The 288,358-nt window shown below is 50.9% G+C and overlaps 3 protein-coding genes across 8 annotated transcripts in view; all 3 read right to left on the bottom strand.

Annotated features, from left to right (window-relative positions):
• The window catches only part of RGS12 (regulator of G protein signaling 12), a 118,634-nt gene extending 4,795 nt beyond the window's left edge, over positions 1 to 113,839 (bottom strand). Inside the window, exons 1-17 of one of the 3 annotated variants that reach the window (XM_061191906.1) lie at positions 113,768 to 113,839; positions 83,620 to 85,597; positions 67,741 to 67,857; positions 43,880 to 43,901; positions 15,461 to 15,630; positions 14,922 to 15,014; positions 14,057 to 14,200; positions 13,119 to 13,298; positions 12,627 to 12,780; positions 10,748 to 10,824; positions 8,662 to 8,856; positions 8,214 to 8,287; positions 7,650 to 7,776; positions 5,673 to 5,769; positions 4,152 to 4,231; positions 3,654 to 3,807; positions 1,895 to 2,326 (exon numbers count right to left, since the gene is read on the bottom strand). In XM_061191906.1, the coding sequence (XP_061047889.1) occupies positions 1,895 to 2,326; positions 3,654 to 3,807; positions 4,152 to 4,231; positions 5,673 to 5,769; positions 7,650 to 7,776; positions 8,214 to 8,287; positions 8,662 to 8,856; positions 10,748 to 10,824; positions 12,627 to 12,780; positions 13,119 to 13,298; positions 14,057 to 14,200; positions 14,922 to 15,014; positions 15,461 to 15,630; positions 43,880 to 43,901; positions 67,741 to 67,857; positions 83,620 to 85,497 (3,994 nt within the window). In that variant the 5' untranslated portion in view covers positions 85,498 to 85,597; positions 113,768 to 113,839. Of the gene's footprint in view, positions 1 to 1,894; positions 2,327 to 3,653; positions 3,808 to 4,151; positions 4,232 to 5,672; positions 5,770 to 7,649; positions 7,777 to 8,213; positions 8,288 to 8,661; positions 8,857 to 10,747; positions 10,825 to 12,626; positions 12,781 to 13,118; positions 13,299 to 14,056; positions 14,201 to 14,921; positions 15,015 to 15,460; positions 15,631 to 43,879; positions 43,902 to 55,282; positions 55,306 to 67,740; positions 67,858 to 83,619; positions 85,598 to 113,767 lie in introns of those variants that run through there. The other 2 variants (XM_061191907.1, XM_061191908.1) reach the window with 2 other exon arrangements.
• A 22,051-nt stretch (positions 113,840 to 135,890) lies between these two features.
• On the bottom strand, positions 135,891 to 142,946 carry MSANTD1 (Myb/SANT DNA binding domain containing 1). The gene is given in 6 exon segments (XM_061191058.1): positions 135,891 to 136,131; positions 137,550 to 137,825; positions 141,539 to 141,803; positions 142,505 to 142,629; positions 142,631 to 142,868; positions 142,871 to 142,946. Coding segments are annotated over 6 exon segments (1,221 nt in total).
• Positions 142,947 to 150,524: 7,578 nt separating this feature from the next.
• Positions 150,525 to 287,006, bottom strand: HTT (huntingtin). Of its 4 annotated transcripts, none has more exons than XM_061191891.1 (67): positions 286,646 to 287,006; positions 273,693 to 273,776; positions 265,337 to 265,457; positions 260,776 to 260,835; positions 260,318 to 260,397; positions 258,513 to 258,651; positions 253,203 to 253,344; positions 252,264 to 252,442; positions 248,439 to 248,643; positions 247,188 to 247,235; positions 244,151 to 244,231; positions 239,171 to 239,532; positions 236,509 to 236,632; positions 236,133 to 236,251; positions 234,368 to 234,479; positions 233,980 to 234,117; positions 233,032 to 233,190; positions 232,836 to 232,933; positions 231,643 to 231,782; positions 230,555 to 230,618; positions 230,194 to 230,294; positions 227,679 to 227,825; positions 226,526 to 226,646; positions 224,853 to 224,929; positions 223,691 to 223,842; positions 222,408 to 222,610; positions 219,790 to 219,916; positions 218,102 to 218,229; positions 214,853 to 214,963; positions 212,405 to 212,482; positions 211,809 to 212,032; positions 210,529 to 210,625; positions 210,275 to 210,436; positions 207,785 to 207,840; positions 206,299 to 206,447; positions 204,218 to 204,354; positions 202,630 to 202,746; positions 199,779 to 199,901; positions 199,264 to 199,499; positions 198,038 to 198,180; positions 184,423 to 184,627; positions 178,576 to 178,717; positions 176,132 to 176,311; positions 175,826 to 176,002; positions 175,459 to 175,535; positions 174,135 to 174,273; positions 173,002 to 173,124; positions 171,285 to 171,498; positions 170,734 to 170,879; positions 169,137 to 169,314; positions 168,060 to 168,155; positions 165,531 to 165,718; positions 163,788 to 163,914; positions 162,451 to 162,551; positions 161,342 to 161,496; positions 160,844 to 160,983; positions 160,368 to 160,450; positions 159,758 to 159,888; positions 159,518 to 159,647; positions 157,734 to 157,889; positions 155,275 to 155,465; positions 154,891 to 155,005; positions 154,537 to 154,750; positions 154,119 to 154,224; positions 152,341 to 152,503; positions 152,019 to 152,179; positions 150,525 to 151,256 (listed from the first exon to the last, which is right to left on the bottom strand). In XM_061191891.1, the coding sequence occupies exons 1-67, from the start codon at positions 286,867 to 286,869 to the stop codon at positions 151,043 to 151,045; spliced, it is 9,420 nt and encodes a 3,139-aa protein (XP_061047874.1). In that variant the 5' UTR covers positions 286,870 to 287,006; the 3' UTR covers positions 150,525 to 151,042. The 4 variants fall into 4 exon arrangements, with proteins under 4 accessions (XP_061047874.1, XP_061047877.1, XP_061047876.1 ...); XM_061191894.1 differs by having other exon boundaries at positions 165,531 to 165,697; XM_061191893.1 differs by having other exon boundaries at positions 210,547 to 210,625.
• Between the last annotated feature and the right edge of the window lie 1,352 nt (positions 287,007 to 288,358).

The following is a 288,358-nucleotide window of genomic DNA, read 5'->3' as shown; positions in this document are numbered from 1 at the left end:
GTCTGGCTGCCTTCACTGCCAAGGTGAACGGTGTGGCCCTTACGTGGGCTTGTGGCCTCTGGTTAACGCTCCAGCCCCGTTCCCATGGAAACCAAGTTACTAGGCTACAGCAACCCCTGGCAAGCGGGAGAGCTCCACGCACCTGCTAGGAAGTGAGCTGAGGGCTCCTGACCCCCCTCTGGTAACTGGATGTGCCTCTGGGGACCCTGCACACTGTGGCACGAGGCCCCCAAGTCAGGCGAGTCGGAAGGATCTGGCCCAGCCGGCTCACCCACCACCGCCTGGCACCCCACCCTTCTTCCACCCGGCCCCCGACCCCGGAGCACTCAGGGAGGGGAGAGCCGTGGCCCCCGTGTGCTCCATCCCAGCCCCTCGCGGTGTCCTCACTTTCACACCCAGCCTCCTGGTGGAGCTTGTTACTGCCACCCTTACACAGCTGTTTGCGGATGTGCATGAGGCGCTCAAGAATATCTGGTGAGTGAATGGTCTATTTTCGAAAGCCAGTATATTAAAGTAAACCCAATGAATTCCATTAAAATGTGCAATGTTTTCCCTGGATTAAAATACACCTGTAGTTTTCTAAAGAGAAAACAGATGTTCAAGTGAGAAAGGAAAGAGCTTTAAACCAGTCCAATGATGAGATGCAGAGTTTATTTCTCCTGGAAGACCACAGACTCAAAACACAGGTGAAACTACACACAGGTGTCTACGGGGAGAGCAGAAGGGAAGTCAGGTCGAAGTGCAGGCGACATGCAAGGAAGGCCGCGGCTTCTCCCGGCTTCACGTCCGCGGCCTGTCTCCGTGGGGAGGGCGCCGGGAGCCCGGCCCGCAGAGCCAGTCCCCAAAGCGCCAGTACCCCACGGGTACAGAGCCAGAGACTAATGCCGCCCTGGGTCCCCATGGAGATGCAGCTGCAGGTCCGACAGGACCCAGTCCTGGGGCAGGACTCAGACCAGAGGGGGCCTCCCGCCACCCCCAACAGCAGCCACAGCTAGTGTCTGCACAGCATGGAGCCCGCCGGCGAGGACGGCGGCACCAGGGGCTCCACGGGCACATGCCTGCGCGGACAAGGCTCCTCCCCTACACCTCGGGGCCGGGGACACAGGCCGTGGCCCTAGCGCGGGGTGGGAGCCCCTTTCCCAGGAGGCCGGGGGCCTCGCTTCACCTGCTGACACTCACGTGGCTAAGGAACAGCCCCACCGGCAGCCCTTATGCTCACCGTGACACGCTCGTGCCTCCGCTTGGAGGACCGCCTGTGACTACCCAGGGTCAGGGAACCCCGTGGGGATCCCGGCGCCCAGCACGCAGGGCCCCCACCTGCTGTCTGACCGATGGGCGGAGGGTGAGCACCCCTCCCTGCAGGGTCAGCGCAGCCCTCCTGCTCTAAATCACACGGGCTTCACCCACTTGCTCAAGACAAACACTGTTTTTTTCAGCCTTGAGATTAAAATACTAAAGACGGTAGCTATCCAGATTGTAATAAAAGTAACACATACATTTTGCAGAAATTCCCAGGGCCTCGCTTGGTGGCGTTACTGCCGGGGACCCAGGGAAAGGCGGCGGGAGGGCACCGCCAGGCCCAGTGCGGGCGCCGCTCACGAGCGTCACACCACAGGGGGACACCCCCTCGGGGCCCCTCGCCGCCCATCCTGGCCACACTCTGACCTCAGCGGCCGCCGGGTCCTTTTAGAGAAGGCAGAGGCCGCCACGACCAACACAGTACCCGAGGAGGCCGGCACGCTGAAACCTCCTTAGAGGGATTAAGGGGCGGAGGGGGTAACTTTCCACCGCTGGCGCTTTCTAACTGGGCGGACAGCAGCGGGCAGGCGACCCCGGCGGGCGGGCAGGCAGGAGCGGGGTCAGAGAGGAGCAGGGGCGTCATGCCCAGAGGTACCTGGTCTCGGAGGCGCGGCCGAGCCCGGCGGGGTGGGGGGCGGCGGCAGGAACGCGCTGCTCGGGCTGCTGATGTGCCCCTCCCCCGTGAGCGTCAGGTCGGCCCCGTGCTCGCCCTCCACGGTCTGGACGCCCCTGGCCTCCACCGCCTGCGCCGGGGGGCTGGGGGTCCCGGGGGCGCAGAGAGGCGGGCTGTCGGCCGAGCCAGGGCTGGTGGCCGGGCTCTCGCGGGGCCGGGGAGCGCTCTCCTCGCCGTGGCCTGTGGCGGGTCTCGTGCAGAAGGCCTTGGGGGCGGCCGACGGGGAGAGGGCGAGCCCCGGGGGGCCAGGCGGCAGACGCAGGAACTCGGGCAGCACCAGGTCCTCCTTCCTCAGCAGCCCGCGCTGGTCGTCTGCCCTGTTGCTCTGAGCTTTGGAAATGAGCTCAAAAAACTCTGTTGGAAGAAAACCCACGTTGACCAGGTGTTAGCGCGCTTGCCCCCCGGCACACACAGCAAGCGTCTGCAAAGCCCTGTCCCGCTGCCCCAGGCCCTCCCCCTCCTCCTGCTCCCCCCGGCACAGCCACAGGGAGGCCGCGGGCCGCGCAGACAGCGCCGCTCCTCCCTGGACCGGCTCCGGGCCGCCGCGCCCGCGGCCCATGTCTGCGCTCCGCCCACGTCTGATGCCACCTTCTGAGCAGGAGGGAGGCCGCTGACCAGGCACCACGGCCTGACACAGCCAGGAACCCCTGCGCCCGGAGCTGGGGAACCAGCCTAGAGCCGTGTGTGGGAGGCCTCTCGGGGGCACCACCCGGGGCAGAGGGCGGTCCTGATGGGGCCTGTGAGCAGCGGCCCGCCCTCGACCCCTCTCCCCGCCGCGCACCCCACCCCAGGAGCTCCACAGCCCCCCAGGCCGCCCCCTCCCGGCACCTCCGCCCTGCCGGGGACGTCCAGCTTCTTGGCTGGCTCCCCAGAGCTCTTCTTTTTCTTACCTGGGTGGATTCTCAGTTGTAACTCGAGTTCACCATCCAAAATAGATGGTGTCTACACTGAGCCTTCTCGAGGCTTAAGTTACACTCTGAGCTTCTGACCAGCAAGGAGCTTAAAAGCTCAAATCTTAACGGCGCTCAGAAATGCAAGAACTTCAGAGCGGGCGTGTGTTTTACTCTGGCACGTGGCCGGACGCCACAGGGAGCTGTGACTAGCCCAGCTGACCTGCCCAGGAAGTGCTCCCCGGGTTACAGCTCAGGGCGCAGAACAGCTCCCAGAGCGTCTCTCTGTCACGAGCTTTCGGAAGAAAAGGAAGTCCCCCACGCCTCCTCTCCATCTCTCATGCCATCCTTCTTCTGTCCTGCAGGCCCGGGGGCGGCTCGGACATCCGGCCCCCATGGCCGAACGCACAGCCTTTCCTCAGGGCCCCGACAGCGGAGGCCAGCGAGGCCCGGGCCCTCCCACCGGCCTCCTCCTGGCGAGGACCCTCAGGGACGTGGACCCTGGTCCCAAGCCCCCCTCTGAGCCGGGACCCGGCTGTGAGGGGGGACAGAGACCGCCTGCTGCAGCCCCACGCGGGGGCTCCCTGACTCCTAGGGCCCGGCTCTCGGTCTGAAAACTGGGGCTTTAGTAGAGTTACACCGACAGCTGCAGACAGACACAGGGGCAAGTGCTCAGTGTGACGGGTCACGGCCACCCCAATGTCAGTAACTCAGAGAAGCTTCTAGTGACTGGACTGGAAAACTGACATTGCATTCACGAAAAACGTGGAAGTTTTAAAAAGTACACATACCCTCTGCTTCGTCCAAATTAATTTTCTGATATTTTTTTTTCCCAATCTTTGCAATAGATTCTTCTCTCTTTGAAAGCCGGGGATCCCTAGCATTCTTTCCATTTTCTCCTTTAATTTTAATAGAATTAGACTTGCCTAGTGTTCTTTCCTCTCCCTGCGTCAGAAGGAAAGTCAAAGTTCCACTCACATTTCAGACACATGACAACACAGATCATCAGTTATATAAAAAGGGTCTTTGAAACACAGATTGCATTGATTTGGACTTCACATGCGTTGCAGAAACATCCATCGCAATGATAAAGATTCCAAAAGAACAGCACGTAAGGCACACCCACCCACCCAGCGATTCCCAGGCTAGTGGGAGCAGGCACCACAGAGGGACCCTAAGAAGACCCCCCCAACCCAGGGTGCAGGCCCAACCAGGGCAGAGAGCCGCTGGGGGCGCCTGCCCCTGAGCTTTGCAGGCGAGGAGCGAGGCGGGGTGAGGAGGGGAATTACCGTAGCCGAGTGATTTCTGGAGCTGGCATTTACAGCTGCGCTCTGTTTGATGGGCACACTTTTCTGTTTATCTGTGGACGCTGAACATAGTGAGATAAGCTTTACAAAACTGCAGTGAATTGCAAATCCATCTCAACATTTAACATAATCACGTTTATACGTCTTTGAGATCAAAGCTGTACAGAAGCCAAAGGTATCAGAGGCCCCTTATTTACATGCGCGTTCAGGCCTGAGCACCCTTGCGGGGTCAAGGGACAGAGGACCAGCCTCCTCCGCCCGCCGCGTCTGGGCGAGGTGTGCATGAGGGCGACGGGGAGAAGGCTCGAGGCTGACTGTGTCTACTGGGACTCTGTGGTCCCGTGCTGGGTGAAAGCGCCTTTCGGGTACTATTTGGCACGAACGTCTTTAGAAAGTAGGAGAGTCTCACATTTATTATGTATTTTCAAATACGGCCATTGCCCCAAGTCAGGGCTGCAGGCTGGCCCCTGCTGGCCCTCGTGGTCCACAGACCACTTCCCTGGCCCAGGATGGGCTGGCGGAGTCCCAGCCCTCCCGCCTGTGAGCAGCGTCCCAAACACACTGCACGCACCTGCCCGCAGCTGTGCCTTCAGACTCACCTGTGCACAAGCGGGCCGGGAGGTCCGACCTTATCAGACCCCGGAGGGAGGTGCTGAGCACCCGTGCCCCGCTCAGGCCGCTCGCCCCCCGAGGCCGGTTACCGTGCAGGAGAAGCGCACACAGCATTCTCTAGAACCCAGATGGGCCCACAGGGGGACAAGGGGCAGGCACTGGAGCCCGAGGGCAGAGGGGCGACCGCAGCCCGGGTCACCCTTGGGGATGGAAATGAGTGATCGGTAGCCCATTTCAGAGCTGAGCCAGCCCGGGGAAGGGAGGGGACGGCTCCTGACATGGCCACCTCCTCGCCCTGTTCAGTAGACTCCAGAAGGCTCTCTCCAGGAGGCACGCCTCCGCTGCCCCCACCTGGGAGTGCAGGTCCCCGTCCCCAGGGCAGGGCTGCGGGGCTGAGGCAGCATATGGGAAAGGGCCCTGTAAACCACCGATTCCTTGTGCACTAGGCACAGGGGGCCCCAGCCCCCCATCTCAGCCACTGCTGGGCCGACACGGGGCAGCGACGCCCCAGGGTCCCAGGTCCCTTGTGCACAGGGATAGGGAGGCCTCCCAGGAAGAGAGCACTTTCCAGGGCATGCTGGACCCTCAGAGCGACCGCAGGGCGTTCGCAGGGCCTGCCGCCCCCTCTTACGGCAGAGAAGACATGCAGGGGTCCCAGCGAGAGGCCCTCGTGCTCCTGGTCCCGGGGCCTCCTGCCCACAGACAGACGCCCCGCCACGGCTGGACTCGGCCATGGCAGGGGGTCGCCGGGCCCCGTGAGACCCTAAACCCAAGTGAGGCCATCTGCAGTGTCACTCTGAGACCACGGGGCAGCAGGGCCGGGAGCTTTCGGGGGGCCGAGCTCAGGGACCCAGGAGGCTGGAAGGACCAGGGCAGCGTCACCCTGCTCACCTTTCCCTCGGGAGGGGTCCTTCTCCTCCAAGATGACCCGCTGTCCGTCCAGACTCGAGATGGGGGCTCCGAGGTCCAGGGGCTCCTTCTCTCCACTCTAGAGGCAGAGACGGCGCAATGAGCGGCTCACCCAGGCTGGAGCTTTCCGGAACAACTGCGTGTGGTCCATCTGCCAGCAGGACCATCCCAGGCTTGATGGAGTCACACGCCAGGTGACCCCAGGTCCTGTCACCTCGGCAGGGCCAGCCGCAGACGCCTGACGTACAATAACCAGGATCCCAAGCGCCAGCGGGCCTGCCCGGAACGCAGGCGCCGGGAGGAGCCCGCCTGACAGGGCTGTCACCCAAGCGATGGCTGCTGGCAACACTGGGCCGAGCCAAAGACCCGGGGGTGGAGGAGCACTTGGTGGGCGCCGCTACCATCTGCGTCCACAAGTTTGGTGCTTTTAGGCGTTAAGTCGAGCTGGCCTAAGTCTCAGCATTACCTCCAACCTGGAGGAGGGGACCTCAAGCCCACCTCACTGGTCCCCAATGCACTAGGAGGCGTGGGAGTAGCGGGGAGATGCCTCCCTGTGGGCAGGAAGCAGGCGCGTCTGAGGCCCGGGATCCTGCCCTTCTCTCCTGGGGAGACTAGCTTGCTTTTCAAGTCCCACATCCTCTGTCAAAAAAACAATCTGAACTTGTAGTCTGGCTCTTAAATTGCTAAGCTACCAAACGCCCAGACAGAGGTCCGGCCGAGTGGGGAACGGACCAAGGCTAGCAGGGTCCTGCCTGGCTCACGACTTCGCGGCCCACAGTTCACTAAGGAGGGTCAGGAGGAGGGTCCAAGTAAAGCCACATCCTCACAGCCCACCCACAGGACTCCCCGTACCACCCTCCCCGACTCTCCCGGCCCCGAGCCCTGAGGCAGCTGGACCACTCTTCCCGGTCAGGCCTCAGCAGCCCAGAGGGGAAGGAGCCCCAACCACTGGCCAGCCCTTCGGGACTGAAGCCCCCCAGCGACCCCACAAGCACGCTTCCATGACTCACCCCACTTTACAGATGGGGAAACAGGCACGGGGACTAAGGATCACTTAGGATCTCAACAGAGTACGAGCAGGGAGGCCACATGGAACCCAGGCCACGTCCCTCTCCATTCGGCATATTCTAGACTCCAGGACGGCACCCCCACCCCGCAGTGTGCTGGGCGGAGGGCTTCGGGTTACCCTCGGGAAGTCTGAAAACAATTTAACTGGTCCTCTCGTTCACGTCAAAGTCTTGAACAGTTCTGGAGCCCGTTTCAGAGAAAATAAAAATCCTAAAAATACTTGAAATCGTAGCTCTGATAAAGTATATTTTCTAAAGAAAGGAGAACACAGGCCAATGGGTCGTAAGTCACCGCATTTCAAAGCAAACGTGTGGCGGTGCGGGACGGCCCTCCGGCTACAGGGGCGGGGACGCTGCTCTCATCCCGCCTTCGCCCATTCACGGAGGAACCCGACGGCCCGGCGGAAACGCCAGAGAGAGCTGCCAGGCCCATGGCCTGTGGGAAGCTGGACAGCGAAGCAGCGGATGCCCGACAGGCTGGTGCAGATCGGGTCACGCACGCCAACGCGTGCCGTCATCTGATCAGATTTGCAAACGGCGGGAGGCTGCAAGGTTTTCATTTGTTTCTCTTCTTGGTTTCCCTGGGCCAAAACCCCCAAATCTCAAATACCAACCCAAACCCCAGAGGGCACGACCACGGTACGAATAAGCAGCAAGCGTTTCCACCAAAGGGTGGGAAACCGGAAGGCAGCGGCCACATCCTCCCCAGGGCCTGCTGGGTGGAGAAGCTGCACACAGGCGCTGGGTCGGCCCCACGGCGTCCTCCCGTTACACCAGCCACAGCTCGCTTCGCGGACAACGGGGGCAAGCTGGGCCCCAGCAGGCAGCGCTGAGCTTGCGGGCGGCTCGGGGGCCCAGGGGCCCCGGGTCACTCACCAGCCTGGTCACTCACCAGCCGGGCCACCAGCTCACTCAGGCGCAGGCCATACTTGGCCGCCACGGGCCGCAGCACCTCCGTGACTGGCTTGCTGGGCTTGGCCTTGAGTCCCACAGACCGGTTAATTGGCACCAGATCCAGCCTGGTTAGAGGGGGAGAAACAGGAGCACGTTTGCCACAAACACGCAGCAACTGTCATGTGGACGTTCCGTCTCAAGAGCAGAGCAGGGTGGCACCCACGGGGATCACCAAGGCAGCCCCAGGTTCTGCACGAGAAGAGAGCCCACAGGGGGCTTCTTTAGGGTCTCGCGGGGCTGAGCCAGGACTGTCACACCCGACAAGGAGTGGCCCCTCCCCACGGGTCAACCCTGCCCCGGGTGCAGCCCTGCCGTGGTCGCCGGCAGGCGGGGAGCGTGACCCTCTGGCCCCTGGGGTGCCTGGGGCCACGTGCGGCTGCCCCTCTGAGCTCGCAGTGGGGGTGTCGGCACTCCCAGCAGAGCGGAGGCCAGCGGGGCAAGTGGTCAGAAACAGCCTGTGGCTCTGGAAACCTCATGAAAATGGCAATTGCATTCCTCTTACCGAAATAAAGTGCGTTTTTCTAGGCGCAGGTCCCTAGACTCCAAGATGCTACTGTCCTGATGCAACACCAGAGGCTACGGAACACATGAAAGGAAGAGAGACGGACGTCAGTGGGAGCCGGGGCACACAGCTGCACGAAGCAAAGTGCAGCTTCAAACGCAGCCCGCCACAGCCGGAGAGAAGGCCTCAGCTCTCCGACCAGCTGCTGTGAGCCCGCCAAGGGTTCTGCGCAGCGAGACTGAGCTCTCAGGACCCACCTCCGCCACACGCACGGTTCAGACGAGGAGAAGAGAGCAGAGTCGGCCGCGAGGCCCAACACAGGCCAAGGCGGCAGGGAACCCGCACGTTTAGGTAAACACACACAGATTGGCCGGCTCCCCCATCGGCAGGATCTCCCACAGGGCAGACACCCCCAAAGGAAAGGCCCTCGGTCTCCGCAGCCCTGTACCTTGTCCCCGCCCACCAGGAAGAGGTCCACGGCAGCCCCGTTGATGCCATGTCGCTCGCAGAGCCCGGCCAGGACTTCCTTGATGGAGAGCCCCGCCCTGACGAGCACCACGCAGGCCGTCCCGTCGGGGAGCTGGATGCTGCAGTGCTTGGCGGCCTTGTCCTTCTCGGGCGCCAGGGTCCTGCAGGCCTCTGGCTGGGGGGCAGGGAGACACGGGGGCGGGCGCAGGGTCAGGGAAAGTGCGGGGAGGCCCCGGGGAAGGGCCATCGTAGCTTGCACACGCCTGGGGGGCCCAGCAGTGCGGCTCCCTGTGCACACCCAGCTCCACAATGCAAACACGTTCCGATAGAGGCACAGTGCGCTGTGCACACACGGCCGCTAAGTTGTGGGGCTGCTAGTTAACAGAGAGAGCCACCCCCTCTCAACTACAGGCACCGTCCTTGCAGTCCCAGCCGCCAACCTCTGAGTCTAAACTTTTACAAGGGCCATGCTAACTAGCTTTCCTACTAGAATAGGATGGGCCTTCCCACTTTTGTTTTCAGGGGTCCGGTCTTGGCCTCCCTGACCCGGAAGCACATGGAGTCACCCTGCAGAGCCCACTGAGGCCATCTAGGGACCAGGAGCTGCCTCGCCCGTCTCTCAGCCTAGAAGCCGGGGACGGACAAAGCAGGCAACCTCTGCTGCTTCTGGTCACCTTTCTGGCTCTTTCTGCCCGACCTCTCAGGCCCAAGGCCTTTCCGAGAGGAATGGACGGACAGACAGCAGGTGGGCCGGAGGGGAGAGGCTGGGAGAGGGGGCGGGACGGCCGGGCCAAGGCTCAGAGGCAGAGGCACACATCTGAAGGTGTGAGGCCCCTCAGACCCTGGCCCCCAGGCCACGAGGAGCGGGCGCGGGGAGGCCGGGTGTGAGGGGCACGGGGGAGTCTCAGCTCCTTCCTCCGTGGGGCTGCCAGGGGGTGCGCCCTGCAGGCAGCCTGCAGCCTGGGGTACCTTCTGCCCAGAGAACGCCCACCACCTCTGCCCGGCGCGGGGGATGTGGCCCCGTCCACCTGTCCCACTGCCAGGCCCTGCGGCGGGGGACATGCCTGCAGGATGGGGAAGCGAGACTTCCAGAACAGCAGCGCCTGCGACGTGATGTCTGCGCTGTGGCTGGACTAGGCAAGAGCGGGGAGGCGGCCCCACCCCACTGCTCAGAGCAGGGCTCCGACGTGCTCAGGGCAGGAGCCGGACCAGGGGCCAGCCAGCGGCCGCGCTCCCCGTGGCAGACCTCTGGGTCCCTGAGTTACAGCACCGCTTCCTGGCTACAGACAGCTCCCCGCATGCCTCCTTCTAATGCCCGACTTGCCCTGGTTGTCACTTCCTTACCACTCTGTCCTCCGAGGGTCTGAAAATCTCTTTCTCCCAAATACTACTTCAGAAAACTAGTTTGCAGGTGGTAGACTGATTGCAAAATGGCCCCAAATATGCCCTTCCCACAGACGCATGGGCAATAATAAATGCTCTTTGTCTTAAGCCACTGGGTTTTGGGATGGTTTGTCAGGCAGCAATAGCTGACTGGTGCGTGGTCCACCCTCACGGCTCTAACTGGTATTGTTATAACTGAAGAAGAAATGACATTCTACACTCACTACTGCCTGACCATCTCAAGCGACTAGGAGGCCGGCAACAATAGGGTTTTCCAAAATTGCTATCAGACGACAGCTAACCAGCTAGCAGGTCAGCCCAGTGCCTTCTCCACCTAACTGGAAACTGGGCCAGACAAGCAACTCAGCGGGGCGTGAGGAGAGAGCGCAGGGCCAGGCAGGACCCGGGCCCCCGGCCCGCAGCAGGGCCCGGCGGGGAAGAGCCCCGTCGGCACAGCCCCCAGCACACAGGCAGAGACACGGGGGTGTCTGAGTTCACGGGACGTGCAGGTGCCGAGACCAAGAGGAGCACCTGCCCGCTCCTGTGGGCGTCCAGAGAAACGTGCCTGAACGGGAACAAAAGGTCTCAGAAATAAACCCAGAGATATTCCTAGCGCTCAAGGGGTGCCTTCCCCATCCATCCAACAGCTCCTTTACGAGGGACACGGCTTCGCGGGGACTCACCAGGTCCAGGCTCCCGGCCGAGGACATGGAGCCCTGCGACTCCCGGCGGCCCAGGCCTCCGTCGGCGTGCAGGGGGTCTGGAGGGGACACAGGGACTCAGAACACCCAACGGCACCAGCTTCACGCTTGCTCGCTTAATGCAGAAATGCAGAAATCCCCCGAGTGTGGTCATGTCCCCCACAGCCCCACACCTCCTTTAGGCTGAACAGACACACCTGAAGGACAGGAGCCAGGCTCGGAGGCCCTTCGGCAGCGCAGCCTCGCCCCTGGCACACAGCCGGAGCCGGGAGCCACCGCCCTGGCCCGCGCTCTGCTCTGCTGGTGCCCGCGCGGCCCCCCAGCTCCTGCTGCCTCGTTGCAGGTCAAAACGCAAGCAAGTGCAGGGCCTCCCTGCCCTTCATTTAATCTGGAATTGTTATCTCAACATGTGGCTTCACGTGCCAGCCTGTTATGGCATCTTTTACCAACGGCTCACGTCCCGTCTTCCTGTAAAGTCCTGAATGAGCTGACAATCGTGCCACCCAATGTCACTGACTGAGCTAACTGTAATCTAAAAATCGCGAGAACTCTGACATAGAAAGGACCTTTAAAAACACAGGGCCTAGGGCCCCGATCATGCCGCTGTGCCGGGGCCTGCGGGTGGAGCAGGGGGCCTGATTACACGGAGGCCCCCAGGTCCCACTGACCCACCTGCCAAAAGCAACGGACTGCCAGGCGAGAGAGTCAGGATGCCTGGGGAGCGTCCTGGAGTCAGGACTTAGGGCCTTTCCGGGTGGCTCTCTAAAGATGTGCCGGGTATGGGGACCCCGGTCTCCTGGGGTCCCGCATGGGGACACAGACCTAGAGAGGCAGGCACTCCCCCATCTCCGGTCCTCGGGGGTCCCTGGCCGCACGGACAACACCGCTCCCACCCCCAGCTCCGGCTGCCCTTCCTTGTGGAAGAATAGCTGTACCGGCCACCCCAGGCAGGGCCCCGGAGCCTCAGGGCACCGCAGAGGCCCACAGCCTCCCTACACTGCCCTCTGCAAAGCGGGCGTAAGCGCTGCCTGCGGCCGGCTCTAAGCAGGAGATAAACCCTCTGAAACGCCTGGCACAGCACAGGCACCACCTCCCTCAGGGGCTCCCTCTCCAAGCTCCCTCCATAAGCTGCCCAACCTAAACTTGGGGCCAGGTCTGGAGCCTGCAGGTTACTTCCCGGAAAATAACCCCTTTCCTGACAGTCTGTGGAGAAGAAAAGGCTGCCAAACCCTCCCGCGCGTGCTTCCCGCGCCCAGTGTGCGCCCCGCCCTTCTCTGCCCCGGCCCGCAGCCCAGGCTGCTACCCCAGGCTGCTACCCCTCCACCCACCTCCCTCCCGGCATGTCCCAGCCCCGTCCCTGTCCCTCTCACACTGTCTTCTCAGCCACATCCAAGAAAGAAACCAAGGGAGAGAAGATCTAGGATGGCAACCTTTAAAATTTACAATAATAAAATTACAATTTTGAAAATGCTTGGTACCCAAACTATGGTGTCACATTTTCTTAAAGAAATTACAAAAGCTCGTGTACCTCTCCGCACACGACAGAAAAGCAAGAGGCTGTCTGGGTGGACAGAGGGCAGGACAACTGTATATTCTGCTTTTCACTTGGTTGTATTTTCCAAATTTTCTACCAAGAGCACCCATTACTGCTCAAGCAAGAAGAGGGTGGTACCCGTGGGGCGCCCTAGCCTGGGGGGTTAGAATGCACCATGCCCCCTCTCAGAGGGCCCTAGAGCCCCCTGCTTCCCCAGTCAGGCCGTCCCAAAGGGCCACCTCACAAGCACAGCCCACACTTCCTCATTCATCCCTGAGAGGGCCTCGCCCCCCTCCCTCCCCCACCTGCACACGACAAACCACGAACCGTTTGGACGGTCGCCTTGGTCCTTCTTCTTCTGGGACCGCCCGGTGCTCCTGGTCCTTGACCAAGAGAAAAACGCTCCTTTTCGTTTCTTCTCGCTGTCCTCGTCCCCCAACTCTTCATTCAGGGACCGTCCTGATTTTGATTTTCCATTCAACTGCCATCAAATGGAAAACGTTGTTAAAACAGTGTGAAGGTAATTTAATATCACATGAAATGCATGGGAAAGGGAGCTGGAGCAGGCTGCCAAGACAGGTGTTCCGCAGGAGGGTCCAGGTCCCTCAAGGCCAGAGGCACAGCCCCGCCAGCCTCTCCAGAAATGGCAGTTGGAGCCCCCCCGCCCCGACCAGAGCCTCAGACAAGACGCATGGGAGGTACGAGTGCTAAGAGGGCCTTGCATTCCCCGAGGGTGAGGGGATAAGCCAACAGGGGCGTCTGCTGTCATCTCTGCAGAACAGCTTTCATCTGGGGGGCCAGCGCGGCCGGGACAGGCACCTTCTTTGGCGTGGACGTGTTGGAGTGGTCGGAGCTGACGCTGTGCTTGGAGGTGGGGCTGCTGGGGACCTGCTGCGCGTCGGGCAGCGGGCGGCCCTCCACCTCCGCCAGGATGCACTCTTGGTACAGCGGGGATTTCAGAAAGCGAGTGTAGCTGTCGAACTTCATCAGGTTGAAGATCTGCCGAGGAAACAGAGCGCTGTCCAGTGACACACAGAACTGGACACTTGGCCCTGAAGGTGCGGGGCGGCGCCAGGCCGCACGCGCAGCAGGGCCTGTTCCCAAAGCCCCTCATCGCCCCTGGAGTCGTTGCCCAGGCTCCTTTATGTCTGATCACACTTCTCATAACACGCCAGCCCTCGGTGGCCGCACTTACGATCAGCCAGTTCCAACAACCCATGTAAAGCCAGCGTCTGAGTGGCCTCAGGACAGCCAAGGTGCAATCTTGGAGAATCTTTACTTTGTTAAATAAGAATGAAATCAAAGGCAACTGGAAACCTAAAGGAAGTGAGACCTGCCTTGAAAATACCTTCTTCCATTTTTTTAAACCTCATCCATATGACTCAGCAACAGAAGCAGCCTCTGCTAAGGCCAGTGGACATGTGCTCTAAAAACATTAAGTCCCATGCACACTTTTCATCACAGTGATGTCCTAAAACTGAAAAAAATCCAAACGTCTATCCACCTCTGTGTATATCACCGTCCATGAACCTGTGATCACACACAGATGCACAAGGGAGAGCGTCAACAGTCAGGAACGCCGTGGCGGGGACGTCCTGCTCCAGGGCCCTGCTGAACCCTGGCTCTGAGATGGAGCCCAGGGGGCGGGGTGGGGCAGGGTAGGGGTGGGGGTCCCCCCGGCACTCTCCTCGCAGCCTGGTGCCTGCGGGGGCTGCTCTCCGGGACCCGAGTCCTCTGCCCGCGCCCCGGGCTGTCACCTGGAGCTGCTGCTCCTTGAACATGTCGGGGTGCGGGGCGCTGAGGATGTCGTCCGCCAGCTGGGCCTGGCTGTCGATGTTGACCGGCGTCGTGGCTTTGCTGCTCAGGAACTTACTGAAGATCTCGCGGGCCCTGTAGGAGAGCTGACGGGACAGCGCGTGAGTGGGACATGCAGACCACACACGTGTTTTCTGACACGCGTCCAGGCAATGGAGACACATTTTCTTGGGGCCTAGTAAATATTTCTTGCTTGGATGCTAACTAACAGTACCAGCCAGTATGAAACTTTTCAATAAATCAGCTCCTCTCCAAATTCTGTCAAAGCGCAATCTGAATGTTCCAAAGACCGGGGCTGTGCTGCTGCCACGGGGCATCCGGGCGCGGGCGGCGCGGGTGGCGTCACATGGTGTGGTCTCACCAAAGTCGGAGGGAGCTCCGGGCAGCACGGAGCGTGAGGAGCCGAGAAGAGGCCCCCTCTGAGGGAGGGGCACAGGCTGCCTCCGGGCAGGTCACGCCGCGGCTCAGCACCCACACCAGCGGCGGCTCACCTGCCCCCACGCAGCCTGCAAGGGCGGCTGTACGGACGGGCATCCTTAGGATGCTCTTCTGCCCAGGATTTTCTCTTAAATCCCCTTCCACACACGGAGTGGCAGCACATGTGCTGAAAGTTTTAGGGCCATTTATGCAAGCTATGTTTAGGCAAAATTAAATATCGTATATATTAAGAAACATTCTGAAAAAGAATTTTTTTTAATCGTGTGAAAATATTTTTACACGGACTTTTCAAACTGCACTATGTGTGAACCTACACTCAAATCACCCTGCCCTTTAACCACACCCACTTCCCAGCCTGAAGAAACATACCTCTTTTTTGTCGTGTGCGGGAACATGATTAAAATATTCACAGGCCTGCCAGAATAAAATGTTTTCTTCACTGAATTCCTTCCTTAGAAAATCCTAAGAAAAACACCATAGATTAACCTTCACACAATCCTCAGAAAAGGGTACGTCAGTAGTGGCGGTGGGACCTCCCTCCTCTTGTGCTCTGTTTCATTATTCCTACTTTATTCTTATTTTCATCTTTCACAGAAACCAGGGGTTCCAAGCGCCTCTCCAGAATTTACCTGGGAGCAAACTTAAAAGCTGCCCTCACTGGGACCATTTGGGCCTTCCCAGCTGTTTTCTTAGGAGCTGAGCATCCCTTCTTAGTAGCTGGCCTGGCTAGCAGGCAGCTGCTTCCAAGGGTTCACAAGAAGCTCTGATGCCCCTCACAGCAGAGAGAGGCTCCCTCCAACCCCTGGGCCTGAGCGCCTGGGGTAGGAGCAGGAGGAGGAGACGTCTGCCCTGCCCAGCCCTGCCCTGGGGTCCGGCTGGAGGAGGTGCCCGCTGCCCATCAGACTCACGGAAAAGTAGCGAACTGCGAGCGGGTCCTGCAGAAGCCGCTCGAAGGACACGGCCCAGCTGGCAACCCTCCGCTCACGCAGGCGCCGGCAGCTCTGCACGCTGGGGAGGCTGGCATTGCTGCTCAGGCTGTGGTTGCTCACGCAGTCCTTCAGGTCGGCGCCGTTCAGCTCTGCGGGGCCAGCACAGACCTCACTCACCTGCGGGCCTGTCCCCCTCCTGCCCACGGGGCCCTCACCATCTGTCTTCTACAGGAGGTGCGTTCAGCCGACACGGTGCGGCGAGTGCCCACACCATGGCCACATCGTTCTGGGCACCCTGGGTACTGGGCCGAGTGGGAACGAGACCGAACCCACCTCCTGAGGCCACGCACGCGCACACCCAACAAGGATGCTCGTCACGGGTCGCGGCCGCCCTGGCCGCGGGCACGGCAGGGGCTCCGAGTGAGTCCACCTGAGGTCGGGACGGGCCAGGAGCCAGGGCTGGGTGACGGGCGGGCTGAGCAGAGAGAAAGGGGCACTGGTGGGGTTCCCAGGACCCGAAGAAACACGCACTGTCGCTAAGTGCACCGCAGTGCCCAGGCAGGGAGCTGAGGACCAGGGTATACGGAACCATCTGGAAATGCTCTGCTTAGACTCCGACACACAAAACTTCTCCACGAGAACAGCTCTCGGTTTCGTGTGTATGTGACCGGAAACCCACTCCTCAACGCGTGCTGACACACTCAGAGGCGGGCACATGTTCATACACGCTCACGCACACACCCTGACACACGCACAGGTAGACACACGCTCACACACGCACCCTGACACACTCAGAGGCAGGCACACACTCACACTCTCCTCCTCTCTCTCCTTGGGGCTGGGGTCCTGGACGACCCCACATCTTCACGTATGATTTGTGTCCAGTAACCGGGGCAACAAAGGACTAAACACCACAGACACCCATCCCCCCCAAATTAACCTCTCCTCCCAACACACTTCCCAATACACGTTCTATTAGAACCAGACAAACTGAGTGTAAAGGTTCATGTGGAAAACTAAACACGAAATGCTGGAAAGCTACACAAAACAAAGCACGGAGGCAGGGCCAGCCCCACCCAACGTGATGCACGTCGCACACCCGCATCCCGAGCGATGCCGCTGCAGAAGCAGCAGACGTGCCAGTGGGACAGGACGCAAGCGGGTCGCTCGATACACGTGCTACAGGGTCAGCTGTGACCAGCTGGGGAGTGACCAAGCTGGGGGTCTTGCAATACGCACTAGAATAAATGCCACACGGACCAAAGATTTAAACGTCAACAGTGAAGTCGGAGAAATACTAGAAGAAAGCACAGGACAGTTCTCTGAGATACCTGAGTGAGGACATCCAGCAGGCTCCCGCCCAGAGCCGTCAGAGACAGACTTGAAGTCTCTGTGTGTGAGAGCAGACGGGTGGTGCCAGAGGCAGTGGGCAGGGTGGGGGGCAATGTGGGTGGAGGGGTCAGAGGGTACAAACGTCCAGACGTAAGAGAGAAACAGGTCCTGGGGATGGACGGCACGGCACGGCGAGTGTAAGCAACAACGCTGCATCGCGCATGTGAAAGGAGCTAAGAGAGTAAATCTTGAAAGTTCTCATCACAAGAAAGAATTCTGCAGCTGTGCCTGGTGAGGGAAGTTAGCTAGACTCACTGTGGCAATCATTTCACAATCTATACAAATTTTGAAACATTATGTTGTACACCTGAAACTAACATAATGTTGTATGTCAACTACACCTCAAAAAAATAAAATAAAATCTCTGTATGTAAAAAACACTGTAAGCTAAGGCAAAAGACAAACTCTGGGAAATACATGTAACACATTACACAGCTGAAGGACTAATTTTCTTTATATTTAAGAGCACCTACACATCAGTAAGAAAAAAGATCAATAAACCAAAGGAAAGTGGAGGAAGAGTATGATCTGTCACTAAGTAGGGGCTTAAGATGCCCCCAGCCCCGGGGACCCCCGCACGGAGCCAAAGAGAATGTGAACCGTGAACCAGCGTCAGGGGCAGCATCAGGGGCCGAGCAGAGAAGCTTTCCTGCTACATTTCATGCTGATAAACAGGGTCATCCTCAAAAGATGAAACAGTCTATTTTAAAAACACTCTGAAAAGTATAAGCACCAAAGCATTTTCCTCCAGCTTTTTTCCCTTAAGGCAATAATGGTTGAACTGAGAGTTGAGGGATGAACAGAACTTAACCGACCTCAGAAAAGCGGGAAAAGCCTTCCACAAGGGGACAAGCACGTGCAAAGGCCCTGTGGCAGAAGAAACACGGCTCACAGCCGGTGTGGCTGGGTGGCCGAGGAGCAGGAGAGCTGGCAGGCAAGGCCAGCAGGGCCGGGAGATGGGCACCCAAGCTGTGTGGATTTCACCCTGGAGGACAGCGATAAACAAGGGAATGTCAAGATGGGAGAAAATATTTGCAAACAATGCAACCGACAAGGGTTTAATTTCCAAAATATACAAGCAGCTCATACCACTCAACAACAGAAAAACAAACAACCCAATCAAAAAACAGGCAGAAGACCTGAATAGACATTTCTCCAAAGAAGACATACAGATGGCTAATAGGCACATGAAAAGATGCTTAACATCACTAATTATTAGAGAGATGGAAATCAAAACTACAATTAGGTACCATCTCACACTGGTCAGAATGGCCATCACTAGAAAGTCTACAAACAATAAATGCTGGAGAGGGTGTGGAGAAAAGGAAACCCTCCTACACGGTTGGTGGGAATGTAAGTTGGTGCAGCCACTGTGGAGAACAGTATGGAGGTTCCTCAAAAAACTAAAAATAGAATTACCATATGATCCAGCAATCCCACTCCTGGGCATATATCCAGACAAAACTATAATTTGAAAAGATGCATGCACCCCTATGTTCACAGCAGCACTATTCACAATAGCCAGGACATGGAAACAACCTAAATGTCCACTGACAGGTGAATGGATAAAGATGTGGTACATATATACACACTGGAATACTGCTCAGCCATAATAAAGAGTGAAATCATGCCATTTGCAGTAACATCAGTGGACCTAGAGACGATCACATTGAGTGGAGTAAGCCAGACAGAGAGACAAATATCATATGATATCACTTACATGTGGAATCTAAAATACGACACAAATGAACTTATCTACAAAACAGAAACAGACTCACAGACATAAAGAACAGACTTGTGGCTGCCAAGGGGGAGGGGGTTGGGGGAGGGATGGAGTGAGAGTTTGGGATTAGCAGATGTCAGCTATTATATAGAGAATGGATAAACAAGGTCCTACCGTATAGCACAGGGAACTGTATTCAATATTCTAGGATAAGCCATAATGGGAAAGAATATTTTAAAAAAAGAATGTATAGGGCTTCCCTGGTGGCGCGGTGGTTGAGAGTCTGCCTGCCAATGCAGGGGACACGGGTTCGAGCCCTGGTCTGGGAAGATCCCACATGCCGTGGAGCAACTAGGCCCGTGAGCCACAACTACTGAGCCTGCGCGTCTGGAGCCTGTGCTCCGCAACAAGAGAGGCCGCGATAGTGAGAGGCCCGCGCACCGCGATGAAGAGTGGCCCCCACTTGCCGCAACTAGAGAAAGCCCTCGCACAGAAACGAAGACCCAACACAGCCATAAATAAAATAAATAAATAAATAAATAATTTTTTAAAAAAGAATGTATATATATGTATAACTGAATTGTTTTGCTGTACAGCAGAAATTAACACGACATTGTAAATCAACTATACTTCAATAAAAAATATTGAAAAAAAAGTCATCACATCTATGCTAAAAATAAAACATTCCGTTAATAATAATAATAAAAAAGAAGGGACTTTGTCCTTCTGGCTGCACGTGGAGAGCGGCCAGCGCGGGTCCGGCTGCGGCTGGGTGGTGAGGGCAGGGTGGGGGGCAAACTGCAGACACAGCAGCTGAACCCATCAAGGGTGTCGCAGCTTTTACTTGTCAAACAAAAGGTGTGTGGATTCCAACACGCAACAGGCAGAGCGATGTAGACCAGTGCACACAGGACACGAGGGAGGTGGGGGGGTGGGCAGGCTTCCCAGGTGCCCAACCCCGGCCCTGCCCAGCGCTGCAAGTTTGTGGAGGGATTGAGTGAAGGAAAGAATGAACGTTGACCGAATACACGTGTTAAGGGAAAGATGACCCGTATACTAATTCATTTTTATAAGATTTAGCAAATATGAATTATTTTTTAAGACTCACAAATCAATAACTGACACTTTAATAAAAGTCTGATCGATAAAGAAACATTACAATTAAAAAAAGAAAGGACCCCCCCGGCCGCTCGGTGTGGGCTGTGCGGCTCAGCCGGCCAGCGGCAGGCACACCCTGAGGCCTGCCTTTTCTGATGCCTTGGCGGGAGCGGGGCGGTTCCTGCCGTGGAGTCTTAGGGGCACTGGTGTCCTGCACAGAAAGATGCGCTGGGCCTGAGAAGGGGCGGGGGGGTGGGGGGGTGTGTAGGGCTGGGCTGGGCTCTGCCTGCAGACAGAGCCTCTCCTGGGAAGAGTCATTTTAGCTGGGGACGCAGGCCCTGGACCCCAGCTCTCATCTGACCCACGAAGTCAGAACGTTATCCTGCGCTGGCTCCCCGGGCCTCCCCACAGGCTCCTTTTGTTTCTTCTGGCAGACACACCCACACTGTTGCTTCTGGGACCCGAATGTCTGCTCCCTGGGCCTCAACTCAGGCACCAGGAGCTCCGAGAGTGGACAGCAGTGACCCTGCAGGAGCAGCTCCAGGGCCAGGCCACGCTGCCTGAGGCCGCGGCCCCGGCCGTTTCCCTCCCCCTCGGCCAGATCTCCGGGAACGTGCACACTCTTCAGAGTAGGAAAACTAGAGACAATGCCTGGCCGCGTCAAGCGCGTCAGTACACAGTTCTTGTCATCGTGAGGTCTCCTGGTGCATCTTTAGGTGGCAGATTCTTGCAGAAGAATGTGGAGAGCCATGCGGTGGGTGCAGAACCCCTAGGGGATGACAAGATCCTAGCACTTCCGTGTGTCCGTGACACACAGAGAGTCACCTGGGCCTTGACGGCCATTGTCAAGTTCTGAATTTCATAATTCACGCCACCTTTAAACTCACTCTGGAATTGCTCTCGACACACAGAAAACAGTGCACACGTGTGGAAGGACTGCCCTTGAACACAAATGAAATTCCTTCGAACGCCAGGATTCCTACCCCAACTCCAAGGCCAGAACAGGTGATGGAAGAAACCCCACTATGTCTAAGCCACTGCCTGAGTCTCTCTGGGGTGTCAGGTGCTTGGAAAACCACACACTGCAGCCAAAGAAGAAGACGTACGTGGAAGACACCCCACATCCCACCTTACAGCTTCACTTCAGAGAACGTTTCCTGGTTTCTGTTGTCGCTGTTGGGGGTTTTTTTTCCTTTCAATTCACCAGTTTGAGTCAGAGAAATGTTTTCCTGGTGAGAAAGTTTTTGAAGTCTGTTTCAGATCTGCTGAAAACTAGGAAAGCCACCACCTTTACATTGGCTGGACAAACATGCAGGTTACCGTGTTGCAAATAACTTGAAGAATGCCTTAGTATTAACATTTTATAGATAATTCTGTAACTCAAGGCTTTCACCCATCATTATCTCACCGGAATATCTCATCCAAACCATAACCTCCAGCACTTTAAATATTTAAATCACAACTCAAGTTCAGGTAATAGGGCTAACTGCCACCGGCCTCCAAGCGGACGGGCCCCCTCGGCACACGTACCTGGAGACCGCGCAGTCTGCCTGCCCCCGCCAACCATGACAAGGCACAGACCAGAGGGACTTTACCTGGGCAGAGCCGATAAGAGCCACTGTGATGCCATTTAACCAAATACTTCCAACCATTCACCGCAAACCACCCCTCTGAATCCATACCAGGGTCAGCCAGCACAGCCCCCGGGGCCCCAGGCTCGGGCCACACACAGAGACATTGTTGCTGAGCTCACGCTCCCAAAGAGGTAAATTAGTGCACTTTCTCCAGAGATCCCAGTCCACAGGCTGACAAAGGCGAGGCTCTCCCTTCGAGCTCACGGAGAAGGAACCACCAGTATACTTAACACAAAGCATCACAGGAGACGCATCCATAATTTAGAGCAGACCTTTAGCCTGCTGCTGCCGACGAATGTGAATTATTTAGCAGGCAGAGCACAGCTCCAGAAGCTGTTCTCAGAGGCACAAATGCTGAGGCTGAAGCCCTGGGGGCCTCTGGGAATTTGTTTTCTGTTAAACTAGCAGTGGCAAAGGAAAAAAAAATACTTTTTATAATAAAACTCTTAATTTCCCTATTTAAAAAATTCTAATCCCATAAACATAAAACTTATCTTTTTAATGAGAAGGTGATCACCAAAATTGCATAGTATCAGGAATAAGTATTCACTAAGTAATAAGCAACTACCCCAAACTGAACCACTTTTAAACAATAAGGAGCATTTTGAGGTCAAAGCAAAGCATGCACGTGACTGTTCCATGAAACCTTTGTTTATAAAAACTGGCAGGGGCTGGATCTGGCTCTCAGGCTGACCCGGCTACAGATTCTTGGATGGACACTGCTGAATAAACAGCTACAACTAGGTGACAGTTCTGTTAAAAAGGTGTTAAATCAATATCAACATTTTCCAAGAAAACAATTCAGGAAAAGGGTTTAACGATGCGGCAGAGCCCCAGTGGGTCCCACTTTCCTATCAATGTCCTTTCTGACCTCACGTTTCTGAAGTGCAGCCATCTGCCTGTGAGGCAGCAGAGCTCAGGGGGCGCAGAGGCAGAGTCAGGCCAGGATGTGGGGTCCCAGTCCCTCTGCGTCGGGCCCCTCATCTGCCCAGTGACTCAGGCAGTGCTCAGAAAGGCAGAGCTACTAGCACAGCTGGTAAACTGGGGAGACAGGACTTTGAACGAGGTCTGAAAACACCTCCACTGGACCTAACGCTGCCCCTTTCTTAGAGCCACACGTGCCATCCTTTGGGGGCAGCTTTTAATTTTGATATAAATTAACCTTGCAGAAAATTACAAAATCAGTAAAAGGAACTCCCATACACCCTTTCCCAGGTTCACTGGCCGTCTACATCTTGCTCTACTGGCCATGTCATCCTCTCTTCTCTCCCCCTCACTCCCTTCCTCCCAGTCTCCTTCTCTAAACACACACGCCGGTAACTTTTCCCAAACTATTTGAGATTAAGGTGGAGACAGCATACCTCTTCACCCCTGAATACTTCAGTGTGAATTTCTGAAGTACGGGGACGTTTTCTTTCACGACCACAGCACAGCCATCAAAACTGGAGAAAGTGACACAGTCCGAGTTCCAGTTTCATCAGCAATGTCCTTTCTGGCTATTTCCCCGTCTAGGGTCCAATTCAGGATCGTTTAGTGGTCGTGTCTCTTTAAAAGCTCCTGGCCTGGGGCTTCCCTTAGTGGTGCAGTGGTTACAAATCCGCCTGCCAATGCAGGGGACATGGGTTCGAGCCCTGGTCCGGGAAGATCCCACATGCCGCGGAGCAACTAAGCCCGTGCACCACAACTACTGAGCCTGCGCTCTACAGCCCGCGAGCCACAACTAATGAGCTGGCACGCCACAACTACTGAAGCCCACGTGCCTAGAGCCCGTGCTCCACAACAAGAGAAGCCGCCGCAATGAGAAGCTCGCGCACCGCAACGATGATTAGCCCCCGCTCGCCGCAACTAGAGAAAGCCCATGCGCAGCAACGAAGACCCAACGCAGCCAAAAATAAATTAATTAATTAATTAAGGAAAAAAAAAAAGCCCCCACCCTCTCTTTGGTCTGTAGACCTGGACATGGGCCGGCTCTTTTGTGGACTGCCCCTCAGTCTGGGCTGCCTGGTGTCTCCTGCTGACCTGGCAGGAGCACTCCGGGAGTGATGGGTGCCCCGCGTGTGTCCTCCTTGCACTTCTCTGCAGGAGAAGGGGCGTCAGTCCATCGCAGCGTTGGTGCTGTTCGGTTGGGGTGCCAGGCTCTCCACTGTGGAGGCACTATCCTGCCCTCTGAGTTGATGGATGGATCTTGTTCCTCGTCAAGCTTGTGTCCAGTATTTCGGCATCCACAGAAGACTTTTTTTTAATATATATATAAATTTATTTTCTTTCTTTATTTTTGGCTGCGTTGGGTCTTCGTTGCTGTGCGCGGGTTTTCTCTAGTTGCGGCGAGCAGGGGCTACTCTTGGTTGCGGTGCATGGGTTTCTCTTTGCAGTGGCTTCTCTTGTTGTGGAGCACAGGCTCTAGGTGTGCGGGCTTCAGCAGCTGTGGCACTCAGGTTCAGCAGTTGTGGCTCATGGGCTCTAGAGTGCAGGCTCAGTAGTTGTGGTGCACGGGCCTAGTTGCTCCGCGGCATGTGGGATCTTCCCAGACCAGGGCTCGAACCCGTGTCCCCTGCATTGGCAGGCGGATTCTTAAGCACTGCGCCACAAGGGAAGTCCCCACAGAAGACTTTCTGACGCCATCATTCCTCCACATTTTACTGTAGGAAAGAGCTTTCCCTCCTCCCCCACTTACTATAAACTCATTTATCTCCATCAGTATGCACTCGATGGACTTCTGTTTTTATGCTCTGCCTCCCTTCAAGCTGGCACCTGGGGCCTTCTGGTAAGTCCTCATCATGCACTGAGCACCTCCTTATTTTCTGGTGTGAAAACATGTGCGGGGTTCATTTTGTACTTTCCGTGCTCCAGACCAGGAATCAGTTTTGCTCCAAGGAATCCCGTTCCTTTCACTGAGGAGTGGTGATTAGACACCAAGATCTGGACACAAGGGGTGCTCATTGCTACTGAGGGGTTTTGTTGCTTCCAGGCCCTTCCAGTGGACAGAGCTAAGAAATACTGATACGCATACCCACACATGCCTATGAATACACAGGTGAACATCTATTTATCTACTTATTTCTACATGCTCACGTCCATCTGTTAAAACCATGAATTCACACTGACACCTCAAACACCAACCCCAACCTTAACCCCAATACATTCTCCTGTCCCATATTTGTAACTCCCTCCCCAGCAGCGGAGAACTGGGCTCCCACTATTCTTGGTGTATTTGCTCATCTGCTGAAGCCTAGAATACACAGAAGGTACTTTAAGAACTGATAACACGGCCTTACCTGGTGGCGCAGTGGTTAGGAATCCGCCTGCCAATGCAGGGGACATGGGTTCCAGCCCTGGTACGGGAAGATCCCACATGCCACGGAGCAACTAAGCCCGTGCACCACAACTACTGAGCCTGTGCTCTAGAGCCCGCAAGCCACAACTACTGAGCCCATATGCCACAACTACTGAAGCCTGTGCGCCTAGAGTCTGCTCCACAACAAGAGAAGCCACCGCAGTGAAAAGCCCACACACCGCAATGAAGAGTAGCCCCCGCTCACTGCAACTAGAGAATGCCCACGCACAGTAACGAAGACCCAACGCAGCCATAAATAAATAAATAAATAGATAGATAGATAAAGTTATTTAAAAAAAAAGAACTGATAACACATACACTGCCAAAAACAAAACCAGTAACTAGACTTTAATCTTTGTTTACAGTTCTTTTTGAGATAAAATCCACATACAGTGAAATACACAGTCTTAGGTGCAGGATTCCATGAGTTTTAACATCACGTCATTTACTTTTTAAAGTCTGTACTTGCTCATCAAGTGAACTGGTCCACCCTTCAAACCAGGCCTTGAGAATATCTGCCATATGGCCACTTCAACAGTAAAATTCAGTTCTGGGGGAAAAGCCAGGTGGAGCCTCAGGCCCATGATGGTCATTCTGGCTCTGGGTGGCATAATGTGATAGCCTGCATGGGCCTGAATATCTTTATGTCTTGGTTTTCTCATTAGGGGAGAAATTAACAATTGCAGAGCTTGGGGCAAGAGTACAAGTTAAGATCTTTACACCATGCATCTAAATATTGAAAAAATATCAAAGAAGCTAACATGCTGTTAAGTAAGATATACTCTGTTCTCCTCTCTTCAAACGCCCTGGAAGGCTAGGCTTGAACTTAGAATTCTGGAACTTGCCCGAGTTCTGCACTGAAAGGTGGATGCACAGGGAGGGCTGCCCGGCCCTCCCCCCACCCCCGCCCTATCCTGCTCAGCTGCACGTCCAAGTCTGCCATCCTGCCCACGCCGCACAGTAGGCTCCCTAAGAGTATTCACTTCACTCCCCAGCTGCAGCCTTGGCATGTTTTACAAATTGAAAGCAGCAGGCCTTTTTTTTTTTTCTCAAAGCAATCGCATATGGAATCCCCGTGTGTGGGCTGGGCCACTGGGAAGGAAGAAGACACAGACAAGAACAGGTGGGACAGACCTCGGCCGCGCTCTGCTTGACCTGGTGCAGCCTCGGGCAGGCAGCCTAGCACCTCCTTCATGAAAGATCTGCCACTATTTACAGAGCCCTTCTGCCGATGAGAATGAAATGTCTATGGAGCCTGACAGCACCTCCTCAGCACGGAGTCTGCAAACTATTGATCCATCAGCCCATTTTACAAAGGAAGTTGCTGAGTGTGAAGCCCTCCTATGACCAGCCTGAGATTCGCTGGTGAAGGTGCTGAGACAGCGCCCATGTGCTCCAAGGGACGCTCCCAGTGTCACCGTTCATGAGCTCCTGGCCAGATGTCACAGCCCTGGAGAGCAGGCAAACGCCTCACAGATCTATAGGGCAGCACTCAGTGTACAGTATCCTTCCGTACACTTCCCAGGGCCACAGGAAATGTGGGCCCAAACACCAGAAACCTAAATGCGGAGTCTTTCCTGGAGTCACTACCAGAAGAGTCGATTTATAACTGTTCTGGCAGAGCAGAGCAGAACAAACTTTCTGTGTCTGAAATGACACAAGTCCTTCTGGAGACTGAAATGCCAAGCAGATGGGGGTGAGATGCTGGGAGAGCTCACGAGGCCGTGTGAGTGGGCAGAACCGTAGCCAAAAAGGGTCAGCGTGGGAAGTAACGCGACACGCAAAGGGGACGTGTCACTTGTCGCAAGAGTGCTCAGGATTCAAGGCGCAGCGCTAGCAACCGTGACCACACGTGGGCTGCCCACTAGCCGGCATCTGACCACAGGGGGCCTCCAGGACTCAGCAAAAAGGGACGCGGGACACTTTTCAAAGATTAGCCCTAACCAAATTCATTTATTATGCTGATTTGAATGAAAAAAATTCACATTATTCACTTACTAATTCCTTAGTGAAATTAGTGTATTTCATCTCAGTGAATAAAATACATACACTCTGTGAAGACCTCGCTTTATTCTGGGGCCAAGAGCCACACGTGAAGTGTAAACCCTCCAGCTGTGGCCTGACCCTGTCTGGAGGCCACTGCTCAGTGCAGAAGCCCAAGGACCCCAAATGGGGGACTCCACAAGGAAGACTCAAAACTGGTGCTCACCCCTGCCTGCAGCCGAGGCACAGGAGACTAAAGGCACAGCTGCAGGCGCCAGGCCTGCACTGAGACCGTGTAGGTGGGGGGCCAGGCAACGGGCACCGTCCCCAACAGGACAGGGGGCTAGTGGGCTGGCCATCAGAGAAGGAAAAGGGTCAAGGGGATAAGATCATCAAGGACGCATGGGGCAGGCACCGCCTTCATCAGGGATGGTACTGAGAGGCCACTCCTGTCAGTGGAAAAGAGGTAATACTGAGACACAGGAAAGACTTACTTTTATGTCAGGTATAAACTGTACTTTTTGGCTATGGCATCCATAGCCTGGGATTCTGGAACAGTTATGATTTCACATAATTTTAATAATGAAGATAGTATGTCAGGTGCAAAACTAAACAAATGTAATACCTGTGTCTTTTATGTGACTTCCAAATAAAGCAATCAAATTCAGAAAGTCATTTGTCCCGGACTGGGCTCCAAAAATCTGGTCACCAGGCTGGCTCCTGTTCCATGAGGGGTCCTCACCCCGTCCCCACCTCACCCCCAAAGAAGGCAGGCAGCTCTCCTGCCCCTTCTCCTGCAGGAGGCAGTGCTGAGTGGTGGGGCTCCCGAAGCCCCACCCTTGGTCTGGATGTCTCCAGTGGGTGGAGCTCAAGGCGGAGGTGACCCAAACTGAGGTAGCATCGACAAACTAAGGAGTCTGCAATCTTCAAAAGCGGCATGAATGTGAAAAACAAGCGAAGAAGGAGGAACTGTTCCATTGAAGGAGATAAAAGAACCATGACAACTAAAAGCCAAATGTAATTCTGAACTGGATCCTTTTACCATAAAGATGACATTTACTATGAATTGGCGAAATGAACAGAGTGTGAGGATGAGATGGTAGCAAAGTATTGGTGTTAATTTCCTAATTTTGATGGTTGTATTTTGGTTATGCAGGAAAATGTATTCATTTGTAAGAAATTCACTCTAAAGTATTCAAGATGGTAAGGGTATCATATCAGCAACTTACTTTCAAATGGTACAGGAAAAGTTCTTTGTCCTACAGCTGCAATTTTTGAAAGTCTGATATAGTTTCAGACTGAAAAAAATTACATGGTGCAAAAAATAAATAAAAATAAAGGTGTGCCCTCTCTCCCCCCACCTGCCCTGAGGATCTGCCGAGCCTGACTCTTCTATGGAATAAGAAGAAGATCAGGGCTCCACTATACGGGGGAATCCAACCATCCTCCATGTTCTCTTCCTAAAACTGGATGGGCCGTTAAGATGAGTAAGAAGTAAATGGGGCCACCCCCTCCTTCTCATTTCTCAACATACATCTGTTGAAGGTCTACTTTGTGGCAAGCTCTGTCCTGGGAGCCAGTCTCCAGCCCAGCTCTACCTGGCACAGGTGTGGTGGTTCACAGTGTGGGTTCTGGAGTCACACTGTCCTCCCCCTTCTGTAATGCTGCAGTAACAACCATGTACTAATGTCACAGGGATGCTGTGAGAACTCCACTCCTCACCAAGTCACTTCACCTTTCTATAATGCCACAGTAGTAACTGTATACTGGCATCATAAGAGTATTGTGACAAGTAGTACCAGGCACATAGTAGGCATTCAATAATATTGGTTGGATAAACAGATCACGTGTTCCAAATACAAGCTAATGAGATGGCACAGGCTGAAAGGCATATAACTTCAAATTATAAACATCTTGCAGTTTTAATGCACAATTCATAAAATATTTTCTACTTAAAAATTTTAAACATAAAAAATAAAATCCCTTATTGATCATTACCTAAAATTCTAGTCCTATCTCCCCTCCCTAGAGGAAACCCATCTTATTAATTTGGTGTTGATCCAAATTTTTTGTTATGCTTTTACGAACATATATATGTTCCTATCAAAACAATGTATATTGTTTAGGAAAGCTACTACTTTTCATCTTCCTGAACTCCATTAGCTCTAAAAGTCAGGCCTGGCCATGTGACTGATATGCTGTGGGTTTTCTAGTTAGATGAGAATGTCATTTGTAAATAATGATTATTTCGTTTCTTCCTTTACAAGTTTTAAAATTTCTTTTTCTTGCCTTATAGTGTTGGCCAGAATCTCCAATATAATGTTAAATAGTTGCTAAGATATGAAACATCTTTGTCTTATTCCTGGGTCTAATGTTTAACTATTAAGTATAACTTTAAAAAAATGAAATGGGTAGAAGGAGACTCACAGATATAGAAAACAAACTAGTGGTTACCAGTGAGGAGAGGGAAGGGGGGTGCAATATAGGGGTAGGGGATTAAGAGGTACAAACTACTGTGTATAAAATAAGCTACAGGATATAATGTACAACACAGGTAATATAGCCAATGTTTTGTAACAACTATAAATGGTGTATGACCTTTAAAAACTGTGAACCACTATATTGCACACCTGTAACTTATATAATATTGTACATCAACTATACTTCAATTTAAAAAAAAAAAGGAATGGGGACTTAATTTTATTAGATACTCCTTTGCCTCTACTGTGATAATCATACAGTTTTACCCCTTTAATCCATTACTATAAAACAATCTGCTTATGTGACCGTGATATTCCTTTATTGAAGTGTAAGCGCCATGAAGGCAGAGACTTCGTTTTGTTCACCAATGTATCCCCAGCGCCTGGAACAGTTTTTAGAAGAAAGTAGGAGTTCTAAAAATAACTGTCGAATGAATAAATGGTGACTTGAGTGGAAAATTCTCTAATGTTAAACTATCCTTGCATTCCTTGAATAAACCTCACTTCATACGGATGCATTTAAGAAATGAAAACACTGCTGGATTCAATTTGCTAAAATTTTATTTAGGAAGTTTCCATATTTGTTCACTAAGTTAGATTGGCCAATAATTCAATTTTGTGCCATCCTTGTCCAGTTTTGATGTCAAGGTTATACTGGCTTGATATGAGCAGGGTAGGGTAGCTTCCCATCTTCTATACCCTGTGTGGTAGACCATGTTAAGTCCAAAATATTTGCTGCCCCTGTTTGTGGGAGGGTTACCTGTGCCCCCCACCTCATTGTCAGGCTTGGCCTTGTGATGTGAGAGAGCGTAGCACGTAGTGCTTGGGAAGGAAGCACTGCCCAGCTCTGCCACAAGACTCACAGTGTCCCATAGAGGAACTGCTGCAACAGCGAAAACACGCAAAGCAAAACAAGGCCAAACTGCAGTGGGCGTATAATATAAGTAAAAAAGAAATTTTGCTTTCTTAGAGCCACTGTGATTTTGGAGTTATTTGTTATTTGCAACATCATTTATCCCAAGCTGATTGATATACTCACCAATAAATTGGTTTGGGCATGTTGCCTTTTGCGGTGTAGATCTTTGACTTCCAAATCATTTTTGCTTATGTTGATTTATCTAACCAAAGTTTCCTTTTCTTCTTAGGCCAACCATATTTTCCTAAACGTTGTCCAATTGACCTGGTAATCAGATGCATTAGTATAAAGTTATTCATAGAATTTTCTTATAACTTTAGCTCTCTGTTATCTTTGAAGTTATCTTTGTCTTCTTTCTTCTTCATTCTTAATGTTTTTTCCCTCTTTTTCTTGATCATACCTACTGAAGACTTAGTTTTTTGTTTTATTAATCAGTTATATACTGTTTGTTTTGTTTTCCACTTTGTTAATTTCTACTTTATGTTTTTCCCTACCTTATTTTGAAAGTTTATTTCCTGTATTTCCCAACTTTTCTTTTTTATAATATATACATTTAATACTACAAATTTTTCTCTGAAAACCACTTTGACTATATCCCACTGGTGTTAATATGTAGCACTATAATTACTGAACAGTTCTAAACTGTATTATAATTTCCATCTTAATTTTCTCCTTGACCCATGGATTATTTAGAAATATAGTTTTAAACTTTCAAATGTACAGATTATTTTGTATTGTCTTTTTGTAATTGACTTCTATTTAATTACACTGCAGACAGTAGATGTGATCTGTATGCTATAAATACATTTTTAATTTGTAGCAACTGCATTTCTGGAATAGAATATTGTCAACATTGGTAAATACTTCATGTATCTTTGGGAAAAAAGTGTATTCTCTATTGGATGTAAAATTTTACATATATAAAATTTAAGTTGTCTGTTTTATAATTCAAACATTCTGTGATCTTACTCTATTTCTTATCAGTTTGATTTCTTAGTTTCTGAAAAAGGTATATTATAGTCTTCCCCTAAGAATACTTGTCCACTATTACTGTAGTTCATCTAACTTTGTTTACAAGTGAGAGACTCTATTTTTGGTGCACACTGCCTGCTTTCTTCGTTTTTTATTGTTTTTTTCACTTGAATTATTTTGTCTGGTGTTAATATTGCCATACCAATTTTCTTTTTCCTTAGGACCTACCTAAGGAAATAATTAATTTCATTTAATTTTTTCAATCTTCCTGTGTCCTTTTGTTTTAAAATTGAATTTTAAACAATCTAAATGGAGAGTTTTCTCCTTTGATGCCCTTTCTCTTCCACTGATCTTATAATCTTCTTCAGGGCCTGTCCTAGGCTCTTTTCTCTACGTAGTTCTTCTAGGCAATTTTATCCACTCCTAGTACCACTTATATTGGAAATGCAATTAAAACAGCAACAGTGATATTGACAATAATAATGGCAGCTATCACTTGCGTAGCTCTTCATTATGTGCCACGTACTGTTCTAAATGCATCACAGATATCAGTTCCTGTCATTCTCACAGTAACTCTGTAAGATGGGTCCTGGTACCCATCTTACAGACAGAGAACTGAGGTGGCCAGCTGGTGGCAGACTCAGGGTTTAACCCAGTCCATGCTCTGACTCATTGTGTGTCTTATCACCTCTCACGTCTCCGGCCGTCTTCCGGTTCCCACTTATCCCATAGGTTTGAGACTCCTCTTTTCTGCATGATCTCTAATTACTCAAGCTTACCAAGGCACTAAATTCCACTGGTGGATTGATGACCCTTAAGCTTAAGCTTCCAGGCCCAACCATTTTTGGCATCCATACTCAGTTACCCAACTGTCTACACCACATCTCCACCTGGAAATTGCGAAGTATCTCAGAAGTCACAGGTCCAAAGCAGAGCTCTTGTTATTGCCCTGTTATCTGTTTCTCCCGACCCTGCTCCTTCCCACCCCTGCCGACGCCGTGACCGTCCCCCAGTGGAGCTCTCCTCACCCTGTGCTCTCCTCACAGACACAGCGTCATCCTCTCTCAGGTTTCCACTACCCCGGCTGCTCCTTCTCGGCTTTTTCCCGGCCCCTCCCATCTCCCCAAACTCACATGAGGGAGAGCCTCTGCTCTCATCTCAGGGCTCGGCTCCGCTGGACTCGCGGGCCTCTGGCTGGACCAGGCCCTGCCGCCCGGCTCCATCTCTCCCACCACCAGCGGCAGCACATCCCGCGACAATCCACCGTCTCCCAGAGGCGAGCACGGCCTGTCCACCAGCCTCTCTCGGATGCTCGGGTCACCCTACACGCAAGTCCCTGCAAAGTCTTGTACGTTACAAGACTTTCCCTCCCTTCTCTGAACAACAGCATCTGTTTGAGGGTGACACGTTGGCCTAAAGTACTCTCGATTAATGCTGGTTTTAGATACTGATAGAGGCCAGTCCTCTAAAAGAAACAGTTTTTTAAAAGGCAAACAAAGCCAGATTTAGTATTTATTCCTGGGGGAATGGCCTGAAGACTTTTAAAGAGCAAGACAGTAAGTGGCTACATAATGAAGGTCACAAACGTACCGTCACAAAACAATGGAAAACCCAACTGCCCTAATATCAGTGGTTGTGTGGCTTGTGCTACATTTCCAGTGAAAGCATCATACACAAATTCCAAAAGTGCTGTATCTCCACCAGCTCAGACAGAAAGAAGCAAAGGTGACTCTGGAAAACTGGCAGTGACTCACAAATTAGCTCCAAAATGTGTAAGAAAATGCAAAAGGCTGGAATAAGCAAAGCCATCCTGAGACTACACAACCAGATCTCTGAACGCACGACAGAACGACAGTAATGACGACACAAGGTGCTGATCCAATGACAAAGAGACCAATGGAACAGAAGCTGGAAGCCAGAAAAAGACCCACAAATATACGATTACCTGATAAAGGTGCTGCTTCCTTTCAGTGGGGAGAGGATCGCCTTTTCAATAAATGGAGTTGGATCAACTGGGTCCCAGAGGGGAAAAATGAATCTTGTCCCCTAACTCACATCATACACAAATATCAGCTCCAGATAATCAGAGCTTTCAATGCAAAAGATAAAACAATGATGGCTTTACCTTCATGATCTTGGGAAGGGCAATGCCTGCTCTAAAAGGACATAAAAAGCATCACAGAAAGGGAAAATTATAAATTGGATGATACAAAGATTAAAAACTTTTGGTCACCAAAAGAGACCACGAAGAGGGCTTCCCTGGTGGTGCAGTGGTTAAGAATCCGCCTGCCAATGCAGGGGACATGGGTGCGAACCCTGGTCCAGGAAGATCCCACATGCCGCGGAGCAACTAAGCCCGTGTGCCACAACTACTGAGCCTGTGCTCTAGAGCCTGCAAGCCACAACTACTGAGCCCACGTGCCATAACTACTCAGCCCACATGCCACAACTACTGAAGCCTGCGCACCGAGAGCCCATGCTCCGCAACAAGAGAAGCCACCGCAATGAGATGCCTGAGCACCTCAACGAAGAGTAGCCCCCGCTCGCCACAACTAGAGAAAGCCTGCACGCAGCAACGAAGACCCAACACAGCCAAAAATAAATAAAATAAATAAATTAAAAAAAAAAAAGAGAGAGACCACGAAGAGAATGAACAGGTAAGCTGCGGGGGAGCTCACCTGAATACATAAATCCAATGTAAGAATCATTTCCAGGATCTATTTTTCAAATTTCCTACATACCAATAAGGAAAGGTAGATGATCTAGCAGGAAAATGGGCAGAAGTCTTGCATGAGCACTGAGTTGAAGAGACAGAGATTAGAATTAGGCCAGGCCAGGCTGGAATTTGCAGGCGCCAGGAGGAAAGCTAGTGAAGAAAGAGCTCCAGAAATCTCAAAAGAGAACCCTGGAGTCTGTTGCTGAATTCTAAGCTGTGTGCACACGGGGTGAAACCCATGAGGCCAGGCAAAGAATAGCTGGGAGCTGCAGGATGAACGTTCCCAGAACTCACACAGGGTTGTGAGATTTCCGAGTCCCCACAGCTCTGGTTGAACGCCTGGCCTTCAAAGGAGACCCCACATGTGTCAGGCTTAAGTAGTGGGGCTAAACTAGCTTACAGTGAAAGCTACTTTAGATTTGCCCTAGAAAAAAAAAGCCTAAAAACAAGCCTCAAAGGGGCCAAGCCAAGCCCCAAGTAGCTTAACTGCCAGTTAAAACGAACCCCTACACTCTTCAAGGGAAGACAACAAAATCCTGCACCCAGTCGAAAATCACTAGACATGTGAAGATGCAGAAATGTGACCCACGACCAGGAGAAAAATTAGGCAATAGAACAGACCCAGGAGTGACAGCAAGGATAAGTCAGCAGACAGAGACTTGAAGACACTTAAAGATGTTTTAAACACGCTCTAGAGTTTAAAGGAAAGCGCGAACATATGAGGAGAGAAGTGAAGGGTTCTAAAAGATCCAAGAGGAACTTCTAGAGATGAAAAATAAACCTCTGAAATGAATAGTCCACAGGATGGAATTAACAGCATATTAAACACTGTAGAAGAATGGATCAGTGAACTTAAACACAGAACAAAAGAAACTATGAAACATGAAGCATATGGAGAAAAAAAAAAAAAAGACTGAAAATGAACAAGTCTCAGTGGCCTGTAGGAAAAACCCAAGTCCCCAAAGCGGGAGAGGGGTAAACAATATCTGACACTCAACACGCCCCAAATGGCAGATATACAACAAAACCAACCCAAGACTCATCATAATTAAGTTGCTGAAAATCAGCAAAAGAGAAAATCTTACAAGCTGAGAAGGCAGGCCCAAAGGCATCTACTTTCTCTTCTTAGTTTTCCTAATCTGCATAAAAGCTGCTTAGGTACAGCTCTTGCAAAAAGCCACTGAGCGCTCCCCAACCTCAAGGTCGACTTCTAGACCTTTCCCCTAAATTATTTTGGCCAATCAGATTTTCAACCCAATCTATGTAATACTTTCTCTGAGCAACTTTATACATATTCTCCTGAGAGTGAATCTAATAAAATTTTCAAACCATTTGGCAAGTCCTTAGGTAAAAAGCTTCAAGCATTTAAAACAATATTAATTATTATAGTAAACTCTTCATTCAAGTGTAATACATACCAAAAAAGGGCACAAATCATGAGTGAACACTCGTGTAAGAGGCAGAACACGGGCTCTGGCGGGAGCTGCCTCAGGGTGACTGCTCCCCTGACGGGACACATGGCTTTACTAGACCAGTCCTTACACTGTTCTTCATGCTACGGCTTCCTAAGAGACGCTTCCCCCCCCCCAAGAATAAAACTAATCAATCCCCTTGGAGTGGAAGGATACACACCTGCTTCCAGGTAGGGCCTCTGGGGGGAGGATGAGGAACGGACACAGGAGGGTCACAAAGGGGACCTCCACAGTGACTGCAGTGCTTTGGAAGAAAGGCCTCAGGCAAATATGCCCAAATGTTAGCCGGCGTGACTTCTAGGAGGAAGGTATGTGGTCACTGGTTTATTACTTTTGAACTTCTGTTTGCTTGAAAAAAATTTCACAGTATAAATAATTACTAATAAAAACTCTCTCCAAATATCTTGTAGAACTGGAAAGAAATCAGCACATTGGAAAGAATCTTGGCAGAAATCAAGTCTCCATCCTTCCAAAAACTAAAACCCAAGTCTGACTAGTGTTTACAAAATACTTAGTACTTCATACCCTATAAATACACTATGTAACTCTGGGTATAATTTTTAGGTTCAAAGCAAACCATGAGGAATGTTACAATATATTAAACCAAAACAAAGACTTCTGGTTAAAACAACCCCTCTCACACAGCAAATTACAAATTAACATTCCATCTCTACTAGTTAGCAAACATTTCTGAAAATGTGCAATTAGGCTGCACTGTTTTTCTGATGAGGAAAATATGACTTCACCAGAATTCTGTACAAATACCCATGACACCACTCTGAAACCTTTACATTTCTCCTTCTCTTTCGTAATTTTACAGGATGCAAATTCATTGCCAAAAATACTAGAGATTATAGTACCTAATATTTTATTTTTAAAGATTTTTTTTTTGATGTGGACCAATTTTAAAGTCTTTATTGAATTTGTTACAATATCGCTTCTGTTTTATGTTTTGGTTTTTTGGCCGCGAGGCACATGGGATCTTAGCTCCCCGACCAGGCATCGAACCCACACCCCCTGCATTGGAAGGCGAAGTCTTAACCACTGGACCGCCAGGGAAGACCCAATACCTAGTATTTTAAAGAAGGGTGCAGTTTAACTCCCTCAATTAACAGGCACGTAACCCTCACCGCCAGGCAGCTGCTGTAAGAGCCCCGGAAGCGGCCTGACGCGCAGGGCCCACTCCCGCACCGCGACCCCACCAGGCGGGCAGAGAAGGTGCCATCAGGCCTCGAGAAAACACAAGGCACAGACAGAGAGAGGACGGCGGCCTGTGAGCTTCCCTCCGTGGCCGCGGAGCGCACGGTGTGAGCGGATTGGGGGCGGGCGGCTAGCCAAGGAGCTGCCCGGGGGAGTCAGCTCTTTCCAGAGAATGACCAAAGCAACAGGAGTTTTTCTGTGCCTTGATGTATTCTCTCACACAGGATGGTGTTAAAGGAGAGACCCTCTAAACCCCAAACACCTGAAGCAGTAAGAGTCACTTCTGGAAACCAAAGTTTACTGTGAACGTAAAGCGCGAGGGAAACAGAGCCGAGAGGCAGACCTGGATGGAGGGCGGAGGGTTGGACTTAGGCGAGAGGCGGGAGGGGTCCCAAGGCTGGAGGTGGGGAATGAGGACCCTCGGCTGGAGCTGACCCAGACTGTGCTCACCATGGCTCCCCGGGTGTCCAGCAGGGTCACGGAGCGGGCGGAACCGGGAAGACGCGGCCCCGCAGCCATGCCCACTGAGCTATGCTCAGCCCTGGCCAGGTGTGTACAGACTTTTGGGAGAAGAGCCCTGGTGGGCCCTGGAAAGCGATCTGCTGGGCCTGAGACCACTCACCACCCAGCACCTGGAGGAGCGGGCGGAGACGACTAGAAGCTCTAGTCTGTGACGACCTACTTTCCTCTTTTGTTTCCTACTGAAAGTTATTTCAAAACAAGACAAGACAAACCGGCACACGGCAGCTCCCCAGGTAAGTATGGGCAAAGTGAAGAAGAGCCACAGCCTCTCCTTTCCCCATGTCCAGCACAGGCGGGGGCGGAGCGGGGGGATTAAAAATCAGCCACAAACTTAGCAAAAGCAACCAAAAAAGATGGCACAGTCTGATGCCATAAGCTTCAAACAAGAAAAAGAGAAAAGAGAAAGAAAAAAAGCCAAGAAAAGAGAAAAAATAAAAAGGTTTTGACAGGTTCTGAGTCTGACCCATCCCTGAGTCCCCAGCAGGTGTCCTGGGGAAGGAAGCTGCACCAACAAAATAGGGAAAGTCAAGGATACACCCTTGTGGGTAGAGCCCAACTAGTACTGAGGGTGTCAGCTCAGGCAGGAAGGACCCAGGAGCTCAGCACTGTGGTCTCTCTGGCGTCAAGAATGTCAGTGCCAGAAAGCACAGTGATAAGGGCCATGGGGACTGCTGACATCCATAGATGGGAGGATGACGTGATAGATGGGTAAATGGGTGGGTGGGTGGATGGATGGATGGATGGATGGGTAGGTAGATGGATGTGTAGATGAGTGGGCGGACGGAGGAAAGAAGGTATAGAATATGCAAAAAGCAAACACAAAGTCTGGTCTGGAAGAAAACACAGCCTAAAAAACTTTAGAAATTCTTCATGTTCTATGAGAGAAAGGGGAGAAAGCACAGTTGATGAAAGAAATTGAGGACAAAATCAATACTATTACAAAATGAATAAAAAGTAAAAAAAGAGGCAAGATATGTCTGAAAAATCAAATTAATAACATAGAGAAAAACCTTTTACAACTAAATTGCCTTTGAGTATTAACTGACTGACTTTCTCAAAGAAGCAGAAGAGAATACTCCTGGGCTCTTAGAAACCTCCCTGGTGACTGAGAGTAAAGAAGCCGAGGGTCTGAACTCCTTAATGGTGGCCATGTGGTCAGAATTCCTTCCGAAGATTTGCAAACCCATCTGATAAAGGATTAATAAACGTAATATACAAGGAGCTCATACAACTCAATAACAAAAACCCAAATAACCAGGTTAAAAAATCGGCAAAAGACCTGAGGTGAATATATACTTTGACACAGAAGACATACAAATGGCCAACAGGTACATGAAAAGATGCTCAACACCACTGATCTCAAGGAAATGCAAACCAAAACCACAATGAGATACCACCTCACACCCATTAGTCGGACAGTCTTGTCTATTATCAAAGAGACAAGAGATAAGTGCTGGAGAGGGTGTGGAGAAAAGGAAACCCTCCTACACTGTTGGTGGGAACGTGAATTGCTGTAGCTGCTGTGGAAAACAGTATGGAGGGTCCTCAAAAAAATTAAAACTAGAACTACCATATGATCCTGAAACTCCATTCCTGGTTATTCATCCAGATGAAATAGGATCTCAAAAGATATATGTATCACCATGTTCACTGCAGCATTATTCACAATAGTCAAGATATGGAAACAAGTTAAGTGCCCATGGAGGAACGGATAAGGAAATTATGGTGTGTATATATATATATATATATATATATATATATAAAACATATAATGGAATATTATTCAGTCTTAAAAAAAAGGAAATCCTGCCTTTGCAACACCATAGATGAATCTGGAGGACATGCTAAATGAAATAAGCCAGACACAGAAAGACAAAAACTGTATGATCTCACTTCTATGTGGGATCTAAAATAGTCAAATTCATAGAAGCAGGGAGTAGAATGGTGGTTGCCAGGGACTGGGGGGAGGGGGACATGGGGAGACGTGGGTCAAGGTATGAAAAGTCTCAGCTGTGAGATGAGTAAGTACAGCATGGTGACTGTAATCATAGTGTTTTGTACACTTGACATTTGAGAAGAGAATCGATCTCGGTGTTCTCACCACACACACAAAAGGTGCCTATGTGAGGTGACAGATGTGTTAATTAGCTTGATTGTAGTGATCATGCCACAATGTGTATGTATATCAAAATATCACATCATATACCTTAAACACAATTTTTTTTATCAATTATACCTCAATAAAGCTGGAAAAAGGTAAAATAAAATAATTTTTAAAAGGGAAAAAGAAAAAAAGAAAGCCTTGGGTAGGAAGCGGTTACTGATATCAGTCAGAAGTGAGTCCGAATGACACGCACGGGTGGGTACGGAGCACGCCCTAGGGCGCTGACCTCACCTATAACCGCTTTCTGTTTGGCTGCATCTCACAGCCCAGGTTTATGACGTAATCCTTGTCACTAAAGGACCACTGGCTCGACACGACATACTCAGCTGCTCTCCACGTTGACTGTAACTACCAATGATCCTAACCCGCCGGCACAACTCTCAGCTACCAGTTACAAAGGAACTAACCAGCAAGCGCAGAGCCTCCACCAGACCCCCGTCCCCCCGCCCAGTACTAAGCCCCAGGACTGAGCCGGCTCAGGCAGGCCCAGGGTTTACGGAGCCAACGTCAGTGCCCCAGGCTGGTGACACCCAGGCTCGGTGGCCAGGGCTCCTCAGCTGCCAGGTGACAAGGAGCCCCACCGCTCGGCCTTCCCTGTCACTTCCTAACCTGCCAGCCCCCTTCCTGATGCCCTATCGCTTGGCTGAAGTTGTACTTCGTTGGAAAGGGGCAGACGGAGAAAAGCAGGGCAGAGGGTAGATATAAAATCAAAGGCCGTCTCCATTCAGAAAACAAACAACAATTAAAGAATGCATGTCTTTCACCTCAGATATTATTTCTGATTTCAAAAGGTCCCGGTTTTTATGTTAGAACAATAATCAGAAATATTTCAAAGTACTGCTTATTAATTTATGGCAACAGAGTGTAAAATCTACTTCAAAACGATTTGTCTTTGTTAATCAGAGGTAATAAACGGCAGCTTCTGGAGAAAGACAAAAGAAACTGCACACGAGTCCCCGTGGACACTGGCCGCCGCGGGGTCCTTGGGCCTCGGATGCAGAAGCAGCCTCAGAGGGCCTGGCCACACCCCACGAGCCCAGCAGACGGCTCTGCTGCTGTACTTTATAGAGTGGGAGTCTACTAAGCTTGCTTGCTTGTTTTTTGAGAGGGTTTCACTAAGAAGGAAAAACTGTGAAAGCCACCGCCCTAATGGCCTAACGCAGGTCTTAGCCCCGAGGCCCTGGCTGCTGTCTGCCATACCGTAAACGCCCAAATTCAATATTCACTTGACAAACACCTGCCCCGCCATCGCCATCGCTGTGCTGAAGCCACCGCGTGAAGGTCACTGTCCAGTGGGTGGAGGGAGCAGACAAGACAGCGACACCGATAAATAATTAAAATGACGGGACCTCGTCAGCAGTGTCGGAAGGAGATGAAGCCTGGGCTGACACTCAAGTGAAGGCCGGGGTGGTCAAGGCAGGGCTCCGGGGGGCGCTGCCCCAGGCGGGGGACACCACGCTGGCAGCGGACAGCGCTGTGCGAGCCAATCGAGATCCCATGCGTCTGAGGGGCCACGGGAGACCAGGGGAGGAAGCCTGCCAGCCCGGTGGTCAGGGCCCCAAGTCAGCTGTAGGGTGGCGGAGCGAACCGCGAGGGGCGGAGTTTAGGCGGAGGAAGTGGGAGGGGCCGGGATGCAGTGGGCGGAGACGGAGGAAGGTCACGGGGAGACCCTGGGGCCACAGCATGCTTGTGGAGAAAGAGCGAGGTTGGAAAGGCTAGGTTGGTGTGTCTATGAAGCAGCCGGAGAGGATGTGCCCCAGACCCCAGACCCCAGACCCCAGGAGCCAGAGCCGCGTCCCCCATGGTCACAGCCCGACACGTGCCTGCAGATGCAGGCGTTCATTCCAAAGCTCCCTAATGCCCCAACTTCCCAACCTCAAAGGGCGGGTCCAGTATCGGCAGAGACAGCCTTGCCCTTCCAGGGTGTGGGAGCTGGGTGGGAGGGGAAGTCCTGGCGAAGCTGCTTGGTACTACAAAGTAAAAAAGAAAGAAAATAAGAGAGTAAACTTTTATTACAATAAAGCTGCCTTGTGCCAAACCCCAGGTTCAGGGACCGGAAGGCTCTCTCCCCTCCGCACGGGAAGGCCTTACGACGCCACCAAGCTATGGCCACCAGCTCCCCAGGGTTCCGTTCCCACGATGGGGGATTCGGTGTGAATAAGCGTTTGGATAATTTGCCACAAGGCAGATCATTGCATTTTAAAGCCTCTCTCACGTGCTAGGATGTTCTTCCTTTTCTTGAGGTAGAATCTGCCTCCCTGGACTCACTCCTGGTCCTGGTTTGCCCTCCACAGAGACTGACCTCTAATCCTTCCTTCACAGGGTGGTCTCTGGCTTTGGGCCACTCTCCTGAGAAATCGAAAAGACACACTTCTGGTTGACAAAGATGGCGAAAATAGTATTGTCCAACTTCCTTAAAATAAAGCCACAAAACTAACTATATGGTGAGAACACACATAATAAAAGTATAAAGTGTGAAATGAGTCCAACAGTTAAATGAGTCCAAATGATCTCACCGACAAGGTTACCAACACAAAATATTTCTGAGTGATGATGTATTAGTCACCCAAACGAGGCCGGACGACTAGGTGGAGGCCGCACAGCTTGTGAAAAGGCTGCTCCCCAAAGCGGTCCTGAGTCACTGCAGGACTCGTTTCCCATAGAAACAGTTTGTTCCTGGAGCTCCCAGGCCCCCAGGAGCCAGAATCTCCTGCTCAGCACAAACATGAAACATCTCTGTGGACACACATTCTGAGTTTGTGCCTGGATCCTCTCACCAGCCCCCGACCGCGGATGGGCTAAGGTGACCCCAGGAAGCAGGTGTCAGGAACTGGAGGGTCCAGGGCTGAGATGGGGAGGAGGGCACCGTGAGCCTGGCTCTGCAGTGAGGCAGACCTCAGAGCCTGAGTCCCAGCCTCTTAACTTGGTGTCTATGTGACCCTCTTTCTGCCTGGGTGCTTTTACCTGTAAAGATGGCAGAATATAATAACACATACCTCCTGGAACTAACATGCAAAATAAATGAGATCACTTTTTCTTCTTATTTGTAATCAGAAAAGAAATTGAAGATGGAAAATAATAAAAGCATGAAAAAACTCAGTAGGACACATATAACTGTCTGGTGCAGTCCCTGAAATTGAAGGCGTGCTCAAGAAATAGCGACCTTGCCCCCTCCCTGCTCTGCCGCAGAGGGACTCATGAGGGAGGGGCCTATCCTGAGTGGCACGGGGCCTGAGGCAGGAAGAGAAGGAGGGACCAGGGGGTGGGGAGCCCCAGCAGGGCAGGGGAACCACTGCCACCAGCCAGGACACCACTTCCTTAGAAAGGACACAGGGCTGTGAGCCTGGGGCTTCCCACACTTGGGAAGTTTAGCTTTTCAAAAATTGTAAAATGAAGTATATAATAAAACTCCCCGGGGTTCCTGCATCTACCGCTGACAGAAGAAAACTTTAGAGATGAATAAAGCTTAATAATTATGATTAAATTGAACATATCAAATAAACTTCTCAAATGTATAAATTTCCTGCAGAAATGAATGCCTTCTACCAGAAAAGATAAACGAGCACACAGAAAGGTTAACATGAACAGAATACTGTAAAAACCACTCACTTTTATCCTGGATTTGGTTACAGGTCCTATTTCCTTTCATTAAGGAAGGTTTTCCCACTCCTAGCTTAAGGTGATTAAATGACATGATTATTGTTGTACATAAGACAGGTAACATAATTCCTTTTATTAAAAAAATAAATCCCCAAACACAAACTTTAGGATCTGTCTGGTCTCAGCTTCAGGTGTCTGCACGTTTCTTGTACTTCCCACGGCTGGACTGACCCCAGCCGGCAGAGGGTGACTGGCGTCACCTTCCAGGCCGAGCCCCGCCACATACCTGCCACCCTGTCTAAGGCTCATGACTGAAGTCTGTAGTTGTTGGACAATAGAAACCCTTGGTTTCTCTTTAACTTACAATACAGAGGGTAACCTTGAACCCCGTGACTCCCCAGCTCTGGCAGTACTTGGGACCCACAGCCAGCAAAAATGAAAATAAAGTGCTGATACATTTTGACAAATTATAAAATTCAACTCTCAATAGACAGAACAGAGTAATTAAAAACAAGTAAAAAAAAAACAAAACTGTGAGCATAGGACTTTTATGAGTATTATAAGAAATACGGAACATTTGGAAGAAACTCTCCAAATCATTTTGAAGAGTTTTTAAAACTCACAGAACTAAAATGATAAGGGTTACATCGAGAAATATCTTACGTGAAGTAGGACATCTCTGGCCATCTGCTTTTCGGGGAAGTCCCATTAAAAGAATCCCCTGAACAAAATCATTTAAAGGCAGAAAGCTTCCTCTTCATCCCACACCTCTCCAATTATCTACTAAACTTTTCCTAAGAAAGGGAAATTTAGCAACTGAGCATCTCACCCGAATTTCCAGAATCGCTCAAATTCAGCAAGAGCTCTAAAATCTTCACTTGCTGGTTTACAAGCTAGTTCTACAAGGCGGGCAGCAGGTCTTTACTTGCTGACACAGGAATGCAAGGGGACGGGCGAGGGTGCTGTCACACCGAGCACGTCCCTGCAATAAACTGCTTCCAAAACCCAGGTAGCAGTCACTGGGAGGAATGGAGAGCTGCCCCCAAATTGGCCCCGACTAAACCCTCCCCCCCACCCAGGGATGCAGAAAGGCCAAGAAAACATCGTTACGAGTGAGCCAACAGCAAATACACTCCACGTGTGAAAACTTCGTTAAAAATAATAAAAATATACATCAGAAATTGTGACTTACCACCATCAGACACAGTTGCAGACTGAAAGAAAAGAGAGAGAGACATGAGTTAGTTGGGCCTCATGACAGGTCAGGAGACAGCACGTCCACGTGAGCAGCAAAAGCAGACTCTGGCCGTCCCCGTTCTGGGAGCCGGTGTCCAGGAGACCAGCCGCCTCCCTGGGGCGCGTCCCTGCGCTTCCTGGGCGAGCCGGGGCACAGGCCGGGCGGAAGCAGCCCATCTCCCCTTGAGGACAAATCCCAGCACGTTTGACATCGCCGTCTTAGTAACAACCTCGGTGAGAACAGCGTTACAGACTTCGGTCTGATCAGCCCGGGCTCGAGTCCGTGAGGCACACCCACGTCCAGGAGGCAGGCACCCTGCCCACTGTCCGTCCAGGGCCAGGCGCTGCCCTGGGCACATCACAGCCCTGCTTGGCGCTCTCACCCCGAGACCCGGCCCGTGCAGGGGTGAAACCGCCCCGGTGGTAGCAGAGTGGGGGCCAGCCCACAGCCAACCCCGACCGCCAGGCCCCGCCACCCTGAGCAGACAGATGGCGACAGGCCAGGACTGGAGGGAGGAGGCCATCGAGGGAGGTCCTGGAACAACAGGCGGGCTGGGCTCCCAAAGAGCTCTGAGCAATCCTCCGATGGGGACAGCTGAGCAAGACCCCCTGGGGACCCACCTGCGGGTCAACAGTTCTGAGGCTGCAACCTAGGGAAGGTCACCTGGGACATGGAGGGAGAGGGCTCCGGAGAAGGAGTCGGGAAAGGGAAAAGCTGGGCGGAGGCAGGAGAGGGTGTCGGTGGCACAGACACCAGGGAGCCTTCACCCCGGGAAGGGGAGCGGGTTCAGTGCAGGGCCACCTGCTGCCTTGTTGACATGTCCTGGTCACAGCACAGGCACAGCTCCGAGAGCAGCGGGCAGGCAGGGCCCCAAGGCAGGGACGGGGGCCAGCGGGCCGTTGGTGCGGTGCTGGGCACCGGAGCGGGCGTGCTGCCCTCTGCATCTTCACCCAGCGCGGGGCTGGACGCAAGGAAACCTCCCAGCCACGCCCTAAGAATAAATCCACTGCAGAACCCCCAGGCCTTGCACGCCTTCCTCTCTGCAGAGGGAAGGGAGACCGGAGTGCATGGTGTGGGGAGTGAACGGGGAGCCCCTTCCCAAGTCCTGGGCCTTCCCAACAAGCAGAGGTCATGTTTTAAGACCCCTAAGGCCAAAGCCAAACAAGTGAGGACAGAGGTGCCCCAGATTAGCTGCTTCCGGTGGAAGCGCCATCCCCCCGGGAGAGAGAAAGCATGTATTTGTGGCCGAATTTTGAAAAGAGCCACCATGTCAACTGCATCCCCTACTCACTGTTTGGCCCTCCCGTCGCCAGCGCCAGGGCCCCCCAGACCTTGCCTCCTGGGCTTCACGGAAGACAGGGGACCCTCTTGGTTGCAGCCCCTCACCTCGTGTGACTTACACCTACCCTCCTGCCCCCAAGGGTCTGTCCTCTGACAGCGAGAGGAAGCGGCTTCCTGACGGTTTTAGGATCGGGCTCGTCAGCGTTTCACACCATCGTGAGTCCTCGGTCAGAAATACTCTGGAACTATAACCTGGTACCTTATCAATATATTTTTCAATAGTAAAAACACAGGCTATTGTGGGTCCAGCTTTTAAACCTTCATCTCGCCAGACAGGCAGGCAATGAGCAGGCCCCAGCGAGCCACCAGCCCTCACCTGCCAAGGGCCTGGTTTTCACCGGAGAAGCGCAGGGTGAGTCTCCCTCCCGGGGCGGACGAGTGCACCGTAGGAAGCTGTCCTCTGCCCATGCTCACAATAAATCACCTACAATCGTGTTGTGAATTAAATAATATCAAAGGCAAATTACTCCCTTGAGATTATGAGAAGAAAATCTGCAAGGCCATACACAAAAGCAGAAATACTATCAATAATAATTTTGAAAAATAAGTCATAAAATGCAAAATCCACGAATGTGAAGGCCGTGGCTCACTTCATGTTACAATCATGACTAAAACTAAAGTCTCAGGCTCTAGCAGACTGAACAAAATGTGCTAAAAAATCTCACACGTATCCCCAAAATGAACTGAACTCAAGATCCAGGAGACAGGAGTGTGCCTGGAGCCAAGAAGGAGGGGGCAGCTGCGTGTGGGCAGCCCACGGGGAGGCGCGGTGGGCCGGGGAGCGTGGACACGGCGAGCAGGGCGGGCTCAGCGTGTCTGAAGAGGCTCCAGCTGGGGGGCTGCCAGACTGCAGCATGGGGGGCCCTCTGGTGCAGTGTGAACAGATCCAGGTAAAGTTCCCCAAACGTGCTGCTAGAGCAGTGTTAGATTTATGGACACATTGTGAAGCTAGCACAGAAACAAACGTGCTTTCGAACATACTGCTGTGCCACAAGCAAGGGGAAGCCCTGAGGGAGGAGGGAGGGGGAGGGAACGGAGAGCAGCCGGCAGACGTCAAGGCCGCCAGGCGGGACGCAGGGCTGAGCGGTGCGTGTCCACTCACTCGGACGCTCCTGGGGCAAGGAGCCCCATCTCCGGCGGCCACAAACACAAACCCTCCGGGAAGGCCCACAGGAGTTCCAAGAGTGTGAGCCTGCCCAGACGTGAGCTCACAATTCAAAAATCCCCCCAAACCCAAGGAAACCCCACCACGAGAAAGAACCAGCAGAAATAGCAATTAACAGAATCTCAGACACTGGAAGGTTCTAATACAGATGTCAAATAACCATGAAATTGTGAAGAAATAAAAGTTGCAATAAAGAAAAGAGGAAGTAAGGTGGTAGATACGAAAAATAACCCAACAGAATGACTGACAATGAAAACTACAACTGTTGAAATTAAACACTCAGTAGAGAGGTTAACAGAGATTAGAGGTTGAAGAGAAAATTTGGGGATTGGAAGACAGACCTGAAAGAAATCACACGGATGGCAGCACAGAGAGGAGGCACAGGAAACAAGCAGCAGAGACGAGGCTGCACTGGGAGGGTGCACAGAGAGGGTGGAGGATGCACAGGAAATCCTGGCCAGCCTGCAGCAGGGCCAGCGAAACCTCCTCAGGAGTGAGAGCTGCTCTGCAGATGGGTACCCACTGCCCACAGGCCGTCCCTCCGGGAACTTCTCCAGGATGCCCACCAGGAAGAGGCATCCTGGGTCCAAGTCTCAGTTGTTCAGCATTTTCCAGGAGGGACTCAAAGTCTACAAGCCACAGCCTCAGATGATGTAATTCCTTCCTTTCCCCACTTTGGGTAGCTGTGCCAAGAGTGCCTTCCAAGTACTAGGCGTCTGTGGAGCCACAGGCTGGTGGCCCCTGTGTGCTAAGGGTTCTCCCGGAGCGGCCGGACATCCCCGCCCACCCAAGGCCGTAAGCTCTGCACAGAAATCCTTGACGAGAGGCAAGTTCGCGCTGGGATGGCTCCTGACACGAATCAACACAGAAGGATCACGGGAACCAGCTACGCAGCCCTGCCTCGCCGTGTCCCACCTTCTCTGTTCACGACTTGTTATCCTGGCAACTGTTTCCATCCCAACCAGATATTAATCTGAAAGTAAAGCTCTATGGAGACGCACTTTAATATCACCTGGACATAAAACTACTGTCCTCTTCCAAGTTTCCATACTTTTGGAGAAGTCGGTGATGACTTCCTGACCATATTACTTAATTTGCAAATAATGTATAATTATCATTAACCTAATTCTTCCGTTTACTATCTAATATTTATTCTATTTATAAGCACACACTGGGAGTGACAGAGCTGGGCCATCACGTGAACCGATATGAGATATCCCCCAAAAGGGCCCGCTGGATCCCTAGTCAGCGTCTGATTCCTTGGCCCTTTTGAGAAGGATACGGAAGCAGGCTACGGAACACATCGCAGGGGCTTCATTATCAGAGGAGGTGAGGCTGAAAGAGGTGACACAGTGCAGCACGGGTGACAGGTGCTGTCACGGGAGGGGGCGGGGGAGGGGGCCAGCGCTTGGCGTAGGGGCCGATGAGATGGTGTAGGCAAGCAACCTGCTGACAACAGCCTTGGGGAAAAGGCAGGCAACCCCCAAATCGTTTCTATTGACCTTGGGATTGACATGTCCAATTCTGACCAAATTACCCTAGTTAAGCCTGGCTTGCATTTTTCAAGCACATCCTGGTTGACGGGGTTGACGGGGGAAGCATGCAAAGTGGCAAAAATTCAGAAACTCCCATAGATAATTCCCAAAGAACATCCCCCACAAAGGGTAAGAAGGACTAATTGCAGCTCAACATGACTTTTAAAGTTAGGCATCCCCAAATTTCTTGGCATGCTTAGACCACTATAAACATTTTCACAAATTAAAACTTAACTCGCCTAACGTTTGTTCTGATACTCAGTATAATTTGTATCAACGTGTTTTCATTAGCCTGTACTTCTTGGGTTCTTCCCACATTCCCATATCGACACGCTATTCTTATAAAAAGTGCAGCTGCAGAGAACAAGCTGCCAGTTAAAAGGTGCCAGAAAGTGAGCATTTTTCTGTGCTTACAATTTAAACACATACCATAACTAAACAGCTCTGAAGAGGTCTATGATATGTCTCCAAGACTGGAGTTTACACTAACGTAAATACATTTGTTTTTAAAAACTTACAAAGTATTTTAGATAATGTAATTTAAGTTCAAACAATCTCCATACCTCAGGTCAGCCTCTTAAACCTGATAGTTCAGTGTAAACTGATTTGGATCTATTCCCAGCAGGCAATGTGTCTGGACCACACATGTGCACGGATATTTTATTTTTAATTAATGTTTTGAACGTTTTAGATAATTTCTATGAAGAGTGCTATATGATTCTGGTTTATCAAGGCCGATTCTGTCAGTAACATTTGACAATAGCAGTTATGAGAATATATCATTTCCTAATTACGTGGTACATAGCAATATACAGTTATATATATTTTCAGTTTTGAGCTACTGACAAAATTTCCTACTTTGAACATAAGAAATATTAAATAACCATCTCTGGTTCTTAAAATAAGAGACCAAAGGCTTGTAACTTGCCCAAACGTTTTGAAAAAAGAGATAATCCCAATGATGAAAAGCCTTAAGAATCTAACAATTCAATTTGCATCTAATTTATATTTATTTGGCCTTTTAAAAGCTTGATCCTCTAAGTTTTTTTTTTTTAATATTTATTTATTTGATTTTTATTTGGCTGCGCCAGGTCTTAGTTGCGGCATGCGGGATCTTTAGTCGCGGCATGAGAACCCTTAGTTGCGGCATGTGGGATCTAGTTCCCTGACCAGGGATTGAACCCAGACCCCCTGCATTGGGAGCGCGGAGCCTTAGCCAATGGACCACCAGGGAAGTCCCGATCATCTAAGTTTTAAAGCGAATGCTCGCTGGACGGAGCACAGAAGAGAGCGGGCGGTGTGGGGCAGGAAGACCCCAAGGGGCGGATGAAGGGCCATCGGACAAGGGATGGAGGGCCACTCTGCTGGTCCCACCCACACGCCAGCCCGCCCTCTGCTCCGAGAGCTCAGGGGTCTTCATACCAGGCCACGACCCTCTAAGGAGCTATCAAATCAATTCAGTGGATCGTTAGCAGCATTTGTGAAGAAATGAGATAAGATGGGATAGAATAATGTGAAAGAAAATCACCACGAATGCCCTGGGGTCTCCGCTGTTTTAGAGCCCGGCCTCAGAGCTGCACGTCTGCGTGCACGCGAGCACACACACCCCGTGTGTCCTGATGTGACACGCATCCCCCGCACGGGCGGTAGTCCTGGGGTGGTGCGTGGAGAGCACCTGTGCTAACGTGGGGAAGCCGTGTGTGAACAGCTCTGAGAGCAGAGAGGCAACCTCTCCCTCCCCTCGCCTGGAGCACCCCACCCGGTCCCTAGCGCTCACCTGCAGCCTCACCTGGAGAGCCCACTACCTGGTTGCAGCTTCACCCACGCCTTCTCCAGGGAAGCCTTCCACAGCCACGACGCCCAGTCCTCCGGTTACATACAGGACACAGGGGTGACCTCCCATAGACCTCGAGGGGCCCGAACCAAAGAGGCAGTGCCCGCGCCCCAGCCCACCCAGGATCCACAGCATTGCACACACACTGTGCACACCCCCCCCCCCCCCGCACTGTTCCTTCCCAGCAGTTTCAGCCAAAGAGACAGCTGGAAACAAGGCTCACGTGCAGCAAGGAAGAGGCAAGTAGTTCTAGGTTCAAACCACGACTTCACAGCAGAGGGTCTCTGCGATCCAGAGACTGTGGTGACAACAGGACGAGAGCACCACAGGTGTGTTCAGTGCTGCCCAGCGACCAGCGGGGTGGCCGGACACAAGGCGGGCCGGGGCTCACCAGGCAGCTCATGGCGCTTCCTGCAAGGGGTGGGGACGGGCAGTGGGGGCCTGCAGTCGGAGGGCGCAGGGGCCCCGGCTCAGAATGCAATCTGTGCGTCTCGTGTGTGTGTGTGTGTGTGTGTGTGTGTGTGTGTGTGTGTCCCAAAGAGCTCTTCAATCTCCAATAAAATCAGAAGAAACTGAAAACCCACAATCACAGCATTTTCCTAAGAATTTAACAGCTAATATTTCCACTGTGCCCTTGGAGAAGCCTCAGATCATTCATAACAAAAACTTAAAAACCCAAAGGAACACGGACGAGGTGGCACACGGGCGCCACACTAACGCTAGGGGTTTGGGGTGAGCACCCAACTTTACATGAGAACCCTCTGGCCTCACTGCTGAAATGAAGACGAAGACCCCTTCCACACTGGCCAGCCCAGCTGAAGAAAGACCCGCGTCCCCACTGTGTAGACAGGGCGGGAAGTCTCAGAGGGTCTGGGACGACTTTCACGCCTGCATCCCCACAGGACAGCCGGACTCCTGCAAGTCAAGTTAACGTAGACACTGGCCTCCTGGGATGTCCTGGGCAGGACGTGGCACTGAGTATAGCCTCAGACAGGCTTGCTCACCGGGAGCTCCTTCTGGATAAACAGTCCACAGAATCCGAAGCCCCCTCTCATCTGAACTTGGAGCCCAAACCCAGGAAACGTTTGAAACGTTTTCTCATGGAGGCCGAGATGCAGCCACCGCTTGAAAACCTCTGCTCGGCGGAGCTGGAGCCCCTGCTCCCCAGGTGGGCCAGGGGCAGTGGCGGGGGGCGCCGGCCCTGGGGGTCAGGGAGCGTGGGAAGTGGGGAACCCGCTGGGACGGCTTCCACTCACTCAACCAAACGCACGCTCCAGACGCGGGGTGCCTGCCACAAACCTGCAACCCAGGCGCTTATGCGAGGGGCTGGAGATCGATCCAGAAAGTCAAGTCCCCGCCGTCCCGCGGAGGCAGGTGTTCCGGAGTCCGGAGCGCACGGCACAGAGCGGGGCCGACGTGGGGCAGGGTGAGCGGGGCCCCCAGGGCCCCAGGCAGGAGAGCCAGCGGGCGAGGAAGTGTAAGGTCAGACAGACTTGGAGGGTGTCGGAGGGTCGAGCCCAGGGGCCTGCTGACCGCAGGGCTCCGGGGTCAGGGACCCCGGCAGGAGCAGGGCTGGGCCCTTCCCCCAGGCCTCCCGCACGTCCTAAGGGACGCGGCTCCAGATCTGCAGAGGTGGGGCGGGGAGGGCAGCCTCAAAGCAGCAGTGGGATGCTGGGACGCAGACAGGCCCTGCTGCTTCAGGAGGAGGTGGGCTCAGCTTCCACACCCGCCAGATGAGAGCCGCGTGCTCAGAGTCGGGGGAGAAGCGCTCACTGAGAGGACCCAGGAGAAAGGAGCCGCCTGCGGCCACGCACACAAACAAGAGAAAGGGGGACAGGACGCAGGGCAAGCCCAGTTCCAGGTGACCAACCTCTTACAGAAGAAAGGGAAGATGTGAACAAAAGGGAAGATGATCGTTTCCTTCAAGTATACTAGGAGGCCTTCTTCTTCTACAGATAACAAGAATCAGAGCGTTAAAAAGGGAGAAAAGAATCTGTGCAGCCCACAGATCAAGTGGGGTACAGTGGACAGTCCTGGACAGACCGAAGCCACTGCCCCATGCAGTTTTCAGGTGAAGAGGCCTGGGGCAGAGCACGCCTGAGCGACTGGGGTGCCCCCAGCACGACGGGATGCCCGCTGGCAAAGACCGCTGGACACGCAGCCCGGTGCCACCCCGGCTCTGGTCAGGAGCACCCCGGCGGCAGGAGCAGGAGAAGCTGACGGGGGGGGAGAGGCCAGTGAGCACAAGTCAGCTCATCTGAGCTAAACAGAAACTCAGTCAACTGAAGGGCTGACAGCCCATCGAGCTTCTCCTGGAGAGGTTCAGAGAGGGCGGGCCAAGCGCCTTAGACACACCCGCCCACAGAAGGGCGCAGCTCAGATCTGCCCCCTGCCCACGCCGCCCCCAACCAGGAGAGGGCCAGCCGGGGTCCTGGTGCGTGCTCGGCAGAGAAGGAAGCAGCGGCCCACTCCTGGCCACCCCTGCCCCTCCCCCTTTACTCTCTCACTTCCCCAGCACATGGAGCTGCCTTCCTCAAGGGCTCCTCCTGGGATCTGCTGCTCAGCACCCGCATTCCCTCGGCTGCACCTGGACCGCGCCATCCCCTCAGCGGGCACCCACAGCCTTGACCACTGCCGCCCGCCCACTGCAGCTGGTCCTAACACCTCCCTGCTCAGCGCTGCCCAGAAAAGACTATTTTACTGTTTTTCACAGGGCAACCTTTATTTTCAAATCCCACCCAGAGCCCAGCGCATGCAGGGGTAAAGCCCCTTGGTGTCAGGCAAGCTCTCTCCCTGGGACTCCAGAGCCCAGAGGCACCTGCCTGGGCAGAGGGAAGGCCACACGGAGCCGCCACACCCGACTCTCCCAAAGACCACCCGAGTGAGACGCGGCAGAACCTGTATCCACACCCGGGACCCACAGGGCTGACCGCCCTCCCGGAGCAGCCGGGTCACCAGAGCGGACGCCCAAGCAGGCCAGACAGCTCCGCCCAGCGGCACTGGGTGCTGCGGACACGGACTGTGGGTCTGGCGCAGTGAGAGCAGAGCGGGGACGCAGGGTCAGGTCGGCCGAGGTGGTGCCCACGGCGGTGCCCGGGGCCCTGGACCTCATGGGGGGCCGCTCCCGCAGCCCAGAAGGTGGTATGGAGACTGCCGCTGGCTGCGGTGACGCGGGGTCACCAAGGTCTCCGGCCCGGCGCTCTGCCTGGCAGGGCTGCCTTGCCGGACGGCACATGGCCAATTCTGTCGCAGCCCTCCTGGACCGCGGCCCGGCCACAGCGCGGAGCACCGCCACAGCCCCCACCCCAGTGAGCCGGTCAGACACGGCAGGGGCGCTCGGGCACCGCTCCAAGGTCCGCAAGGCGGTCCAGAGAGGGAGCCCACTAAGCTTTCCTTCTTCCCGCAACGATTTCTCGTGCCTCCTCAATGCGATCTTACTAGCCCCTGAGGCTGTAACAGCCCATCGTGGTGTAGTTTAAATATGATGGATCGCGTTGTTTTGGCAAAAGGGCAGATACATTTCAAAGTCTACTTATGTTGGACCTCATTCCTAAAAGATGGGGAAACCGACAGGTTCATTTGGCCAGTGAGGGCCTTGCGTTCCTGCCGGGTCCGCATCCATCAGCTTCCCTGTGCGCTTCTTAGATGGTGATGGGAGATGTCTCCTCTCAAGGCTCACGGGTTCTCCTCTCCAAGATGAAAGGCGCTACGAGAGACACAGCGCCCTTCACAAGTCACGGCTTTCCTTGAGCACATCCACACTGTGGACGGGGCCCTAGCGTTCCCGTGACACACCCATGGTAGAAATGGACAATCTGAGGCTCGGGGAAGGCACAGAGCTGGCAAGGGGAGGGCGGCCTTCCCACACAGGCCCCCCAGCCATACTGCCCTTCACCCCGAGACGTCTCTCGCTAGGACTGACCTGGAGGCCACGGCACTTTCTGCCCCCTTTCCCACCGGCCTGCGGGCAGAGCCAGCCAGACCCGGAGGACTGCACACTGCCCTACCACCTTCCAGCCCATTTCCTATTGCTTAAAATATGACCTTACCAACCAGATTTTGTTATATGCCGGGTTGAGCATTTGCAAAATTTCAAAATGAATCCAAATCGTTTATGTAGGCGAGTAAAAGGCAGATTTCTAGTGATTTTTTTTTTCACTCAAAAAACATTTTCTAAAACTTGCTTCTATATACCATGGGAACGAAAATGCAGCCTACATATATGTACAAGTTAGTAACTGGTAAATTGGTGCATATATTGGACACAGTGTATCCCAAGTTCCCCCTTCCACCAGGACATGAAATGGAATGGACAGGAGACGTTAGTACTCCTGCAGAGAGGGCCAGAGGCGGGCACGCGGCAAGCACGCCCGTGAACATCACAGGCGCCAGCCCACCTTCTCAGGTGAGCTTTATCAGCACAAGGAGTTTTCAAAATACATAGTAAATATTTTTAAAATCCATTAAAATCTGCACTTCCTTCACAGGCATGACTCTTGGCCTGTCCAGCAGACCTACTTCTATTTTCTATTTAAAGGGAACGATGCAGTCATTTTCCTAAACCCAACACCCAAACCAGTCACTTCTGAGCAAGTAGTTCCTCCTGCTGTTCTCTACAGAAGTCTCTAACTAGACATCAGGAGAACATTTTAAGATGAAACAACTCTCAGAAAAGAATGAATTTAAACTGGTACCTAGTAACTAGGAACCATCTTTTGTAAATAATTTAAATTTATTTTTGCCTTTACATCAACACAGCACAGCCACGAGAGGAAAGTAAAAATTCTTTTTATTTAATCTCAACTCTTTTAAAAACATTTTGTAGTAAGTTCAACTCTATAAGCTTAGATACTAATCAATCATTCCATACGATTGCCAGTAAGTAGTTCCCCATGTATGTATACGAAGCAGAACCAGCTCATTACACTTTAAAATGCTAGATATATGCAACCAAATCACTTTGCTGTACACCCGAAACTAACACATTATAAATCCATTTTAAAAAAGAAAACTATACTTCAATTTTAAACAAGAGAAAATGTTAGCTATAAAACAGTAATTTAAAGAGTAAGAAAAATTGTAATACAGGTAACTGGTCGAAATTGAATATCTCAACAAAATTAATTCACTCATCTTCAAAATCTATTAGAATCACTATGGTAAGGACAAGGAAACATGGATGCTCTCTGTAAGGCTGACTTAGAATGCGGGCAGCGTCCCCCCGAAAGGTTGGGGGGGACCCGGTGTGACCGACCCCCAACCCAGCCTCGCTCTGGGTGTTGGTCTGTGGTCCCAGAGCCGGGCTTTTACCTCCACGGGACTCACTTCAGGCTCCATGATGTAGACACAAGAAAGACATTTTCAAAGTTTACACTTAAAAGCTACCATTCTCTAAACAGGCTGAAAATAAAGCAGTAACCAAGATGCCAAGTTTCCTTAAAACAATTCCGTTTAAGTGACGAGAAACATCTGGAGTAGCTTACCTGCTGACTGTTTAAAACGTGAGTCTCCTTTGGCAACCCTTTTTCCAAATTCATCTTAAGACAGGAGAACTTCCGACCCGCACCAGGCACGCAGCTCTAAAACACACCATGCAGCCCCGCCACACGCCCGTGCACGTCAGAAAGTTTAAAGACATTTCAGATGAAGTTCCATCCCGCTCCCTCCGTAACCCATGGCAACAGGACACTGCAGGAAGCTGTGGTTTGCCAGGGATTCAGACTCTATCTAAATTGTCTCGTACAAAGAAAAAAAAAATCCGTTTACATAAATCACGCTGTGAGATCATTGTAAAAGTATTTCCTCTACCAAATCAGAAGACTGAACCTTCAGCTGATAGGGGTGATTGCTCAGTCAGCACTGCAGCTGCAGAGAATTTGTTTTTAGCAGCGTGCTGCAGTGCACCGCCTAATTACAGAGGCTGACGAGGCTATCATGAGCGCCACATGCACGCGTGTGCGGGGCCAGCCCTGGGAACCTGCCGTGCTCCTGAGACCTGTCTCGGGGCCTTGGCCCCTGCTCCACGATCTGCTGTCTGCCTCCCAACACCTGACACAACCTGAATGCGAGGGGGCCATGGCAGGTCCTGCTTTTAAAAGGGAAGAAGGAAAGAAAAAGAAAACTGTTTCCAGAACCTAGGCATCACTGCAGAGCTACCTGCTAGCTTTCTGGACATTCGGGATAAACTGCTCTCCCCAAGGGGCTTCCCTGTCAAAACCTCTCTGCAGCAGGTGCCCTGGGTCTCATCTGAGGGGCTCCAGGAATGGCCCTCGCGCCTGGCGTGTTAGACCGGGAGGACCTCGGCACGCACCCTGTCCAGGGCTGCGGGCGCAGTGGTGCCCATGGGCCAGCGGGCGGGGCTGGGGGTCAGGCGGCCAGCCGGAACACGCCAAGCCCACCTTGCTCTGCTTTCCGTGGGAGAAACGCGCACACGGCCAGCCTGAGTGTCCTGTGCACGGGCAGAACTCTCCGAGATAACGAGCGGGCACTGGCTCGAGCTTCCTCAGACAGGCTTTCTCACACAATAAATGTACGGAAGCAGGAGAGGGGAAGGAGCAGAGGCTGCCACGGTCACCCTCTCCGCCACCACGGAGCACAGGAACAGGCCCCGATGGGGGATGCTGGGGGCTGTGATGAGCCAGCGAGGGGGGTGGGGGGAGGGGAGAGGGAGCAGGAGGAGACCTCGGCCGGCTGGGGGACAGGGAGGGAGGGCTGTGTGGAGGGGCAGGGAGGGGACCCGCAGCCCCGCCTCGCCCTCTGTGCAGCTGCCCCCGCCCTGACCCGCCCCGGAAGGGGGGCTCCAGGACACAAGAAGCCACTCCTTCCAGCTCCCGGGGTCCCCGGGTGCCCGCCTGGCCTGGAGGGGCTTCGAACCCTTTCCTTGGCAGGGCCTCATCTTTAAGGAAAGGGGGGGTGCCCTTACAAACGAGGCCCTCTGGGCACGCAGACGTCATGGCGGGAGGAGCTGTGAGGTACGCGCTGCAGGCCTGCAGGGCTGAGACACGGGGCTAGACACAGCGACATCCTTTCCACTGCACAGCCTCCCCTTCCAGCATGCACACCCGCACACACACACCCATCCACGTGCACACGTGCACACAAGCACATGTCCAGATAAAACCTGCTGGAGGGTTCTGGAAAGACAACCGTGGGGTTTTCACAGTGATCAGTTGAGCCCGTGACTCTGTGACCTGATTATCCTCCTCGCTGATTTCCGAGGGGCCTGTACTAATTCACAGGGTTTTGGAGGAGGTGCTGGCCTCCTAGCCAGAGCGGGGGACAGCAGCATCCTAGCCCCAAAGGCCCACCAGACAGACCCTGGAGATGACCACCAGGGACCAAGAAGGGAAACAGACTGCAGGACAGGCCACGCCCACAGGGCAAGCAAAGAACCTCCTAGGACCTTGGGAAAACCCAGCACCCAGGTGCTGAGCCGCCCAGGTTACCACTTCGGTGTCAAACTTGTCTTTATTTCAATCATTTCAGACAGAAATATATGTGTCCCTGCCGAAGCAGAACAATTTCACTCTGCGTGTTTTATCACATTCAGCCCAAAAGCAGCCCGGGACCATCAGGGTCCACGTGCAGCTGTCCCCTCTGGGTTCTTCTGTCCCTTCAGGCTTTCTGTCTCCTCCTTTGCTGTCCGTAAGGCAAGGAGAGGAAGGGGTGGGGCGAGAATCTGGCCACAGACCCCCCGGTACTAGATGGTGTCCTGGGCAGCCCAGAGCCCGGCTCACTTCCTGGGGAAAGAGAGGTTCCCGGAGCTCCTGGAACAAGTGACCAGGACGTTCTGAGCACCAACCACACCCACCATTGCATCCTCCTTACTCTGGTGGGAGTGTTGATCCGGGGCCAGGGGGCGGCAGCCTCAGACTCCGGGCCACAAAGCCCAGCACAGCCTCTGACAAACCCAGCAAGTGCTGGTTCAGGCAGGAGAAGAAAAGGCTGGTGGCAGCGGACAGCGTGGAGCTGCCCAGCTCGGCCTTGACAGGACGGCCCCCTCTGTGAGCTGAGGCCAGCCACGCTGTTGGCACCTCCACAAGAGAGCAAACGGCCGGAAAGCAGGGGGGTGTGGGGGGCACCCCGGCCCGGAAGCCCAACGACAGCACCCGCGGGAGAGTCCCGCAGCTGGAGAAACCCAGAGGCCTCTATTCCCTGGGGCCGCGCCTGCCCAGGGGTCCGTCCTGAGCTAAAAATGGCACGAGAGTCCCTGTGGGGTGCATGGACCGGGGTCAGGGCAGCTCAGGGAGTATGCTGGGGAGGGGTTCCGGCCAGAAGGGACAGATGAGAGGGAGGGGAGGGCGTCCAGCGGGAACTGGGGAGCCAGGCAGAGTGGGGACCCTGGCGAGCTGCATCCAGGGCTGGGGGCTGCAGGTGGGGTCTCAGGGCCAAAGAGCTCCTTCTTCGTTCTGGGTTCCTTGCAGAGTCACCTGTCTCCCCAGGAGCCTCTCACCAGTCACCATCCCCCGCCCCACGCCAGTCCTGGAAGGGGGGGCACCTTCTCCTTAATACCCTGGACCCACCAGGGCTTCCCGAGGCTTCCGCCCAGCCCTGGGCACAGTTGGGCCTGGAGGGGACAGACACACGCTTTACTCAAGGTTCAAAGTAACCAAGGGAGATGAGCGCAGACAAGCTCAGAGACAGGCTTGCATCAGCCTGCCCGGCCCCTCGCCCCTTCACGAGGGCGAGGAGGCCGGCGAGGGCCAGAGCGCCCCCGCTCAGGGATGCCCAGACTTCCCGAGGAAGAGGCTAAGTGGGTAAAAGGCACAACCAGAGGAGGGTCCACAGTGACCATGGTGACCGCCGTGGGGAGATGCTCAGGAAACGCAGCCTCATCTGCCCTCTCAGCTCCTCACCCCAGGCCACCCACGGCCGCCTCAGGGCCTCGGCTGTGACTCCTGTGGGCGGGGACCCTCGAGTCTCCCCACAGCGCTGCCCTCCATCCCTGATCCGAGGTGAGACGTCTCACCATTCGCCATCTACCTGGCCCAAGCCCCCCACTCCTCAACCCTTCCCCTCACCTGGACCACCACGTGGCCCAAAGGGTAGTCCTAACTGTCCCCCTTCCTGCCCCAACACCCCTACTGTTCACTCTCAGCTTAGCACCCAGAGGGACCCTTTCTAAACCCTGAAGCTGCCCTGCCCACCTCCTGCCCATCCGCAGCACCTGTGCCCCACCTCTCGCCCCTCACGTCCATCCATCCCTGCTGGGTGGCCAGCTCCTTGGGGGCAGGGATTGGTGTCAGTTTTGTCCAGTGTTGTCCACAGAGCCAGAATAACGTCGGCACACAGTAGGCGTTCAAAAAACAGTCACTGAATGAGGAGACACTCAAGGTACTGAGAAAACCTAGTATATGCTCCTGAGTTAATAGGATCTTAAAGAGAATTAAGATAATTTCCTATGTAAATAGTTTAAAAGAGTAGACTAGCATATGACAAACCAAAATAAGCAAAAACTGGGACTTCACTGGCGGCCCAGTGGTTAAGACTCCGCGCTTCCAATGCAGGGGGCGCAGGTTCAATCCCTGGTTGGGGAACTAAGATCCCACACGCTGCACAGTGTAGCCAAAAAAAAAAAAAAACCTAAATAAAATTTTTTTTAAAAAAATAAGCAAAAGCTTCAAAGTTAAATTCCCCTAGAAATAGCAAAACAGCAAAAGTAAGAAATGGGTAAAAAGAGCTTGTTTTGAAATGTCTGAGTAGATTTCACCCTTGATAATGGGACTTCTGTAAATCGCCCAGAGTGTCCCAGAGGTGAGCCAGAGGTGGGAAGGAGTGAACCAAATCAGACAAGTGGCCACAGCCGGTAACTGGGCTCTCAGTCTCAGGTCTGAGGCCCAGCTCAGGGTCCTGCTGCCTTTGCTGTAGGGGGTCAGTCTCAGGGGCCAGCCCAGCATAGCTCAGGGAGCTGGTGTAAAGCAGCTCACTCGCCCTCAGCCTCGGCATCAGAGGGACCAGGCGAAGCCCCCACCCCCCAAAGCCCCCCTCCCTCCAGAGCAGAGAAGTCTGGACAAGTGGCCAGGGAGGGAACCGCGTGGTCTCAGCGCCCCCTGCTGTCCAGGCCGGGCACTGCCAGTCCTGCCAACAACCCCTGGGCCCGCTCCGGTGACAGCAGCCAGCACAGGCTGCCCTTGACGGAGGGAGCAGGCGCGGAGAAACCCCTGCCAACGGTCAGCAGTGGCTCAGCCAGCTCCACGCACAACACGGGTCAATGGCCTCCAGTGGGTGATGGGGAGGGGCAGCTCCCGGAAACTGGGCTGGGGCACTGTTCCCTTTTAGGCCTGCACTGCTCAGCTTGGGACCCCTGCACCCGGGCCCCCCTTCGAGGCCCTGGGCACCTTGAAGATGTCCCACAAATGCAAGGCCCTCTTTCTGAGACTGGCTCTACACGCGGCAGGCAGAGGCGGGCCTGCAGTGCAGACTCCACTCTTCCTGCCCCGCCTCTCGGGTCCCGCCCTCCTTGGCGACCATCCGCGTGATCATGACCAAAACTCACAGAAACCCACCCGACGCTCCCACACCTCCCGTCTCGAGAGCCCTCCAGGGAGGACGCCCCCCACGCACCCCGCCTCCCCCCACCTGTCACCAGCTCCCCTCCCCTCCCTCCCCCTTCGCCCCCCGCGACGCAGCCCCACAGGGGGCTGGACAGGGAAAGCGTAGCCACGTCCCCGCTTCTCTCCACGGTTCTGCACTGGACACGCCACCACGAGCCACGGCCACACAGGTGGAACTGTGCAGACGCGTTCTCTGGCGCCCACCTGCCCCCGTGACACCTGCCCACCACGAGCCACGGCCACACAGGTGGAACTGTGCAGACGCGTTCTCTGGCGCCCACCTGCCCCCGTGACACCTGCGCACCACGAGGCAGCCGCAGGGCGCTCCAGCGCGAGCCAACCACACTGTGGGTAGGAGAGGTGGCCTCGTTTGGGAGCCTCACGACACGCTGCCTTGAATTGCTGCCTGTCTCCTGGCCCACACGACGCCGTCTCAGACACAAGGGATGCTGAGTCTCGGGACACCTGTGTCTTCAATGTCCCTAGTAACGGCGAACACTCCCCCGTGCTTGGCAAGAGTCCGGCTGCTTCACATCTGCACCAACATTCACGCCGTCCGCCGGTCTTTTCCACCAGACCTCCTGGGATGTGGACCTCACTGGCTGCAATTTGCCCCCCTGGTAACTCATGTGGTTGGAAGCCTTTCCAGGGCTGCATTTGCCACTGTGGATCATCTCTCATCAGAGGCCTGTTTGAATCTCTTGCCCGCTTTGCTTTGGTAGGTGTTGTGAGGAGCCTCCGTGGGTCACCGCACTCGTGTCCCCCCCGTCCTTGCCCTCGAGGGAAGGTGCACTTGCGTGAACGTAGATTCCGAGCATTCGCTGAGTCAGAGTCAGCCTTGGTCTTTATGGTTAGTGCTTTTTGTGTTCAGCTTAAAAAGTCTTTCCCTCCCCAACACCACGGACATGTGCGTCTACTTCATCCCCTACTAACTCGCGTTTTGCCCTTCCCAGGGAGATCTGCGACACAGCTGGATTAACTGTGCTTGCAGGGCGTAAGGGAGAATCAGGTTCTCTTTCACTCTCTTTTTCCATGTAGACCCCTACTTAGCCCAGCACCACTGAAAAGACCACACTCACCCCTGCTCTGCACACATGGCCCGACGTCCACAGGTGCTGGGTCTGTTTCTTGCTCTCTCTCCTACTCCACTGTCTATCTGTCTATCCATCTATCTGTGTGCCGCCACTTCCACAGTTTTACGTTTCTCTAACTTTATAGTAAGTTTCGGCAGCTCATAGAGGAAGTCTTCCTACCTTATTCTTCTTCAAGAACATCTTGGCTACACTTGGCCCTTTGCATTTCCACAAAATTTTTAGAATCATCTTAAGTTCCACAAAACAGCTGTTGGGATTTTGGTTAAAATTACATTGAATCTCCATGTCATTTTCAAACTGTGTCCACAACTGATTTTTGTATAGTGACCATATATCCAGCAACCTTCCTAAACTTACTCATTAATCTTAAGAATCCATAGATTCTTTTGGATTTTTCCATGTTACGATCACATCATGGGAGAATAATCACACTGTCATTTTCCTTTGCAAGTTTTTTAACTTCCATTGTTCTACTTTCTTAGTACACTGACTAGGGCTTGCAGTAAACATTTAAATGGAAATGGTAACAGCAGACATCTTTCCTCGCTCTATCTCAAAGGGAAAGCTTAAGTCTGACACATGCTATAGGCTTTTTTATATCCTTATCAGGTTAAGGACGTTCCCCTTAATCCCTATTTTGTTAAGGTTTTTTTTTTAACCATGAACAGATATTGAATTTTACCAAATGCCTTTCCTGCTTCTGTTAAGATGATATATGATTTTTCTACTTTGTTAATGTGGTGAATTACACTGACTGATTTTCAAATGTTAAAAAAACGCTGTCCTTGGAACAAACATGAACAGCTGGATCCAGAAGACATGATGTAGTTTAGGACCTTCCACCTCTCTCACCAGTGAGCTGCCCCATAACCCTCCTTTCCTCTAAGGTGTCTCTCAGGTTTTGGTGCCAAGGTTTTGGAGGCCTCATAAAATGAGTTGGGAAGTAACGCCGCTTTACTGATTGTTTTGATAGTTTTCTGTTTCATTAATCTCTGCTTTGACCTTCATCACTGTCCAGCTTCTACTTCCTTTGCGTCTGTCTTACAGCTCTTTTTCTAACCTCTTGAGGTGACTTCCTACTTTCCTTCATGTCTAACGTTCGCTCGTAAAGCTACAAATATTCCTCTAAGCTCAGTTTTAGCTACATCCCACAGGCTTAGATGTATTTTCTTTATCATTTAAAATATATTCTAATTTGCACAGTGATTCTTCTTTGAACTCTAGATCACTCAGCCTCTCACTCTGGACGTGAGTGCGGTGCCTTCTCTTTGCCACTGGTTTCTGCTACACCTGCCTGTGGCCAAGGACAGACTCTGGGTGAAGAGACATCCATATCTGTTGCGACTTGCTTTACGGCCCAGCACGTGGTCAGCTTTCCCGCACGTTGCACGGGGAGGAAGGATGAATTTGCTGGGCGCTGCACACGTGAGTTCAGCAGGTCAGGCTGGGCAGGTCCTTTACCTCTTACTGAACTTCTCCTGCTCAGCCTGCCAGTTACTGAGCAAGGAGTTAAAAAATCTCCTACTGTGAGTGCAGATGAGTCCAGTTCTGCTCCTACCTCTGTCAGTTTTTGCTGTAGACATGTTGAGGCTGTGTAACTGAATGCAAACAAAATTGAGAACTGCAGCTCCCTGCTGCCTCACCATGACGAAGGCTCCCTGTCTATCCGTGGGGCGCTCTGCCTGGGAGACCGCTTTGAGATCAGTGCGGCCCCGCTACCAGCCTTCTGATTAGCACTGCACAGTGTGTGTCTCCTCTTCCATTCTTCCATTCATTTCATTTGACGTGTCCCTAGCAAACAGCATAACCAGACTTTTAATGCTGCCTGAGCCTCTCCTTTCTAACTGGGATATTTGACCCCATTACCGTTGATGTAACTACCAGCACAGTTGGACTGAACCCCCTCATGGAAGCTGCCGACTTGTCCTTCCTGCTCTTTGCCCTTTGTCTCTCTTTTCCTCCTGTCTCACCTTCTTTCAAATTCAATATTTTTTATTATTCCATTTTTTTCCTTCTATTAATTTAAAATGTACTTATTATTTTATTGTCTTAGGCTACCCTGGAGATTACGACATGCATCCTTACCTTATAAAAATCAAATTTTAATCACACCTTTATCCTCTTCCTAGTGGAGATAAGCGCCCAGAAACACCTGACCTCCACTCCCCTCTGCCAGTGCTCATCCTGCTGGGCTGTAATTTCATTTCATGTACTTTCAAACCAAACAAAACACAATTCTTCTTGTTTTACACAGTCACCACTCATTTGGATTGACTGATACATTCACCATTTTATCGCCCCGTTCTGTGTGGTCCTTCCTGGGTCCTCCTCCTCGCCCAGCGTTTAGAGGGCCCTGCGTCTGAGTCTGCTCCAGGAGGCCCAACCTAAGACACGGTGTCCCGAGGGCCCAGGAAGTGGACTCGGAACTGGCCTCGTGCAGAGGAGCCGGGCTGGTGGCAGCCGCATGCAGAGGCCCCGGCAGGGACAATTAAAGGCAAGATGTGAAAGTTGGTGCCTCTGAGGAGAAGGCCAAACAAGGGTGTGAGGCCCAGGAACAGGGATGGCCCAGAGGCCGCCTAGCACACCTGCCGAAGAGTGTGGGACAGAGGGAAGAACAGACAGACAGGGCGTTCAACAGGCTTCCCAAAGGCGAGTGTTAGAGTTATTTGTGCTTCTACATTTTGAAATCTTCAGGCAAAAAGGTAGCAAAGATTGAATCCCATGTCTCTAACGTACTATTTTGACAAAAGAGGTTCACAGGTGATAGAAAGATCGCATGCTCTGCAGTCCGTGGTCTAAAGAACACTGTGCCTGCACGCGGCTTCTCATTTATGAAATGGGGACACTCAGAGGGAAAGGGCAGGGGAGGTCCGGCCTGCCCTCAATCAGCCACGCAGATAACAGCAGACCCCTGGTGTCTGTCATGACGAGAAGTAAATGGTGACTGCAGGGCCTGGAGCGCTTGTCCGGAAGCAGACCTCGAGCCACGACCAAGCCACACGCGCTGGCTCCTGGCCCCCCGGGGCTCAGGCCCCTGCAGAGACCCTTCTCCCAGGACGATGCAGAGATGACACCTGGCCAAACTCCCAAAGGGAGAATGCAGGCTTGGTGGGGACCCCCCTTCTCGGAACCCCGGAGCCCCGAGGCCCTGCGCAGGGGCCTGTTCCAGCCTCAGGGCCCCCCAGGGCTGCCGCACGGCCGCTCCCGCTCCCACCTCCCAGTACCATGTGCCCCGCTGCCCCAAAACCCACCCAGGACTCTCTGAAAACCCTCTGGAATCAGTTCCCCTTCTCATCTGGATAATGAGGTGATTTCAAGGCCCTTTCTAGCTCTAACAGCCAAAGAGTCTAGCTTAGCATCAGAACACAAATTAACTCACTGTTTTAAGCAAAAAAAATCCCAAAGTCAATTTATTCCAGATAATTGTTATTGAGTTTGTAAGAAATTATGGTTAATTTTTAAAACATTACTGAACTCAAACAGATATTTGCATACTCGTACTCACAGCAGCATTAGCCACATTAGCCAAAAGGTGGGAGCTACCCAAGTGTCCATCGTCAGACAGATGGATAAACACAATGTGGTCCATCCATACAGTGGAATATTATTCAGCCTTAAAAAGGAAAAAAATTCTGACACCTGCTACAACATGGGTGAACCGCAAAGATACTCTACTAAGTGAAAAAAGCCAGACACGAAGTCAAATTCCTGAAGGCAGAAAGTAGGACAGTGGGTGCCAGGGGCTGGGGGAGGGGAGGGGGAGTGAGTGAGTGAGTGACGGGCACCGAGTTTCAGCTGTAGGAGGTAGGAGCCTTCCGGAGTTGACGGGTGATGGTTGCAAAATGATGTGAATGTACTTATTGCCCCGAACTGGACACTTAAAAATGGTAAATTCTATGTTCTATTTTACTACAATTAAAATACGTATCTATTGACACCCTAGACAAAGGCAGAAAAAAGCCACAAAGAACATATTTTCAAAACCTTTATCTGACAAAGGATTTGTATCCGCAAAATGTAAAGAACTACTACAAAATCTATTTTAAAAATAATAAAATAAATAAAATAAAAATTTTAAAACTACAAGAAAGACATGAATAGGCTACTAATTCAAAAAAGAGAAAACCTGAACAGCCAAAGAGCCCGTGATGGAATGCTCAGCCTCACTCACAATCAGTGAAATGCAAATTAAAATGAGTTGGCATTTTATTGAAACAGGGAAGATTTCAGTTTGACAGTACCAAGTGTCGGTGAGCAGGGTAGCAAGGCCCCTGGTCCTGCTGGCGACCAGAGCCTGGGTGAGACTCGGCCGAGACTGTCACAGCAACTGACTCCCCAGAACACGCTCTCACAGCCCTGGCTGTGCACATGGGCACCTGCATGACACTGTCCGCTGCAGCTCTGCTCAGGGAGGTCTGTTCCCAACCTTCTATCACGTGGCTGGCAATAGCAGAATGGATAAAAATTTGTGACATATTCATAATGGAATGCTACATAACAAGTAAAATAAACTAAAACTACAAGGTAAAGCTTGAAAGCATAATACAATGTTATAAAAGTGGCAGAATAAGACATGCAGTACGATTACATCTGTGTAAAGTTTTAAAACACACAAAATGAACCAGTGAAAGGACCCCGGCTGCCAAGGTCCAGGGTGAGCAGGGAGGGATGACCAGGCGGGGCACCTAGGATTTTAGGGCAGTGAGACTGCTCTGTGTGACACTATGATGGTGGCTGCATGACCTCAATCCATCTGTCCAAACCTTTAGAATGTACAGCACAAGGAGTGGCCTCCATGCACGCTATGCAACCTAAACTAATAATCATGTATCCAGCATAGCGACACATGGGAACTCTCTGTACTTCCTGCTTAACTTTTCTGTAAACCCCAAACTGCTCTGAGAGTAAAGTCTATTAATTTTTTAAGGATTACAGATCAAAGAAGAGAACCACACAAGAGGATACTCTCGATACGTGTGGCTCAATATCATATCTTTAAAGGGGGTATGGGGCTTCCCTGGTGGCGCAGTGGTTAAGAATCCGCCTGCCAATGCAGGGGACACAGGTTTGAGCCCTGGTCTGGGAAGATCCCACATGCTATGGAGCAACTAAGCCCGTGTGCCACAACTACTGAGCCTGCACTCTAGAACCCGCGAGCCACAACTGTTGATCCCACATACCACAACTACTGAAGCCCACGCACCTAGAGCCCGTGCTCCGCACAAGAGAAGCCACCGCTATGAGAAGCCCACGCACCACAACGAAGAGTAGCCCCCGCTCACCGCAACTAAAGAAAGCCCACGTGCAGCAATGAAGACCCAATGCAGCCAAAAATTAATTAATTAATTAAAAATTTTTTAATAATAAAAAAAAATAAAGTGGGTATGAAACGGAGCAGGACCCTGGGGGGCCTCCCAGGGATGCATCCCCCAGTGCCTCCCCCCACCTCTTGTTTGCAGAAAAGCTTTAGCCTCCTAGGCCCTCCCCAAATTCCAAACAGCAAATTTAACCAGAGAAGTGAGAAAATGCAGAATCAAAAGAAAACAGTCGAGCAAGACAAAACAATAATAGTTTTGAACAGTGTCAAGGACCTCTAGTTCCTCCTCAAGGGCTCCAGATAACATCCTGAGCCGTGTCCTTAAGCTGTTTTGCAGATACTAAAACCCCCACCAGGTGGAAGAAGTTATGCAGGCTGCCCAATAGCACGTAGACCCCCCAACCGGCTGGAAGGTTGATGGTTGAGATTCCTGAAACATCACCCAGTTACCTCACCACCAACCAGTCAGAGAATTGTGCACAAGCTGATCACATACCCCATGACTCCCTACCTCACACTGTCTTTAAAAGCCCTTCCCTGAAATCCATTGGGGAGTTTGGGTCTTTTGAGCATGAGCTACCTGTTCTCCTTGTCTGGTGCCTGTACTTTCCTTCCCCACAACCCAGTGTCAATAGATTAGCTTTTCTGTGCATTGGGCAAACGGACCCAAGTTTGGTTTGGTAACAGGCAATGACAGGTCCCCAGAGGGTTCTTGTGTCTGTTACGGCATCTGGCACGTAAGAGAGGACGGGACACACCGTGATGCTTTGTAGACCAAGGAGCAGAGGAAGAGGGTCCGGACGGGGCAGGAGCAGGTGGGGCAGGGGAGGGGCCGGGTGTGCATAGAAGCCCCACTTGAAGATTGAGTTTACAGGGGAGGGAGAGGTGGTAGAAAATGGGTGGGATTCAAAGGAGACTCAGTTGTATCATTTTTTAAAACCTGGAGAATGAAAGAAGAAACCCTAAAATGAAGTTACCTCAAGATCATCGAGGGAGCGGGTGATGCTCAGCCTCCTGGACCTCCCGAAAGATCTCCGGTGAGAGGTACGCTGAGCCGGTGGCAGGAGTCCAATGCCCCGCCCAAACTTTGAGCCCTAAAACAAGAAAAAGACGTCGTTACCTTCTTGGGAGGAGACACTAGTTCTGCCTGACACACTGCCTGGAGAGACCAGAGGAGAGGAGGCCTCAAGGTCGTCCAGGTCAACCTCACATTACGAACGAGTCACCACAACCAAAAACGCAAAGTTGAAAAAAAGAGTCATCCCAGGGCCCCTGAGCGTTTGCTGTGTCACTTCCAACTGTGTGTCCAGAGGACAATCCCAGCCTCAAACTCCTCATCCAAGGGCAACGGAAAAACATGTGCGCATGTATAGGAAAGCACAAGTGGGCGGAGGAAATCATTAGTAATATAAAGGCTGGTTTTCAGCAAGCTCGTGTTTTCATATAATTTTAGAAGCATTTTAGGAAATTAAAGAATCTCTAGACATTCAGCTGGTGTCTGAAGACCAAACCAACCCAAGTGCATGAAATAACCAGCCATTAAAACATCTTATTCTTTCTCTGGGAAATGACCAGAATTAATTCACTGTCATTATGCCAGACATCTCCCCAAATGTGGTTCCAGCAAATGTCATCACATTTTAAAAATAAAAAGCATCACAGCTGAAAATCTCTGACTTCCTGGGTACTCAAAATCCTAAGTGACCGGCTTCAGGCATAAAGGAAGCTACGGGTTTCTAAAGACTGCGAGGCCTCAGGCTCTCTCTGCTCCCCACCTGCGTAGGGACCCGGGCATCTTGCAGAAAGACAAAACCTTGCAGCACTCCCTTATAAAGCTCTCTGGGCTAAGTTTCTGCACGACCAACCTCGCAGACACCACCCCCCTCAGAGCAAGCTGGAGGGAGAGAAAGATCCAGAACGAACTAACAGGGAAAGAGAGGGAGGGAGGAAGACACAGGGAGCGGCGGAGACGGAGGGAGAAAGGAGCTGACTCAGGGAGAGAAGACGCAGAGAAAAGCCAAGGCTCCATCTCAGATGTGTCGTCACCACCAGCAAAAGGCTCCCCGGGCGTAGTACCGCGTCACCACATGTGCTCATCAAAACCTAGCATCCCAGCAGGAGCCCAAGAGAAAAGCCGTGTGCACACTGTCCCAGCAAACGCATCCTCCGTCTCCGCGTGTCCACACCAGGCGGTGCTGTGCTGCCAGCCTGCCCACCCACAGTCCCCAGGCCGGTGGGGGAAAACAAGGGTGACACAGAGGGTGCTGGGAGCACAGAGGGCAACACAGACGCCCCACGGGGCTGCCGTGGAGCTGGGGCTAAGAGCAGGCGGGGGACACTGGAGGGAAGAAGGCAGTGAGGGTGCCCGGCCACAGCTAGACCCTCACGGGCTCGAGAGCGTCACTCTGAAAGGGACAATGGCCACGGAGCCGTGCAGAGGTGAAGCTGCGTCCGGGCTGGGGCTCGGCCGGGATGCCTCTAAGAAATCAAGTTGCACAGAAGACCTGCCTGTCCCCAAATGGGCCCGGGGGACCCGTCACGCTGCCTCTCGAAAGCTGAGGAAAAGCCTGTTTCCAGCGCGAGTGTGGCTCGGAGCCTGGCCTCCGAGAAGCCCAACCCGGCCCCGAGCTGGGGGAGCCTGTGGTTCCAGCCATGTTTCCGCTCCTGGGGACAGGCGCCCCAGGCCCTGCCCCACAGGGCTGCTCTGTGACCACCGATAAACCCACTCAGGCCTGTCAAGACCCACACTCTTCCCCGCATCTGTGTCCAAGTCCCTCCTTCTCCGCCCCCCACCCCACCCCCGGGAGCAGCACCCTCTGCTCACTGCGGGGCCTTGTTGGCAAGGTACTAAATTTGACATATTCTCGAGAAAGATTTGTCTAAGAAATGTCTTTTTCAAAAAATATGCCCAAAGCTGAGTCTATGTGTAAAATGTACCTGGAACCCAGCGATCTCTCTACAGATCCTCACCCCCGCCCCAGGCCCCCTCCTCGCCGCACGGTGCGCCCCTTCAAGAGCCCCCTTCAGCCCCTTGCTGGGGGGCGGGGGTCCCGAGGCTTCCACTCTCAGCAGGAACTGGAACCACAGGTCCCCAGCACCACCCCCCTGCACCATCTCCCCAGCTGCCTGGAAGCCGCGGGAGCAGCAGGGGCCTTTGCTCTGTGTGTGCTCCCTTCTGGGTCCACCTGCCTGGCCGGGTGGCATTTGCTCAGAGAACGCACAAGAGCAAAACTGCGTGGGGACCCGGGTGCCCAGTAACAGGGAGCCCGTCACTGGGGACACGGGGGTCCACGCGGCCGGAAGGAAAGCAGCCATCTGCACATGGCCGTGCACGGGCGCGTTGCGGGACTGGGACCTCAGAGAAGGAATAACGCCTACAGAGGTGTGAATCGACCCCGTGGTGACACTTCACCAACAGGGAGAAGCTTCAGCTCTTACCCGGCTGCTCCTCAGCGAGAGTCCCTGCCCCCCACCCCGGTGTATGAAGACGGCTGTGCATCAATAAACTGCTGGAAAATCCCCGCTGATCTGGCGCCCCCTGCTGGCACTACATCACTCACTCTCCCCAGACAGAACTAAACAGTAGCGATTAGGCAAAAATGGCTAAAATCCGCTTTCTTCAAAGTCAACTCCACTTCTTAAATCGCAAACAACTCATCTCAACTGCTTGCGAAGGGGAGGGGCTGAGGGCTGCCCCAGCTCCGCCTCTCTGCCTGCAAGTGCCCCGTACGAGGGCCAGCCGCCGGCATGGACCTCAGCGTGAGCCCTTCGCGCTCCTGGACCCTGCTCTGGACAGTCAACTCAGAACGGGAGGGCGGAGGGCCCCTGAGGGAAGCCTTCGAGAGGAGAAACAGCCAGCAGATGGAGTGAGGGCAGAACCGGGCCACTGACGCCTGCCCGCCTGCCCCCTGCCCAGAGAGAGGTCTCATTTTAGCACAAGCAGTGACCTGGACCAGTCAGTCCAGCCTCCTCAACCTACAGATGAGAACCCGGCAGCCAGCAAAGGGCCTGCTCGGGCCCACACAGCCAGCAGGGCCCAGACCCAGATCTCGTTGCACCACAGTCAGAACCAGAAACTCCTAACTTAAGGGTGTAAACACTAGACCAGAAGCCCCAGTGGGGCAAGGGCTGTGTCCCCCCTCAACAGTGCCTGGCACACAGCAGGTGCCCAGTAAGCACTTACTGAACAAATCAACCAAGGATGCCGTTTAGCTTAAAACAGAGACCAGATCATCTGAAGACCTGCCCAAAAGAAGCCGAGTAGGATTTCCAGCTGACATACTTACTTCTCCCATCATATCAGTCAGAAAGCAAAACCATACCAACTGCTCAACAGAGAATTTCCCACAAAGAACTGCTAACCAGGAATCAGAGAACTGAAAGGGCAGAAAGAGACTCCAAGATGCCAGGACGGGAAGCGGCTGCACCCCCGGGGCTGGGACAGTATGGGAAGAGGAGGACTTATTTAAACTCTGCAGCCAGATGAGGGGCAGGTGGGACCCGGAACTCGGACCTCAGAGGGGGACACAGGCAACGGCTGGTGTCTGGGGGGAGACAAGGCCCCAGGGCAAGGCGGGGAAACTGCAAACTGGACTCAGCGGCAGCGGCAGGAGGTACCGCAGGACCCTCCTCCTCTCGCCTGGCCGCTGGGAGCAGAGCCAGGTGGTGACCCAGCTGGCAAGGGGAAGAGGGCACAGACCCCCGTCCCAGAGTCCATCACAGAAGGCGGGCTTGGGGCTGAGGGACAACAGCTAAGTAACGAGCACAACTTGTGAGATCTGGTTCCTACAAAACTCTCCACATCAGGAAGAATTCTAAGCCCAAAATCAAATCAATTTTAAAATCAACAAAATTCTATTTCCAACACGACACTGGACAAACATAGAGTGGTGACTCTGGAATAACATGTGGGAGCTGAAGAAGGGCTCCTGGTCACAGTGAATCACCTTCTCGAGAAAGAAGCCAAGACTGGGTGTCCTGCTCAAGGAAGAAAAGGGTGAATATGTAGGAAAGGACATCCAACTCGAGAAAGAAAATTAAGGAATATGTTTGTTTATTCATTAAATACCTAAGAGCCAGGCAGTCATCAAGAGTGAAAACCTTAAAAAGACAGAAACAAGGTGTGTGGCATAACTTCCAAGCCAATAAAGGAGGTGATGAAGAAAGCAAGAAAACCAACAACAGCCTTGAAAACAAAACACACAAACAAAGGCAGGAAAGGAGGAGAGAGCCTAGGAAAAAACAGACTTACAGAAAGTACACAGTAACATCATGGAACCAAAACTACAATGCCAGTAATCTCAATAAATATAAATGGACTAAATTTGCCAATTTATTACGGTCTTACTCTTGAATCTCAGAATGTCAATACAGTCTTATTCTTGAATCTCAGAATGTCAAATTGGATCAGGAAAAACATCCAACTACCTGCCACTCATAGTAACAATCCTAGAACATGGAGAAATGGAAAAGCTTAAATAAAAGGACAGAAAATGTTGACTTGAAGAAAGCTTGTGTAGATATGTTAATAACAGACAAAACAGATTTCATCTCTAATAGGGTTTTTAAATAAGAGATTCAATACACCAAAAAGAAGGGAGGAAGAAGAGGAGGAAAAGGGGGAGAAAAATGCCACCATTGATTTTATAACTTTATGAGGTTAGAATAAACTTGATACCAAAACCAGACAAAAACAATGAGAGAAGGGAACGCTATAAAACAGTCTTACTCATAAACACAGATTCAAAAATTCTACAAAAATACTAGCAAACCAAACCCATTAGTGTATAAAAAGATAAGCACAAGTTAGGCTTATCTCTGGAATGCAAGCATGGTTCAATATTCAAAACTCTATCAGTGTAATATACCACGTTAGCATTTTAAAGGAGGAAGCCCATTTGATTGTCTCAATGAACACAAAAAGAACCAAAAAAGAAAGGCTAAAATTCAACACCCATTCATGATGACAAGTATTAACAAATATAACAGAAGTAATCCTGGCAAGGCAGCTGCACAAAGAAAGCAGTGAATCAATTGTACTTTTATATATCACAAAAGTTAACATTTACAATTTTTAAGTAGGTACCCATTTACAATAGTAATAAAACGTATAAGGTACCTAGGAATAAATCTGGCCAAATAATCTAAGAGAAAATCTAATTAACAACATTTATGAAGGTAGCTATAAAATTTTACTGAAAGAAAATAAAGAAAACCTAAATAAATGAAGAAAGGTACCATTTTCATGGATAGGAAGACTCAATATCCTACATACGTCAGTTCTCCCAATAAAAAAGTCAATAGCATTTTTTTTTTTTTTTGGAGAATTTATTAGCTGATTGTAAAATCTATATGAAAGAGCAAAGCTCAAAAAAGAGCAAGGCTCAAGCAAAGCCAAGATCAGATAAGGTGATTCGGCCTATCAGATACGAAGACTTACTACAAAGGTACAATTTTGAAGGTAAAGTGCAGCTGGGGTACTGACAGTGGAGGACAGAGAACTGACACCCACATATGTGAACACACAGCACATGGCAGAGGGCACCACTGGGCCTCGTGAGAGCCTGAATTTAGTGCTCCAACAACTGGTCGTCCACATAGAGGAAAAAATTAACTTGCCACCCACCTTATTCCATTCACAAAAATCAACTCCAAAAAATTTTAGGGGAAAAAAAGGAGAAAATCTTTCTGTCCTCAGGGTAGTAGTGAATGTGTTATGTCAAAAGTGCAAGATAAAGGCTGACAAGCTGGACGACATCAAAGTCAAGAACTTCTGTTCATCAAAATGCCACAGCACATGGAACATGGAGAGGGCATTCGTGGAACGCTTGTAATCGGCAAAGGTTAATAGCCAAAATCTGTAACTCCTACCAATTAGAGAGAAAGACAACCCAACAGAAAAATGGGCGAAGTTTTCAGTAGGTCCCTCAACAAAGAGGAAATCAAAACTTTGTGCTCGAGGGAATGCAAACTAAAGCCGCAACAAGATACCATTTTACAACTAATAGATTGGCAAAAACTGGAGGAGTCTGATGAAGGCAAGCTTCAGCAAGGATGTGGAGCGATCTGAGTTCTTACAGTAGCTGGTACGGGACTGCCAGGAAAACAGCATGTTTCTGCACGGTAACAGCATTCTGAGCAAATTTTACTGAGACTTGGGACCTGTACTAAAAGTTTCCACGTCCTGGGACTCAGCGGTTAAATTATGACCAAACAGATGGTGAGAACTCCAGGTGAGACGACATTTCAAAGGAATGAGGCCTGGAACACCTCCCAGAGAGGCTGATCTTATGTCCCTCCTGGAGACACCCACCTGCACTGCAAAGGGTGAGAGGAGAGATCCAGGATTTTTCCCCTGTCTAGAAAGAGGATTTGCTTAGAGTAACGGTTTCTCTCCCCCTTAAGGAGGGGAAGGGGGCAGCACATGTATAATCTCCTGGATCCCTGTTTTGGGAGTTGAGGGGTGATACCCGATGCGGTTCTCACTGCTCCAGTCCAGGGCAAGGATTGGGCACGGGGGAACCACTGTCGTATTGTACATCAGTAATTAAAGCTGTGTCTGCTCCAGAGACCTGTCTACTGTCAATATGAACGGATACAGAGACCAAAAGCTTAACACCCGGCCCTGATACAAACCAGCCATTCCATTCTTTGGCTAGACCCTGAGAAATGCCTTCAAATACACACCTGGAAACGTGTGCGAGAATGTTCACCAACGCATCATCAGTCATTTTGTTAATGGCTCTGTGTGTGTCTGTGCGCGCACACGCGTGTGTGTGTGGTGGTGGTACACTCACACGATGGAATGTTACATAGTTAGAATGATGAACTGCAGCTGCAGATGGTATCATGGATAAATCTTGAAATGATATTCAGTGATTTCAAAACAGGTTGCAGAAGACTGTGTTATAAAGCCATTTTTATAAAGCTGAAGAAACAGCAAAACTAATCAATAAGGGATTCAAGCACTTCAAACACTTCTGATTCTGGCAGTGGCCACTTAGCTCTGAATATTCTCACTTTTCCTGGCAACTATACAAAACCAAAGAACAGTAAGGGGTGGCATTGCTTTGTGTCTCTGCTCCTTTGCTCCTGTTTCCTTCACCTCAGTGTCCCCCACTCTCCGTCCTACAGACTGCGCCCAGCTCTGGGAAGCCCTGCCCTGCCTATTCCAGGAGGGCCCAAGCGCTTCTCCCCTGCTCCCCCTAACACCTCCACCGGCCTGGGTCTCCAGGTCCACACGCAGCACGGAGCCCCCCAGAGAGTGCTCAGTGCACGTGGTCAGAAGGAAGGCCTTGCGCAGAGCAAGCCCGTAGGGAGCTAAGGAGCCCAGTGCCCTTCCCAGCCCGCCCCCGGCCCCTCTGCCCGGTGAGTGGTGTTATCTCCCCAGACCAGCTGACTCTCTCTCCATTGTTCGCTTCCTTTCCTCTTGCTTCGGCAGAGAGAGATGCAATGTTGCCCAAGGGCATTGTTTACAAGGGGTGAAGATCAAAGCCGCTGTTTTTAGAGGGAATTATATCATGGGGCCCTAACCTGGCCTTTTTAGTATTCTCCAGAATTTTTTAGAATCTATTTTAAAACTTCCTCTCATTGTACTAGAAAAACTGCACAAGATCTGTCTGTGGAATCCAATACTCTCCTGGCTGGATAGCTGATGAACTGTCATTAGCAATGCCACAGAAATACCACTACAGCTTCCAGTACCAATCCTCACTTTGTTCTCATTAAAAGAATTAAGAAAGTAATTTTCATTTTTTTCTCCAAAGGCATTATTTTAAATAGTAAAATATGTTCAGATTCCCATAATAAAAAAATCAAAACACCACAAAATAAAATTATAGTGTCCTGGACCCTTCCCAGTTTTCACTTACTAACTTGAGGTAACTACTACTATCTGTTTGGAGTTTTCCTGTTAATTTTTTCTATATACTTACATATAAACATATGTATGCTTTAAAATGTCATAGGTTTATTTGGGGGGGTATTGAAATACGTTACACAAAAGCGGGATCATATTAAATACGCACATGTGACCTGCTTTTTCGCTTCGTGAGTCTTGGGGGGCTTTCCACGTGGGTACTACCCCGCCCCATCCCCCATGGCAGAGCCCAGAGCCACAGTCCCCTCTGACCAGTGATGGACATCTGGGCTGCACACCTGCCTGTGCAGCCGCACTTCCCAGCCCCGCCTGCAGCAGCGTGCAGTCACGTGACGAGGCCTGTACAATGAGGAGCAGCAAAAGAGTTCCTGCAGCTTCTGCTGGGACTCCGTCACTCCCTCTCCCCTCCTCCTGCAGGCCCCCCTCCTGCAGGCTTCCCCCCTCCTGCAGGTTCCCCCTCCTGCAGGCTCCCCCCTCCTCCTGCAGGCTCCCCCCCCTCCTCCTGCAGGCTCCCCCTCCTCCTCCTGCAGGCTCCCCCCTCCTCCTCCTGCAGGCTCCCCCCTCCTCCTCCTGCAGGCTCCCCCTCCTCCTCCTGCAGGCTCCCCTCTCCTCCTCCTGCAGGCTCCCTCCCCCCTTCCTCCTGCAGGCTCCCCCCTCCTCCTCCTGCAGGCTCCCCCTCCTCCTCCTGCAGGCTCCCCCCTCCTCCTCCTGCAGGCTCCCCCCTCCTCCTCCTGCAGGCTCCCCTCTCCTCCTCCTGCAGGCTCCCCCCCTTCCTCCTGCAGGCTCCCCCCCTTCCTCCTGCAGGCTCCCCCCTCCGCCTCCTGCAGGCTCCCCCCTCCTCCTCCTGCAGGTTCCCCCTTCCTCCTGCAGGCTCCCCCCTCCTCCTCCTGCAGGCTCCCCCTCCTCCTCCTGCAGGCTTCCCCCTCCTCCTCCTGTAGGCTCCCCCTCCTCCTCCTGCAGGCTCCCCCATCCTCCTCCTACAGGCTCCCCCCTCCTCCTCCTGCAGGCTCCCCTTCCTCCTGCAGGCTCCCCCCTCCTCCTCCTGCAGGCTTCCCCCTTCCTCCTCCTGCAGGCTCCCCCATCCTCCTCCTGCAGGCTTCCCCCTCCTCCTCCTGCAGCCTCCCCCTTCCTCCTGCAGGCTCCCCCCCCTCCTCCTGCAGGCTCCCCTCTCCTCCTCCTGCAGGCTCCCTCCCCCCTTCCTCCTGCAGGCTCCCCCCCCTTCCTCCTGCAGGCTCCCCCCTCCTCCTCCTGCAGGCTCCCCCTCCTCCTCCTGCAGGCTCCCCCCTCCTCCTCCTGCAGGCTCCCCCCTCCTCCTCCTGCAGGCTCCCCTCTCCTCCTCCTGCAGGCTCCCCCCCTTCCTCCTGCAGGCTCCCCCCCTTCCTCCTGCAGGCTCCCCCCTCTGCCTCCTGCAGCCTCCCCCCTCCTCCTCCTGCAGGTTCCCCCTTCCTCCTGCAGGCTCCCCCCTCCTCCTCCTGCAGGCTCCCCCTCCTCCTCCTGCAGGCTCCCCCCTCCTCCTCCTGCAGGTTCCCCCGCTCCTGCAGGCTCCCCACCTCCTGCAGGTTCCTCCCCTCCTGCAGGCTCCCCTCCTCCGCAGGCTCCCCGTCCTCCAGCAGGTTCCCCCCCTCCTACAGTTTGGAATGTAGAGGGAAGCTGTTTCCGTCTGCACCTGCAGAGCGGCTATCTTCAAGGTCACGTGGAGGCACAGACAGGCGGAAGATGGCGACAAACAACAGAAGGAACCTGGCTGCTGATGAACGGCAGGCCTCCGCACAGCCCTGGGCAGCCCACCCAAACTCTTAACAAACTCTTAATAAAATGGAAAGGCATCCATTTATAAACATTATTTAACTCTCGTCAACAATGTCATACACTCGCCTAAGTCTACGAGTGATGGGCTCCCAGCCCCCAGCCCAGTATCCCACGGCTCCCCAACGAGGAAACAGTTCAGCGCATTGCCCGGGTCAGTGCACTAGGAGTCAGAGCATTGGATGTTACTGGGAGGGGGTCAAAATGCCGAGCGTTCCCTCTGCAAACCTCCCACCTGACCAGCGTAATAAAAGAGCCTGAGAGGCGGAGAGGTGTCCACCTGAACGAGCAAGCGTGGAAAAGTGGGCCTTCTCTTTGGCCAGTTTCCCTCCAGGCTTCCACAGGAGTAAGGGGTCCCAGAAAGCCAAGGGGTCCCAGAAAGCCGAGATCTGGACTGAGCTAGGGTATAAAGGACCAAGAAGACAGTGACGAAGCCCTGGTAAAGGAGCATCCTGAAAAGATGACTGTCTGGACAGAGAACTGATAGGACTTAGAGACCAACTGGTGACTGAATGCAGTGGTATAGTCCCTCTAAGAGTTGGCTTTCTTTGTGCATACAGAATAGAAAGGCTGCGTGCCAGAGTTTCAAAGGGAACATTTAATACAAAGGGTTGTCGAGTATAACATGGAAGCAATCATAAACACAGAGACCACTAAAGACCATCCTAGGGCTGCAAGAGAGAGAGAGAGAGACAGAGAGAGAGAGAGACAGAGAGAGAGAGACAGAGAGAGAGAGAGAGAGAAAGAGAGGGCGCTATGGGGAGGGCGTCCTGGCAGTGGCCGCTCCCCAGGCCTGGGATCAGGGGCACAGGCGGCCAAGGCTGGCTTAAAAGGAGAAGCTGGGGGGGTGAGAAGTCCACTGGGGGTGTGAAAAGCTCCAAGGTTTCCCCAGAATCCACAAGGCCATGGAGGGCTGTGCCCATGCACAGGGCTACGGCTGCACCGGCAGGAGTGGAGGCCCAAGCAGGGCCATCAGCTGCCTGGCTGAGCGCTGAAGGCTCCACACACACAGGCCCCTCGGCAAAGACCGAGACTGACCGGCTCCAGGCATCGAAGGAAATCTCTGCCCAGTCACTAGCTGACCTCTAAGCGAACCAAGCCGAGACCTCGTGGCCACACACAACAAAGAATGCACCGGACAGAATTTGCTCAGAAAAGCCCCTAAACAAACAACAACAAACAGCAAGGAGGGGAGAGCGCATCTCCACTCCTAGGACAGCTGCGCACTGTGCGGGGCGCCCTGCTGAGGTTCTCGGTTGCGCGAAGACCAGATGGAGTGTGCAGAGGGCGCCAGATGCTGGGCTGAGCCAGGCGTCCGAGTCTCTCGCCTCTTAGAGCCAAGCCCACACCTCTTTGCCAGCGTCGGACACCGGAGCTGGGCCTTGCAGAAGGTGCTCTGCCAGCGCGGGCTCGACGGCCGGCTCTGCCAGCAGGGGCTGCGCTGGCTCCCGTCGGGCTGTTTTCCACGCGGCGGGAGCAGGCTGCGCCCGCATCCTCCTCGGGGCCATCGTTCTCCGGCAGCCTGCTCCCGGGCAGCCCTGGCTGCAGCCCCATGGCCTCCTCCTCTCGGTTCTAAGTCTCCGCCTGGCTGCTGCCCCCGCCCCCTCCGCTGCTTCCTCCTTGGGGTTCCGTTAGTGGTCTCATGCCAGCGGGCCACCTCTGGTCTGGCTACCGAGTCTTCACTCTAACGTCTCCCCGTTCAAATCGCTGGTGTGTTTTCTGTCTCCTGGCCAGATCCTGACGGACACAGCCTGATTTTGCACAGAGTAAGACATTGAAGCCACTGTCACCACAGAGAGGAATTTACAGTAACTCCGGACACCGACTACTCGACCTTCCACGACCTCTGGCATCTCCCCCTCCTGCTCCTAACGCCTCTTCCTCTTTGCATTTCCAGCACTTCCTTCCTCCATCCCTTCCTGACCTGTCCTCTGCTCATCCTGACAAGCCACCAGCCAGCTCAAGCCAGGCCGGGAGGAACACCAGAAGACCCACCTTAGGACCCTGGAAGCTTCTGCCGCTCCAGCAGGGGCTGTGGGATTAGACTGCACTAATAATGCAGGGGAACCCAGTTAGCAAAGAGCCGTGGATACACTTCCAGAGATTAGAGCTGGAATGCAATACAATACAATTTATTACTACTTATTTTTAGATAAATCGTGTGTCCCATCACATCACGAAAGGAACGCCACCTGACTGTGGGCAAGTCGCTCAATGTGTATAAACCCTACTCTCCTTGTCAGTAAGATAATGAGCTCATAGATCAAATAAGGAAATAAAGCACACTGCAAACAGTGAACACTACACTGCTATTTTCCAGCACTGGAAACATCAATCCCACGTCAACTACTTCATTCTTTTGTTATATTATAAGCAATAACAGCCAATACCATCGTTTTCACGACATTTTTGTTGAAGGTTCAAGAACATGAAAAAGAAGCCCAAGACCCTCCTGAGTATAGTCCACTGATCTCTGACAAAGGGGCAAAGACAATACAAGGGAGCAATGATTGTCTTTTCTACAAATGGTGCTGGAACAAGAGATATCCGCATGCAAAAGAAAAAGGGACTCTAGATACAGACCGTACACCCTTCAGAAATTAACTCAAAACGGATCACAGACCTGGATGTAAAATAAAAAACCATAAAACTCCTAGAAGATAGCACAGGAGGAAACCCAGATGACCGTGGGTTTAGTGATGCCTTTTTGGTACAACACCAAAGGCACGATCCACCAAAGAAAGAACTGATAAGCTGGACTTCATTAAAATTTAAAACTTCTACTCTGTGAAAAACAATATCAAGAGAATGAAAAGAAAAGCCACAGAATGGGAGAAAATATTTGCAAAAGGCACATCTGATGAAGGACTGTTACTCAAAATAAACAAAGAACTCTTAGGTGGCGCAGTGGTTAAGAATCCGCCTGCTAATGCAGGGGACACGGGTTCAATCCCTGGCCCGGGAAGATCCCACATGCTGTGAAGCAACTAAGCCCGTGCGTCACAACTACTGAGCCTGCACTCTAGAACCCACGAGCCGCAACTACTGAGCCCGTGTGCCACAACTACTGAAGCCCGCATGCCACAACTACTGAAGCCCACACACCTAGAGCCCGTACTCCGCAACAAGAGAAGCCACCGCAAGGAGAAGCCCACGCACCGCAACGAAGAGTAGCCCCCGCTCGCCGCAACTAGAGAAAGCCCGCACACAGCAATGAAGACCCAACGCAGCCAAAACTAAAAAAACAAATAAATAAATAAATTTATATTAAAATAAAGGAACTAAAGGCCTATTTCTTGAAAAAAAAAAACAAAACTCAACAGTCAGAAAACAAACAATCTGATAAAAATAGGCCAAAGATCTTAACAGACACCTCACCAAAGAAAATATACAGATGACAAGTAAGCATATGAAAAGATGCTCAACCTCACATGTCAAGGGAGATGCAAAGTAAAACAACAGTGAGATGCCACTACATACGGGTCAGGATGGCAACAACTCTGAACACTGACGACACCAAACTGGGGCCAAAATGTGAAGCAACAGAAACTTTCATCATTGCTGGTGGGAACGCAAAACGGTGCAGCCACTTTGGAAGACAGTTTCTTACAAAGCTAAACATTCTCTCACCACACGAGCCAGCAATCCCACTCCTTGGTACTTACCCAGGAGTTGAAAACTTATGTCCACACCAAAACCTGCATGCACACAGATGTTTATAACAGTTTTACTCATAGTTGCCGGAACTTGGAAGCCACCAAGGTGTCCTTCAGAAGGTGAATGGATACATAAACTGTGGTACCTCCAGATAACGGAATAGTACTCAGTGCTACAGAGAAATGAGCTATCAAGCCATGAAAAGACATGGAGGAAACTTCAATGCATATTTTTTTTTAATTATTTATTTATTTATTTATTTATTTATGGCTGTGTTGGGTCTTCGTTTCTGTGCGAGGGCTTTCTCTAGTTGCGGCAAGTGGGGGCCACTCTTCATCGCCGTGTGCGGGCCTCTCACTATCGTGGCCTCTCTTGTTGCGGAGCACAGGCTCCAGACACGCAGGCTCAGTAGTTGTGGCTCACGGGCCTAGTTGCTCCACGGCATGTGGGATCTTCCCAGACCAGGGCTCGAACCCGTGTCCCCTGCATTGGCAGGCAGATTCTCAACCACTGTGCCACCAGGGAAGCCCTTCAATGCATATTGTTAAGTAAAACAAGCCAATCTGAAAAGGCTACAGACTGTATGATTCCAACTATACGACAACTGAAAAAGGCAAAACTACGGAGACAGGGAAAAAAAATCAGTGGTTGCTGGGGGAGGGCAGGGGAGGGCTGAACAGGCAGAGCACGGAGGACTTTTAGGGCAGTGAAACCACCCTGTCTGATTCTACAATGGTGAATACACGTCACTATAAACTGTTCAAGCCCACAGAATGCGCACCACCAGCAGCGACCCTAATATAAACTGTGGACTCCGGGGTTACTGACTGTGACAAGGTACCCTCCGGTGAGGGATGCTGATGGTGGCGAGGCTGTGCACCTTTGAGGGTAGAGGGAACTCTCTGTGCCTTCCTCTCAATTTCATTATAAACCTAAAACTGCTCTTAAAAATAAAGTCTTTAAAACAAAAGAGATGACGAAGCCCAAGGTTTGACTCATGAACCTACTTCGTCCTGACTGCTGAGCCTTAGACAGGTCACTTAGCCCTCGAGGACCGGTCACCTCGCCTGGAGAGCGGGGAGCACAGCACCCTGTCTCTGGGTCTCCTGAGGTCAGAGCCCCTGTGGGGAGGCTGAGACTTGCCACCAAGTGAACGGACATGAGGGTGCACCGCAGTCCGCCAGACAAACACCATTTATTCCTGCCAGTGTAACAATTCACATGCGCAGTGGCAATGGAGAAAACCCATTTGTGGGATATGTGTTCAAAGAGGTGGTGAATTCCCCAATTTCTGATAACATTTTAGCCACCTTCCAGGGCCTTCCCTCCCCAAGCCCTCCCCCAACCAACAGGGAAGCCCAGGCCGCAGCTGCCGCCCGCACCGCCCACACTGCCCGCACCGCAGGTGGAAGGAGACCCCAGCCCATGCAGTTCCACCGAAGGAACGGGAGGGAAGGTGCGCACAGGGCAGAAGTCCCGCTAGCCCGGCCACTTTAGGAATTCAGTCAAAACCTGTGTGACTACAACTGTGTTTACAAAAGCACAAATCTATGCTTAGATACATCACAGTGTTACATAAGCACAAATCTATGCTTAGATACATCACAGTGTTACATGGTCGTTTAGGGGAGCTAAAACTATGGGAGGCCTGTCCTTTCCTTCGTCTTTAAGTTTTCTCTGATGTGTTCTACGCTGAAAAATAATAAGACTTGGGAAGGGGACGGATCCTGAACAGAACGTTCAACAAAATCCACAGCCCAGGCCACAGCGCTCCTCCAGTCTTTGGAGGGTTTTCTTGCGGGAACAAACCCAGAAAAGGTGTTTTAAATCACAAAGGTCCTCTGAGAAGGGTTCCTTCCACGCCAGCTGAGCTGAGGGCCAGCCCGCCTCTCACCCGCGGCTGCGGCTCAGCCCGCCCGCCAGCACAGATGCCAGCACCGCCCCGGCCTGCAGGGCCAGCCCTCCTGCTGCGCTGAGTCCCTCCCCCGACTCCGAACCGAGCTCCCGGCCCCGCCCCCAGCTGTTTGACGCTCGAGCCACGAGCCACTGCCAACTTCAGCTGGCGTTTTTCTCGTAGCAGGACTTTCTCAATGAAGGAAACACCAAGGTGAAGCTCCCTGTCCTGAAGCAACCAGTCTCTGTGCTTCCGGAATTTTCTTGCTTCAAAAGGGCGTGAGGCCTCAGCCACTGGGGCCAGAGACGAAGTGGGCTTCAAAGGGGCTGCCGGGACAGGCCCCTCCGGCACCCAGGGCAGCAGGAAAGGGTGGGGAGCAGGGAGGAGGGCCTCACCCTGGCCGGGAGGTCACCATCTCTTCCACCACCACTTGTCCCACCCCGCCCCGCCCAGAGCCAGGGCAAATCCAGGCAGACACGCCCTGAAGCCAACACAGGCCACCAGGGCAGCCAGAGGAAGGCACAACTGGGAACTGGGCTATGAAGGTGCCTTCGTTCATCAGTAACTGACCGAGGTTTGAAACCACGCTCACCTTTCCTGACCCTCCCCTAACAGGCTTACCTTTTTGTCTTCCTTAGTCTTCCTAACACTTCGATGGGGGCCGAAAATGGTCTGCATCCCGAGAGCCTTCCTGGCCCAGTCCCTCTTCTGGGTGCTGGGCGGGGGCTGCGCGGGGCTGCCCTCCACCCGGTAGCGGTCAGCGGGAATCTTGCTCATGGGAGGGGGCAGCGTGCCGCAGTTGATGCTGGACCAGCCGTCGGTGGAGTCCGTGTAAGACTCCTGGTCGCTGGTGTGCCCGCACTGCCACTCCTGCAGGACGTGGACCGGGAGCCACCGCTGGCCGAAGCCACCACTGGGGCCCGCAGCACCCCTCTTGGAAGGAGGGACCGAGCACCGCAAGGAGGCTGGGGGGCCTTCCACGTGAGGAGCGGGCCCCAGGTGCTTACCGAGGTCCCGGCACCTGTCGGCCTGCGGAGCGGCCTCAAACGGGGCCCCCTCGGGGTCGTGGCCGAAGGCCCCATTCCAGGGGGCGCCCCAGGGCTGGGAGCCCCTCCCGACCACACCCTCCCAGGCGCTGCCGCCGGGGCCGTGCCTGCTCGAGCCGGCGCCCAGGTCGACCACGAGCACTCGGCTGCTTCTGTCCTCGTGGGTGAAGTTCCCGATGCCGCTGTCGCTGTTGCTGCTGGTGCTGGTGTTCTGGTGAGCGTCCGCGTCCCCGTCCGCAAAGGCCCGGGCCCGCACGCCCTCGATCAGCTCGCCCATGTCCCGGTACAGCACGGAGACGAACTGCAGGACTGGGAGCGAGGACGCGGGGAACTCCAGGCAGCCGTTGGTGTCAGGGTCGGCCGTGCACTCAAACCCGAAGCGCCGGGCGATGCCCTGGTGGATCTTGTGACTGAACAGGTCCGGGTCCACCATGAACACGTGGCAGGACGTCCGCAAAACGCCCTCCTCCTCCTGCGCCAGGCTCCCGTCATCGGCCGCCTGCATGGTCACCAGCCCGAAAAACCTCCTGTCGTCTGGGCACACGGCGCTGAACGCCAGCCTCTCGGCCGGGTATCGGGCCAGGACAGCGGCCTTGTCCGTGCAGAGCTGCACGCAGTCGTGCATGATCTGCATGGTCACCAGCGAGTGGATCTTCTGCTCGGCCCGTAGGCGCCGCAGGCAGCCCCGGATGGCCTGCACGCTGTCCGATTCCAGGCTGCAGCTGGTGGACGGCAGCTCGATGGAGCCCAAGTAGCCCACAACCATGGCCACGTTCAAAATGCTTGCGTCCACCCCAAAGTCTTCATGAGTCTCCAGCCCAACGCTGAAAACAGAATCATCGTTCACAACTTTTGGTATCTCCTCCTTAGAAAGCAGGCTGGTATTTGGATTATTTACACTTTCATGGCCAAGGTCAAATCGCCCAGTGGCTGATTCTGAAAGGGATCTTTGTTTCAACTTCAAGGGCTCTGAACTGCTTGCTCGAAGACCAGGGTTTTCAAAGATCATGTTGAATATCCCTCCAGACTGCATTTCCTCAACGACTCTCTCTGCTCTGTTTATACCTAATGCCTTAGAGTCGAGTTTGGGCTTCAGCCAGCCTTTTCCTTCATAAAATCCAACCTCTTCATCACTGGAGCAGGACTCCAGGTGGCCGATGCCTTCACCGATCACCATGTGCAGGACACCAGAACATTTCCCAATTAACTTCACCACGTCTTCATGGGACGCTTTCTTCACGTTGATCTCGTTGACAGCAAGTATCTGGTCGCCAGCACGGAGGCCCACAAAATCCGCAGGGCTGCCTCTCATGACACAGCTGAGCACACAGGGCGCCTGCCCGGAAAGCGCGAATCCGTACCCCGCCCTTCCTCTGGCCACCTCCACGCTCCGCATCCGGGGGGGTGCCGTCCCGAGCAGCGGCCGCTCCCCCAGGTCCCCCGCTCTGTACATCTCAAAGTGCTTCCGAGACCAGGAGCATAGCTCACTATGCCAGCGGATCCATGGTTCAGGGAATGCTGGAAGCTACCATAGTTCTCCTTGAAATAATGCCCTAAGGAAGAAGAATAAAGCTCATTGTTAAAGATCTCATATTTATACTGCTTACTGCTACTACCTAAACATAAAAAGATAATTCACAACAAAACCGTCACAGGAAGAGTCTCTCGTTGCCACACAAATGTCAACGTGAAGGAGACACACTATCTCTGTGCAGCAAATCTTAAAGTCAGCCTAAGAGATCTTCCAAAGCAGAAGGCATTCCCCAGGGCTGGTATCCTTCCCAACTCCGATCTCGCCGAGGCTAATCCCGCCCCGGGTTTGAGGAACACAGGACTGCCGCAGAATCTGCTTCCTCCCTGTCTGGACGGAAAGAGGAGAGCCCTTGGACCCTAATCACTCGAGGCTGTGCTCTGAGGACCAGTGCCCGGCTCCCCGGAGCTCCCTGCCACGCGCTGAGCCAGGGGCAGAGCCAAGGGTGGAAAGGCAGCTGCATGACCCCTAGTCCAGCCCCGTCTTTGATCACAAGCTCCCTCCACACAAAGTTCTCCCCCAGGAAGGGGTGTCAGCTTGTTTTCCCTCATATCCACCACCCTCCCTCAAGTAATTTATTTTGAACAAAGCACCGTGTGGGGAAAACACATTAGTCTGAAATATTGGGTTGGCCAAAAAAGTTCGTTTGGGTTTTCCCATAAGATGTTACAGAAAAACCCAAAGGAACTTTTTGGCCAACCTGATACTATAGAGGCTGCCTGACAGCACAGATGAAACAACCAAAAAGAGCAAAAGAATTTAAACTTAACTGTTCCAGGGGGATGACTTCACAATGGAAAGTATTGGTTGTCATTGAAAACAAACCCATGTCGGGATCCCCAAGACCACCCCTGGGTTTCCAGCAGGAGGACACGCAGGGCTCACGTATACTCGGGGCTCTGAACCATCACAGTGAAGGGCTGTGAAGCAGAACCACCGAAGGGAGAGGGCCCGGGGGCGAGGTCCAGAGGAAACAGGCGCCAGCTTCCAGAACCCCGTCCCGTGGAGTCATGCGGGCCGCGTTCCACCCCCAGCGACACACTGTCCCCAGGGAAGCTCGTCAGAGACTCAGAACCGGGGCTCTCATTGGGGGCCCGCAGGCTCCGCAGGCCCCTCTGCCGGGCACACACTGAACTGCAGCCCCGGGGAGGAGGGAAGGGTGTCAGCACAGACACAACAGGGGAGGCCCAGGGAGCCCCCCATCCCGACACCCCAGCTCCCGGACGCCAGCCCCGCACTCAGGCCTTGCAGAGGGCGGCAGTCAGGCCCGCTGGGAGGACTCCTCTCCCCACAAAACCCTTTAGAGATCACTTTAAAAAGCAATACAGTGAGTGATTGTATTGTGAAGATCCAAAACATAATAGAACATGTTTTTTAAAGAGTATATGTTTTTTAAATAATTGTTTTAAAGTTGTCAGGAGAAATTCTCACGTCTTGGGATAAAGTTTCCAGTAACAGAAGCGTAACTCAGAGTAACTGATGTATACACACCAAAAAGTGAAAGAACTGGACAAAATGGGAAGTATATTATTCAATGACTCCAGGAGCAGCTGCAAGTGACAAAACACTGACCTGCAGGACACATGCTTGAGTAGAATTATTTTATGACAATAAGAGTGAAAAGAGCAATTTATTTATAAACTACCATGTTATTCAATATCTAAGTGATGCTAAATTAATCATTTAATATTAGGACAATAAGAGTGAAAAGAGCAATTTATTTATAAACTACCATGTTATTCAATATCTAAGTGATGCTAAATTAATCATTTAAATATTAGGACTGGAATTTAACTATTTAATATTCATCATTAAAAATGTGTATATTAAAGTCTGCCATGAACTGTGCTTCAGGGTCTTCTCATTGGATCTTCTAAAGGGGTGTGGGCTACACAACACCCCAGAGGCGCCACGTCCTGATCCCTGGAACCTGTCACCTCACGTGGCCGAGGGGACCTTACAGATGTGATGGAGTCAAGGGTCCCGAGATGGGAGGTCACCCTGGATTCGCCGGGGGCGGGGAGGGGTGGCCGTGATCACAGGGTCCTGGCAGAGGGAGGCGGGAGGGGGGCGGGAGGGGGGAGTCAGAGAGCAGAGCTACGGGCCTGGAAGGGGGGGGAAGGGGCCTCCCCGGGGGCCTCCAGGAGGAACCAGCCCTGCCCGCATCCGGCCTCCGCCCGCGACACTGATTCTGGACTCCTGGCCCCAGACTGTAAGGGCATAAATCTGAGTTGTTTCAAGCCACTGAGTTTGTGGTCACTTGTTTCAGCAGCCACTGGGAAACTCGCAAAAGGGGAATCGCCCTGTTGGTGGGGAGAGGGGATGCAGTGTATGCATGAAACATCCCACCTGAAAAAGGCTCACAGCAGCGTCTGGCTCCCGACAATGTAGGCTGCCACCGTGAACTCCCTGGGACAGAGTTAGCGAGGCCCCACCGCTTCCTCCAGGAACAGAAAACCCCCGGCTTTCTCTTCCAAACAGTAACAGATGTTGCTTGTATGAAGAAAATAATTTCCCAGTTTTACATGCAGAATTACTCCATGATTCATCCGACCACCATGGAGTCACAACACTGTGTGACACAACAGTCAATGACAGTCTTGTAGGTGGTTTATCCAAACATTTCTATTAGACTCTTACTACCGTGTTCTTCTATCGATTAAAAATAGTTTCTAATTCATACTACTAATATCTTGATACCTAATAATCACATTTTGTAATCCAGCCTACAGGTTAATTTTTCCTTAAACTGTATCAATTAATAGTAAAACCGGTGGAACAGACAGTGAAATTCAGAAGAAACCACAGGGCGCTAGTTTCCAACCTCACCGGGCACGTCTGCCACCCGGGCTCCCGCTCCCGCTCCTGCACTCAGAGGCCCCGGCTTCCGAGCTCTGGGCAGAGGCCAGCCCCGACCCACCGCGCACGGCCCAGGTGATCCGCACGTGGGTGACAGCACTTGCAACACCCCGACTTGAGACCGTCTGCCACGGGCTGAATGTTTGTGTCCCCAAATTCATACGTGGAGATGCTAACCCAGTGGGATGATCTGGAGGCGGGGCCTTTGGCAGCGTTCAGGTTGGATGAGGTCATGAGGGTGGAGCCCCCACGACGGGACTAGTGTCCTTGTGGCTCCAGAGGAGACACAGGAGCCCCTGCGCTCTGCTCTCCACCATGTGAGGAACCAGGAAGTGGGTCTCACCAGACTCCGGATCTGCCAGCGCCTTGATTTCGGACTTCCAGCCCCAGAACTAGGAGAAATAAACGCCTGTGGTTTAAGCCCCTCGGTGTAGGGAATTCTGTTACAGCAGCGGAGCGGATGAAGACATCATCTAATTAGCCAGCCTCCTTGTTTCGCAGAAAAGGTAACCAGGTCGGAAAGAAGTGCTTCTTCCAAGGGCCACCTCCTAATGGCTCAGTCAGCTAGCACACCAGGGCCTCCCCTCTCTCCATACCCCGCTACCACCGTCAGCCACTCGTCCTTCAAACCAATGAGATCTAGAAATAAACACCAGGTGCCTACGCCTTTCCACGGTTTAGATCTGGCACAAAATGAGTCCTGTCCTGATGAATTTCTCCACTCACAGGCACGGAGTGAGTGCCTACCTGGGCCCGGCAGCGCCCCAGACCAAGCAACTACAGAGCGGGTCCCAGCCCTGCTCCAGCAGCCCGCCGTCCCCAGAGAGGGAGGGGCAAGAGGAGGCGACAGCCATCACTCCGGAGCAGGGCGAGTGCCAGCCCCAGCCCTGTGCTCGGGTGCCCAGGAGTCTGCGGCAGACGGGCCGGGAAAGCCATCCCAGGAGGGGGCGACTGGCACAGCCGCAGTTCGGCCTCCACCTCTGCCCGTGCAGACAGGCGATCTGTGGGGACGGCGCTGCAGGTCTCATGGCTGCGCCGCAAAGGCGACAGGTGTTCACGGGGCAACGGGCCGAGCTGAGCACGGGGTCAAAAGACCAAAGCAACAAAGAACCACCACAACAGGGCGCGGAAGCGAGCGGGAGGGAGAGAAACTGAGGACCACGAGGCAGAAAGCACCCAGCACACTGAGGAGAAGCGGGAAGTCCAGGAATAAGGGCAAGACAGCCGCGGAACGGCGGCAGTGGGGAAGCTGCACGGTCCACGGCGTGCACCGCGCCGTTCTGGGGGCTTTACACTTACTAACTCGTGTGTGTGAAACGTCGCTATGAGGTAGGTACGATTATTCTCATTTTGCAGATGAGGAAACGGAGGCACAGAGAAGTTAAGTAACTTGTCTTCAGCTGCACGGCTAATCAGTGTCAGAGGTGGACTTGAACCCGGCTGTTCTGGGCTTTCTCTCTCCCCGTGCAGAGGGGCTCGGAGAGAAAGCGGAGCAGTGGTGGGACGCGCCCACCAGCAGACCCCTGCTCCTCAAACCCATCCCCAAAGCCACTGTGTCCCAGCAGCTACCTACAACCACCACCCCAGCAGTGCTCACGGCGCCAGCCCCACCAGACACCGCCTCCCCCTGACACCCCTCGGGGACACACACACGCACGGAGGACCCAGCACACCGCCGGCAGACCCACGCCAGGATGCACGCTGGTGGTCCCTGTGTCCCGGCCGCCTCATCCCCGCCGGTCCATTCCAGCGCCCGCTCCCGACCCCCGCGAAGCCCTCCCGAGCCCACGGCCACCCCGCCTGCAGCAGTGCCCAAACCACCTGGGAGGATGCCCTTCGTCCTGAAAGGGCCCCTTTTCCACTGCCTGCCACCTGACAGCCCCCACCGACGTCGGTGAGACCCTTCACCTGTTCATCGGTGTCGCCGGGCGCCCACTGTGTGCGGGACTGGGCCAGACACGGGGCTGCCTCAGGAGGGAACGGTCCCTTCCTGTGAAGACCCCTCCGCAGGGGACCGGGGACCGGGAACCGGAGGCTCCGACGGCAGCAGCTTCCTGAGGGCGTCTGCACAGCTGCTGCTCGGGCCACGCGGCCTGGTGAGCGGCTCCCAGGGGACCCTCCAGGGAGGCAGCCCAGCTGCTGCGCTCTGCGCATGGGGCAGCGCTGTCGGCCCCCTTGTCCCTGTCCCCTCTCCCTGAGGACCCACTTCCTCTCTGAACTCAAAGCCCCCACGTGGGTGACCCCAAGGCCTGACCCCAGAACTCTCTCCCGAGCGCCAAACCCATTTCCTGCGCTCTCAGCTGCCCGTCACCTCTCTCTGCGTGTCGACACCCAAACACACCTTTGCTGGAAGCATGCTTCTCCTCTTCCTCGGCCCCGACGTCCGCCTAAGCCCACCCACCCTTCTAGGCACCAGGCAGTGCCTCGGTCATCCCCACTTCCCCCTCCAGGCCATCCCTCCCACCCCGCCTCACCATCCCCCTGTCCCCGACACCTTCCATCCACCTGGACATCCCACCCCCAGCCTTCTCCGTCCCTCCTCCTCCTCCTCACTTCAGCGGCCGCTCTCGCGGTCACCCGTGTCCAGCCTGCTCCTCTGCGGCCACACGCTGCCCCCGCGCCCCGGAGCCCCCCGTCGCACCAGCCCCCTCAGCCATCCTGCTTCTCCCGCCCGCCTCCGCTCCCTCCACCCCGCCCACCAGGCATCAGCCCAGGCACGCTCCTGTCCCCCCACTCATGTCCTCCGCCCCCATCCGGGGACCCCCCCCCCCCCCAGGAATGGCCTGGGCTTTCTCCACAGCAGGTGCTGCGGGGCCGCCACGACACAGGGCGCCCGGGCCCCTGTCCAACGCCACGTTCCCAGCCCCGGGGCTCTCAGCACTCCCGTCAACCCCACAACTCTCCGCTGGTCACTCACGACCACCCAAACCCACTCGGCCTTGGCCTCCCTGCCCTCAGCTGGTGGTCTGTCCCCTCCTTTCCAGAGGAGAAAGGCCCTCCCTCCGCAGCACACACTCTCCCCCTCCATCAGGCCAGCTTCTCCCCCAGGCCCTCGACGCCATCCCCACCACCTCGGGGGGCTGACACCGCCCGCCTGGGTCTGAAAACACCCAAGCCTCTCTAGCCCTAAAAGGAGTATAACCCCTCAGTTGACTCCTCATAACCCAGGGCTACGCTGCTTCTCCCCCTGGCAGCTTCTTAAGGGCTTATCCACACTGGGGGCCTCCAGCCCTTCGTGCCTCCAAACACTCCTCACGCCACCCACCGAGGACCTCACAAGCTGGGCCCCCAGACACGCTCAGTCCTCACTCCCCACTTCTCAGCAGACTCAGCACGCCTACCTCCCCCCAGGGCTCCTCCACTCGGCCTCTCTCCCCTCCCCCTGGGCCATCACACCCACCGCAAGGTGGGGGTCTCCCACCTGCTGATCGCCGCCCACACCTCTCCTGCAAGCTTGGGGGCACCTCAAACTCAACAGTCGAAACAAAAACAAACCCTCTTCCCCAAAGCCACGCCCTCTTGGTGACCGGCCCACTATCTCCCCAGTCACACAGGCAGAGGCCAACACAAGTGGGGGATCCCAGAAGGACTCCCAAAATCCCAATCAGGGCATGTGGAGAGTCAAAAAGATGCAGCCTCGATTGCAGAGGAAGGAATACTTCCGAACTCATTCTATGAGGCCGGCACCACCTTGATACCAAAACCAGACAAGTATATCACAAGAATAAAAAATTACAGGCCAATATCACTGATGAATACAGATGCAAAAATCCTCAACAAAACATTAGCAAACCGAATCCAACAATACATTAAAAGGATCATACACCATGATCAAGTGGGATTTATCCCAGGGATGCAAGGATTTGTGATTATATGCAAATCAATCATTGTGATACACCACATTAACAAATTGAAGAATAAAAAACATATGATCATCTCAATAGATGCAGAAAAAGCTTCTGAAAAAATTCAACATCCATTTATTATTAAAAAAAAAAAAAAAACCTCTCCAGAAAGTGGGCATAGAGAGAACCTACCTCAACATCATAAAGCCCATATATGACAAACCCACCGCTAACATCATACTCAATGGTGAAAAGCTGAAAGCATTTCCTCCAAGATCAGGGACAAGACAAGGATGTCCACTCTCGCCACTTTTATTCAACATAGTTTTAGAAGTCCCAGCCACAGCAGTCAGAGGGAAAAAAAAGAAATAAAAGGAATCCAAATTGGAAAGGAAGAAGGAAAACTGTCACTGTTTGCAGATGATATGATACTATACACAGAAAATCCTAAAGACACCACCAGAAAACTACAAGAGCTCATCAATGAATTCAGTAAAGTTGCAGGATACAAAATTAATATATAGAAACCTGTTGCATTTCTATACACTAACAATGAACTATCAGAAAGAGAAACTAAGGAAACACTCCCATTTACCACTGCATCAAAAGGAATAAAAAACCTAGGAATAAACCTACCTAAGGAGGTAAAAGACCTGTACTCAGAAAACTATAAGACACCAATGAAAGAAATCGAAGACAACACAAACAGAGAGAAAGATATACCATATTCATAGATTGGAAGAATTAATATTGTTAAAATGTCCATACTACACAAAGCAATCTACAGATTCAAAGCAATCCTTATTAAAATGCCAAAGGTATTTTTCACAGAAATAAAACAATTTTAAATTTTGTATTGAAACACAAAAGACCCCGAATGGCCAAAATAATCTTGAGAAAGAACAACAGAGCTGGAGGAATCCCACTCCTTGACTTCAGACTACACTACAAAACTACAGTAATCAAAACAGTATGGTACTGGCACAAAAATAGACACATAGATCAATGGAACAGAATAGAGCGCCCAGAAATAAACCCACACACGTACGGTCAGTTAATCTATGACAAAGGAGGCAAGAATATATTGGGTTGGCCAAAAAGTTCATTTGGATTTTTCCGTAAGATGTTATGGAAAAACCCAAACTAACTTTTTGGCCAACCCAATATGATGGAGAAAAAACAATCTCTTCAATAAGTGGTGCTGGGAAAACTGGACAGCTACATGTAAGAGAATGAAATTAGAACATTCTCTAACACCACATAAAAAAATAAACTCAAAAAGGATTAAAGACCTAAATGTAAGACCAGAAACCATAAAACTCCTGTATGAAAACACAGCAGAACACTCTTTGACATAAATCATAGCAACATTTTTTGGATCTGTCTCCTAAAGCAAAGGAAATAAAAGCAAAAATAAACAAATGGGACCTAATTAAACTTAAAAGCTTCTGCACAGCAAAGGAAACCATCAATAAAATGAAAAGATAAACTACTGAATGGGAGAAAACATCCACAAATGATATGACCGATCAGGGGTTACAGCTCATACAACTCAACATAAAAAATCTGATTAAAAAAATAAGCAGAAGACCTGAATAGACATTTTTCCAAAGAAGACGTGCAGATGGCCAACAGGCACATGAAAAGATGTTCAATATTGCTAATCATCAGGGAAATGCAAATCAAAATCACAATATCACCTCACACCTGTCAGAATGGTTATTATAAAAGCAACTATACTCCAATAAAAAAAATTTTTTAATTTTAAAAAAGGAATGGCTATCATAAAAAAGAACACAAATAACAAATGTTGGGGGCTTCCCTGGTGGCACAGTGGTTAAGAATCCGCCTGCCAATGCAGGGGACATGGGTTCGATCCCTGGCTCAGGAAGATCCCACATGCCACGGAGCAACTAAGCGTGTGCGCCACAACTACTGAGCCTGTGCTCTAGAGCCCGCAAGCCACAACTACTGAGCCTGCGTGCTACAACTACTGAAGCCCGCATGCCTAGAGCCCGTGCTCTGCAACAAGAGAAGCCACGACAATGAGAAGCCCACCACTGCAACAAAGAGTAGCATCCGCTCACCGCAACTAGAAAAGCCCATGCACAGCAACGAAGACCCAACACAGCCAAAAATAAAAAAATTTAAAAAAAAACAAATGTTGGCGAAGATGTGGAGAAAAGGGAACCCTTGTACACTGTTGATGGGAATGTAAATTCGTGCAGTCACCATGGAAAACAGTATGGAGGTTGCTCAAAAAACTAAAAATAGAACTACCATATGATCCAGCAATCCCACTCCTGGGTATATACCCCCCAAAAAACAAAAACTCTAATTCAAAAAGATACACGCACCCCAGTGTTCATAGCAGCATCATTTACAATTGCCAAGATACGGAAGCAACCTAAGTGTCCATCAATAGATGAATAGATAAGGACGATGTGGTATATACATACATTGGAAGACTTACTCAGCCATAAAAAAGAATGAAATTTTGCCATTTGCAACAACATGGATGGACTTGGAGGGTATTATGCTAAGTGAAATAAGTCAGACAGAGAAAGACAAATACTTATCACTTACATGCAGAATATCATTTATATTACAATAAATATCACTTATATGTGGAATCTAAAAAATACAACAAACTAGTGAATATAACAAAAAAGAAACAGACTCACAGACACAGAGAACAAAATAGTGGTTACTAGTGAGGAGAGGGAAATGGGGATGGGCAATATAGGGGTAGGGGATTAAGAGGTACAAACTATTATGTAGAAAATAAACTACAAGGATATATTGTACAACACAGGGAATACAGCCAATATTTTATAATAACTATAAATGGAGTATAACATTTAAAAATTGTGACTCACTATACTGTAGCCCTGTAACATATAATATTGTACACCAGTAACATATAATATTGTACATCAACTATACTTCAATTAAATAAATAAATAAACAATATTTGCCCTGCAAAAAACAAAACAAAGCAAAACAAAAAGATGCAGCCTCAAGCAAAGGTTATCCCAAACAGGGAACAACCATGGAAACAGAGTCTGCAAAACCCCACAATAACCCAGGGCTGGAGAACAGTCCGGGGCAGTCTCCACAGAAGGACCAGGAGACGGAGCGCCACAGGAAAGCTAAGAGACCGAGAGGATGGATCCAGGGGCCACCGGGGGAAGGAAAGCACGTGGCTAAATTCAGTGGAAAGCCTCTCTGTTCATCTGTCACTGCATCACCCACAGGGCAGCCGGAAAGGGTTTTCCCAAATGAGTAGGGTGTATTTGGGGTTGGATGACTTAAATTGTAGCTTATGTGGAAAACACAAAATTCTCTTTGGAGAACTTTGGAGGCAGCTGAAATTGAAGCCAGATTTTAGCATTTGGTGGGATATTTGACCTCATTTGACTTTACCAAAAAAAAAGTGGGAAAGGAGAGAAAGAAACTGGAAGAAATAGCAGAGGGATCCAATAGCAGCTAAAACAAAGGTAAGATTCCCCCCAGTCCCACCCCCCACGACTCAGGGGACACAGGCCACCGTGCTCAGGCCCCCAAAACAGAGAAAAGCACTGCGGTTTCATTGCCAAGTCTCAAGCCACAAGTTATGCCAAATCTCAGGGAATGCTTTGCAACCAGGCTGCTTCTGCACAAGAAACTGGTCACCACAGTGCCAGGGGACACAGCTTCGGTGATGGGTGGATGGGTGGAGGGATAGACAGATGGACAGATGGGGAATGGGGAGATGGATGGGAGAATGTAGGGATGGATGGATGGGGAGAATCGGGAGATGTATGGGGGATGGGAGGATGGGTGGGGGATGGGAGAATGGAAGGATGGATGGGTAGATGGGGTGATGGATGGGTGGATGGGGTGATGGATGGATGGATGGGGGATGGATGAGTGGGTGTGGGATGCGGATGGATGAATATACAGATGGATGGAGGGATGGACAGACGGGGATTGGGGGATGGATGAATGGTGGGTGGATGGATTGACTGAATTCATTCGTGGTGGTCAGTGTTTGCCCAATAACACCTCTCTGCCTTGTTGGTCCAAAAATTAATGGACCACTTCCCAGAGCTACAGAAAGACAAGAACCTTTAAATTCAAAGGGCCCACCAAGTGCTAAGCAGGGTAAGTGAAGAAGTCCCACCAAACCTTCAGAGAGAAAGGTCTCACGTGAAGGAAGAGAACCTGCCAGCAGGTGTCTGAGGACAGCAGAGCCCAGCCCTCAAGGTGCTCCGGCTCCCGCACACTTGCTGAATAGGCAACAGGCAGGTGGAGGCCAAGGCTGGGTGTTCAGGTGTGGGTACACCGGCCATGCTCACCAGGCACTTACGTGAGTGAGCTGTACTATTAACATACCCCCAGCCAGAACTTCAACCTGTGGCAGCTCTAAAAGGTGAGGGTAGCCAGAAAAAGCAGCATGTCCAGTCCGGCCATTTGAGTGTGATGGTCAAGCACACACAAGGGAGACGCTGAAACAAGGCATTGTGAGTCCACAGCCACCCCTGCGCTGGCCGTCAGGAGGGACCGGACACCCCTCAGCTGAAAGCAGAGTCCCCATCTGCCTGACTCGGGGGGTTTCTTTTTATTCACCCACGACACAGCCTCTCACCCAGTGCGGAGTGGCCTCAGGAGGGCTGGGCCCCGGGCCCCACGCACACGTCAGCAGAGGCACAGACTGAATTCGACAGCCAGACAGACAGACAGGTGCGCTGCGGGCGGTGCTCCCGGAACCACCCCCAACCACCTGCTGATCAGTGGCCGGAGTCCGGATACACCAGGCCAGGAGCACGTGTCACACTCCCCCCAAAGGACTTCTTGGCCTCTGGAAAAAGAAGGAAGGGCTCTTTTTAAGAGGACCCCTGGTCGGGCAGTACCTTCTGAGTGTAGAATTTTACACCCCTCTCCTGAATACCAGAGGGACTGAAATAGCTCTACTGATAGCTGTCTGTCCACGTCCGCCCCACAAACACGTAGGAAGCCTTTGCTGTGCAGGCAGCGCTGTTCTGGGAAGAGGAACAAAGACAATGGGGCTCTTCCGGGGGGAGCCTGTCCTGGAGGGGCCATCCTGGGGGGCCCATCCTAGGGGAGCCCGTCCTGGGGGGGGGCCCATCCTCCGGGGGCCCATCCTGGGGGGGCGGCCATCCTGGGGAGCCCGTCTTAGGGAGACCCATCCTGGGGGAGCCCAACCTGGGGGGCTCATTCTGGGGGGGCCATCCTGGTGGGCCCATCCTGGGGGAGCCCATCCTGGGGAGCACGTCTTAGGGAGGCCCATCCTGGAGGAGCCCATCCTGGGGGGAGCCAACCTGGGGAGCCCATCTTGGGGAAGCCCATCCTGGGGAGGCCCATCCTAGGGGAGCCCATCCTGAGGGAGCCCATCCTGGGGGGGCCCATCCTTGGGGGACCATCCTGGGGGGAGCCAACCTGGGGAGCCCATCTTGGGGAAGCCCATCCTGGGGAGGCCCATCCTAGGGGAGCCCATCCTGGGGGGCGCATTCTGGGGGAGCCCATCTTGGGGGAGCCCATCCTGGGGGGGCCCATCCTGGGGGCAGCCCGTCCTGGGGAGTCCACACTGGGAGGCCTACCTTCTGCCTGTGCAAAATAGCTGAGACAAAGCACAGCAGACCATTCCAGTCAGGGCCCTTGGACTGCGGAGCTGGATGCTGGGGGCCCAGCCATATCACTCGTGTGACACTGGTCAGATGATGACCTTGCTCCTGTAGAATGGAGACCACAGAGCACCTTTCCTGGGGGGCAGGCAGAGGCCAGGCTCACCCTCACTCTTCCACGGTCTGAGGAGTCACAGGGCCCGGTGGACAACGTAGCACCCCACGCAGTTCCCCGAGGACTCGAGTCCCTCACCCCTACATCAGCCTCGCCTGCACCCTCCCCTTTGGAACGTCCCTCCCAGACCACCCGCTAGCCCAGATGACACGTGATGTGCAGGTGCAGCTGTGCAGGTGTGGGTTCAGGTGTGCAGGTGCAGGTGTGCAGGTGTGCAGGGGGGTGCAGGTGCAGCAGGAGGTCTCCGCACTCACATCCTGTGCCCGCTGGAGCGGGAAGAAGGCTCAGAGAGCACCTGCTGAGCCGATAACTGTCCAGGACATGGCCTCGCTGTCTCTAAGTGTTAGAATTTAATTACTTTAGTCCACAATGTCTAAACTTTCTGAAAAGAATAGATATGACTTTTGTAAGGAGAAGAAAAAAAAAGTTAACTGAAGAGGGCAATGGGTTTTTCTACGCAGGCCACCGTCATCAGGAACACCTAATTCCCAGCTGTACAAAAATGAAGGCTGCCTTCTCTCTCCAGACCCACATCAATCCTGCCCCACCGCGGGGACAAAACAGAGGAGCCCTGTGCCCCGCGGCAGGCCCCCACCACTGCTGTGGGGGTCTCAGGAGACTCTGCCGGAGCTGGGGTGGGGATCAGCAAGGGGGTGAGGCCTCAGCAAGACCCCCTGCCCTGGCTGCACGAAAGCAGGTCCAACTGCAAGTCCAGGGCAGAAGGTGAGGCTCGCCCCATCACCACATCCATCAACAGAGGTCTGGATCAGCACCAACTCAGAAGAGGGAAAGGGATCAGATCGAGCCAAACATCAGAAAACCGGCGAAGATCCACTCTGGCACGTGTCTTCCCTAAAATGAAGCTAGACTCCCACTCTCATTCCCTACTCCCAAACCTCATCAGCCCTGAACCCCTGAACCCAGCCCAACACCTCCAAGGACAGCTGGCAGCCAAACCGCCCATCAGGTGAGACACGCAGAGTTCCCAGGCACCCAAGTCCCTGCAAACATCCAACCCAAGAGAAGCAGGGAGCCACGGTGGGCTGGGCCAGGCGGCCAGGACCACGGGTCGCTCTCCGCTCGGCTCACCTGCCTCTTCCAAGTACACGACCTATACCCTGAGGGATGGTCCTGAGGTTCAAGTGCCAGAGCAGACTGACACATGCCTACTTAAGGAGGGAAACAACTGTCAGGAGTTTTCAGACCACAGGGCCAGACACTTGTTGAGCATATGGTGTCATGTGTTCACAAGCAATGCATACAGAAAGCCCCAAAACTAAATCCAATTAGCCTAACTGAATCTAGGTGACACAGGAGAGGGGAGACACGGACCTGCCATGAGTATGACCTCCAGCGTGGCCCTGTCTTCACCCCACTTGCATTCCTCCCGCACGGCTGAGCTGTCCCCCTGGGCAAGCTCGCCTGCATCCACCTCCTCCTCTCCACACCTGCTCTGAACTCGTCATCACTGTCACCTCCTGCCGCCTGACTCTCTTCCGAGCAACCCACCCACAAGAACCCGAACGTCCCCAAAAGCCAACTCCTCACCTCACCTTCCTCTTCTGTTCAGGGCAGAGTCCTCGTGCGTGTGACGCCGCGTGCAAGCTGCTGCGTGTGAGGAAAGGTGTAAGAGATGGACAGCGCCCCGTAAAGAGACCGTCTCATTGAACATCTGGGCCTCTAGGATGCCCACGGGCGCCGTCCCTCACCCTGCAGGAGCCCAAGGCAGAGAAGGGCTTATCTCAGAGAGATTTGAAGGATGGCTCTTGTCTGATGGCGTGAACACCAATGAGATTCACAGGAGGCCCACAAAGTTTTCAAGAAAACGCTATCAGTGGAAACACTGCCAGCTTGAACTGAAAGAGTCACAGGCAGTACAAAATGAAAATTGGGCACTGGATCCCAAAAGTCTACTGGCGGGAAGAAGGCTGAGAGAATGACTCGACTGCAAACGCGTGCTGCCTTCATGAAAAGGGAAAGAGAAGAATCAGGAGCACAGAAGGCAGAGCGAGAGCCACCATCCTCAAATCTTCAGATCCAATGAAGCGATTTCCAACATTTTCCAGGCTGGATTAAAGAGTTGCTGTGCACCTGTGACTCCTTTACACCTTCCCTTTTCCCTCCTTTTTGAGGAGCGTCTACAGTGGTTACCTTATGTCTGTCCCAACACTGCATTACTGTTCTGGGGAGGGGCTGATAGTTGGTCTTCAGTTCCAGTCTACAGATGGAGATGAAGGGCACCCCCAGAGCTGTGCTCAAGCAACTACAGCCGGGGACCCTCACCCACACCTGGAGCCCGTCCGGATGACGGCCTTCTGGACTCTGAGCTGATGCCATCGTGGAGGGATCTCGGGGGCAGTGCGTTCTGTACGTGCGAGGGGCGTGAACCACTGGGGCCGTGGGCTGGACACAGATAGGCAGCCTCTGAGATGGCCCCAACGATCCTGCCCCCGAGTCGTCCCACCCTTGGCAGCCCCTTTCCCTGAGTGCAGGCTCCACCTGGTACCTCGCTTCAAATAAACTGAATATGGCAAAAGTGACGAGATGTCGCTTCCAAGACAGGCTACCCAAAGACTGCCTCCCGCCCCCCTCGCTCTGAGGGAAGTCAGTGGCCAGGCTGTGAGCTGCCCCGAGAAGCAGCCCACATGGCAAAGAATGTCTCTGGCCACCAGCCAGCAAGGTCGTGCGGCCTGCCAACAGTCACACTGTGACCTTGGAAGTGGATCTTCTGAGGTCACCAACTGCTACAAGAGTGAGCTTAGGAGTGGCTCCTCACCCACTGCACCCTGATCACAACCTTGCGTGAGACCTGGAACCGAGGACCCAGCTAAGCCACACCCGGGTTCCTGACCACAGGAACTGGGAGGCAGAAAACCCTTGTCGTTTCGGGGGGGTGATTTGTTACATGGCAGCTATAACTAATGTACCACGTAATCCAAAATATGAATGTTATCACTTGATTTGTTACCATTCCTGCTGTAAATATACACAAAACAGCGCTGTATTTATTTCTAAGCAGTAATGCATGATTAAGTATTTTTCCCTCAAATCTAATCTGTGATGAGGTGATTAGGGAAATCATGCTGCATAAATCAGAGATAAACTGACCAGGAATGGGAAAAACTGGTTAATAAAAATGACTACTTTTGGATGACCACCTAATCAATCAGTCTCACAAGCTAAATATAACAGTCCCGTTTTACAAATGAAGAAACCGAGGCTCAGGCATCTCGCGTCCGAAGACCACGTCCGAAGACAGAGTTAGGATTCAAATTCAGGCTGACCAGTTTCAGTTCGGGCTCTTAACCACACTTTTTACTATTAGCACACGAGCAAATGCGTGTGTAGAAACTGGCCTCCCCTGAAGTATTTCTGCTAACAAAAATTATCCACCTGGTTCGCAAACAGTCTATCTATCTCAATTCCTTGGTAGCTTCATCTCCCAAATTTGCACATTAATCTAAGTTTAGGAAGCAGGTCAGCAGCCCCTAACATTATTAGGACGCACGGTTGTTGAATAATTTAGGATAGACTGAACAGAAGAGTACCACATATAAAATGTTCCAGCTCAGCATTTTGTTATTATGCAGAGTTTTTTGCGTGGGTTTTTTTCAAAATGTCCGTTCTTAGGGTTTTAACACTTTAAGCCCAGAGAAACCAAGAGGCCAGGCTGCAGGGACACGGAGCAGATGCCTGGGTTCTGGCCTCCGGGGGCACGTCCCTTCCTGCTCCCAAGTCAGCCTCAGCAAGAGTCAGGTCATCATGAGGCAGCCACCCATCGACTAGGGATGGAGACAAGAATTTACTAAACAGCAAAGCAGCTCTTAGAATTAGGAAATACGACAAATACAAGTAATCTGGAAAGAGGAGAAAAAATAAGAAAGAGGGGAAGTGAAAGACTGGCAACCTTAAGAACATTTAAACACATCAGGAAAATGTATACAGAATTATTACTCACAGTCTAATAACGTTAAAAGGAAATGGAATTCCGAAAATAATGTGAACTTGAAGACATACAGCTCTGCTGATGTCATACTTCCCAGGTAAAGAAAGTTTAAAACACTAGCTTTAAACTCATCTAGTTCCAGGGACTTCCCTGGTGGTCCAGTAGTTAAGACTCCGCATTCCCAATGCAGGGGGCCCGGGTTCAATCCCTGGTCAGGGAACTAGATCCCACATGCTGCAACTAAGAGTTCACATGCCACAACTAAAGATCCCACATGCCACAACTAAGACCTGGCACAGCTGAATGTTTACAAAATATGCAGAAAGGAAAAAAAAATTTTTTTTTAATAAATAAAAAAACTCATCTAGCTCCATCTTCTTTCAAGAGAACACAAAACGGGGTGTTCTTTTCACAGCACTGAGCTCTCTCTCAGTGCTGTAAAGCCGAGTACAGCTCAGCTGCGGAGGAAGGAGAGGGCTGCCCCCAAGGAAGGGAGACCCACAGACCCCTGCGAGCGCCCGAAGCGCTCAGAACAGAAGGGCCTGTGGGAACAGGATACCTGCAGGGCGGCTTGAATATTTTATCTCTGTCCCCGGTGCCCCTGTCTACGCCAGGCCTCAACCAAGCAGCCCCCTCACCAGCACTTCTCCTTTTCTCAAAGTGTGGAGAAGAAAGTCTAGATTTAGCAGAAAAGATACTATTTTAAATTACAAAGGTCCATTTTACTGGTTCAAAAATATTGCTATATTACATCTTTCTGAGTGATTCTAAGCCTTTGTAAAGTTTACATCACAAAAAATCCAAATGATAACCAGTTAAGAGAAACAAATGTGTGAGATCTCTCTCATCTAAAAGAAATAAATAAAAGTGTAAAACACAATGTTGTAAATCAACTATACTTCAATAAAACAATTAATTTTTAAAAATTAAAAAAAAAATTTTTTTAAGCGTAAGACCTCCGACAAGCAGAAGGCAGCATCATTTCACATCGGTTAGGCTCACACAGGCACTGAGGGGCACAGACCCTGCAGCCTCAGGGGACACAAAAGACACCTATGTCGTAACCAGGCACCTGTGTCCATAAAAACCATCTCCCGAGCACACGTGGGGCCTGATCGCTGGCTGACCAGGGACCCTCTGCTGCCACTTTGCATCACTCTCCAGTGTGATGGGCATAACGAAGATACTGAGGTAGGTGCATTTGGAAGTAACTTTTAAACTCCCATCACAATAAGAACACTTTCTACACAGGAAGGAATTTAAGAAAGGTCTCAACTAAGGAAAGGAGGAGCTCGGCAGAAGGCAGGCAGCCGGACATCCAGGTGGGAGATGGCAGGGTGATGGCGGCAAAGGCGGGGGCAGGAGACAGGCAGGGGAGAGGCTGGCTGGGCTGCCAGCACCTGCAGCGGCCCCTGCTCACACCTGCCGGCCGCACCTCCACAGCCCACCCTGCTCCAGCCCGGGATCCTCCCCGGCTGCCGCCCAGGGTCCCAGCCCAAACCTCAACGCTCACCCCGGGCAGGTCCACCTTCACCACCCCGTGACCTCCCTGCTCACCCATTCATTCATTCACTCATTCATTCGTTCAATAACTGTCCAGTGGCCTCTACAGCAGCACCGGGTAGACAACTACGATCAGGCGAACAGTGACGGCCCTGCCCTCCCAGGGCCAGCCACCCTGGGGGACAAAACAGCTCAATGGGCCAGTACCATCACACACGGAAGTTGGAGGGACCCACAGGAGGGCAACCGAAGCCCTGACTCCATTTGAAAAATTGCTCTTCCCTGAACCTACCCTCTCCCCCTCCCTCCCTCCGCCGCTCCTTGGCTCAGGGGGCCTCCCCGGCCAGACCCCCGAACTCCCCGAAGCCTCATCACCCCCCAGCTACCCGGCAGCCCAGCGGAGGACACCCTCACCTGGGCCACGCCTGCCGTTCGCTCAGCAGCCCCTCCGCTCCCAGCCCTGGGCAGTGGTCCACATGCCACTGTGGGTGCACAGTCGGGGTTGGGGGAGAACGGGACAGGAGGCAGGTTCGAGGGGGCAGGGGAAGCGGAACAAGACAGCCACAAGGAGTGGCAGGAACGTCAGCCCAGGGTCCACCTGCCACAAGGTCAGAACACACAGGGGCCGGAAGCCCCAGAAATCCCCACTGCCCAGAAGCACCACACCGAGCAGCAGCTCGGGCGGGCCGGGAGCCCCACCACGCCCCCACCCCGCCCCCCACAGCCAGGGCTGAGCGGAGGGGTCCGAGAGCGGCGACACCCTACCCCTGCCATCGGCGGGCAGACCCTGCCCTCGAGCTCCCGGCTTGCTCTGGGTGCCGGCCTGGCCATACCGATTCCAGAAAGTAGACAGGACAAGCTGGGGCTACAATGTTTCAGGCTCTATAGCTGATGGAACTGCGGGGCTAGTTTTGATTCCAGAAACAAATTCTACAAATTGAAATACTGAAGGTTAAACCATCTCAATTTTCCATTCCTGTTGCTATTTGACTTTCCCTTTTCAGCTCTGCTTGGTATTTATTTCTGTTTGTGGTTTTTAAACCTGGGCGGGGGGGGGAGACTATAAATAAAGTTGCTGGATTTAGCAAATGAAAATGAAGGCCACTCGGTTAAACCTGAATTTCAGATAAAAGACGAATAACTTTTTAGTATAACTGTGTCCCAAATATCGCACAGCAGTTTTTATCCGGCGCATCTAACTATGAAGGGACAGCCCCACAGTCCTGAGGCAGCAGCCCCCCGCTGGAACCTGGCTGTCCCGCCACCCTCCCAGCGGCCCAGGACAGGAGGCACAGCCAAACCCTCCGCCCACCTGGCTGCCTGGTCCCCACCTCCTCGCTCACGCCAAGGCCGGCACCGGCGGAGAACAACTCTCCTCTCCAAGAAAGGGGTCTTTTCTCAGGCCTCCTACAGAACATCCCCCCACGTACAAATCTGGTCATTCGCTACAGGAGTCAAGAGGAAGAAACCGCAGGGTGTTGCACTGCCCTTGTTGTCTTTTTCAGTGGGGCAGACGGGAACCTTTCTGTGCTCTGCGTCTCTCCCAGTCACTCTCAGGGAGACAGACATCTGCAAGTGCACAGAGTCCCAGTACCCGCCTCAGCCTGCACACGGGCTCAGCCTGCACACAGGCGGGCGGCGGGCAGAGCCCTTGGAAATCAACGGAGGACGCGTGGCCAGAGCAGGCCACGTGGCAGGAGGCCCAACCCCTGCCCACGATCCCACAGGTCCAAGCAGGGTGTGGTGGGCCGCACGGTCGCCCCAAAGACATCAGGTCCTAATCCCCAGAACCTGGGAATGTGATCTCATTTGGAAAAAGGGTCTCTGCAGATGGGCTTGTGTGAAGGATTCTCAGATGAGGAGATGGTGCTGGGCTACCCAGGGGGCCCTAAATGCCATCACAAGTGTCCTGTAAGAGGGAGGCAGAGGGAAGCTGAGACACAGGGGAGGCCACGTGAAGACGGAGGCAGAGACAGGAGCGTAGGGGCCACGAGCGGCCACCAGGAGCCGGAAGAGGTGGGAAGGATCTCCCCACAACGGGGGCCTCCAGGGGGCGGCCAGCCGGGCCCTGCCCACACCTTGATGTGGACATCCGCCTCCAGAGCAGCGAGAATAAATCCCCGCTGGTGTAAGCCCCCCAGTTGGCAGTGCTTTGTTCCACGGCCCCGGGAAACTCACACAAGGTGGGCCCAGGAGCCCCCCAGCCCGGGCCCAGCCGCCCCACCCTCGCGGTGAGGAGTGGACTGGCTGTGAAACGCCTCGGTGCACACTCCCGGCCGGGCTCCAGGCCACTAGGGATGGGGGCTCTGGGGAGCGGGCGGTCTGGGCACCTCACGCTGCCCAAATGCCTCCAGGTAAAGCGTGTCCCAGGCCGGGCTCCTCGGGACTGCACTCAAGAGCCATGGAGCCACAGGCCGGCCCGCAGCAGGGGCTGGACGCGGGTGTGCCCACAGGCGCACGTCCACTCACAGCAGCCACGCGAACGGCACCAGGAACATCCTACAGGCCACACGGTCCCCAGCACTTCACACTCATTATTCTAGCTCATCCGCACAACAGCCTTATCATTAACCCTATCTTACAGACAGAAGCTGGCACAGAAAAGCAGTCTGCCGAGGTCGGGCTAGACACCGGGGCGGGGTGAAGAGCAGGTACCAAACGGAGCCCTGCGTCGAGGGAACCCACATCAGCAGGAACGCCCCCCCCACCAGAGGTCAGCGGACAAAACCCTCGTCCTCACCCCTCGGCGGCTCACGTCGGACGGATGCAGCGAGGGGTGCACGCCGGCCAACACGCTCTCCACACTGCTTTATGTGTCTAAGAAGGCATCCTAGAAGAGCCGCCCTGGACTTCATCTCATCCAGGACTTGGTAAGGAAGAGCTTTCTCCTAGGCTGGAGTGGCTCACTCCCCAATTACTTGATTCTCTAGATGAGAAACAAGTAAGCCCCAAAGGTCAACGCCTGGCTACTAACCAAAGTGCCAGGAGGTCCGTCAGTGAAGTGAAAGCCTCATGCATCCGCCTGTGATGAATCAAGTTCTGACCAGGTACAAAATATAAAAACCAACTCTTTGAAGAGCTATGAAAGCAGGCAGAAACCGGAGGGGAGTTATCCTCTACAAGAAGAGGGTTGCACTGGGTAAGGTGTGTGTTTGTACGCGTCTGGAGCTCAGGTGGAAGCTGCAATCCTCCAGCTTCTAGTCACAGGATGGAGTCTGGGCATGGCAGGTGGCTGGAAAGTGAGGGGAACATCTCAGCGTCTCAGACAGGAGGTAGCTGGGGAGAGAGGAAGCCCTGAAGTCTGCTGGTAAACTCTGCCCAGCCCTCGGCCAGCCCCTGAGCAGCCTGTGCACAGAGAGCCTCCGAGGAGGAAGCCAGAGTCCAAGCACAGCAGCAGACGTGAGGCAGAGAGGTCAGTGTGAGTCCCGACAAATCAACACTCTTCAGAAAAAAGAACCACTAGTGGATCATCCACCATGTCCAGTACACAATCAAATATTACTAGATGCTCACAGAAACAGGAAGGTGTGACCCACAGTCAAGAGACAAAGAAGCCAGTGGGAAGCGATCCTGAGATAACCTAAGAGTTGAAATTAGCAGATCAGAACTTTAAGGCAGCTAATATAGTGTGTTCAAGGATTTAATGGAAGATACAGGCAAATAAACAGGTGGCCTATCTCAGTAGAGATATGGAAACTATAGGAAAGAAGCCAGTGGAAACTCTAGAAATAAAAACTACAGTAACTGAAATTTTAAAACTCATCGAATGAAATGGACTTAATTTGGACTGGAGACGGAAGAAAAGGAGATGAGAAAGAGAAAAAAAATTTTTAAATTAGAACAGGGCCTAAATGCCCTGCGAAACAATAACAAACAGCAGCCACACATGTAATAGGAGCGCCAGAAGGAGAGGAGAGCAAACGGGGCAGAAAAACATCTGAATAAACAATGACCACATTTCCCCCAAATCTGGTAAAAAATTATAAACTTATTTATCCAAGAAGCTCAACAAACCCTGAGCAGGATAAATACAAAGAAAACCCGCCTAAGCACGCCACAGTCCAAGTGCTGGACGGCAAAGGCAAAGACGCCACGTGACACATGGGGACAAGGCGGCGATGGCGAGGCTGACATCTACAAGCGAAGACAAGCGAAGACAAGCGAAACAGAGGGCTGGGAAGGAGAAACCGGAATTCTACAGCCAGCACAAAGATCCTTTAAAACTGAAGGAAGATGAAGACAGTTCAGATAAACCAAAATTGGGAGAATCTGTCACCAACAGGCAAGAAATGCTAAAGGAGGTGTTTCAAGCTGAAGAGAAAGGATACCAGATGGAAACTCAAATCTATGAGAGGGAATGAAGCACAACAGAAATGGTGAATATGCAGGTAAATGTTCTGAAATATTGTTTTCCTTCTCTTAATTTCTTTAAAATACATACGACTTTTTAAAGCAAAAATTATAACCGTGTGTTGTATGGTTTATAACATATGTAGATACAAGACGAATGACAACAAATAGCTCAAAGGGGGGATAAATGGAACTTTTATTACTGTTATAAAATTCTTAACATTTTTTCTAAAGTGTTACACAATTAACTCTAAACAGACTGCAGTAAGTTAGTATACACATTTTACACTACTAAAAAATAATGCAAAGAGGTACAGCCAAAAAGCCAAGACAGGAATTAAGATGGAATACTAGAAAATATGTGTGTATATTTACTACAGATAAATACACATCTGGTACACGCAATACACAGATACAAACACGTACATACCTTTGTGTATGTACACACATATATGCATGCATTCAATTAACCCGAAACAAGACAGGAAAGAAAAAAAATAGGACAAACAGAAAACAAAGTGGAGGCACAAATCAGCCCTATTAATAGTCACATGGAAGGGAAATGAAAAGCTACGACAAAAGAGGGGGGAGGAGCAGGTGGGGTCACGGTGAGACAAGAAAGCCCGGACGTCGACAGTCGCCACAGGCCGTCACAGGTGCGTGACAGTACCTGGGCGTTCCCGGTATTCTTCTGTTTACTCTGTATCTATTCAAATAATTTCTATAACGAACACTTTCTAAAAATTGGTATTAAGAGTGTTCCAAATATTATTTATGCCCATTCCCCCCCAAAACTGCTTTGGAAAAGTTTGTGTTTATTATTAGTTTATTTATTAGCTAATAAAAATTTTCAATTTGGGGGAAATTAAAACACTAAAACTGGAAATGGAAAAAACACTCACATTCAAAAGCAGAAAGTATGAAATGGGCTTTATGAGAAGCTAACTTTGAATGTCAGCATACAGACAGGCTGAGAGTAGAAGGATGGAAAAGCCATAAGGTGCAGACAGTAAACATGAGACAGCTGGGGGAGCGTATCAGTGTCAGATAAATGGGCTTCAAAACAAAAGCTCTGTTCATCAGGAAGACAAATCATCCCCAAAGTGTACAAGCCTAATAACAGGGCTTCAGATATATAAAGAAAAACCTGAAAGAACTCAAGGCAGAAATCAACAATCCACAGTCAACATTGGAGACTTTAACACTTTTCTCAACAATTATTAGAACGACCAGAATCCCTATCCCCCAAAAAATCAGTAATATAGGAGATCTGAACACCATATAGTGTTCCTTCTATGTGCCAGGCACGATTTTAGGTGTTTGAATTCAGCCATGAATAATACTGAGGAAAAAAAAAAAATCCTTGTTCTCAAGGGACTTCCCTGGTGGCGCAGTGGTTAAGAATCCACCTACCAATGCAGGGGACACGGGTTCGAGCCCTGGTCTGGGAAGATCCCACATGCCGCAGAGCAACTAAGCCCGTGCACCACGACTAATGAGCCTGCGCTCTAGAGCCCGTGAACCACAGCTACTGAGCCCACGTGCTGCAACTACTGAAGCCCGTGCTCCGCAACAAGAGAAGCCACTGCAATGAGAAGCCCGCGCACCACAACGAAGAGTAGCCCCCGCTCACTGCAACTAGAGAAAGCCCGCGCACAGCAACAAATACCCAACGCAGCCAAAAATAAATAAATTTATTTTTTAAAAAATCCTTGTTCTCATGAAGGATATAGTCTAGTAAAAAATAGGGGGAAAAAAGAAAGATAAGAAGAATAAAAACTCAAAGTATCCTTAATTATTACCTTCTAAGAGATAAATAGAAAAGGAAAATCGAAATAAAAAAGAACTATTGAACAATAAAAGGGATAACAAAAATAAAACAATTAACAGAAGACTCAGAAGACAATGCAAAGCAATCTCCCAAGAGCAGAACAGACATCAAAGAGATCAACAAGAGGAGAAGGAAGATCAGGGATTAGCAGGTCAGCCCAGGAGTTCCAGCCTCCAAATAAAAGGAGTTCCGGAGAGACACAAAACTGAAAGAAAGAAAACTAAGAATAACACAAAACGTCAGGCCTAGGCTGAAGGGGGCCACCTGGCCCAGGACAGTGATGAGAACGTACGTCATCAACTGATAGTTCAGAACATGGGGAACAAGAGAAGCTCCTGTGGGGCCAGATCACACACAGAGACCTGAAATCACCACGGCATCAGCGTCCACCAGTGCCGGAAACTACACACAATGAAGCAACATCTTCAAAATTCTGAGAAAATACTTTTCAGTAGAATTCTATACCCAGCTAAACTAAAAGTTAACTGAAGAGTGAAACAAAGATACTTTCAGAATCAAGGGCAAAAGAAAAATCTAGTTAATGTTTCTTAGTTATCATGAATATGCACTCAACAGAACAAGGAGTGAGCCCAGACAGAGAATAGAGGTCCCGAGCGCGGGAACACGGGGGCGCAGGCATGCAGGTCCCATAGGGACCAGGACAGAGTGGGGCAGGAAGCGGGATTCCAGAAGCGAAGTCCCCAACAACAAGGGCCACCACAAGAGGGGTGTGGCAGGGCGCGTGCTGGGGTGAGGAGAGAGAGGCTGACAGGGGAGCGACAGGGCTGGGTGAGAAAGGAGTTGTGCTCAGGTACCGTGTGGTTCAGTAACAAACACGTGAGCAGCGGACACTAGTCTCACCAAAAGAAGGTGATGTGATGAAGTTGGGAAATGGAGGGAGAGGAAGCAGTGGTGCAGCGGAGGGGAAAGCCAGCCCTCCCTCGCACCTTCGAGAGAAATCAAACACACACATTTTAAGACAGCAGCTTAAATGGCAGTAAATGCCTGAGAAAATAGGATGCCTGAGATGACTGCCCCTTGGAGATGGGGGCAAGCAGGACAGGAGAGGGCCTGCTGTCTGATTCTTTAATCAGTAGCCTTAGCTCTTCATCTGGTGTCCTAGAAGGATGGCCACTGTCAAGGGACAAAAATGGTGCAGCATGATGTGTGTAAAAAAAAAAACCAAGGGGCTTCCCTGGTGGCGCAGTGGTTGAGAATCTGCCTGCCAATGCAGGGGACACGGGTTCGAGCCCTGGTCTGGGAAGATCCCACATGCCGCGGAGCAACTGGGCCCGTGAGCCACAACTACTGAGCCTGCGCGTCTGGAGCCTGTGCTCCGCAACAAGAGAGGCCGCGATAGTGAGGGGCCCGCGCACCGCGATGAAGAGTGGCCCCCACTTGCCACAACTGGAGAGAGCCCTAGCACAGAAACGAAGACCCAACACAGCCATAAATAAATTAATTAATGAATTAATTAAATTAAAAAAAAAAAAAAAACCAAGGAAGGAGACACATCGGGATATCACCTGATTACAGGGTTGGGGACAGTAAGGCCACAGGAAAAGAGGAAAGAAAGCAGAAAGGACAAACTAGGCATTTTACTTGCCTGGAGTACATGATCTCGGGGATGAACCTGGTGAACCCCCAAAAACCGCAGATAAACTTGTGTCTGTATTAAAATTGCACGTGCACGTGGGTTAAGTGTACTTCTGAGGACTGACTACAGCTCTTGTCAGATGGCCAAAGGAGCTGGTAACCACCACCCCCAAAAGTAAAATCGAGTGATCTGCCAGACTTGAACCCCAAGCAAAGCTCATCTTCTCTCCCGGGACAGCTGCGGCCTCTCCTCCAGCGCACAGCAGGGGACACTGCGAGGCCCTTCTGGACGCAGGAGCAGCAGCGCCCAGTCGGGGAAGGTGTACGAGATGGCTGCTCCCCAGCACAGGACGGGAGAGACCACAGCCCTTCCAAAAGTAGTCAGGGTGGTCCGCAACAACATCGGGTCCGAGGCCCTGGAACTGCGAATGTCACCTTATAAGCAACAGGGACTTGGCAGGTGGGATTACATTAAAGAGCCCTTGCTGGGAGAGGACGCTGGGTTCCACACGCAGGTGCGACCACAGGTGTCCTCACGGGGGGGAGGCAGGGGGAGGTGTGAAGACAGGACACAAGGCCGGAAGCAGGGGCACCAGGGCAGTGTGACATGGGGCCCAGGGCCGAGGCGTGTGGGGACAGCCTCCAGAACTGCGAGGGGTACATTTCTGCTCTTTAAGCCACTAAGCTGGAGGTAATTTGTTACAGAGGTCACGGGAAACGCATACACGTGCTAACTAGAAAGTAAAAGGTTTATGGGAACTCCACCAAATTCAAAGAAAATGTAAGACGCCCTGGCTTCGCTGTGTTTTGTGTACCTGCTACACAGCATGTGTTAAGTCTTCACTAACACACTGTTTTCTCCTTCATCCTGACCCTTTTGCTTGGCCTGTTTCAGACAAAGACAAGTGTCAAAAGACAATATAATCAGAGCGCGAACATGCTATCACCTCTGCTGTGGGAGATGTGGGCGGGCGGCACGGGCCACTCCTTCCACTGGTCAGGCGGCCTGGACCGCCCTCACCTCCCCCGCCTCCCGCCCGCCGGCCCCTCCGCCAGGGCCACACTGGTCCCGGCCTCCCAGCCCGCGGCTGCTCCTCTGCCTGGCCACTGGCCCCTTCCTCTCAGATGCCCTCCTTCTAGAACGAGGGGAAGGAGGCCTGCCCTTGACCCCGGGGCGCAGCAGTGTCCAGGCCCCCTCCTCTCGGCTGCGCAGGCCCACTCAGTGCCTGCCTCTCACCTCCTGACCCGGCGCGGGACACTGCCACCCAGCACCCGCCCACAGGTCAGCGCCACACGTCCGTCCAGCCCAGGCCCTCCTCTGCCCATCCCGGCCCACAGGCGGTCACCCAGCGCCTTGGCTGTGGGCGCCTCAGCGATGGGCTGTCCCCCTCCGAGGAGCATCCCTGACGCCCAGGTCCTGTGCCGGCCACCTCATGCCCATTATCTCTAGGCCTCAAGACCACTGGGTCGGAAGGTGTTCTGATGAAACCTCACGCTGTGACCACTATGTTTCTAAAGTAAAACTTTATACGTATTCTCTCTACTCACCGCCCTCTCCCCACTGCCTACTTGGGCTCCTGTCTCAGACCTGGTTGGGGGGGGGGGTCTCTGGGGAAGCGGCGCCTTCCCCGCAGGCCTCACTGTCCCGCCTGCAGGTCTCCCGGCCTCACAAGTGCCCTTCCCATCACAGCACGTGAAAGTAACGGACACTGACCACGCGGATCCACTCACGACCCTGAGCAGCCTCACAGGCAGGTCCCGTTACAAACCCGAGCCAGCAACGGGGAAACTGAGGCACAGAGAGGGTGGTCGCCTGCCAAGGGCTCTGTCTATACCCACAACTCTGGGCCGCTCTGTCTACACTCACAACTCTGGGCTGCTCTCTGTCTACACCCACAACTCTGGGCCGCTCTGTCTACACCCACAACTCTGGGCTGCTCTCTGTCTACACCCACAACTCTGGGCCTCCCAGTCACCCCTCCACCCCTGAGCTGCAGCACGGAGCCTGCACCGGGAAGCCGGCACGGCACTGCACTGCGTTGCTGCAGTGGATTTCCAGAGTTGGGGTCTCTGGAGGCGGCCTCTGGCCAAACAATGCGGCCGCCCGTGAGATCGGACAGGAAACTCGGGAGCCGTGCGGACTCTGCCCGGGACGCGCGGGCTCGGCCGCCGTCCGAGCGAACGCGGTGGGCACTGCAGGCCCGCGGCTCGGCCCGGCCCCGATCCCCGGCCCTCCTGTCCCGCCAAGGGCCGGCCCGGCGGCGGCCCCACAACTCGGCCGGAGTCGGGCCCGGGAACAAAAGGAGGGCGGCGGCGGCCGGGCGGCCCCGACCCTGAGGAGCCGGCCGCCCCCAGCACCCTCCGCTCCGCTGGGCGGGGTGGACCGCGGAAGGCGCGAGCGCGCGCCCAGAGAAGAAAGAAAGCGGAGGCGGGGCGGCCAGCGCCCGGCCCGCAACCTACCGGCCGCTCGCTCTCCGGCCGCGAACCGCTCCGCCCGCGCGCCCAACGGTCGACTTGGCTATCTCCCTGGGCCGAGGGGCGGGGCCGCAGAGGGGGCGGGGCCGCAGAGAGGGGCGGGGTCAATGGGGAGGGGCGATGCCAGCGCGTGGGCGGGGCCTAAGGGTCTCGTTTGGGGGCGGGGCCAATGCGGGCGGGGCCGTGGGCGGAGAGGTATCTCCCGGGGGCGGAGGCGGCTGGGCAGCCCCGACACTGAGGAGCCGGCCGCCCCCAGCACCCTCCGCTCCGCTGGGCGGGGCGGACCGCGGAGGGCGCGAGCGCGCGCCCAGAGAAGAAAGAAAGCGGAGGCGGGGCGGCCAGCGCCCGGCCCGCAACCTACCGGCCGCTCGCTCTGCGGCCGCCAACCGCTCCGCCCGCCCGCGCGCCCAACGGTCGCCTCCGCTGTCTCCCTGGGCCGAGGGGTGGGGCCGCAGAGAGGGCGGGGCCGCAGAGAGGGGCGGGGTCAATGGGGAGGGGCGATACCAGCGCGTGGGCGGGGGCCTAAGGGACTGTTTGGGGGCGGGGCCAATGCGGGCGGGGCCGTGGGCGGAGAGGTATCTCCCGGGGGCGGGGCCATCTGTGGCGGGACCGGTGAGGGGCGGGGCCGGGTAGGGGAGGGGCTTATGGGGCGGGGTCGAGGGAGGAAAGGGACCTCCTGGGGGCGGGGCCGTGGGAGGAGCGGGACGTCCAGGAGGGAGGTGGGGCGGGGTCGTGGCCTCCAAGGTCGTGGGAGGCTCTCAGCATGGGGCCGGAGTGCTTGGTCTATGGAGCTGGGACGCGGAGTCCAGTGGACAGGATGGGGGGCGGCGCTTCCACGGGACAAGGGAAGAAGGAGACGAGGGACGGATCTTGAGGGGGCGGATCTTGAGGGGCGGGGACCCCCGGACAAGGGCGGGACTTCCGCTACCCGCGAGACGTGGCGGGCTCTGCTCTGACCGTGGACGTCCTGCACCGCCGGCCCGTGTTCCCTCCCTCACCGGGTTCTCTCCCGCGCCCACCCCCCGGTCCCGGGAGGTGGGGAGACTTCCTCCGCGCCCCGCGTCTCGAGGACCCCGCCCCCTCCTCTCGACTGCCTTCCGCGACCTTGATGATCATCAGACCGCATTCCACCAGGAAATCGCTTTATTTTTGCGGAAGGGAGTGTGGTGTCCCCCGCAGATCACAGCCGCCCCCTATTCCCCCAACAGGGGGCAGAGGCCAGTCAGGCCAGGCAGGTGCCCAGCACGACCCAGGCTGCCCTGGAGGTCCCCAGGGCGCCTGCTCCCCTCCCACCTGTCCAGACACTGGGCCTTGTGCCCGGGAAGACCGTCCAGGGTTGGCTCTCCTCCCCTCCAGTTGTCTTCTTCCTCAGCGGTCACTACTCTGGAAATCCCATTCCCGTTAGTCATAGTGACCGGCCAGAGTATTTTCAGGAAACAGTCTGCTGGGCATTTATTGTACAAGCTAAGTGTGGGAAAAATCAAGCCCAGGACTCCTGACTAGTCAGGCCTTGACTTTCAGCTATGCAGCCGGCACCCAAACCTGGCTGGAGCCTGCTGGGTTGTATATTAAATCAGCGTGACAAATACACCAGCCATCACACTTCAAGCCCCTCGGCTGACTGAAAAGTCAGAAAATCTTAAGTTACGCTTCATATTCCCTTCAGTGCTCCCAAAAGGGCAGCGAAGGACAAATTTCTCACTACCTGACATGTTGTCAGGATGCCTCTTCCCCTTATGTTTGCAAATGAAATAGCTCGATAGCATCCGGGGCTGTGGACCTGTGTTGGCAGAAGTGTGCTGGCCATCAGAAGGGCTGCCGTGCTCTGCTGAGGGCAGGTAGTGGTGAGCTCTCGGGCATTGGGGCCAACGGTCTCTCAACAGCACAGCTACGGACTGTGTGCCCCCCAAAACTTCACATGTTGAAGCCTATTCCCCAATGTGATGGTATTTGGAGGTGATGAGCTCATAAGAGTGGAGACCCATGAAAGTGATTAGTGCCTTTATAAGAGAGACCCCAGAGAGCTCCCTCACCCGATGGGCCATGTGAGAACACAGACCAAAGACACCTGTCTGTGAACCAGGAAGCAAGTCCTCACCAGACACTGAATTTGCCCACACCTGGATCTTGGACTGCTAGCCTCCAACGTGCAAGAAATAAATTTCTGTTGTTTCTGAGCCACCAGTCTGTAGTATTATTGGTGTAGCAGTTAACAGGGCGGACGTAGGGTCTTCCACGTGGTGTCTAGATTCACTCGGCCCTACCTGTGCTCTGAGCCAGCAGAGAGCACTGGACGCCTCTTATCTTGTCAGCTCAGGTTGCTATGACAGATACCATGGACTGGGGGCTTAGACGGCAAATGTTTACTTCTCACAGTTCTGGAGCCTGGCATTCCGAGATCAAGGTGGGGACAGATCCCTGGTCTGGTGAGCGCCCTCTTCCTAGCTTGCAGATGGCTGTCTTCTCAGATGGCAGAGAGCAGAGAGAGAAGACAAAAGCTCACTCATGTCTCTTCCTATAAGGGCACTAATCCCATCACAGGCACTCCACGCTCATGGCCTCATCACTTCCCTAAGACCTACCTCCTAACACCATCACCTCGAGGGTTAGGGCTTTAACACATGAACAGTGGGGGACAGTCCAGAGCGGCACTGCTGCAGCCTCCTCTACCTGCACTGGCCAAGCCGGCCTCGCAGAAGGCCTGGGGCGGGTGAACCATACAGCTCTGCTGCACGGACCCCACATCCAGACCCAGAGGAAGCACCAGCCCTGGGGAGTGGGTCCCCTCCAGCCTCCCAAGGGCCAACAGCTGGGCAATAAGAGAACTGAGAAAGAAGGGTCCCGGATTTCCCCCGGGGTCAGCTTGCTCAAAGTGGAGCTGTTCACAGGGCAGCCCAGAGACGACCTGCATCACTGAGCAGACGGCCAGGAGTTGCGCCAGCTCTAGGGGCAGTCCCACATGCCTCCACCCGGCCCTGCAGGCTCTGTGCTCTAGGGAGCCCCGGCCGAGGCCGCCGGATCCAGTGTAACCCTTCCAGAAGGCAGACCATCAGGAAAGGATTTTGGAACTGGATTCCCAACCTGTGTGAAGACAGCGTGGACCCCGCTGCTGGTGGTGAGTAGCATGACAGCAGGAAGCGATTCCACGGTGACCACTGACACCCTCATTCGTGGTCACTGGGCTGAGATGCAGGCCAAGGCGTGTTGGGACATGTGAAAACTAACAAAGGGAAACCTCATTTAAAATAGCGTTGGGACGTCCCTGGTGGCCCAGTGGTTAAGAATCTGCCTGCCAATGCAGGGGACACGGGTTCAATCCCTGGTCCGGGAAGATCCCACATGCCGCAGGGAGCAACTAAGCCTGTGCGCCACAACAAGAGAAGCCACCTCAGTGAGAAGCCCGTGCACCGCAACGAAGGGTAGCCCCTGCTCACCGCAACTAGAGAAAGCCTGCACGCAGCAAACGAAGAACCAATGCAGTCAAAAATAAATAAATAAAATTAAAAAAAAAAAAAGAAAAATAGAGTTGGGGGGAATTCCCCAGCAGTTCACTGCCGAGGGCACGGGTTCAATCCCTGGTCGGAGAACTAAGATCCCATACGCCACATGGTGTGGCCAAAACAAAAAACAAAAAAACAGACACACAAAAACAAAACAAAATAAAATAGAGTTGGGAAGGCTTGAAGGGGACCTCTCACGCAGTCGGGAGACTACAGGCCCCATACAGGAAGAGAGTACTTTGCATCTCCAAAAGGAAGGTCACTACTTCCCCAGCAGGAGGAGGCTTTTCTCTTCACCTGGCAATAGCCCAACCAATGAGAAGCCTCCACTGCTCAGCCAATGAGAAACTGTCACCACCCTGAACCCCTGCTTTCCTATAATGGACTTTCAAAGCAGCCCCTCCCACCTTCCTCCCTTTTACTCTATAAAGTTCCTCTCCTTTGTTTGCTAGACTTGCTCATGGTTTTGCCATAGCTTGCACGTCCCAAATTGCAATTCCTCCACTGTTCCTGAATGAACTCGTCTTGCTGGTAAAATAACTGACTGGCTATTTTATTTTCAAGGTTGGCAGAGGTAAGTGACCCTGCCCCGTCGACACCTGCCGGCTGCATTCTCAGTCTATTTTATTAACCCCTTTGTCTCCACAAGGAGCCCTATGCGGGGTGATAAAGCGTATGGTCACTTAGCCTAAGAAATGTTCTCTGCGGAGAGCACAGCACATCCGGGGGCTTGGCGGTGGCTGCCTTGCAGGCTGAGGCTGACAGTGGAGGTGCTGCCATGGCTGGTCCCTCACGTCACAGCTCGGAAAGATGGTGGGGCCGCTGGAGTGGGCAGCCTGGCGGGGCCCGACCCTTGGGGGTCTGTGGTGATGGTGTTCTTGGGGCAAGAAAGATGGGCGGGGCACTGGGTGCTGGTCGTTTTCCACAATTAAAGGAGAGGAGAGCTGGTGAGCAGAGGCTGCAGCAGCGGCCCCGATGGAGAGCCGCAGCCCCTCCTCCGCCTCTAGATCTCAGTTCAGGGGCTCAGAGCCCTTCTGCAGAAGGATCTGCAAGGCCACTGTGAGTCTAGACCTCCGGCAGGCCCTGCACAGGTCACCACTAAGGGGTGGTGGGGGGTGCTGGGAGCTGACGCAATGCCACACAGCCCCTCCCCGCGCCCTGAACCATTGCCGGAAGGCCGGCGGGCACACACTGCCAGGCTCCTCTCCCCAGCCTGCGTCTGTACCATCCCTGCTCAGAATCTCCTGGGGGCCCCACCTTCTGCAAGAAGAAATCCACTGTCTGAGTCCAAGGCTGGCATTCCAGGCTCCCCTCCACAAGGCCCCTTCCTGCCTTGCAAGAAGTCAAGGGGACGGGACCTTGGGCCTTACAGCCAGGCACCCTTGGTGTAGCCGGACACAAGGCCAGATCAGAGCTCCAGTGGTCAAGCAACTAGCGTGGTCCAAGGTCCTCTCCGCCCTCCTGAGTCGGTGCTCCTCCCGCCTGCCTGGCCTTGGCCGGCCTGCTGGGAAGCGGCTCCCACACCCCTCACCTGTCACACCCGCCTCCACCCCACACACCCCTCCCATGCGCCCACCAGACCCATACACCCACCTGCCACCGTCCCAACATTCTGTGAAGGGGTCAAGTTCAGGTCTGTCCCACACCCCCCAAACTACCCCCCTCCACCCCGGAGCTCCTGGACAGGAAGGGCCGTGAGAAGGGTGGGAGTGCCCACGCATACCAGGCGCGTGCCAGGCTTGGGGGCACAATGTCCGGGACAGGAGAGGCTCCAGGAGCTCCAATGCAGTCAAAAATAAATAAATAAAATTAAAAAATTTTGGGTGCAGGGCCACTTCAGGAGGAGTTTGGGAACCACGTCCAGGATACTGGGCAGCTGTGTTTCCAGAAGAGGCCTTGGCTGGGTGGAGGGACAACGGAAAGGGGCAGTGGTGGTGATGCTGGGGAGTGGGGACAGTGCCCCGGCCTTGGGAGGGACAGGGCCCTGGGGAGGGAGCAGCAGTGGGTGTGAGAGACTGTAGGCCGTGGTGTGGGCAAGGGAGGGGCAGGGGCCCTGGGCCAAGACCCAAGGGGCAAGGCTGGTGTGGAGCCCAGCGGGTTAGGGCAGCTGGGGGACCCCAGCGAGATAGACGTGGGGCTGAGCGCCCCCAGCTCGGGCCCTGCTCACACGCTGTCCCCACCTGAAATCCCCAAGTGGCCCCTCGTGAGCCCCTTCCTTGCAGGCAGGCAAGCCGACCAGCCCCGAAGGTCTGCAGAACCCACCCTCGGCGCCCTGTGTTTTGGAATTCATTAGAATCAGTGAACAGACAAAATAAATCAGGTGAAGCACTATGTTGTTTTTAACTAGAACACATGAAATTAATTAAATAGAGCATATTGTCACTAAATAGAACTTGTATTAATTAGGGACATTGTTACCAAATAGAGCGTGCACTAATGAAACAGACCATAGTGTTACAGAAACAGAACATGTAATCAATCAGAACACATTGGGGGTCCCCCGAGAAGGATCGCCGGGCTGCTGGTGGTCTGGGGACTGGCGACCTGGCCTCGGCCAAGTTCACGTAGCAGGAAAGGGAGGCCCCTGTGCGTGAATGTCCCCTCCTGGGCAGTCCCCACTTTGAAATGTCTCTTCTCCACCAACCGCCTAAACGCACTGGAACAGAACCCCTCCTGCTGGAAAAATACCTACTGGGGGACAGTGTATGTTAGGAGATTGTGTTTTCCTCCACGGGAAATCGACAAGAAATAAATCAGAAACACCCCCTCAAAACAGGAAAACGATGGGGGAGTAATTTCCGAACGTTGCACTCTGAGTCCCTCAGCGATTCCTAGAAGGCTCGGCGGTGGCCTCGGTGAGCAGGCAGCGTCTGGAACTCACCTTTAAGACCAGGACTTGGAAAGGACGAGGATCGCTTTTCGAACGGCCAAGTCCCCGTTCGGATCCCTCCCTATGGTGTGCACGAGCCCATGCTCCTGGCGCAGCGAGGCCGCATCCTGGGGGGCCTCCGGGCCTGTGCAGAATTCCCCTGGGCAGGATGAGCACCGGGTCAGGGCGCCTCTGGGCGCGGGCAGCCCGGGTGCTTCCCTGGCCGGGCCTCTCTATTCCGCCGGCCCCGCTTCTGCCCGTTCACAGCCATGGGTGGGGATCCGGGCTCCCGGAGACGGTGCCAAGCCTTCTCCAGGGTGCGGCGCCGGGCCGGGCCTCCAGGCTTGGGGCGCGCTGCCCTTCGTGCCTCCAGAGATGCTCTGAGCTTCGGGAGGGCTCAGTACGCGCCGTGGCCCCGTAGGGCCCCCAGAGGAGCGGGAGCGCGGCCACGGGGGGGCGCGCGGCTGTTCCCGCTGTTCCCCGGGAGGAATGTCGCCAGGCCGGTAGGGTCGCCCTGTCCGTCACGCGCCCTCCTCTGTCTGGGACCCGGACACCCTCGGACCCACGCCACCGAGCTCAGGTCCGGGGCAGGTGGGGCACAGGCACGCTCCTCAGGACAGCTTCCTTCTCAGGCCGCGGGGAGCCCCGCGTGGGATCAGGGCTCCAGGACGCTCGCACCAGCCGAGGAACAAGGCCCAGCGGGCCGCACACCTGCCTGTAAGGCCGCCCACGTCCACCTCCAGGGACGACAAAGCCCCAGGGTAACCTCTCAGTAAGGACCCGGAGTCTCCCACCCCGCTCCCCACCCCGTGCTGGACCCCCTCGGATGGACGGGTGCTTCCTGCGTTTTCTATGGAGACAACAGGGGTTCTGCGTGGGGAATATTTTGGCATCACCTAGTCAGCCGGCCTCATGGAGTGGGTATTATTAGTATTATCCCAACTGTCAGGTGATGAGACCGAGCAGGAGGGAAAGCCCCCAGCCCCACCACGGGCAGGCCAGAGCCAGGGTCCATCTGCATCCAGGTGACAGTGTGACAGCTGTGATGGATGAGTAAGGGGGCGGGGAAGTGCAGAGGGGGAGCTTACAAAGGCAAGACAGTCGGACTGCTTGCCTACCAGAGGGAGCGGAGAAGGGTTTGAGGAGAGATTCTTTGGGGTGTCCTGCTACGGGTCCCACCCAGCATGGGGGAGAGTTGATGCCTCCTCCACATCCAGGTGTCACTCTGTGTCCCGTGTTCCCTGCAGAGGAGGCACTGGGGACCCGGGAGGCATCCCGGGCCACCAAACCCATCCCACACCCTGACTGTGTGTGCACGAGGATGCCCAGGAATCCCGTGGACCATGCGTGGTGCCAGCATCACTGTCCTATCTGCCTGCCACCCCAAGAGGCAGAGGACCCACAGCAAGGACAGGAGTGAACCCTGATTCCTTGGGGCCGAGGAAGGAGGGGGTGTCCGGGGTGGTCCCCACCCGTCCACCTGTGGACTCACCCAAGGACCCATGAAAGTACCTGCAGAGAGAGGAATGTTGTACCGGCAGGCCCAGACCCCAGAAGTTCCCTCAGTCCTCTCCCTCTCCCCCACCCCCTCCATTCCACCTGCAGGGACAGAAATGGGGGTGACTAGGGACTTCCCTGGTGGTCCAGTGGGTAAGACTCCATACTCCCAATGCAGGGGGCCCAGGTTCAATCCCTGGTAGAGGAACTAAATCCCACATGCATGCTGCAACTAAGAGTTTGCATGCCGCGACTAAGAGTCCACGTGCCGCAACTAAGAAATCTGCATGCCGCAACTAAAGAGCATGCGTGCCACAACTAAGACCTGGCACAGCCTAAATAAATAAATAAATAAATATTTAAAAAATTTTTTCTTTAAAAAAAAAGAAAAGAAAAAAGAAATGTGGCAACTAGCTGGGGCGCAGTGGGAGGAGGAGACTGGGGAAGGGGAAACCCTCACCTCGCCCCTTCCCAGGATTCCAGCCCCCAGCTGGCCCAGGGCAGGAGGGTTTGATTTGATTTCAAGTGTGGAACTTTGATTAGTATCTCAGACTTGATATCACTGATTTGGACTGATTCTGAATTGAGACTATATTTGCCACTTAAGTGATGGAAAGCTAACTGCCTTTTATGTAAGAGTGAGCGGAAAACCCTAATGCCACCAGAAAGTTTTAGGGACCTAGGAAGTTTGCCCCCCTGCACGGGCTGCGATGAGAAAGAGGGAGAAAGTAAAGAAAGTTGCATTTTGGTTCTATAGTGAGAAATGCTTTTCCCACCCACCAACTGCATAGGAAATAAACGTTTCAGACTGCGGGGTGAAGGTCTGACCTTTCCCTTTTATGAGGACCAGCTGTCCCAGTTCACCTGGGCCTTTCCAGGCTTTAGCATTGGAAGTCCTGTGTCCCTGGATCCCCCGCAGCCCTCAGTCCCCCCACCTCTGACGGACGTCACGAATAACCAGGGAGACACCCAGGCTGGACAAAGGCACTGCCTCTCACACCTAAAGGAATCTGGACTCTGCACGTTTCCCAGTTGGTCCTGTGATGGGATTTCCTGGCTTGCCCGAGAGGCAGTCCCTGGCCCGGGGCTGCGGGATGTCTCTGCTAATATGGCAGCAATAGGGCAAGAACTGAGAAGGAATAGACGATTCCACAAAGCCCTGTCTGCGCCCTGGGCACCCCCAAGAGCAGGAAGTCTCGGAGTTTTCACACGCTTTTCAATATCACCCCTTTCAGATCCAAGGTGACAGGGTGCATTTCCGGGCCTTCCCTCCCTGAGGAGCAGGGGGCCTGCTGGGTCCCCAGGACAGGCTATGTCTGCCCAGGAGAGACATGGCCTCCTGGGGAGGCTGCTATGTTTCCTTTGCTTTAGAAAGGAAAGGAACGCACCCAACCACCCGCCCATCAGACGACCACCTGCCCACCCAGGTTCAGATTCCAGGCCTGCATGCCTGTCTCAGGGGGCCTGTGCTCCCCTCTGCGTGAGACCAAGGGGAGGGTCTCACCTGAGGCCAAAGGGTCCCCAGGCCTCGTCCTCTTGCACCCCGGTTCCTCCAGGGCCCTCTCGGAGCTCCGCTGGTCAGTGCGGCCTTGGACATTCATGTCAGGGTCCTGAGACAGGTGGGACCTTCCAGGTGGGTGACTTGAGTGTCTGCAGCCGTGGCTCATACCTAGGCAGGAACCCTAAGGGCTGGTGCTGTGGTCTGAACATTTGTGTCCTGGAAGTGGATGGTCCTGAGGGTGGGGCCCCCATGAATAGGATTAGTGCCCTTTGAAAAGAGACCCTCCCAGGGAGCTCCCTCACCCCTGGTGCCACGTAAGCACACAGCAAGAAGACAGCCACAGTCTATGAGCCACAAAGCGTCACCAGACACCAGATCTGCCGGTGCCTTGATCTTAGACGTCCAGCCTCCAGAAATGTGAGGAATAAATGATTGTTGTCTAAGCCCCCAGTCTATAGGAGTTTGTTAAAGCTGCCCGGGACACCAGGACCGAGGGGCAGGGTCCCTGCCAGCCTTCAGCTCTTCCACAGCATCCCTAATACTCAGGGCCCCCGAATCACAGTGCAGATGGGAACCACACACCACATCTGCCTGAATACTAATAAATACTAATAAATATAACTGAAGCCAGTAAAATGTTCAATAAAATGCCTTCCTTCTGTCCTTCCACCTTGACAAAATTCCTATAAAACAACAAAATTGAAAAAAAAGAGCTAAAGCTATGGGCTTTTCTCCAATTTTTTTTTCTCTTGATTTTGGTAAAATAGACAAACATAGGGAATTCCCTGGCGGTCCAGTGGTTAGGACTCCGCGCTTCCCCTGCCAGGGCCCGGGTTCAATCCCTGGTCAGGGAAATAAGACCCCGCAAGCCACAAGCCATGCAGTACGGCCAAAAAAACCCAAAACAACAAATATAATATTCACCATCTTAACCATTTTTAGGTGTACAGGTCAGTGGTATTAAGTACATTCACATTGTTGTGCAGCCATCCCCACCATCCGTCCACAGAACTTTTTCATCTTCCCAAACTGAAACCTGTCCCCATTAGACACTCACTCCCCATCCCCCTGCCCCAGCCCCACCATTTTACTTTCTGTCTCTGTGAATTTGACTCCTCTAGGGACCTCATATTAGTGGAATCATACAGTATTTGTCTTTTCGTGACTGGTTTATTTCACTGAGCATAATGTCTCAAGGTTCATCCATGTTTAGCATGTGTCAGAATTTCCTTCCTCTTCAAGGCTGGATAATATCCTATTGTATGATGGACCACATTTTTGTTTATCCATCCATCCATCCACCCATTCACGGACACTTGGGCTGCTCCCACCTTTTGGCTGTTGTGAATGATGCTGCTATGGACATGGGGGTACAAGTATCTATTCCAGTCCCTGCTTTCAATTCTTTTGGGTTTATACTCAGAAGTAGAATTGCCAGGTCAGATGATAATTCTGTTTTTAATTTTTTGAAGAACCGCCACACTGTTTTCCACAGTGGCATTTCACAACCCACAAACACTGCACAAGGATTCCAATTTCTCCACATCCTTACCAACACATATTATTTTCTGAACAATTGAACATTTAAAGCAAATATAATAACAATGTTGTATGAGGTTTATAACAAAAGTACATGTAAATTATATGCAACAATAGCACAAAAGATGGGAAGGAAATGAAATTGTATGTTGAAAGGTCTTTACATGATACGTGAAGTAGTATAATATGATTTCAAAGTAGATTAAGGGGGACTTCCCTGGTGGTGTAGTGGTTAAGAATCTGCCTGCCAATGCAGGGGACACGGGTTCAAGCCCTGGTCTGGGAAGATCCCACATGCCATGGAGCAACTAAGCCCATGCACCACAACTACTGAGCCTGCGCTCTAGAGCCCGTGAGCCACAACTACTGAGCCCACATGCCACCACTACTGAAGCCCGCGCTCCTAGAGCCTGTGCTCCGCGGCAAGAGAAGCCACTGCAATGAGAATCCCGCACATGGCAATGAAGAGTAGCCCCCACTCGCCGCAACTAGAGAAAGCCCATGCGCAGCAACGAAGACCCAATGCAGCCAAAAATAAATAAATTTTTAAAAAATAAATTAATTTAAAAAAAAGATTTTTTTAAAAAGTAGATTAAGGATACATACTGGAATCCCTAGAGCAACCTCTAAAAAAATAATTCAAAGAGCATTGTAGCTAAAAAGCCAATGGAGGAGATAAAATTTTTTAAATTTTAAATCAGTTAATCCAAAAGAAGATAGGAAAGGGAGAAACAAAACAGCAAAGAACCAATAGGACAAATAGAAAACAATTAGTAAGATTACAAGTAGACTTAAACCTACAATATCACTAATTACATTAAATATAAATGGGCTAAACACACCAATTAAAAGGCAAGACATGTCAGACTGGATTTTAAAAAAACCTGCTATATTCTAGTTTAACAGAGACAAACTTTAAATAGAAAAACACATTTAGATTGAAAGTGAAAGGATAGAAAAAGAAATACCATGGAAAAATAGCCATAAGAAAGCTGGAGTGGCTATATCTTCAAATATTTGAAGCAAAATTGTGAGAACTAAGAGGAGACAATAATAATCGACAAATAATTTAATAGATTTATAACAATATTTTAACATTTTTCTATCATAAATTGATGAAAAATCAAAATAATCAGGAAGTGTATAGAAGACTACGCCCATCAGCTACAGAATACAGATTGTTTTCAAGTGTACATTAAACATTTTCCGAGAGAGAACATATGCTGGGCCATAAAATAAATCTTGTTAATTTTAAAGGACTGAAGTCAGACAGCATATATTCTCTGACAACAGAAATCAATAATGATACCTAGAAAATCACTCAACTTTTGACAGTTAGGTAACACACTTCTAAATAATCCAAAGGTCAAAGAAGAAATCACAAGGGAAATTAGAAAAATACATTAAACTGAACGGTAAAAAACTCAGTATATCAAAAATTGTGGTTTCAATTTCAAGTTTTTAAACAGACAAAAAGTGGTTTGAAATTAATGATCTAAGCCTTACATTAAGAGGCAAGAAAATAAAGAGCAAATTAAACCTAAAGTAAATGAAGGAAATGAAGTAAAGGAAGGAAATAATAAAAATAAGAGCAGAAATTAGTGAAATACAGAAGAGCCAAACCGCAGGGAAAACAAATAAACAAGAGAACCAAAAGTTGGTGTTTCAAAAGGATTAATACAATTTATCAGACCTTAGTAAGACAAATGAAAGTTAGAGGGAAACACAAACTACTAATATCAGGAATATCATTACAGGGCCCACAGATATCTAATGGATAGTAAGAGAACTGTATGAACAACTTGATGACAATAAACTTGACAATAAATTTTTATAGAAAAATTCCTTTAAAAACACAACAAATATTACACAAGAGGAAGTAGAAAGTCTGACTACCCCTATATCAGTTAAATAAATTGAACAAATAATTAAGAATCTTTAAGGGAAAATGTACTGATGTCTGTGATTTAGGAATGCATCAAAAAATAAGATGGTGTGATGGATAGATATCTGCTAAGGAAAGTACAGCAAAATGTTAACCTAGGAAATGGATATGACTGTTCATTATACAATTCTGTCCACTTTTCTGAGTGGTTGAAATTTTCATAATAAATTTTTAGGGAAAAAAGCCAGCATTTTCCATATAGAAAGTTACGGACAAATAAAATCCCAGAACCATACGTTGTTGGAGTGAATCAAATAAGGAAGAAGTAACACCATTCCTACACAAACTTTTTTGGAAAACAGAGAAAGGTGGAATACTTTTGAACTCATCTTGTGAGGCCTGCATAACTCTGATACCAAAACTTGACTAGGACATGAGAAGAGGAAAGTACAGACCCATGTCCTCATGAACATAGATATAAAAATCCTTAGCAAAATATTACTATAAATAAAACCATGAACAAGTATGGCTTATCCCAGGAATGCAAGGTTGATTTAACATTTGAAATGCAACCCTCATAATTCACATTATCAAAATTAAGGAAAAAAATCTTGCAATTATCTCAATAAATGCAGAAAAAGCATTTGTCAAAATTCAATACACATTTGTGATTAAGAACTCTAAACAAACTAAAAATAGAAGGGAATTTCCTCAATTTAATAAAGAGCATCTATGAAAAACCTATAGCTAACATCATACTCACTGGTAAAAGACTATTTTCCCCCTAAGCTCAGGAATGAGGCAATGATGCCACTCTCATAACTTCTTTTCAACATTGTCCTGGAGGTCCCAGCCAGAGGAATAAAGCAAGAAACAGAAATAAAAGGCATACACGTTACAGGACAAGAAGCAAACTGCCTTTATTCACAGAAAAACCGGTTATAAACCTGGAAAGTCCTAAGGAACTTATTTAAAAAGCTATTAGACTCATAAGCAAGTTTGGCAGGGTTGCAAGCTACAGATACAAACATCAGTTGTATTTCTATATACTACCAACAAACAATTGGAGGATTTACATACTGAGGAATAGATTTAATAAAGTATATGCATTAGACTTCTCCAAAGGGAGAGATACATCACGTTCAAAAATTGCCAGATTCTATAGTGATTGGCAACATGTCAATTCTCTTCAAGTTGATCTATAGATCAATGCTGTGTCAATCGAAATTCAGCAGGCTTTTTTTCTGGATACAAACTGACAAGCTGATTTAAAAGGTATAAGGAAACACAAAAGATCTGTAGTAAACAAAACAATTTCAGAAAAGAAGTAAAGTTGGAAGATTCACACTATCTGACCTCAAGACTCTATAAACTACAGTCAGTAATCATGATGATGTGGACATTTGACCGGCGGAACTGAACGGAGTCTAGAAATTAGACCCACTCGTGTTCAGTGAATTGATTTTTGACCAAGGCACCAGAAAAATTCCATGGGGGAATGTGTTGGAGTAACCGGATAACCATGGAGAAGAATGAACCTTGATATCTAACTCACATCATACACAGTAATTAATCTGAGTTGGATCAAAGATCCAAACATCATCACAGCTGCTGGAATAGGACATGGGAAAATAAATTCATGACCTTGGTGAAGATTTCTTAGGCCACAAAAACTCTAGCCATAAAAGAAAAATGTTAGGTAATTTTGATTTTATCAAAAGCAAAACCTCTGCCCACCTAAAGGCACCATTAACTTATACTTTCCACCCTGGTGGTGTCACAGGTCTGGATGGAATCACCCCCCCCAACCCGCGCCCACCCACTTCAAACAACTGAAAACTGGACCAAACACGTGAAACGATTGTTTTCAGACACTGGACTGCAATCCTGAGAGGAGAGACACGAGTGGGTGAGCATCACGACTCCCAGATCTCTCAGAGGAAGCTCCTCGTGGCCCACCCTGTGGGCGCCAGGGTGGGGTGGGCTCTGGCCCAGGGTGGGGGGAAGGAGCTCAGATCCAAGCACATCGGGGGCTGCCGGTGGGCTGGCCTGGGCCCGGGATGCATCTTCAGGAGGGAAATACACTGAGCTTGGGGCCCAAAGTCCAGGGTGCAGGCCCTACTCCACAGGACTGGGTGCGCCCATCACTTCCCAGGCTCCAGGGCAGCCCCAGAGCATCGGCCAGCCCGCCCTGCGCCCCCCCCCCCCCGCGCCCCCCGCACGGACGCCTGCAGCCGCCCCCTCTGCCCGGTGGTGGAGCGTTACTATCCTTGGCTGTAACCTGAGCAGCTGCCCATTAAAATTCCATTAGTTTTGAAGCCTTGAGCTGCAGTTGATATTTCTAATTATTGTGAAATTAAAATTGTCCCTATAATTAAAGGATAATTGCAGGAGATGCCAGCTGGCACCCTGGGGAGCCGCACTGTTCCCGGAGAACTTGGAAGGTCTCTTGAAAGTTCTCTGAACAGGAAAAGACGAAGGCGTTTTGGAAAATGAGGGAGGTGGGGGTCAGGCATGAAGCCGGAATCTAAATTTCAACAGTAATGGGCTCTTGTGCGCTGAGCTCCTGGCCTGCGGGGGAAGCAGCTGGGGAGAGGCGGGCCCCCAGACCCCCGGCAACCTGAGCTGTGGGCTTGACAGGAGGAGGGTGGTGCAACGGATCAACGAGGAATCGGCCGTGGAGGAGTAATAACACACCGGTGTAATAAGATGGGAAAGTTCCAGAAGCTGGTGGAAAGCTTGGGGGGCGAGGCCTGCGTTGAGGGCATTTTGTGGATGTGAAATGAGACAGCAGCTGGAGCAGGAGGGAGGGCAGGGTCTGTGTGCCGGGCCCTCCCCGGGGAGCAAGGCCCCCATGCTGACTGTGGCCTCAGAGCTGAGGAGCAGCCCAGGTCCCCGGGGCCCCGCCCACACCCGCGGCCCTCCCGGCCTCCCTTATCCCGACTCGGGGACCCTGTACACGCATGGTGTGGGGGGCCTTGGCCCTAGGACGCCACACGCCCCCGGGCTCCCCTTCTGCTGTTGGGGTCTTGCTCAAGGTGCCAAGAAGGGCCCAGCTCTCACCAGGTTTCTGCGCGTATTCCTCCCCATCCCCCCAGCGCTGCCATCCTGCCTGTGCATGTCTGCCTGCTAAGGTGGGCCAGATGGCAGTCTGGCCACACAATCCCCATGACATGGCACGTGTCACCGGCTTTCCAGCGGCAATGGGTAGGCCCTCGTGACCCCTCTGCCCCCCATTCAGCTGCCTCCACTTGGCCGGCACATTATTCTAGGAGCTGCTGTTGCCAATACCCTTTCCCCTTTCTGGTACTAAATTCTCTGTTAAAAATTGCGTTTGGCTGCAAAAAAACAGAGGCTGGAAATAACACTGACATGGGATGGAATTTTATTTCTCTCTCACATAAGAGAAGCCAGGCCCACACAGCAGCTTCACGGTGCAGGCAGATGCCAGGGCCCTCAGTCTTTCTGCTCTGTTGGGCTTGTGGCTTTCATCCTCAAGAGGGCCTCATAGTCCTGGAAGGCTGCTGGAGAGCCAGACATCTCCTCCATCTCCCCTGTTGCTGGGCAGGAAACAGGAGAAAGTGGGAAAGGGCAAGAAAAACCCACATACCTGCCTATTACTTTCTTAAGGAGGTTTCCTAGAATTTGCACCTAACTTCCTCAGATGCCTTACTTGTCACCCTAAATTGCAAGGAACTTTGGTCAGATTTAGTTGGAACACTGTTGCCCAGAATAATATAAGCATTTTGTCACTGAGGAAGGAAAGGATGGAAACTGACGGGCCTTTAGCAGGCTCTGCCACGAGGGAGGGGAGGGAGGGGAGGGAGGGGAGGGAGGGTCTTCGGTGCATTGTCTGTTACAGGGGAAAACCTGAATCAACCACGACACTAAACAGCAGAGATTTGAATGAAGGAATTGAGGTCTGTCCTCAGCTCCTCGAGGGCAGGGACACAGTATCACAGCACCTGAACCTGAGCAGGTGCCCCCAAAATGCCGTGGAACCAGTTCCCTGAAATGGCTCACGCGGCCAGTTACACTGCACCAGACAAACTGGAACAGCTGAGACAGCTGTGTCTCTCCCCTGCTGCGTCAATGCCCCTAACCCCCCATGACCACAAGCCACCGTGGCCTTCAGAGCATCCTGGCCTCCCCTTCACTTCCGCCTTCCCAGCCTCACACAACCTCACCCTTGACCCTGGGACCACATGGGGTGAGGAGTTCTGGCCAGCACGGTTCCAATGGAACACTCCAGAAGACAGTGTCAGAAAGCTGCCTGGGGCCCTCAGAGGCAGCACCTGCTGGAGAAGGGTTAATTCTATCAAATCTTGGCCCTTGAGTCCACGGCTTAATCTGCCGTGTGACCACATGGCAGATACACACAAAGCACTTCAGTTCCGGGCCTGAGGGGAGGTTGGGGAAAAGCACGTGTGCAGCTGTTTGAGTTGCTGGCTGAAAAATACACACACGTTTTAATGCAACAACTTTTTACTTGAAAGAAGGACTGATAGAAGCTCTGATTATTCAGACCTGGCAGACATTTTCTTGAAAACGACAAAGTGAGCCTGTCCCTTCAAGGAAAACGGAGTGTTTGTGACCAATAATAAAATTCAAGCTTTCATGCAAAGACTGGGATTTTGAAAAACCTGCATCCGTCACCATAAGCTCTCCAACTTACCAAACTGAAGACTTTTCTGCTGAGACTGATGGTGATATTCACAAAAGTGACACTTTGATACATGACTGTCACCTGCATTGCTTGGTGATCCGTTATCTTCCAAATGCGTAGCGTGTGATGTCACAGGAGCAAGTGCGGATAAGGACTGGTCCAGACGCAGGACGGACAGATGGATTCCAATAAGACAGAAGGGAAAGTTCATCGATACGATTTCAGATTCCACGTTGCAACCAGCCCGAGAGGGACCACCGCTTGTTGAGTTTGGGTGTCGTCACGAGGAAGAACGTCCGTGACCTGCAGATGTTATTAAACCTTCCTTTCTTTCCCAAACGTGTAACCATGTGAGTCTGGATTTCCCAGATTCTCTCACGTTTTCCAACCAAGCCGTGTGCCACAGTGGACGCTGACCTCTCTGAAGCCAGAGATTTGAGGAAATGTGACATGATCCCACTCTGCTCGCTAAAACTTCTTGTTTTGGAAAACATATTTTCCATGTAATTGTTACTTAGGTTACCACTGTAGTGAGTTTATTGTTATTTTGCAGTGACTATTTCTTAAATCTTAGGTTTAATGTCTAGTAAGGTAATCTAACAGGTATTAATATTGGCAGTTAGAACCCACATAAACGAAAAGCTCTTTGGCATCTTCAATAATTTTGAAGAGTGTTATTTATGGGGGTCCTGAGGCCCCGGTTTGAGAACTCATTCCTGGGCTGGCACGTGTGGGAACGGCCCGGCTGATGAGCTTTCCTAGGAAATGCCAGATGGCTCCTCGGAACGGTTGCATCAGTTTATGTGGCCACCGGCCGTGTCCGAGTCTTCGTTTCTTGACGTTCTCCCCATCTCACGAGTGTGAAATGCATGTTCGCATTTAATTTCATATTTTCCCAATGCCTCCTGGAGCTGAGCACGTCTTCCCACTTTCATCGGCCTCGGAGCTTTTGCCCTATTCCTTTTTCATGTGAATTTTAAAATAATTCCATCCACTTCAAAACAAAGAAGTGCAGTGTTATTGACAGCAGAGTTGGGATTACATTAATAAAATTATATTATATTTTGGAGTTTCTGGGAGAATGCTAAGTCTCTCCACATGCTCAGCTATTGTTTTAAATTTTCTTTTTTTGAATAGGTAAGAAGTGGATTTATCTAGAGACATACACATTCCATAGACATAATGCAGTCTGTCTCAAAAGGTGAGAACAGCCTCGGGAGAAGCGCACTCCACAGTGTGGGCCATCTCAGAAGGCGGGAGGCCTGTTTTACATTTTTTGATGAGACTGAATAGTTTTATTCATATAATCCTATACCTTTCTGCTTAAATTCACTTGCAGATAGTCTACAGCTTTGAATCATAACTGTGAATTTTTCCGTCCTCATATTTAACGGGTTTAAGGTAGTTTAAAGTGCTCTTGATCTTTTCTTTACTTCGGTTTTCTGGGTACATAAAAATATTATCTGAAAATAAAGGTATTTTTAATTTCTTCATTTCATCTCTTATCCTGCTTATTTTGTTTGTCTTCATGCATTAGCGATAAATGTCAAGACAACAAAATAATAATGGTGAAAGTGAGCACATTGTCTGGTTCTTGATTTTACTTGTCAGTGTTAGCACGTTGTTTTGCTGAATCTTATCAAATATTTTAGCGTTTACTGATAGCGCCACTTTTCCTTCCTTAACGGACCAATAACTGTAGAAGACATTGGAAAGTGGCTAAAGACACACTGTTTATGAAGGGCGCGACCTGGGCCGTTCTCAGCTGAGTTCCGCTGGACCCTAAATGGCTCTGTCCAGACCAAGGACAGGGATAAGCTGATTCCATCGAGGACGCAGAAGGGGCATTAATTACAAACTCTGATGGAGAGAGCAGGGAAAAGAAAACAGACCAAATTACCTCTAAATACAAATGCAAAAATGCAAAATTACACGTTGTAACTGAGGCCTCGCAGTTTCCGAAATACTAATACTTCATGACCCTGATTCTAGGAACGCAAAGATGTTTAAGGTGAAGACTCTGCTACATGACTCGATCCGCCCCTCCTGGGGGGCTTCTGGGCATGACCACCCTGATGGGGTCGGTCGCCTGTCAGGGTTCAGTCCAGACCCTCTCAGGCCCAGCCTGGCCGGGGCCCAGTGTCGGTTGAGTGAGCTCTCGTGCTGGTGCCTTGTCTAAGAGCTAGAAATTCGCCAGGGCAGCCCCCAAACACAGGTCTTCAACATGAGGCGCCTCCAGGCTCTGGGCCTCTGCGGTGGACATGGGAGCCACCGTGCACTCCTGGCAGCGCACACCCGGCAGCGCACACCCGGCAGGGCACTCCCGGCAGCGCACACCCGGCAGGGCACACCCGGCAGCGCACACCCGGCAGCGCACACCCGGCAGGGCACTCCCGGCAGCGCACACCCGGCAGGGCACACCCGGCAGCGCACACCCGGCAGCGCACACCCGGCAGGGCACACCCGGCAGCGCACACCCGGCAGGGCACACCCGGCAGCGCACACCCGGCAGCGCACACCCGGCAGGGCACACCCGGCAGCGCACACCCGGCAGCGCACACCCGGCAGGGCACATCCGGCAGGGCACTCCCGGCAGCGCACACCCGGCAGGGCACACCCGGCAGCGCACACCCGGCAGCGCACACCCGGCAGGGCACTCCCAGCAGGGCACACCCGGCAGCGCACACCCGGCAGTGCACTCCTGGCAGCTGGGGCTCGTGGGAATACTTGCAGATTGACACGGCAGGGCTCCACCCCTGCTGCAGAGCCGGGTAAACATTCCCCAGACACACCACCTCTTCAGTCCCAAAGTGCAATGGTTTGAGGCCACAGCACGTGCTCTCCAAGGGGATCCCGGTGGGCCGTCCTGCCCTCCCGGCCCCGCCCTCTGCGCTGCACAGGACACCCAGCCCCTCCCTCCTGCAGACAGGCGTCTACACCCCCTGGCTCACCCGGGGTGCTCTGACACCAGCAGAGCCCTGGTTACGGCCCGGCTGCCCTCAAGGGCCCCTGGAGGTTCAGATGAGCTGGCGGCTGTCACACAGGGAGACTGCGGCAGCCTCCTGCAGGGCCCCGGCTTCCACTCCCCACCCCGCAGCCCCACAAAGACCCTAACAGTCTGCTGAGCAGCAGTCAGCAGGCGCTCGTCTACCCGTGAGCCACGCGTCACTAACCCGCCCACTGCGTCTCCTCGGGGCCCTGTTGTGTGGCAGCGACGTGTAGTTCAGGGGCGAAGCAGACATTCCCTGTAAAACAGAGAGCAACGGAGCGCTTCTGCTCATCACCCGGCTGCACGGGGGTGGAGCCACAGCGCACCCTGCGAGGGGATCAGGCGACAGGATGGGGACTCCCCCGGCGGTCCAGTGGTTAGGACTCTGCGCTTCCACCGCAGGGGGCACGGCTTTGATCCCTGGTCGGGGAACTAAGATCCCGCGCGCCACACGGCGTGGCCCCCACCCCCCAAAAAAGGTGACAGGACGAAGCCCTCCACACTGCAGACAGAGGACGTGAAGACCGTGACGGGGTACTCTGTGCTTTGGACAAACAATCAGGCCCTCGGACAGGCAGACGTGTACCTCAGCAAGAGTTTTAATGAATCCGGTTCTTCCCACACAGAGAAAAGCGCTACAGCCATTAACTGAGACGTCTGCTCTTTGTGACTAGCTGTGACCTGTTACTGGGACCTGACTGCCATATCTCCTACCAAAAGTCACATATCAAGAGGCTCCTTTCTCCCCACTTTTTTGGAAGAGCGTCCTCAGAGCTACGGAGTGGCGGCGTCCCAGGCTACGTCCCCTGGGAGGCCCTGAACAAAACATAACCCCCAGCTCTCCTGTGGTGCCTTCTTTCAGCCACCTGGGCCCGGATGAGACTCAGGAGGAACGGGGGGGTGCGGGGGGCTCTGGAGGGGTTTTCCTGCCGGCAGATCTTGCAGTGCTGACACTCCCACCCCCAGCCCCTCTCCCTCCCGGGGAGGCAGCTCCTGGATGGCTGCGGGCTATGTGTGCCCGTGTCCAGCCCGGCTCTGCCCTGCCAGCACTTTCACAACCTGCTGTTACCCGGCTTCTCCACTCACTCGCCTGCCTGGCCCCCGAGTGTCAGCTCCCCGAGGCTGGGCCTCGTCTCATCCCCGCCGCGTCCCTGGGCAGAGACGGTGGAACAGGGCAGGGTGTCCCCAGCGGGCAGGGTCACCGCTGTTATTAGCGCCGTCGGGATGCCCGACGTCCTGGGGGGACAGATGAAAAGGCCGCTGAAGGCGGTGTGGGCCTCTGGGGTTGGCCCGGGTGTCCGAGGCTCTCGGGGCCGATGCAGCAGACCCAGGGAGGGGGACACACCCGCCCCCGCGCTGCGTCCACCTGCTTCGTCTTGGGAGGGACCGCCTGCCGCCTCCCTCCAAGGCTGCACCGTGACCTCCGCTTCCAGGCAGTGATGAACATGACACGTTTAACATCGAAAGCCGTTCCGAGTACCGTCAACAGGGACGACACTGGAGAGCAGATTCCGGGACGCTCTTCCCAGGAGCCACCCTGCAGTGAGCCCGGGGCCCCGGCCGCGTGTCCGGCGGGCTTTAGTGCTGGAGACCGAGGCTCTGGGGGCCCCGGCCCGCTGGGAGGGAAGGCCCAGCCGGGAGCGGCGGGGGCCGGCGGGCGGCCTAGACCCCGGGCTTGGCGATGATCTTCTCCAGCAGGCTCATCGCGCGCTCCTGCAGCTGCAGGCCCTGCGCCTGCAGGAGGCTGTGCTGGTCCAGCCCGCGGCGCACCTCGCGGCACGTCTCCTCCAGGGCGCGGCTCAGCCGGCGCTGCTCCTCCAGCATCGTCTCCAGCAGCCGCAGCTTCTTCCTCTGCAAGTGGCCGCCCTGTCCCTTGCGCTTCTTCACGGGCCGCTCGTCCGACCTGGAAGGACAGCGCCGGCGTGTGGACGGCTGGCCGCGGAGCCCGGGCCCTGCCCGACCCGCCCAGCCGCCACCGGGCACACGGGGAGCTGGACCACCGTCCACGCACGTGAGGGCCGGGCCCTCCCACCACGAGGTGGGGGGCAGGCTTAGGAGTTGGGGGGGCCCTGCCACGAGAGCACCCCCAAACCCGCTGAGCTGGGTGGGCATGCCCTGGGCTCTCTGCTTGGGGGTGGGGCATCCCGGGTCTAACCGGCCCCCACGGGTGGGCAGGGAGCTAGCTGCCAAACCCCACCAGGCCCCAAGGCCCTGCCCGTCCCCGAGCCCAGGCCCTTTGCTTCTGTGCAGAATCGTGACTGCGCCAACCTCAGGGGCAGAGAGCAGAGCTCGGCCCCGAGAGGGAGAACAGCCCCACGTCCTGGTCCTGGTGCAACGCCCGGGGCAGCTGTCAGTCTGGGAACTGGGCTCAATCCATGGAAACAACTGTCTGTAAATCTCAGACTTCCCTGCAACTCGGCCTGGCCACCAGCAAAGGCATTTCTGTTTGGGGTCTTTGCTGAGAACAAACCGAGCAGCAGCCCCCCAGACTGGGGGTGTCAGACTGGAGGGGCCCCCAGAGATACCTTCCTCACCCCACCCTACCCCCGTCTGACAGACGTGAGACCGGGCTCAGGGGAGGCAGGGCCACGGCTCAAATCCACACTCTTCCTGCCCTCTCCCCCCCTGGCCAACTCCTATTCACCCGTGAAAGCCCAGCCCAAACATCACCTCCTCTGGCTCCCCGGCCCCCACACCACAGGGGTGTGTCTCCCGCACACCTGACTGAGGGCATCTTGAGACGGGGTCAGCACAGGCCTGGCAGGACGCCGCAGACGGCAGAGGGGCTGCGTCCCCCCACTGCAGCCAGGCTCCGAGGACACCCTGGAGGCTCAGCCTGATACCCCCTCCCTCCCCGGTGCTGAGAGACCAGCCAGCCCGGCCAGGCCAGGGAGAAGGGGACCCCCGGACACGGTCTGCTTGGGGTAGGGGGAGCGCAAGAGCCAGAAGCCGAGGGCAGGCGGGAGGGCTCGCCTCTAATCCCAGCCCTCCTTGGAGAAGGTCCTGATTTATCCCCATTTCACAGAGGGAGGCTGAGGCCCAGAGAGATCAAGGACTTTCCACACAGCTAAACGGTGACGGAGCAGGAGATGCACCCAGTCTGTGGACACAACAGCCCAGGCTTCGGGAACCACCTGCCTTCCTGTCTCTGGCCTCCCTGCCCCTGGGGGCTGGTGCACACTGCCTAGGCTTCGGCGGCCGGCCCGGGCCGGCAGAGGATGCCGCCGCCAGGACAGCCCCCTCGCGGCCCCCAGCCCCCTCTCCGGAGGTCGGGCGCCCGGCCCCGCTGGTGTGGAGGCAAGAGAGGGAAGCACACACTACCTGAACTTAAGGGATAGTAAGCTGGAGGAGCTGGCGGAGCCATCGTCCTGGAAGCGGCCTTCGTAGGAGCACTGGTTATACGGTAAGTACAGAGGGGTGGACTTAGCAGACGGCGACAGGGACGCCTCGGTCTGGGACGTGGAGGGCCCCGGCTGCTGGCCGTCCGGCAGTTTGCCATCACAGGACTCGGGGACCTTGGCCAGAATCCTATCAATGGCTAGGTAATAGGGCCAGTCGGGCGGGACGGACTCGCTATCTGTCATGCATTTTAATTTCCTGAAACGAGAGACACAAGAGCCAAGGGTGAGAAACAGCTGCTCCCGGCCCTGCCTCGCCCGGCCCTCGGCGGAGGGGCACTCGGGGGCTCCGGACCTGGGGGAGCCACGTGGCAGCCAGGCCTCCCCAGAAAAATCGGCCAGGCCCCAGGGCCAAGGTGACATGGGACTCAGCAAGAAGTCAGGCTCGGGACCTACACCGCCTTGGATGTTGGAAAGGATGCACATGCCCCAGTGTGAGTGCCGGGACCTTGGGCTCATTCGTCCTCTCTTTGCTTTTCTGGAATTTCTAAACTCTCTGCAATGAACAAATACTGCTTTTTAATAAGTTAACCGGCAATAATCAAATATATGGTATAATACCAACACGGGAATAAAATGTAATATAATGTGTAATACAAATGTAAAATACGGTCATATAATAAACGTGCTTTTCTAAAGAGGACGCCCTGGGGAGCAAGAAGCTCAGAAGGTAAGAGCACAGGCCTCGGTGTCCAGCACATCTGAGTCTGTCTCTCATCTCCATCGCTTTGCTGTGTGACCATCAGCAGGTCCATTAACCTCTCTGAGCCTCCATTTTCACATCAGTAAAATGGGGATGATCAAAGTAAGCTCCTCACGTGGCCGTCACTCTCGGGAAGATTTGAGAAGACAACGCCTGGTGCCTGGCAAACAGCAAGCTGTCAGACTTCATTCTCAGCTGAAGGTACCAGGAGGACCGGGGCTGGGCTGGCCGGGGTCCCTTCCCACACTGCCTGACATCCCCCATCCCCACTCGGGCCCCAGGCCCAGGGTCTGCACTGCACAGCTCTGCCCACTGTGGGCCTGAGCCCATCCGAGGCCCTGCATCCTGCTCCCCACCCCTGCAGACAGACCCTGAAGGTCCCTGGGCCTTGGCTGTCCCCTGGGAGGTGAGGGATGGGGAGAGGCGGCCGCAAGACAGCTGGGCAGCACCAGCCAGGCCAGGAAAGAGGCCACAGGGTTTCCCGGGCCTCCAGCCTCAGCCTGCAGCCCCCATGTTCCTGCCCCTCGCTCTTCCCGCTGTGGGGAGGCCTTTGAGCAACAGAGCGCCCCGTGGCCACATGGCCTCTGTCTCTGACAAGGGGCTCCCTGCCAGGGTGTGGCCGCTGGAGGTAATGAGCTGACCACCTGAAAGAGTCGCCCCCCGCGGAGGTGTGTGGCTCAGGGCAGCAGGCAGAGGCGGGCCAGGCGGGACGTGCCCTCAAGCAGCGCCCAGCAAGCAGAGTGTCCTCAGCAGGAAGCCAGGGACAGGCCACGTGGGGACGAGCAGGCCGCTCCGTCTCCCTGACCACGGACCACCGTCCATCCCACGGAGGGCGACACGGACATGGGCACAGGGGGTGGACGATGGTGCCCGGGGCCCAGCCCCCGCCCGGGCTCCCCTCCAGGCCCTCCGCAGGCCCCCCCCAGCTCTTGTTCTGTCAACTCAAGCCAGCTCACTCCTCGGAGAAATGAGGAAAGGCCCGCCCTGGCACGGGGAGCCCCTGAACGATGTGCCAACAAAACATCCCCCACGGAACCAGGCCACCCCCAGGCTTCCTTAACCAGCATTTTTTTTTTTTTTGGTTGCACTGAGCGACTTGCGGGATCCTAGTGCCCCAACCAGGGATTGAACCCGGGCCGCGACAGTGAGAGCGCCAGGTCCTAACCGCTGGACCGCCAGGGAATTCCCCCGACAATCTTAATATATAAAAAGCTGTCTCGGGACTTCCCTGGAGGCCCAGCGGTTAGGACTCCGCGCTTTCACTGCCGAGGGCCCGGGTTCAATCCCCGGTCAGGGAACTGAGATCCCGCAAGCCCTGTGGTGAGGCCAAAAAAATAAAAAATAAAAATAAATAAATACACAAGGATTGTTAAAAAAAAAAAAAGCTGTCGTGAAAAAATAACTAAAGTCTCTGCTGTGGGAGGCTCTGGGTGGCGGGGGGAGAGAGAAAGAACCAGTCATGCAGCCAAAGCGTTGGCCTGTGAGGGGCTGTGTGGCCTTGGGCAAGTCCCTCTCCTGCTCTGGGCCTCGGTTTCCCCATCGGTGAACGGGAGCTGACAGGTACCACGGTGTGCAAGGGCTTCCTAAACTGTGAAGTGCTGTCTGCGAGGGGACCCTGGGCCCGCTCAGCCACACCCTCTTCTCCTGTGGCCTCTGGGGCCCACATCCCTCTTCCAGGAATGGAACAGAATCCCTCCCCTGGGACTCTGAAGAAGCTTTCAGGATAAATAATGAATGACCCGGCTAGACACCAGTCAGGGCCCTGGAGCTATGGAGTCAGACAGGAGCCCCGTAAGACAGCCTGCGTCACCTCCGCAGCCCCCCTCCTCACCGGGGGGCGGGGGGCAGGTGCGCCTACACACAACTCGGCCCTCCCGCCAGGAGCCAGCGGCTGGAATCTGACAGACTTTACCTAAGCAACTCGGATGCCTTTGGACCCCAGCAGCCGCCTGTTTTCTGCCCCGGGGCCTGGCTGGGGGCCAAGCTGGGGGTCAGAAATGGGCCTTCGGACGGGCCAGGCTCAGGACCTCCAAGGGCCAGAAAAAGTTAAATGGATGCAACTGAAATAGCCTCTGGTTGCCCAGGGCCCTGGGGAGACTCTGCACATCCCCAGGCTCCAGACGGGCCGGGAGCGACAGGCCAGGAGGGGTGAGGTCTCTCCTTGCTTGTTCGAGGTGGGCGTGGGAGTTGGGGTGAGGGTCCTCTCACCCACGGTGTGGCTCAAGGTGCCCGAGGCCAACCTGCAGGGCCCCGTCCACACCCAGCTCTGTGCCCCTGCCCATGGCGGCCACTAGAAGGGCCAGAAGGTGGCCTGGGCTGAGACCAGCTGGGTCCCTGCACGGCCCCCTAGACGGCACCCTCCCGCCCCCCTGCACACTGACAGGCTCTCGGGGCTGCCCAGGCTGCCCCCAGGGCCCGTGCTCTCGGTGCCACTCTCCCCCTAGAGCCCAGCTCCTGCTTGACCTTTACCTGCCCTGACCCACTCCACACCTCTGACCTTTGCCCTCCCTGTGACCCTCTCCTCACCGTGACCCCCTGCAGATAGGCCTGGCCTCACACTCCACAGTGCTGGGCACGTGGGGCCACAGGGCTCCGTCCCGGATGCCAGAGCTGCCCCTGCCGTAGCCGCGTGCTTGGCCCTGACCGGGCTCCTCCCAAGGCAGCCAGGGCAGGGGGCCTCCTCCGGGGAGCGGACCCTCCTGGGCACTCGGGGCCTCCGCGTGAGCCCTCCACGCCCCCGCCCCGGCCCTGAGGCCAGCGCTGTGCTGTGCTCACAGCAGGCTCAGTGGATGCTGAAGAAGACAGAGCGGCAGGACAGGCCGGCTCGCGGGCCTGGCGGCTGAGCCTCCTCCGGCCTCGGTTTCCCGCCCACACAGCAGGACCCGCCACCCTGGGGAGCAGAGCCAAGTCTGGGGGGCCGAGTGGGAGTCGCCCGCGGGCCTGGGGGGTGGTGCCCTGGCCGAGGCCCGGGGAGCCGGGGTCAGCCCCAGCCCGGCCCTCCTGTGCCTCGGTTTCCCCCCTCCCCTCCCCCACGGCTTCTGCAGGTCCCCTCTCGCTTACACAAAGCCAGGACCCCCCACCTTCCTGACTCAGCTCCGGGGATGTCCCGGCCGGGGCGGGGCGGGGGGGTCCCTGTGCGGACCGCCTGCCCGGCGAGCCTGGGGCGCCCTGGGGCTCCGTGGCGGCGAGAGCGGTGGCCGCGGGCCTACCTGTACTGGAAGGTCATGTTGGTGATCTTGATCTTGATCTCCTCGCCCAGCCGGCGCTCACCGGTCATCTCCAGCAGCTTGCTGGCCATCTTCTCGTACACCTTGGCATTGCGCTTGGTCTGCTTCAGCTCGTCGAAGAACTCCTCCCAGACGAGCATGAGGCCGCGCATCTCCGCGTCCGTCCAGTTGCGGGCCCGCCGGTGCTTCTCCGTCTGCGGGGACACGAGGTAGCTGGGCACCTCGGCCGCTGCCATGCCGGGGGCACCTGCGGGGTTACAGAGCGCGCTCGGGCCGGGCCGCGTGGGGCCTGCGCACCACGGCGGCGGGAGCCCCGCTCCTGGAAGGCAGCTCCTCGCTCAAAATGGGGCCTACATCTGACAGGCAGGAATTTAGTTAAAAGCTTTTAAACGGGAAACGTCATTTTGATGTCACGTTTCCATAGCAACAGAGCAACTGCATAAGCTACAACAACAGAAACCTTTTAACTGAAAGCGCAGGAATCAGGGCTGCCCTGACGGGCCATCAATATTGCAGTGAGCGAGCCAGACCCAAAACTGGCGGCCCAGGCTCCCGGCCCTGCCCGGCGCCCCAGCCCTGTTGCCAGGCTGGCCGGCCCAGGCCACCGAACGAGGCACCTCCGCTGGGCAGACTGGGCTCTTGAGAGGTGGGATTCAGGCCGCAGCCCCCGCCTCTGCCCCGCCCCGGCTCACACAGGCGGGGGCCCAGGGAGGGCCCCGGGTAAGGGATTGGGGTGCAACCAAATGAGGAGACGTAGGCAAACAAAGAGGGAGACCCAGAGGAGGAGAGACGGCAGACAGAGGGGTGGGAGGGGCAGAGACAGACAGACGGGGAGAATGACACAGGAACACACTCTCGGGGACCCGCAGAGACGTGCGTGTGCACCAACACCCACCCACCTGCGTGCCCTGCGCACAGCCATCCTCCGGCCAACACGCTCACACTTACGGTACAAATGCCACCATCACCAGGCTGGGCGGGGGCAGGGCTCCAGCCCCAAGCAGACCCCTGGCTCGGCCACTGTCTGCCTGCTCCCCTCCTTGCAGGCGGGATGCTTGCTGGCCTGGGTGACGTGGGGTGGGCTGAGGAGCCGGCACAGTGCTTGAGGCCAGAGAGTAGCTGGGAGCAGGTGGTGTGGACCCCTCCCACCATGGGCAGCCCCACCGCAGCCCTGACCACCCTGCATCAATCAGCACCATCCACGCCCAGACCTGCCTGGTCCACTTGGCTGGGTGGGCTGCTCCTGTACCCCAGGACCCCACAGGAAACGGCTTGGGGAAGCCTTGCTGAATAAAGGAATGAACAAAGGACCGACCTCAAGTAACTCCCCTCCCTTTCCAGCAGGTTGCCTAGACTTCACCTTCGGACTTACTGGCAAACTCTTATTCATTCTTCAAAACCCTGTTCTGGCATCAGCTCCTCTCTGAAGTCTTCCTATTCAATACACTTTGGTCCTTCTTCCCTTTTCCCCTCCTGCAAATTGGACCTTCCTTGAGCTAGCCATTTATTTTCCGCCTTCCAGCTTTGTGGCGCTTGCTAAGGCGACAGTAGTAAGAATTCAAGCACTCTCTGATCGCTGGGCACTGTTCTAAGTGCAGTATGTCTGGTACGTCTGTGTTTTCTACTTTGATCCTCACAGCTCACCCTCCCTTTGTGAGGGAGGCTGGCACTGCTGCTATTCCCATTTTCCAGATGAATAGCCTGAGGGACAAAGGTGAGGTCACGCTGTGGTCAAGGAGCCAAGCTGGGCTCTGAACCCAGGCAGGCTGGCTCGAGGCTGGGTTTGATTTGTGTTGTGCAGTGGCCGCCAGGCTCCTCGTGAAGGACACCGTCACGCCTCCTCTGCCCATGGTCCTGGGCAAACGCCCCCGCTGCTTCCTGGCACTCCTGGGAGGCCCCCCAACGCTGACCTTGGACAAAGCAACCCCTGGCACTGGCTGGGGCCCCCGGCCACCCATCCTCAGCAGGCCTCCGCCAGTGTTTGACTGAGGCTCAGGGGACAGCAACACTGACCTCCAGCTCCAGCCGGGTGGCGCAGCATAGGATGAAGGAGAGCTCTGCAGAAGGACAGGCCAAGGGAGGCAGCAAGGCCGCCCGGCCCAGAGCACGTGCGGGACGGGCAGTGAGAGGTGGTGGGGCTGTAACGGGGAGAGCAGGACAGCGGGGCCTGAGAGCCAGGCTGGGGATGGGCCGCCACCTCGGCAGGGCCTAGGGACTGAGTGCCCACTAGGATGGCCAGGGGACCAAGCCTTAGCCGGGCAGAAGACCAGAGCGGTGGAGCCTGCAGGGGCTGCAGAGAGAAGGGCCACCTAAGGCATCGGGACTGAACATTTTGAAGGTAAAACTCAAGCAGGTGGCTTGCCAGCAAGAGCCCTCACACCTGCTGGACGGGCCGCGATGGCCACGTGGTGCTCCCACCCCACCCCCAGGCCCACAGGCCAGCGTGCCCATCCGTGAGCCTGCCTGGCATCCTTGGGGTTCTGGGGTGGCCTGAACTCGGGGGGAAGGGCTCACAAAGTCCAGGCCGAAAACCTCCACCTTCGACAGAGGGCCCTCCTCGGGCCTGACTACGACAGGAGCATCTTGGTCTGAGCCGTCCCAGGACAGGGAAGCTGAGCCTGGGATGCGAGGCGTCCCCGAGTCTCTGCCCAGGTGCCCCCCCCACCCCGCACCCACGTGCCCAGAGCTTGCCCTCTGACACCCTGCGAGGAGGGCTGAAGCCCTAGGCGGAAGGAGGGGAGGTGCTCAGGATGGGGTGGGCTGGCTGGGGCTCCCTCCCCCCACCGCAGTCAGAACTTGGGGTGCAGAGGGGGAGGGCAGCAGGGGTCCCTGGGTCAGGGCCCGGCCCTGCCATCAGCTCCTGGTGGAGGCCCCTCCCTCTCTGGGGACACAGGGACACCACACAGCACCGCCCAGGAAGGCTGACAACTGCTGCACTCCTCCGGCCTGGGTACCTGGTACAGAGCATTCAGTAGTGTTTGCCAAGTGAACGAGTGACCGGAAGGCCCACCTCCTCCAGGAACCCCCACCCACCCCGCCCCACCCTAGATGAAGGATTCAACCTACCAAGTGGCCCTAGCGCTGGCTCTCTGTCCCCAAGAGCCCGTGCCAACCCTGACCATCCTCCAGGTGGACCTTTCTTCAACCACGACTCCAAGAGCAGAGCAGGGCTGCCTCAGTGCATCCCAGCACCAGGGGCAGGGGGGCCAAGGGAGAGGCAGGCAAAGCCGGCTCAGGGTCTCAGACCCAGCTCCACCGACTCGGGTTGTGACTCGGCTGTCCCCGCCCCCCCAGCCCCTGTCCTCACCTACAGTGGGGCTAAGAGCACAGGAGTCGTCCTCTCTGGACAAGTATCCACCGCCAGACATGCGGCTGGAGGCTGCACCTCCAAGGCCCTGCAGCCCCTACCCGCTGCCCCCTCCCTCCCCCCACCCAAACCCTCCTTGGAGCTTTGGGAGAGGGCAGAGGCTCGTATGCTGGCTTGGCTGGGGCTGGTGAATCATCATCAGGAAAAGCTGCTGCCCCAGGGCACCCGGCCTGGTCAACCCCAGGACAGCGGGTCCCAATGCCTCCGCAGGGCAGCTGTGGCCCACAGGCATCGCTGCCCGTGCTCAGGGTCCTGGCAGCCAGGCGGCTCGGAGGAGGCATCTACACCCACTGCTAGGCCCCCAGCCAACACGTCCAGGAGAGTCAGGGTAAAAGGCTGGGCTCCAACCATCTCTTCTCAGGTTTCAGGGGCACCGGAAGCCCTGGAGACAGGGGGCCCGGGGGACGCTCCCTGAAGCAGAGCCCTCACTTTCGGCCCAAGGACAAGGAGGAGCCAGGCAGCAGGGGAAGGCAGGCCCAGCTCCCAGCGGCCCCACAGGTGGGCCCTGCATGCCCTCGGCTGGGCAGGGCTGCAAACCTCGGCACAGGCCTCCGCCTCCCCCCGCGGGGGCTCAGGGCAGGAAGGGGCCTCAGGGGCCTCCAGCACCTCCTGGGAGCAGGCAGCGGTGAGCTGAGCCCGTCTCCGAAGGCAGGGGTTTGGCCGAGGAAGACTCCCCAGCTGGGCAGAGGCAGGGAAGCACAGGGAGTGTGCGAGATGGGTCCAGGCCCGGGCACGGGCAGGGCAGAGCTGAAGGAGGGCAGGTCGGGAGGATGGACTCCCTGGTGTCAGGGGGCGACGACCGTGCCGGCACCACCATCCTTTCCCCGCGTGCACGGGAGCCCAGACCCGTAACTTTCAGTCCTCTGCCTCAGCAGGCAGAACCCAACCCTGACCCGACGGCTCCACTGGGCCAGCCAGGCTCCGAGCACCCCCTGGGCCGGGTGAGTGGAGGCCTGGCCAGTGGTCCGTCCCATCCACAGCGCAGGGTGAAGGCCTGGGAGTGTCAGGCCCCTAGAGGACATGGCCGTGCCGGGCCCAGGTTTCCTGCTTGGAAGGCCAGTGGGGATGAGCCATCCAGATGGAGAAGCCAGGCTGTTGAGGCCCCCAAGCTCGTGGAAACTGCAGGACACCCTCATGGTTTCCCAAGAGCCCTGGTGACCCCACAAAGTGGGCCCACCCTGTGCCCACAGGCCCCAGGCCCTGGCAGAATGCCCCGTCCGGCGGCGCCTGGGCCCATGGCCAGGCTACCCTGAGGGGCGAGGCTGGGCCGGGCACCCCCAGACCCAGAAGTGCTCTCAGGTGTCAGGCCAGGAAGCAAGGACTTCCTCTGAAGACAAGAGGGGTCTTGCCCTTTACCGAGGGCACCTGTGCACGGTGGCTGGAGGGTGAGCAGGGGACATGCCGTCACTTCTTTCCAGGGGATCTGGGGACATTTCCTTTCTGGAAACAACAGGTGGACCAGATGTGCCGGCCAGGGTCTGGCTGCCTCGCCTGGACCAGGGAGGGGCGGGTAGAGCTTAGGCAGCTCTGAAGGGTGAGCTGAAGAGGCCCTGGGGGTGTGTCGCAGAGGAGACACACCTGCGGAGGTGACATGACCTTCCCAAACGCGTAGAGCAACTCAGGTGGAAACGAACCTGTGCGGCCCGTCCACGAGGCCCAGCAGCCAAACGCTCTCCAAGCAGCTTCCTGTCAACACTGCCCACATCTGTGGCGCCTGCACATATCCTGACACCCTGTCTGCAGGCGTGTGCGGTCACACGGCCGTGACCACAGGCAGGGGCCAGTCCACCCATGCTCGGCCGTCTCTCTGGGCACCCACCATGGTCGGGCTCGGGGCCGCCCACTTCCCAGAACTGGGGGGACTTCAGCAGACATTGTGAAGCGCCTGCCCGGGGCAGCCCGTGGCCCAGGGTCTCTGTGTTTGCAGGTTGGTGGGCAATCACCAGCGCCCCGAGATGACTGTGACGCTCACTACCGGGGTTCCCGGGGGCTGGGGAGGACGGTGCCCACTCAGCTGAGTGGAGAAGCCTTCCAGGAGGAGCTAGCATTTCAGGCGGGAAGAACTCACCGGCTCAAATGGACAGGGCAGCATCGACTCACGCTGTCGCCCAGGAGCACGGGGGCCAATGGCCAACGAGGCGGAAGGGGCAGCTGGACCGTGAGGGGCTCGAAAGTCAGGTCGTGGCCCCCGAGTGAGCCCCCCCAGAACCTCTGCCAGCCCTGACCACCCCTCCAGGGGAGGGCTCTGGGCGAAATCCCACGGCCCCTGGGAGATTCTGACAGAACCGCTGCAGCCTTTGTGGCCGCGTGTGCTGGCAGGAGGCCCGCCGCGAGGTGGTCCGCGGGTCGCCTCCTCAGCCCCGCACGGCCAGCCACCCGACCACCCGCCCCCGACCGAGGCGCCGGGCTCGTGCTGGTGTGGCAGCACCGTCTGCCTTCCCCCGCGGGGTCTAGGCTCCCCACGAGCAAAGCAGGCCTCACCCGGCAATTTATCGCTTAATTCTTTTCTTCTAATTCGTAAGTACAATGTTTGTAGCAGTTTAAAAAATTAAAATGTACATCTCACGTCAGACCTCCCCCTCCTCTCGCAGACAGTCACGTCTGGGCCAGGCTCCGGGACGCACCCATCACAGCCCTGCTGGTGCCCAGCGTGGCAGGGACGGCGGGGACAGCATGAGCTCAAACCCCTGCCGATGGCCACTCCGCCACGGCTCGAGGCAGTGAGTACGGGCAGGTGGCCCCACTGAGCTCAGAGCCCAACCGCCTTCGGCAGGCCCACGATGGCCACAATCCTCCAGGGCCAGGGGTCGCCCTGCAGTGACTGTCGGGCCAGATGCTCCCACAAGAGCTTGAGGGAAGTGGGTTGCTTCCGCTGCTTTAGAAAGTGCCAGGCACAGGGCAAGAGTGCCCCTGAACCCTCCAGGCCCCTTCCGGTTGTCACCACCATCTGAGCGCCCCCCCACCTGCTGAGCGCATGCCCAGGCCCGTGGTCCCCTCCTCGCGGGGGCACCCCGAGCTCCCCAGCGAGCCTTGGTGGCCTTCGGGGTGGTTTTCACACCCCCGCCTGTTGCTCCAGCGGGCAGAATGGCCCTGAGTCTCACCCTGGCCAGGAGCTACAGTTTCGGCCACAGCGCAGAGGGACAAAAGCCAAAGCGAGGCCACGTGCCAGGAAGAGAGATCACCAAGATGGAACCGAGTCCACACCTGCAAACCACAGAGAAGTGGCCCACGCCACGCGGCCCCGGAGGAGTTTCCCTGCGACACGGCCGAGCGCAACTCCGTGAACCCGCGCCGACAGCAGGGGTCCCCTCGGCTCCACGGACGAGCCACCCGCGCCCCAGGGCTGGGCAGTGACGCCCGGCCACGAAGGGCGTCCTCTGGGGTTCAGGGCCTCCTCTGATGCCACACTGCGGGTGTCTGGAGGCGCCTCAGCGTCTTCTTTCCTCCTGAGAGGATACAGGGCTGCAGGAGTGGGAGAGCCAGCGGTAAAGGGCACTAGGAGGCTAGAGAGCCCCTGCCTGGCTCAGGGGCCGCCCCGGGAGGCACGGTTCCGAGAAGGCGCGGAAGTGCATCGCCCACCAGCCCTACCCTGGTTTCACTCAAATCTTTCCTGTGTCACCAGCAGGAGAACAAAAACACCCCCCCAAAAAAACAGAAAACAAACGACGATCAAATCAATGATACTTGCAACAAAATTTGGATTGACAATATGATCGGTGCTCGCCGTAGACTTTCAGGAACTTGGTAAAGTCAGTCCCTTCTGCAGAGAGCTGACAAGGTGGACTATTTTCTCAGTGGGATTTTAGTGACCCCATGCAGCCGACTCCACAGGGCAGGTCTAAGGAAGGTTGGCTTCTACAGAGAACTGACGGCCATTCTTAGAGGCCTCGCACGCCTGTGTCTTGATGAATATAGATACATACAAACGCATTACACACATACTCATCCACGGGTAAAGTGATCTCACTCATAAATTCATATCCGTTTCGGGGGCACACCGGCAAGTCTTTGGGTTGGCACGTAGGGCCAGAGCTGGGCTCAAGCCCCCTCGTTAAGCACTGGCTGTTACAGGTCACGTGGTAACAAGGAGGACCCACCAAACTCAGCTGAGCCTGGTGCTATGACTCCTAAGGGGAACGGTTCCCAGTTTTACATTCACAGTGTTATTTCTAACAAGCGTAAACATCTAAGCAGGGACAACGTCAGCCTGCGATGCATCTATCTCGGAGCTGCTGAAATAACGTGGGAGTCCAAAGTGAAAAGGGAGAGAGAGCGGTGACTTTCTCACTTCTTGTTCAGAGTCAGGAGTTCCTCCCCAAGGTCCTACTTGGACCTCTGACCCGTTTCTACTGTTCATGCCCTGGCCGGGCGAGGCCTCTGCCGGGCGCTGGTGGGGCAGGCAGGAAAAGCCAAGGGCTGCTCTGAGGAGGGGCTCCCACAGCCTCCCCTGGCCGCACACTCTGACCCCAGCCGGCCTCAAACCACGGCAGCTCTGGGGGTGGGAGCGGCCTGGGTCCGTGCCCGCAGCTGTGTGCGCCGTGGTGAGACGTCGCATAGACAGACGCGAGGGTAGCTAACTGTGCACCGAAGGACTCCTCCCCTTTGCAGACTCTGGAAGTCGGCTTCACAGTCATCTCCACTTGCCAATGAAACACCCAAAACCTGACTGCACTTGAGCTCATGACCAAACTGGCCAGCACGACGGTGACCAAATGACTGGCTGCCTCTGGGGACCTGAAGAGCCCCGCCTGTAAGCGCTCCACCAGCCCCTGGCCAAGGGCACTCGACTGTCCACGCCTCGTGTGCATTTGATGATGTGGCTGCTTTGGGCCCAGAAACAGCTGGTCCAGGGGCCGGGGCCTGGGGTAGAAGTGGCGGCCCTGGCTGGCCTCATTCCTGCCCCACCACTGGTCCAGTGGGCACAGATCCGCACCCTCCTGTGCTGAAAGGAGGCCCCGTGGATGGACTGAAAGGGAGCCGAGGAGGTGCTCGGGCCTTTCTCAAACAGTTGCCAGGACACCAAGCTTTGCTCTTGACCAAGAGGAGCGCAGACAAATAACGCTGTTACACCCTCGGGGCTGCCAGGCCAGGCGAGCGTCTGGGCCCCACTGTGCAGGATGGACACGGGGGACTCGGATCCCAACACCCGTCGGCCAGCCCCTGGGTAGAGCGCAGCCCCGGTCAGGACAGGAGCGGGGGGACGACAGTGTCGGTCAGGACAGAGGCTGCTCACAGCCAGGCGGGCCGGCCTGGTCGGCTAAGTGCCCAGGAACCGCCCGTCACCGGTGGGAGAGCCTTGAGAGCCGTCTGTGCCCCAGAGCTGACTGCCCACGACCAGGACAGCCACGGGGGCACCTTCCCAACTCGTAAGGGGGCAGGGGGAACTCCTGGTCAGACATCTGCACACCATCACCTCCCTAAACTCTAACTAAATGTGAATGCACAAAAAAGGGCGGCGTGTCGGGGAACTAGGGCTTGGGCGAGAGGAACGCCAGAGTAAGTCTCGTGGAGGGAGAGGGACGGGCTCCTGTCGACCTCCTCGGAGGCCATGACATGCAGCACAGACTTGGCAATGCACAGATTGTACACGGGCATAGAAAGTTACCTTAAAATTAATCTCTTTACTGATATAATTAAACTTTAAATCCTGAGAAGAAAACAGAGACAGGGAAGAACGGCGCGGGCTGTCGTGCTCCCAGCCACCCCACCCGGCCCAGGCCCGACGCCAGCGCGGCACGCAGGCCTGCGGGAGCCAACGAGACCCTAGGACCCCATGCCTCACTGGGGAGATGCGGGGGGTGCTCTTGGAGGCCCGTGGCGTCACCTCCCGCCTGCGGGAAAGCAGAGGGGCTAACGGCCGACCTGCGAGAGCCGAGGCAGGAGCAGCCGTGAGCCGGCGACAGCGAACAGGCTGCACACGAGGCAGGACACACCGGGCGACGGGCGTTTACCGCTAGCTCTAGCACGAGGGGTTGGCAACGGCTGCTCTTGTTCCCTGCAAGGACTCAGGCTCCACCCCAGAGATTCCTGCATACATTCCCTGCACGAGGTGAGGGAGCCGCGAGGTGCAGGCGGGGCCCCGAGTCCTGGCGCCACCTCGCCTCCGCCCGCGTGGGCGCTCAGCACGTGGCGACCTTGTGGATGTTCCGCAAACAAGCCAGCAGGCGGTGGTACGGGTTTCCTGGCACCGCGACCACCTCGAACACAGACTGGAAGGCCCTGCGGTCGAGCTCCTCCTCTATCTGGTGTCTGTAGAAGTCCGCGGCCACCAGGCAGAAGAGGTGCACGTCCACGTGCTCCAGCTTGCCCATCCTGCTCACGACGTGGGGAAGGCTGGCAGGGCGGTTAAGGGCGCAAGGCTGCAAGTGTCGGGGGGCCTGCCTCCCATCCTCCCTGGGAACCCCTGCCCCGACACAGGCCTGCCAACGGCCCAGGAGCGCCGAGTGCCAAGCCAAGCCGCGGATGGGGTGGAGGCGGCAGCTGCCTCCCACCTTGGCTCCAGGAAGCCAGAGCCCCCGCGGAGGGCGCTCCTCTCGGCAGCACCTACCTGGCCCGGCACCCGTGCACTGAGGGCAGAGCCGGGCCGCCCTCCCGGGCCGCTGACAGCGCCAGTACGGCTGTCTGCTCCGAGGCTCTGCGGTCTGTCCTGGGGGGCGGCTGACAGGAGGGGAACGTCCCTTTGGCAGCCAGCATCTTGGGGGTGGGAACTGGACCTTCACTTAAGCTTTTACCCAAGAGAGTGATACGAGGCACGTGACAAAGAATAACGAGAAGCAGCACGAGGGACACACCCAGCTGCACGGACCCACGAGTGGGCGGGAGGAGCTCTTTGGGGGGGGCCTCGCCCCCCCGCACTCCTCAGAGCAACACCCCGGCCCCGCCCCTCCTGCTCTGCGTAGGGAACACACGGTTTTCTGTTTCCTTGTCCACGGCTTACTCTCTTGGGGCTTAAAGTAAACATCACCTTGACACCTGGGCTTTCTGCAGAGCTTAGGTTTCCAAAACCTTAACGCAAACGTCAACCTGGATGTTGACGGAAGTGCTGCCCCTGGGAGTGCTACGTCCCGTGGGGCCCCACGACCCAGGGAAGGATACATCGCCGAAACCCACGGGCTGGTGGAAGCGCTGACAAAGAAGCAGGAGAGGCTCCACATGGCCATGGCAACCGGGGTCCTCTGCGTGAAGTTGGAGAGGGACAGCATGACCCAGTCCCGGACCATGGACGACTGCCCTGTGCTGTGCAGAGTCTGGAACACCTGCAAGGGCGGAGAGCCCCGGGGGGCCACGCCGTCAACACCGGCTTCAGGGGAAGAGTGGCGGCTGGCTTCAAGGGGAGGATCTGGCAAGTCCCCAGGGCCGACACATTCAGAGGGTAGTAGGCACCTGGTCTGGGGGCTCCCCTGCGCTGGGCCCTCACCTGGTACACTACGGTGGCCATGAACTGCGGGTACGGTTGCTGGTTGGACAGAAACTCTCCAATGACCTTGTTCATGACGTCCTGGGGCGGGAAGAAGTCATCTAGAAACTGGGGGAGGATCCGTGCCACCACTCTGGCTTCACAGGGAAACCCCTTCCTGATCCTGCAGGGAGGAGACACAGATCAGAGCCCCGCCCTGCCCAGGGCTCCCAACCCGCGCAGGGGCCCCCCAAGCCAAAAAGGGGCCCTGAAGTAACAAGCAGAAATGGTTTGGGGCAGTGGCGTTATGGGAGAATTAAGTCAGTCGTAACAGAACCGCGCCCTCGTTAGGGCCTGTCCTCACCAGTGTCCACACGCTCCTGGAACCTGTCGGCGTCTCGGCCAGGCCCCCTTCTCACCCGCCTGTCCCTGGTGCCTTCCTGCCACCTCCCCTCAACACACCCTCAGCGGGCATCTTGGGCAGCGTTCTTCCAGGTGTCAGCTGGGAAGGCGGCCAGCAGGCTACTCACGCTACCGTCCCGCTAGCGCACACCGTTGGCCCTCCGTATCCGTGGGTTCCGCACCCGAATTTCAATCCGTGGTTGGTTGGATGAAGGCAGAGCCCGAGGATACAGAGGCGGATTGTGCTTCACTATTTTATACCAGGGACTTGAGCATCAGCAGAGTTTGGAATCCTTGGGGGTCCTGGAACCAATCCCCGTGGATACCGAGACACGACTGTACAGAAAAGCTATGTGTGACTGAAAAGCACCAGAAGGGACCTGGAAACTGGCCCAGGCGTGCCTGACCCACCTGTCTGCAGACGCCAGCCGCTGCCCAGCATGGGCGACACTCGCAACTGAAAGTCAGCTTTGTCAAGCCCGTGTCCCCCCGCATGTCTGGAGGGTGGTCAGGCTGAACGCCGGCACTGCACTGGCTGAAGTGTTTATCCCACCAGCAGGCACGGGAACGCAAGCCCCACGTGGGCAGGGGCCTGAGCGTGGGCGCCTCTGCCCGCTGTGGAGGGGCCCGATGAATGTGAGGGAAGAATGACTGTAAACGCTTTCAACACTCAACGTGAAAACAGCCCACACGCTCAGCTTCCCACAACCCCTCACCTGGCCAGACCAGACGGAGAAAGTCCTGCTAAGTGTGCTCTTGTGAAACCCCAAATGGCCTCCTGCTGACCGAGCTGACCAAACCTGTCAGGCTGAGTGGTGCGGAGTCGGCTGCCCTAAGGCCACAGACAAAGCTCGTCGCCTGGACCAAGAGGCCTGGGGCAAAGCCGGACGAGGTCCCTCACCTATTCTACAGGACCGCAAACTGAGCCAGTCCTGGACACAAGGGCACACACGTCGGGGGCAGGCTCTCAAAGATGTCTGTGTTTGTCATTTAAGTCTGTACCACGGTCTACCGAAGCCTCCTGAGCCACTGCTAACGTGGCGCCAAGACTCCTCGCACAAGGCAGCAGGTCTGACGGCCAGTCCCGTTACCGACCAGGGCTGCACGCCCAGTCGCATTACAGGCCCTCCCGACACCACCACACGGCTGGCACTGCCCCTCGCCTTCAGCAGACACGCCAGCACTGGGGACAGTCTTGGAGCCAGTCGAGTCCAAACCCGGGTGCTGGGGTCCTAGGACTGCCCACTGGAGCAGAGCCTGAGGGCAGCGCGAGCACGCTCAGGGCACAGGCAGGAAGCAGGCAGCCCCCAGCGGCGGGCCGAGAGCAGAGCGGGTGTGCAGGAAGCAGCAGCTCCCGGCTAAAGCTCCAGGGCAGGGCAGGGCGGCTCCATTCTTACCTGTCAAAAAGAACAGACACACGCTCCATGGCCACAATCACTGACTCGCTGTCGGGGGCGGCAGGGCTGGGGTCTGAGGTTCTGCCTGGACTGATTTTCTCCTTTCCTGAAACAAAGCCGTTCAGTTCTTTTCATTTGTAAAACTGGACAGGCTCTGTAAGTAGGGCCTGGAACTCACGCAGGAGTTTCCTAAACCCCTAGAGATGATCTGAGACCAGGTGGCGGGAGCCCCCAGCAGCCCAGGGCCCAGCCCAGCTACACAGGGCCCAGGGGTCCGTCTGCAGACCCGCTCCCAGGCGGGGTTCCGGCACCCGCACAGCTCTGCAACCTTGAGAACTGGAGGGGCCTGTGGTCTGCGTCCCGTGCGTCCGGAGCTCGGCGGCACTGACCCGCCGGGCACAGGTGGCCCCCTGCTCACCTGTGTACATACAGGTGAGCATCAGGCCCAGGGCCGCCATGGCGCGGTGCGGGCTGTGCACGTTCACTCTGTCCACGCTCAGCTTGACCAGGGACTCCGCATCCAGCCGGGAGAGTTGCTCGGAGAGCAGGAGGCGCTCCAGGCCCCTCAGGACACAGTGGTAAACAATGGATGGGGTGGACTCCTCGCTTCCAGACAGCATCACCCCGCACATCTGGACAGGAAGGAAGACCTCCCAGTCAGAGAGCCACACCCGGCCTCCTGTCGCTCATGCTTCTTCCCCCAAATGAAAACAACGAAGGGCCCCAACTGCACAGGTCCAAGAGCACGGAGCCCACGCCCGTTCCCGCTCACCTGTATTATGGATGCCGAGAACTCTGGCCCGACGTCCAGGGGGTAGTTCTCAATCAGGTAGAAGGCCGTGGCACACATCACCAGCACGTGCTGCTGGCTGTGGATGTTCACGCAGCTGAGAATGAGACAAGGGCCAAGCTCAGCCACGCACGGCGGCTACTCCCACCTGATGGCACGTGGTGTCCTCCTGTCTCAGTGACCTCAGCCACTGTCCCTGTGAGAAGGGTGCCTGCCTGGGTCCCTGCTGACCCCTGCCCATGATACGGCCAGGGTCTGATGTACGCTTTGAAATGCGGAACGTCACTTCTCACAGCCCCCCACCCCTGGTCAGACAGAAGCCCTGGAGGGAGGCAGCAGCGGGAGGTCCTGGCCGCTGCCACTCACTGGGCTACGCCTTTGAGGCTGGAGAGGAGGTAGTCGCTGAGGGCCGGGACGAGCTGCTTTGCGGTGTCGTCTAGGAGGTCGCACTCCAGCACGTAGAGGACGCCGTGCAGGGCTCCGATCTTGCTGGGCAGGTGGCTGCTCCGGAGCGTGCTCTCCAGCAGCCGGCTGACCGGCTCTGCCACGGCCTTGTCCTAGGGCACAGCACACGCGGAGGCTAGCCTCACAGCGCCGTGGGGGCCGAGAGAGGCCGGGCTCGCGCTGCGGTCGGGCCTGCGTGCGGGGCTGGCCCTGGGCTGGCGTCCGGGGGCTGGGTTGTCAGGATGGGGGGCTCCCTGGACCTCCCCTGCTGTGTCTGTGCTGACACCCTTTCCCCCTCCCCGGGGCTGCAGTTCGGTGTGTGCCCGGCAGAGGGGCCTGCGGAGCCTGCGGGCCCGCAATGAGAGCCCCGGTTCTGAGTCTCTGACGAGCTTCCCTGGGGACACAGTGTCGCTGGGGGTGGAACGCGGCCCGCGTGACTCCACGGGACGGGGTTCTGGAAGCTGGCGCCTGTTTCCTCTGGACCTCGCCCCCGGGCCCTCTCCCTGCGGTGGTTCTGCTTCACAGCCCTTCACTGTGATGGTTCAGAGCCCCGAGTATACGTGAGCCCTGCGTGTCCCCCTGGTGTGGCCTTGGGGACCCGCAACGGTAGCCTAGGCTAACTTGTACGAAAGTGGTCTTAGTTCCCTTCAGCAGCCTAAGCAGGATGGAGAGAGGCAGGAACCTACACACGCAGCGCCGCACTCGGCACTTCACACCGGCTTTTCATCAGAGAAGACGACACCGTCACAAGGCAGAGATGGCGACCACTGCTTTTCACAGACCACCCCACCCAGACACAGGCGACCACCGCTGGCCGAAGGCCTTGTCTCACTCTGCAAAAGCCACGAAGGCTGTCTGGCCCTGCAACCCTCCCCAGGAACTCTGTCCTGTGGCCCCGGTGGAGGTGACACTGCTGAGGACTCCTCCTCCTCCTGCCCACACTCAAGGCCACCGACCACCACCAGGACCCACTGGAGGGCGCAGCTTTCACCACATTGGGGAACAGGAACGCTGGTGTTGCACAGGGGCACGGGGGCACAGGCCACGACCTGCAGAAAGACAGCGTCCTGAGGGAAACTGCGCTGCCCTTCACACCGGGCCAGGAGTCTGCGTCCCCGCGCCATCCTGCCTAAGCCTCTTCTTGAAAACCATGATCACTCATTCCATTTACTGACAACACATTTACCTCAGGGATCTAGGCCAGAGCACAAACACAATTACCATGAAAACAAACCCAGCAGCTGAAACTCCCGCAAGGAAAAAAGGACCCCTTCAAGCCTGGCTGCACATACCTCCCTCTCCACACCCAGAGGGCCGACACTTAGAAGAGCTGTCTGCTCAGCGGAAAGCCAACGGACTCATTGTTTCTGTTCCCTGGACGGTGGCCCCAGGGCCGAAGGCCACCCAGGATGAATGGTACCTGCTCTGGGCCTTGGCTTGGAGGGACAAATTCAATGGGGGAACAGTCGGGAAGGAGGGGACGGTCAGGGCTCCGGTCGTTGACCCCAGCTCACACCCCACGTCTGCCCCGTCCTGTGCGACCTGGAGCAAGTCAGCAACCCCCCACCTCGGTCTCCTTGGGAGCAGGTGGGATCGTGGCGGCCCCACCTCCGCCAGCCTGTACACAGGGTGTGTGGGGCACAGGGGAGAGCTCCGCAAATGGCAGCGCAGTCAGGACAGACAGCATGGGTGTGGGACGTGGGAGAGGCACCTGGGTGCCACCTCGCCCCTCGCCCCTCGCCGATGGTCCCAAATGCCCGGCTTATGGCGGCCACCCCTGCGTCTGTTCAGGGAACGAGCCTCTATTCTAGCATAGCGCTGGATTCCAGGAGACATCTGAGCGAGAAACAGCAGTGACCGGCTGATGCCACGTGGCCTGGAGTCACGCTATTTGCCTCCAACGGCAGGGCTGGTATTTTAACACGCTCTAAGAAATGGCAGGGCCCGCGGTCAGTACTTCCTGTGTCTGTACCGCGTGGTGATGTGGCCACAGAAGATGGCGAGTCCCGATCAGCTAGAGGCACAGCTACGAGGCTCAGGAGAAGGCCCGCCCGGGCCCTGGGCTCAGAACAGAGCACAGGATCCAGCTCCGGGGGTGGGAGCGCAGGGTCACTGAGACAAACGGCCCCGGGAGGAGGCTCTGAGGACCGGGAGCATGGGGGGCTGCAGCACACGGAGAAGGAGAGCGGGGCGCTGTGGACCACGGGCGACCGTCCAGGAGGAGCCAGCCCCGCTGCCCCCGCCGGCACAGCCGAGCCCCTCCGGGGACAGACACCGGGATAACCTGGGGGACCAGGGGACAGGAGCCCCAACCGAGGCTCGCCCAGCACCGCACACTCCACAGCGACGCGCGCCAAGGCCCCACGCCGCCTCCCACTCACCATCCCGAGGACGGCGGCCGCCTTGCAGGTGGCGGGTACCAGGTACTGCTGGAGAATCTCGTCCTCCGAAGGGTGCACCCTCCGCAGCTCTGTCAGCGTCAGGTACATCGTCTCAAACTGGTTGCGCTCCGTAAACAAGTCTGAGACCACAAGGAGCTGGCGACGGGACATTCGGGCAGGAAGGGGTGAGTTACGCTATGGGAAGTGCGCAACGCGGGACTTCACAGGAGCCCTGACCGGGAAAAGCAACCAACAAAACCCGGCCACCTAAACTACCCTGTAACCCTGTAGCCGCGTGTCCGCCTAGTGCCTGTACGCACACGCTGCTGCCGTGTGGGAGCCCGCCCCCAGGCCGCTGCCAGCGAAGCGACCCAGAGCCCCGGAATGGAGAAATGGGCGATCGTTTTGGAAATCAGTGCTTTGGCAATGATTCTTTTTGTCTCCCCGAAACGTTCAGTGTTCACGTTACATCTAAAAACAAACTTTGATTAGGCACGAAGGCCCTTTTTCTTTAGGAGGGTGAGGGAAGGCTGGGGTTGGCCCTTTCTCAGAGGCCCCAGGCGAGCTGAACCAACAAGCCAGCAGGACACTCAGCAAATCATCTAAAAGAGCACTTCTTAGGTGAGCCTCTCAGGGCCACAAGGTCAAAACTATTTTCCTAAAAACGCTAAGACCCTACTTGCCTTTCTCTCTTGTGCTCTCCCAACTGTACAGTGGTATTCTCTAGAAATTACTTAATATTAACAGACTGAATACAGAGGAGATACAAGAGTCTTGGCCGCGCCATGTGGCATGTGGGATCTTAGTTCCCCGACTAGGGATCGAACCCTCGTTCCCTGCAGTGGAAGCGTGGAGTCTTAACTACTGGACCACCAGGGAAGTCCCCCCAGGGGACTTCTAATGAGCCAGACATTAAAGAGATTTGCAAAAGTATACAAAAACTAATTTTAAAAATTTATTTTAAAATAGAAATTGTTATCCTTATTATTTTTAAATGGATAACTTTTTAAAATTTAAGATCTTTAACTTGACTTCTTTGAAAAAATCAATTTGTAACTTACATTACAAATTAAAAATGAGGTTCTTAAAAATCTCAACTTGACCAGATAGGAAACCATTTAGAAACCTTTAAAGGAGTATTGAGAAAAACAGACTTGAAAAAAAAAAAAGTTTGTCATTACCTAAAAGAGACATCTTTCGGTAAAAATAATAAAAACCCTGTGCTGCACAGGTAACAAGACGGTTCCAGTAACTGGGCATCTCTCCTTGCTGGATGGCTAACCTGGGTGACGTAGAGAAGCCAGCACTGAATAAGTAACTGTTTTAAAACTTCTCAGATGTGACTTCCAATACTGCAAGCATGGATGGATGTCACCGACAGACACCAACGCTCCTTGGGGTCCCCACCAATCTCAAGGATGCAAAGAAATCCCCCGGCCAACAGTTGGAGAACAACTGCTCTAAACTGGTGCTTCTCAAGCACCAATTGGTGGTCGGGTGGTCGGGTGGTCGGTGGATTGGTGGTCGGGGGACCGTCTATCACAAGCCCCCGAGGAGACAACGGGGACAAGGACGGTGACCCTTCAGACTTTACGGTTAACGTGCCGTCCCCACGACATTCCCACTGGACTGACGGGTGGCACTGCCAGGGACTGGACCAGTGGAAACCGCTCCTTCACTGGCTCCAGGAGTACTACATCCTCCACCCGTGTCTTCGCGTCCCCTCACGGGCGCCCAGAGACCGGGAACTCCGGGCGGGGGTGGGGGGGGGGAGGCAAACTCACCGACCGCACCACCTCGCTGATCAGGATGACGGGGGTCCTCCTGGCTGAACTTGACGGCAGGATCCAGCGACTGTACAACTCGAGCAAAAACTGCGAACAGGAATGGATGTCGACTCCAGCCCGGTGTTTCCTGCAATTTCCCCCCAACAGAGATGAGAGGTTCATTTCCAGAGGCACCCTGGAAAGTCAAGTGACTAATCAGAGCTCTCCGATCGCGTGAACACAGAGGCAGACGGGAACCTGGAGTTGACTGGAGACGTGGGCGGGGACGACGGTGCGGGGACCTCGGCCTCCTCCTCCTCCTCCTCGTCCCACTCCTCCTCTCTCAGGGGCGTGATGCTGTTCCCCAGCCACACGGAGTGGATGGACACCTTCAAGGGGCACAAGACGGGGCCGACGCTCAGGGCCGGAGGCAAGGGGCGCTGAGCCGCAGGTACTGCCCGGGGTCCCTGAGGCGAGCAGCCCCCAGCACTCAGCAGGGCTGCTCAGGGCGCTCTGCCTTCAGGACTAAAGACCTGATGAAGTGACGGGCGGGAGCAGCCGAGGAGAGGGAAGGAAAGGGCCTCTAAGGAAGGACACTTTTGCTCCGAAGGGACATCTGGGTGAAGTCTCGGCACAAAATTGAACCAGAACGTGGGATCTGTTTTCAGAACTGGTCCTCTCACTGGCAGTCACTTGAGGACCCCGTTTTTCTGAATTACGTGCTTAACAAAGCTCCACACAAATGCAAAAGAGTGCCATGCTTATCCTGCAGAGGGTGCAGTGGGGACGAACTTGAGAACCCGGACAGGCCCCCCGGTCCCCACGCGCCCCATGGGGCCTCGCGCTGGACGGAGGCTGGGGGACTGACCTGGCCGAGGTTGTAGCTCGTGTTCCCCAGCTCCCGCTCGGGGTTGACCTGCAGCAGGAGCTTGTCGTGGCTGATGAGGGCACCTGAGGAGCGAGGGCACGTGAGTGCCGCCTGCACGGCCGCGAGGGGCTCGGGGGTGTTCTATCCCTTCACAACCCATTGAGCTGGCAGGGCCAGGGGGGCGATGCTGAATTATCACTTTTTCTCTGTAACAAACCAGCTTCAGACTGAACAGGAACCGGTTGTGGGCTGAGGTGTAAAAGCTAAGAGTCAGTAGCCGCAAACGAGGCGACTACCCAGCCAGCAGCCCTCTGGGAGCCCAGACGACAGCTCTGGTGGACGGGCCCTCCTGGGACTCCGCCTCGGTGCCGGGACTGTCCAGCTGTGCCCACCGGCCCAGGGCATAGGCTGACACCCACACTCAACCCATCCTCCCCGCAAGCCCCAGGGACAGCCGGCCCTCTCCCCACAGGTACCTGTAGTAGCTGGAGACAGAGAAGGGACGGGGTCCCACGCCTGGTACAAATGATGGGTGGCGATATTCTCCCTCTTTGAAACCATCGCTTGAATTTCCTGCTCTACGATTCCTCTGATGATGCTCAACTTCCTCCCAAACCTAAAGTTCAGAACAAAGGTTATAGAACATCTGGTTCCTCCGAATCTTACAAGTGAAAACCACCAGGCTTCCCCAGCTTTGCCTCAAGGAAACACAGGCACCTCCAAGCCCCGTGCCCACACCCTCTGTGGGCGGTTCCCGTCTGCAGGCCCTGCGCAGGTGTTCTATCAGCTCCTTCGGAATCTGCCCTAAACACTGGATGCCCGAGTCATCAGGCCTCCGCCACCAAGCCACTTTGTATCTGCACCCCCTGCACGGGGTTTTTGTCTTTAATTCTGGCAGCAAAGGAAAGGGCACCCTGGCGCCTCCCTGCTCCCACCGCGGCCGTCCCTGGAGACACATGGCCTTTCGGGTGAACCTGGTGTCGAGAGCTTTCAGGGGCTTGTTCCGGGGCTGCTGCTCCAAGCAGCTCACGGCTGGGTTGCCGGCCACGGGCACAGTCATCGCGCTCAGCACCAGGGAGGTGATGGCCTGCACGGCCAGGACGTGGATCTGGGTCCTCTCCGTGTCTTCCTGGAAGGAGAGCCCACGTCACCAAGTCACAACACAGGCAACCACCGCTGCCCCACCTGTGGGCAGAAGCTGCGGGCCGTGGCTGTCCAGCCACGTGGCCTTGCGGGCGGGGGCCCCCGAGTGCGACAGAGGGGTGTGCCTTCCCAGCCAGGGCACTGTTGTGTCTGCCTAAGTTCACCAGAACCCACACACATCTGGGATTTGAGATGAATCTGATGGGCAAATGGCTGCTTTTGAAAGCAAGGTCTCCTACAGGCACAAACCTCCAAATATGAATTACTTTTTAAGAAACTGTCCTTAAATTTCCTCACTGATTTTAGGGACTCTGCATATGACAACCTGTTAGTTCCACACCTGTGAAAGACAACCTTGATGATGTCTGACATATATACTCTTTGAACGGCCATTTCTGGACGCTCATACCATACCTTCTGTCAGAATTAAAAACGTATCTCATGACTTAATGTTTCAGGCTTTGCTTTATCTGAACATATTTTTTATTAATATTAAAGTAACATAATATGCATTAACACCCCAAGAAGCCTGACAAAATTTTCTTAAAACAGTCAAGAGAAATGAACACAGGTACGTATGTGTGGCCTTTATGACGTGCCTTTTCATTTTGATGAAATGTTGCTACACGCTGTACCCTGAATATTGAGAAACAAAACTCAAAAATATTTTCAAGAAAGGACATAATACTACTGACCCTGAAAGGGCAGTGCACTGTGATAAACGCACTCCGGCCGCGATTCTAGGGTGCCCAGACCTTGGGGAGACTCATTCCTGCTCTGGAACACCAGTCATGACATGATCTGGCTACCTTTTAAAAATACGGTAAGACAGAAAAGTAAGAGCTTGCTGCCCTGCCTTTCCCCACCACGGATGACCCGCGAGCTGCTGTAACCGCCTGTGTGCCGGCCAGCAGACACCGGCGCCCGCACGCAGCCTTACTTCGGGTGGACTCTCCTCTTGCTCCATCACGAGGGGCTGAGTCACCAGGACACCGAGGAGGGTGGCCCACGTTTCCTCAAACTGGGTACGGCTGGTCCACCCTAGAAATACAAATGTCACTTTAGACAGAGGGTCCCCTGCTGCTCAGGCTTTTCGATGCCATGTGGCAGCTGGGCCCTCCGGCTCTCACTGGCCCAGGCGCCACATACAGCCGCTCCCTGGACCCTCACGACAGCGCTGCGACGCGGCAACACTGCCAGCCGAGCCCAGTGGTGACGGGACCGAAGCACACAGGTCCAAAGCCACACAAGAGGCCAGGCTGAGTTCAGCCCAAGTAGCCCGGTGAGAGGCACCCTCTGGAGCCCTGCTGTGTAGACGCAATGAAGTAAAGGGACATCTGAGCAGGCTACACTCAAATGGCGTCTGAGTCGCTTCTGCCCTGCTCACCAGAGGGTTGGAAAGTCCTCCAGAAATCACATCCCCAGACTGAGCGTACACCCCAGACCACAGAACTGAACTTCTGAGTGGGTGAAGCGTGTGCTGTGTGAATTCCACCTCAGTACAGCTGTTAGAAAAGTTAAAGCGCTGGTCCCTCTGACCCCACCAAGAAGAACAGTAGGTCAAGAAAGAATGTAATCTAGCGGGGGTGTGTGTGCTCAAGCCCTCCGGGAAGGCCTCTCTGAGGGGCCGCCCTCAAGCACCGTCACAAGCTGCACTCAAGGTGCTGTTTGATGAACGACTGTTGCGAGGGCTGCGCTAACATCCCCACCCGTGACCTTGGAGGTGGAGGTGGCCATGTCACTTGTATTAGGGCTACAAGTGACAAGAATGGGGGTGTTGAGGACAGGAAAACCCAGAGGTTAAAACGACGTGCCCCACACTACACAAAGCCCAGTGTTGTCCACCTAAAGCCTACTTCCCCCCCCCCGCCCCACCTCTGGCTCCATCTCGCCCAGGCTGCTGGTCTGCATCCGAGAAAAGGGGCATCAGTGACCACATAGGAAGCATTCAGAGGAAATCACTGCTGCCCTTTAGCTTAGGTGCTATACAAAGGCTGAATCTGGCTTAGCATTATCAATTACTAGGGTACCCTTCCTGACCTGAAACAAGTCTGACACATGAAAATTTGGCATTAAACTCACACACACACACACAAACTTGGAACAAACTTTTCACTGTGACAGCTTTGTGTACATTACAGAACATATTCACGATTATGTTATGCCTTAACTCTTTTGTGGAATAAAAGGAGAAGACGGGTCCCACTACTGCAGCCCTGGCTCCCCCAGGGCAGGCATGATGACGTGTAACCACGCCAGAGGGGAGACCTGGACTACCTAGCGTATTGATGCGGTAGATGAACTCTTTGAAGACTTCCTTTTCCTGGAGGAACTCCACGGGGATCTCGGGGAACACGGTGCCAAAATCCCCTCCTGGTTTGGGTGACCATCCGAGTTTCCACACCTGAGAGGATGAAAGAGACATAGTCTCCCGAGTCAAGTCAGGATGGCCGAACCGCGAGGGAGCCAGGAAACACGCTTTCTCTCGGCGCAGCTCCTTGGCGGCCACCTCTTCCTGAGCCCAGACACGGCGGAGGGAGGGCCCTGGGCGCCGGTGCCGCAGGGGCTCCCAGACCTGCCCAGGGCCGCCCGCGCAGGTGCCCCCAACCCTTAGAGGCTGGCAGGAGCACGTGAGGTTCAGCCACACACATAAATATTTACCGCAAGCAAGCACGACAAGAGCCACGCCAGCCATTTGTAAACTCCGTCAAGTCCAGCTCTGTTGTCTGGCACTGCCACGCACACCGGAGGGACCGAGGCTGCCCCGGCAGCAGGAGCCCAGCTCCCAACCGGCCGAGCCGACCCCCTCGGAGGACACAGGCCGCTGCCGGCCAGAGCTCGCACTCCGGATCCCCGAAGCCGGCCAGTGGGCCTCGAGGAGGCGGCCGGCTGGCCCCCGCAGCCCCAGCGCCCACTGGCCTCTGGAAGACGCCCTCTCAGCCTCTCACCTGCTCCCCGAACCCTCCTGCATGTCCACAGGAGGGTCGTGGAGCCGCGTGGGTTCAAGCCCACGCTCGCGGAGTTTCATCTACGGCGTGCGTGGTCTGGGCGGCTCTTCCCACACCCGGGCCAGCCATCGAAGCCTCCGGACTGTGCTCGCCTGCATCGGCTCCCCGCTCCCACCCAAAGGTGAGCCGTCTCAACACCTGCAGCGACGGCCCAAGCTGAGACCCACACCTGACTTCCCAGCTCTCCCCACGCCGGGGTGCCGAGTTTCGCCAACGCCCACAACTCCCAGTTTCCACGACGACCCCAGGACAGCACGTCACTGGGCTTTTCCTCAGAAAGAGCTCCCACAGCGAAACCCTCTTCACCCTCGGGGTCGAGGCACACCACGGCCTCGGTGCAGCCGCTGCGGAACCTCACTCGCACAGAGCTGAGCCCCGCCGGCGGGCATGCACCCTTCCAGGCAGCACCAAGCGCCTGCCTCTCGGTCCCGGCCCACCTCCCTCTGCCGGCTCCAGCCCGCGGGTGCCAGCCCATCGCCCCATCTCTCCCTCCAGCAGGTGTGAGGGCAGCAGCACAGCCTCCTGCGGCCTGCGGCCCGCCCGCCCAGGCCCCTCTGTGACGTGAAGCCGGGTCCCACTGACGCCTCCCACCTGAACCTGGTTCCAAAGGCAGCTTTAAAAGAGCACAGGAGCTGCAGCTGTGCTGTACCCCCGAGCTGCCCCCGAGGGTGACCACCTAAAGGGAAACGCCCACTCCAGGAGGTATAATTTCTGCTCTCCCGTTCAACAGATGAGCCTGAGGACCTCGGAATCACATCCAGCATAGTGGGAGAAAAAAATCTCATTTCGTCATGTGAGGATGCCTCACCCCATTTTGGAGCATTTCTACCAACGACTGAGCCACATCACGTCCGAGGACACCAGCCCGGTGTCGCGAATGCAACCAAGGAATGCTCTGGCCACCGCAAGTGGGCATCTGAGCGGTTTCGTGCTCTCAGAGCCCTGAGCCTGGGGCCTGCCCACGCGTCCCCCTCGCTGCTTGGGTCTTGTGCAAAGGGAGGGCCAGACTCACCAGGGGCGGGACGCGCGTGTAGCTGTTGACAAGGGGCAAGCGGGCCAGGCTGACGACGATGTTCCTGAGCACCGGCGTGAGGAACGCTGGGGCGCTGCTGTTCCTTTTATGGCCCAAGGCCAGCACCAACGGCAGAGCCTCCACCATCTCGGCCACCATCCCACAGGCTGCAGCGACATACTGAGGGTCTAAACAGGCACCGTGGGTGACAGAGGACCGTTCTGTCAAAACACACCCCAAACCCACCATCCCTCCCCCTGACCTTCCCACCCTCGCAGATAGTAGGCACAGCCCCATTGCCGGCCACGTCCGCCAGAAACGTGGAGCCCACGAGACTCTAGGCAGTCGCTGAAGGCCTACAGATCTCACCTCCTTTACATCCATCTAAATAAGCTGTCCTCTCCACATCGGCCAAGACCGGCACAAACACCTGGAACCTGGCCCCAGCCTCCCACCCACCCTGCACGTGCAGCCAGCTGACACCCAGGAGGAGGGTGCAGCCCCTCCCCGGGGCTTTGGCTGTCTCTGGCTCTTCCAGGACCCTGTGCTCGCTCGCCCCTAGGCTGGTGTGTAGAGACCCACGCTGTAATCCTCAGTTCACCGTTTCCCCAAGATCAGGGGTTCTGGTGGCTGGTGGAGGGATTCTGATGGGCTGCCGAGTCCTACCCGAGAAGTCCTGAGACAGAATGCTGAGGAAAACCCCACGTCCTGAGGGCTTAAGAACCACTGCACCTCGAGGGCAGGGGCACATTCTTCCTCACTTTGAGTCTGGCATAGAGTATGTGCCAAAAAATTATTTGCCAAGTTGATAAAGGCTTAGGGTTGTGGATGGATACTATCCACCGTCCATGAGATTCAACAGTCTAGGCAACTTCTTCATAGAGAGAAGGAATGACTACTGGACTTAAGGAATCGAGCCCTGAACTAAGAGAAACAAGGGTGACTTTAATACCATTTCCGGGACCATCTTTAAGAGGTACCATCCTACTGAGGTGATAAAGAAAGCGAGCTTCTTCCTCTGGCCAGGATGGAATTAACCAGCCTACATGGGGCCATGGAGAACGAGCACGACTGTACTAGCCCGAACTAAACACGCTCCAGCCAGCAGGCCTGCCTGCTCTGACTCAACCACGTGAGACGCCGCAACTATTTTCAGAGGAACGGAAATTCAAATTACAACTAACATACGGTGACACTCCCTGAGCACTGACAGCAAGCCTGGCACTTGTCATGGGTTCTTTATGTGGATTAATTTACTTAATCCTCTGGCAGCCCCATCAGGTGAGTACTATTCTTATCCGTACTGCAGAAGCACAGGGTAGTAACCTGCTAAGGCCACACAGCCAGAAGGTGGCCGAGCAGGAAGTGAGTGTTTGCACATTCCTCAGTTATCAGTAAGGAATCATTAAGTCACAAACTCGGGGATGGCGGAACCAGAGTCTTGAGATAGAGGCTCAGAGAAGAGCTTGGCTGTGAACAAACCACCACTGCTTCTAGATGCTGTGCAACTGTAAAACCTTGAGTGGGTAACAAGAAGAAAAATTCCTATCTTAACACCACCGACAGGAACACTCTTGTCATTAACTGGGGTTGAGCAAAAGCTGGCAAAAAAAGACACAAAGCATTTATCTACCTGCTATTACAAAGGCATGTTTCTTAAGCCAACAGAGCATGGATAAGATTTTGATATTCCAAGTAAGAGTGTTCCATAAGAAAGACAGCCAAGAACTGCCAGGTGGGGCATTTACTTCCCACCTTTGTGGGACAGGCTGCAGGTTGGCATTCCCACCAGACCCTCTGGGGAAAGAGCCTGGAGGCCCCTGGTGACAAGAAGCTTTCCTCCCAACCTGCCTTGCCATCATTTTCAGAGTAAAATACCTGAATCGGGAGAAAGTACATGAAAAACTAAGGTACATGGCTAAATCTAGGTTTAAATGATTTTGAATAGGTTTAAATGAATGAGATGTGTATTTTTTTTTTCTTTTTTTTTCTGTAGGGAGAGGAGGAATTTTCATTTAAAAGTCCACCAAAATATATGGCTGAAACAGACACTCAGGTTACCTAATATTCACATGGTATTTCCACTAACTTTAAGTTTCTTAGTATTTTTATTCATTCGTTCGTTACTCAACAAACATGTGTTGCTCACTTACAGCAGTGAGAACACAGCGAAGGAAAACGGAGGCCCTGCCCACAAGGAGCTCGGAGTCTGAGGTAAAGGACACAGAAGCAGCAAGTGCAGGGTGAAAACAGAGGCGGGGGTGGTGGGGAAGGCGAGCGAGGATGGAGGGCAGGAGGCTCCCCCACGAGCACGACACCCCAGCGGAGTGCGGGGTTCACAGGGAGCCAGACAGCAGAGGGTGCCCGCCAGCAGGACGTGTGAGGCAGCCCCTCGAATCGCCCCCGAACTCGGGGACAAGCACCAGGACGCAGCCAAGTGAAGGCAGCTTCACACGTCCACACTGACCGCTTTAAAGGCCTCTTCTGTGAACGAATTTCAAGCCCCCAAAGACACTAGGTAAGACGTACTCTGTGTGTTTGAATCCCCTTCGTCCTCTCTGGCGGCCTGTGGGGTGTTCGTCCTTCTTTCTGGACCAAGAAGCTGGTCCCCAGGCTGCACCACAACTAAAACCACAACAGAACAAACAGAAGAATTCCCATTCCTTTCATTCAGATTTTCACATTCATGCAGCCTCATGAACGTTTCAAAGTGACAGACTATGTCAAATGAGGTCTAGATTTCCTAGAATCAACTTTAGACCATCTTAGACGCACCAGACTCAGGTATCAATCTCTAGGTTAATCCAAAATGCGCAAGGATTTGGACTTCTACACTCGGATTTCCAAGTCCTTCCCACTGTCTGCTGTTTGCCACCTCTAACCCGGGAGGTCTTTATCAGATGGTTCATGATTCATTACTGCTGAAAGCATCAATGCAACCCCCAAGAAGTCTGGCTTTGATAAATTAGCCCCTGGATCTTCGTTTTCAAGTTGACTACAAATGCACAGATGAAAACAATTTAAACAATGACTCTTCAAAACACCACTCTATAATGCTTCATTTAAAAATACAAAACTTCAAAACACCCTCTAACATGTAAACTATAATGTCCAATTTTTTAAAAATTGTGGCTAATGACCCTTGTTAAGGACATTGTCCCTTGAAAAGAGTAAGTCACTTTTATTTTTCAATATACTAGTGTTAACAATGCAGTATAGAAACAAGCATTTCAACTATAACAGAAAACAAGTAATTTTTTGAATACAATCTTATTAATCTTATGATCATCTAGGACTAAAAGGATAAAACAGTCAACTAGGACCAGAAATCAAAGGGACATAAATTAGAAGTATTTTTTATGAAAGCTAGAATTCCAAAATCTAAACAAAATGACTGCAAAAGCAAATTCAAGTTAAATTCTAGTGTAGACCCCAAGATACTGGAGATTGAGGCAAGGCCCATATTTCATCCACCTCTTCACCCCCAATTCCCAACTTAGCACCTGGCAAACAGGTGGCACAAAATGAACGTCTGTGACTAGATTTGTGGAGCTGATTACTGGTTCAAGAGACAAAGGAAAGAAACCGTCCTGGTCATGGACTCACTGGCTTCTAGGATGAACCGCACGCAGTGGATGAGGGAGCAGGCGTGGGTCACCATCTCAGCGGAGGAGAGCAGGCTCCAGAGGCCGGGCAGCTGCAGAGCCAGGCAGCAGCAGTCCAGGCCCGCCTGCAGGTCCAGACTCAGCGGGATCTGCTCGTGGATCAAATGCCACGACAGGGCCTGGAAGGGCAGGTGCGTGTTAATGCAGGTTTGACCCACACCTCCTTCCTGCTACAGGGGCTGGCAGGGAAGCTGACAACCCCCTGCCGTCGAGGAACTGTCCAAAGCTCGCTCCAGTGGGATGGCTCTCGGGCCACCATCCCCAGCTCCCTCCGGTTCAATCCTGACCCACCTACTCACTGAAGTACCCCCCGCCCACGCCCACGCCCACTCCCACTCCCACTCTGGGAGTGGAACGCAGAATGCCCAACCTGACGTGGCTGCCCGCCCCCAGCATCCTGCCCTGGCCGCACAGCCTGCGGGCTAGGCTCTCCCTCGGGGCTCCCACTGCCCAGGGCCTCGCCTCAGCCGCAGTCAGGAAGGCTGAACCTGACAGCCGCGCTGGGGTTCAAATGCTGGAATGGCTACTTCCCAGCGGGTGAACCCGGTGAAGTCGCTGAGCCTCTTAAGCCCTGCTTCTCTCATCTGTAAAACGGGAATAACAGCCCACCTCACAGGGTTGCAGTGAGACCTGAATGAGATGATGCAGGGCGTATGGTCCTGCACGCAGTGGGCACGTGATGGCTGGCAGGGGCCACTCTGTACTGTAACCGTACGCTTGTTTGCCAGCCTTCCTACTACACTGAAGCCTAAAGGGCAGGGGTCACAGCTATCTGGCTCGGCCTGGCTCAAGTAGGGGCTTGTTTGTCGCCTTCTCAACAGCTGTGCAAATGCCCTCGGGCCGCCCCCCCTCCCTGCTGGGAGGTGGCAGGGGGTGTCGGCACTGGGTCAGCCCTGTCTCTGTCTCCAAGGGTGCAGGCCAAACTCTCTTCTCCAGAAGTCGTACAAAAAGGCAATGCACACACGTATGTACACGTTTTGGGGGTGTTTATAAGTATTAACACAGAGTGTTCAATTCCCCACAGCTGAAATATCAGGTTTATTGCTCAATTTAAAATATAACAAATTTCTCAGATTATTATTTACTAAGTATCTAAAATTAGGATACATACTACATTTGCACGGCTTCTTTTTCCCTGGAAAAAATTTTTAAATGGATGCTTTGTACTAAATCAAAAAAGTATCTTAGCATCAAGGAAACAAGATTCACATATAAATGCATGACGACTCCCCATGCTATGCTTGGGAGACCCTGGGCGGGAGCCCAGGTCCCAGACCTGACTCTTCAGAGTGCCCCCTCCCCTGCCCTGAGGCAGAGACAAGAAGGGCTGTGTTGTCAACCTCACAAGGCAACCGTGGGGAATGGAGCAATAAGGGGCGTGACGGAGCTCGGCAAAGCAGGGGACGGATGTGACATGTGACAGCGGTCACTGCTGGAAGGACAGGCCGCGGGCGCCGGGCTGCACACAGCTCTGCATTTTCAGATGGAGGAGCTTCTTCCCTCTGCACTGAGCGACAAGTTCCCAAGCTGCCTCTTACCTCGAGGGTCATGACCACAAACTTCACGGTGTCCCTCTCCTTCTCAGGAGGAAGGTGCAAGTGGCCGGGCAGTTTGGAGAACACCAGCAGGTACTGGGCCAGGGCCCGGGCCAGAGTGGTCAGGGTCCGATACAGCACGGCATCCCCTGAAACAGAAGGCCTCCATGGGGGCAAGAGCCTTCAGCAGAGGCTCTGACCTTTGAAAGACTGGCAGTCGGGACCCCCGCCGAGAATCTGATGGGGACTAAAGACATGGCTCGCGGAAGCACACGGGCACACAACCCATCACCCCGCGAGACCAGGACCCACATTCCCGAGGCTGAGCCTGCGTTCCTCGCAGGCCCCGAGCCCAGGCCATGTCAAGGAACGGCCAAGCAGCAAACACACCAAAAGACACGCCGAGCCGGGGCCCCAGTGCAGGTTCTCGGTGGCCTCTGTAAGTGCCTTTGGTGTATCAGATCGACAGTGTGGACTGTATTTTCACTCGGTACAGAGCACGGCACTGGCTCCGCAGCATTTTTTAAAAATAAGGGGACTTTGATTTTGATTACCAAAGAGATCACCCAACTTGCTCCAGTAGGCGGTGGGCTCTGCAGGCAGGAGCGGCTGGAACACGTGGTGGACAGCGGGCAGCTGCTGAACCACGCTGGTCACGCGGTCTAGAGTTGCCATGCGAGCTGCTGCAAAAAGGGGGCTCTTCTGGCCCCCACAGATCTCACGCACGCCCAGGCCCAAGCACGGGGCTAGCAGGCTCAGGTTGAACTCCTGAATCGGGGCATTAAAGGTTCAACAATGACGATTACCAGCTTTCAGTCGGGCAAGAGAAACACAGCAGAGGAGAATGCAAACATTTCTGAGATAACAGATTAGTACGCCATCCAAAACATTTGAAAGAATACCTTATTCTACTTCTGTTACAAATAAATGAACATCTCCATTTAACATATGATCAGTGACGTATATTTCTGGTCTCTTTTGGGTACTTTAATTTTAAAGAAATATTTTTTTATGTCTTCAGATTTATTTGAAATCAAATATTTAATATGATGAAATTTTAATTGATGAAGATACAAAATCAAGCTGATGTGCCATCCAAGAAATAGTGAAACACCAAACATCTCAACGTTTGAAAAAGACAAGTTATGTTCAAAAGCAGCTGAAATAAATCAAAGCAGTCGTATAAATGCCACAAATTTGATTGGAAAAACAGCATTTCATACGATACTGTTTCAATTTGTACTGTGCTTTGCCAACTTTTTAAAGCCATTTAAGGATCTTTTTGGCCAATCTTAATTTAGTTAATATTCAGAAAAGCACATGTCACCGTCAGCGACCAAAATCAACCCCTAGCCGTTGCAGCTGAGCCTTTCTTTAATGCTGTTAAAAGTCTAATGAGCAAATTTGGAAAATTCAGTTGGTTATTAAGCAAATTTATCGCTTATCAGCAAATCAGCTGTCACTGAATGGCTCTTAAAATGAGTTTGGCAAACTGGTTTTGGGCCAATTCTCCTGTTTTCCCCGTGTAGCTCTTACTTTCAAACTGAGGGAGGGTCAGTGCTTGGGAACATGTGGCTGCACCCTGAGGCTCTCTACGCCACACCTGCCGGTCCTTGCCACCCCCCACATCCCTGCTTCGCTCCCACGTGGCATATTTCCAGGCAGCACTATTAACACCTGAAGGTTTATTGGCTGCTGGTCCCAGAAGGTCTGAGAAGGAACCTGCCAAGGCTGTGGCTGGACAGCACCATCAAGGGGGCTCCACCCCTCACAGCACCATCGGTCCAACAGCTGAGGACAGGGACATGGGCGCCCTGCCAGGGCTCCTGGGCCAGCTCCGCCCAGCAGGCCTGTGTGACACCTAGTGAGGGCGGGGGGCCTCAGGGCACACAGTGGGGGAGGGGACCCCGCTCCAGGCAGGGGGGCGCTTACTAACTCCCATAACATCGTGAAAAGGTCACTTGAATCACGCACCATGGCACCACCCCAGAACTTCTGCTCATGAGCACGAGACAAGCAGTCAGAACTCATTATAACCTCAGGGAACCTATTTTCTTTAAATGCATGAAAAGGTGAGTTAAACACAATTCCCCTCCTTTTAGACTCTAACGTGGCTGAAATAACATCCTGTCCTGTCTGGATTAGGGTCTCTGCTGTTAAGGCACAAAGGTAAGTGGCGCACATGGCAATTAGGTCACGTGACAATGAAACAAATCAAACAAGTGAGTAACAAGAGAAAGGGTTCCCAAGGGTCCCGTGGCTCCACTGTACCGAATTCATCATGAACGCGCTCAAGTCATCCGGAGGGATCCGATTCACCAGCTCTGCCCCTTCCAGCAGTGCAGAGTCTGACCGCGTCCAGCACTGGGACTGAACCAGACGTACGTACCAGTCCTGGGGAGGAGAAAAGGTGGATGACGGGATGCGACTGGGCAGGCTCTCAAGGGGCTTCAACTTGACCGGATACACCTTGTTTCTTCTCCTACTGACCCTCATGTCCTGTGGCCCCAGACCAAAGGACAAGTGGCCTCCCTGGACCACGAATACAGCTTTGGTAAAACTGGACGCTGTGGCTGTGCGGGCTGCTCAGCGCCCCACAGGCCTTTTCCATGGGAACTGGTACGAGGGCTGTGTCTTTGGACTTGCTGTTACCTGTCTGGACACCCTCTCCCCTCACCTGGTGAACGCTCCACTGTCCCCCAAACTCAGTAAAGTACTGAGGGGAGCAGGCCCACCTCCCTGCCCACCCCTTGCTGGGCATCGTGCTGATCATCTTCTACTGGGGGGTCTGCTTTGCGCTTCTCTCCCCAGGGCCAGTGCAGCGGAGGGGCTGAACAAACCATGCCTGAGAACAGCGGCCCGGACTCTGCTATCTACGCCTGGGCTGCGGGATTTTGGACTCCAAGTTCATATTTAAAATGAACTCTCTCCAGGAAAGGAGCATACCAAGGCCCTACCAAGGCCCCACCAAGGCCCCAAATGGCCCCCGGCTCTGAGGTGTGAGCGGGGAGGGTGATGACAAGGTACCAGGTCCCCTGGGGTGGTGGGGTCAATATGCAGCGGGTCAGCAGGCGTAAGGAGAGGGAGACAGGCCAGGTGGGCAGGCCGTGGCCACCCGTCTCCTGATTCTCCATTAATCACCATGACCCTCAGCCCCCTACTAATGACCCGAGTCAGCACTTCCTTTCTCACCCCACGCCCCCTGCTAAAGACCCAGGCTGGACCTCATGGGTCCTGTCGCTGATGTGACTGTGCCCATTGCTGGCAAGAAACAGGGCAGGTCGAGAGCCCTCAGGGGCCGTGCTGAGCGCCAGGACATCCTGCCGCCTGAGCCACCTGCTGCAGAGGCACTCAGTGCCCCGAGGGGGCCCTGTGCACCACACCCAGACGTGCTGGACACTTACTTTGTCAGGACTCACTGTCTCCAGTGCCAGGGGCCCGTCCCCGTCCAGCGGGTGGGGCGTGACCAGAGGAGCGGGGCCACGCGACGCCGGTGCGGTGGCGAGACGAAGCCTGTCCAGCAGGGAGTAGAGCCTTTGGTGTCTGGAATCCAATCACACACGGGTTAGGGCACAGCTGCACGGGAGGGAGCAACGGTGGCTTCTTACAGCGAGGCGACACGTTTGAAACTTTCTGTTCAGAGCTATTTCTCACCGACACTCAAGTCATGATGCAAATTCAGGCCCCAGTTTACTGGTAACAACCACAGTTTATGCCCCATAAGTATTTTTCAGAAATTTCATTTATACTCAAACACTGCAGCAGACAATACATGGCCTAACAGCTAATACAGGCACTCTTTATAAACACAAAACGGACCACCTAAGATCCCAGTGCACAAAATCTCCTACTTTACCTCCCCACAATATACAATCTATACCAATTTACATTCATTTCATAAAAGAATCACCTCATCTGGCACAAAATATTTTTACCCCTCCTCGTCTGCCTGAATACTAAGTCTAGGGTCGAAAATAGGGATAGTGTCACCCCTCACCACCTGCTACGAGAACAACAACTTCATGATGCAAATTACAACGTAAGTCACCCAGCATACAGACAAGTCACCTAAAGCCTCGTACTGCCCAAGTCCTACCCCTTCTCGGTTAAAGAAACCAGCAACAGCTACTCTTAACACTGAAGTCATAGTACAGTAACCAGATCCTCTCTCACACACGTTTTCCCTGCTGTGGAGGAGAGAAGATAAAGGCTTCTCTTCATTTATTTTGCAGTCACAGAAATACACTCATGAAACAGACATCAGGATTTCTGGTAAAGGCCTCAAAAAGACTTTGCAAACAAAATTAGGTGCTAAACAGCCATAGAGAGACAAAATGTTGACAAGATGTAGAAACAATTCTCGCCGAGAACTAGGTAATGTCTCTCAGCTCTGCCAGGTCTTATTTAGCAATTAGATCACAGGCTTTGATTTTTGCTAAGACAGAGCTGATCGATGACTCATCGCAGATGGTGAGTGGAGGCCACAGGAACACCCACCACCCTCACACAGCCACGGCGCATTATCGCGGCAGAGGTGACACTGCCAGCTGTTCCTCACCGTGTACACGTTGAGATCCGACTGTGTTAATTTCGGAAGGCTCTCTCTCAAGGCCCTCCTGCAGTGAACCCACCAATACGGCACGCCAGCCTCTCAACCTGCGAGTCTGCGCCCTCACAAACCCTAGTCTTTACACTCAAAAAGCAAGGAGCACCTGGCCCCGGCGTTACCTCTGCGCTAACCCGCTGCTCTGCAGGTGCTCCTGGATCCTGCTTAGCTCTTCCGCCGGCAGCTGGGCCGTGCTGTTCTAAAGCAGACAAGAACACGTCAGTGGGGTTGCAATGCACAAGAGTCAAAGTCGCCTGTGCTCATTTCCAGAAGATAAGGGGCACGTGCGGCTCTGGTAGCAAAGGCGGACTAGGAGAAGTACAGGAAGCGCCTGTAGCGGACGCACAAGGAGTGACCAGTTCATCCGTGCTGCACGCCCCCCTCGGTGGCCACGTGAAGACCATCCCCGTGGAGGAGGAGCCAGCCAAGTGTTCCGCCTGCCCTGCCAGGTTTTCTGTAAAACACGACAGCCGTGTTTTCTCCCAGTACCTGTAAATTTGCAGCCAGAAGCATCTCCACCCGGCGACAAGCAAGGGTGTCGACCATGTGAGCCAGCACACGGAATGGAGTACACAAAAGCTTGTCCACGTACAGCGTCAGCACGGCGCCCGACTGGCTCAGGTGGATCCCTTCCAGGCACTGGAGGGTTTTCTTCAGCGTGGTGGGCTGCGGTTTGAGAGAAGGAGAGACATGACAGCAGAGGGTTTTGCCCACTAGAAAGAGCAGTTTAAAAATGCCAACCCTCCATTTTTAAGGCAGAGAAAACTGGCGACAGCCGGCACCAGGGAGACTTACAGTTGAAAGATTTTCACAACGAGATTGAATTGCCTGGATGAAAAGGCCACTGGCTGCGGAATTCCGATGGACAGCACTAATGAAGTCCTGCACGGGAGGCTCGTGGGACAGGCTGATCAGATCCTGAATGTGGTTGACGATGAGCCATGTTAAGTGCTCTGAATCGTGCAGGTTCTGGCACTGAGGACAAGACAACAATGAAAGGCCATCTTCTAGTGGACAAGGCAAGAGCAGACACCAGTGCCATAGAAAAGGCCAGAAGTGGTAGGAAGGAGAAAACCAACTCCGAATTATAATCCTCACTGAAAGTATTTAGTGTTTGAGTACCATAACTGACGAGGTGACAACACACTTTACAGAGCCGGCACCCGCAACTGTGCACCGCGGCCGAGCTGTCCAAAGTCAGGCCCCAGGGAAGTGCGCCCCAGCGGCACAGCTCAGGGACACAGGAGAGGAGCGTGGCCCAGGGCCACGGGGGGTCTGAGGCACCTGAGAGCCCGGCGCCTCCCGAGGGCAGCGGGAACGGCGTGACTGGCCCGAGCTGAGACATGAGAGCAGGTGGCGCTCCCGTCCAGGGCAAGCCCTGCCTCGCCCAGGCCTCAGTCCGGCCTCCCGACGGGAATTCTCCAGTTACCCTCGCTCCAATTTTGTGACAGGTCAGTGGAAAAAAAGAATTTACTGTAACTGTCACAGATTGGATAGAATTCCTGAATCCAAAATATGAATAGTTCCCACAGATCAAATGGATCTTAAGGGAAGAAATTTCATGTAAGATTTATAAAGAAATGAGAAAAATACAGTTTTAAATTTTGGGTTGGCCAAAAAGTTTGTTTGGTTAATGAATACGTTGTTCACTCAAGTTCTTGGTGGGACTTCCCTGGTGGTCCAGTGGGGGGTGGTCCGTGCTCCCAATGCAGGGGGACCGGGTTCGATCCCAGGTCTGGGAACTAGATCCCACATGCTGCAACTAAGAGTTCGCAAGCCACAACTAAGAGCTTGCGTGCCACAACTAAAAGATCCTGCATGCCGCAACTGAGACCTGGTGCAGCCTAAATAAATAAATAAATAAATATTTTAAAAAAAGTTCTTGGTGAAGATGAAAAATGTCTTTTATTTTTACTTAAAGCCGAACAAACCTTTTGGCCAACCCCATACATATGTTGCCTTTTCAATGTAATTCATGACCTTAGGCAGAAATTATAAAACAAGATAAATTTTTTGGCATATGGTTAATGCTTAATACTTTTCCTGTGGGATAATTTGATAGTATTAACTTATCAAATAAATATCTTTCTTACTTTTCTGTGAAAACAGCATTATATAACTATATCAAATTATTTCTCAGAAGTGGAACAAGATAGAAAAACTATTTCAACATCAAGAATGTAAAGCAAGGGGCTTCCCTGGTGGTGCAGTGGTTAAGAATCCGCCTGCCAATGCAGGGAACACGGGTTCAAGCCTGGGCCTGGGAAGATCCCACATGCCGTGGAGCAACTAAGCCCGTGAGCCACAACTACTGAGCCTGCGTGCCACAACTACTGAAGCCTGCGTGCCTAGAGCCCGTGCTCCGCAACAAGAGAAGCCACCGCAATGAGAAGCCGCACTCCACAACGAAGAGTAGCTCCCGCTCACCGCAACTAGAGAAAGCCCACGCGCAGCAATGAAGACCCAACGCAGCCAAAAATAAATAAATTTACAAAAAAAAAAGAATGTAAAACAAAACATGAGTATTAACAAATTGCTATCATGGCAAAAAAGATCTCAACAAGCAGCTCAGGGGAAGGAGTCTACTCCTTTTCCGATGCGCTGCTGAGTGACAGCGGCCTTCATGGCACCACGTCTGCACCAAAGGAAGGCAGCTCTTTCTATCAGCCTGGAAAAGGTATCAGATCCCAGTGAGAGTGGAACAACGAGTTCTCTCTGAGTAATACGATTACAGATTTTATTTTCTTCTGTTTACTTATTTGGTTTTTGTAAATTTTTTGTATTAAACAAGAGATGTTAGTTTATGGTCAAAAATTCCACAAAAGTTATTTTTTAAAAGAATGTCATTCAAACAGGAATCTAAAAATGCAGCAATTAACATTCTAACACCTTTTCCACAGATTAAAAACATTTTTTAATCAGAACCTCACTCAGTCAAACTTGTAACATTTTTATTATTATTGTTACTCCATGGCGTCCCTCAGAACAACAAAGGTGCCCAGCACTGCGAGTGGTGCAGAGCAAGTGACTGCCGACTGACTCTTTTACAGACAAACTTAAACCCCCAGGGCTGCACGCCAAGCCTGATTTCCAATTATACTTGGGGGCAGGATTCAACTTTAATTTTAGTCTTTCATTCTGGTGGAGTGACGGACGGTGGAAGTCAGTCTGTAGAAGCATCATCCACACGAGGTGTTTTCCAGCCCCCAACCCGCCCCTCCTCGCAATTTCAAACTTACGACATAATCGCAGAAGAGAATGAGAGCTCCTCTTCGTACTATTTCTCTATTGCACATTCCCAGTTTGGAAGCCACATCAGAATCCTCGTCCTCTCCAGACATCTGGGGACTAAGTGACTTCGTGCTGGACAGACTGCGTCTTCTAGAAGGAGCAACAGAAGCTCTGACAGCGTTTCTGAGATGACAGCCGGCTTATTTTCAAAACACTGAAGATGACTGTCGTTTAGTCCCAGTTCTAAAGCAGACAGTTACTTTAAATACTGCCACATCAGAATGATGTGTAAGATCTACTCTTAGTGATCTGTTTCTGAGCTATGATAAAGCACATATGGAAAACTAAAATAAACAGAGGATCTAACAGGCAGAAAATTAAAATGCTTGACTGAAAGGCAAAATCCACCACGAAGTTGCACATTCAATCAGCGCTCTTATCTCACTGGCTATGTCTGATGGCAGAGCTATTGCTTTTGAAATTCGTGGTTTTAGCTTGCTATGAAAGCCGTCAAGTGACAGAAGAAAGCCTTTGCATCTCCACACTTTACTCTTCAATTACCCATGAAAAGTTACAACCCTAAGCGTGCCCACAGTGTCTATGCTACTATGGAAACCCTGTTTAAGAGCATTTCTGCAAAATTAATTCCCCACTAGTGAAGGTTATGTCACTTCATCTTTACTTCTTCTCACCTTGTCTTTTTTCTTTCTAAGGAGATGGTAATTACAAACTTTGGGACTCTCAGTACTGGCCATAACTCTTAAAACACAGTAGTTGCCATGCTCACAAAGAGCCCTCTGACTTGAGGGTAAGACAATCCCCTCGCCTCGGCGGCCAAGAGCCTACATGTCTCTGCTAAGGCTTAGTGGAGACGAAGATGACACCAGGACTAGAATATTCTGAAATGTGTCAACCCTTCCTGTTAACACCTCAGGATTTAGAAGAGAATTGTTATAAAAAATTCTATCACGACAGAACATGGATCAGTGGTTACCGAGGGAGGGGCAGGGGGAGGGGGTGGCTGCACAGGGACAGGAGGGAATTCTCTGAAGTGATGATACTGGTCTAACTCTTGATTGTGGTGGTGGTGACCTGACTATATCGGGTACAAAAGAGTACATTCTACTGTACTGTAAATTATATGTCAATTAAAAACTAACAAACAAAAAACCTTTCCTTTCTCAGTCAGCCCTCCTGCCAGCCCCAACATGACTTACATTCAAGCTGTAATTCTGTGTTTTGTAATAGTATAGCTATAGGGGGAAAAGCCTCTGAAAGAGAAGGGGAGAATTTGCAGTTCAAATATTAGCAGTGGACACAAAGAAGGTCCAACGTCAACCCAAATTTAGTCCCAGTTTGTAGGAGGGCAAGCCCCCAAGACCTCAGGACAGACACTGCCAGCTACTGATAGCAAATGAACTTCCCAAATAAAAGATGACTGCGTATGCAGGACCCTAACCGTCCACCAAAAGGTAGGACAGGTAGAAAGCAAATCATAAGACTATGATGATTTAATCCCCCAAATAAGAAGCAGACAAGAGGAGACCCCACTGTGGCAACCATGGGTACTTCCAGGAAGTGTGGCCTGGGAGCCTGTGCTCATCTGAGAGCCAGCACTGAGCTGCATACAGAACCTCTGTAACGATTGATAGAGCAGTTCTGTATCTGCTGAGTACACAGACAGAAAATAATGACTTGTACTTTGTATTCCAAACTTCTAGTAATTCATTTTTATTATCTTTTGGAAATAGAGATACTCATCATCAAAACAAGACAAGGACACCACAAATAAAGAAAATCACAGGGCAATATCCTTGATGAACATAGATGCAAAAATCCTCAACAAGATATTAGCAAACTGAATTCAACAGTACATTAAAAGGATCATATACCATGATAAGTGGGATTTATTCCACGGATGTAAGGATAGTTCAGCATCCATAAGTCAATCGATAAAATACATCATGTTAACAAAATGAAGAATAAAAAATATATGATCATCTCAATGGATGCAGAAGCATTTGACAAACTTCAACATCTATTTATGATAAAAACTCTCAATAAAATGGGTACAGAGAGAACGTACCTCAACGTAATAAAGGCCATATATGACAAGCCCACAGCTAACATCATACTCAATGGTGAAGAGCTGAAAGCTCTTCCTTTAAGATCAGGAACAAGACAAGGATCCCTACTCTCGCCACTTTTATTCAACATAGTATTGGAAGTTCTAGCCAAAGCAATTAGGCAAGAAAAAGAAATAAAAGGCATTCAAGTCAGAAAGAAGTATAATTTTCACTACTTACAGATGACATGATACTATACATAGAAAACCCTAAGGAGTCCACTAAAAACCTGTTAGAAGTAATCAATGAATTCAGTAAAATTGCAGGATACAAAATCAATATACAGAAATCTGTTGTATTTCTATACACAAATAACAAACTATCAGAAAGAGAAATTAAGGAAATAATCCCATTTACAATTGCATCAAAATAATAAAATACCTAGTAATAAATTTAACCAAGGAGGTGAAAGAACTATACACTGAAAGACACTGATGAAAGCAGCTAAAGAAGACAAAAATAAATGGAAAGATATTCCATGCTCATGGATTAGAAGAATTAATATTGTTAAAATGTTCATACCACACAAAGCAATCTACAGATTCAATGCAATCCCCATCCAAGTTCCAATGGCATTTTTCACAGAACTTGAACAAAAAATTCTAAAATTTGCATGGAACCCCAAAAGACTCCAAACAGCCAAAAGCAATCTTGAGAAAGAAGAACAAAACTGGAGGTAACACGCTCCCTGATTTCAAACTACACTACAAAGCCACAGTAATCAAAGCAGTATGGTGTTGACATAAAACCAGACACACAGATCAATGGAACAGAAAATAGAGAGCCTAGAAATAAACCCACACTTACATGACAGTTTCAGCTATAATAGGTGAAAATAATCGAGTTGGGGGATCATGCATGCACACATGTCTGTTAATGTGTGATAGTGGGCAAGTTATTTAACTTTTCTGGGAAAAGAAGTTTCCTTGTCTATAATATACATGCATTTCGAGAGATTTTAATAACTTATCATAGTGGAAAGCCCACAGAACAATATCTGGCACTTAATGCTTTATAAGTGCTAGTGATCTATATATAAGAGGTCTTTACCAATACATTATTATTATTTCTATTATCAGGGTAATTAAATCACTAACTCATGTTAGTGCTGGGAACACAATGAGGGCCCTTGTGGGTATTATGATCTAGAGGGAGAGATATTAACCAAATTATCACACAAATAAATGTCAAATTACAGTCTCAACACATGCCACAAAAAAGAGGCAAAGGTTGGGGTAAGAGCAGATAGTGAGACTTCACCAATCAAAGAGAAGTCAGGAAGGCTTCCCTGAGGAAGTAACGACTGAGCTGAGAACCCAGAATCAGTGAGTTTCCCATAGCTGCTAATATACGGAGAGAAATCAGGAAAATGTAAGTTGAACTACAAAAAGCTGGCAAAAAATAAATCAATATCATAAAGCCAGTGTCTGTCCCTTAGATCCCATCTGCTCTTGCCGACTCTAGGATAACGCTCTTTTCTGTAAGGGTCACCCATGCCATTCGTTCTCTCATCTAGAAACTCTCTCATGTCCCCATTTCCCATGTCTCTATTTCCCTCCAGAGTGAACCTCCTCCTAACTGCTGTGTAGAGCTGCTCTCTAAATGTCCCTCTTCCGTCATCTTTTTTCCTTAACTTTTATTTTGAAAACTTTCAAGCTGATATAAAAGCTGAAAGAATAATTCAATTAACAGCGACCTACTCTTCACCTAGATTCAACTACTAGTAAGTCACCACCTTTGTGCTCAGGCACACACTCCACACACATGCACGTCCTACACACCTACACACATACCCTACACACACTCGACACTCATGCACACTGTACACACACGCAATTTGGAGGGCTGTGCCATTTGAGAGTAATCTGCAGGTCAAGAGACTGCACCCTTAAATACCTCAGCAACTGTGTCCCCTAAGAACTACTGATAACCAAAAGCAACAGGTTATGTAGAGCTCACATTCAAATGCAGCTTGTTGACCCAATAATGTCCTTTCTAGTGGTTTCATCCGCCAGATCCGGAATGTAATCAAGGTTCATAAAACTGTACCTGTTTGTCATGCACTCTTACGTCTTTTCATCCAAGCAAACAGTTCTGTATCTTCCATGACACTGACTGACACTGCTGGAGAGCCCACGTGAGTCTTCTGTGGAAGGCCCTCCATTCATCAGACTGGGGTCTGCCCTCCCATTTCCTCTTGAATCCACTCCAGGTCGGCCTCTGCCCTCACTGCCCACCATATGTACAAAGGCAGAGGAAGAGGAAGAGGAGGAGGAGGAGGAGGAGGAGGAGGAGAAGGAGGAGAGTGGGGGAGAAGCTAAGAAACACTGGCTGAGGGATCCATTTGGGTGGTGGATGCCTTCTCACTTACCGTACACTCACCCAACATCTGTTAGTATTATCAGCTAACTCAAGTCCTGCCCTTGGTGTCCAGGGAGGCTACTGGGGAGGCTGCAAAAACACAAGAGCCCAGGACCCTAATTCCTATGATGCCCAGCCATCTGGTCCGACAGTGGGCTGGAGCACAGGCTTGGTCCTTGGAACAAGCCCCCTGGGTGCTCTGAGGCACAATCCTCAAGGACTCAGGGCCTCACTGCTCAGCGCGTACTCCATGGATCAGAGTACTGGTACCCCCAGGAGCCTGGAAGAAATGCAGAGTCCCAGGCCCCATCAGCCATTTGCTGAATCAGAATCTGATTTGAACAAGCTCCCCAGTTGATTTATATGCACAGTGAAGAAGCTCTGAAGTAGAAGACACCGATTTTCTGTTTCCGACTCTCACAATACTTAAGTCATCATGACAGGCTTAAACTATTCTCTAAGCATGTCAAATGTTTTCACTGCTCTGTCCTCCCCAACTAACTGTAAGCACTTGGAGGGCAGGAAGCAGCGATGATTCTTCCTTTGCATATCCCACAACATCAGCACAGGGCAGAGGGGTAATACTCCTGCTCATGCTGGCTTTTCCACCTGAGAGCACTGGACCAGCCAACGCGGGACCCACGGCCTCACTTGGCTGTCTTTCCATGCTGAGCAGAGAGGAGCTGACCTCAACCTTGCAGCCCCTGCAGTCTCCTATTTCCAGAGCTTTCTCTCCTCGCCATCGGCTCTTGAGTCTTCCAGAAACACTGCACTGAGGACTCAGCTGCGCGGTGGCGGTGGGGGGGGGGGGGGGCGGAAATCGAATCTTTTCTTTCCACATATGTACAAATGGCTGAGCAAGAGGGTGCCTAGAAACAGAGACTCAGATCTGACAACTTTTTGCAAAAAGAGGGCCACCCACAATCAGATACTTAACAAGTCTTTTTGAATGATAAAAAATAAGGTATTTCCAAGTAGTTTTCAAAGGCTGCTAAATAATTTCTTCATTATCTAAGAATAACCAGAACCACATTTAACTTATAATGAAGTTAAGTCACTGCAACATGTCTGGCTCTGGAACCAATTTAAGGATGAGAACCCAGCAGGAGGGACACAGCATGACAAAAACGGCCCGTAAGATGGAACGGTGTCAAAGAACTTGTCAAAGAAATCACACGTGAAAAGCAGCAGCTACTCTGAATGCCTGCAGTCGGACCACATTGTCCCTGCAATAGAGTGTCCATGAAAGAGAGATGAACATGCGGTGGAATCTGTACGAAGCCTCGTGAAAACGCAGCCAGAGCTCGAGCTGCTCCGAGCCTCGGCTCGCGGGCCCGGCTGGCCTCCCGGGGAGCGGAGCGCACGTACCTGGGGGTCTGCTGCACCGCTGCCCACCAGCGGTAGTCGGTGTGGCTGACAAGCAGCAGGATCTGGCACCAGAGCAGCACGAGGGCCGGGTGGGTGGGGACCATGGAGCGCACCCGCGCGTTCAAGCCCTCCAGGCCGTAGAAGCTGCCGTCCGCGCCGTCCGTCAAGAGTCTCGAGGCAGCTGCGGTGATCCTCCGGAATGTCCCTAGAAACAAACCAAAAATAAAACCGATTACGGGGAAACACGTCACGGTCCAACACTTTGCAACCACGTGAAGCTTTTACACAAAGAAGATACACACAGGGCTCTTTCCTACATTGACACGTTCACAGCCTTTGGCACTTAGAAAATTCCAGCTTGACATTCTCCTTCCTTAATGGAGCAGCCAAGGAAGCCGGCGCTCCCACTGTCCCGTCCTCCCCACTGAGTGCCAGGCTCTCCAGGGGCTCCGAGCCGGGAGCCTCAGTGGTGCTGACCGTGGACGCAGCTCCACTGAGAAGGCAGCAGCCACCACACAGCCCGAGCCACAGCCGCGCGGGTGGGACCGGCAGGCCCCTGAGAGCCGAGGGCCAGGTGGCCTCTGCACCCAGCACGGGGTGACCACCCGGGGCAAGGCGGCCACGCAGGCAGGCACCCACACTCAGACCCGCACGTCAGCAGCAGACCCAGCCGGGCTCTGCCCCGGTTTCCCACAGCATCCTCCTTAGGGCCGGTAAAACTCTCCCCTAGGAGGGAGTGAATTCACGACTTCATTCTACCCCACCTCTGGAACGACACGAAGCCAGCTCCACACGCCTGTCTCTCCACCCCGCCCCGGATGCACCCAGACTGGCCCTCACCCCAGGGACACGGGGACACGTGCATGCTGTGAAGTGCAGCCTGGGACGCAGCAGGACTGGACATGACAGGAGGTGGCCAGGGGCTCCCTGTCCCCCCAGCTGAGGACTCCTGGCATCACTGCTGGAGAGTCAAAAGCTTATTTTGCTCTAGATTTCAACACATCCAAACACAAAAGGGCCCTAAAACAGGCAGAAACAAACAGACCACAGACTTCTTCTCACTCCTCATGACTGGTTACACCTACGCCCTGAGACAAGGGGGGAGCTGACAAAAGCTCGCCAAACAGAAACATCCGACCAGAACCTTTCCAGTGCCCGCCTCCCCTCTGGCCGCACGGGCTGGGTTCTCTCCGGCTGCTGCCGGGTCAGCATCGCCCACCTCAGGCCCACCCAGCCCTGGCCTGCTCCCTCTCGTGCCTCCGTCACTGCGTGGGCTCCCTGTGGGTCATGGACACGAGGGAAGAGCCAGGCGCTGCCCCGAAGGAACCCTGGAGCCAGGCCAAGGCACGCGGGGAATGGCAGACCACGGAGGTGGGCTTTTACTGAACAGGGAGCAGGAAACCATGGTCAGAGCTGAGATCCAGGTGACGGAGTGTCGAGGTGGGCTCTGACATCAGACTGTGGCTCTGCCATGCCTGCTCGGTGACCCTGGCCGTACGTCCCCTGCGGCCTTAGTTTCCTCGCTTGTAAAATGGAATTCAGAGCACTAGCCGCTCACAGGGCTGCAGGAAGGATCAAATCATAAAACCCAAGTGAAGGGCTCAGTACAGCGCTGGACAGAGCCAACGACCGGCAAGCGGCTGCTGCTGCCGGAAGGACGGCAGGGAAGCGCCCGGCCTTGGGGGTCAGCGTCCCGACAGCAGGAGGAAGCCGCTGGCGGGACAGGACAGGAAGTTAGGGGCCCACCGGGGGGCGACAATGACGCTGGGGTTTGAGCGTCTCTAATGACAAATGCCGAACAAGTCAATAAGAAGAGGAAGCTGGAGAAGAGCAGCTGTGCCAGGTGACAAGTCCAACCTTAAGTGTAAGTCTGAGGTGCTGGCAGGACACCAAGCACGTGTCTAGAGGGAGGATGGAAACGAGAGACCAAGGCAGCCATGATGGTGCAGTGACAGGACCTAAGGAGGCAGTTACCAGAGTCATCTCTGCAGCAATAACCGAGGCAGGTCACGAAGGAGGCCGTCCCATGGAGGGTGAGGAGGAGGGCGGGAGACAGAGAGACAGAGGGCGGGAGGGGAGAACAGAGAGAGACCAACAACACTCAATGGATGAAAGACAGTCCCTTCAACAAATGGTGCTGGGAAAACTGGGTCTTCACATGCAAAAGAATGAAACTAGACCCCTAGCTTACACCACTCACAAAAATTAACTCAAAATGGATTAAGGACTTGAATGTAAGACCTGAAACCATAAAGAAGAAAACATAGGTATTAAGCTCCCTGACATTGGTTTTGGCATAATTTTTTGGATATGACACCAAAAGCAAAGGCAACAAAAACAAAAAAAAATAAGTGGGATTACATGAAACTAAAAAGCTTCTGCAGAGCAAAGGAAACCATCAACAAAATGAAAAGGCAACCTACAGAATGGGAGAAAACTTTGCAACCCATACATCTGATAAGGGGTTAATATCTAAAATATATAAGGAACACATAAATTAATAACAAAAATAAATCCAATTAAAAAGTGGGCAAAGTGGGATTTCCCTGGTGGTCCAGTGGTTAAGACTTCCCCTTCCAATGCAGGGGGTGCGGGTTCCATCCCTGGTCAGGGAGCTAAGATCCCATATGCTTCGTGGCCAAAAAACCAAAACATAAAACAGAAGCAATATTGTAACAAATTCATTAAGACTTTAAAAATGGTCCAAATCAGAGGACCAATGTGGTGGGGCGGGGGGGACCAGGCCTGGGAGCCCAGCAGGCTCTCCGGGCCCAAGTGGGCGGGGCAAACGCCCTCCGCTCCTTCTCCTGTTCCTCAGGTCCTGGAGTGCCCTCCCGCCTGCCTCCCTCTTACGCCCCCAAGACCAGCGCAGCCCAGAGGGGAACTCTGAGGGCGTAGGACCCCACCCGAGAGCTGGGCAGACTTTCCCGGCCAACTGGGCAGGGGAAACGCTGGGCACGCTCCCCCCACCCCCCGATCTGAACCCCCAAGGGTCCCTCCAGGTGTGGGAACCCCTCGCCCCTCTCAGCCACCCCTCAGGGGTGCTGGTCCTGTCCGGCCTCCACTTCTCTTCCCCCTTCAGTCCCCCCCACGTCGTACCGGTTCGCTTGGGGGTTCCTCCCATCTCCTCAGGCCTTGAGATCCCCCACCAGCATGCAGCAGGCGCCCTAGTTGTGCGGAGACGTTGTAGGGAGACGCAAACTCCGCGTCGTCTCACACCGCCATCTTGACTCCGCTCTCTCGAGAAGCTCGGGATTTTATTTTTAGTAATTTCCCAACAGTACATAATCTGCTTACCATGCCTCCTGTTCACTATGTCTCTCTCCCTAGAAGCAGTGGCAGCCGGGCCTGGCGAGGAGACCAGGTACACCTCAGCCTCCAGGGGCCTGCCCGCCGGGGTCCCCGCTCAGGACCCCGAACCCAAGGAGGCGCTGGGTCTGGGCCAACTGTCATCGGAGCTGCTTGTGATGGTGCTGAGCCACGTGTCCCAACACATGCCGCTCGGGCACTGCCCCCAGGTGTGCCGGCACTGGCACGACCTGGTGGGCTGCCAGGCCCTGTGGCTGAGAATCCTGGCCCAAGGCCACGCCACCCTGTCACCCATCCCCCACACCTACCTGCCCCCGCCGACGACCCCAGGCCCTGTGTCCTGGGCCACTTCTGCGAGAGCAGACCCATAGGACGCAACCTCCTCCCGAACCCCGGTGGCGAAGAAGCCTTCCTGAAATGGACGGTGCCGACTGGAGGAGATGCCTGGGGGGCAGAGGAAAACTGGGAGGTCACTCCCAGGGCCTGTATACAGACCAGCTTCCTGTCTTCCTACAGGTGGTGTCAAAAGAAGCAGGTGTCGGACCTGGAGGAGGAGGGTCTGTGGCCGGAACTCCTGGACAGAGGAAAGACTGAGATTTGTGTCTCTGACTGGTGGACAGACCAACAGTACACTGACAGTTTATATGGGTTAACTGTCCAACCTCTAGATGCCAACCAGGCCGTCCTGCATCATTACTCTCCTTTGCCTTTTCCCATCCAGCAGTGTAGAAAGAGTTTCTCCTTTGAGGCTAGCCATGTGTTCTCCAACCTTAAGAAGGTGGTCCGCTTTGTGTCTTTTGAACACTTGGTCCGGGACACTGATTTCTGGTCTGAGCAGTATGGAGTCTATCTGTCCCACTCCAGTGTGATTGTGCGGGTCCATCTGCCCTAGTCAAGGGCTGTCCTTGCAAAACTACCTGACCGTGCCTTCCAGGAGCTGGGCCCATTGGCAGGGCCATCTCAGTAATCAAGGGCTTGTAGCTCCCAGGCATCCTGGGATCTCATGAATCCAGTCGAAGTTCCTACTGGGCCCTGTCTTCAGGTTCTGGAAGCTACTAGGAGAAAGTTCCTCCATCAAATTTACTGGCTGCTGCTGCTCTAAGGCAGCCCCTGTTCTACTGAGTGGAGACACAGGGGTGAGCACAGGGAAATGCTGGATCTGGAGAGGGCTCCTCCCCCTCCCCCCACGACAGGCCCCTCTGGTTCGGCCCCAGTGCCCTCTGCCCTCGCTTCCTCATGTTTCTGCATCAGAGGCTTTACTGGTCCCGTACAGGAAGCCCTCTCCTCCCGTCTGAACAAGAAGCTCATCCCTATGGCTGAGAAAATTCCAGCCCCTAACTTGCTGTGGTTTCAAGACTGGGACCAGGACTCAGAGCTGAAAGTTAAACTAGCTCAAAAAATGTTTGGAGACAGAGGGTTCTGCCCACACTGTGAACAACGAAGTGGCCCCCTGAGCGCAACCCTACCCTGAATTGTATGGTGTATAAAATTATTTTATTTTGAAATTATTTTTTAAACATGGAGAGAATAAGTGAGCACTATATCTGCCAAAAAAAACAAAACAAAACATGGTCCACAGCAAAAAAAAGTCTTCAAAAAACTTTTAAAAAGTGGGCAAAGGATCCGAATAGACATTTTTCCAAAGAAGATATTCACATAGCCAAGAGGTACAAGAAAAGGTGCTCAACATCCTTAATCATTAGGAAACTGCAGGTCAAGACCACAATGAGATATCACTTCACACCTGTTAAAATGGTTATCATCAAAAAGACAAGAAATAACAAGTATTGGTGAGGCTGCGGAAAAAAAGGGAACCCTTATGCACTATGATAGGAATGGAAATTGGTGCAGACACTGTGGAAAACAGTACAGAGGTTCCTTAAAAAATTAAAAATAGAACTACTGGAGGAGGAGTCAAGGTGGCACTGTGGGAAGACGTGGAGTTAGCCTCTCCCCACAACTAGGGCACTTGCCGGCCGCTGGTGGGGGACTCTGACCCCCAAGGAGATGGGAGGAACCCCAGAGTAAACCAGTAGGATGTAGGGGGACCGAGGGGGAAGGAGAAGTGGAAGCCAGACAAGATCGGCGCCCCTGAGGCTGGGGAGATCAGGAGAGGCAGGTGGGAGGGACTCTCCAGGAAGAGCCGGAGAAGAGTGGAGGGCGATCGCCTGGCCCACTCGGGCCAGGGAGCCTGCTGAGCTCCCAATCCGCTCCCCCAGCCCCCAAAGCCCCATCCAGGCCACAGGGATCCTGGGGGCATAGGAGGGAGGCCGGGGAGATCAGGAGTGGCAGGTGGGAGGGGCCATCCAGGAGGAGTGGGAGAGGAGCGGCGGGCGATTGCCTTCCCCACTGGGGCCGGGGGAGCCTGCTGAGCTCCCAGGCCAGTCCCCTGTGCAATCCAAAGCCCCCTCCAGGCCGTGTGGGTCCTGGGGGCACAGGAGGGAGGCTGGGGAGATCAGGAGAGGCAGGCCGGAGGGGCCCTCCGGGAGGAGCAGGAAAGGAGCGGTGGCTGATTGCCCCGCCCACTGGGGCCCAGGGAGCCTGCTGAGCTCCCAGGCCAGTCTCCTGCCCTCCAAAGCCCCTTCCAGGTCACGTGGGTCCTTGGGGGCATAGGAAGGAAGCTGAGGGGAGAACAGGAGAGGCAGGCCCAGGACCAGATGGCTTCACAGGCGAATTCTATCAAACATTTAGAGGAGACCTAACACGAATCCTTCTCAAACTCTTCCAAAAAATTGCAGAGGGAGAAACACTCCCAAATTCATTCTACGAAGCCACCATCACCCTGATACCAAAACCAGAAAAAGATATATCACAAAAAAAGAAAATTATAGACCAATATCACCGATGAACATAGATGCAAAAATGCTCAACAAAATACTAGCAAACAGAATCCGACAGCACATTAAAAGGATCATACACCACGGTCAAGTGGGATTTATCCCAGGGATGCAAGGATTCTTCAATACATGCAAATCAATCAATGTGATACACCACATTAACAAATTAAGGAATAAAAACCATATGATTATCTCAATAGATGCAGAAAAGGCTTTTGACAAAATTCAACACCCATTTATGATAACAACTCTCCAGAAAATGGGCATAGAGGGAACCTACCTCAACATAATAAAGGCCATACATGACAAACCCACAGCAAGCATCATACTCAATGGTGAAAAACTGAAAGCATTTCCACTAGGATCAGGAACAAGACTCTTGCCACTTTTATTCAACATAGTTTTGGAAGTCCTAGCCACAGCAATCAGAGAAGAAAAAGAAATAAAAGGAATACAAATTGGAAAAGAAGAAGTAAAACTGTCACTATTTGCTGATGACATGATACTATACATAGAAAATCCTAAAACTGCCACCAGAAAACTACTAGAACTAATCAATGAATTTGGTAAGGTTTCAGGATACAAAATTAATGCACAGAAATCTCTGGCATTCCTATACACCAACAATGAAAAATCAGAAAGAGAAATTAAGGAAACACTCCCATTTACCATTGCAACAAAAAGAATAAAATACCTAGGAATAAACCTGCCTAAGGAGGGGAAAGACTTGTACTCAGAAAACTATAAAACACTGATGAAAGAAATCAAAAATGACATAAACAGATGGAGAAATATACCATGTTCTTGGATTGGAAGAATCAATATTGGGAAAATGACTATACTACCCAAAGCACTCTACAGATTCAACACAATCCCTATCAAACTACCAAACTACAGAATTAGAACAAAAAATCTTACAGTTCGTATGGAAACACAAAAGACCCCAAATAGCCAAAGCAGTCTTGAGAAAGAAAAACAGAGTTGGAGGAATCAGGCTTCCCGACTTCAAACTATACCACAAAGCTACATTAATCAAGACAGTATGGTACTGGCACAAAAACAGAAATATAGATCAACTGTACAGGATAGAATGCCCAGAGATAAACCCACGTATATATGGGCATCTAATTTATGACAAAGGAGGCAAGAACATACAATGGAGAAAAGATAGCCTCTTCAATAAGTGGTGCTGGGAAAACTGGACAGCTACATGTAAAAGAATGAAATTAGAACACTACCTAACATCATACACGAAAATAAACTCAAAATGGGTTAAAGACTTAAATGTAAGACCAGACACTATAAAACTTTTAGAGGAAAACATAGGAAAAACACCCTTTGACATAAACCACAGCAAGATCTTTTTTGACCCACCTTCTAGAGTAACAGAAATAAAAACAAAAATAAACAAATGGGACTTAATTAAACTTAAAAGCTTTTGCACAGCAAAGGAAACCATAAACAAGACAAAAAGACAGCCCTCCGAATGGGATAAAATATTTGCAAATGAAACAACAGACAAGGGATTAATCTCCAAAATATACAAACAGCCCGTGGAGCTCAATATCAAAAAAACAATCCAGTTAAAAAACAGGTGGAAGACCTAAATAGACATTTCACCAAGGAAGACATACAGATGGCCAAGAGGCACATGAAAAGATGCTCAACATCACTAATTATTAGAAAAGTACAAATCAAAACTACAATGAGGTATCACCTCACGCCGGTCAGAACGGTCATTACCAAAAAAACTAGAAACAATAAATGCTGGAAAGGGTGTGGTGAAAAGGGAACCCTCCTACACTGTTGGTGGGAATGTAAATTGATACGACCACTATGGAAAGCAGTATGGAGGTTCCTTAAAAAACTAAAAATAGAACTACCATATGACCCAGCAATCCCACTACTAGGCATATACCCTGAGAAAACCATAATTCAAAAAGTGACATGTACCACAATGTTCACTGCAGCACTATTGACAATAGCCAGGACATGGAAGCAACCTAAGTGTCCATTGACAGATGAATGGATAAAGAAGATGTGGTACATATATTTACAATGGAATATTACTCAGCCATAAAAAGAAACGAAATTGAGTTATTTGTAGTGATGTGGATAGACCTAGAGTCTGTCATAAAGAGTGAAGTAAGTCAGAAAGAGAAAAACAAATACCGTACGCTAACACATATATATGGAATCTAAAAAAAAAAAAAAAAAAAAAATGGTACTGATGAACCTAGTTGCAGGGCAGGAATAAAGAGGTAGACATAGAGAATGGACCTGATGACATGGGGTAGGAGGGCAAAGCTGGGGCGAAGTGAGAGTATCATCGACATATATATACACTACCAAATGTAAAATAGTTGGCTGGTGGGAAGCAGCAGCATAGCACAGGGAGATCGGTTCAGTGCTTTGCGATGACCTAGACGGGTGGGATAGGGAGGATGGGAGGGAGGCTCAAGAGGGAGGGGATATGGGGACATGTGTATGCATATGGCTGATTTGCTCTGTTGTGCAACAGAAACTAACATGGTATTGTGAAGCAATTATACTCCAATAAAGATCTATTAAAAAAAAAAATAGAACTACCATATGATCCAGCAATCCCACTTATGGGTATATACCTGAAGGAAACAAAATCACTAACTCAAAAAGATACCTGTGGGACTTCCCTGGTGGCGCAGCGGTTAAGATCTGCCTGCCAACGCAGGGGACACCGGTTTGATCCCTGGTCCGGGAAGATCCCACATGCTGCGGAACAACTAAGCCCGTGCACCACAACTACTGAGCCTGTGCTCTAGAGCCCGTGAGCCACAACTACTGAGCCCACGTGCCACAACTACTGAAGCCCGTGCTCCACAAGAAAAGCCAGCGCAATGAGAAGCCCGCGCACTGCAACGAAGAGTAGCCCCCGCTCACCACAACTAGAGAAAGCACGCATGCAGCAACGAAGACCCAACGCAGCCCAAAATAAATAAATAAATAAATAAATAAATGCTCCTTAAAAAAAAAAAAAAAGATACCTGCACTCCCATGTTCACTGCCGCATTAATCACAGGAGCCAAGACACGGAAATAACCCAAGTGTCTATTGAAGCATGAGTGGATAAAGAACGTGTGACACACACACACACAGGAATATTATTTAGCCATAAAAAAAAGAAGAAAATCCTGTCATTTGCAACAGCATGGATGGACCTTGAGGGCATTATGCTAAGCGAAATAAGTCAGAGAAAGATGAATACTGTATGATCTCACTTATATGTGGAATCTAAAAAAACCAAACTTATAGATACAGAGATCAGACTGACAGTTGCCAGAGGTGGGGGGTGGTGGGTGGGGAAATGGGTGAAGGTGGTCAAAAGGTACAACCTTCCAGTTACAAGCGTGGAATTAACCAAAGAAACCTCAGCTCAAGTTGGAGTTGGGACAGGCCTGTAGGGGAAGCTCTCACGCCTACTGAAGAAGGTTTCTCCTTCCTGCTGGAGAGTAAGGGACGCCAAGTAGGCGCACATCTCCTCCTGTTTGGGGTGACTGACAATGCACAAGAACACATGCAATTAAGAGGTTGGAAAGAGAAGACTGAAGGAGAAGTCAAGGAACAAGGGAGTTTCAGCGAGCAGAGGTCTGTCCACGGAATTGGGCTGCAGGGTCCGGGAAGATGAGGACCTGGGAAAGCCCACAGGTGGCCTTTGCAGAGGCATTTCTGGTAATGAGATCAAGAGGCAAACCGCTGAGGATGGAGAGAAAGAGGGAAAGCAGAGCACTAGAAGCAACAACAATAAACTCCTGAAACATTTCTTTTGAAAAGCTGTGTAGTAAACAAGAAGAGGAGGACAATTCAGGGAGCCGCAGAGCGAAGCACGGGTTTGCTCCGCCTCGTAGGCTGGATCAGCAGTGCGGCTCTAGGTGAGAAGAAAAGACAGACATATATGTCTTGCCGCGTGGGGTGTGCAGCGAAGAGAGCGGGAGTGAATGAAGGAGACACTCAAGACACAAACTAGAAGAACTGATCACGGGAAGAGCAAACACAAGAGGGGATGGGGACCAGGATGCGGGACGAGATGTTAGACGGAGGAACTGGACAGACACTGGTGGTAGCCTGGGGCTAGACTCTCGCGGGGGAACCGGCACTGCTGATGGTATGCGACGTACGAGGACTGGCCCAGGCTCCAGACACCTCCCCCCCCATCCCACCACCTGGGAGCTCACGCATTACAACCCCTGTGACTCAGTTACTTCAGCTAGAACATGGGTATCACGGTGTGTGCTGGGCCCACAGGAAGTGCTCTGCGAGCATTAGCTGCTACACTTACTATCACCAACCCATGAAGCAGCACGATATAATGGGCAAGAAAAAATTCTTGGGTTTTCACTCTTGGTTTTATCATATGACTGTTCAGAACCTGAATTCTCTCATCAGTGGCAATGGGGAACTATCTCATAGAGTTGTTCTAAGGATCGATGGGGATAATCATGTAAAAGGTACCACACACCCCTAAGGGAACACCATCAGCAGCCCCATCCTGGACCAAGCACGAATCTGAATCAGTGCCCATTTTATCACTGCAGGAAGACCATTTTCTCTTCCTTCTAGTAATCTTACTTTGGCCCACACATAAAATACTGGGAAGAGCGCTCTGCCTGCGAGGAAGGAAGGGAGAGGGTCAGGAATGGCTCCACCGCCCACCGCTGCCCTCGGCGGGGTGAGCACTGGACGGCAGCAGGGAGGGCACACGGTGGGGGCTGGCGGAGGTGGGGGGGGGACTGGCAAACACGGTGAGCAGTTAGGAAGCCTTACTGTGGCCACAGGCCGGAGGACTCAACCCAGCCCCGCCTGCAACAAAGCAATGGACACCGTCAGCCTCCTGCCGCGGCTCCGCCTCCTGCTTCTATCTGGTGTGTCTCAGTGGAGAGGACGAGGTGTTAGTTACCCAGAACCTATAAAATGGAGACTAGGTAACCTTCTTGGCTCTTCTGTGTGAAATAGGCAAACGACTTTGGGATGCATACCCCCCCCCCCACAATAGGGGTGACAGAAAAGGAGAGGTCAAGGCCATTACTCAGACTAGTTCCTGTTCTAAGAAATAATACCTGAAATGGGCAAATTCAAAGATCTCAATTTTCAATGGAGAGGTGAAATTATTGTCATTGTTTAAGCAATGCATAAATAAAAATTACCAACTTTAGATGCTAAAGACACCTTATTTATATAAAAGACAAGATGATTTATTTTATCTCAAAACCAACCAACACAGTAATTCTGCCGCCTGGTGTCTTTAAAAGAAATGGCATGAAAATACACGAGGAGATAGAAATAGACATTTGTACACACCCATACACCCCTTATTTACAAATACTGGACCAACTGAACAATGTCCAAAGACACGAGTGGCAAAACCCACGTGCCCGGTACCCAGCCCGGGTTCCGGAGCAGAGCGCGGCCTTCTCGATATTCCACTCCATGCACGGCTGTTCAGATTTAACCAAAATTAGATTGAACAAAAGCTCCTCAGTCACAATACCACACTTCCAGTGCCCATCAGCCACGTGTGGCCAAGCAAGTGGATTAGTGCAGACACAGAACACCTGCACACTGCAGGAAGCTGGACTCGACAGCACTGCAACAAACCATAAAAGTATTTCCCCTGATTTCTGAGAAAAGGAAGAGGAAGTTAGAGCAACAGGTGAGTGAACAGCACGGAAATCCACTTGGATGCGCCTAAGGCCGCAGAATGCACTGCTCTTATCCAAAGAAGGTAGAAAGCCGTCCTTTGATGTGAACTGGCACCCTTCTGGTGTCAGATCCAAACCAACCGATGGCCAAATATTAAAATGGCCCATATACTAAAAACAACTTATTCTTCATATGGCTTAATTATTTTCTCAACTTTACACTTATTGCAGTGGGTGGGACATAAATCAAAAGATCCTCAAAAAGAAAATTATTTCAATGGTAAGTAAACAAGGTGGCTTGAAGCTATAATCCATCATCAAAATTAAATTCTGGCCACACTCCTGTGCCGAGGGCGACAGCAGGTATGTGAAGCAACCATGAAGAGGTGTCCTTCTCCATCGCTCCCAGGCCGCGCGAGCCCAGGTCCCTGCCCGCCTCCTCAGCCCCTCCGACCCTTCACCCCTCTCGGCAGGAACACTCTCTCCGAAGGGCCAGCTCCTTCTCCTTCAGGCCTTAGCTCAGCAGCCCCCTAGGAGAACCTGCCCCAACTGCCCACCCCTGTGCTGGCTGTCACTGTGCTTTTGTTTCCTTTTCAGGAGATAGCAAGACTTGTGGTGACATATCTGTGTATTGTCTGCCCCGCTAGACTGAGCACCACAGAGGCAGGAATCATGTCAGCTGTACTGACCACCGCACACCCAGGGCCCAGCACAGTGGCGGCTGACTCAGTGCATCTTTGTTGAATGAATAAAGTTTGACAATGGTAACTATCTTCTGCTCTAATGGTATGTATGTGGGTATGTGTGTGTTTTAATTTGTATTAAAGTAATACACACACATGATTTTTAAATCCCATAACAGATGGGGGCTTCTGATTTTACAAGTGCCCTGCCCCATCCCTCTTAAGGCGACTATTTGTTATCATTCTGTTTTCAGTTGTGGTGGTTACCTCCAAACTTGCCTTGGTATGCTTTCATCACTTGCAGTGGACCGTCAGTGATTCTGTCTGCTCCCCTTCCCTTACTACTGGAAAGTAACCCTTTCTCCCAAAGGAATGCCGTCCAGCCTCTCACCCAGCCCAGGCTGGCCAGAGTACCCAGGGCTCACGAGTCCCTCACAGGACTCCCGCAGGGGCTGAGACCAGAGGCCATCCTTTCTGCCACGGGGAAGGAGCCCCACAGAAAACAAAGCCAACACAGTAAAAGAGCTGAGACGTGGAAATACACGATGCGGCAACAGAATTAAACACACCAGAGGCGGTCACACTCAAAGAGAGCACCTAGCCCCGTACTTCCAGGACTCAAACCACTTCCAGATTTGCTTCATATTTGGACCATGACTTCCTTGCTGTTTGTTTTTCCTAGAGATTAGAATTGCCTTTCATTTTTCTTGCTGAGAAAAGAAGGATATGCCTGTACCCTGCAACTAGCAAGACATTCCTTTTGAAAACACTCATTCCTGTTGAAAAACACTGACTGTCCTAAGGCGGGCTGGTTGCTTCCTATGCTTGCTACATGGCTGGGATCTTGTGACTTCTCTCTTGAGTGCACTGTCTTTTTTAATCCACAATCGTATGTAAAGGTAACAAAAACATCTTGACTTTCCAAATCTTTAAAACAGGAGGAAGCGCCCAGGTTTACTGTTTTCATCAGCACAACGTCTTCAAAGGCACGCTGAGCAGAGCAGAGCAGAGCAGAGCTGACACTGGGCAGCACCTCCTTACACCCTGAGAGTGTGCAGGGCAGGGCAGGGGATATACAGATGCTCTAATAAGACTAGTGGGATGCACCTACCAGACTTGAAGATGTGGATCAGACACATGAGCAGCGTGCCTAGCTCTTGGCAGTAGAAAGTATGCTGCTGTTCACTCATTTCCACTCTTAGCTGTTTTGTAACAATGTCCTCTAAAAGGATGCCAACCAGTTGTAGCAGAAACCTTCAAAGAAAGGGAGAAGGGTGACAGTGAAGTAGGTGCCTATTGCGGAGCGCTCCTGGGAGGCACACACGTAAAAGTAATACACACAGTAGATGTGAGTAGGGTAAAAGTGCAAGTAAAGTGAAGTGTTCAATGCCAGCCCTCTGGATTAAGTCACTTTACCTCTGTGCGTATTACTTTCCTCACTAATGAGATGGCAGGAATCATACCACCTTCAAAGGACTGTCAGGAGGGTAAAATGACCTGCAGGGTTTCTTCAAAACTTTATAAACCATAAAGCAGGCTGATAACCCACCACAGGAATTTAACGTATCCTCCACTTTAGCCCCCTGCTTAAATGTAACAGCAGGAGCCACAGGCTGCCTTGCTGAACCTGCGGACAAACGGGTGTCATGCAGTTTCACTGGATTTATCTCCACAAACACAATGGCGCCTCCCCTGATGACCAACCAAGGGCAGCTACGTGGACATTACGGTGGACCCGGCAGGAAGGAGCACGTTCTCAGGAACTGTGCTTCCTGGACACGCTCTACGAGGTCTAAGTCAGCGTGCGCCCCGAATCCAGCAAAGGTGGATACACACTTGTCTACACAACAAGCCTTTTCAGTGCCTGAGTTGTGATCGCCGCCCTCGAGGAGCGTCCCAAGAACTGATAAGGGCAGACGTGATCTGATGCCACAAGTACACCCAGGGGAGCGCAGCACGAGCGTTCCACCCTGGCGGGGAGGGGGATTTTACTACTGACAGTGTTTAGGGTGGCCAGCACCTGGTGGGAATAAACGTTAAGACTGACTTTCAGTGGGTTTTCCTAGGTTTTCAAATTCTCTGCAGGCAACCACGCCCTTATCGCCTGCACCCACCGACTACCGCCGTGCAGTCTTAACAAGGGTCTGATTCAGGATGTGACAGAGCCTGCAGACAGGCATGACCAAGGGCCACAGGTGAGGCAGGCTGGGCAAAGAAAACACACCGACACAGACTCCTTAACCCACCTCGCAGAGCTGAAGCGAGACTTAGTGACCGCAAACACCACACGACGGCCTGAGGACGCGGACTAGCTGAAGGCTCAGATACAGAGCATACCTGGAAAACGTTTCTTCTGGCAAATTCTTCGTTTGTCTCCCTTCACTGTGGTCTTCCAGTACTGAATTACTGTCCCCATCTCTCAACCTATTAATTATAGGACAGCAGAGTAAATATGGAGAGAAGGAAAGCTCCTGAATACGAGAAAGAACAATATCTTCAGTTGACTGGGAAATCAGAACCCTCAAAATGGCTAGGATTCCGGATATCCATAGTTGAACAGTGGTCACAGATGCCTAAAGGAAGGAAAATAAATAAGTTATAGCTAAAGAAAAAAGAGGATTAAGTTTTCCTGATTGCCAATTTCATTTATGAAAATCACCCTGATTTTACAATTCCACCAATAAATCTGTCTCATTGGTTCTCAAAGTGTGGTCCCAGACAAGCAGCATCAATACCATCTGGGAATCCGTTTAAAATGCAAATACTTAGGCTCCACCCTGGCCCCAGCAGAAACCCCCAGGTGCCCCACACAGTGGTGAACCCAAGACGCCATCAGGAGGCGGGATACTCACCAGGGTATCTGGGGTGACGAACATACTCCGTAAAAGCATGTCCACAGGACGGAGGGAGGAAGGGGCCAAAATCTCAAATAACGTATTTAACACTCCAAGGGCTTCGTGAGAATCAATGTGCATCTGTTGCAATTAAACGTCACAGATGTTTTCCCATAAGCCAACTGAAATGCCAACTTTTATACCTCACATCAGTTGTCTCAAGGTCAAATGACCTTGACCATGCATCATTCCCACCCCCGCACTTAAATGCATTTTAACTTCAGTAGTGAACCAAGTAAATGTTTTTTAGAACAACACCAACAGCTGTATTTTTTCCACGATGGAAATCTTTGCATTTAGATTTTTATTAAATAAACCATAGATGCTTCCTGTAAAAAATTCAAATATGTGAAAGTATGAAAAATATCAACTGAAACCACACCGCCCTGACCCAGTCACCATCAACACTTCAGGAACCAGCCTCTCTCGCATCTCTTTACACACGTGTAATGTACCTAAATGGTTATCATACACACTGTATCTTTTTTCTTTCTTTACTGGCACCCCACCCCTACCCCACTATGTAGTAACAAATGTTAGCAAATTAGTGTATTTCTCGTTAACTTTCTCCACATTCCTATACATGCAGAGAGATTTTTGTTTAAGTTGTTTTGAAAAATCATGTTATAAATGTCTCTGCTTTTTTCCATTAAAAATATAATGGAGAACTCCCAAGGCAACAGGTTTTAAAACCTAACATTTTTTTTATTTTGTTGGCCTCTCCGCGCGGCATGCAGGATCTTAGTTCCCCACCCAGGGATCGAACCTGGCGCCCCCTGCAATGGAAGGGCAGAGTCTTAACCACTGGACCGGCAGGGAAATCCTCCTAACATTATTTTTAAAGGTTGCAAAATATTCCAAATTAAGTCTCTACCACAGTACCTTCAACCACTGCCCTACTGATGATTTTCATCACTACTAACGAGTGTGTATACACACAGTACCACCTCCACAGAGGGCGATTCTCTCAAGGTGCAGGTCTCAGCCCTGCCTGGCGTGGAGCCGCCCCTCTGCGGTGGGAAGATGAGCCTCTTCCCGGGGCCTACCCGCCGGCTACGACCCTCCGGCTATGACCTGCCGGCTACACGGCCACGGAGCCCTGGGTCTGGTGGTGCTCAGGGACGCCACGACGGCACGGCCGCCTGTCCTGCACAGGCAGCTCCCCTCTGCTCTTGCCCTCGGGGTGGGCACTGGCCCTCGTCCCCCCAGCTTGGCCGGCTGCCGCCATGTCTCTCCCCCTCCTCTCCTCCCACCCTCTCACCAGCGCATGCCGGCTGGGCTTCTGTTCCCTCCGCCCCACCAAAGCCGCTCCCCAGGGGCCTGCTTGCGGCCAAGTGCGGGTCAGTGCCCAGGGCCCGTCTGCTGGGCCCGTCAGCAGCTCCCAGAGATCAGTCCCTCCTCCGGGAAACACCTTTTCTTCTCGGTTTTAAGAACACCACACCGCCTGCTCCTCCCTGTCTCGTCCACGGGTCCCCTCGCCTCCCGGGCCTCGGCCTTCACCCACTGCCCAGCTACCCTGGGCCCCGCGGCGATCTCGTCCACCCTCAGGCCTGCCCTCCAGCTCGCACCCCAAAGGCCTCCTCCAGCCTCCCTGGCGCCACCCGGTGTCCCAACCAAACACATCCAAACCAGGCTCTGACCTCCTCCCGAAACCTGCTCCTTCCACGGTCCCCCCAAAGCCATCACGCTACAGCCACCTGCCCGCCCCTCCTCTCACACCCCTCACCCCACCTAAGCCGTCAGCAAAGCTCACTGGTTCTGCATCCAGCAGATGCCCCTTCTCGCCCCTTCGCTCCCACCCCCGGTCCACGCGGGCCCTGAGCCACGAATGGTTCTCCCTACACCCCCGCCCACCTGTTCAACTCTCAAGTTCACCCTGACCCCCTTCGTACCAAGCCCTCCGAGGGTTCCCCCAAGTCCTCCCCCCGGAGAGCTCTTCCCCAGGCATCTGCTCAGCTCATCCCTCCCCTCCTTCAAGTCCCCGCGGATGTCACCCATTCAACAGTGTCACCCCCAGCCGACACACCTCTCCTCCCTCCAGCACTCTCATCTGACATTTTATACACGTCACTAGCTTACTCCCCTCTGCTGTCTGTCTCCCCACCCCGTTCCAACTAAACACTCACTCTGAGAGCACCCGCTTCCCTAGCCGGGCCGACCCGGATGAACAAACAGGCATCTGCTGACTGGACCCAAAGTGCTTCAGACCCAGAGCTCTGCCAGCAGCTGGGACGGTTTCCTGGAGGGACCGTCTTCAGCACGTCCCTGCTGCCCGGTTCCCAGGGTGGTGCAGCACCCGGAGCACAGCGTCCTGCCCTCGATGCCGGGGGTTGTGGCAACGGGGGGTGGGGGCAGAAGTGGTTCAGAAGCCGTGCAACTACTGGGCTCCATCCTACACGCACAGCCAGACCAGTGCCTTCCACTGCGCTTGTGGAAACCACTGACTGCATCCTTTGACTACAGAAATCCTGATTAAATGACGGATAACTGCCAACTTACTTTATACGTGATAAGGAAAAACACTCCCCTACAGAGCAAACAGAAGACGTTTGACTGAGCAGAATGAGGGAGACAGGGTGTAAGCAGGAAAGGACGCAGCCCTGGAGGCACTTCCCCAGGGGCGCCTTGGGACCCAGGGGACGTCTCTACCTCTGGCCCCGCACTCGCCCAGACGGCACCAGTAACGACCATAAAATGCACCCACCACGATCTGACGAAAAGCCCACCACAAGCGCCCACCTCTCACGAGCATCTTCACCCACTTCCACGGTGTCGCAGTGACCCCACACGCGGGGGGAGGGGGACAAACCTGTTGCCTGGCCAACATCGGGAGGATGATGTCGGCTATCTGCCGAGACAGCCGCTTCCACTTGTCCTCGCTCTCCTTGTGGCACTGCTGCAGGACCAGGATGAACATCTCCAACACCTGCACAGAGGGAATGGCCGGAAGACACTCGGACCCCAGCCCACGTGCCCCCAAGGAGGGCCGATGCAGCCCTGGCCCCGGGACACGCAGGAGGACCACAGCACTGCCATCTCTACGGCTTTACAAGACTCACAACCAGAGGAAAGGCACGAAAGGAAAGCCCAACTCATCTCAACCTTTGGCAGGACACAAGCACAGCCTTGACTAAACTGTTGTGCAGACACCCTCTGGCTTTTGTGCGTGTTAACATCTCTGCAAAGGTCACCTTCTACTGAGGACACCATACTTCAGAAGAGTTGGCCTTGGGTGAGCACGAGTTTGTTAGTGATCCCTTCTAAACAGAGACCCCCAAAAGCCTGTTTTGGTGAACACGGTCTCCCTGGCACACGGCCACCGTGAACATGCTGCCAGGAAGGCTTCCAGAACGACAGCAGACACGAGGAGCTCCTGCAAAGCTGAAAATGCTTATCACCCGCCTGTTCGCAGAAAAGCCTGCAGCCTGATCTGTGAACGTACTGGCCAGGCTGAGCCCGTTCCCTGGAAAGCCGCCGGCCGCCTCCACAGCTGCCTCTCCCTTCGAGGGGCACTTCGGGCAGCACTTGCGCGACAGCAGCCACTCTGCACTCATCCCGACTCTCCTAACCCAAGACCCGCCCTCTCCGTTCCGTAAACCAGGTCGGGAGCTCTGGGGACGCCGTGCCAGCCGAGCTGCCCTCCAGGCCTCCCACTAAACTGCATGCTTGCCAAGAGTCGGTTATTGGTTCTCAAACCTCTTTATGGTAGTCGTACTTTTTATTGTAATTACGGGATTTAATTAAACACTAAGCATTTAATTAAACATTACCTAGATTAACCAAAATGAGAATGCACAAAGAAAGTGTTTCTATGAGAAAATCTTACGATTTTATAAATATTCAAAGACAAATAGCTAAAAAGAATTACCAAAATAAGTGAGGGCTAGGCAACTGTACCAGCTACAGAAGAGAATTCATTAAAAAGCCAGACTTCTGTTTTCAGACTGCCTCACACACCACCTGAAATTCCTACTCCACCTTAAGGAAAACGAAGCCAGAAATCAGCGCCAAGAAAAAGACTCTGGCCCTCCCTCAACATAGTGGTAAATAAATGTACAAATAAAGTCGTTAAATTATTTCAGGTTGAGATTTTTAAAAATCATTCTTTAGAACGCTACCATTTTGATCGACATTGTTGACTGGTATTTGATCCTCATTTTGGAAAAGAGGGCCTCCACCATGTTTACCGCCTTGAACGACCTTGTGACCGTCGGCCAGGCCACACTGCCTTAAAGACAGACCCCACCAAGCCTTATGTCCCCCTGCGTCTCCCTGCCCGAGAGCCCAGGGCTGGCACAAGGCCACACTCACTGACAGCAGACAGCGGCCACGTGGCATTTCCTCCTGTCTCTGCAGGGACAAGGAAGGGTTAGTGACTGCCCCACACCTCCTCTTACCTGATGGTACTGGATGAGTCTCAGTAACATTGACACCACCACCTCTTTCTGGGTTTCAAGCTCTTTTCCTGCATCAGCTTTGTTGGTTCCTCTTAAAACGAAGAGGTCGTGGACTACAGGCTGCAGGGCTGGTATGGCTGCAGGCACAAAAGGGCCACTAAGAAGGCGGTAGGTGACAGGTGCACTCGGAAGACAGCACTGACGCCTCCAAATTATCTTCAAGAAATAAAGAAAACCCTGACCCATACTTGGCTTTGTGATAAGAGATAAATTAAGGTTATCAATGAGTGCCGTGAAATTACCTGTATACTATCCTGGAAGGCCATGGGTCTTCCTCTGACACTTGATAATGTTGTGAAATTTTTAAAAAACAAAAAAACAAAAAACTAGGGTTTCTGTGACATAACATTATTTCTGACACAAAGAGACACAAATTCAAAAGTCAAATTCAAAATAATAAAACCTTCCAACTAACCAAAATAGCAACATTCTATCCTCATGCATAATCTACTTAAAGATTTACCTGAAGAGAGAACAAATGCTTTTTCAATGGAAAACATTTAGTCAAACTATTAGATTTCTATACTGTTTCAAGCAATTAAAGTCACTCTCTCATTAGACAATGTGTTTTCCCCCAAGTCGTGTCTTTCTCCAAAAGAGCAAAGTAAATTATTTTGCCTCACACCACCACTTGAACAAACTAAGAAAGGCCTTTCATTGAGAAGGATCAGCCCAGTCATGTCACCACGATTACTGAAAGGCACACTCTCTCACCCTCAGTGACGCACACACACACGACACACTTGCTGAGTTTTCTACAGACAACCAGGCTTCCCAGTAGAGAGCAGGGCAGTCTGGCTGCCCATCAATTTTCTATCCAAAGACCCTCTGATCTGGGAAACCTCAGTCATCCCTCTATTTGCTGTTTGCACTTTCAACTCTATCCAGTGACCCCAAGTCCATACGTGCAGTCATGTACCCCTCTGCTGAGGCATGGATTTGAGCCCTAGCAAAGCCATGGCTAAGGTGACCGTCCTGCTAGTGTGGAAATGGTGACTGCCGAGCCCCTCCACACCCCCAGCACCACGGCTCGCTGGTCACCCTACTGCGGTACGCGGCACGGGGACCCTGGGTGCAGCAGCCAGCCGAGGTCTTGGGAGGCACCCCAATCACAGTTCAAAAGGCTACAGATTCCTGACGATGGAGCCAGAGAGGAGTCGGTAGGAAGAGCAGTTTAAAAAGTGCAAAGAAAGATTCACAGCTCCTTCCTAAACCACACCACCTCATTCCACAGGTGGGAAGGAGGCTGCCCGAGCAGCTGACTGTCGCCTGTGGACCTCACTTAAGCTTCTATGAAATAACCAGGCAAAACAGAAGGCCCTGAATCAAGGCCAAACTATACCTTCCAATACCACTGGATGAGAAATCCAATGTCCTCACAGAAGCTGGACTTTAAAATTCTTTGTTTCACGGGCTTCCCTGGTGGCGCAGTGGTTGGGAATCTGCCTGCCAATGCAGGGGACACGGGTTCGTGCCCTGGTCTGGGAGGATCCCACATGCCGCGGAGCAACTGGGCCCGTGAGCCACAACTACTGAGCTTGCGCGTCTGGAGCCTGTGCTCCACAACAAGAGAGGCCGCGATAGTGAGAGGCCCGCGCACCGCGATGAAGAGTGGCCCCCGCTTGCCGCAACTAGAGAAAGCCCTCGCACAGAAACGAAGACCCAACACAGCCAAATAAATAAATAAATAAATAGATAGATAAATAAAACAAACAAAAAAAACTAGTCACTTAAAAAAAAAAAATTTCTTTGTTTCACATGGATAGACAAGAGTATTTATGTCAGACTCTATGTGCACCTTAGATTATCTCACTGTCTGTGTTTACCTAAGTGGATCATACACTCCTGAGAGTAAAGAGTGTGTGCTCTCTCCTTTTTTTTAAACGTCTCTAACCAGAGTGCACATGTGCACGCGCACACACGCACAGCCTACAGAGCACTGGGCAGCTGTCCGCACAGGTGGAAGGTGGTGTCAGCACATCATGACCACTAAAGACCACAGTGAAAGGTTGTCCCGTTACCGTGTGTCACAGCCTTCCTCCCACTGGCCATGATGCCGTCACAGAGCTGGATGATTTTAGGAATTCCAATGATCTGTTTTGAATGATAGCGTTCATAAGACAGTAATACCAGGAAGAAAAAGATGTTCGGAATAATTGCCTCTGATTCCCTAGAAACAAAAACATCCATTTAGATGCTTCCTTTTAAAATGAAGAAACATAATCAATACAAACAGCATGAAATTACTCTTGATTCAGACTTGAGAGAGCACGCGTGAGAAAACGGGAGAGCGCGAGGCGGGATGAGCGGGCGCTGAGCTAAAGGACCCCCAGGACCCAGTTTAGTCCAGTTGACGTCCTCCATGTGCCCGGCTCGGGGTGGGGCCAGCACGTCCTCTGGGGCGCCTGGGCTAAGTGAGGGCCTGGAGAAGACGCCCAACAGGAGAAAAAGTAACCTGCCTCGAATCACATGGTCGAGAACAAGAAACTGGGCCTCCAGACCCAGGGGACTCTCAGAACACTTTCTTCTGCACTATGTTTCCCTAACTACTTATCAGTTAGTTCAGAAACTAAAGAATTTTAATTTTCTATAATTATACTTATAGGAGGAAGTATTCAAACCTTACAGCCTAGCAAAGAAAAACTGCAATTAATATAAGTACAGTGCATAATAATTACCTTTATTAAAGACAACTGTATTCAAAAACTGTCTTCTCTAAGATTAGAAAAATTAGTGCTCTATCAAATGAGATTTCATTTAGAAAACTATTATAATTAAATGCTTTGAAATATGCAATGAAAACTGACAACACATGTGATTATCAAATGCAGAACTACTTCTCAACACGTCTTGAGATACTTATTCATTAATTTTTAGAAGAAACAAAAATCCACAGCATGTTAATCAGATTTCCATTAAAAATAATGCTTAGCAAAAACGCCTAACAGGGCTTCCCTGGTGGCGCAGTGGTTAAGAATCCGCCCGCTGATGCAGGGGATACGGGTTCGAGCCCTGGTCCGGGAAGATCCCACATGCTGCAGAGCAACTAAGCCCGTGCACCACAACTACTGAGCCTGCGCTCTAGAGCCCGCGAGCCACAATTACTGAAGCCCACGTGCCACAATTACTGAAGCCCGCCCGCCTAGAGCCCGTGCTCTGCAACAAGAGAAGCCACCGCAATGAGAAGCCCGTGCACTGCAACGAAGAGTAGCCCCCACTCGCCGCAACTAGAGAAAGCCCGTGCGCAGCACCGAAGACCCAACGCAGCCAAAAAAAAAAAAAAAAAAAAAATGCCTAACAATCCTTTAAAATAAATGCTCATCCTACATGTAGGGAATTCCCTGGCGGTCCAGTGGTTAAGACTCCATGCTTCCATGCAGGGAGCATGGGTTCGATTCCTGGTCAGGGAACTGAGATCCCGTATGCCGTGCGGTGCGGCAGATAACATAAAATTACATGTAATTACGTAACAAGGACAAGAAATCTAAAATAACAAAACGCTATTACCTGAACTGGCCTACTTCAATGTATTCAAACTGCTTCAGCACAAATCCAATAAACACCTACAGGCAGGAAAATAAAATTTTTACATCAATAATTAAAATGTGCAAGCTAGGTTATTTTTCTTCATACTCATCTGTATAAACCTTTAACAAGTTTCCTGACAGTAAATTTGTTTGTGTACAAGAACTCAAACGTATTCTACTGTCACTACTGTCAGACTAGATAATTTCAAGACACTTCCAGAAATCCCTCTAAACACATTTACTGAACACTGAGGTGAAACCTGCTGGGAAAAACAAAGATAAATTCCAGGAGCCACTAGGCAGCACCCAAAAGGCACACCAGCAGGCCTCGTTTGCTCCAGTTCATGGCAAGCCGCATAGCACGGATTTCCTGAAACTGGCTTAGGAATAAAGATGGCCAAGTGAGTCCAACTTCTCCCCCACATCCCCCAACATTCAAAGGAGCCGGGTACCGAGGGGTGCGGAGGGGATGGTGGCCTTGAGAAGCAGAGGCAGGACCTCACGACTGGCTTACAGCCAATTCTGTGTCACGTTCCAAGTGCCCAAATTCACTCTGCAACCTGAAGCATGGAGCTTATCTCCAGTGTCCTCCTCGCCCCCGGGTGTGATACAGACACACAGCAGGTGCTCAGTAAATCACTATCTGCACTGAGTTAAATCACTTACCTGTTCTATTGATAGTTTTCTATCCTTGTCCGTAAAAACTGTCAAGGTACTGAACCCTAAGAATTGGGGGGAAAGGGCGCTGAGTGACAGAAACAAATCGGAACAAACGTGGGGCGAGAGCGCCCATGGCAAGAAAACCTAACGCCACCAAGTAAGAGGCAGAAAGCGCTGGGCTCGCGGCGAGGCCCGCGTGTCAGACCACCTGTGCGCGTGCGCAGTGACGAGCACAGCACGGAATTCTCTCTCGACGCTTACGTATCAGATGGGGACTTTAGAAAGATAGAAGAAAGCAACAAAAATCACTCCGTTTTGGAGAAGGGCTCTGTGTAGAATGACTAAAGACAGAATTTGATAAAGGCCTGTCTGACCAGGGTACGGCCGAGTGGGGAGCTGTGTTCTTTCTCTGTCCACTGACGGCAGCCCCAGCAGAGACCAGCCACCAACCTGAGAGAATCAGTTTCCTCCCACGACGAGTCAGAACGGGGAAACGGAGAAAGGCGGCCCGTGTCCTGACGAGAGCGGAGCCAGCCTGGGCTCTGCTCTCCCCCGGAGCAGCAGGCGCTGGGGCAGCCCTGGGAGGCCCCACCTGCCCAGGCTCCCCTTGCGTGCCCGCGCCTGCTTCCCTCTCGGCCACGGCTGCCCCCCACTTCAGATGAGGGCTTCTCCTCACCCAAGCCCCCGCGTCAGAGCACGGGAACCGTCCTGCGGTGAGCGTCGTCCCCAAGGAAGGAAACGGCTCTTTGGATGATTTTCCTCCGAGAACCAGAGCAGAGGGCGGGACAATGAAAATGCTGGGTCAAAACACAGTGGGTGGCTAGAGACCGGTCTCTGCTGGGACTGCAGTCAGTGGACAGAGAAAGAACACAGCTCCCCACTCGGCCGTACCCTGGTCAGACAGGCCTTTATCAAATTCTCTCTTCAGTCATGCCACATAGAGCCCTTCTCCAAAACGGAGTGATTTTTGTTGCTTTCTTCTATCTTTCTAAAGTCCCCATCTGATACGTTAGCGTCGAGAGAGGATCACCTCAACGACAGTGCTACACCACAGATACAGTGGCGTCTAGAAGGGAATGGAGAATTGCAGTATTTCTATCTCAAAACATTTCCTATCTCATAGGAAAGTAGCCCCAAATCACAGCCCAACAATGACAGTCACATTTTGACGACGTAAAGGCAACTTTCTTTGCAGTGAACTTGGCTGGCATGACGCTTGTTTTAAGACAATTCGCATCACAAAATGATACAGCTTTCCAGAGTCGTACCCGCCAGAGGAAGGCATGGCAGGGAGGTCTCACCTGGTAGAAGCGAGCACAGACACTCAGGGCCGGCTCAGACAGCCGCCACGCGGGGACCCTGGGGCCGGGGGTCAGCCACTGCCCAACAGATCACATTCCCTTTCAAATAGGTGAGCTAACTTTAGATCGCTTGAAACAGATCTTCCTTGATAAGCTGTTTAAAATAAGACTCTGGATTCTGCAAAAATGTCCCCCCAACAGTAAATCTCAATTACAGTGTAAGTGCGAATTACCCTTGGAATGGGGGAGGGTGAGTGGAAGGGAAGAGCCGCTGGCAGACTTGTAGCGGCTGACCCCAGCCTGGAGAGCTGGGGCGGGGGCGCAATGCGTGCTGAGGCCTGTGCGCGCCAGGCCTTCTGCGCCAACCAGTGACTGAGACAGATGAGATGCAGCCACTGGCGGGGAAAAAAAAGCGGCGCATTTCTTTACGGTAGACTTCAGTGTCTTTTTAAGTTCATTTTTATTAAATTATGAACAGGTACAGTAGATGAAAGATAAAAGCGACAAACCTGATCCGAATCCAGAAGGCAGTAATTAACCCGTAACTGAACCAGCTGTGCCAGCAAATCCAAAACCTGCTTCTGTAACTGCACAGAGGTTGTTGTCGTGTACTGTTTTAAAGCTTTTATAACAAGAGGCTCAAATAAACGAATGTGGTTATGAATAGCATTCTACAAAAAAAAAGAGAAAGCAAGAATCCATAAGTGAGTCTTCCACTGCAGCCAGCTTGAAGCCCCCAACCTGGAACGTGCCCAGCGCGCACCTGCCGGCTCCCGGTTACCTTGTCTGCGCGGTTCTTTGCGACGCTGGTGAGGTTTGTCTTCAATTGGGTAGACACTTTCTGGAGTACGTCAAACCACCTGCCAGGCAGAAAGAAAGGTGAGCAAAGAATACCCTTAAATACTCTCCTATGTATCCAGCTATACTCCAGGTCAAACTAATTCAAATTCACAAAATCAGAGCGTTTTAGAGTCAGAAAGAACTGTAATAGCCACTCAATGTAGCGGCATCAAGCTCTTCTTTTAGTGAAGATAATTAGATGAAACAGAGTTTACAGCTGACCGACAGCCATCAAACCTTGTCACTTGTAGCAAGCTACCCAAGACAGAGCTTTCCTCTGCTACAGGAAACTCACCACTCAGCCCCGTGTGTAGTGGGGCCAGAGAGGTGATGGTCATTTGAAAGATTCAGTGATTTAGAAGACACCACTTGATTTCCTTGGGAAAAATTTTCTTTAGATATTTACATCAATTATACCCTTTTCTTTTTAAGAAACACAATATTAAATGACAGTAATCAGACACTTGCTTGTTTTATTTATACCCCATATTATTAGACAAAGTATTTAAAGAACCTTATTCCTGAGACTTGGAAAAAGAGTAAGTACATGACCAATTAAAGCCCGAAACGTGGACATTTTCCTAAAATACTCTAGTATTTTAACTGTAGCTGTTTTATCACTACATCTATATAAAGAAAAACCAGTTTATAAAGTTCCTACCAAAATTCTTAAAAAAAAAAACAAAAACAAAAAAAAAGGAATTCTATTGTTACTACAGAGTAGTAACTCAAATATGCACTAATAATTGATGGTAATTTAAGAAACAACTACTGTAATTCCAGGCACCATAAACAACTATAAATTTGAGTGAAAATAGACTTTTAGCCATAAAGTTACAAAACAGAGAGTAATAATACCTATGCCCTCTACACACTAGCACTACTGAGCCACCTGAGTTACAGGCCCCCCAAGTGCCACCAACACACAGGAACTTACTCTAAAGGGAAAGGTCATCATGCGCCCTGGGGAATAGCGTGTCCCCTTTCTGGCTGGCTGCCTAATCAGCAGTGAGTGCGCTTCCCGGGAAGCCCGCTCAGCACTCCTCTCCCCCAGCCCAGCCCCGCCGAGACACTGAAGCGCCCGCAATCCATCTCACCCCCTGGACCACATGCTTCTCTGGAGGCAGGGCCACGCCTTCAGCATCTTTGCAGCAACCACATTTTCTAGAGTTCTCTGAACACAGGAGACTATCAGAAGGTTACCCTGAGGTGTCGTGGTCCTGTTCTGCCTGCACCATGTTCCTTAGGCTGGCGTCGGCTAAGGCCTGGGTGAAGTGGGTGTACGGAGCCATGAAGCAGTAGTGGTACAAGCCCGGCCTCACGCTGGAAGAGCCAAGGCGCTGAGCACGGCCTTGAGACTTGCTGGGGTTGGAAGATAAGCCATCAAACTGGGAGGCCAAGTTTGTCCCAAAGAGAGTCTTCAACAGCTAGAGTGGAAGAATTGAAGCCATCAACATCTGAAGTAACACAGAATCTCCCACACAAATATCAAACCCACCTATACATAACTGGGTATGTTAGCAAAACTTCAGATTGCGCAGGACAGTGGAGGGATACTAGGACACCAGTTAAGTGACAAGAGGCCAGCACAGCTTCTGAGATCCCCTGCCCCCACGGGGGCGAGCCTCCCCCTCCTGGACCATGAGGGAGGAGCACCCCTCTTGGCTGGAGAACAGCGGAGTGAGCAAAGGCGGGACAGGTGGGGCCGCCGGACGCACCACCAGCACCACCTTCTGAACGACGGGCAGCATTACATCAGCGTGCCGGGGTGAAGGGCTTAAAAGAAACTGCTTTCTGACCTGCTGGACACAAACAGTTGCCATCACTGGTTCTCGACTGAAGCAGGATTTCAGGTACCCCAGGATCTCTTCAACACACTGCAAAGGACAGGCAGCAAGACATTAAAGTAAGCAATTCACAGATACTTGTTGTGGTGAATTCTGCACGGAGAGCAGGCCACTGGACAGCTTCCATTTAAATTGTGTACACAGTAAACATCAGAGGACAGTCAGAAGAAGGTTCTCACGTACTGCGAGCAGAGAAAGTCAGTAAAAAGCACGGAAATCTAAGGAGCCATGTCTCACCCTTCCTTTCATGCATTTATACGTTCTTTCTTTCTCTCACTCATCCAGAAACTGTGCATCAAGGATCTGCTGTGCCCTCGGCATCCAGCCCTGTTGTCAGGGCAGGAGCTCAGAGTCTACAAAGGAGTGAAAGCCCTGTTGCATTTGTGGGGCCCCTGCAGAGGTTCAGCTGAACGTAGCACATACTACATCGAGTGTGATTTACCAAAAAAAGCCCTAGACATTTCCCTTTAGAGTAAGGTCCTGTGTCCGACAGCAACCTGCAAAAATGACCAAAATGACTGCCTTCAAATGACTGTTCTCACAAACTGTTTTTACCAGCCTCAGAAATGAGGTCCATGTTATCCCAGGTGCCCCTGAAGACATGAACCGGTCCAGGCACCAGCATCAGCAGCTCCCCCTTCACCACCCACCTGGTCCCCAGACACTGCTTCTATCAGACCAACTACATTGAAAAGGCCCCTCACTTCATTTGTTTGGTATAAGTTCCTGCACTAAAAAGCAACAGATTTCTGTTGATTTCAAATACTCAGGACCATGTATTTTTAAGATTCTGATTTATTCGTATTAGACTAGATATCCAAGGCTATACTCTGCAGGGTTGAGTTTGTTCCACGTCACCTTGTTTTCACTAGCTCATAGCAGGCAACTAAGAAGTGCGAACCGGAAGAATTACAACCAGAGCCTTCACATCACAAGTTGCCTAACAAAGAACCATGTCTCTTAACACATATGAAATGCTCCGTGTGCAACAGAAACTGAGTTAGGCACTGAAAATAGGTGAGAAACGGATGCTGCTGTTAGTGGCCTTCAAGGGAACAAGTCCCGGGCATGAATATTAACATACAATATAATGGAGACTTCCACTCCTGGCCAATACGGAGTAAGAGGGACCAGATTTACCCTACAGCCAAACAATCAAAACGACCCAATATATGAATATATGAAACCAGGGTTCCACGACAGTGACCGGGAGGCACTGGAGGACAGGGATCCCTGAGAAATGGGGCACCAGCAAGTCAGCCCCACGCCTGCCCCAGCTCACTGCCCTCAGAGAGCTCCTGGGTGGTGGCACAAGGGCGAGGGACAGAGCAGAGCTCAGGGGACCCCCCGAGTCGAGGAGGAGCTGAGAGTCCGGGGAAGCGGAAACGGTGAGGGTTCCAAAGAAGAGAGAGCTCCCAGAGAGGACTCTGTAGACCGGGGGAGGCCCTGGGAACCGCTCAACACGTGCGTAAGGAAGGGTCAGAGGGCACAGCGCTCCGAACTCACACAGGGCTGGAACGGTGACTGCTCTCCCCAGCCGGGTTTACAGGGCACCGGCTAGAACCAGGGAGGTCTTGCCTCGGTGGTGGAAGAATTAGCCCTGGACTAAGCACTGCTCCGACCCACTGAGTTGACATGTAGAAAAAGTACAAGGGACAGTGAGGAGAAACAGAAGACAATGTGTACAATGATTAAAGCCAGGTAAGCTTTATGCATATCGAGAAAAAGATGGAGAGAAATGAAAACAAAGGAACTTCACTGTATTCCACTTCTAGGAGACACACGTTTAAGGAGGGCTATTGGTAACTCACTTTGAAATTCATTAGAAACTAAGATGCCCTGGTAGCTGGACAGGTGGCTCCAAACACAGCAGAGCAAGTGGACAAAACAGTAACTGCCGGATCTGGTCGTGGACACGACACGGGCACTCACCACACGACCTCTTAACTCTCCCGTGTGCTTGAACGTGTCCCCACAACATGAGGGTGGCGCAGGGAGGTTACTGGGCTTGGAACCGAAGTCCACGAGCCTCAAGCACAGCTCTGCTGCTTCCTGAGGCACCAGAGGAACAAGCCACACCCCCGAGACTGCTCTGACCTTGCCACGTGCGAAGGGCAAATAAAGTAAAGGACTCTGTCAACAGTTTTAAACCCACCAAGTTTTAAATTCATCTGGGTCTGAGCTAATTTACAGCACAAAGGTGAAAACAGGATACAAATAGAACCCCGCCCCCGGCAGCCTCAGGCTAAGACGAGAATCAGACTCAAGTACCCAGACTGCAGAACCTTCTCCCCGCTTTGTGAGTGTGCCGGGGTGGTGGGTTCGCCCTGGAGGCACTCTGCCCAGGGTACACTTCAAGCGTGCCAGCCACAGCTCAACGAGAAGAAAGGAAACACAAACCTTCCCGATGTCCTGCAGCGTCGCCAACTCTAGAATCTGAGAGAGAACATCCAAGGCAGAGCGCAGAAAAGCCCCAAACTTTTCGGTGTTGCTCTGAAGATCCAAGGTGACCTTGGGAAAGTGGAGGGAGAGAAGGAACACATGATTCCTGGCAGCGTCCCCGTCACCTGAGACAGACACACACCGGCTGCTGTGGTGTGTTCCGCTAGGCAGCGTGACACTCACCATGGGGGGGTGGTGGGGAGGGTTTCTGTTTGTTTCTGTGTTTTTAGCACTGGGAAATGCCTTGGAAAGGAAATTACTCTTCCGCATAGCTATATAAACACTATTTTCAAAGGTGTCTTCTAACGTATACTGACGCTACTGAAAGCAATAATCCCTAACCTTCTATCATAATGAGAAAAAGAATGTTTAATGCCCATCATAACCAGTGCCTGATAAGCAGCATATCAAAAAATATAAAACACATGTCCTCTTCCACCCATTAAGATCCCTGGGGGAAATCATTATCAAATTCAGACACAACCTTTCAGTCTGGCTACAACAAAATATTAAATTAGTCTTAAGAGATATTAAGTTAAGATCCTAAAGGACCGAACTGAATTAAATTATGTAGCAATTTCCCCCATTTAACAGACTGAGAGAAGGGTCAGGGCCAAAGATGTAATATGTAAGAACAAGGGTGAGGGGGAGTGATTGACTGAAAATAAAAACTGGCAAAAATCCTACAAAAACATTACAATAAGTAGAAAGGAATTTGCTCAGTGAAATAAAATCTAATGATGAAAAATCTAATAAAATCTAATAAAATCCCTGATGAAAGAGAAAACACTTTCTGGGCAAAGGGAGAGGAAAGCAGGTGAGAGACAGACACAGAAAATGAACATGTAAGTGGATCTCAACACTGTGACCACTGTCACGTCAACCTGAGGGTATTCACAACAGGCCAAGGAAGGAAGGAAAAATCCAGGAGCGAGACCCCCAAAGACCCAGGGAAAGCAGGAGGGCAGGGGTTCACCTCCAGCAGGCACGGGACGTTGAGTGGGCGGTCGGGGAGAGAGCAGGGAAGGCCTTTCCTGAATAGCGAACAGATGTGAGAACTGGGACCAAAGGGCTCTGAGGAGAGCTGAAGAAGGACGTGGAGACTGGGAAATAGAGCAGGGGGGAGCCCAAGGGCCAAGCAAACAATGGAGAGCGGGAGAGCCGGACACCCAGTGGGGCAGCGGAGGAGGTGAGGAGGCGGTGATGAAAGGTCTCAGGACACGCCAGCCGCTCCAAACACACACACAGAGTCTGCGCACAGCAACTCAACCAGGAGGCAGGACTCTGAAACTCCAGGGAGGCCAGAAGTAAAGGGGTCCACCTTGGAGTCCAGGGCATTCAGGAAGGGAGACGATGAAGAGGGAGGAGAGGATGGAGGGATGCTGCGGAGAACATGGGCGGGGGGTCCCCCAGAACTGAAGATGACGTACGCTGAAAACAGGTGGAAAGGTAACATCTTCTCTGTGTGGGATTTTAAACATACCCTCCTGTACTTTAGAGCTTGACATGAGAAACATCCGGCTAAAGAGAGCCTCCAAATCTTTTATCTTTAAAAATTATCTATATCCTTCAGAAAACAAACCAGATAAAGTTTGTAAATGGTTTTAAAAAAATTGAGATGTATCTATTAGTAATAAAAAAAAGGATGACTATGGGTCACATTTATGAAAAAACGTGCAAGATCTATGTGAAATATCTTTTAAAATTACTTTTTAAATTCTTTAAATTTCCTGTGCTTCTGAGGCACATACAGGAAGTTTCCAATACGCAAAAAAGCATCTCACACTCTGGACAGGCAGGCTTAACATCTAAGATATCAATTCTCCCCAAGTTAATCTACAGATTTAACACAATCCCAAGGGAAAAACTCTCAACTTCCTTCGGAATTAGATAAGCTTATTCTCATGTTCATATGCAAAAATAAATAAGAATATCCAGGGAAATTCTAAAGTAAAATGGGGTAACTGATCTCCTCAAAAATATATTATGAAGCTACAATAATCAGGAAGTGTGCTTCTAATGGATGAACAGATGGACAGACTGATATAATAAAGTAGTAAATGGAAATATAGAACTATGAGAATTTAGTATGTGATACAGGTAGTATTTCAAACCCATTAGTGCCAGAAAATGGACTATTTGGGAAACTGTAGGGGCAACTGGTTAGGTAGCTGGAAAAAAAAACTGTTAGATGCATACTTCATATCTAACAAATTGCAGACAGAATAGTCTAAACACAAAAAACTGAATGGAAGAAAAAAAGGAAAAGCCCTAAATGAAACCGTGGGAGATTTTCCTTAATAATCTTAGAATAAGGGGAGTTCCCTGGTGGCCTACTGGTTAGGATTCTGGGCTTTCACTGCTGTGGCCAGGATTCAATCCCTCGTCAGGGAACTGAGATCCCGCAAGCCATGCGGCACAGCCAAAAAAATAAATAAATAAAATATAATAATCATCATCATCTCAGAATGAGAAAGTCCTAAGTAAGAAACATACCTGTGCAAGAGAAACAACAGAGCAGACTGCTAAACTTCCAGAAAGCTGCTTGCAAGGTTGGCCCTCGGGGGTGCCTGGGAACCCAGCCAGTAAACAGTTCCCTAGACTGACGTCAGACTCGCCCCGAGCACACGGGTGGCTCACTGTGCCTGGACTGCCTTAGCAAACAATGTGTTCATGCTGGACCCCTGCTCTCCTCTGCGAGTGTGAATTTTGGTTTGTGAAGGCAGAGGGAGCCTCTGTAACCAGCACACGGCTGCACTTTAGTTGAGGGCGGGGGTGGGTGGGGTCCTCCGAGTGGCCCTCATGGGGGGCAGAGGTTGCTCCAGACTCCGCCGGCATCCTTCCCCTAGGGGCTGGCTGTGTGTCCTCCCCGCCCTGCCGTGAGGAGCCCTCGCTGTGAGTACAACCACATGCTCAGTCCCACAAGACCTTCTAGCGGATCTCTGAAAGTGGGCGATCTTGGGACACCCAGACACGGCATCAGTAAATCATAAAGACATCTCTTTTCCAATGAAAATCCTAAACTTTTGTATGATGGAAGCTACCGTAAACAAAGCTGAAAGACAAAGTTGAAAAAGCTAATTGTAACTCATACCCCAAAGGCCTAACTTACTTATATGTGTATGTCTATAAGCTACAATCTTAAGAAAAACATCGACAATCCTCTGAAGTGTGTGAATGAGTGCATTTTTACAAAAGAAGCAGTACCTTGTAGTTTGCGTGTGTAGCTTTCAGGACATCGTGCAATTTAAGGTAAGAAGGAAGGTGACAGAAACTCCCCAGTGACGAGGACTTGGTTGCTGCAACAGGCCCTGAGGTTTCAGACGGTCGAGAGGCTTTAAACACACCACACAAAATAAACTTTTAGATCAAAAGTAAACACACGCCAAGTTTAAAAGAGATTGCTAGTAATAATTATTTTTATAGTATTCTAGTAGGATAAAATTCAAATTTTTCCTGACTTTTTGATTAATTAGCAATAACAAGAAATTGACTAATGGACATAAGTAGACTCTAAGTACCGCCGAAAAGATGACAAAATAAAACAGAAAGAAGAAAAAGAAGAAAAGCAGTGTGATGCTATTATGTGTTTGCTTTGGCCTGGCTGCCTGTCTGTGAGTCAGAGGAACAACTGACGTGACCTTCAGTCAATCTCAAAACCTCTTGGAGCACAGGGCTCCCAGGGGCACGACGGGCTTGACCTCTGGTCGACTTAGGTCATGCGCCCTGTAAGCAATCAAACAGGGGTGACGTGAACATGCTCTGAAAACCGTAAGGGTACACACACTATCATTAAGCTGATATTAAATATTAAATGCCAAGCACCGTGTAAGGTTTTAAAGATTTGTGATTTGAGGTCCTTAGTTTATTTAATCCATCAGAAAGATGATCAGTCACATACTGATAACTTTGCATTTATAGAGTTCTGAAGCTTTTTAGCTGGTAAATCTTCCACTGGTATCGCCATCAATACTTAGAAAATAGTTTCTTTTAAAATGCTTAACATAGGGAATTCCCTGGCGGTCCAGTGGTTAGGACTTGATGCTTTCACTGCTGGGGCCTAGGTTCAATCCCTGGTCGGGGAACTTAAGATCCCACAAGCCATGCGGTGCAGCCAAAAAATTAAATAAAGTTTTAAAATTAATAAAATGCTTAACATAAACGCTTTATAAGCAAAATGAACGGGAGAGTCATGTCCGGCCCCGGCACTGTGAGGTGGCATGTGAACGGACTTGGTGGCAGCACAAGCAGACAGGCGTCTGGTCGCCTCTGCTCTGTGCCCACCAAGAGCAGCACGGACCGCATATGTCACAGGCAGAGTCACATGGTCACTCCGGCCCCTTCTGTTCCAAGACTTTCCCCTCCAAGTGTCTGTCAATTTCTCAGGTTCGTCTCACTCAGATGATTTTATCCCCACCTTACTTCTCCCTCAGCCCTTCCACATGTAAAATTTCCATTTCCTATTTCAGAATTCTCCACACATCAGAATCAACAATGTCACCCCACTCTATTCCTAGCTGTCTACACCCCCTCCCTTACTGAAAATCAGTGAGAAGAGGAGAAGGGAGGAGGCACAGCATGGGAAGCACGGGGCGCCGCGCCTTGCTGTGGGCCAGACACCTGCAGGCAGCTGGGACCCCACATTGGCAAGCAACACTCAGACGTGCGTAAGACCAAAATGTGGTCTGTGTACACTCAGTAAGTAATATTCAATACCTGAAACCACACCTGGGGAAACCATTTCTCTGGCTTCACTGCTATGTATTTTATTTCCAAAAACTACCAAGTTGTAATATTAACCTTGACATGAACGTAAGCTTTAGTCCTAAACCACTGTAATACAGACAGGCCCCCCCAAGCCCGTCCCCTCCCCCTCCCCTGCCATGGCCTCACACCTGGACTGGCCTCACCGCCTTTCTTGGGACTCACGGGTACAGACACCTGCTCTCCGGGTTCCTTCTCTTTTCCCTTCCGTCGGATTGGACTCAGAGAAGGCGGGTTTGTTAGAGACGGCAAGGCTGCCTAAAATAGAAAACAAACTGTGAAGGAAGTGTAACCAACACAGAACTGAAAACTATGGTACATGCTTCTACCATTCACCCGTGCAATCCATTTCTCTTCTTTGAATCCACATTTATGGAGCTCAGACTCCATACACGTACCATCCACTTTAGCCCACACAACAATTGCACGTGGTGGGAACTGACCAGCACTTCCTAATGGGAGCACCATGAACGCTCAGAGACGGAGGAGCCCTCAGGCAGTCAGGCGGGGTCTCAGGAGGCCCCCGGAGCCCCGGCATGCCACCTCCAATAGCAAGCAATGGGGCTCTCTCTGGGAGCCAGGGCGTGAAACAGGGTACAAAGCAATGCTCTGAACTCCGTTTTCAAATGAGGAAATAGGCTCAGCGATGATGAAGTGACTTATTCAAGGTCACAGCTAACAAGCAGCAGAGGTAGGCGGCAACAAACCCAGACCCTCCACAAAGCCCATACTCTGCATACACAGGACAGAGTACAGAACGCCCCAGCCCCACACGGCAGGAGGCAGTGGCGTGGGCGCCTCAGCTCTGCTGCTCACCCCCTCCGCGATCTGAGAGAGGCCACCCTACACCTTGGAGCCTTGTCTGCACAAAGGACACAATGGCTAACAGGGAAGGGCTAGGGAGAACGGGAAAGAAGCTGCTGCACCTGGAAAACACGCTATGTGAAAGGAGCCAGTCACGAAGGACACCAGCTGTGTAGCTGCACTGACACGAAATGTCCAGAACAGGCAGATCTACAGAAACAGAAAGTAGCTTAGTGGTTGCCTGGAGCTGGGGGGTATGGGAGGGCTGGGGGGTGACAGCCAAATGGTACAGCGTTCTTTTTGGGTTCTAAAATGGATTGTAGTGACGGCCAAATAACTCTGGGTGTACTAAAACAGAGTCATACACTTTAAATGGGTGAGGGCATGGTATGTGAATTGCACTGTAAATGTATGATATGTTAATAATGTTGTTTCAGCGAGGCCACTGCAGTGGTGCAAATGAGATACTACATCAGCTTGGACCAGAACAGCGGCAGTGAGCATAGAGAAAAGTGTGTATATGTGTGTGCACCTACATGTGCATGTATGTACATATGTAAATGTACATGCATGTATGCATATACATATATGGGCTTTCTGCAAGATACTTAGGAGAGAAAACACAGAATTTGGTGAGCAAGATGAAAAGTTGTGATGACTCCCATTTTCTAGCTTGAAAAATATGGAGTGAGAGACGGGGAGAAGCACCAGCTGGGGAGGAGACCAAGAAGTCCAGATTTAGACCGAATGAGATTTCTATGGATCGCCCAAGTAGAGGTGACCCGTGGCAGCTGGCCACACTGGACTCCGAAGACAGGTCTGGGGTCTCCCCTGCTTAGATACTGAAGACCTGAGAGTAGACCTGACTGCACTGAGCTGCCCGGTCCCACGCTGGAGCCACGATCTACATGCGGCTACTTAAATTTAAATTTAATGACAATTAAACAAAATTAGAAGTTCAGTTCCTCAGTTGCCCTGGCCACATTTCACGTGCTCGGTTGCCACATGTGGTTGGTGGCTACTGTCCCGGCTGGTGTAGATGGAACATTTCCATCCTTACAGAGAGCTGTACTGGACAGCCCTGGCCCAGAGAATATGGAGTGGGGCCGACTGAGAACAGAGCCCTGGAAAGCACGAATGGTGGGAAGAAGACTAAACTAGGAAAGTGCCCAGGCAGTAGAAGGGGGTCAGAGAATCCGGAAGCCGACCAGAGAGAACGTCTCAGTACAGGAGAGGTGGTCCTGGGAGATGCAGAGGGGAGGTGAGACAGGGTCTGCGAAGTACCCACGAGAGTCAAAGGCGGGTCTTGGCAGGGAGCGTGGCTATGGGGAGCTGGCAGAAATCAGGCCAGCAGGGGTTAAAGAATCAACAGCCGATGCAGTGGACTGAGTCCAGGGCCCGAGAGGTTTTGCAAAGAAGGCCAGTGTCAGAGAAGCAGTACATTAATTCAGGGGTTAAGCTGGGAGAAAGGACTTGAGAGAAGCTTGTAGCGGCAGGGGGACCGAATGGCAGCTAGAGGAGAACCTGAGCTGTCAAGGTGGAAGAGACAGGAGAGACAGTGAACCATCACATACAATTACAAGTGAACTGATCCATCTTAAATTCATTGTGTGAATAGTTTTCACTGAACTGTACTTCAAAGAAAAGCAAAACATTTCGGGAGAGACCAACTTCAATGCTGAGCTTTCTTGGCCAACGCTGAAAGCCCAAGAATAAAGCCAGGTATTTCCCTCTCAGAGGTGATAGTAAATGACAGACGATACCAAACGGGCTATAAATTGGATGAGCACATCTAGGTGTTAAATCTAGTGTCACGATATGAGCAATTTTGTTTATTTAAAGCAAAAGAGGATAAGGAAGGGACAGATGAGTAAACAGAGGCATGCCTGGAAGCCCACGGAGCCATCTGGACCAGCTGAAAACAGCTGCCCAAGCAAGGAGTTACCTTTATTGCTGGTCCAGGAGCCACATCATCCAGGACGTGTGCACAGATGTTGACCACCTTCAGCAGGTGGGAGAAGAGCTGCTCCACCATGGGCACCAGGGTCCGGTCACCCAGAGCCGGCCACACCTCTTCCTGCTTGGTGGCTGCAGGGCTGGCCTCTTCTTCGGAGGCCCACGAACTCCTCAGAGATCTGGGGGCACTGGCTGTGATATGGGCACACACGTTACCTCCCCAGCTCCACAGCGTGGGGCCAAGACATAAGTCCTTCAGACCCATCTGCGTCGAGAGTCTGCTGGACACCTCCACCTGGGGGCCCACTGATGCCTCAGGTTCCACAGGAAACCGACATCTCCCCCCGAATCTGTGTCCCCAACCTCCACGAAGGCCGCCATCACATACCCACCCAGGATGTGACAGTCCCCCTCCTGATCTTTCCAACTGAAGTTCAACTGGTGATCCAGACGTGCTGACTCTGCCCCCTTCACTCTCTTTTAATGGGCCTCTTCCCACACAACCCACAGCCATTATCTTGCTCAGACTCTCTTGATCTTGCCTTAAGTACGGGCTTCCCTAACTTCTCCTCCAATCCACATTCACGTCAGCCGAGTGATACTAACCAGATTGTTAGTCCCTTTCATGAGGCTCTTCGATGACCTCCCAGAACAAACAGACTAAGTCCTCATTAACGGAGACGGATCCCTCACCAGCCACATTCTCCATCCTCGTCCTCGCCCTCACACGATATCCAAAATTACTCAGTTCTCAAATGTCACACAATTTTTCACGTCTCCATGCCTTCACATGTGCTGTGCCCTGTCTGGTGTTCCCTCTCCTGCCAGCCCATAAATCTTGTTTCCTGTCCTAATCCCCAACAGAGAGTGATTACAGCCACTCTGTGCGGCCACTGAACTTTTGTTGACGTGTGTCGCTACAAACCTACATTCAACTTGAGAACGGAGCCCACACACCATACTTTCTCATGGCCCCCGTGCCCGAGACAGTACCTGCACACGGTGCCCGCTAAAATGAAATTAGAAATGAGTTTACCTATAGCTAACTGAGGGGCTAGATTGGGAAAGGGCTGCTTTAAAATACTCGGCACAGGATAGCTGCCTGCAGTACACATTTAGGCCTGTCGGTAATGTCTGAAATTCTGACTAAAGGAACAAGCCATCCCTGGCAATGACCTCAATACTTTTCCTCCATACGCTCACTGCCGCCACCCCCCAAAGGAAATCAAAAGTTAAAGACCTAGAATCCCTCTTTCAACTCAGTACCAATACCTGCAAGCAAGTTCCCGGCTAAAATCAAAGCATCTTGATGGGCTGAGAGATCCAGTGGGAACCAGGCTGATGAAAGCAGGGTCAGGATCATCGTGACCATGCCCACAGTACAGCTCTTTCTAGACTCATCAGAGGCGCTCAGTGGGGGCACTCTGAAAGCAGACATTTGCAAGATCGAATTACAGAAAAATTTTAAGATAACAGCCTTGCTTTCTCCTATGAACCAAAAGGAAGGCACATCACTGTTCATTTCATGCCAGCTCATAAAGCGATTTTACTACTGTGAACTAGCATCTTTCCTGGAACCAGAGTCCCATGAAAGTCATCGAGAAAGGAAATCAGGTAGCAGATGTGACTGGAAGTATTGGAACTGGTTACTCTGATAACTTTTAACTCTCTTTCGACTCTGACTTAGCACGTTTACCCCAACACCAGAGTTGCTCTGAAGTCAGGTCTAATGCTGAATGTACGACACAGGAAAGCCATCACCCGGGACCAGAGAATGCACCCACTTCAAGCAAAGTTAGTTGGCCGTACGCTGACACACACAAGAAATCTGCAGATTTCCTTCCAAATGTGACGGTGAGTTACTAAATTTGTCTCAGTTATCAGTATACATAACAAAAGCTTACTCCTTAATGCTGTAGAAAACTCAGAATTATTTCACAGATGCTATGAGGGCCATCTACCAGAAGAAAATCATTTTTAAATGAGAACCGCTAATATAATAGTTCCTAAATTACTCTTGTAATTGATTACGATTTTGCACGGTAGCTCACATTTGATTTCAAACGAAAAATGTTTCTAAATTTTTAATACATAGTGAATAATTTTGGAGAGAATCAAGCCAATTAGAAAAGTCTTCTGCCAGCATATGCAAATTCCCTTAAATTAACCTGCAAATCATACCCTCAGACCCTCCAAAATGCTTAAGAGTGAGCATCTGACATCCATTAGAATTACAAGTAATTCAGTATTTCCCAATAGCTCCTTCTCTAGCTTCCCACACGACTAACAGGGCAGAAGCAAATATTCCAATGGGTATTTTTCCAAAAGGTGAAACTGTTAAGGTGAGACTTAAAAAGAAAGAAAGAAAGGGATCCGTATAACTATGTTTGTATCACATAATTGTACACAGCCGTGCGCTGAGGAAAATACATACCCACAATGCCAACCTAAACTCCAAATGCAAACTGGAAAGGCAGTTGAAAGAAGACACAGAGCTTCACAGCATCCAAACTAAAGAAGAAAGGAATGAGAAAATCACACTCAAACACCAAAAAAGTTTATTAAATGGAACCTCCTTTTTCCCTTTATAAAGAGTATGAACAATGAAAACAAAATTGGGATCTGTATCTAACGATAAGACATCTGTCCTCCCATGATACAGGTTCATACCTTAGAAGATACAGCTGGACAACTGAGATACAGGTTTAAGGAGGGTCGATTATATCCCAGTGAGGAGAGGCCCGGAGTGATGCACCTCCTCTGCCTTGAACTTTAATCATCCTGTGCTCCCCGCCCCCACCTGGAATGCCCTTCCTACCCCACCCCACCCCACCCCATCTGCTCCAGCACTCGAGCTAATTAATGTCCATCTTCCTAACCAGACTGAAAGAACCACAAGGGCAGGGATCTTCTTTGTTTTTACATCCCAAGCCTAGAACAGTGTCTGACATATGCAGGCCACAATAAATACAAATAATGTTTATAATATTTTGAACAAATCAAGGGAAGACCAAACCGCAGACAGCCCAAACAATATTTAAGTTTGAAAGGCATTTATATACTTATCAAGATAGTCTAATCATAATTGTCTGAGTTTTCACAACATGAAGGCATTCCTTCTGTCACATAAAATAAATGACAAGATTTAACCTGGTAATCAGCAAATTGGCACTACTTTCGTATAACGTTCTTTTTTTCTGATTACGGAAGTTAGACTTGTTCATTTTAGAAAATTTGTGAATATCTTAAAAAGCATAATCATTCATAATCCTAAAATTTATTTTGGAAATTTTCTGCCAATCATTTTCTTGAGTATGTAAGAAATGTGTTTAATGTGAACATTATTTTTCATAAGCAAGACCTGTCTGTGCACAAGCATACACAGTTTTGTACTGTGCCTTTTTTCACTCATTATAATCCAGATGATCACTCTACAGACTGTTAAAAATCCTCCAAAGCATCATGTTAATAAGTGCATAATAAGCATATCACCATCTACACAGAATTTAGTTATAATCAGAATTTAATCAGTTTTGGACTCTTGGACATTATGGTTCTTTTACAATTTCAGCATCACAAATAATGATACAGATAATCACATTACACAAAAATCTTTGTTGGCATTTCTGATTTTTTTCCGCTTCGTATATATTATAAAGTCACTGAGTCAATTATTCTAGAGATATTTTAAACTTCTGATATACTACCAATTCAGATTATGGTAGTTTTTCTTTTCTTTGTTATGTCTTCCTAGACTGGCTGATTGATTGATTGATTTTAATTTTTTGGCCGCGATGCGCGGCTTGTGGGATCTCAGTTCCCAGCCAGGGACTGAACCCAGGCCCGCGGCAGTGAAAGCGCCGATTCCTAACCACCGGACCGCTGGGGAGTTCCCCTGGCTGAATTTTTTTACAATGAACATATTTAATGTTCAGAAAAAAAAAAAGTTGTTTCCATTCCCATTGGAATAAACCCAGGTTTTATTCACAGAAGCACAATTTCTTAGTAAGCCGCACATATAAGAGTTCTAATACAAGCATCCTACCGTTAAGAATTGACCAAACTACTGAAAAGCAACCTCATTAAGACCAACCAAAAGAGTCTTACTGTGAGCGCCCTCGTGGTTGATGTGATTAGCTCATGAGAAACTGCTGCAATGACTCTCGAAAGGTTATTTTCCATAGTGACGTCTGTTATGCTTGGTAGTAGGTTATAGCCTCTATATATTCTAATGAGAAAGAGACGTGGAGACTTATAATCTACCACTGAAGCTTATGACATTTTCAAAATTCAAATGGCATTTAAAATTTTAAGATTAAAGGCTACAAGAGGTTAAAGCAGTCTTGACTTTTAAGTTAAAGAAAGACTGGGAATAAATGTGGTCATTATTCTAGGAAAATGGCTGAAATCACCCCTCTCCTCCTCCAATTCCCAACCCCACAGCACTGGAGCAATGCTCTCTTCAACACAGCCTTGCCTGCAATCTCTCTACGTGTCCAAAGCTGCCCATTTTTCAAGCTTTAAGTTAAAAGAAATCCTTCATGAATCTACTCCTGATTCTGGACAAAAGAAAGTCCTTTCCCACTATAGGACTGCCACTTTTCCATACTCCATTCACGGCACGTGTCAATTTCAATCCCTCCTTGTAGTTACGTACAAATTCTAATTCCCCAACTATATAAATGAAGCCCAGGCAGGATTAGCATTGATTCACTTTTGTTTCCCTCAGTGTCCTGTCCTCAACAATAAAAAACATAGTCTATGTTAGTCTTCTAGTCTAAAAGACATAGAAAACAATGGGCTGTGTACAACCATTTGAAATTGTATTTAAAAGACTCTCACAAAAAAATGTGAATAATAATAATTGCACATCACTGAACTAGTGATAACCCTAAATAACACTGACACTCTTTTTAACAGCCTGCTCACCTAAACATTAATGTCATGACATAACTATACTCTTCACAGGTAACACAAATAAAGTGAAAATTTTAAGGACAAGTTTTTAGAGAAGACATAGCATTAGAGTCCTAGAGAAAAATACAGCTGTCGGTATGTGGCTCATAACAAACAGATCATACGATTTACGATGTCACTGCTGTGTGGCTGCAGCAGAGCTTAAATAAAGAGGCGGGGTGGTAGACCCTGAAAAAGAGAAGCGCCCCATCAAGGGAGGAACGCCTATTCCAAGCGTTTTCTCCAGAAAACACGAGGCTTTAGAGTGAGCCCAGGGCACGCTTTCCTTGGCTAGCAGGGGTACCTGGTTATGGTGCTGGCGGAGAAGTGAGATGGAGGCTGCGCCTCGTGCATGAGAGGCTTCAGGTGAACGCTGCTTTGACCTCTCGCCATGGCCACAACTGCGTCAGCCTGTCCTTGGTCGCACTTATAAAACAGCTTCGGGACAAGCCTGACATAAAAGCAAGGTTTATTTCCCTTAGAAAGTACCTGAAACCACCTGTGATCCCCTCCCTCCGGCTACCCACAGACACTTCCTTCGTCAGGGGAATTAGAGCAGAGGCTCCGATCGCAGGGCCACTCCCCCACACACCCGCTCTGAAAAGACCAGGCGCTGGACTCTCTTCCTGTCTGTCATACAGTTACATACATCTCTCTACACATAATTAAATGCTTTGATTTAAAAAACCTTGAAAGTTCTCTTTCTAACCATCTTGATGGGCATCAACAAGTGCGTGAAGCCACGGCGCACAGGAAGCACTGAGTACAGGGCAGATCCGAATGCCAGCGGCTGTCCCTTACCCACTTCTGCAATTTTGTCTGCAAAACCGTCCCACACACTCCCAGGTGCAGAGCGCCAGCTGAGGTCCCTCACAAATCCAAAGTGAACTCAGAGGCAGAATGCAGGGGGCACATGGGCTCCTCCCTGCAATCAGCACTCGGCACACACCCTGTGTAAGCACTCACACACCTACAGACGGGCCCATGACTTTTAGAAACAGTCAACTGTTTTATCACATTAGTTTGCAAACCCAGTGTCTTTAGTTAAAGTCTCTTTCCTCCATGAAGACCTGGTCATAAGTATAATTTTTTCCTAAGGTTTAATAAATTACTATCATTCACAGAAAATGGTAAAGATCCAAGATCTTTAATCAAGTAAGTTATATAAATCCAGTTAAATCCATGAAAAGGTACACCTCACAAGTAATCAAAGAAATGCAAATGACCACATTGAAAACCAAAAGAATATCCACCGAAATGTAATTGGTTTTCTTTGAGTAGTTTGATTACAAAGATTTTTATCTCCTTCTTTACATTTTTCCTAAATTTTGTTCAGTATACATGTATTACTTTTAAAACAAGATAAAAGTTATTTTAATAAGAAATACCAATGACTGCCTGAACAACTGACACATATTTAACTTCTTTTGAAATACTGTTTTGGTGAGAAGAATCAGGCACAATCATATTCTGGGAGTGGGAGCATAAACTGATCTGTTTCTGGAGAGAAATTTCACAATAAGTACCAAAACCATAAAAATCCACTGCTAGGTAACCACCCATGAGAAATGAAAAGCAGGATTCATAGTAGTCAAAAAGTGAAAATAGTAATACCACCTGGTGAATGTATAAATAAAATAGAGTATTATCTATGTAACAGAATACTATTCAACAATGAAAGGAACAAACACACCACGTAGCATGGATGAATCTCAAAAACTAAGCAAAAGAAGCCAGACACAAAAGTCCCATCTATTTATTATGTGATCTCATTTATATAAAACGTGTAGAATAGGCAAATCTCTAAAGTCAGGAAGCAGATTAGCGGTTGCCTGTGGCCAGGTGGGAATTGGGAATTATTGCAAATGGGCACAAAAGATCTTTTTGAGATGATAGAAATGTTCTAAAATTGGATTGTGGTGAAGGTTGCACAACTCTGTAAATTTACCAAAAATAATTTAATTGTACACTTAAAATGAGTAAATTTTAAGAGATATAAAATTATATACCTCAATAAAGCTACTAGGAAAAAAAATCAAAAAGCTTGCTTGGCCTAGTAACTCAACTTCCAGGAATTAATTCTAAGAAAAAAACTTACACATAAACATTTATGTATAACAATAGTCACTGAACCATTATTCATTATTTAAATCAATAAAAATTTAATATCCAACCAAATAATATTTATATAAAAATTTATCACAACTACATAGTGAAAAAGCGGCCACTAACTAAAAAAAATTTTAAACAATATCTACAGGCTTTATTTATCTCACACTATATGAAATGTCATGCACTTCAGTACGGAAATATGAATATATTTGAATAGACGGTGCCGCCCCAGACAACAATGACAGTTAAAATTTCTTTTTTAGAAGAGTATTTCCAACAGGAAGATGCTAATAATACATTATGTGGAAATTATCATATAACAGAACTGCATGTACATTTTGTCCCAATTTTGAAAAAGAAACTTGTACACAGGATATACAGGAAAAAATGTTAACAGTGGTTATCTCCAATGGTAGAACTGAAGGTGACTTTTTCCAGTGCTAGTCTCCATATTTCAAAATTCTGGCCATGAAAGTGCATTACTTTTATAATATGAAGCTAGTACTTTGTTGTTTAAATTTTCATTTTAGACCCTTAAGGTAGTGAAAAATATCTTTTTTGATAGTTTAAGAGTAGCTGACAGTGAGCTCAAAAGATTTAGGAATACTGCTCCACGTCCTCTGAATTTTCCCCCCTCTTCCCATTCTCATATATCATTTAGTACTTTAACCAAGAAAGTGAAAAGAGATAAAATACTTGTTAAGTACCTCATTAACGAAGCTGCAGCAACATGGCGCACCCTGGGGTCTTCATCCCCAAGCAAATAGATGACAATGTTATTGAGCACTCGTTCTTGCAGTTTTAAAAGCTTTGGAAAGAAGGATAATAAAAACGGATATAATCTCTGTATTTAACTAAGTTTTAGGTCAGATATTTTGGAAAGCCAGTGAGGAAGAACTCAACATCACTAGTCCTAAAGTCACGCATACAATCACAACTTTCATGATGTCAGTAAATACTTCATGTGAAATAAATCTGGGACAGAATGCATTCCAAGACATTCTACTCCACTAGGAAAGTGCGCTTCCTGGAAGTTAAATCACAGCCTCACAAAAATGAAGGGCTTACCCCTGTATAATGATGGGCCCTTCTGTGTAGGTTTTCTGCTTTTGCCTCCAAAAAGCTCACCAACCTAACACAAAAGAACATATTTCACAATGAAACAATTTAGTTACCGAACAAACACCCGCTGATGGCCTGCACGACTGACAGAGCAAGGAAGACGGCCGGTTCCAGCACATTAACCAAGAGCCAGGGAAGGCTCTGAGGCAGCCTCACTTAAAACAGCAGAAAGACTTCATGTTTTCAAACAAGTAGAATTTACACTGCTCTCCTGACTCCAGACTCAGTCAGACACTACTCAGGAAACTATTTTTCTTCAAAATGAATATAAATAGCTGTTATTTTGAAAGACCCCAAGTGCCCTACAGAATTAGCTCAGACGCCTACCGAAGAAGGCAGGAGGGCAGACTGTGGGGAGGGGGCTGAGACTCTGGCGCCTCCCGAAGACCGGAAGGCCCCCGCCCGCCCCACTCAGGGTCCTGTCTGTGAGACGCAGGTGAAAGCAACCCCGACTTCACAGAGATGTTGTGAGGTTGAGAGAAGGTAACCCACAGAGGGCACCTGGCCCAGCCTGGCACGCAACAAGCACTCTATAAATGGGGGCTTAAAAGCACAATATTCCCGGACAATAAAGGACAATTTCCCGTCTAAAAGAAAGCACAGAGAGAAATCATCTGGAAAGAAAACTTACTCTTAGAAAATGAAAAACTGCAAGGCATCAGAAGTTATTTTTAACTGCAACACAATACAGATCAGCTAAGTTCAGTCCAGTGTTAAGCACACTCGTTTAAACAAGCACAAGTGACACAAGCTTCACTGTTTTAGAAGTTCGAGCTCTTTTATTCACACCATCCAGAACACTTAGATGACTAAGACTACCGGAAAACTCCACTCCTCTGCCTGTACGTAAAAATTCCAAGAAGGGGGCAAAGTCGAGGAGGAGACGGGCAACGGCAGCCGTGCAAACCACTCCGATGTTGACACGGGTCACTTGATAAGCGTCACTACTGGCACCAGGGGACCGGGCCTTCCAACGCCTGTTCAGACTTGGGAGCGGCTGTGGTTCGCTGACCCAACGAGCCCGGCTCACTCACCTGAAGTCGATCTCTGCCACAGTCTCCAGAAGCTCCGTCCTCACCAGCCAGTAGGAGCTGCTCCGCAGGGCCAGCACGTCGGTGAGGAGCTGCAGCCCCCACTCGCTGTAGCTGCTGCTGCAGAGACTCATGACGCAGAGCTGGAAGGCACGGCGGGCGGCAGGTGGGCCTCCGCCGACCCCTCCCACGCCGACCCCTCCCACCGCCCCCGCTCCGTCTTCCTTTAACAGCGACAGGGATGCTGCCCCGTTTCCACATCTCTCAGAAACACTTATCATATACACTCACCTCCGTAAACTCGAGGTGCAAAGTAAATGTGTCCCTTCCACAAAACTGTTTTCTTCCCCCCGTAACTCTGCCTCTATCCTGGCCTCTCCTCCCAGACACCAACCTTGCCACCACCGACCACGTGCCACACCGCCACTGCTAAACCCGAGCTCAGCCGCGGGCCCAGCACCCGAGCCCTTCCTGACTTGACCCTGCCCTTGGCCGCCCGAGCGGACAGGACGGGGCTTCTAAGGCTGCACCCTCCCCCGAGCCCTGAGCACACTCGTGGGCAGTTCCACACACGGCCTGCTGCCTGCTGCCAACCCCCTTCCCTCTGCTCCAGCAAAGACAGTCTGACTGAAACTTGGCAAACAACTGGAACCAAGGAACAATTCTGGCCGGGCCATGAAATTTTAAAAAGGGATGGTATCCCATAAATCTGACAACTGTAGGGTTTTTGTTTTGATTTTTACTGGTTAACTTGGACTGCTGTTGACTAGCCAGTTGTGATTTATGAACCAGCTGATATAAAGTTTCCTACCACATAAAGGACTGGGGCTGTCCCTCGACACAAAAAACAAAGGGGATTAAATAACCCCTATGCCTCACTTTAACTCTACCCATTCTATGGGCCTGAAAGAGTTGTTGTTTTTTTAATTCAACAGGTTTTACAATTAATGTGAGCAAGGTATAGACACCCTTTAGGGAAAGTATACTTCAAACAAATATTCTGAGATTTAAATCAAAGTCTATTAAACCTTAACTGTTGGCAATGTTTTCCTTCTAAGGCTGAGTGGTGGATACACAGATGTTTATTCTTGTTTAGAATGTCTGGAAATATTTAATGTTAAGCTCCAATTTTAACTGTGACACTGGTAAAATTTCCACTAATCAAAGAAATGATTTCCGCAAACGATTATGCTCACCCTCACAGCTGTACAAGCCAACTTGCAAGTAACAGAAGATTCGTCCTTCAAAGTTTTCTGCAGCAGGGGAATGCAGTCCGCCAGAGAAAATGTATTTCCTGACCGGAAGAGCAAGGAACAAACACCTTCATGTGAACCTGAACATGAGAATGCCATCTGGAAGAGACAACACTGAAAACTGAACACTCGACGTTACCTGTCAGAGTTCTGACGGTGCCCATCCAGTCTCCCACGTGGAAGCGGGACCTGCTGAGGATGGAGGACACAAGGGTCCCACAGAGGATAGCCGTGGCTCCTCTGACCTGTGGGTCCCCATGGTCGATGTAGTTCAAGATGTCTGACACGTACTGCTCCTCTGTGGAGAGAGACAGCCGGCCACTGTACAAGTCCCTACCGTCAACTTTCTAACTCAGGGCAAAGGCTGAATTCTCAGGAAAGAAAAAGAGGGCGAGGCAGTGATCCTAATCTAGAAAAGACCTGAATATAATAACCATCAGTGGTAAAAATGTTTCGGGGTTTAAAGATTCTATATTCATCCTTCAACACAATAGATTTTCTGGATTATAATTCCAAGTTGTCAGCCAATAATCAAAATTCCAAAGTTTCATCTCAAAAAATTATTAGAGAACCTCAAACTTGTCCACACTTACCTAATATAAATTCAAAAGCATGGGTTGTCCCCTCGCCCAAGGAAAGACAGAGAGCAGGCGGGAGGATAACTTTAGGAGAGCGAGTCTTCCCACCGTTCACCCATCGTGAGGAGACTGGCCTGCTGCTGCCCCAGCTGGTCTCGGTGCCCACTGGCTCTGAGTGTGAACACCTGGCCTGGGTGGTGTGGCCCAAAGCAATTTTGATTATATACAATTTGTGTTTTTGGTATAAATCTAATTCATATGCAAATCAGCTCTGACGGTCCCAGATTTCTATCGCTTTGTTGTATGTGTTTCAACTAAACACTGCATCTATAGGGGGTCTGGGAAGCTAAAAACATGACTATTTATGTGTTTTATGGAGAATACACCTCAAATGCCACAAATTAGCTCAGAAAACTTAGTGCTCTAAAACTAAAATAGTCGAGACGGTTTGAAATAGTTTTCAAAATAATGATTAAATGTGAGGAATAAGATACAAACTTTGAACGTACCAGAGTATTCCATGGTGTCAAGCGGTGCTCTGTAAAGTCTGCCGAAGAAAGATTCAGGGTGAAGGGCCACAGCAGCTCCAACACAGCTGAGCGCCAGTGCCTTCACGCTGACCCTCACGTCCCTATCCGGAACCAAGGCTGCAAACAAATCCACCTGGGTCACCTTCAGCTTCAAAGCAGCACATGTCTAGCTTCCAAATAGACAAAACTAGACCCGCTAAACCCACTGCGCCCGTCTTCCCCTCCCTCCCCAGCGGTCAGTGAAAACCAAAGCTCGTCCCCAGATTCTACTCTGTCCGCTGCAAACAGGCACAAAGCTGATTACCAAGATGACCTCTGAAACCTAAAGTCATTCCCTTCAACCCTGCACCTGCCTTTCTACACTTACCGTTTTTTTCCCCAGTTAGCAAAAATGAAGCGGACAGAAGGCGGACGCAATGGACAAGAGGAGCAGAATCTTCGTCACTGGACTGGCCAATGTCGCCTTTGATCCGGCAGGGCTGGAACAGAAAAACTGACACTTGTTTGTCTTATAATCATGGAACCCACCCATTGATTCGTTAGTTCATCCAACAAACAGTCCCAGAACGGCAGCTGTGCCAGGCGCTTGGGATTCAGAGCCGCCTACCTTCACCCACAGGTGCCCAACCTCACGGGCCACGGCAGAGCAGAATCAGACCAGCCGGAGGGAGTCCTGACCCGGGGCCATGTGGGCTGTAGCAGGGATGAGCCCAGTGTGCAGGGAGGGAGCCACACAGGAGGGCAGCTGAGACCTGGCATCTGGGGGAAGCTCCTCGGGCAGAGGAAAGAGCCTGGGGAAGCCCAAAGCTGCGAGGGGTGGGCCTGGTGCGAGGGGGCCCAGAAGGAACCGCCGAGGTCGCTACAGTGACTGAGCATCCATGGAGGGACTAAGTACGAAACACTACTTCTTGCCCTCAAGGAATTTAAAATTAACTGGGAATACAGGACACTTACATGGAAAAGGTAAGCAATAGAGATAATTTTAAAATAGTTCAAGGGACAATTGAGTAGCAACAAAAAAAACCCAAACAACCTGATTAAAAAATGGGCAAAGGACTTGAATAGACATTTCTCCAAAGAAGGCACATGAATGGCCAATAAACCCATGAAAAGATGCTCAACATCACTAATCATCAGGGAAATTCAAATCAAAACCACAATGATACACCACTTCACACCCAGTGTGATGGCCACTCTCAAAAAAAGCAGAAAATAACAAGTGCTGGCGAAGATGTGGAGAAAATGGAGCGCTTGTGCACTGTGGGTAGGAATGTAAAATGGTGCAGCTGCTGTGGAAAACAGTACAGTGTTTCCTCAAAAAATTAAAAACAGAACTATCACATGATCCAGCAATTCCACTTCTGATATATACCCTAAAGAAATGAAATCAGGGTCTTGAAGAGGTATTTGCACACTCATTGATAACAGCATTATTTACAACAGCCAAAATGTGGAAGTAACCCAAGTGTCCATCAAGAGACGAGGAGAAAAGCAAAATGAAGTAAAGACATTCTGACACCTGCTACAACATGGATGAACCTTGAGGACATTCTGCTGAGTGAAACAAGCCAGTCACAAAAGGACAAATCCTGCATGATTCCACCACGTATATGAGGTCCCTAGAGTCATCAAATCCATAGAGACAGAAAGCAGAATGATGGGTGAGAGGGGCCGGGGGACGGGGGAACGGGAGGTTAGTGTTCAATGGGGACAGAGTTCCAGTTTGGGAAGATGAGAAAAGTTCTGTGGACGAATGGTGGTGATGGCTGCACAACAATGTGAATGCACTTAACACCACTGAACTGTACACTTAAAATGGTTACGACAGTAAATTTTATGTTATGAGTATTTTACCACAATAAATAAACAAACAAGTAAATCAATTCAATGGAACAAAACCAAGAATGTTGCAAGGCCTTGCACGACCACCAGATGGTGAGGACGCGCTCACACCTGGAGAGGCAGAAAAGCAGAGCAGACCCGGGAAGAGGTCAATATGCGAAGGGGAGACAGCGGAGCAAACGCTCAGCGACGGAAAAGCCAAGAGCTCGGTGGACAGGCAGCAGCCAGGGCGATGCTGAACTCTCGCGGGAGCTCAGGATGCTGAGCAGTCTCGGGCCTAAGTGTCTCACCTTGTTTTCTTGATCTCCTGGTTCAGCAGCTTCATCTCTTGAGACAAATTTATCTACACTGCTGTCAGAGGGCTGCCTGCTGTGGCCCATGGTTTTCAACAAATGTGCTTGTTGAAGGGCTTCAAAATCAGAGAAAGAGAGGTTAAGTGACAAGTTTCCAATTAAAACACAAATACACATATTTACACAAAGTCAATATGAAACCACAGGATTTAGATCAAAAAAAGGATAATAACTTCTCAATTGATTTTCCTCATTTGCTATTTACACCTCAGGAAACAAAGACGCCAGAAGATTTCTTCTCAGAAGCTGAGACGTAAGAGGTCAGGGTTGAAGACAAGGCCACTCCGTAGTACATGGCCTGAAGTCAACGTACCGATGGAAGAGTTTCTGAAAGCCTCCGCGTCTTCATCAGGAAGAACTGCAGCAGCGTCCTCGTCCTCGTCCTGGGGCTGCCCCGCCTGCATCCCTGGGTACTGGCTGTCGGCACCATCTAACACCTGAACAGTTCAAGAGGGGCTGTGAGGGTTCTGAAGTGCGATCACCAAGGGGCAAGCCCTCCAACGTGGAAGGCAAAGGCAAAACCCCACAAATAACACTGACCACATCTCACACGCCAACACGAAGGTCACTTCTTCAAGTGCACATGGGTGTGTGCGTGTACATTATCAAGAGCTGACTGACCACGCGTTACTGCTACATTATAAAAAGCTTTCGTAACTCTAAAAATTCCAAAACAATTCCAATCTGGACATTTCTCTTTTTGATTACAAAAAGAAAAAAAGTCAAAAATGAGGAAAAATCTTTTAGACAAAAGTCTACCAATAGGTTATCCCCTAAACTGCTAGAAATGACCCAACTAAGTTTTGGGCGCAATATTTCATATATTTAGCCATATATGTGGGTTATGATTTCATACTGCAAAATTTTTCACATCCAATTGTAATTGACCTGAAAAACTGAGTGATGTACCTTCAATATGCTAGTTAAATTATTACTGAAATAAATTCTATATCATTTAAAAAATCACCCCAAATCCCTCCAAATAAATTAAAAAGAAACTGAGCTACTTGCTCAAAAACAACCAAGAAAGAAATGATTTCCTCCACTCTCCAGATTGTTTAAAAAAAAAAGAACCCACACAGGTTAAAATGAGAAGTTTCACCACAATAAAAAACAACATTTTTTGAATATCATACTACACCCCAGGCAGGCTCAAAAGTACTTACATGTATTATTTCCCTTATCCTCATAAGTCTTACAACATAAGTACTGTCATCATCTTCATTTCGTGGATAAGAAAACTGAGGCAAGAAGGGCCATAACTGCGCTAGGCTACACAGCTAGTAAATGGCCGAGCCGGAATTCTCATCGTGGTGGGCTCCCTCCAAGACAAGCCCCACACTGGGCTATCTTGTGAGGACAATCCCAACCCCTTACAGCTGGCTTATTTTTCTCTATGGCACTTATTGCCATCTGACTATGTGTTTATTTACCTGTTGATTACTGGCTCATCATCTGCCCCACCCACACAGGCACACACTCTAGAACAGAGGCAGGCAAACTACGCTGGTGTGCCAAACCTGGCCCACCAGCTGCTTTTGTTAATAAAGTTTTATTGGAACACAGTCATCTCATTCATTTACATATCTATGGCTGCTCTGGCACTTCAACAGCACAGATGAGTATGCAACACAGGTCATATGGTTCACAAAGCCAAATATATTTACTATCTGGCCCTAAATGGGAAGAGTTTGAGGACTCCCACTCTAAAATATTAGCTTTGTGTGAGCAGTTTTGTATGTTGTGCCCTCTACTTCATCCGCGGCTTGTAGGACAATCCCTGGAACATAACAGATGCTCAGTACATTTGTTCAGCAAATAACTAATGACTAAATAAAGGACATGGAAGCACCTCATAAATCAGAAAGAACTCTGCCAGTGTGAGAAGCATCAAGGGAAGAGGTTTAGTTCCCTGCAGGCCACAGTCCGGCGTGGGTCCCTGGCCCAGCCCTACCACACAACACATAGCTGCTGCAGCACTCCCAGACGAGACGCTTTCACAACCTCCTATGGTCATTCAGTCCTACTTCTAGCAAACCTGCCCAGAAATTATCTACTGTAAAAAGGCAAGATGAAAGCTGGTGCAATAAGCAAACAACAGAAACTTCCTCCGCACACTGAACGTGCTACTGAGCCCAGCACTTTCCCAACCTTCTCTTCTCCCGGCCTACTGGTTAGCACTCGTCACCCTTTCCTGACTTAAAATCACTTCCCACCGTTCCCGTTATCTGTCCTACCCTCCTCCAGGTCTTCTAGTTAAAAACCCCAACCGTGAGCCCACTTCTCCAGCCGAGTAAGTGGCAATCCACTCGGCCATCAGGAACCACATCCACATGACAACTGGAGAGCTGCCAGTGCTTTAGCTCATGATTTGTAACGCACAGTTTCTGTATTCATTTAAGTAAAATATATATATATTCTTAATAAAATACATTCAATAGTAGCAAAACAATTAATAGTACAAACTGTTTCAATAAAATTGGGCTGTAAAATTTGGTATATACCTGTACCAAACTTTAGACCACTCTTGAGGTGTTTGTCCACTAACTCAGAGATAAGAGGCACTCAGATCCATGCTCAAGATGAGATATGTTGTTAAAGGTTTTGAAAAGTCAAAAAGTGTTAAAATAATGCACAGTATTAATGTTATTAATCATACTGCATTAAGACCACAGATCTGTTAATAATAGGCTCCTCAAGGACTTTCAAAATAATGACTTAACCTGTGCCCAACAAGATATTAAGAAATTTTTAATGCACTTTTGACCTCCACGTTTGACACAAAAGACACTGGGCTGTTTCCTTCAGTGAAGGACTCAGATGGGGCCGAGCTGCCTGTTAAGGATCTGAGCTGGTGACCTCTACACTATTACCAGTGGGTCAGATGAATGGAGTGAACCAGCAGGAGGGTCCAGGTCTGGGCCTCCAGGGAAGGCCCCTCTGAAGAAACTGGGCTGCCCCCTCCAACCACTCACAATTTCAGAACTGTCGGAAGGGGTCACGGCTGAATCGGGCCCCTCGGTGGTGGTCTGGGAGCTGTCACTGATGGGAGAGGAGGCCTGGGTCCCATCGTTCAGGTCCATGGCAGGGTCAGACGGGACGGCGCTCATCTGGCTGGAGCTGTGGCTCAAGATGTCCTCCTCGTCCCCGTCGGTGGCACCACTCGTCAAGTCACAGCTGGTCAGATCCACTGAGTCCGTCTGAAGTGTGTGCTGTGACCGGGGCTGCTCAGTGATGATGTCGTGACCCACAGAGTCGGCAGCTGAGCTGGCAGAGCCAGGAGTGGAGACCCCAGAAGAGGCAGCCAGCTCACCGCCAATCTCACCCTTGACTGAGGCTGAAGATAAAGAAACACTCATTCTTCAAAGGGTCAGGAAAAGCATTCAATATGGGATCACACATTTGCAAAATACCCCAAAATTCACTATCAGCAAATGTTTTAACTGCAAGAATCCCTGAAATACAGTGAAAATATGAACTACTCAATTTCAAAAGCAAGACAACAGTGCATCCTTCAAACATGTTTACTGTATTATTTACTTACCTTTTACTATATTACGGTATTGATAAAATAAGGATAAGTAGATTTTTTTTTAAATGCTACGAATATTCTCAAATGGCATTTCAGTGCAAAACCTGAACCCTGACCAGCAACATTACCACCTCCAGCTCTTAAGCAACTGCTCCAGCCTGAGCGTGGAGCAGCGACGAGACTTTGGCGATTCCCAGGGAGCCTGGTCAGGGGCACAGGCTGGGTGGTCACAAATGCCCGGAGCAGGGCTTCCCTGGTGGTACACTGGTTAAGGATCAGCCTGCCAATGCAGGGGACAGGGTTCGAGCCCTGATCCGGGAAGATCCCACATGCCACGTAGCAACTAAGTCTGTGCCCCACAACTATTAAGCCTGTGCTCTAGAGCCCAAGAGCCACAACTACTGAAGCCCGCGCGCCTAGAGCCCGTGCTCCGCAACAGGAGAAGTCACTGCAATGAGAAGCCCGTGCACTGCAACTAGCCCCCGCTCACCACAATTAGAGAAAAGCCCACATGCAGCAACAAAGACCCAACGCAGCCAAAAATAAATAAATTTATTAAAAAAAACAAAAAACAAAAAAAACCCCAAATACCCGGAGCTCTAAGCAAGCGGTGCTCTTGGAGGTGGGCTTTCCTTCTTCCCAGACCCTGTTCAAGACCTCTAAGCCAGTCCTACTCTCTGGTAGCATGAAGTTTCACATTTTCCTAGTTTAGTTTTTAAATTCCCATTAAAAAGAACAAAAACACCATTATGGGGACTTCCCCGGTGGCACAGTGGTTAAGACTCTGCGCTCCCAATGCAGGGGGCTCGGGTTCGATCCCTTATCAGGGAACTAGATCTCACATGCATGCCTCAACTAAGAGTTCATAAGCCACAACTAAGGAGCTGGCGAGCTGCCACTAAGGAGCCCACCTGCTGCAACTAAGACCCGTTGCAACTAAATAAATAAATAAATAAATAAATACATACACTACCACTACATAAAAATCTACACCAAGCTGTTAGCAATGCCACTCCTGTAGGCCAGTGGGTCAATGAGCACTTGGGCTTTATAATGTGTATAGCTGTAATTTTTTTGTTGTTTTAACTTTACTTTTGTAAGTTAAAAAATCAATTTCTATTTTGTAGACTAAATCAATAAATAAGTAATCACCACTGAAATTATTCAGATTTTCCTTCCCCAGTATTTCAGCCTCATTTTCAGTTATCTAAAAATATTCTTTTGCATAGGGTTATACAACCCAAACCACTCTCATTTAATCCAATTATTAGTATCTTACTAAATACTCATCTTTTACAAGATGAATAAAGAGCTTAATTAGATAACTATTTGTAAACAAATGTAAATTTCTTTCAAGTTAAACTATCCTCAATTTTTTTTAATTGAGGTATAGTTGATTTACAATGTTTCAGGTGTACAGCAGTGATTCAGCTACATATATATATATATATATATACACACACACACATATTTACAGATTCTTTTCCATTATAGGTTATTGCAAGATACTGAATATAGTTCCCTGTGCTATACAGTAGGTCCTTGTTTATCTATTTTATATATAATAGTGTGTATATCTGTTAAACTCAAATTCCCAATTTATCCCTCTCCTGCTCTTTCCCCTTTGGTAACCATAAGTTTCTTTGTCTGTGAATCTATTTCTGTTTTGTAAATGAGTTCATTTGTATCATCTTTTTAAGATTCCACATATAAGTGCTAACATATGATATTTGTCTTTCTCCGTCTGACTTACTTCACTTAGTATGATAATCTCTAGGTCCATCCATGTTGCTGCAAATGTCATTATTTCATTCTTTTTTATGGCTGAATAGTATTCCATTGTATATATGTACCACATCTTCTTTAAGCATTTCTCTGTCGATGGGCATTTAGGTTGTTTCCACGTTTTGGTTATTGTAAGTAGTGCTGCAGTGAACACAGGGGTGCATGTATCCTTTCAAACCATGTTTTTCCCCGGATATATGCCCAGGAGTGAGATTGCTGGATCATATGGTAGCTCTATTTTCAGTTTTTTAAGGAACTTCCACACTTCCACTTTTCCATAGTGGCTGGACCAATTTACATTCCCACCCACAGTGTAGGAGGGTTCTCTTTTCTCCACACCCTCTCCAGCATTTATTATTTGTAGACTTTTTGATGACGGCCATTCTGACTGGTGTGAGGTGGTACCTCATTGTAGTTTTGATTTGCATTTCTCTAATAATTAGTGATAATGAATATCTTTTCATGTGCCTGTTGGCTATCTCTATGTCTTCTTTGGAGAAATGTCTATTTAGGTCTCTGCCCATTTTTTGATTGGGTTGTACATTTTTTTTACATGAAGCTGTATGAGCTGTTTGTATATTTTGGAAATTAATCCCTTGTCGGTCTTGTCACTTGCAAATATTTTCTCCCATTCTGTAGGCTGTCTTTTCATTTTCTTCATGGTTTCCTTTGCTGTGCAAAAGCTTTTAATTCCATTAATCTAGGAAACAGACCCAGAAAAACACTGCTGTGATTTATGTCAAAGAGTATTCTGCCTATGTTTTCCCCTAGGAGTTATATAGTATCTGGTCTTACATTTAGGTCTTCAATCCATTTTTAGTTTATTTTCATATATGGCTTAGAGAATGTTCTAATTTCATTCTTTTACATTTAGCTGTCCAGTGTTCCCAGCACCACTTTATTGAAGAGACTGTCTTTCCTCCATTGTATAGTCTTGCCTCGTATGTTGTAGATTAATTGACCATTAAGTGTGTGGGTTTATTTCTGGGCTTTCTATCCTGTTGCACTGATCTGTGTGTCTGTTTTTGTGCCAGTACCATACTGTTTTAATTAGTGTAGCTTTGTAGTAGAGTCTGAAGTCAGAGAGTGATTCTTCCAGCTCCATTCTTCTTTTTCAAGATTGTTTTGACTATTCAGGGTCTTTTGTGTTTCCACACAAATTAAAAAAACTTTTTGTTCCAGTTCTGTAAAAATTGCCACTGGTAATTTGATAGGGATTGCAATGAATCTGTAGATTGCCTTGGGGGTATGGTCATTTTAACAATATTGATTCTTCCAGTCCAAGATCATAGTATATCTTTCCATCTGTTTATGTTGTCTTCAATTTCTTTCATCAGTGTCTTATAGTTTTTGGAGTACAGGTCTTTTGCCTCCTTAGGTAGGTTTATTCCTAGGTTTTTTGTTTTTTGTTTTTGATGAGATGCTAAATGGGATTGTTTCCTTAATTTCTCTTTCTGACATTTTATTGTTAGTGTATATTAACTTTGTATATTAATTTTGTACCCTGCAACTTTACCAAATTCATTGATGAGCTCTTGTAGTTTTCTGGTGGCATCTTTAGGATTTTTTATGTATAGTATCATCTGCAAACACTGACAGTTTTACTTCTTCCTTTCCAACTTGGATTCTTTTTATTACTTTTTCTTCTCTGATTGCTGTGGTTAGGACTTCCAAAACTATGTTGAATAAAAGTGGTGAGATTGGGCATCCTTGTCTTGTTCCTGATCTTAGATGGAATGCTTTCAACTTTTCACCATTGAGTATGATGTTAGCTGTGTGTTTGTCATATATAGCCCTTATTATGTTGAGGTATGTTCCCTCTATGCCCACTTTCTGGAGAGTTTTTATCATAAATGGATGTTGAATTTTTTCAAAAGCTTTTTCTGCATCTATTGAGATGATCATATGGTTTTTATTCTTCAATTTGTTGATGCGGTCTATCACATTGATTTGTGGATACTGAAAAATCCTTGCATCCCTGGGATAAATCCTATTTGACTACATCTACATCTTCGTCAATGATATTGGCCTATAATTTTCTTTTTTTGTGGTATCTTTGTCTGGTTTCAGTATCAAGGTGACAGTGGCCTCATAGAATGAGTTTGGAAGTGTTCCTTCCTCTGCAATTTTTTGGAATAGTTTCACAAGGATAGGTGTTAACTCTTCTCTAAATGTTTGGTAGAATTCGCCTGTGAAGCCATCTGGTCCTGGACTTTTGTTTGTTGGGAGTTTTTAAATTACTGATTCAATTTCAATACTGATAATCGGTCTGTTCATATTTTCTATTTCTTCCTGGTTCAGAGCCTCAGACAATTTTTAATCCCATTTTCCCCCTCACAACCCATGCAATTCATGAGACACTTTACCCACCATCCTCTTCTCAAAAAGACTTATACTCAGGGAGTATAAACCTAATTTTAAAACAGCTTAAACCAAGGAAAACAGCAAACACTTGATGCAAGAAAACACACATTTCAAAGTGAACACTATAAAAGACGCCTGAATTATCCACCATTTGAGCAAGCTGGCTTCACTGCTGCCTCCCAGGAGCAAGATCCATGGAGGTGCAGGGGAGGGGAGGAGGTGGGGGCAGCAGGGGAGAGCAAGGAGGACACCACGGCCACTCCGAGAGAGCTACCTGCAAAGGTGGGGCTGCTGCCGTCTGACCTTGACTCAGAGTCATCCTCCAAGGCTGCTGCTTCTCCAAAGAGCACTTTCCCTAGGAAATGATGTAGCGAGAGTCCTTTTAAGCTTGCTAAAAGGACGAACTTTGAAAATCAAATAAACGTACATTCCAAGAGGAATATCATAAGTATATTTAATTCCTGCTCTCAGTCCGTCATTATATATAAGTTCCTTTATACCTCTAGAGTGTGAAACACAAAAAATGCAGAGATATCATACTTAGAGTATTATTAAAGTCAATAAACCTATATGGAAAAAGAATTAAAAGCAATGATTCTCAATCTGTACTACAAAGTACTTTAATAATTAATATTTATTGACTTAGACTACTGTTAATGTTAAATAATTTATATTACTATTTAATCTTAAAAATGGTAAGTTATGGCTAGAACCAATTCTATTAGCCTTTGGAATATTCATGTCATATCTCCAATGGCACATCAAAACTTATATATAAAACTTTTATAACTAAAAGTCACTTTTATACCTAAAAGTCACTTTTACTTTATTATCTTTTAATCTGCTAGATTTCTATCATTGATAATCAGTACTCAAGTACTGTTATGATCTGTGAGAATGGAATATTTCATCTTTTGCAAAATCCTAAAAATATATTTTACAGTTCATGGTTTCTAAATTATATTAATAAGAAAAAAAGAAAACAAAAGTCTTAACATGATTTAACTGGGATCATTAAATCATTTTGGTTATGTTACATATAAATGTCATTAAACGACACTATCAATATAATTACTGGTAAGTTCCAATTTCTAATTTCACTGCTCTTCAAAGATTAAGTCATAGGGGTGATAACTTCTGTAAATCTACACTGATGTGACATTAAAGCCCTCCCCCCACGCCGGAAAAAAGCAAAGGATACTCAAAATCTAGATGAAACTAACACAGCAACTTGGCTTATCTACTAAATAACAGGGTCCTTTATTACAGAACAAGTGATTTACCTTGAGAAAGCAAATAACATTCCAACCTGTGAATTCAGAGTTAATGAAAGCAGTCTCTGTCTTTGGAAACAGTAGTTTGCAAATCTGTTCCAAGGAGTTCTCCCGAAGAGGGGGCAAGGGCCAAGCTGCTGCCAAGATGCCAGGCCACAGCCCCCAGCCCTCACCCTGATCTTACATCCAACAACAACAACTCTGTTTTTCTCTCTCCTATGTACTGGCAGATTTCACTTGAAAAAAAGAATTCTGCAGCTATGACAGGGAACTGTGAAAACTGCATCTCTAAATAAAAACAACAACAACAAAACACTGGAAAAACAAAAAAGAGATTGAGGACAAATCGCATGTCCTAGCCCCAAGAAAACAAAATACATCTCTACCAGTCAATGAGTCACCTTCTCATCATCATCAGAAAGAGTGACTGAGAAACAAACAAGGCAAGTGCCAGAGAAATCTAGTCACATGCCTGAAAATCTCTTCCTAGTCCAAGAATAGAAAGGCTAGCTTTTCCTAGAAGCCTTTCAGTTTTCAAGCAATCTCATTGTTTTCACCAAAATCTCAAACTTGACTAAGTATCCCACACTGTGATGGCCCAAATATTATTAATTCTAAGTACTTCTAGGAAATGCTTACTTAATCCAGTTAAGGCTAGAATATTATTCCTGTTAAGATCCCATTCAATACTACAAATAATATTAGGCATTAGGCTCTCAATTAAATACTCAACTCATGACACAAAAAAAAGATTAGTATGTTGTATGTAAAAGATTAGTTGTTATATGTCAATTATACCTCAAAAAAAAAAGGTATAAGTCTTTTAGGATTTCAAAATAGAAAACAACAGCAATTCTTTCCTATGGAAATCTAGACTGGAACAGAACACAATTGGTGCTATAAGTGATGACGTGTACCAAAGCTATCAGACCATGTGAGACACACTTCGATTAAATAAAAATAAACAAACTATCAGAAACTTAGGTATGTACAAAGCTAAATATGTCTGAAAAATGACAACCAGGCCCAAATTCACCAAATAATTAACCAAACATTATTCCTAATACTAAACAAAATTCATTGGGAAGATGAGCTACCTTTATAAACATAACATTCCCTAAAGCAGGAGAAGGCAAACTCCAGCTCGCCCAGTTCTGTAAAATAAAGTTGTACTGGAATGAAGTTGCACCCATTAGCTTAGTATTGTCTATGGCTGCCTTCCTGCCACAGGACAGAGTTGAATCATTGCAAAAGAGACAGTAAGGGCCACAGGCTAAAATGTGTACCACCTGGCCCTTTACAGAAAACATTTGCTGACCCCTGGCCTAAAGCATTAGAAATTTATGACAGGGAATTCTGTGGTGGTCCAGCGGTTAGGATACGGTGCTCTCATTGCCGGGGCCCCGGGTTTAATCCCTGGTCAGGGAACTAAAATCCCATAAGCCATGTGGTACAACCAAAAAAAGAAGAAAAGAAAAAGAAAAAAAAAGAAATATATGACAAACCAATTCTGATACACAAGCAACTTTTAAAACCCATCCTAGGGACTTCCCTGGTGGCACAGTGGTTAAGAATCCACCTGCTAATGCAGGGGACACGGGTTCAAGCCCTGGTCCGGGAAGATCCCACATGCCGCAGAGCAACGAAGCCCGTGCGCCACAACTACTGAGCCTGCGCTCTAGAGCCTGCGAGCCACAACTACTGAAGCCCGCGCACCTAGAGCCTGTGCTCCGCAACCAGAGAAGCCACCGCAATGAGAAGCCCGCTCGCTGCAACAAAGAGTAGCCCCTGCTCGCCTCAACTAGAGAAAGCCCACGCCCAGCAACGAAGACCCAATGCGGCCATAAATTAATTAATTAATTAATTATTCTTTAAAAAGCCATCCTACAGGACTATTCAGGCCTGGTTATCAGATTCCAGCAACATTTATACATATAATCACCCTGTTGAGAAGAGTTATAGGCATAGCCAATTACATTACAGAAATACAGAAAAAGCAGTAAGATTCAAAATAAGAATCATTTCTGAAATAATCACCTTTTTGTTTTCTTGAAAGGACAGGGCTGCATGAAGAACTCCCTCCAGCTGTAAATCACAGAAAATGACAGATGAAAGTAAGGTAACAAGCCGCTAAAATCCAGAAGGAATTAGAAAATCTTTAAGCTTGATTCAACTTTAAAACTAGAAAATATGTGAACATATTTCTACAGGTGGTGCTTAACTACCATACTGTAACATGAAAACTGCATGTTACAATTTTAATTTCAACATGAAAATTATATTAACACTCAAATATACAGTTCTAAAGATATGACCTAAAATGCAAAAGAGCTCAAAGTGCATTTAAAAAGTCAAACTAAAAACATTAGAAATCTCGGATTATTTGGTCAACTAATAATTAAATACAAATTTTCATTAGAAACAGTCATTAGAAATTAGTATTTCCAGCAATTATTTGTAAGGCATGCATTCCACAGAGAAAAGGATTGTTCAGTACAAAGGACAGTGGATAGGCAGATCAACATTTTCTACTCATGGTTCAGGCAAACACTTGTGTTCAAACGAGGCGGCAGTCAGACTTCCCGCCAACCTTCCCTGGTCTGCAGACGTTGTGGGTAAAGGCCACACTGCACTAAACAGATCCCATGCGCCGGGCCTAGTCAGCGCAGTCAGCAAAGGCTGCAGAAAGAAGCCTCCGCCGCTGTGCCAGACCCAGTTCTAGAGGCTGCGACTCAGGGACCCATCTCTTCCAGCTCCCCAGGGGCAACTCCACATTAGACTGGTAGGTAGGTCTGCAGCAGCATCTTGCAGCGGGATTAGGGCCCAGTGCCCAAGAGCATGGGGAAGAAGAGCAGAGATGGGGCGGAGGAGGTGCCATGAGAAGAGGAACAGAAGGGGTTTTCTAGATCAGGCGCGACAGCAAAAAGGGCCCAGAGGGCAGAAAAGGAGTCCAGAATTCCAGGAAGACTTGAAGACCCCACCTCTGGCAAAAGGACACAGGGTCTGGAAATCCGTTCCCGAATGCTTCTACTTCACGACAGATGAAATGCCGCGCGGAGGCAGCCGAGTCAGATGTAGGAGGCGGGCTTCACGTGCCGGCCTCACCCTGCCACCTAGCCTTCCCACCTCAGCCCTGCCCCGTCCACACAATAAGGACGACACCTGCATCGCAAGTCTCCTAAGGAACTGAGCTGTCCGTTGCTCAGCACAGCACCGGAGCAAGGGTCAGGAGAGGGGCCAAAAAACACTGCAGGGTGGACTCCAAGAGTCACCTTCCTAACGCCTTACCTATAAGCTCCACGATGCTTCCGCTACGACTTCGGCAACCGGGCTCATCCTTAGCGGCAGTGAGCTGCCCGATGCCGCCCGCCGTGGTCAGCGCTCGCAGGAGCTCAGGTGGAGGGGTCCTGAGGAGCTGCTGCAGGAGTTCCAGGGCCCCAGTCACAACATTGTGGTCTTGGTGCTGAGTATAATGCAAGGTCAATTCGTACACCTAGAAATACAAACACCAGTGTTATTCCCATGCTTTGTAAAATGTGTCCTAGGTTTCAGGTTTTTGTTTTGTCTTAACGTTGGGAAAATTTGTGCCTTCATTTCACTCTCTAAAAACTTCTCTATCCCTTCTACCAGTGTGATCATAGCTTCCATGCTGTTTTCTAAAGTCCCAGGATTTTTTTCACTGTTACATTAATTCCTTAAAAGTCAATAGAGCACTTCCACAAAAGCAGGAGCATGCTGATGAAGAGCTCCAGCTCCCTAAACTGATGACGAGTAAAGGAGAGTAAAGCCCAAAATACGCGGAGCGCTCAGCTAGTCGAACACACACTTAATAAGCATGAAGTACTGTCATGAGTGCCACTGAGAAAGGGTTTCCAAAGCTTTTAAAGGCATTACATTAAACTTTATTAGTGTTTTTAATACTACATCACATTATATGAACATAGTGTACTATCCTTTTTCCCTTTAATTAGAGGTGCCAGATAATATACAGAGTACCCAGCTAAACCTGAATTTCAGATAAACAAATAATTTTGTAGTGTAACTGTGTCCCATGCAATTTCAGGCATACTTACACCACAAGATTACTGATGATTTATCTGAAATTCAAATAACTGGTACCCCCTATTTTTATTTGCTAAGTTGGGCAGCCTTACCTTTAATATCATAAAAGTTATGCATACGTTTTTTTAAAAAGACAGTATAGCAGTTTATAGAATAAACAGTAAAAGTCTCAAAGGTGGCTGCTTTGACTGACTTGTCTTTGGTTCTTCTGATGGTTACCTCCGTAACTCTAGGTCACAGATCTGCAAACTGCAGTCCACAGGCAATCTGGCCCTCCATCTGTTTTTGCACATAAAGTTTTACTGGAACCCGGTTGTGTGTGTACTGTCTGTGGCTGCTTTCCTGCTACGGTGCTGGAGTTGAGTAGTTGGCCCACGAGCCCTGCTCTAGGTAATCAGCTTTACACCGTGATTTCTGAGCCATCTACTCTGAGCAAAGAATCTCTTGACTTCTTACTATGTAAATAGGGGAAATGAGCACCCACACTCCCTCACCTCATCTGCCTCCTCCCAAATTCTGTTAGCAACCTAAGTGCTTTTATATCAAGGGTTACATTTATCTACTACGATGTGACTTTTAAAATCACATCTGCTCTGCCTAGATGTTGAGCATCTGTCATACAGAGCGAAGTCAGTCAGAAAGAGAAAAACACATATTGCATATTAACGCATATATGTGGAATCTAGAAAAATGGTGCAGATGAACCTATCTGCAGGGCAGGAATAGAGACGCAGACGTAGAGAACAGACGTGTGGACACGGTGGGCAGGAAGGGGAGGGTGGGATGAATTGGGAGATTACGATTGACCTAAGTACACTATCACGTGTAAAACAGATAGCTAGTGGGAACCTGCGGTATAGCACAGGGAGCTCAGCTCGGTGCTCTGTGATGACCTAGATGGGTGGGATGTGGGGGAGGGGGAGGTCCAAGAGGGAGGGGATACAGGTATACGTATAGCTGATTCACTTCGTTGTACAGCAGAAACTAACAAGGCATTGTAAAGCAATTATACTCCAATAAAAAAAAAAATCAGTAGGTGTCTCATCATGTGTACATTAACATCCTTCACTGCAAAGCCTATTAATGTGACTGGACCCAAAAAGAAAGAAGTATTTCATTATTACTAGTCCTGTGTCACTTGAAAGAGAATGTCCCAAGGATAACCGTTAAATGGATTCTCTTTTATCATAATCTCTTACTTGCTTAAAATTATTCAACATTTTAATTTGTTTCATAATTGGATAACTTACTTTTATAAATCTTCCTGGTTTTTCCCTCCTTTTAACATACACACATGCCTTCCCTTTTTCCCAGCACTTAATCATAACACTGGCCACAGGGAGCTCCTTGGACTTCCTGTTTCTAATCTGAATGGCACACAGTACCAGTCATCTTAGAATTGCTTCTAACACATTCCTGGGTTAGGTGCTTTGTTTCTTGGATTTCAGGACTTCCTCTTTTTTTGTTATCTATTTCTCATTTTGCTGGAATACATCTTCAAATAATTTTTCAAAAAGCATACATGAAAAAAATAAGTGCACATGAAAAGCAAACTGAATTCCTGAATATCTAAAAGTATCTATATTTTGCCCACACTTGCTTAACAGTTTAGCCAGGTTCAGGATTATTTTAAACTCTATTTAAATATAGCTAGCCAAGCTATTATTACATTAGCTGAGCTGAACTTCTTAATCAAAATACTTTAATTCAAAATGGCCATTAGTCAAAAGAAAATAGATTAGATATGTTTTAGAGACAATCTTATCTAGCTTGCTAATGCAACAAGGTGCCATGTTGTTTAACCATGTTGAAGAAACATTAACTATTAAGAAAATCGGTAATTAATTAAGCACCACATCCCATACCCCTTCACTCCATCCTCCCAGGATTACTGCTCTCCTAGTTTAACACAGTTTTCAATATCCCTCCAGCCGCATCTTCCCCCAGCACCCCTACTGACCTGTGAGAAAGCCTGGAGACCTTTACAGGACCCAGCTCACCCTCACCTGCACACTCTCACTCTCTCGCTCTGTGGACTTGGCAAAGGCTGTAGCTTCTGTCTATAAAACTCTCTTCTCCCAACTCCCTGTGTCTGGTCAAATCCTACTCACCCAAAAGCATCAGCTCGTAACAGCCTGCCCAGCATGCCTCCCTGACCTTGGTCATGCACACCCCCTGCCCCCGCCATGTACTCTACAGTACCCTACACCCCCCGCCTTGCTATTTAGTGACTGTTTGCTTGCTTCCCCCACTAGACCAATGGTCTCCAAACTTTTGACTAAGCAGCCTTTTTTTTAAAAAAAAATCAGAAAAAAATTCTGAGCATGCAACTCCAATAATATTTATTTTAAGATATTGTATAGGTACTACCGAACTCAGATATTATGTATATTATAAAATATGCACCAAATCTGACAAGTCTCTAGCTCCAGTTATTGGTTTACAGGAAATACAGACAACAAAGAAACATGCTAATTTATACAATGGAGAGTCAAGTAATAAAAAATCAGATTGCCAGGAGTTCCACAGGACAATCTGTTTCTTCAAAAAGTGAACTCTAAGGGAAAAATGGGGACAGAAGGCAACCATCAGATCAAAGAGAATCACAATCCTTATCAACCAATCTTATTTGGATACTGGTTCCAAAGAGCGGAAGAACAAACTGACAGGGGATACGTGGGTATCCAATGTTCTTTTTTTTAGGTATGACAAGGGCGTTGTCATTAAAATTTAAAAAAAAGAGTCCTCGTCTATAGGGACACATGAAATAGTTGCAGATAAAATAATACGATGGTTGGGGTTTGCTTCGAGCAGGTCTACGTAAACAGTACCCTCGGTGACCTTGTAAAGGGACACCTTCATTTTTACCTGACATCACTACCACACACAGGGTGAGTAGCCGGGGTCATGACCTAGGATCTGAACCACGGGGTCCGGCTCCAGAGTCCACGCTCTTAAGCCTCGGCTCTGCCACTTCTCTTCCAAATTAGTTGAGTCTCTGAACGTTGGTCACAGGTGCACAAGCACTAGAGTAAAGCACGGGGCGCCTACCTGGACAAGCTGCTCCGTCGAGGGAGAGACCTCCATCTCTTTCCGTGTCACCCCAAAGCTGCCTTTCAGGCTCGTGTCCTTGACCTGCTGCTGCAGCAAGGGCACCAAATACCTCAATGTGAGCAGCACTCCGAGAATCAGAAGGGTGGAGTGTTCCTCCTCCACAGGAACCAGCAAACCTACAAAGGCAGCAACAAGATTCTGTCACATCGGATTCGCTGCTGGGAGACTCGTGGCTTCCTTTGTTAACAGGAAGAGATCCAAAGCAGAACCCTATCATGAGGCTGGCAGGGAGGGATACAGATGGCACAAACATTACGGTGAAAAAATACACAGTGTATCTCAGCGAGCGGCCAAAATCCAGGAGTGGCTCTAAGGGGTAACATTTAAAGCCTCAGCTCAGCAAGGCCCTGCACAGTGAGTGAGTTTCACTGCCTCTGAAAGCCAGGCAGCTCTTTCACGTCGACTGTCCGCGTGCTCCCGGCAGCACCTGCCAGCATGGATTTCCACAATTGCCCCCAGCGGAGGAGAAACCTTCACCAGGCCTACACCCGTCCAGAGAGCGCCTGTGCAGGCCCCTCACGGGGACCCGAGCCTCAGTTTCCGGCCGCGGGGACTCCCTGCACTCAGGGCCTCCGCAGAGGTGGTGCGGTGTGCTGCCCAGAGGGCCAGGCCCGGGAAGGCTCCCGCCCACCGCCCCGCCAGCTGTCCGAGGGCCCGGCCGCATCCGCACCGCTGCACCGAGGAGGAGGAGCCTTCTCCGAACCCTCACCCAGACCCCACGGGGGCTCGTTCACATTTACCAGCCAGCCAGGGCTAAAGGGCCCGGTCCAGAAGCTGAGGGGCTGCCTGATTTTAAAGAGTTTCAAAGGCCTGTCTCAAGTAAACACTAGTGACCACCCCCCCACGGGGAGAATCACTAACAGGCCTGCGCCTCACCTAAGAGCACGCTGAGCAGCCAGCTGTAAAAGTACTGCGTCCTCCTGGAGTGCTGGCAGATGCTCACCGCCGAGCCGGCCGCTGTCCGCCGCACGGTAGGAGAGCTGGACTTCAGATTCGCTATGAAAGCCTTTAACAGAACCTGTGGAAGCAAAGTCCAAGTAGACAGAAGACGAAGCTCCTGTGAAACTCATCATGGGCTTCCCTGGCGCAGTGGTTAAGGATCCGCCTGCCAGTGCAGGGGACACGGGTTCGAGCCCTGGTCCGGGAAGATCCCACATGCTGCGGAGCAACTAAGCCCGTGCGCCACAACTACTGAGCCCGCGTGCTGCAACTACTGAAGCCTGCGAGCCCAGAGCCCGTGCTCCGTAACAAGAGAAGCCACTGCAATGAGAAGCCCGCACACCGCAACGAAGAGTAGCCCCTGCTCGCTGCAACTAGAGAAAGCCAGCGCACAGCAACGGAGACCCAACGCAGCCAAAGATAAATAAAATAAAATAAATAAATTTATAAAAGAAAAAAGAAAAAGAAACCATCATGTATTTCAAAAAGCATAACTTGCTCCAAATTCTTGCAGAGTATAAAGTATTAACAATTTGAGACCTTCCTAGAGCTGAATGGAAGCACCCCAAATCTGGGATATTTCAGAGCAGTTTGCAAATATGTAGTCGATTTATTTCCTTATAAACTGAGTAGGGACTTGCTCAGCATCTACGTCCCTACACGAGAGTGAAAGCCTTCACTTCTAGAAAAGGTGTCCCCACAATAGTTGGGGCCAGGGTCAGTGAATAACACTACGTAAAAGAAATGCAGTAAAAAAAAAAAAGAAAACAACACAGCAAATAATGAAGTCCAGGAGAAGGGTGCTAGCCAATCACAGCAAGGTCCCAGACTAAACGACGGCTTCTAAATGTGCTGCTGATGCCACCAAGAGACAGTCTCAGGTCTGGAAAACGTGTGCAACGTAACTGAGCTGAGACCACACACTCCTCACAGCTATTTTCCTAAGAAATCAGAGAATAAGACTTGTTATCGTGCCTCCGAGAAAACCCAAAGGAGGGGTGCTATAATTCTAGGGGTGCTATAGTGCTAACGATGACCGTTTAAGTCTTCACAAAAATATCCAAAGAATGAAAGGGGGTGACCATCCAACTGCAGGAGTTTGGTGACTATGTTACTTAAGAACGTCTATTTCCCATCATTCTAAACTATGCTCTGAGCAATGATTTGGCCCAGTTACTGTTGGGCATGTACGGCGCCTCGCTGAGCAAGTCAGGGACACCACTGCGGCCCTACCGGGGGAAGTCTAACCATCGGCAAAAGAGCAGCCAATTAACAGACCGGCATCTGACTTAAACAAGCTTCTCCCTAACTGCGTGTTGGCATAAACTGGTTCTCAGAGGCTCATCAACGCTCAGTGAATTCACAGATTAGACCTCTGGAACCAGAGAGGTGGAGGACCAGACCCCCGGCCACAGGACACCGCTAGTAGATTGTGGCCTCCAGTTTCTCCCCAGAGACAATACCCGGAGAAACCACTCAACTTATCTCTGACACACTTTTTTAGCTTCAAGGAAAGATACATTTTAAAGAACTCCTTTGAATGAGAACATACACACACACACACACACACATCACTGAAACGGTAAATAATCATCCTATATTAGTCCAAACTTCTAAGCAGAATGAAAGCTAAACATTACTATGAAGAGTCAGCCCATGGTGAACTTAAAGTTTGGAATAATAGTAAAATGGAATGAGAGCTCGAGGGGGCTTTCTTGGGTCCAAGTCCCACAATCCCGAGAATGCCCTGTAGAAGGCTGCTGGCCGGAGGTCACCTAGACCATCCTGAAAAGCTCTTCTCATAAGAGGAGGAAGTGCGCTAGACTACAGGGCAGATAGCTCCACTTTTCTAAACATAGGCAGGACATATATTTAAGAGTACTTCATTCCGCTTTAGAGTCAAGAGTACTTCAGGGAGTGGAAATGGAAATTAAACCAAACGGTGACTCCAGAACACTCAGCAGATGGCTAAACTTAAAATGACCCAAATTCCAATTCTGTGAGGACAGGGAGCTGCTGGAATTCGCACACACCACGGATGAGGTGTAAGCTCGTGCAGCCACTTAGCAGAGCTGTTTGGAGGCATCTACCGAAGGTGACATATACACACCCCACAATCTCCGTTTCTAGCTATCACAACCTGTGCTCCAAGAGACACGTACAAGGACAGGCAGAGCAGCAACGCTCGCGACAGTCAATGCTACCAACGACCCAAGGCCCAGCTGCAGTAAAATGATGAGCTGCAGCACATTCGTCACCCATCACAAGGGAACACTACCCAGCTCTGAAAACCGCGGGATCTACCAACACACGCGGCGACGTGGGCGGATCTCACGAGCTTAGTGCTGAGCAAAAGAAACCGACGAAAAGAACACATACTGGATGGTCCTACATATTTACAATAAAAACAGACCCTCTGGCATTAGAAGCCAGGTCAGGGATCAGCCCTGTGGAGGAAGGAGGGAGTAGTGACAGGGAGAGGGTGCGGAGGCTCCTGGGTGCCAGTAATACTCCATATGTCCAGACCTAGGCAGTGGCCGCAAGGGCAGATTCGCTTTGTGACCACTCATCAAGGAGTACACGTATGATTTACATGCCTCTTGTATGTATATTACACACCCGTCAAATAAAAGGCTCGGGAGTCTCAATATTTAACAGGTAACCCTGAGAATAACACAGCAAGGGCCCCTGTTAGGAAACTTCTGATCAAACATGCTGTACTGGACACGTGAACCTCTACTTCCCAGACACCCCACCAGAATCACATGTACAAGGTTTAAAAAGCATAAACTTATAAGGACAAAAAGAACAGAACAGGGACAAGGGCAGACTAGAGGCATTAGCAAATTTTGGAAGCTAGAAAGTAAACAAGTGGTAACTGACTGATTTGCAGCCCTCAGGCAGAAGTTCCCACGCAAGCCTTTTTGGGAGCTGGGGAGAAGGACTGAAAGCCACCAACCAAAGGCAAGCTCACTCAAGCCACAGAAATCCAAGAAAAGCTCAGGCTTAGGAGTACCAGAGACATCTGAAAGTGGCGTGGATGTGGGGACAAAACAGCTGCTCATCTAACAGCTCCTTGGGCAAACTGCCAAGCCCCTCTCCCACCCAGGCAGCCCGGGATGTGGTCTTCACTGCCCCATCTCCCGCAGAGACAGGGAATCCCCAGAGATGCTGCCACAGCTGAGGACAGACAAGAGGCACAGACAGAAAACAGAAATTAAGAAGAGGTCTGCATTCTGACCAGTGAGACTGTTAGCACCCTTCCATCCAAGGGTCCCAGGACAAATGCAGCTGGACTGATGCCTCCAAGCAGGAGAATGAGGGATTTTTCTTTAGAGATATTGACTGGCCCAAGAGGAAAAGACTTACTGACACTGACATTTAAAGACCCACAGTGGAAAAGCAGGTTCACCACCCATTACCTGAGGAAGTCCACCGGGGGACAAAGCCTGCCACACACTTGCTTCCAATAAGCTTTTTAGGGGCTCACTCAAATCTATGCGGACAACTGCTGACATAAAAGAGAAAGACAGGAAATAGAACAGAGGAAGTCAGAAGAAACACACAATGTGGAGGTCAAAGGAAGTTGTCAAGAAACTACAATCAATATCCTCAGAAAGATAAGAGAGTGTATTCGTGAAGCAAGAAGAGGGTGCCAGGAAACATGAACATTCTGAATACGAGAAAGCTCTTAGAAATTAGTAACACAGCAGGAACAAAAATTCCAGAGAAGAGTTTAGGGTGGACATCTCCTAGAAAAGTACAGAAAAAAGAAATGGAAAATAGAAACAAAAGATAATACAAATGTGCATCAGTCCAGGAGGGCCAACAGCTAACTAACAAATTTCAGAAAGACAGCACAGAGAAAATAAAGGGGGGAAATTGTCAGAGAAATATAAGGACATTTCCCAGAACTGAAGGCTAGAAGGTTTCAAATTAAAAGGTCTATCAAGCACCCAGCACTCCCCCCTACACAAAACAGTAAAAACCTTCTAGAGAAGGACACATTCAGAGGCTAAGAGATCAGGTCATTCGACTTCTCGGATGCCCCGCTGGAGACTACGAGACAAAGGGGCAAAGCCTGTACATTCCTAAGGGAAGACGATTTCTACCCCAGAACTCTACGCCCAGCCAAGTGTGAGGGAGGAGTCAAGGCATTTTCACTAATGCAGAATCTCAAACGATTTACTTGCCAGTCATCCTTTATGAGGAAGCCCCCTCTCCAGGAGTAAGCCTAGAGAGACAAAGACATGGCAGCCAGGAATCAGGCATCGGACAGGGGAGCCAAGACATGACTGTGCGACAGACCTAAGGGGTGCCCTGACCAGGCTGGAGCAGCAACTGCAGAGCCCAAGACGACTCCAGCGGAGGAAACGGGTCCAGGAAACTACCCATCGTGCGCACAACTGAACGGAGACACACAGCGCCGGTGGGAGGTGTGAGAAGACGGAAATTGCCAAAGACTAATATGCAAATGAAAAAGAGGCAATTACTGACTCCGGAAATACCGAAAAGTTATACAAAGAAACGTAACCACGGCACAGAATGTAACTAGCTGTGACTATTTACTTAGGCATAATAATGTACACACTGAATACTGATACAACTGTAGTAAAAAGAGGGAAGAAGGGTTAGAGCTGAATTCACCTTTTCCACTGTAAAACATAAAAAAATCCAAAACCAGCAGTGTAAGCGAGTTATTTAGAAATGTGGAGGGAAATACCAAGAAAAACACTAACACAGGACTGACCCACTGAAAGGAGGAAGCCAAGAATCTGTAATCCTCAGACCATGTGACAGGGTCATGATTTCTGGACATTATAGACGAAACACTAAAGAGGGTTTGAAGGTTGCTGGTTGGGGCAAAAAACAAAAAGGAAGTTAAGTGGTCCCCGACAGCCGCAGGGGACTCGTACGCACGAGGCATCATCGGTGAGCTTTCTCCTGCCTGCAGTCCAGGGACAGCGGCCTTTCTTCAGCCAGGCTAAGCAGTCAGTCTTATACCCCAAAACCAGTCTGCTCTGGCAAAATGCCTTTTGATTTTGCATCTATAAACCATCTCCCTATTCCTCTTTTCACCCCACAATAAGAAAGCAGAAGTGGAAAGAAACTCTCAGTGTGCCTCCAAAGAGCTCAAAAGATTTTAATCTAAATTATGAAGCACAGCCTAACTCAAGAAGTACTCTCAAATGCCTGCCTGTGCAAAAGCCCAACTCCCACGCTTGTGACTTGAAGCAGCAATCATACCTTAATTTCATTGTCGTTTGCAAAATTGCCGAAAGAAGCCATAATCTTAGGGACAGCTGCAGCCAAGGTCTCCTGGACAGACTCTTCGGGTCTCTTGCTTGTGCGCGTCAGGCAAGGCAAAAGGTTTACCAAGTAAGGCCTGCACATGTGAGAGGGACACTAATTACTCTTCCAGGGCCTACCTTAATGAGAAACACAAGCGATTACTTCAGTGTCTGTTAGGGAAAAACCAGTTTTTACATGCAGAAGAGTCCTTCCTGGAAGGTAAACAAACCTCTGCTAGAAGACTAAAGGCAGATGAAGCCCAAATGCTGGGAGGCTCTCATCCTTTGTTTCTCCTCTAGTCACACACGACTCTCAAAAGCTTGTTTTAAAAATTCTTTGCAGTAAATTATAATAGTTATTAAAATAATCAGATTTTAAATTAGAAACTAACAGATAATATAAGAAAACACCATTTAAAAAATAAATTAAGAAATAAGAATAAAGCTTTCTTGAAAAGGGAGCATTACAAAATTTTTTCTAAGCATTGAAACTGAATAAGGCCTTAGAGAGAAGCCTGGCCCTCTACAGAGAAGTAGCAGACCATGCAGGACTGGAGAGGAGCAGTCACAGGACAGGTAAGTCGAAGCCACAGGACAAGCACCTGGTGGCGGCGGCGGCGTCCTCTAGTGGCAGAGACGGGCAGCAAGCAGGTGTACCCCTGGGACTGTACAGGGAGGGAGGCGGGCCCTTCTAAGGAGATGACCCAAGGGAAAACAAACCAGACATCAGAAGGAAGACATGCCCAACTTTTCAAAGAAGTCAGGCCAATGAGTCAACGGAGCATCTGAGGTGACGGGGGCCACTGGGGGCCAGATCTCCCTGGGCCTTGGTAAGGAGTCTGGATTTATATGAACAGCTCTGGGAAATGAGTAAAGAGTTTAAGTAAAGGAATGACATGATCCAATCATATTTTTTTTAAGGTCACTTTGGCTTCTATGTGGAGAACTGGGGATATGTTGCTTCAGAAATATAACAAAGTTTTCAAAATAAGGATAGTAAAAGAAAAAGGTTATATAAAAAGAAATTTCCTTAGTGACTGTACGTCCGCAATCATGTAAGACTCTTATTACAGTCAGGCTCAGTGGAATAGATCACTGTTTCATATTAAAAGAGAGGGTTTCTGCCACTCCACCAGTTCCTCGGGGACAAGCCAAGGGCTCCATGGATGTCAGCACGTCTTGCCAGTGAAGGAGAGAAGGAAGGAGTTGAAAACTGTGGCCCTTCTTTTGTTTTTCAATCCATTAAGATACAACTGGTTCAATCAATCAAAACTTTATTCACAGTTTAACACTCGTATTTTTAACCCACATAATAGACAAAGGCATAGTTTTCTATAATCCCTACAGTAAGCAACAATGAGGTGGTACTCAACCTTCAACCACCTGGCAAGTATCTTTTCGGCAAGTACCACGTGCAGACGCCGTTATCAGTGTTGGGCTGCAGCAGGGACCAGTCAGGGATGCCCCCACTGTCCTGAGACATACATCTCCTACAGCTCTCAGGGGAGGGTGGGATAGAAAACGAACAAGCACGCTGATGAAGTGTGCAACAGTATTCCTGAGAGCCGTAAGTTTTACGCAGGAAAAGGATCAGGACAACCTGTACTGCAGCTGGAGAGGCAGAAGTGGGCAGCTTCAGAGAGAGTGGACAGGGAAGACCTTTAGAGAAATGACATTTGAGCCAAGATGACAAGAATCCACTGGAGCTGGCCCCCCATCCAAAATAATAATAATAGTAATAACCCAGAGTGTCCACTTTACCTGCATTTCTGAGGCCGAACGAGGTGAGCCAGCTCGGCAAACCTCCACAGGGCAGCGCGCAGGCTCCGAGGAGCGCCGTTCTGAGGGATTTAAGAAGCAGTGTGTTACATTTAAGAGTCGCGGGCACGAGTCACCAAGAGGACTTCAAATAAACAAAAGCATTTTTTTCATTGCTAATTTCTATTTTTAGAGAAAAGGCCATTTAAATGTGTAACTACGTTTGAAATTTTAAGGTCTAATGGGATGCAGTTATAAAGATATTTTTTAAAACTACCATTTTAATTCCCATCCCATCTAATAAATAATGAGGAGCAACCTTTTGAAGAAAAGTAAAACAATAAAGTCTACTTTACCAAACAGCATTTATTTCCTTATCAAATAAAAGATAAAATTTCACATACACTGCTCAATACAGTAAATCAGTAGCACTTTTTCAACAATGGAAAACAAAAGCCTACCTTTTTAATTTCCTTATAGAGTTCTAACTGTAACCTCGGAAGATTAGAATCCATCAAAGCCTACAACAAAATACAAGAGATTTGTTCACGGAAGACACATTCTACTAGCAATTCTAAAGAAAGCTAAAAGGCAACTAAAATTTCAATTTTGGGGCAAAGTAGAATATAATAGCAACTAAACTAAGAACCTATTCTTTAAGAAAGAAGCATATGTATGCAGGAAGTTACCAAACAGACTAGATACAGGTCATTCACTTTAATTTTTAAAATGGAAGGAAAAAATTTAACTTTCATTGCAATCAAATACTACACAATACCAAAATTAAACGGTACATAGTTCAAACTCATTCTAAAGCTCTTACAGTCAATTAAAGCACATTCTGTTGGACGATCCAGCATTAGCAATGCCCTGGAGTCTGCAGGGCCAGCGGGGTGGTGGGTGGACATCCCAGGTCAGGGCCCCTCGCTCTGGCGTGGGGCCACTCCTCCCCACGCAGAGGCCCAAGTCCTTCCCAAAGGTCTGGCCCGCCAGCGAGGCACGGGCGCCCCCCAGCGAGCAGCAACGCCCCGAACCTGCGGGGACCACAGGCCCCTCGGAGCCACTTCTTGACCTTTCTGGTCACTTGCGGGCCAGACCAAACCATGGGCACACAGCCAACTTCAACCCAGTAAGAATGGCTGATGGCAGCCACCGCCAGTGACACAAAGTCCACGTTGGAGACGGCCTCTCGAGACAGAAAGGAGAGACTTCTGTGCCCTGCTCTCAGCCATGGGAACCTCTCTTCCAAAACAGTATTGCCAATGTCTCGTCCACAAGAAGAGCAGAAAGACGTAACCAAGCCTCCGTGGAAAAGCCCTCCTCCTTTCCTAAGATGTATGGCATGTGATGTCTATAAACCAAGCTGGTCTTAGTAAAACTCACGGAGGTTCAGCAAGCTTGAGAATCAAAACAGGGTCACTTTCTGGGAGGTTCCAAATAATGTCTCAGAAATTTTAAAATCCTAATTCTGCTGTTTCAGTGTGTACTAAAATTCCTTAAATGAGCACACCAAAATGGACAAACATATATTAAAGCACTACTTCGCCAATAAAACCAGAAGGCATATCAAAGTTTTGTTTTACTTTATAAATGTTTTATAAACTAATATCAAACCTATTTTATTACAGGAGGAAAGTAAACCTCAAGCCCCTGGAACAGCACTGAACGGGCCCTCACAGTCATGGGTGATGGTAAGATGCCATCTGACCCCTCCCTGCTCCTGACCCCACCTTCACACTGAGGCGAACACACACAGCAGCCAAGTCCAGCCCATGACGGCCCCCTGTGCCTCACAGGCCGCCCTGGTTCAAGGCCCCCACCTCTCCTCCCCGGGTTACTCAGCCTCCCGCAGGGATTCTGGGTGCACGGTCTTTCTCCACTCCACGGCAGGCTACACGGCATCCGGAGGCTACTCTTCCTAAATAAAGCACTCCTCTGACCAGGTTAAAGACCTTCACGCGCTCTTCCTTTCCTTCATCCTCTACCAAATGAAGCACAAACCCCTTGAATGGATCCTCAACACCTCCCATTCTCTGCTAGCACACACGTTCACCCTCCTAGGTGGCTCTGCAGGGGTTAAGAAGGTCCTGATCTCCTCACTCACCTAACAGCCACCACCTCCAGGAAGCCTTCTCTGCCTCGCCAGACAGAAATCACCTCCACTTCCTGACCGCCACGATGAGTTGCCAGCATGTCTCGGAACTTACACCACGCATTAAGGCATTCCTGTACAAACATGCTTCCCCCACCCCCACCCGCCGAGACTGTAAATTATCTGAAGGCAGGAGCACGCTGTCAGCTAAAGCACATCCCCAGCGCACTTGCTACACAAGTGAAAAGCAGAGCATGCCCCATTTTCTTGGGTCCTCATCCTAAGCATATAATGATACTCTGACAAACAGAAGGCGCGAGTCCAGGACCTGACTCCTAAGCGGCCATCCACGTGTTCCTGTCCACCCCTGACACCCGGGCCTAGGGCCACCCACGTTCTCCCGAGCCTGTCCTTCCTCTGCCACCGTGAGAGCACATCAGCCAGACCCTGACCCCACTCCCAGCCTGCTGGCCTTGAAGACCAGCGCATCTGAGGAAGCAGACATCAGAGCACAGCCAAAGCCCGGGATGTCCGACTTTAAGCAGAAAGAAGAGGTTCCGAGAAACTGACCTCGTCTTACGCTCAGGGGCGTAACATAAGAAGTTGGAACCTCTGCACTGGGAGGCCAGAAACAAGGCAGAGGAGATAGGAAGGCAGTAGGGAGGTGGCCAGGAAGAGAAGCCAGCACCTAGAGCTCTGACCAGGCCATGGTCCAAGCCCCCAAACACACACACCAGGCTAGCTGGAGGCGAACACACACAGCAGCCAAGTCCAGCCCATGACGGCCCCCTGTGCCTCACAGGCCCCCCTGGTTCAAGGCCCCCACCTCTCCTCCCCGGGAAGCAGGTCTCTCTCTGCAGCATGTGCCTCCATGTAAAACGACCATCTTCTTTGTTTGTTTGGGGTCATATTGTCCTCTCTCCCCTCCTCACCTGCTGGCAACCTGTGGTGACTTCTTTAGGTTTTCTGATTCTAAGGATCAGATTCAAGAACTGAAATATCAGAAAAAGCCTAGCCTGGCCCTGCCAGTGGGAATTAAAAAAAGCAGCAAGGATGTTGAGGCCTGGAGAGAAGCAAGTATAACTGAAAAAGTCCACCTCCAAACGTGCTGTGGGCCCATCACACCTGAGTGGTACCCACGCACTGCCAGGTGGAGAACAAGGTCAAATGGCTGTGGCCACTACAGCACTGCAGGGGCGGGGGGCGGGGGGCGGGGGGTGTGCACGTGGAGACGTGAAACGCAGGTGGAGGGAGAAGACCAGGCAACTCCCAGTGGAGAAGCCAGAACCCGGTGTCTGCAGCGAAGCCGGCGCCCAAGCACAGAGAGCGTGGCCCACAGACCCACAGGCCAGAAGGCGGGGAGCAGTGGGGCTCTGGCGTGCCCCTCGGCCTCTCTGGTTACGGAAGCGGGAACCTCACTGCAGGAGCACCGCTTGCCACTCCGAGGCCCCGCAAGGGGCAGGATGACGCTAACCCGTCACGCACGCCACTGCACTCGACCCTCACGCTCAGGCACACCACAAAACCGTGTCCGATTCCCTCCATGGTTAAGGAGACTGAGGCTCTCAGAATGAAGTACATTTCCCCAAGCTGCTCAGCGAGTGGGCAGCAGAGGCCAGATCCAAGCGCAGGCCTCCTTCACTCCAGGACCTCCCTGTGCCCCACCTCCTTAACGCAGGAGTAAAGGGTGACCGTCTTCCCGAGGAAGCTGGACCCGTGACAGAAAAATGAAGGACAATTTCTTGGCCAATGTAAAGTGTGACCACTCTCCAGAGAAAGTCCTTGGGGAGACTCCAAAGAACAGTTTTGGTTTTCAAGATTCTAATAAGGAGGGAAATATTCAACTAACCTATGTTACGTTGGAGTTCTTGGTTCATCTGGCCAGGTAAGTATTACTAGGAAGAGAGCCTTCAAGGAAAATAAAAAGATGTGGCCTTATCTAAATTTCATGGGTGGAACTCAAAACAGTAAGGGAAAAATCAGGAAAAACTGGAAAGATCCAATAAGCGGGGATTCCCTACAGAGACGGGAACAAGATACACTTTCTCCTTAACCATTATCAAGAAATCGTTTTTGGAGAAAGCATCAAGAACTATGTCAGAGAACCTTCCTTGGCACTGGTTAGCCTATGGTGGGAACAATATATAAGCTTAGACACAAAATTTAAAAGGCTCATTCACATACTCAAAGGTGACCTGGAAGAAGGTGCCCAGGGTGGTTGAGGATACAAACTAGGAGAATGGCAGAATGAGAAAAACAAGGATTGTTTTCCAACACCGTAAGAATTATGGAAGAAAGACTTTATCTTCAATGGCAGCAGAAAACAAAAAAAGGGAAAAGTGGATTAAAGCTACAGCGGTCTTGGGTACTAACTCTGCGCCGGGAAGCAGTAAGCGAAGAGGACAGGTGTCCCCCGCCCTCTCCTTACCTCACCTACCACCCAGGTAGCTCTGGCTTTCTGGCTTCATCAACCTTTTCTGGGAACTCCTATCTCTCCAGTCACGTCACACAACTCCAGCGAAGTTACCAGAGAAGGCACGTCTTTACCTGCAAACAGTACTGCCTGACCCAGGTCTTAGGAGATGAAGACACCAAAGGCGGATCCCACTCCCCATCACCCTGCCTTTCAAGGCCTCATGGTTTCTCAACAAAGTGACGCTTTCCCCAGGAGCACCCAGGGGCCACCATCAGCGCCCACCCCTGACCTATGCCCTGCGCAGGCACGAGGGCAAACCCGCTCCCCCTGATGGGGCAGGTGCAGCCGGCATGCTGGCACACAGCAGAGAGCCTCCAAACCACACACCATAAATGGAAACAGTGCAGACGACCTAAGGGACTTTGCTACTCAAAACAGAAGAACCCTAAGTTATGGTTTCATCTCTTAGCTACAACGATCACAGCTCGTAGAACACCGTCCACAGGGCTCTTACTTTTATGACTTTGTTGAGGCACTCGTCAGCCACCATCCTGACATCTGACTCTGCGTCATCACTGCACAGCAGAAAAAGTTCCATAGCAATGCCCAGAAGTTTCTGAAATTCTGGAGAATTTCTAAGTAAAAAAAGAAGAGAGACTGTCACAGCCAAAAGGAACCTCAGAAGACATGAAGACAAAACATAGTGAAGTTTCTGGTATCCTCTGTGGGATTCTGGAACAGAAAAAGGACATTACATAAAAATTAAGGCTAACAGTATACCAATATTGACTCATTAATTGTGAAAGTTGCACCACAGTAATGTAAGATGCTAAGAATTTGGGTAACTGCATGTGGAGTTTATGGGAACACTCTATGCTATCTCTGTAATTGTTCTGTAAATCTAAAACTATTCTAAAACTTAAGAATTTCTTAAAAATAGAAGTGTACTTGCAAGACAATCTCATTTTGTTTAAGTTTTAGTCAAAAAATATTAAAAAGACACTGCTTTGTATGTACTTTAACTCAATTAAAAAAAAAGAAAAAAAGACACGGCTTCAGATACTTAATCTCAGATAGCCATCTGCCCTCTGCCAACAAGTTACTTCTACTCTTACAATGTTCTCAGAACCTAGAAAATCAATATACCAATATAACTGCTTTACTCCTTTCTCATCTTGCTTTCAATATGTTCCAAACTCAACATGATCATGGTCAGGCTGTGTTTTTGTTGCTCCATCAGTCTCAAGAACTGGAATCTAGGCGATGCTTGTAAATGATTTTTAAAAGTTTAACTGAGAGAGCCTGTCAGGCAGTTGTGATCCAGTTGGCTGAACACAGCCAAGAGAGAGAGACCCATGGCCATGTGCATGAAACTGACTTCACAGCACAGTGAAGGATGGCCCGGCAGTAATACAGCCCCTGGACAAAGCTGCTATTCTTGAAACATCTCAGTCTAGAGTCCTCTGAAATAAAGGGCCTCCTCCCCACTCTCTCTCTACCTCACAATTCCTACCAAGAGTCAGAAGAGCCAGGAGCCTAAGAGAATGCAAAGAACCACATTAGCAGTGATTAACAAACAAGTACGAGCAAGGAAAAAAATGTGTCCCTCAGCAATATTTCAGACCTCATCTCTGTGGAACACAGCTGTGAATAAAGAGGAAAGGTCCCTGGGATGCTGGCACAGCATCCAGGCGCTGCTCAAAGTGGTGCTACGGAAATACAATGTGAGCTACAAGTGCAATTTTATACTTCCTAATAGACACAAAAATAAAGAGAAACAGGTAAAATTAATTTAAATAATATATTTCATTTAACCCAATATATCCAAAACATTATTTTAACATGTAATCAATACGAAAAAATTACTGGGATATATAACAATCTTTTTTACAGCACATCCCAATTCAAACACAAAATTTTCATCAGAAGTATTTTATTTGTATAGAGACTCCATAAAATTCACAGTTGAAAAAGTAGGTTTACTTAAATAAAACCTGGAGATCTAATGCACAGCTTAGTGATTATAGTCAACAATACTGTATTTTAAACTTCAAAGTTACTAAGAGACTAGATCTTAACTGTTCTCAACACAAAAAAAGAAATGATAATGATGTGACGTGATAAAGGTGTTAGCTAACACTACGGCCGTCATAGTGCATTATACAAATGTATCAAACCAACACGTGCACCTCAAACTCAGTGTCATATGCCAATTATATCTCAATTTTTAAAAAAGAAAAAAGTAGGTTTATATACCATTTCTAACCATGCTTAAAAGGTCTCCAATAACTAAATCAAATATTGATTTTTAAATTTTAATTTAATAAAATAGATATAGGGCTAATTAGGTTATTTCTTTTTGAGAGAGCTTTAGAAGTTCATCTTTCAAGAAACTGTCCATTTCATCTAAGTTACTCAAGTTCATAATATTCCTTTACTATCCTTTTAATATCGATACAACCTACATCGATAGTTTGGAGGGGCTAGAGGCGCCAACCCTCCACAAAGTCAAAAACCCGAGTATAAATTATCTGCAGTTCGGAAACCACAGATTCAACCAACCGCGCGTTGTGTAGTATTGCAGCATTTTTTGAAAAAAATCTGCATATAAGTGGACCCATGCAGTTCAAAACCATGTAGTTCAAAGGTCAACTGCATTTCCATTTCTGCTCTTGCACCCTTTGTGCTATGGCTGTCATATATTCACTCCTACGTGTAAACCCCAAAATACATAGTTATTATTTTTTCTGTAAACAATCAATTATATTTTTGAAAGATTAAAAGTAAGAGGGGAAGTCTTATATTTACCCACTATAGTTACCATTTCCATTGCTCTCCAATCCTTTGTGTAGATCCAGACTTCTATCTGGTACCATCTTCCTTCTACCTGAAACACTTTCTTTATTATTTCTTATAGTAGTTGCCTGCTGGACATAGATTATTTCAGCTTTTGCAAGTCTGAAAAAGTCTTTCTTTCACCTTTGTTTTCGAGAAAGAAGTTTCTACAGGGTATAGCATTCTAGGGGTTTTTCCTTTCAGTACTTCACAGATGATGTTGCACGGACTTCTGGCACTTTTTTTTTCCAATGAGAAATCCACTGTCACTCTTACCTTGGTTCATTTTAGGTCTTTTTCATGTCTTATCTCTACTTAACATATTCAATCTTTTCTCTAGCTTCTTGAACTAGAAGAACAGTTATAGTTACTGTTTTAATGTTTCTGTATACAAATTTTACCATCTGTGCAATTTCTGGGTCAGCTTCAATTGATTTTTTCCACTGTCAATCATGTTTTCCTGCTTCTTTGCATTCCTGATAATTTTTGACCAGATGCCAGACCTTGTAACTTTTATCTTGTTGGTGTTATATACTTTTGAATTCCAATAAATATTCTTGAACTTTGCTCTGGAATGCAATTAAGTTACTTTGAAAGAGTATGATCACCTTGGGTTTTGCTTTTAAGCTTTACTAGGCAGGATTGGAATGACATCTTAGCCTAGGGCTAAGTGAGCCCTGTTGCGAAGGCAAACCCTTCTGAGTAGCCCACCCAACGCCCCAGGAAGGATGGGGTTTTCCACTCTGGCTGGGGGGAACAGGAGCTCCTCCTGCACCTGAGTTTAGCACCTGTTCCCTCCAATCCCTTCAGGTGGTTCCACCCCCAGCCCCAGGGCACGGAGGGACCCCTGCAGGTCTCCCGGATCGCTCCGTGCAGCTCCCCCCTCTCTGGTATTCTCCCCAATGGGCCCCAGCCACCCTGCCTCCTGAGGCCATCAGCTCTGTCTCCCCATCTCAGCAGCCACTGGGCTCTGCCTGGGTTTCCCCTCCTCACATCCTGGCTGGGAAACTCCCTCCAGGCAGTAACCTGGGGAAGTCATAAGGCTCATCGCAGTAGTTTTCCATTTTTCCAGAACTGCCTGATGCCCGGTGCCTTGAAAACTATTGTTACATATATTTTATCCATTATCAATTGCTTTAAGCAGGAAGGTAGATCCTGTCCTTGTCACTTAGCCAGAAGCAAAAATCTTTCATGATTTTTTAAGTTTAATTTTTAACATATTACTAATATCTTTTCTGGTCACAAATATAAATATCTATAAATCACCTTTTATAAAGTTAGCTAATATTCCTTTCTATAAATGTATCTTAATTTTTCAATTCTCCTGTGGGTAAGTCATTAAGATTATTTTTAATTTTCTAACGGAATGAATAGCACTGCACATCATTGTACACTTTCCTCAGGATAAACTCCTGAGGGGAAACAGTTAAGTCAAACAGATAGTGTTTGCCGAATTGCCTTTTTAAAAAGTTGTATCTGGGGGCTTCCCTGGTGGCGCAGTGGTCGAGAATCTGCCTGCTAATGCAGGGGACACGGGTTCGAGCCCTGGTCTGGGAAGATCCCACATGCCGCGGAGCAACTAGGCCCGTGAGCCGCAACTACTGAGCCTGCGCGTCTGGAGCCTGTGCTCCGCAACAAGAGAGGCCGCGACAGTGAGAGGCCCGTGCGATGAAGAGTGGCCCCCGCTCGCCGCAACTAGAGAAAGCCCTCTCACAGAAACGAAGACCCAACACGGCCAAAAATAAATAAATAAATTTTAAAAAAGTAACAAATGTTCAAGTACAATTGGTGTCTTTAAAAAAAAAAAAAAAAAAGTTGTATCACCTCTGAAAAAATCCTGAATACTTTTTAATGTTTATCACTTTGACAGGTGAAAATGTTCTTATTTCTGTTTTAGTCTCATCCCACTGATCACTAATAAATGTGAGCATGCCTCCACAGGAAGCACAAAGTAAGTGTTAGCCATTATGCTCACGGTCCCCATCTCATGTCTTCTTTTCCAAAAGGCTTATTCATAGCCTTTGCCTATTTTCCTATTAGGATGATAGTCTTTTTCTTCATGATTTATAATTGCTCTTTATAGAAGCTTTTAAACCTTTGATATATATGCTGTCAATACTTTCCCCAAGTTGCATTTATGTAATTTCCAGTTTAAAGTGGATTTTGACATACTGAACTATATTCCAGATAAAACAATTTTTTCCTTTATACTGTTACCATTCCACAGCCTGAGATTCAATGTTCTTTTTACAGTAATGATTTCACTTTTTTGTATTTAGGTAATTAATCTGGCATTTATGTTTGTTTGCAATGTGAAGAAGAAACATAATACCCCCCTAAATAGTCAAGTGGTTCATCATTTCCATACTAATATAAGATGCTATCTTTATCATAAATTCATACACACAGATACACACATACACTTTCCCACTTTCTATTCTATACCTTCTTTAATGTCTAACAGCTATTTTAATTTCATGTACACCAGGTAGCACCATATTACTGATAGTTTCAGATTTTCTTTGCAACAGTGATATATTTATTCTTACAGATGAACAAGTTCAAAAACATCCCTACTAGAATTTTGATCAAGATCATTTTAAATTTATGGGTTAATTTAGAGAAAATTTAACTTTATGATAAAGAAATCTTCCCATGTAGAAAGGGAAGTAGTCATCTGTACCTTCCAGGAAAGTCAACAGCCATCCTTATGTAGTTTCTGCACATCTCTTGTCAATTCCTTGAAATTTTATATGTTGGTGCTACTATGAATTGGATCTTGAACCATTACATTTTCTAACTGATTTATGCTAATATTTGGGAAATCTATAGATTCCTGTATACTTATTTTTACCCAACCACTTTATCAAGGTACACTTGCTTAGATGAGGGTTCCTAAGTATTCCCAAGAGGATACTTGTAAAAAACAAATCCGCACACTCCACCTGAACAGAAAATATAAGTGTGCTGGGGAAAGAGGGCAGTGAGGTATCTTCGTTACTATATTTTTGACAAATCTTTCGGATGATTTTGATGTTCATGTATATTTAGGAACCAGTAGGACAGACCACCAAATTGAGAGCTTAGGTAGACTAAGAGTCACAATACACGTTAAAGACTTCAGAAGCTGCCACTGAATAACCCCACTGGAGAGAAGGTCAGTGTATCACAGAAGCTGTAAGAACGTACCAGAGGTTAATTACACTCAGGAGAGATAACAGGAAATACCAGCCATCAAGGAGATTTCATAAATCATTACATGCATATAAAATATCCACTTCAGCTCTACACTCCAAAATTCCTAAAAAGAATGCAGAGTATCTTAAAACAAACTTGTTCTTTGATCTGACGGCACCAGAAACAACCTCTCTGGGTCCAAAAAATATCCTATTCATATGCTCCTGTGTAGAACACGTGGTATAATGGCTATCAGCATTACTCCATAAAAACATAGTAGACATACGAATGTAAAAACTATTATCAGCTACTACTGTGATTTCAGATGGCAAACTGAACCACAAATCAGTCTTAACATATCTCAACATACTTTACTACCAACGTGTGAATCTAAGCCAACATCCCATCAATTCCATTGGGAACTGTCAAAAAACAAACTAAGTATAATGCATGAAGCACTAAGACTGGAAGAGATCTAGTTCCTGGGTCCATAAGCTTTCAAAGTGAGGTGTTACTCCCTGAGACCCGGATGCTGGAGGTCAGGTGAGCACAGCAGTGCTACAGCAGCAGCAGGCACCAGGGGCCTGTCGGGCAGTTACCGTCATTTCATACAAAAGTAATGACAGTTTGTAGGACAATGTGCATCACGACGGGATGTATTTCTGGCTCTCAGTAGCTAAAGAACACATGTATGTAGCTCTCAACAGTGTTTCACGGGTGTCGCTTCATCCCACAAGAACCCTTATAAATTGGGTTTACATTTCATAGATGAGGCAACAGTGGCTCCAAGAAGTTAAACTTATCTAAAACCACCTGGCTTATAAGGAGTGGAAATAGAATTCAAGCTTTTTTTCCCCTACTTTTATCTTAGTATTGTTTTCTAAGCTATGCTAACAATAGCATGCTAACTTAGAATTTTTATATTTTTATTTTCAGCACATATTCTCATTTGTCACTTCATTTCTTCCCATAATATTTCTACAAATTAGATAGAAACAGAAATCATCCACTGTCCTTCACAAACTGAATGAGTTCAACTAAAATGAAATATTCTATGTGAAATCGCTTTGAAAGTATGAAATACAAAAGCAAGGTGCCACTAAAAATAAACGAATCACCAATTTCTGTCAGTACTAAAATCAAGATGATTATTCTCAGAGCTTTTTCTAACAGATTATAAAGAGCTCTTTCCAACAGGAGCGTAACATGAATGATTTATTCCAAAGGAAAGAAAAGCCAAGAGAGAAGTACTTCACACATGCCCATGCGGGTAACAGAATTCTGAAATCATAAGTACATCTGTTTCCTACTCAGCCATTAGAAACAGGCTTAAAATATGTACCATCCACAGCTATGACGAACAATGGTCAGAAAAACCGACAGCCACAAGTAAAGAGAATGAGGAGAATCCACACAGACGCGACACGAGAAGGTGCTGCTAGTTCACCACAGAGGAACAGTCGAGCCAGGGAAGCAGACCTCCAGTCAGCGCCCACGGTCCCACTGGTCCCAGAGCCTTACTGAGCTGGCAGCAGCCATGGGGGGAGCACGTGCACTCCCACAGGGTCGGACAGGGGCAAAGTGCTGAAGAAAAGCAAACAAAAGACCACGATAGTGCATTTATGTCGAACCTAATCTCCCAATTCATCCCACCCCTCACCCATGTCCACACGTCCGTTGTCTACATCTGCATCTCTATTCCTGCCCTGCAAGTAGGTTCATCTGTGCCATTTTTCTAGATTTCACATATATGCATTAATATACAATATTTGTTTTTCTCTTTCTGACTTACTTCACTCTGTATGACAGACTCTAGGTCCATCCACATCTCTACAAATGACCCAATTTCCTTCCTTTTTATGGCTGAGTAATATTCCATCATATATATATACACCACATCTTCTTTATCCATTCATCTGTTGATGGACATTTAGGTTGTTTCCATGTCCTGGCTATTGTAGATAGTGCTGCAATGAACATTGGGGTACCATGTGTAAAATAGATAGCTAGTGTGGGGGCTTCCCTGGTGGCACAGTGGTTAAGAATCCGCCTGCCAATGCAGGGGACACGGGTTCGATCGCTGGTCCAGAAGACCCCACATGCCACGGAGCAACTAAGCCCGTGCACCACAACTACTGAGCCTGCGCTCTAGAGCCCGTGAGCCACAACTACTGAGCCCGCACGTCACAACTACTGAAGCCCACGCACCCTAGAGCCCGTGCTCTGCAACAAGAGAAGCCACCTCAATGAGAAGCCCGTGCATCGCAACCAAGAGTAGCCCCCACTCACCACAGCTAGAGAAAGCCCACGCGCAGCAACGAATACCCAACGCAGCCAAAAATAAATAGATAAATAAATAAATTTATTTTTTAAAAAATAGATAGCTAATGGGAACATGCTATAAAGCACAGGGAGCTCAGCTCGGTGCTCTGTGATGACCTAAATGAGTGGGATGGGGTGGGCAGGGAGGTCCGAGAGGGAGGGGATATGTGTATACATATAGCTGATTCACTTCATTGTACAGCAGAAACTAACACAACATTGTAAAGCAATTATACTCCAATTAAAAAAAAAAAAAGACCACTATAATTGGACAGGCTCTTGTTGTTCCAAATACTGCAATAAGTAAAATATAAACATGTTCAATTATCATAATGGTTACAATGATACTATGTAAGATTATGGAAACATTACTCATTACAGTGTCTGGACATCCTCCGTATATGTAGCCAGAAGTATGGGGAAGGGGGTCCTGTAAAGGTTTTAAAACAATTGGGGAGACAAAGAATATTCTAGCCCATTAAAAATGAAAATATAGAAATTTTTAATTTTCACTAGGAAGTTCAAAGTGCAGTTACCTGAGAGACTGTGCCACTATGTTTTCACATATTGTCAGACAATGATTCACACGGTCTTTCTTGGTGGCTGAGAGTTCTTTCTTTCTGAAAGGAAAAAGAAAGAGTGAAGGAAGTTTGCATGTGCTGTGTCATCCGCTCCATCCATTCCTACAAGGCGTTCACTCGTTCAGTAGTGCTGCCTGACTCCTAGAAGTAAACCACCCACTCCTGCTGGGGGCAGGGTGGCTCTGAGGTCAGGGAGGAGGGGAGGAGCCTAGCCCAGGGTTCCCTACAGGACAGGGCGCCATAGAAAAGTCAAGGGGTGTTACTAACGCACCTGCCTTCTCTACTTTAGAGAGAAGGAGAAACTGCAGTGCAAACAGCGCTCACCCAAGATCACATGGATGGACGGAGTGTGCAATTCAATGAAACACAATGATATCAATAAAATACTCTACATACCAAGCTGCTGCCACTTCTCAAAGTCATACTTACTGACTACAGTCAGCATACCACACAGACCTCACACTCCTAGGTGTAAAATAACGTTCAGACAACGGCTAACTGCTTCTATATCCCCAAATGGCTAGAAACAAGCCCCCTGCCCAGAGACTTTCTCAAAAGTCTCCTAGTAAGACTTCTCAGCCCCAAAAAAGGAGATAAACAGCCTAGTCAAGAAGATCAGATAAAAGGTGCTTGCTTCCCACCCAAACCTATGACTTGAGATGTCTCTGAGGTAGGCACCACAGAAATAGGGTAGAGAGGGTCAATCCAAAGAGGAAGCCAAAAAATAAATCAGGCTTGATAACTACATCCAAAAAGAATCTGAGTGTTCGCAGGTCACCAGTACATGGTACTAACTAGAAACACCTAAACCAGAAGACTACTAAGTTTTGGAGGGAATTCTAGTACCAAAGAAATTTAAAAACTAACCAACAAACACCTCTATTTAATCCCTAATGCAACCTCAGTTTCCAACAAGTATACCTGAAGGAACAGGCTCTTACAATTATGCAAATCCACGAAAGACACACCCTCCAAAAGGCACTACAGATGTGGCCAGGGAAGAAAATGGACAAGGAAGAGCCTCCAAAGGGGAAAGTCAGGGTCCAAAAAGAAGGACAGACAGAGCCTGAATGAGAAGACAAGCCCAAGGCATGCGGAGAGGGGCTTCCCGATGACTGGCCAGTAAGAGTCCATCACCATATGGACTGGTGACTGTGTGTCTCCCACTGGTCTCTTTCCTAAAAGAGACTCTTACTGATAAGCTATGTTGCGGACTGCTACTCAGCCACCAAAATGCCATGCTTCCCTTCTCAGACACATGCCTCCTGGTTAGAAGCTCCACAGCCTAGCTTCCCTGCAGCCGGGGATAGACACGCGACTTAGTCCTCACAGATGAAATGGGAACAGAAGTAGTCGGTGGAGCTCCTGCCTTGCTGGCTCGCCCTGGGCATCCCCCTTTTAGTTCCCTCCGACTGGAACAAACATTCCTAACACCCAGTGTTTGATTATACAGATAAAGACCGCAAGAAGGCTGCAGAGCAACAGGATGGAAGCAGCCTGAGTCCCAAGTGACCACAAGAGGCAGAGGCCCCTCACCACCCACCCTCATGAGTCACTCGCTTCAAAAACACTGTGATGGAAACAACCCAAATGTCCCAGTGGATGGATAAATGACACAGCCAAATGACGGAACACTGCTTGGCAGTAAAAAGCAGCAAACCACTGATTCACGCAAGGATGAATCTCAATGTATCAGCTTCAAGATACATAAGGATAATTCCATTTATACCACGTTCTGGAAGACACAAAACCAGGGGAACATAAGGTGATCAGTAATTTCCAGGGGCCTGGCGGAGGAGGGGGGAGTTGACAGCAAAGAGGTACGAGGCAGGGGGAATCTTTAGGAGGTGATGGCGCTGTTCTAAATCTTGATTGTGGTAGTAGTTACACAGCTTTATGCAACTGTCAAAATTCACTGATCCGTACATTAAAAAGGGTACATTGTACTATATATATGTGTGTGTGTGTGTGTGTGTGTGTATATATATAAATAAAATACCTCAATTTAAAGAAGAAAGCGCTATGAGAATTTAAATGCTCTCTTCTTTGAGCCACCACATTAAAGTCTCTATTACAGCAGCTCAGAGGTTTCCTCGTTTAAGACAGCCATCAAGAAAATTAAAGAACAGTGACCACTCCAAGCACGTTAGGAAGCAAACTAACTCACTTATCCACTACTCTTTTCCAAAGTGAGCATATGCCAAAGGCCTTAAGTGAACTGAATTCATACACCCAGTCTCCTAGCTATATAGGTAGTGGCCCCTCCCTGGGTAGCCTCCTACCGTGAGGTCTAAAATGATTCCTAGGGGGATGGTAATCAGAAGAAGGTTGACAAACACTAAACTGAGTGGACCTCACTACTTAACGATGGTCAGAATAGAAAAGTGATAAATACAAATATGAGCTTCAAAAAGAACCTTGTCTCCCTCCTCATATGTGGAATAAACCACAAGAATACAGGTAACAGGGCTTCCCTGGTGGCGCAGTGGTTAAGAATCCGCCTGCCAATGCAGGGGACACGGGTTCGAGCCCTGGTCTGGGAAGATCCCACATGCCGCGGAGCAACTAGGCCCGTGCGCCACAACTACTGAGCCTGTGCTCTAGAGCCCGTGTGCCACAACTACTGAGCCCACGAGCCACAACTACTGAAGCCCGCGCTCCTAGAGCCTGTGCTCCGCAACAAGAGAAGCCACCGCAATGAGGAGCCTGCCCACCGCAACGAAGACCCAATGCAGCCAAAAATAAATAAATAAAATTATAATTAAAAAAAAAAAAAGAATACAGGTAACAATAAACAATACAGCTCTCTGGACCTGCTGCCTGACTTCCTTAAGACCTACTGTGCTGTTCCCCCAAGCCAGAACTTGAGCAAAAGTTTATGAAACTAGCAGAAAGTCAAAGAGAAAATATCAATCTCACCCACCAAAATAAAAATACATTCCTCTGTTGTCTGTTTGGGTCTAGCTCCTCCTCTGAGTTCCATGTGGGGAAAGCCTGCCTTATTCACCCAGGACCCTACCCTAGGCCCGGCCGTCAGCCAGCACCTCCATCACACTCTTTGGTAGTAACTGTTCCTCCAATTTCCTCCCCAGGGACGACAGACTCACTAAGAGCAAGGGCCATATCGTGTCTCTCTCACTGGCACTCAGCACAGCATCTACACTGGAGAAGGTGTTTCAGACAGACAACAAAGGAATGGATAAGTAAGCGTTTGCTGTAGGAGAGTAGGTTACATACACGTTAAAACTGACTCAAAAGTTCTTAAGTCAGTCTTACAAACAGGATTCAGAAGATAAATGATAATTACTTTAAACTTGAGTTTGCAGAACCAAGAGATGGAAAGAAAAGTAGAAACAGCAAAGCTTAAAAAAGAGAGAAACTGTAGGGCAACCCCACAGGCTTGAGTTCAAGCACTTTGTGGAGTCCGAGGTGCAGCGCTCAGCCCCTCTGGCTGTGACCAAGACATCAATCACGGCAGGTCTGATGACCCTGACTTTCACAACTTTACTGCCAGAAAGAGGGCAGCACAGGTTCTATCATGGTCAGCTACAGTTTAAGAAGCACATGTTTTAAGTTTCTCTTCCTAACTCATCCACAATCATTTTCCAGCAATCTAAACACTTTTGAGGGGGAAAAAAAAAATCTGCCGTAGTATATTTAAATTTTCACCTTTTCCACACTCAACAGACAGCCCTAAAATCATAAGATTCTTCAGATAGACGGTCAAAGTCTTCAGTGGTTACTAGTCTTGCTATTAAAATTTAAACAATAATTACTAAGTACCTATTTTGGGTGAGGAGCATAAAAACAAACCACCTGATTGCTACCAAAACACTTATCCTGTAAAATCTTCTCTTTTATCACACTGAAGAATACCCACATTTTAAAGTGTGAGGATCAGACTTTACCCTCAGACACCCCAACAAAGAGGCATTAACCAAGAATATTAGAAAACGAAAAAAACAACCCTTCCAACACGACCCACTGAAAGATGTCAGGGCAGCAATGTAGCCGCAAAAGTAACAAACACTCCCACCCAGTGCAAACACCAACCTGGCTTAACCAGGCCCAGTATAGTCTGGCCTCAGGCTACTCTCCTCCGTCAGGAAACCTGCGGGGGAACTCTGGCCACTGGAAATAACTCAGTCGTTTTGGTCATGCACCTTCAAACTCAGTTCTTGTACATGCCATGGTCCCTGCTTCAAATACCTCCTTCCCGTCTTATTTTGTCAATAAACCAACTTGGAAGTTTAAGAAAACTACAACTATTTCATTCCCCCATGGAATTTAATTAGGCTGATGAACTAAGATGTCAAACTCACTGGTTCTGCAAGAAGAGTAAGTATGGAAATTAAGGTGAAAACAGAACCGCCTTGCTCCAGGCAGGAACTGGATGAGCAGGGTGAGAGCTGGATAAACAAGGTAAGAACAGTCCGGGATCCTTCAGCTGTTTTTGTAAACATGCTTATTTTAACTCCACCTTCAAAATGAAAACAAACCACAGTCAGCCCCCTCTGATTGTGTAATGAAGCGATCTGTACACAAACACGCATCTGTAAGGAGGAGGAACATATAAAAATCAAGGACTATACAGGCATACTACAATCACGTTAAGACGATTATCAAAGAACTAATTCTGAAAATGGGAATTCAAGCCCTCTCATCAAAATTCTTATTTTTAGAATTATGTTATTTTAAGATTATGCACAAAAAATTTGATTCCAGGTTGAGGGTGTGCAAGGGAGGACCTGGACTACCCCAGGAATTGAAAACAATCACCTATCTTGCACTTGTTTTGCTATTTGTGGTCACAGGTACTGTCACATACACATTTCCGAGTAGGTGCCTACACACCCCACACGATGCGTAAAACTGAGGCCCAGAGGCTGCCCCGCCTGCAGGAGCAGGGCGGTAAATGGCCGGGCAGAGAGCCAGGTCTTCTGATTCCTCATCAGCTGCTCTTTAACTTTCACCAAGTACTGTACTAATCAAGAGTGTTCCTAGAAGGTTAGGACTCTTTTGGATCTTTTTTTTTTTAAGAAGGAATGGAACACCAAAGTCATTTTGGAATTATGTTTCATACATAATTTTAAAATAAAAGTACTGCTTAAGGGAATTCCCTGGCGTCCAATGGTTAGGACTCGACACTTTCACTGCCAAGGTCACGGGTTCAATCCCTGGTCAGGGAACTAAGATCCCACAAGCCGCTCGACAGGGCCGAAAAGAAAAAGTACGGTTTGATTAGGGGGAGCAAGGCCTACGATTTCCCCCACCACACAGTCTATATCACAGAAAAGGGCTGTGAAAGCCTTTCTTACTAGTAATTTAACTGAGTACTGTAACAATTACTAATAGAAGAAGGTGCAATTCAAAATGCGATCTATGCTAAGTGAAAAAGGTCTGACACAAAAGGCCCCATGTGTATGATTCCGTTCACAAGAAATGTCCAGAACAGGCAAATCCATAGAGACAGAAATAGATTAGTGGTTGCCAGGGGCTGGGGGAGGGAAAATGGGGACTGACTGCTAATGGAGAGGGGCTTTCTTTTTGGGGTGATGAAATGTTCCAGAAATTAGACAGTAGTGATGGCTGCAGAACCTTGTGAATATATTACAAACCACTAAGTTGTACATTTTAAAATGGTGAATTTTATGATATGTAAATCATAATCTCAATTTTTTAAAAAATCTGTCTGCAAATCCCAGCAGCTCTTCCTGCCCAGAGGAAGGAATGTGAGCACTCCTCGCCACCAGCACGGCTGCTCCCAGCCTGGCACAAGCTGCCAGCACCTCCAGCTTTGATTACTTCAACAGCCTCCCAACTGATCTGATTACCTCAATCAGCTCTGATTACTTGAATAGCCTCTTTCATTCCTGCTCCCTGTCCACCAGGGTGGCCTTTTTTGTTAATTAAAGTTTTTAATGAGGGGGACTTCCCTGGTGGTCCAGTGGGTAAGACTCCACACTCCCAATGCAGGGGGCCCGGGTTCGATCCCCGGTCAGGGAACTAGATCCTGAATGCATGCCACAACTAAGAAGCCCGCATGCCGCAACTAAAGATCTCACGTGCTGCAACTAAGATCTGGCACAGCCAAAAATAAATAAACAAATAAATATTTTTTGAAAATCTTTTTTTAAAAAAAGTTTTTAATGAGGTAATTGTAGATTCACATGCAACTGTAAAAAATATCAATAAAAGAAATCCAGTGTATACTTCACTCAGTTTCCCCCAATGCTAACATTCTGCAAAACAATCACAGCCAGAACAGTGAGACAATCCACTGATCTTTAGATTTCCAGTTTTACTTTTACTCATCTGTGCGGATGTGTGCATTTAGTTCTACACAATGTCATCAGATGTGTAAGTTTGTGTATCCACCACTACAGTCAAGATAGGGAACACTTCATCACCATGAGGATCCCTTGAGCTGCCCTTTGAGAACCACACCCCCCTCCCTTGGCCCTCCACTCTGTACCTCCACCCACCCCTAACCCCAGCAACCACTCATCTATTCTCCACTCCTAGAACTGTGTCATTTCAAAAATGTTACATAAGTAGAACCAGCCCGTATATAACCTTTTGGGATTGGCTGTTTTCACTAGCATAATTTCCTCAAGATTCATCTTAGTTGTTGCATGTATTATCAGGAGTTTGTTCCTTTTTACTGCTGAGTAGTTTAACCATTCACCTGCTGAAGGACATCTAAGCTGATTCTAGTTTTTGGCTATTATGAATAAAGTTGCTACAAACATTTGTGTACAGGTTTTTATGTGAACAGAAGTTTTCACTTCTCCGGAATAAACACCCAAGAGTGCAACTGCCGGGTCATATAGCAACTGTATGTTCAGTTCTACAAGAAACTGCTTGTTTTCCAGAGTAGCTGTCCATTTTACAGTCCCACCAGCGATGACTAAGTGACCCAGTTTCTTCCAAGCCAGCATTTGGTGTTGGCTTAGCATCGTAAGTTATATCACTTGTTTGACTACACAAGTAAGCATCTGGTCAGAGTAAAATCCAAAGTCCTTATATTGGGGTACAGGCCCTAAACAGCTACCCCTCATCTCCTCTTTCTGGCCTCCTTACTCCTCCTCCAACATGGAAAGCACTCCCGCTTATCTGTTCCCTCTACCTGGACCTCACCTCCTCCAGATACCCGCCCCCCTCCCCCTGCTCCAGCATCACCTTCTCAGTGCACTTCGCACCCTAAACAACACCACACAGCCCCCCTCCCCCTTATTCTGCTTTGTCTTTCTCCATAGTCTTTAACACCACTGGCCTTGTTCACTGCTGTAACCCAAGGGCCCAGAACAGGCCCCGGCACACAACAGGCGCCCAGCTGAAAGGAGCCCTTCCAGGTCATCTAGTCCAGTCCCCACTGAAGTGCCCGTTCCCAGTAGCTGGGAGCTCTTAATGCCACCACAGCTCCCTTGTCAGGGTTACACCCTACTTGACAGCTACACAAATGCTCCATGGCCCTAGGACAGAGAAATGATACTGCCTCAGCTACACCTGGACAGATGTAAGCAACATAAGTTTTCCCTCCCAAATGCTGATGGAATTTTATATTATATTATATTATATTATATTATTTTATATTATATCAACAGAAAAGTAGGTCCTGATCATCTACAGTGGAGCTTCTCAAGCTTTAATGTGCACATAAATTGCTCACAAACCTGGTTAAAATGCAGACTCTTGATTCAGTAGGTCTAAGGTAGGGCAGAGATTCTGTACTTCTTATTAGCTCCCAAGTGATACCAAATTGCTGGCCCTCAGACCACACTCTGAGCAGCAAGGATCTATGGCATATCTCGTCTCTAACACATATTCTAGCACCCAAACTGATTCAAATTAACACAACATTAAATAGTATCTTATACTGTGTTAATTTTTCCTTCTTGTTGTCTGAATAAGACTTCCATTCCAAGGTAGTTTACTGAGTGGTTGGCTCACTTGCAGGGACCAGAGGTAATGGGGGTGGGGCCTCTGAAGGAGGAGAGAGTAGGAAAGCCAGGACACTGTAAGACCTTTGCCTTTACATCTCCATAAGTCCTCTTTTAAAAAGAAATTCTACAGTATTATATAGCAGTTAATAAGAATGATAGGTACTGCTATGAAACAATGTCTTTGATATACTAAGTGAAATAATATAGTGTGAGCCCATTCATGCAAAAAAAAAAAAAAAGGACTTGTATATGCATTAAAAAATCAGAGAAAACAAAAGAAACTTAACAATTGTTATGTTTAGGGAATGAGACTAGGACAGCCAGGGAGGAAGGCTTTGCTTTCCATCTTCTGTGCTATTCGAAGATGTTGTTACAACATATATGTGTAATTTTTTTTTAAGCTAGTTAATAAAAAGCAACCAAAAAAGAAATGCTTCCCCAAAGTGGTCCTATCATATCTAATCTAGGGGTGAACAAACTACAGCCTACCTGTTTCGGCCAGTCTAAGAAGTGTTTTTAAACGGTTGACCCCCCCACAAAAGAAAAATCAAAGAATAACATTTTATGACGTGAAAACTATACAAAATTCAATTTCAACATCCTTAATAAAATTTTATTGGAACAGAGGCACACATTTACTTACATAGCGCTTCTGGATGCTTTTTTTCTACAATGGCAGAGTTTAATAGTTGCTACAGAGATGTACTCACAAAGCCTGAAATATTTACTGTCTGACCATTTACATAAAATGTTTGCCAATGTTCAAGAATCAGAAGACTTAATATTGTTAAGATGCCAATACTCCCCAAACTGATCTACAGATTCAATGCAATACCCATCAAAGAATCCCAGCTGGTTTCTTCGTAGAAACTGACAATCAGATCTTACAATTCAAATGGAAATGCAAGGGGCCCAGAATAGCCAAAACTATCCTGAAAAGGAATAAAGTTGGAGGACTCACATTTCATGATTTGAAACTGTGATACAAAACTAATGGTAGGGACTTCCTGGTGGAACAGTGGTTAAGAATCCGCCTGCCAATGCAGGGGACACAGGTTCGAGCCCTGGTCTAGGAAGATCCCACCTGCCGCGGAGCAACTAAGCCCGTGCGCCACAACTACTGAGCCTGCGCTCTAGAGCCCGCGAGCCACAACTACTGAAGCCCGTGCGCCTAGAGCCCGTGCTCCGCGACAAGAGAAACCACCGCAATGTAAAGCCCTCGCACCACAACGAAGACCCAATGCAGCCAAAAATAAATAAATTAATCTTTTTTAAAAATTAAAGGAAAAAAAACTAATGGTAATCAAGACTGTATATGGACTTCCCTGGCGGTCCAGTGGTTAGGACTCCGCACTTCCACTGCCATGGGACCGGGTTCGATCCCTGGTCGGGAAACTAAGATCCCACAAGCCGCCCCACAAGCCACAGGGCGCGGCCAAAAAAAAAAAGTGAAGAGACAACCCAAGAAAGGGAGTATCATTTTACAAATCATGCACCTGATAAGGGTCTAGTACCCAGAATATTATGAAGAACTGTTACAATTCAACAATAAAAAGACAACCCAACTTAAAAAATGGGAAAGAATGAGAATGAGGGTTTGCAAGTTAAGTATAAGAAAGAAGCTGGGTCCCTAATCACTGGTGAGCTTCCTCAAGCAGACACTGCTGTCTTATAATAAATTCTTTCCTATTTAAGTTATGGCAGCAGAGTTTTCTGTTACTTGCAGTTGAATATAACTGATAACACCAACTGTGGCTAAATTATGTCATGCTTAGCAGACAGAGATGAACAAGTCCTGTTGGTTCTACCTTCAAAATTCAGTCAGTTCCCACCGTGCCACTGCCAACAACCTGACAGAATTCACCATCATCTCACCTGACCACGTCACTAACTTCCTACCTGGTCTCCTGCTCCTGACCATGGTTCCCTTCACTCAGTTCTCAGCCAGTATTCATTTTAAAATGGAACTCAAATCCTGCCACTCCTCGGACCAAACCCTCCAATGACTTCCCACCTCACTTAGACTAAATGCCACTGTGTTTACTCCGCCTTGAAGGAAGGGCCTACTGATCTATCTGGTACGGCACTCTCTCCACCTCTCTGACCTCAGCTCCTACTAAGAGTCTCCCTCTCGCTAATTCAACGGGCCACACTACCTCCTCGCTATTCCTCCATCAGCGGGGTTTGGACCTGCTCCCTCTGCCTGGAACGCCCCTCCACATACCTTTACGGCAATCCCTGACTCTCTTCTGGTCTTTACTCAAAAGACACCATCTCAGTGGCCCTCCCCTGGACACCCTATCTAACACGTCAATACCGTATTAACCCTGACATTTCCTAGACCCCCTTCCCTGCTTTGCTGCTGTTCCTCCTTCGTTTATCACTGTCTAACATACTGTGTGTTTTTCTTATGTATCCTGTTTCTGGTCTATGTCCCTCACTAAAATGTAAGCTTCATGAGGGCAGAGCTGTATCTGTTCATGGCTGTAGCCCTGCACCTATTAGGATACTGGCTGGCACACATTAGACGTTCAGCAAATAATTAAAATCAGAGAAAAACTAGGAGGGAATCTGAAGGAGAGTGAGAAAGTGCCAAAGGCCAATGTCAACTGCCTCATAATTGCAGTTAGGACCCTGCCAAGCTCTGGCACTCCCCTGCACGTCAGCCTTGCTGAGACTGTAGCCAGTACCACCCGGAACCCCTGTATCCCATACGCTGAGCTGGGAGTAGGCACTCAGATCCTTCAACTGAAGCCCACGCGTGGCTGGTGACACTATAGTTCCACAGAGAGCAAGAGCCATAAAAATAGAACCGTTACTTTCTAATTGCTTTTGGCCAATCTTACTTTGGGGAATGAATTTTTCAGCTGAAGCATCTGAACAGAAATGCCAAGATCCAAATTTGTAAGCAGTGAGTTCATTACTCAAAATTAATGAATACTTGCTTTCTCAACAGCAAAGTACATAAAAATGTAACATTTATGCATTTTATTTAAAATAACTATAATTAAGCCCAATGCAGTTGATTTCAGAGCATGCTAAGAACCTTTCAAAGTTACTATTCTGAAGTACTTTTGTTTTTAAAAAATTTAAAATCTATCTTCATATATATAATACATAGATTATATCTGGTAGGATACACAAGGAGGAAGCTCGCCTCTGGGAATGGAGTTAGGTACTCAGGAGAAAGGAACGGGAGAGAGACATTTTAATTACCTTTTTGCAATTTTGGAATTTGTACCATGTTAACGTATTATTTATGCAAAAATGATAGACTAAATTTTAAAAATAAGTCAATCATACATTTCCTTACAATAAAGTAATGAAACAAAATGTATCTACTTTGTCAAGCTGGCTTAAGAAGGAAACCTCTTTGCACCCATATGTCGAAGAAGATAAGCTAATTCAGGTTCTGTCAAATCAGCATAAGAAACAGAAAGCATATTTTCAGACTGACCAAGTGTTTGAACAAGCAAACAGGGACGGAAGTAAGGCCTTCCTTCCCACCCAGAGCCCTGCTTGGTGCTTCCCGCCTTTATACGAGATCACGCAGGGCATGGACTTCCACGACATCTAACTCCAGGAAAAGCACGACCATAAAAGTCTGGAATGGACAGTTATGGTTATAAATCACCTGCTGCAGAGAAAAGTCAAATTGTTAAAAAACAAACAAACAAAAAAAAAACCCCAACTTTTTTTCCCTCTAAGTATCCAAACAGGTTTTTCACCTTTTAGCAGAAAACTTAATTTGTTTCTAGATTTTATTTTAACAGATAAGCCAAAATTACTCCCCAAATTCTCAGTTTCTAATGAAACCTCAGGACACAGCAAGGATCATATCAGAAGCATAACGAAGAAAACATTACTAAAAACGAATCAGCCTGAAGAAGGTACGCTTCTTAGAGGGGCTGCTTCGCGAAAACTTCCCTCGTTAAATGCCATCCTGTACACACCCAGATCAGAAATAAAATGACCCGAGATGAGAGAAAGGCCCGAAGTACAGCAGAGCACACACCCTGACCTCTGCTGAACACCCAGCACACAAGACTTCAGGGGAAAGTACTCGGTTCTCTTAGACGGTGTCGTTAATGGTCTCTCCTCTTCTGTTTCAAAAACTTTCCCTGGCACAAGCAACGGAGACCCCCTGCTTCCAAACAGTAGCAGATGTCAGCAACGGGAAGCGTGTGTGGGGTCCGCAGACACCACTGCTCCGGCAAAGCTGGGCCGCGACACTCGTGACAGGGGCATCACTCGCCCCCAGCGATTAACCTCTCCCTCAGCAACACGTCATTTGTTTCCAACTGAGGACAGGCAATAAAGGGCAGTCAACTCTTCCTAATATTTAAGCCAGTTTATTGCTTCTCACGTGTTAACAACAACCGTCTAGACAGTTCACCGCTTACTTGGCAACCACAGCTCATTCAAGTGCCCGCAGGCCAACCTGAGCTGAGACAAGCCGCTCTCTCCCTGATGCTCAACCTTCGGCTGCGACTCCCGAACGACGCGAAATGCCCTGAGGCTGCGGGAAGACAGCCCCGAGCCACAGGCTGCTTAAAGGGGCCCTCGCAGGAGGCTCTCCATTGGGCCGCGCGCGCTCCCCCGCCCTCCAGCCCGACGTCCCAAGGCATGATGTCACCACTGTCCCCGCATCACTCCGGCTCCAATTCCCGGAGCGTCCTGCGCCCCCAGCCCTCCTCCTCTCAGACCAGGAGGAGAGGGACGGCACGCGGCCTCGGCTCTGCCAAGTCCTGCTCACAACACAGCCCCGGTTCCTCCCCTAACTTCGCAGCCGGGAGAGCAGAGGACTGGGGCCGGGGCCGCCCCAGCGCCTCCGGGAGAGGCCGGCGAGGCTCCCCGCGCCTGCCGAGGGCCGGAGACCCACGCGGGGCCGGGGGACGGGGTAGGGACCACGGGGCGGCCCTGTCGCCGCGGGCCGGGGAGCTGCAGCGGGCCCGCACTCACGGTCGGTGCAGCGGCTCCTCGGCCACGGCCGGTCCGGGCGGCGGCGGCGGCGGCGGCGGCGGGGGCGGCGGCGACTGCGACTGAGGCGGCGGCTGCGCCTGCGGCGGCGGCTGAGGGGGCTGAGGCGGCGGCGGCGGCTGCTGCTGTTGCTGCTGTTGCTGCTGCTGCTGCTGGAAGGACTTGAGGGACTCGAAGGCCTTCATCAGCTTTTCCAGGGTCGCCATGGCGGCCTCCCGCCCTGCGGGAACAGCCCCTGGAGCCCTCGGACCTGCTCGCGGTTCCGCTCAGCAGCGCGGCAATGAATGAGGCTCGGGGCCGCGGGCAGGAGCGGAACCGAAGCGCTCGGCCATCTTGGGTCCGTCCCGGCAGCCCCCGCGGCCCTGCGTCCCGCGACGCTCCGTCGGAGGGGCGGGGCCAGGCTGGCGAGATTGACAGCCAGAGGCGGCGGCCTCCGCCATTGGCCGGGAGCGGCGCCAGCCAGTCCCCCGCGCCCGCCGTCTCGCCTCCTAGGACCGCCGCGACCACGGAGACCCCAGCGCTCCTCCCGGGCGAGGACTGGGGGCGCGGCGAGGAGGGGCGCGGCGGGGGCGCGGCGAGGAGGGGCGGAGCGGTCGTGAGCGTCATGCTCCCTCGGGAAGAAGCCCCTAGTCGAGGAGACTCTGGCCGAGCCCGGCGGGTGGCAGGGAGGGCTGGCCGTGGACTCGGAGCCGGAGACCCTGCGAGGGTGCTTGCTCACCCAGCGGCCCGGGCGGAGGGAGGGCTCACGGGACAGCCTTGCAGAGGAGGAAGGGGGAAGTGGGTCGCCCCGCGCCGAGCCAGAGGACCCTCAGGGCGGGAGCCCAGGTGTGGCCCCCAGAGAGGAGCGGAGCCCTGGTGGGCCAGTCTGCAGCCCGAGGAGGAGCTGAGGGGCTTGGCGGAGGGCCTGGGGCAGGCACGGGTGGTAAAAACCTGCCTGGTCGGCGCCTGCTGCCCGGAGAGGCCCTGGCTGGTGCAGCGAGAAGCAGCTTTGACCCCCGAGACTGCCCCACCGGCATGACTGCCCGGCCCAAGGGTGTGCCCTCCTTGGGCGAGGCCGGCCGGCGTGGGAGGGTCCCGGGCTCCAGAGCCTCGCCACCCGGAGGGGCAGCAGTGAGCAAGCAGAGGGGCAGCGTCCGCCTGCCCGCAGGGAGTGGGTGGCCCTCAGAGAAGCCGCCTGGGGCAAGCAGCATGAAGCCTCCAGAGCCCACTCAGGGCAGCGCCCTGTTCTAGGCCACAAGCCACGTCTCCGCCTAATTTCAGACCCTGTTGTCACGAAGCAGTCAGGTGAACCCAGCATCGCCACAGGAAGCCTTGTCCCCAAGGGGACAGCAACCACCCCCCCCCCCTTCAGGGGAAGGACCTCAGAGAAACTTGCCGCAAGCCTTGAGGTCCCAGTTCCCTGATTTAATAAAGGCCCTTGTCCACAGGCCAAGCCATGTGCCAGCCCTCACACAGGACAGGCCACAATGACGGGGCTCCAGGCTGTCAGGTACTGTGGTTGGCAGACTTCTCGGATGACCTAGTGACCCCCTCCTGAGATTCACCACCTTGTATAGTCCCCTCCCCTTGAGAGTGGGCTGTCACTGGTGGCTGGCTTCTGATTAAGGTTTACATTTTATAGCAAGACAAAAAAGTTTGCACAGAAAGTTCTCTGTGTCGTTTGGGCCTCCTCCCTCCCTAATGTGCAGTGTGCAT

Source organism: Eubalaena glacialis, chromosome 5, assembly GCF_028564815.1.
Source record: "Eubalaena glacialis isolate mEubGla1 chromosome 5, mEubGla1.1.hap2.+ XY, whole genome shotgun sequence".
Lineage (NCBI taxonomy): Eukaryota > Metazoa > Chordata > Mammalia > Artiodactyla > Balaenidae > Eubalaena > Eubalaena glacialis.
This window is presented reverse-complemented; position numbering and strand designations above follow the sequence as displayed.

What these genes read in the sequence shown, in the direction of transcription:
- HTT (XM_061191891.1), bottom strand. Translation starts at nt 286,869, where the DNA reads ATGGCGACCCTGGAAAAGCTGATGAAGGCCTTCGAGTCCCTCAAGTCC. An exon ending in TCGTCACCCCAGATACCCTG is followed by an intron (nt 199,500 to 199,778) that starts GTGAGTATCCCG and finishes TCCTTCCTTTAG; the next exon opens with GCATCTGTGACCACTGTTCA. An exon ending in AAGAGGAGAGTCCACCCGAA is followed by an intron (nt 161,497 to 162,450) that starts GTAAGGCTGCGT and finishes CTCTCCTTCCAG; the next exon opens with GAAGACACGGAGAGGACCCA.